Here is a 288,358-nt window from a genome sequence, read left to right as displayed (position 1 = left end):
TGCTCAGGGAGGTCCCAGTGTTTAGAAAACAGGTGTTCCAGAAGGCCATTCCAGAAATAAAATATGAGGCACCAAGTAACAAGCAATGAAGAAGTTGAAACTGGCAATTAAGAAACTAAGCATTTGTGTTCTGGAACCTTAATGAGTTTAAACCTGTGGTCTCAGAGAACTGCTGTGGCCTAATGGAAATAACAACCCAACCTTTCTTGGTGAGGAATGAGAAAAACTGAGCCCCACCAACTATAATTCAACTCTGAAGAGCACACAGAGCTTCCATATATGAGTAGGGTGGCATGGGTAGTGCAGATCATATATAATTTATGGGGGAAAATGCAATATTTCTGCTGGAGTCAGACTTTATTATTCAAAGATGTTTTCAAGGTACATGGATACAAATTGTGTGATGGCAAACTGTGGGGTGGAGGATCCACCATAGTTAGAGCTGAGCAGGGACATATGATGCAGGAGCGGAGTCACCATTCCACCCACAAGAATGAAAGAATCGAAACTGAGCAATACCCGAGTGTTAGGGTCTGTAAACAAGTCAAGATGGCGCCTGGCATTTTGACAGAGGGAGTGGTTTGTGAAGTAACGCCAGCGAGCCATTAAGTGTGGAGATTCCTTATTGGTTGACTGCTGTATCTAGTTTATGTTAATTAAGATAAGCTGTGTGGAATGTATATATACCCCTCCTGTCCTACAATAAATGGCTCCCACTCCTGCTGTATCAATGTACACAAGTTGCTCGTCACCCCCCCCCCACCTTAGTTTGCCCAGCCAGCCAGGCTGCGGCACCTGAGCATAGTCAGTGGCCCAAATTCCTTCTCCATGTGGCAATATGATTTATGCAAATCATGTTCTTACCATTTAAAAGCAATGTTGTTAATTTCATGTATCTTATATTGTAGTTTTCTTTTTTATTTAATTTACACATTCAGTTTTTATATAGCCTAAAGCCATAATCTTAAGGCATTTAATAGAGCATTATTAGTTATACTAGTTATACTTGCTTATACTTACACAGCACTATAATTAAATCATCTTTGTTTTCCTTGAAAGAGGTCTCTGTACTCCACGGGCTTACAAACATTTTTTCCTCTAGAGAATAAAAGTTATTATTGCTATTTTAACCAAATTTTGAGCTTCCCAAAGATACAGTGTTATCTTTGCCTTGCAGTACCCCGGGTCAAAAGTTGGGTACATGCTTGTTAAACTACCAAGGAACTAATGAGACACACTGTTAAAATGTTAGATTCTGTTCTTTTTCATTTGACTAATTCTTCCTGAAACTGGAAAAAAAAATTGTTTTTCCATCATATTCCACCAGCAGAGACTTTATGTTGACCCAGCAAATGTGGAGGTGATATAAAATCAAGAATAAAATAAAGTATTACATAGCCAGTTAAATGTGTCCTCAACAGAAAATTTACTTACTAAAAGGTCTAATTATCACATGTGTTATTTCTTGGGAGTAAAAGTCTGAAAGCGAAAAAAAAAACATATACTCTCGTATTTCTCTGGTTATTCTGGAAAATACTTGAACTTGTGTCCCACTTGGTTTTACTATAATGACCCCAGCTCCCAAAGGAGTGCTATATTTTGGAGTAGCAAAACTTGGATTCCAAATTCAGTCACAAAACAAAATGTCCACATGGAGAACTGAAATCCATCAATTAAGTACAGGCAGAGCATGAAAATAACTTATGTATCAGATGTCATGCTGTAATGGAATATACTGAAAAATGTCCTTCCAGGAAGCAGAAGAAAAGTATCAGTGACTGATAACCTGAAGGAAGTTCATATACATACAATATAAGTAAAATTTTAAATCACAGATATTAGTTTCATTCATCAAGCTTTATTTGGGGGATTTTTGAAACGACTCCTACAAAAAGTCACCCTCATTATACACTGAAACTTCAATAAGTGCTTTCAAAATATGTCTTAATGAAATCATGTAAGACGTGAAAAAATGTGATTCTATTACCTTTATCAGTTCAGGTCATAGTATGAAACACATTTTAAAAGTCAGGAGAATTTTAATAACTGAATTAGGTATACAGTTGTGGCAGCATGAATGCAGGACAAATGCAGCACCCGGAGATTTACCTTGTAGGAGGGTGGGTACCTTGCTTCTTCCCTAGGACCAAGAGAGTGGTTATCTGACTTGGTGATGGGGTTGGGGGGTGGGAGAAGAGTGGAGGGAGCTGCCTCACAGGACCCACTTCAAGGGATGCTCCTAGTGGACAGAGAGGGAGTTAGGAAAATAATATTCTGTCCTCTATTTCTTCCCTCGGGTCTCAATCTGGGTTCCAATCAGAGGCAAGAATGTAGCTTGACATCGTGTGAACAGTTCAGCCCTGAGGGGTGTGAATGGAGAATGGAGAAGGTGGAGCCCATGGAAGATTCCCAGCATGTTTGATTCACTGTTCTGCAACTCCTGTTTCTCACCTTGACAGTCTATCTACATTTTGCTCTGTTGGCTGATCAGCAGTCACCTCATTTCTTTGTTCATTGTTATATAAAACTCCATGGTGTGGAATTTTCCATCAGCCACTGAATGGTGATCTCCGGGCTGTTGCTAATTTTTCACTAGTTCTAACAGTGTTGCTGGGCTGATCTCATACATCCATGTTTTTATGGTTTGGTTGTGAGGTACCTCCAAAAGTTCCTGTGTGAGAAAATGCATGAAGGGTAAGAGGAGAAATGATTGGATTATAGGAGTATTAAACCAATTAGTGAAGTAATCCCCTGATGGGGATTAATTGAATGGAAACTAGAGGCAGGTAGGGTGTGGCTGGAGGAGGTGAGCACTGGGCATTTGGCTTTGGGGTATATATTTGTATCTGGCAAGTGGAGTCTCTGTGTTTCCTGATGATATTATGAGCTGCTTCCTTCCACCACAGTCTGCCACCATGATGTTCTGCCTCACCTTGAGCCCTTAGGAAGGAGCCAGCTACCTATGGATTGAGACTTCTGAAACTATGAGCCTCTAAATAAACGTTTCCTCCTCTACAATTGTCCTGGTCAGGTCTTTTAGTCACAGTGGTAAAAAAAAAAAAAAAAAACTGAGTAAAATACATGTCATGACACTGGTGTATGAAATCCATGGGACACTTTTCTAAGCAAGAGGTTGCTGAGCCAAAGCAAGTACAGTTTTCAAAGAAACTAAAATGCCCCCCGCCATCCCCCCAACACACACACACTTTTTTCAAAGACTGAAACTCCCAGAAAGCTGTTGTGCACAAAAGAGTACCAGGAAAAATGTTGACAGCAAATTGTTATATCCTGTTGGATATAAAATTCAGATAAACACTGGCAGTCAGAGCCAGAGGCAGGAAAAGACACACCCCTACCCCAGGCAAGGCATCCTTAGGACTAGATCTACACGGTTCTTCTGTTCTGAGGACCATTAGCCTTCTTTGTATGGAAGGTTCATTTGTTGAGATCTCACATGTGTACAAAAGCCTTAATGACTGGACCTGGTAGTGTAATTGGGAAACCCCTTTTAGTCTGTGAACTAAAAGCATTTATCTATTTTATTCTGTTTCCAGTCATGCCAACAGGAAGTTAGTCATGCTAATCCTTAAACTTTTATTTGTAATTCCCCTCTGAATGTTCCATTGGACAAGTCATGTTATCTCAGACAGTATTGAGAATAAAGAGAAAATATTATTCAAATTTTTCTCTTGTCACCTTTAGTAAATAATTTCCACAGTTTTGGTTTCCCTCTGTATATCTAAGGAACGCATTCTCTTGTGTTGCATAAGCCTCATGTTAACTGTGTATTTCTGGGTTCTCAGGTGGATTGGGGAGAGCCCTAGTCAGGATGTCAACACTCCCTGTGGTTCCTGTCACCATCTTTCCTGCTGTTGTGAGAATCAATCTCACAAGGAGCCAAGGACAAGTCATACACAGCTCCTGACAAATGGTCAACATTAGGTTGACCCTTAGGGCAGCTCTACTGGACCAAAGCTTCAGAACTAGAAAATTGACTTATTTTGAGATACTTTTAAAATCCGCGTTTAAGGAAGATATGAAATCCCCTTACCATCCTGGTCACCCCAGCTTCTGCTGACTTCCTCTGTCCTGGAATAGTCCTTTCCCTTTCGCCTTCTTTTGCTCAGCTTTCCTGAGAGTTGTAGTCTCAGGAATGCATGCTATACACAGTGGAAGAGCCCTTGCCTACAATATGAGACCCAGAGTTCAGTCCCCTGCACCACTAGGAAGAAACAGAAAAAAAAAAGAGTGGTACTGCTGGGCCAGGGGAGAGTGTGAGGCAGGACCAAATGCAGGGGATACTCGGGATGCTTACTTCCCAGGGCACAGGGAGGATAATTCCTCAGGATATCTGCTCAGCGGCATCAACCCGGAGTTTCTAATGTGAAGCTATATCACAGGGTAAGGAAAAATCCCTTACTCGTTTTCTCTTTCCTTGACATATTACTCCTTAAAAAATGTTTAAAAATGAGTGAACTTTCTTCATTCCTCAATTCCTTTAGGAAGCAGTTTCAAGAAAGCAATTTATTGCTGCAGAAGATCCTTTATTACCAACATCACTGCAAAATTTCATGTGCGTGTGTATGTGTGTGTGTTCCTGGCTATTTCAATGGGAAGATCATTAGGAAGTTGAATCTACTCTCACTTGCAGGCCAGGCATTCAGAGCTTTAGGGATTTTGTGCTGTTTTTTTATCGGTCATCCCACTGGGGCTGATAAGTATGAACTGGATAAAGAGAGGAAGTAGAATTATTTTTGGTGCCTCTATGCTGAAGAAACAAACCTCTCCCATGGCCTTTCTGCTGGCTCACAGAATTTTCTCCTACATTTCTGGCATGGAATTCCATTTCTCTAAATGCTACAGATGGAAGGTTTCCCACTACAGGCCAACCGCGACTCTTTAGCATGACCTATCTCCCTTGCATAGTCCAGAGAGAATGCTGTTCCAGACATGGGTAAGAGTGCACCCATCAGAAAGGGCAATGTGTCCTGTCACCAGCATCCACGCATCTGAGCAAGAGCAGACCACGTTCTCTTTCCTGCCATCACCTCTCCCTGCAATTCAGAGCAAGGCTGAACGTTAAACAGAAAGTAGCACCGGAATGGAACAGCATCATTTCCAACACCAAGATGAAAGCAGCACTTCAAATAAATCATTTGCTGAAACGTATTTTATTTATCATAAGAATAAAACAAAGGCAAAGCATTAAAAGAAAATTCCAAATAAAGACACACTGACATTTTTAACATTTTCTTGTTCACTTCTGGTCTTTCTAAAGGTGTTGACGCAGTTTTTAAAGTGCTATTAAGTGTAGCCTGATTCTTTCCTATTCTGCTTTATTTATTTAAATGCTACATTATTAGGCATTTTTTCACAAAGCTATATTATCTTCTTAAGTATTAATCTAAATGTCAGCACAATCATTTATCAAGAGTCCATTCCATGGGTAAACCTCCCATTTGCCCTTGTTTGGAGATACTCAATTTTGTTTTATTTTAATGCATTGTACATAGTGCCACAAATGATATATGCTTGATGTGGATGTTTAAGTAATATATTTGCACTTTTTTTTTGCATTTCAGAGAATTAAATTTTGTGGTCAAAGGGCTGAACATTTTTATAAATTTTGTCAAATTGCTTTCTAACACTGTTTCTACTCTGAAGCAGTTAATGTTTGTTGTTTCAGTTAATGTCAAATTATTATTTTTTTTAATGAGCGGATTTTTAAAGAGACATATCTTCTCTGTCCTTAGCCCAGCATTTGGTGTTTAACTTGTTTGGAGAAATATTATTATTCATATTTTCCTCTTTTTGAAGTGATTCTGTTATAAAGTTGATCTACACTGGAAATGTGAGGTTGTTGCAAATATTCTGGGCACTGAAAGTATAATTCTGCCTTTTCAAGTTCAGCTTCCTTGCACAACATGAAAGGGCTATGCATTCGTGCTTAGGGGATGGTTCAGGCACCCTTGAGCTGGGTGCAGGGGATGCCACTCCCTACAAAATGACTGACTCTTGCTAGAGTTATACAACTCCACTCTGGCCTTCTTATCTTGATCAGTCCTTTAACTTCACAAACATAGAAGGCAAACTCTGGGAAGTAGGTTGATTTGGAAAATCAAAGAAAGCTATTCTCAAACAACAGATGCAATAATAGGTGGTGAACATTACCAAGAGGAGAATCATTTGTAAGGTCTTTTAAATGACCAAGAGCCTTCTCCTAGTAAGCACTGCACTTCATCCTTACAATCCAGATCTGCATTGCTTGGATAAATGCATGTTTCCTCCCTCACCTTGTTTCCCCCACATGCTCTAGCTGCTGTGGTCTATTCTTGGTTTCTAGAATGTTCCACACTTGTTCTGGTCTGAGGATCTTGGCACGTGCTATCTCCTGTTTAGAATTCTTCCTACTCCTCACCTCTCTTCTCACCATGCAGAATTTGGCTCAAATGCCACGCCCCCCTGTCAGCAGCCTTTTTTCCCCCTGTCCTGGCTGAAGTAACTCACGTCGTTTAGACATTCTCCATCTTTTCGCAGGTTTTGAATGCCTATGTACAACTTACACCTCCTCAAATTGTCTATCCATAGAGTCTTTACTTTCTTATCATCTGTCTCCTCTGGTTCAAATATAAGCTCTAGAGAACAAGGACTTTGCTAACTGCAGAATTCCCAGAGCCTAGAACAGCAACCAGCACACATCATTCAACACATATCCATTGTTGTCAGAGTCCAATGATAATTCTTTTATTGCACCCAAAGAAAAAAGTTACTATTTTTTTTCAAACTCACTGAGTAAAATTTTAATTAATCATCAACAAATTATATGTGGCCCTTCTTATCATCAGAATGTAACACTGGCCAAACTTAGTCCTTAGAGCAAAGCATTCTAGAGTTCTGCTTCGGGATTCTCCAACTCCATACCACGGATTGGGGATACTGACAGAAATGTTGATATTTGCAATGACCTCATCTGAAGGGGAAATGAGTTTTTGTCTGATTCTTTCTTTTCTCAGTTCTGTAAGGCTTTTAAATAGAAATACCTTCCCATAATTGTTGAGTGAGGAACCATGGAATTCATGGGTTTCTTTTTGGAGAATTTATTTCGAGATTAATCAAAGCTCCACTCCATTTGATTTTGCTGATGCCTTCCCATCTCCTTTGCTATTACAACAGCCTACGAAAATAAACTTGCACATAAATTATGCATCAAGTCTTTAAATATCCTGTTCTTTTTCTTTTCCTGCCCCACCCCATCCAAAGAAGACAATTATAATACACTTAGGTAATATCTGTTGCTTCTACTGTTGAACTTTTTTTAAAAATTTGTTTGCTGAAAGAAATAGAAGATTTTGGTTCCTCTGACATTAGTTATAAGTAGTAAAGTGTAATTTTCAGAATCCATATTTTCAAGGTTTTTGCTTCATTTTTAATATAAGAAATAATAATCTTGTTTCTAGAGGCAGATTATTTTCCTTTTGTCTAAAATTATTCCAACATTAGAATCTGCTGATTTTAATGGCTATTGATCTTAGAGTGGGAGCATTTCTCTTTATTTTTCTTTCCCAATATTTACTTGCTACATTGCTTTCTTCTCTGGAAATACCAGAAAAACGTACAAACAGAACTAACCTTTACGGAGCATGTAGAATGTATTCCATGTTAGACACGCATTAACTTCCATGCTAACAGGGACTTGGTAAAGATAGATTTTTACCACCTGTTTACAAATAATGAGTCAAAGTCATCTAGTAAGCTCAAGTCAGTTCCATTAGACTCTAGGACCTACATCTTCCTCTCCACCTTACTATATTACTTTACAAAAACATGGAGTGATTATATCCCTAAAATATAACCTCCATACAGAGCATGAGTGATCTTCAGAAATAAGCCTTAGTACCTCTTTTACTTTCTTATTCTGTCCCCCACCCCATTTCCTGCCTCAAATCTTGGTACACTCATTTAGCTGGTTTCCAATCAGCAGAAATAACAGTTTCACCTACTGATAGGAAAGATACACGCCACTGATACATCAGTGTTCTTGGTTGTAGACTGGCCCTTGAATTGCATCGCTAGGCTTGTCATCCAGAGAATGACAGAATGATAATGGATTCCAAAGAATGGAAGATATTTTCTTGAGGTCCCAATATGGAATAACAATCTTGCCTATGATAGTCCATTTGGGACTTTTCATAATGCTAGAATGAAGCCAGCCAAGACCTTTTCCCCATTTTCCAACATGGAAAACTAGAATCTTTGTGTTTCAGTGCTTAAAAGAGATAACAGGCAAAGAACAGTATGCCCTTTCCCCTATATTTTGGTAAAAGAAGGGGATGCATTTTCCTTTAAACGTTAGAAAACACAATACACAAAGGAACTTGAAATAACCAGAAGATTCTAAAGAATGGGGTTATCATGAGATTCATCTGCAGTTACTGTGATTTTTTTTTCCTCTCAAACCTATAGTCATTATCTCCATAATATATTTTCATCCAGGATTTTACATTCTATTTTTAGTAAACTGATCAAATGTATATTTTAAACACTTATTTGTATTCTAAGCAAAAATATTAGCAGTTTTTAGTAGCACCGGTGCTATCTTAGAAAAATATTCTTTTTTTACCCGAAAGAATTTTCTCCATTGAATGCACAATACTTTCACCAAACAGCATCATTGTTGTATTTTCTTTTCTTTTTATTAAAGTCATTTTCGGACACAATTCCAGAGTTTCTAGTATTCTGAAAGAATTTCATTTTATTATGTAATTCCACTGATTCAAAATTCATGATTAATTATCACCTTCTGCATAGATGCTAGAAAAGAAGATTTAGTAGTGTACTATAGTGTAGATGCATGAAATAAGATTTCAGAGGAAATGCTCCAAGTTCTTAGAAGATTTTAAGTAACCTTAAACATTTTAGGAGATCTGCTTATCTAATGCCAATCATCATTTTCTATTTCATGCTTTTTAATTTTTTCCTAATACTCAGACACATAAAACTAGCCTAAGATAACTGACATTTGGTGTGAATCTTTCCCAAAACAATACACACACGCACGAACACTGAATGAATTACATTTAAAAAATTCAAAGTAGGAAACTAGACTCCAAATTAAGAAAAGACATTTCGCTAGTGCCAGAAATTGAGAGAGAATTCCTTTTAGTTATGGAGTGAAATTAAAATTCTATGTTCTGTCACAGTAACCAAATGAATTTTAATCCCTGAGAGGCTGCATATTTATTTGTTAAATCCTCAGGGAGGGCTGGTGATATAGGCATAGTTAGTAGAAGGCTTGCCTCTCATGCACAAGGCCCTAAGTTCAATCCCCAGAACCACACACACACACAAAAAAAAAATAAATAAATAAAAAAAAAATAAAAAAAAGAAGAAGAAAAAGAAATCCTCCAGGAGGCAGTAAGGATTTGGTAGTGAAGACCACTGATTACCTGAGCTCCCTACCCAAGTCTAAGAGCTATGTGTCCAGTAAAGGCTGATGCCATCAGCCCAAGAATAGGACCCAAGGATGGGTGGGGGTCCTGGGATCTGGGTAAAAATAGAGCTAGCAGCAAGAAATCGAAGCCTCTGGACAGTAGCCTAGGGTGGTGAGGACCCCAAATTCCCAAACCTCTGTGACACAAAAATACAAAGAAAATATAATAACTTGTCTAGAACACATAAGCCACAAAGATTAGACTAGAACCAACCCAGAAATTCCTTATACAAATATCTTACTGAGCTGTAAACCATATAAGACCTGTCCAAAAGAAGATTCCTATTGAAAGTGAGCTCACAGACAAAAAAATTTAAAGTGCATGGTAGTCATCATCAGATACACAAAACAACACAGCAGGCATCAGATTTAAGGATTAGAAAAATCACACAATTTGAAAAGACACTAATAAATTCAATAGGATGCAGCAAGTGAGGTGGAGGAGCAGGTGCTATAAACACTGGAAAGAACAGGCTGAATAATTATGTACAGACGCTGTGTTTGTCTATATAGACAAAGTACAGGAACCAATGTGTGAGTTTCTGTGTATGAGATGATTTATAAGAATTAATAGCATTTCTACCCACCAACAATAAGGGGGGGGCTTTTTTAAGGTCTGCATTCACAAAGAGAACAAGATGCACAAAATACTTGGGGAAAAAATCCAATAAAAGATAAGCATGACCTTTATGGAGAAACTGTCAAGTATTATGGGAGATAAAGAATAAATGAAAAGATGGATGAATAAATGGAGGCTATACCATGTTCCTAAGTGAAATGATTCAATAATGTAAAGATACAAATTATCCCCAAATTTATTTTTATCTTTAATATCATTGATTCTAAAGGTCATAAGACATAAATGTCCAGAAATAGCAATTCAGTACTAAAGTATGTAACAAAATGCAGAAATACCATGTCAATCAGCTTCTCTTTACTATTGCAAATTGGTATCTGAAGGAATCAATCTAACAAAAGAGGTGAAAAACCTATACAATAAAAACTACAGAAAATAAAGAAAGAAATTGAAGAAAACTTCAGAAGATGTAAAGATATCCCATGCTCCTGGATAGGCAGAATTAATATTGCCAAAATGGCCATAATACCAAAAGCATTATACAGATTTAATGCAATTCCTATTAAAATTCCAATGACATTCTTCATAGAAATATAAAAAGCAATCATGAAATTTATTTGGAAAAATAAAAGACCCAGAATAGATAAAACAATCCTTAGCAAGAAAAGTGAAGCAGGAGGCATCACAATTCCAGACCTTAAACTATACTACAGAGCTATAGTAACAAAAATGGCATGGTATTGGCACCAAAATAGACTTGTAGTCCAATGGTACAGAATAAAGGACACAGAGACAAACCTCCATAAATACAGTTATGTCATACTCAATAATGTGCCAAAAACATTCACTGGAGAAAAGATAGCCTATTCAACAAATAGCTCTGGCAAAACTTGAAATCCATATTTGGCAAAATGAAGTTAAGCTTCTGTCTCTCACCTTGCTCAAAAAATCAACTCAAAGTGGATCAAAGACTTAGTCACTAGAACAGAGACCCTGTGCCTAATAGAAGAAAGTCTTCACCACGTCGACTTAGGATTGACAAGTGCAAGAAGTAAAATCAAGAATCAATAAATGGGATGGATTCAAATTAAAAAGCTTCTTCTCAGCAAAGGAAATAATCAATAATGTGAGGAGAGAACCTGCAGATTGGGAGAAAATCTTTACCACATGCACCTCCAATAAAGCATTAATCTCTAGGATATATAAATAACTCAAAAAACTTAGCATCAAAGAAACAAATAACCCAATAAATAAATGGCTAAGGAACTGAACAGACACTTCACAGAAGAAGAAATACAACTGATCAACAAATATATGAAAAAGTGTTCAACATCTCTAGCAATTAGAGAAATGCAAATCAAAACTACTCTAAGATTTCATCTCACTTCTGCCAGAATGGCAATCATCAAGAATACAGGCATCAATAAATGTTGGCGAGGATGTGATAAAAAAGGCACACTCATACATTGTTGGTGGGACTGAAAATTGGTGCAACCACTATGGAAAGCAGTATGGAGATTCCTCAGATAACTGGGAATGGAACCACCATTTGACCCAGCTATCCCACTCTTTGGTTTACACACAAAGGACTTAAAATCAGCATACTGTAGTGACACAGCCACATCAATGTTTATAGCAGCTCAATTCAAAATAGCTAGACTATAGAACCAACCTAGGTGTTCCTTAAAACTTTTTTTAGTAGATTTAAAACATCTTACCTGGAAAGCTCCACAAACTGGAGTAAAACTTATAAAACAGGACAAAGAATGGTGAATATTATTGAAGAAAGGGATGAAGACCTGAGTCGCCCTCTTCAGAGAAAAGTATAAAGGAAAGAGCTACAATGAGTGAAAATGGAGATGTTGCCTGAATTTTGGAACAAAAATTGAAAAGCCTTCAACATGGTGGCCCAAATTCTTCTGTTGACAAGAAATAATCAAGTTACTCTCCGTTGTATCCCCCTTTAGAGTTTCCTCCCAATAGTGTCTTTTCTATCCAGGTATGGAAAGGAGGCTACTGCAAAATAGAAAGTTGTTCATACATTTAATTTTACTCTATAAGTTTCTACATTTACAGTACTTCCACTGTATTTCCATGTATGAACCATGGATTCCAATTTCTCTGTATGGAGACACAATCATTCCATTTTGGTCCTGTGATTCTTCTTGGGTCTCTGAGGATTTCTGTTATAGTCTATATATGAGATGTATCTCAAAAGCTCATATGTGAGATAATACAAGAATTTTCAGAGGTGGAATGATTAGATTATGAGAGGTGTAAAACCTAATTGGTAAGTTGATCCATGAATATGGATTAGCTGAACTTTCACTGTAGACAGATAGTATATGGCTGGAGGAGATAGATCACTGGATGTGTGCCTTTGAGGTTTATGTTTTGTGTCTCTGATTAGTGAAGTTCTCTCTCTCTCTCTCTCTCTCTCTCTCTCTCTCTCTCTCTCTCTCTCTCTCTCTCCTTCCTGATTGCCATGTCATGAGCTGCTTTCCTCCTCCAAGCCCTTCCACTATGATGGAAGGACCTCACCTTGGGCCCAGAGCCATGAAGTTGGCCATCTGTGGACTCAGAACTCTGAAAGCATGATCCCCACATAAACTTTTTCTTCTCTACATTGTTCTTGTCAAATCTTTTGGGGTCACAGCAATAAGAAAAGCTGACTAAAGAACTTCTCTTCTCCTGTTGATCAGTTTGAACAGGATCTGCTGCCTTGGAATTTCCTTAGGACACTGATATGGATGTGTAGTATAATTTCTACTATTCACTGCAATTCCTACTTGCACATTTTTAGTCTTGAATGTCCCCATTCATTCCTTTATTTCTTTACCCAAGAACTCACAGATGTAGTGGCTGCCCATCTACCCAACTTCATAGCATCCTCACATTCAGAATGGCATTCAGTATGTCTTGAATGTGGCCTAGGTATTTCCTTCTTTTGGTGTTGCAATTTTTGACATGCTGTAAAATAAATATTATTTTGTCTTCCTTAGTCGTTCAAGTCCAGTGACTTGTTAGCCATTCCTGTATTCTTAGTTGATTACAGAATGCCTGGCTCAATAAATAGTTGGTGACAGCAAGATATCTGGGAATACTCTAACCCTCTACACTGGCTTATACTGAGATGCCTGTTATCAGATTTCATGATGTCTTCACATTAAGTTGCTCCATTATTTCTGGTTACACATAGGGTAAGAATCTTGGGCAAAATGAGAAGCATCAAATCCTAGTCACCCCTCCCCCCAGGTAAACATCACTGATTTTCCCACTGAAGGTCACCCCTTCTCTAAGAACACCATCACCTCATCCAGAGTAAGCAAATCATGCAAATTTGGCAGAAACTTTCCTTGTATTAAAAGTGCACTCACTCCATAGTTTATTTTTTGTGCCTAGTCTACAAATGCTTTGTGTGTGTGTGTGTGTGCGCGCACTGGGGATAGAAGCCAGGGCCTTGTGCATGCAAGGCAAGCGCTATACTAACTGAGCTACATCTCCAGCCCCTTATAAATGCACTTTTGATTTGTTTGGGTTTCAGGGAGAATTTGAGGGAAGCAAAGAAAAGGTTGCAGTTCTAAGATTTATAGGAAGTTCTTCTAAATTCAGTTCAGGGAGTCTCAGCTTTGAACAACTATAATATGATTGAAGTAGATTATTATAAGAGGAAGAGCTCTCCTGACACAGTACTCCCTCTCAGGAACCACATTCCAGGAACCTAGACTTCAATAATTGCATGCTAGAGAGGTGGTCTATCAATGTCTCCCTGCCTTCTCTTTGCTGGCCTCAGTTGTTTTACTTCTTTACCTCTCAATCCAGGGCACCAGCTACATCTATTTCCTGCCCTGCCAAGATTCTTGAGGCAGAGAAACACAAATTCTGGTTACCCGCTGACAACCAAGAAAGGAGAGGAAACTTCCGTTTAGCTAATTAAGCTAGCATATATGGAAATTGTTTAGCAGAATGCCTGATGCATAGTAAATAGTAATTATTATTATCATTCCTCTACAGTCAAAACTAATAACACATACTTCAAATAACACACAGATCTGTCCCGCCAGTGACCTCACGCTCCAGTGAGAAAGTCAAGAAATGAGTTGGATATGTAGATTCTAAGTCAGAGGCCTGATCCAAGGTACTAAGGTCTTTGTCTAACCTGGTGTGATGAAGTTGACAAATTTCTCTGGAGTCAGGAAGAAACTAAGAGAAGAGGTCAAAAGGTCTGCAGGGAGGGAAGCAGACGACTTGCAGCAATCTGTGAAGCAAGTCTGCTGCATGTTTATATTTCTCAGTCTGGATATTCGGATGTTGTGGCTTCTCCTTCAGGATAGCTTCTGACTGCATCATTTCTTATGGACTTGTAAATCTTCTTTAGTGGCTAAAATGAAATTCTGCTGCCTGTCTAAAAATGAAACAGGACGTTATTTCTCTAGATACTCGTTTCGTGGATCTCAAAATGTGTTTTAGAGTTTTGGGAACTCTCATCATATAGCTAATGGGGACAAAGGTTTTAAAAGTGGTTTGTTCTCTTGCACTTTTTAAATGAGGTCAACAAACTAACATACTAGACAAATGCTATCTTTGCAAGCTTTTGTTAGCTATGCATCCAAAGATTGCCCCGGAGACCTTTACTTTAATGAAATTCAGTAGGGGGTCTAGACACTTTGATTGTCTTTAGAATGTTTTGTTGTCCCTTCAGACATGAATTTAGGAAACTTTGGCTAGCACATGACTCCAAAATAAAAAAATATTAAAATATAGATTTATTTTTTCACCATTTGGGCAATACTTACACTAAAGCTATGCTCAGTGCACTACTTTTCAAAAATTTATTTTCCAAATTTAGGGAATTCAATTCCCTGTCATAACATTGATAAGAGTGCAAATCAGCAAGGGCTCGGAAGTATAATTGAAAATGGAAGTTCAATAAATTATGAGCATGCATAGGACACTATGCAGCACCATTCAAAACACACACACACACACACACACACACACACACACACGGTCACAAAAAGTATCAATTTGTAGGAAAACATGCACATTACAATCCTGTTTTTGAATATATGTTATTAGAAATAAGGATGGACTATTAATACTGTTAACATTGTGTCTGAATTATTGAAATATAAGTGGTTTTTTTCACATTAAAACACTCCATATATTGAATGTGAATTACTGACATATGAATAACTAGCATAATTAAAACTAAATAAAATAATGTAAATTGAAGATAAAATTATTTTCTGTTGTAGCAGAGAATTGGTACTGACTTTAATGTGCAGAAGAACTAGAAAGAGAAGACACAGCAGGGGTCCTGGAATCAGAGCACATCAGGTCCAATGGGACCCTAGAGATTTCACTCTATTTTCTCATTTCATGGTAAGGGAGCTAAAGCCCTAGGAGCCAAATGTCTTGCTTTGAACCCACTCTTCATCAGTGCAATAATGAGGCTTCTGACTCACCTCCATTCCATTCTTGACTAACTTTCACATGCATCATAGTCTTAATGAGAACGGCCCATATCAGTCCATCAACCTCACACCTTAACCACAGCTAGACAATTTGAAGAATATAAAATAATTTTTAAATGTGGTCATTACTCACAGATAGAATAGGGTGGAAATATTTAGAAACTCCTGGTATAGCTAGGTCTGACTTGGTTGGCACACGAGTCTGGGTTTGGCTGGGATGGTGTCGGTGACTCGATTCTCTCTCCAGCCTCATCCTCTAATAGGATAATACAGCTTTGTTCACTTGGCTCTGAGAACAGCAGGTGACAACTTTGGGACTCTCAAAATGAAACATGGAACTGGCACACTGCCATTTTCACCACATTCTGGTAGGCAAAGACTATCACACAACCAGCCCTGATTCAAGGGATAAGGAAATAGATCTTGGCTCATGAAGGGAGGAACTATGAAGAATTGTGACCCAGTTTGTAATCTATTACATTTATACCAGGAGAGCAATCAGATTCTGCAAGAGTAATCTAGTGTGATTCTGGCTTCTTCAAGACACTCAGACTAAAGATGAGCCAGAATATAAGGATGTGCAATTAAGCAGCTTACAATAATTGAGTCTCAGAATCAGGCTTTAGACATGAGAACAGCAAGGCCAGAACTGATTCTTTATGACCCAACACAAGAAGCAGCTAATCCAAGTTGTTACAGGTACACACAAACCAAATATATCTAAGTGCCTTCCTCTGAGCCACCATAGAAATAAACAAGATAAACAAGTCATCTACCACAGGCCTTATCTTTCTACATAGTGAATTCATTTTTCTACCCTTATCTCCTATTCTATATGTAGGCACTGCAACATGTTAACCACTACATCTGAAGCACTGAGCGAAGCAGGCATACTGTGGAACATACTTGCTCACTTTAAGACATGTACACTGATATTTATAACTGAGTTTGGTCTTGATTTTTCTTCCGCTGTGTCATATTTGGCAGACATTTTAAAAATGCATAACTGCATTAAAATAATCTACATATAAAAATAATTTGGAGACTTTTTCTCACTTTTGTACCATGATATTTAAACAATTTAAATATCATTGTAATTATTTCTTCTTTAAGTACATAGAAAAATTCTCCTCTGAAACTATCCCTTTATAGGGAGGTAATCTCTGGTACTTTTCTCTATTTTTCTATCATAATAAACTTGGTCAAATTTTCTCTCTAAACTTAATTTCAGGCATTTGTATTTTCTTAAAGAAACGTTTCTTTCTCTTGGGGTCTCAAATGTATCATAAATATGAGTGAAGTAAGTAATGTCTAATGATTCTTTTTGTTTATTTCTCCTATGTTCATATTTATTTTCTCACCATTATATCTAATTTAGGATATGTGTTCATTTTCTCCCATTTATTTATTTTAAGGTCCATTAACTAATGCTTTATTTTAATATTTTCCCCAAAGAATCGAATTTTATAACAATATATTGGCTTTGCCATGTTTCTATTTTCTAATGTAATTTTTTCTATTAAAAATATTTAATTATAAAATACAGCATTCATACCAAAAGGTGAAAGAAGCATAAAATGCAAATCTGCAACTTTTTGAATTATTAAATAGTTACTTATGCAGCTGTCACTGAATTCAAGAAATAGAACATTTTCAACTCAGAGCTCCATACATGATCCTTTCCAATTTTAACATTTTCCCTCTCCTTTAGAGGTAAACATGATGACTTTTGTGGTAATCACACTTTGCTTTTCTTTTTAATATTAGCACCCATGCAGGCAACCTGAGCACTACAATTTAACTTTGTCTATTTTTTTTTTTTTGGAATTTTATATAGATGGATTCACGTAGTGTGTATGCTTAGATAATTTTATGTAACTGTTACAACTGAAGACTCTTAATTTTGTTGTTCAATAGTATTTAATGGTATAAATGCACTTTGCTTATTTTTAATCTTTTAATGAGATTGATAACATTCCAATTTTTGACTATAACAATTTTGTGAAGTGTATATGGGTGCACACACACATGCACATCTTTCTCTAAACAGAGGTCTTTAACGGTTGAAAGCATAGATAAGATCCACAGAATCCATGAGTTCAAATGAGAAAAAATTCATGTCTTTAATTTCAAAAACTTCCGACTGAAATGTGGAATTTTGTTCAATTACAAATTTAGAAAAAGAGAAGCACAAAAATTTGTACCTGTATATTTGTCATGGTTGCCTTTTTTTTTCCACTGATAGAACTAATAAATGTTTTATATCACTTTACAGCTGTAGGTACGTAGAAATATAATTTGTGATAATCACTATTTTGAAATTATGGTAATAATTACATCCACCATTTGCTGTTATCATTTAATATGTTAATAAAAATGGACAATTTTTACTATAGCAAAAATAAAAAGAACAAAATCTTACAACTGCATTCTTTTTTTTAATTAGCTACACATGACATTACAATGATCTTGGCAATTCATACATTTAAATCATTGGGGGTTAATTTCTCATTTTTCTAATTGTACAGATTGCAGAATCACACTGGTCATAGAGTCACCTATATACATACATCAATCATATTGTCTATTCTATTCTGCTGCCCTTCCTATCCCCCCTACTCCTCCCCTCCCCTCCCATCATTTCTCTCTATCCAATCTAATGTGACACACTTTTTTTTTCTTTTTCTCATCACAACATCATATAGGTATTCTGTATAACGATGAGGGTCTCCTTCCATCTTCCGTGCAACTCCCCTTCTCCCTCTTTATCCCTCCCACCTCTCTTCCCTATTTAGTGGTAGTCTTCTTCTCATGCTCTTCCTCCCTATCCCATTTTAAGTCACCCCCCTTTATATGAGAGAAGACATTTGGCATTTGTTTTTTAGGGATTGGCTTACTTCACTTAGCATAATCTGCTCTAATGCCATGCATTTCCCTGCAAATGCCATGATCTTGTTATTTTTTAGTGCTGAGTAATATTCCATTGTGTATAAATGCTATATTTTTAATCCATTCATCTATTGAAGTGCATCTAGTTTGGTTCCACATTCTAGCTATTGTGAATTGTGCTGCTATAAACACTGATGTGGCTGTGTCCCTGTAGTATGCTCTTTTTAGGTCTTTTGGGTATAGTCTGAGAAGGGGAATAGCTGGGTAAAATGGTGGTTCCATTCCCAGATTTCCAAGGAATCTCCATTCTGCTTTACAAATTGGCTGCACCAATTTGCAGTCCCACCAGCAATGTGTGAGTGTACCTTTTTCCCCACATCCTCTCCAGCACTTATTGTTGTTTGACTTCATAATGGCTGCCATTCTTATTGGAGTGAGATGGTATCTTAAAGTAGTTTTAATTTGCATTTCTCTAATTGCTAGAGATGGTGAGCATTTTTTCATGTATTTGTTGATTGATTGTATATCCTCTTCTGAGAAGTGTCTGTTCAAGTCCTTGGCCCATTTGTTGATTGGGTTATTTTGTTGTTGTTGTTGTTGTTGTTTAACTTTTTGAGTTCTTTGTATACTCTAGAGATTAGAGATCTATCTATTCTAATACAATGGTTTCCCTTTGTGAATATTATGCATTTCATTATATACTTAAAGTATTATTAAGTTCTTGTGAGAAATGTTCTTTAGGCTTTGCTAGACTTCCAGGGACTATGTGGCACAAAAATGGTTTGGTATTCTAGGGCCGATCATCAGGAGTGAATAAAGTCTGTGGATCAGTCAGAGAGAAATAAAGTGTATCAGTACACTTTCCATAGCTATAACAAAATACCTGAGGCTAGGAATACATAAAGAAAAGAAGTTTACATAACTCATTTTTGGAAACTGAGACTGGGTAGTCCCATTCAATGGAATTCTGGTGGAAACCTCATGGCAGATGGGTTTATGGTGGGAGCACATGCAAGAGGGATCATACAATGAGTCAGAAAGCCAGAGAGCAGGGAGACTAGTCTTGTTCTTTTAGAACAACCCAATTTAATGGGAACTAATTGGGGTCATATGAGGAGTATATTAACCCTTTCTGAGAGCAGTTTCCTCAACAACCTAACCACCTCCTATTAGGCTTCACCTCTGAAGTGTCTCACCACCTCCCAGCATTGCTACACTGAGGCCCATGCTCCAACATGGAAACCCACCCCTTGTAAAACACTCAAACCATATCCACACCCTAGCACCAGGCTAAGCTTTGGTAACAGCAACTCCCACATCTCAATGATTTTAAATAGTATGGATTTATTTCTCTTCCATTCTGTACCTCTCTGTGTCTACTTTGGGATAGTTAGGAAGTTCACTCAGTGACGGAAGATGGTGGAGGTTCCATTATCTTCAAATGACTGATGGTTGAGCAGGGAAAAATAGAATGACAAATTATGCATTGGACCTTAAAGGCATCAGTGCAAAAATGAATAATGTATTTTCCTTTGGTCACATTTCATTATTCAAAGAGAATTATATTGTCATTCCAGGTTAAAGTGAGTAGAAATGAGAATTCTATCAAGTGCCCAGAAGGAGGAAAAGTAAAAATATTGGTAAACAGCTCTTCTGACTATTAGACGATGCGCACATTCACATTTATGATATATAGTGCTCCACTTGTTTCCAAAGACGTCTGTCAATTACATTCACATGGGTACCAAATGAAAATTCATCTTGTTCCATATAGTCTCAGAAAAACTTGGTATTATGAAGTTTTTCTCAGAAAAACTTGATATAGTTTATAAAGTTTTAACTTGATATAGTTTTATAAAGTTTTCCTCTTTATATTTTGGTCATTCAAGTTGTTTTAAGGGCTTTTTGTTGTCGTTCCTGAATGACTCCCAAAATAGACTTAAAAAAATATATGAGTATTGAACATTTAATGTCCTGTTTTTAAAAGATCACTTGCCCATTTTTTAAGTGAGACAGTCTTTCTCTTTTTTTTTTTCACATTTATTTAAGATATTCTACTTTTTTTCATTGTCTTGCCCTCTGTGCCTCATATATCTTATCCTCTGCCCTTTTCTTATTTTTTAAAATTTAAATTCAAATTATTTTTAAAGTGATACATAAAAATATAAAAACTATATATATATATATATATATATATATATGTATTACATACACACACACACACCGGGTAATGTACTGTTTCGATATATGTGTACATTTTGTAATGTTTAAATCAAGTTAAACATATATATTTCTTCAAACATTTATCATTTCTTCATGGTGAAAAATTTTAAAATACTATTTTCTAGCTTTTTGAAATGTACAGACCATTGTTGTTATCTGTATTACCTTACCGTGCGATACTGCACAAGAACTTCTTGTTCCTATTTAACTGTAGCTTAGCACTCATGGCTCAGCCTTTCCCCAGCATTCCCACCTCACTACTCTCCCCAGCCTCTGGTAACCACCATCCTACATTTTTAGATTCCACATATGAGAGAAATCATGGGGCACTTGCTCTTCTGTGCAGCTAGCTTATTTCACTTACCCTAATGATCTCCATTTCCATCCATAAATAATGTATTTTCATTATTGCAAAAGAGAGGATTTCATTCTTTTTATGGATGAGTAGTAGTCCACGCAGTTTATGTAGCCCACGTTTGTATCCATTCATCAGTTGATAGACACTTCACTTGATTTCATTTCTTAGTATTGTGAATAGTTCAGCAATGAACATGGTAATGCAGATGTGTTCAATCCTCTACTGTTGTTTTAGAGAGATGATCACTTCATTAATGTTTCTTAATTCATGGAGATAAGGTTGATGATGATTTCCATCTCCTCCCTGATAATGTAAGTCTGTTTTATTTGCAATTTGTTCCATTCTTCCAATCATCTGTTGCTATTGTTGTTATTGTACTTTTATTTCTCTGATAGACTTTGCTGAAAGACTCTTGGTTCTGATTTTTTTTTTAATGTATTGTTCTCACTTAAATTCTCCCTGGAATAGCTAAAAGCAGGCCGTTCATTGAAAAGATCATATAATTGGCTTTCAGGAACTCTTGTGAATCAGAGTTTCATGCAGTGATTGCAAATTTTTAACCTTAAATTCTTGCCAGGCACCTGTGACCTGCTCACATTGTAAGTTTTTTTCTTTTGAAAATTGCTTCATAATGGACTATTTCCTGCCTAAATGCTCAATTGTTTCAGCCTCAGTGCCCCTGGAGAGCCAGGGAAGCTCCTGCTGCTGGGTCATGTACCCCGTGAATGTTGTTGCTGACGAGGAATTGTTAGTTTTGTACCTGGCCTTGTGACACATGCCCAAGGAGGGCTCTCATTTGGCTTGTTCTCAGTACTATCTTTTGGTCTTCCCACTCCACTGTTGTATTGTAATCGCTTTGCCCACTTATAAATTTTCAGATGTAACTAAGTTTCATTACAGAGTGGGATTGTCTTTGCATTTATTGTTGTCCTAGTTTTTAACACTCTAAAACGGAAACTCAGAAAGCACTAACTTTTCACCATTGTTTTTCAGGCAGAATTCTGTCAAAGGTTAAACATCAAGTGATATGCTCAAGTCTGCATTTCAGTAGTGTCCATGAAGAGTCGCATTAAGAATTCGGACAAAGTAATGACCAGTAAAGAGTCTAGGTCAGTGATCCTGGCAACTGATAAAACAATTTGTCAGGCAGGATGGTGACATGGAGCCACATTTGAACTGAGGGACAATTTAATGAGGGAATTGAGGAATGAAAAAGAAAAAAAAATATTCTCATGCTTCTAGAATAGTAGAGAATTTTTCTTGTATGGTATTTAGATTGGCATGCAGAGCATATCTTCATGTATAATGCCATCTAAAAATGTGTGCATATTTAGAAGATGCCAATGCTAGATAGGACCTGAAATAGTTCAATAAAGATAATACTGTGCTTTACAACCATGATCTAATTACTTCTTCAAAAGAGAATGCCTTTGTGAGCTTTTTACATTAAAATTTCTGAAAGTCTGTGAATTTCCCTTCCATCTTTGAATTATCAACCTCTGACATTCTAAGTACTCTGTGACAGGCAAGTCTTACTCTCGTCTCCTGATGGCACCTATAATACATCTAAAACATAAAGCTTTCTTCCATTTCATATAGATAGACAGATTGATAATTACCTAGATATATCAATGGCACTGGATGGAAAAGCTCTATAAATAAAATGTGATGATAATAATTATTGAAGTTGGCAGAATTAATTCCAATTCTGACAAAGATGGAACAATAAAGACCAGATACACATTCCTACTTGAAACAGCTAAACTTTAAACATAAGAAAAAAAAAGAAGCTCAACAACCATTTTTAAGACCCTTTTCAGGCACATGAAATAGTGATCCTTTGAAACATAGGAAACATTCCAACTGAGCCCAACAATTGCCGCAGTTTATTACCTTGGAAAACTTTCCAGTTTACAGTGTATAACCAAGTGAGCCCAGAAGACTTCCTGAGCTGACGAGATGGACCTGATATTCTGGGGACACCAAGGATATGAGTTTTCAGGACAGGGTCACAGAAAGATAGCTGCCCAGAGAGAACTTGGAGACCTTGGGGGAATCCCTGTAGCTCATGCAGCAGAATTCAGTACATGTTTGTGAGGAAACGACCAGAGGTTGGGGAAGAACACCAGAGAGCGCCAGAAAAAAAAGATCCAAGACCCCTCTCCCCAGCCTGAGAATAGTCTGACACCACCTAGACTGGAAAAGCTAATAACTGAATTGACAGAGAACCAGAAGGGATGTGCCTCAGTAGTGGGAAATTTAACTCAAGAGTAAATGCTGCTCTGGTCCCATCTAACAAATTACAAAAATGCTACATGAAAACATCAAACTGTTCCTATTAAAAATAACTGTGTCCAATACAAAGCTTATAGAAGAGCAAAATTTTCTATTTAAAAAAAAATTTATAGAAAAACAAACTTTTCATCACCCAACCAGGTAAATCTCAGAACGGCATGCATCTATTCCGAGATTCGAAGATTACTGTCCATGCAAAGGAAGAAGAAAATAGGACTCATAATGAGGGGAATAAAAAAGACAAGCAATCACAATGAACTAAAACTGTCAAAGATATTAGAGCAGCAAAGGGCATTCAGTTATTAGGACTGATTCTAAGTGTTCAACAAAGTTTAAAGATACGTAGAAAAATATTTAAAAGATCCAATTCTAAGTTCTAGACATGAAAAGTAGAACAAGTGAGATGAAAAATACACTAGATGGGTTGAACGGCAGATTAAACATTGTAGAAAAAAATATGATGAGTGATCCAAGAACTGGCAATAGAAACTATCCAACAGGGAACACAGAGATAAAAACATCCAAGATACTGAAAATAACCTCAGTATGTTCTTCACTTTAAACATTATGTTACATATAGAAGGAAAGAAGTAAGAAAGTAAAATAAATAAATATATATATATATATATATATATATATATATATATATATATATATTAGCTGATATTTCCAAAGTTGATGAAAACTATAAAATTACAAATCAAAGAAATTCAATAAACTCTTAAGTAGAAGAAACGTGAGCATATCACAGTCTACCAAAGCATGTCAGAATCAAATTAGACGCATCATACAAAGCAGACCAAGACAAAAATGATGTGAAATTTCTGGGGAAGTGGTAGAAAGAATAATTGTTCTCCATAGATTTCCATGCCTGAATCTCCTGAACTTGTAAATACATGGCTTTAAAATGACAAAAGGGACCTTACAGACATGATTGAGGTAGAGACCCTGAGATGAGGAGACTACCCTGATTTATCAGGGAAGCCTAATAAAAACACAGAAGTTGTCAAAAGTGGGTTACATTTCCTGACTCTAAATCAGCCATGTGAAACAGGGAGGTTTCTTAGAATCACTGGTTTTGAGGGTGGAGAAAGAAGGGCAAAAATAAGGAACATGGTCCTTTCGAGAAGCTGAGAAAACAGCCTTCAGTTTACAATCAAGATAACAGCAAAATTGATCCTACCACCACAAGGAAGGGAGTCTCAGAGAAGCCCAGTTTAACAGGAAACTCTAGGAAAGCCTCTATAATGCAAAGGAACCTACTGATTTTAGGCTGTGAAACCCATACCAGGCTTATGACTGACAGAACCGTGAAATAATAATCACTGCTATTTAAGCTCTGAGTTTGCAGTAATATGTATCTTAATTTCTATCTTTAAAGTAATACATGGGGTAAAAAAGAAAATGCCAGTGTAGAATTCCATATCAATCCAAACGTCAGTGTGCACCTCTGTTTAAGAAATTGACAAACTGACTACAATTTATATAGAAATGTAAATGGAAAAGATAAACAAAGGTGAACAAACTACTTAAAAAAAGTTATAAAGTTACAACTGTCAAAATAATTGGCATAGGTATGAAGGTAGACAAATTGATCAGAGACATAACAAAGTCCAAAAGAAGACTCACATATACACAGACCACTGATATTTGACAAATCTGCAACAGCATCACAATGAAGAAATGTCAATAAATGGTGCTAGAACAATTGCATAGCCACATGCTGAAAAAGTAAAGTTTGACACAAACTTCACACCATGTACAAAACAGATGAGAAACCTAGATCTAGAGGAAAACATTGGACAAAAATTTTGTGAAGTTAAAGGAAGCAAAGACATGTAAGATCTGACACCAAATCACAATTCATAAAAAAAAAAAAAAAAGTCTGTTGAATTGCATTCGGCAACATTTAAAACTTTTGTTGTTTTAAATTTACTGTTAGAGAAATGGAAAAATAGCCTACAGATTGGGGAAAAAATATTTTCAAAACATACATGTAATAAAAACTTGTATCCAGAGAATATAAAGTACAATTTAAATTCAATAATGAGAAAACAATCAATAAAATCACTGAGAAAACTATCAGACACCTCACCAAAGATGACTAGCAGATGGCCATAATGTATCATTAGGAGAATGAAAACTAAATCTACAATAATGATGCAACATATTGACTTAGTCCAATTAAAATTACTAAAATACAACAACGAAAACCTTGACAATACCAATTGGTGAAAATGTGGGGCAACATATTTCTACCTGAGATTAAGAACAAGACAATACTTAAATCACAACCTCTATTCAAAATGCCAGCATTGTTACAAGGCAAGAGAAAACATAACAGTTACAAAATAAGACATAAATTATCAATATTCGCAGTTTACATAATGAACTACCTTAAATAGCTAAGAGAATGTACAAGCAAACTATCATGATTTCTGGATACAAATCACTATTTAAAATGATTTCCTTAATACATATCAGTTACAAATCTTAAATATTTAAAATTCATAATACTTTAAATAGCCCCAGTACTAAAGCAGTATGAGATTCCTTAGAAAACTAGGAGTAGAACCACCTTTTGACTCAGCTATCCCACTCCTTATTTTATACCCAAAGAACTTAAAATCAGCATAATACAGTGATACGGTCCCATCAATTTTTATAGCAGCTTAATTCATACTAACTAAACTATGGAACCTATATGCCCTTCAAAAGATGAATGGATAAAGAAATGGTGGTATATGTACACAATGGAATATTACTCAGCTTTAAAGAAGAATGAAATGATGGCATTGGCAGGTAAATGGATGGAGTTGGAGAATATCATGCTAAGCGAAATTACCCAATCCCCAAAAACCAAAGCCCAAATGTTTTCTCTGACATGCAGATGCTGATCTATAATGTGGGGTGCTAGGGAAGAAGGAAGAAACTTTGGATTCTGTAGAGGGGAGAGTGGAGAGGGAGAGGAGGGGCTGTGGGGGGGGGAGACGGTGGAATGAGATGGACATTATTACTCCTATGTATGGGTATGATTGCACGAATGGTGTGACTCTATGTACAACCAGAGAAATTAAAAGTCGTGCTCTATTTGTGTAAAAACTAAAATAAAATTAATTAAAAATAGCCCCATATTATTTCATCTTTAAAAAGACAGAAATTTTGTTATTTTCAACAACATGTTTGAAATTGGAAAACATTATGTTACGTGAAGCAAGCTAGACAAAGAAAGATGGATACTATATACTCTCACTATACATGGAATCTAAACCCTTCTAACTTTATTAGAGAGAACAATAGTATCACAGACCAAGAATCAAGGGAGAAGAGGAAATGATAGTCAGAAGATACAAAGCTTCAGACCAAAGAATGAGATTTTTGTTGTTGTTTTTTAAGTTGAGATGTATTACACAGCATATTGAATATAGCAAATGAAGTATATTTCAAATTACTGCTGGTAATTTTCAAATGTTCTCATAACAAAAAAAAATTAGTATTTGAGGAAATGGATTTGTTAACTAATTTAATTATTTCACATCATCGTCATAAACCCTAACATCACTTCATGTCCTATAAACAGACACAACTGTAATTTGTCAGTTTATAATTTAAAATAAATATTTTAGAAACAGCCCCAAACTATCACATACAAATGAAGATCTCTACATTCAAACTACAAAACGTTATTGAGATAACCTAAAGGTCAACATAAATGAAGTGAAAGTCAAGTTGATGTTTATGGATTGAAAAGTTCAATATCACAAAGGGTTTAAACGTTTCCTAAACTGATTTCAAACCTCAATGCAATACCAAATTAGAAGCATGGGTTTTGTGCAAGTTGACACTGCCGATAAAATTTCAGTGAAAACACAAAGACTTGAGTCTATCTAACAATATATCAAAGAAGAATTAAGATTTCAAGATATGAAGCTCTGGTAGTTAGGTCAGTATGGTAATAACATGAGGATAGAAAATTTGACAAATAGAACTAAAATTAGAATTTATAAACAGGCATATATATAATATATATACATATATATAATACATGTGTGTGTGTGTGTGTGTGTGTGTGTGTGTATATATATATATATATATATATATATATAAACACCCAATGTACCTTAGAAGTGATATGCCCATGTATTTTACACAAATGGCACTGGATCACTTGAATACCCACAAGAAACAGAACATGCTACTTCTTCCATCAGACCTACATACATAAAATGTAAACTGAATGACAGACCTAACTGTGAAACCAGATAAAAAAAGCTTTAAACAAAAGCAGAGAATATCTTCAAAGAATATATCCTTTGAGGATAGATTTTTTTTAACAGCACACCAAAAACACCAACCATAAAAGAAAAATCACAAATTTTATTTTATGGAAAACATAGACTTCTGTTTAACCAAAATACCCCCATGAAGACACTAAAAGGGTAACCCATACTTGGAAGGTTACGAAAGAGAGAGAGAGAGAGAAGGCCTTGCAATGTGTGTATACAATAAATAACTGGGATCCAGAATAAAGAACTCAGTCAGAAAAAGTCAGACAACATAAATGCAAAATAGGCAAAGATAGACATTTCATTTCTCAAAATAAAATATGCAAACGACCAAGAATCATGTAAAATGCTACTGAATTTCATTAGTCATAAAGGAAGTATAAATCAGAACCACAAAGAAATGTTAACAAAACACACACATCCTAAATAGCTAAAATGACAAGATGGAGAATAGCAAAAATTTGTAATGATGTAAAACTACTGGAATTCTCAGGCACAACATATTAACTGATAAAATCATTTTTTAAAAATTTGTCATTTTATGCAAATCAAAACTACTCTAATATTTCATCTCACTCCTGTCAGAATGACAATCATCAACAATACAGGCAACAAGAAATGTTGGCAAGGATGTGGTGAAAAGGGTACACTCATACATTGCTGGTGGGACTGCAAATTGGTGCAACCACTATGGACAGCAGTATGGAGATTCCTCAGAAAATTTGGAATGGAACCACCATTTGACCCAGCTATCCCACTCCTTGGTTTATACTCAAAGGACTTAAAATCAGCATACTATAGTGGCACAGCCACATCAATGTTTATAGCAGCTCAATTCACAATAGCTAGACTATAGAACCAACCTAGGGGTCCCTCAATAGATGAATGGATAAAGAAAATGTGATATATATACACAATGGAATATTACTCAGCTTTAAAGAAGAGTAAAATTACGGCATTTGCCGGTAAATGGTTGGAATTGGAGAAAATCATGCTAAGCAAAATAAGCCAATCTCACAAAACCAAAAGCCAAATGTTTTCTCTAATATGTCGATGCTAAGGCATCCAAATATAAGGCAGGGGGCACTAGGGAAGAATAGCATTACCTTAGATTAGGTAGAGGGAAGTGATGGTTGGGGAGGGGAGGGGATGTGGGGATAGGAAAGATAGTAGAATGAAACAGACATTATTACTGTATGTACATATGCAACTGCATGACCAATATGATTCTGCAACATGTACACTCAGAAAAATGAGAAATTATATCCCATGTATGTATGATATATCAAAGTGCATAAATGCATTCTACTGTCATGTATAACTAACTAAAACAAATTTTAAAAGTTTAAAAAATTGTCATTTTATGTCATTTATAAGTCAGGGGAGTGGTTATCCTTGGGGATTGTGGAGTGTTGTCTGAAAGAGGGCACAACAAAGGTCTTGAATGCTGGAAATACTGTATTTCTTCATCTGGGTGCTGGTCGCATGGGCATGCCCATGTTATTGTAAATGCCCATTTACAATAACAGACATACAGTTTCCCAAACATATGTAAATGTTCAACTAATTTTTTAATTGCAAGTCCTTTTCAACTTTCAGATTGGCTCGATTCCATTGTGACTATGTTAATTTTTCCAAGTACTATAAGGCAACAGATTTAATCTTTCATGCTCTACGGATAAATGGAGCCTTCCTGCAAAAAAAGAAACAATTTCCCCATAATCTCTGTAACTAGATGATCTCTCGCTGGGCAAGCAACACAGAAAATTCTGTAATTTTCATTCCAATTTTTTAAAAAAGTCTTGATTTGGCTACGCAAGCTGGTGCTGCCACACAGCTGTGTTCAATCAAAGAAAATACACCTTATCTGCTCTGTAAACTCAAAGCCAATACAGCTGACTTCCAAGTGTCACAGAGCGTGTGACAGAGCAAGAAATTTAAATCTAAAAATATGAGACGATAAATGGTACTGTATATGAAATTCTTTCAAAAACTAATTGAGAACAACAACAACAACAAAAATAAATGGTTTTGATTCTGTACACACGCCAAACTGAGGCCATATATATTTTGCATAACATAGCATGGGTTCAGGCTGTGGTGCTGAGAGAGGTTAACAGGGTTTGATAAGGAGACATTCTGCTGTTTGGCTTATCCTCAAATGCCCTCAGTGCCTTTCCTTGGTAGACCACCATGGTCCCTTAGGAGAAGTACCATGGTCACATCCTTACCATCTCCAGGGTCAAGTCATATTTACTGTCTATTCAGCACAGAGAACCCAGGCAAGATACAGAGGACAATGCAAAATCAAAGTTGATGTGGCTAAATGCCTAACCATAGCAATAAATAAGCACCACTGTTCACGCTTGGAGGTTAAGGGCTATAAGAGATCCCACAGATATAGGGAATTCTGATATTGACTTCATTCTGAAAGTTCTGCTACTTCATTTTGAAGCTACAGTATTTTATTTGTGAATTTTTAATTACATGTTGGACAAAATATTATTTATGAGTAGAGCTTTCAACATCTAACTGCTTAGCCCTTTTATACCAACTTATAGAAGATACTTGTTTCCTGTTCTTTAGCTCATTATGTATTTTTATGGATGTTGTATAAACACTTGGAAAAACACTTTTTGTATATGGGCAACACAATTTTATGTTGGTATTATGTATGTGCAGTCACCATTTTTAAAAAAGCTACTTAAACCATATGGCCTTTTTTTTTTGTCTTTGTCACAGAAATTTGTGCTAATGTCCATTATTACAATAGTTGTGGGGTTTCTTTTGTTTTTGGTATAATAATTGTAATATAATAATTTCCATACCCTACCTGCCTACCATTACCACCATTACCATTACTACCATTACCTACCATTACCATTTATAAGTACGGTAGTCCTTATACATTTATAATCCATCAAGTAGATTAATCTACTGATTTGGTTACAGCTCTCACAGTCTCATCATGAGCTTTCAAGGAATATCTCACACACAAACCACAAGATGATGATAATTTCACCTAACTGTGGTCCTCCAAACTTTTATAGCTATAGATATATTATTTATTTGATTAGCAAGTCAAAAGGAAACTTTTCATAGTCTCTGACACAGTCTCAAAGTATATAAAGTAAAAATTAATAGCTTCATCAGAACGGACTAACACATTCATCATCATAAAAGGAGATCTTAACATAAGTTTCTTGATAAGTAACAGATTGAGGAAATCGAATTTTTAAGCTAAGTAGGCACTTTGAACACTAATGTTAATGAGATTGATCAAGTAGACATATGTATATAAAACTGGATATTGTACATTGTTTTCCCACACACATGAATCATTTGCAATATTTGGCTCTGCTTTATACCACAAATCTCAACAAAAATTGGAACCAGCCAGCCTTGGAACCAATGTTCTATGATCATCAACTGATTAAGTTAAGAACAAAGACTTTTTCTAGACAACGAGAAAAAAATATTTTTTTTAAATTACAGATTTCTAACAGAATATTATGAAAAAAAAATCCCAGAGGAGGGGTGGAGAGAAGAGGGTCAAGAAGTGTAGGAGGAAGGACAGACATGATCAAAGCACAATACATACACATATGGAAATGTCACAGTGAAACTCATTAAGCTACAAATAACATGCATTAATAATTATATAAGTTTTAAATAAGTATATCTATAGAAACAATGGCTTAAATAAATCAATATATAAAGATTACAAAACTTATAGATGTAAAATATAAATTCAAATAATACAGACCAAAACATGTGGAATACACATAGTTTACATGAGAAAAGAAGAAAGCATGAAAATTTGAAGTTGATTGGCATAATTAACAACATACCAATGAAATAAAGGAAATAAAGACCATTTCAGTAGATGCAGGAAAAGCATCTCTGAAATGAAACATACAAACATGATTTTTAAAAGTTTAGTATAAATGAAAGAAAAAACATGTGTTATAAGCTAAATTGCATCCTCCCAAAATTTATACTGAAGCCCTAACCCCCAATACTTCAGAAAATGATCAATTTTGAAATGAAACCTTTAAAGAAGTAATTAAACTAAAATAGAAGTTCTTTATTTGGGCCCTAACCACAACAATGGATGTCTTTAAAACAAGAGAAAATTGGGACACAAAAGGAGACACCAAGGTCACATGTGCGCAGAGAAGGACCACATGAGGATATTGAGAAGGCTGAGACCATGCAAGGACACAGCCAAAGGCCATCGCTTGCAGACCAAGGAGAGAGTCTTCTGTAGAAACCAGTCCTGCTGATACCCTAATCTTGGGCTCCCAGCCTCCATAATCATGAGAAAATGAATTTCTGTGGTTAAAGCCAGTCTGTATTTTGTTATGGTAACTCTACTAAACTTCAGCAGAACATGTTTTAAAAATATAGAGCAAATACTCTGTTTTATGTTGAAATGTCAAAAAACATTTCCTCTAGGATTAGGGACAAGGCAAAGATAGCTGTTAGAATTTCTTATTCAATATTTTACTCACGTTCTAGTCAATGCCATGAAGAATGAAAACAAACAACATGGATATTGATTCAAAAACAAGATGCAATGCTCACACCATTGTAGATGATATGCCTTGTATGTGGGAAAAATCCAAAATTCAGGTAGGTTTCTGGAATGAAAGATTTTAATAAGATCATTACATGTGAAATCACAATGCAAAAGTTTGTTGCATTTTGTATGCCACTTACAGTTAAAAATATAATTTTAGGGGCTGGAGCTGCAGCTCAGTGGTGGAGCGCCTGCCTTGTACATGTGAGGCCCTGGGTTTGATCCTCAGCACCATATAAAAATAAATAAAGATATTGTATCCATCTACAACTAAAAAAATATTTTAAAATTGTATATACATATAATTTTAGGATGATTTAAAAGACATCAAAAATATAAACATATTTAGGGAAATTGTCATGAAAGTGAGTTGTATAATTTCTTCTGAAAGTCATTGATAAAGAACTAAATAAACTGAGCTATATTTTGCTTCTGAATAAGTCAAATTCATAGAGACATCAGTTCTCCAAACTGACCAATTGAGTTGATTTCAATTATACTCAAAGTCCCAAGAGGTCCCCTCCTGTGGGTGCTCAATAAGGCATCAGAAAATTTACAAACAAGAACAAAGAGTGAGATGATCAAATTAATCATTCTGCAGAAGATGGAGGGCTTGTCCTGTTCAATATCAAGACAGACATTAAAGCTATGGTAATTATAACAGTGCCTAGAAGCACAAAGATAGAAAAATAAAACTGAATGGCAGGAGAATGAGAGAATTGAGGAACCAGATGCAGACTCAGGTGTGTGGAAGCCTCAGTTATTATACTGTGAGAATTTCTGATCAGAGGGATTTCTTTTTTTTTTTTTTCCCCTTTCAATGCTTTATTCACTCAAATTACTCAATACAATTTCACTCTATAGGTTCTTTTTTTAATTTTTTTTATTTTTTTTTATTGTTGGTTGTTCAAAACATTACATAGTTCTTAATATACCATATTTCACAGTTTGATTCAAGTGGGTTATGAACTCCCATTTTTACCCCGTATACAGATTGCTGTATCACATCAGTTACATTTCCATTAATTTACATATTGCCTTTCTAGTGACTGATGTATTCTGCTGACTATCCCATTCTCCTCCTGAAGTAATTAGACATCTACATAAAACTTGTGAAATGAATCCTAATGACGTAATTTACTAAAAAAAAAAAAAAAACAGATCTAAGTAGGTTAAATATACAACTATGAAAGGAAAATATGTGAAACATATATAGATCTCTGGGTGGAAAAGGATTTAAGATATGAAAAGGATTTAAAGATATGCAAAGGTCACAAGGAGCAAGCCACAGAGGAAAGATACACTCAGCTACTTTAAAGATGAGATTTTTCAGTGTTTTAAAAAAGAATATATTTGTAAAACTAAAAACTGAAAAGGGAATTGCATTATAATTAGAAAAAATGTAATACAAATTTAAAAAATCTTTGGGAAAAATGTACAAAAAAATATGAACAGTAAACTTCATAGTAAGGATATACAGGTGACCAATAGACGTGGTAAAAAGAGGCTCAAATTCATTAGTTTTCAGAGAAATCTAAGTTCAAACCAGAACAACATATCTTCTTATTGATTCTCATTTTTAAAAAAGTTAAGGATCATGGTAACAAATGTTGCTGAGGTTATAGAGCAATGGTATATTCATATATTGCTGAAAACATGAAAATTATATAAGCATTTCCACAAAAGAACTGACATTTCCCTTTTAACATAAATATATTCTACAACCCAATTGTACTACTAGCTATATATAGTGTTAAAACTCTTGAAAACATGCATTTTGAGAATCTACTGGAATGTTCAAAGCAATTAAATAGAAATAGCCAAAATATCCCACGAGAACAAAATGGATTAGCAAATCATAGTGAATAAGAAAAATGATACAAAGATATAAAAATAAAACTGAATGGCATACACATCAACACAAATGAAACTCTGAAAAAATTATATCAAGCAAATTCACATACTAGAAGAATATAGTCAGTGTCATTCAGTGTAAGCACAAAACTAAAGTCAGTTTCTTGGCAAAAGCTGACCAAAATTTAGCATAAGTTTATAAACATATGGGCTAAAATCATAAAGAAAATTAAAAAATGTTAAAACAAAATTTAACAGATTGATAATTTGAGAGGGAGGGTGTAGGACAAAATTAAGGAGGGACATGCATGATGATTCTAAGATCCAATATTTTTTTTTTCTTTATCAGAAGGGTAAACATAGAAATGTTCATTTTATTTTATTATCTGGAAAATTTACCATGACAGAAATGGTGGAAAAAAAATTAAAAACCACCAATACAGACCAGGTTCAGATAAATTAGAAATTTAAATACACTCCATCCTTAAAACGAAAGATAATGTCAACAATTAAAAAGTTTCCTGAAGAAGGAATATTAACAAAATATTTTATAAAAACCAGCTTAACCTAAATAATGAACTCTAAAAGACAGTGTAAACTGTAATAACGTAGAAACCCAACCAAATATGAATCTTGGTACAAAAATATTTACCAAAACATTAGCACACAACAACTAATAGCAGTTTTTCCTTACAATAAAGAATGGTTAAATGTTTGATAGTCTATTAAAATATATCAGCAGATTAATAAATCAAAGGAGAAATTATGATTATAGCAATAAGTGACGAAAAGTCAATTAAACGAAGAAAAATAAGAAAAAATTTTAATGGAATTGGAAATTACCATTTCCTTAATGAAAAGAGTAAATGAAATTAAGTGTTGAATGTTCATTTGCAGCATTCTCAGATGGAATAAGACTGGTTTGCTCATCCTTACCATGCTGACCTACTGTCATCCAAGGCCAGTTTTTGTCAGTCTGTCTTTATTCTCCCTGTGGCATGCTGCTTATGCAAGGAGTCTTTCTAGACATATTCTTTCCTAGTCACTTCCTATTCATTTTAAGTAAGCTCTTTATTTTAAAATAATTTTAGATGTACAGAAAAGTGCTGAGAGTATAGAGTTCCCACTTACTCACCCTCTTCTCACACAAACGTGGTATATTTGTCACAATTAATCTGTATTGGAGGATTATTATTAACACTTTATTCAGATATCTTTTTTTTTTGGGGGGGGGGGTAGTACTGGAGATTGAATTCAGCAGCAGCCACTGAGCCACATCCCCAGCCCTATTTTGTATTTCATTTAGAGACAGGGTCTCACTGAGCTGCTTAGCACCTCGCTTTTGCTAAGTCTGGCTTTAAACTCTCAATCCTCCTGCCTCAGCCTCCAGAGCTGCTGGGATTACAGGTGTGCACCACTGTGCCTTATTTTTTGTTACTGAATTTTTTTCCACTCCAGAATGCCATTATGCATATGCCATGTCACATTGAGTTCAGGTGTCCCCGTAGCCTCTTCAGGCCTTCCTTATTTTTTATGACATTGACAGTTTGAGGAGTATTGGCCAGGCATCTGACGTTGTTCTCATGCATAACTAAACTGAGGTTCTGAGTTTTGTGGTGGAAGACCACCAAGGGCCCTTATCCTGGTATATAGAAGTACTCGCTATCAACATGCCTTATTTGTTGAGATTGACCGTGATCACCTGACCATGGTAGCATTTGTCATGTTTTCCCAGTTTGCAGTTTCTTTTTCCTTCTCTTTCCAATACTGTGTTTTTTTGTTTGTTTGTTTGTTTGTTTGTTTGCAGGAAAAATATCATGTGCAGCCCACACTTCTAGAGAGTTCATCTTCATTTCCTTGAGGGCAGGGTATCTCTAAACATAAATTATATGGGATTCTTCACAACAAAGTTATCCATATATTCCTTCTTGTTTATTTCCTGGGTTATTGATTTATATCAGTGTTACTCATGGGTATTTATTTCATACTCTTATTATGAGTAAATGTTATTTTATTGCTCAAGTGGTTCCAGCTTTGATCATTGACAACTCTTTCAGTGGAGTCCACTGTCAATTTTATATTTTATATTCTTTGTGGGTTGTGAAGATTTCTTTTTGTTAGTTTTTAAGGTTTTGAACACTTTTTTTTTTTTAACAAGACGCTCCAGTTTCATTTTGTATGATTTCTGGCCCAGCCTAGTGTTAGCCCTTTCTCCAAGTAGCCCTGATTCCTTTTATTAGAGAATGGTATTAGAAACTAGGATCTTGGGGCTGGGGATGTGGCTCAAGCGGTAGCGTGCTTGCCTGGCATGCGTGCGGCCCGGGTTCGATCCTCAGCACCACATACCAACAAAGATGTTGTGTCCGCCGAGAACTAAAAAATAAATATTAAAAATTCTCTCTCTCTCTCTCTCCTCTCTCACTCTCTCACTCTCTCTTTAAAAAAAAAAAAAAAAAAAGAAACTAGGATCTTGGTGCTATGTGGCCCATTCAATTAGTTCATAGATAAGCTGCATATTTACTCTATGTCCATGCTTTATACATTAAAAAGTGTAAAACTTTTTGTCATACCCCAAGATCCAAATTTCTATCAAGGAGTACTAGAGATTGAACTCAGGGGTACTCAATCACTGAGCCACATCCCCAGCCCTACTTTTTGCATTTTATTCAGAGACAGGGTCTCACTGAGTTGCTTAGCACCTCGCTTTTGCTGAGGCTGGCTTTGAACTCACAATACTCCTGCCTTAGGTCCTCCAAGCCGCTGGGACTACAGGTATGTGCCACTGCACCCAGCTCAAGATCCAATTTTGCAGGGAGGGGGGGAATTGATATTACTCTTACTGAGAATGCATGTCTTAAGAATCTTAATGCAATAAAATATCAAATAAGATACATGAATGTTAAGGAATATTATTTCTTGATGATTATGATTTTATACCTATAAAATAAAACACAAGAAATTTATGTCTACAGTATATAAAAATTCTATCATGAAATTCAGATACAAATCATTTAAAAGCAGGTAGATAGGAATATATAGCCATTGCCTAATATCTGCTGACTATTGGTTTCTGGGCTCCCAACAGATACCAAAATCTCTGGGTGCTCAAGTTTATTAAAAATTTTGCATAGAACATACACATACACATACATACACATACACATATATCCTCTGGTATACATTGTCATCTCTATATTACTTATAATATCGAACATAATGTAAATTTTAATAAAGATAGATTGCATGAGAGGTTAACCATTTATTAAACAAATAAAAATGAAAAATTAGATTCCTTTCTCATTTTTTTCCCAGAAATAAATTTCAGCTGAAACCACCATTGAAAGAAAAAGGAAGGAAAGAAAGGAGGAAGACGCGAAAGAAAGATCGCTGTACTAGATGTTTAAAATGGGTACTTTTTCCACATAGTAGGAGTGGGAAAGTCCTACGTAACCTGAAACAAAATCTAGATGTTATTTCTGAGAAATGAATGCCATTTGATTATACAAAAACAAAAATTTCTTACCAAGATTAAAAAAAAAATATTCTCAAATCAAAGTGAAAAAGCAGATAAACTTAGGTAAGCCTTTTTATAATAAACAATGTTAATTAACTTGCATTAATTATCAGGAACTCTCATCAGTCAACAAGAAAAGCAAAATGATTCATTAGGAATGTGGACAGAAAATAGAATGGCTTAGGAATATATTAAGAGATAGTCAACTTATAATTTTAAATGTAGCTGGCCTGGAGGAAGAGAAACCCGCACAGAGCTGTGTTGCTACTGGGCTGTTGAGACCCTTGTTCTTCTATTTAGGGCCTCAGCTTCTTGTGGACCTGTCTAATATTTATAGTGCTTCCTACCTCCTTGTAATGACTGTCTTTTCTTGCCGCTCTGGTCCTCCCAGTCTTAATAATGACCTGATATTATTGTCCCTTACCCTGGATACACTGATTCTCTTCAGTTATCTCTTTGAATGAATATCAATTTCCTGTTAGAATCCCAATACATATACTTCTCCAGCACTATCCAAAAGAAATGTGTTATAAGCAACAAAAGCAAGTCTCAAAATAGTTTTAAATTCTCCATTGGGCATGTTAAAAAAGTAACTTGACTTAAAATTGATTTATGTGATATTTTATACTTTATTTAATTCAATATGTCCAAAATATTATCATCTCAGCATACAATTAATATTAAAATTATTGAGATTTTTTACACACTTTGTTTTTACTAAATGGAGTCTATATTTTACACATAGGGAGATTATGCCAAAGGCTCAGAGCTCATTCTCCCAAGGGCTATATAAGGACCATTTCTGAAAACAGAACTTTCTTGCGAATGTGCATAGTTTGAGCATGCCAGGCTTGCTAAGTCAACTGTTTCTTGCCCTGTAGGTTAGGAAAAATTACACAAAAATAGGAAAGAAGCAAGAAAGACTAAAATTCTAAGAGCCAGAAGAAAAATGAGGTAATAAACGTAAAATAAAATAACAGCCTTGGTCCATTTTCTACTGCTATAACTGAATACCACAGACTGAGGAATTTATAAAGAATAAAAGTCCATGAAGCTTATGGTTTTGGAGGCTGGGAGGGGCCAGATCTAGCGAAAGCCTTCTTGCTGGTAGAGACTGCAGAGCCTTAAACAGTCCAGGGTATATATACCATGGCCAGAGAGAGCACACAGGGGAGGGAGAGCCAACCCGGCTTTTCTAGCAGACATAATCTGGAGGCAGGCCATTAGCCCATGAATCTATTAATCTAGAAAGGATTAGTATATTCATGAGGGCAGATCCCTGGTGACCTAAGAACCTCTTCAAACATCCCACTTGCTCCCACCTCTTATTACCCGACAAAGAGGATTAAAACTCATGAGATTTGGTGGGGGGCATCCAAACCATAGCATCAACACACGTCTCAGTAATTAAATCTATTAAATGAATAGCCAGAGTGAATAGGGAAAAAAATACAGGGAAATGCAAGAAGGCAGACCATCAGTCAACAGCAGGCCTCCAGATGGGAGGTCTGTGCTGAGAAGAGAGATCTGGAGACACTGTCTTGCCTCATCCTCTCTCCCGGCTTCTCAGACTTGGTGCCATCTTTAGTTCTTCTAGCATCTGTCAGAAGGGCCCTACTGGGTCTGAGAAGCTGCGCTCCTCCAGAGACCTCAGCCAGCTATCAGCAGCCTGGACCCCATAGCTCTCCTATGCTCAAGTACCTACTTTCTTCTAAGGAAGCTTGCTGGCTTCCGTCATGCTTATTAACTATGTAGCACATCCACGCAGAAATCCTAGATGGAAAGTTGATGGTTTGCCGCTTGCCTAATCACCTTCATTGCCATCTTAGCCATGGTCTCGCTGTGCACCACCTGTTCTTTGTGTCCAGCGCCCCCCACCCTCCACCTTCATGCATCTACAGGAACACAGAGATTGTCCATTCAGAGCAACAAGAAGCCTAATGAACACCATGACACCGTGGAAAGGAAATGTCTAAATGCTCCCATGCTAACCTTGAAGAACGGGGAAACATGAGAGTGGCACAGGCTTTGAGAGCATGTTATGCTTCACCGCAAAGTGAAAAATGCATTTGCTGAAAGAAAACTGCCATCGTATATGAAAAGCTATCAGGGCTCTGAGTCCAATTAGAGGGGGAAAAAAATCAATAGTGATTCACTTCCTTGTTAGAGAAATTGATTTTCTTGATAAAGTTCACAATATTTTTAGAGTTTGTCTTAATCATTTTCTGGCAAAATGGCACAGTTCCAACTCTTGCAAATCATATAGTTAAATTGAGATGAGTGGTTTAGCGATGCAGGGAGTTACAAATCGATCACATCAAAGAGGACAATGCATCCCTCATAATGAGGGCAGAAAGGTACCTCCTAGTCATCCAGCACTTGCCACACACTCAGATGTTTATTTTACCTACTTTAAAAAAAAATCTGAGTAAAGATCATGGTTTTCTAGTTTTCGTTTGACTTTAATATCAAAAGGGATATTTAATTTCATTTTTTTCTTGTTCTGATAAATTAAACCGTGTTCTTGCATTTTGAAGACCTCAGTGTGAGTTTCAGGTCTCTCTCCCTCTCTCTTTTGCAGGTTGCATGACCTTGAGAAAATCATTTCATGCCTCTGAATTGTTCCTTTTGAAAACAGATTATACTTCCTGTTGCGTGTGCTTGATATATATAGGGCTGTTATGGTTTAGATATGAGGTGTCCCACAAAAGCTCATGTGACACAATGCAAGAACACTCAGAGGTGAAATAATTAGATTATGAGAGTTGTAACCTGATGGGTGGATTAATCTACTGAAGGATTGATTAGCTGGGTGGTAACTATAGGCAGGTAGATCGTGGCTATAGGAAGTAGGTCACTGGGGACATGACTTTGGGGCTTATATATTGTCCCTGGTGAGCAGAGCTCTGGAATCTTCCAATTATGGACTGAACATGTAAAACTGTGAACCAAAATAAACTTTTTTTCCCCTACATTGTTCTTGTCAGGTTTTTTTGTTTTGTTTTGTTGTTGTTGTTGTTGTTATTGTTTTTTACAGACACAAAAAGACTGACTAAAACAGTGGCTATACAACAATTATATGTAATTCAACAATTACATTGCAGACCCTGACCCAAGGACATCAACTCATTTAACCCTCACAATCATCCAACAGAAAAGCAACTGCTATCATTGTGTTTCATAGATGAGGACACAGGGACTTAGAGAATTTCCAGTACTTTGCCCAGTCTTAACTCTTAATCACCATACTCCTAGAATCATCCCCCTGAATCTGCCTCTGCTTTCTAGTTCTAAATAGCAAAAGCTTTCATACAGATGTGACTCACCTTTTGTCTAAAACTTGCCATTGTTCTTTTCTTCACAAATATCTCAGCAAATAAACTACTAACCTCCCCTACTCTTTCTGCCAAAATATCTTCATCCTGCTAGAAAAGTGGAGCTGTCAACATGTTAAATCAGTTATAGGGTTTTTGGAGTTCTCCCTCCCTGAGTAAAGAATTAAAAGATTCTTTCCTTGACCAAATAAAAGTAGTCATAATTAACATCAATATAAAGGTTGATTAACATCAGTAACAAAAGGTTGACATGATGGTTAATTTTATGTGTCATTTTGATTGGGCTAAGGGATGCCCAGATAACTGATATATCATTATTTCTGGGTATATCTTTGAGGGTATTTCCAGAGGAGGTTAGCATCAGTAGACAGAATAAACAAGATTACCCTCACCAATATGGGAAGGCATCTTCCAATCTGTTGAGGTCCTGAATAGAAAAAAATTGGCAGAGAAAGGCTACATTGTCTCTTTTCTTGAATTGAGACACCGGACTTCTATCATTGGACATCAGAAGCCCTGGTTCTCAGAACTTTGGACTCCAGGATTTATATCAGTGCCTCTCTTGTCTCCACGCATACACCATTTTTGGTTCTGTTTCTCTGTTGAACTCTGTCTAATTTAGTTGGTGTTTCCAGATGAAGCAGATATATGAAATGAATACTGCCAATCCCCTAATCCCTAACCCACCACCCATGAAAGATCGGACCACTCTGGTCTAAGAAACCATCATCAGTTGCCTCAGGCAGGCATTGCTGAGAGCCATTGCCAAGTAGGAGTGACGCATGGCATGACCCAGGTCATTTGCAGTGACATTGCTTGAAAGGTGACCTTGCTCAAGGACCAGGGCAGATCCCGGTTTAGGGCTCTCCTTGGGTTTAGGGTGGTTCCAGGTTTAAGGTGTATCCTGCTGGGAAATAGGGCGTATCCTGCTGCCTCAGGGCACGGCTCGTTGAGTTCTCGTGGGATTCAGAGAGTATTTTGGGATGCAGAGCCCAGTGGAAGCATGGGATTTCCCCAGAACGTGTGTGTAAAGTGCCGGTGACAGTTCGAGAATAAAGAGTTGCTGTTTGAATCTACAAGGTGTGTGGTGGCTGGTGATTTTGTGCCCAGCCAGACTGCGGCAAGGCATGAGAGAATTATCTCACTTACCATTTTGGAGAGTTCAATGTCACAGTGAGCAATGAAGCAGAACAAAGAGAGGGCCAAAGACGACACTGATAAGCAATATGGGGAATGGGTTAGCTACATTGCTGCAAAGGAGAGGTGGTCACATCAAGACTATGTTTGAAGCGGCCAGGACATAGACTGTAGCAGGAATCTTGTCTTATTAATTACTATATACCCAGTACCCAGTACAGTGTCTGGTAATGCCTCGAGGAACATTTGCAGCATGAATATCTACTTGACCTAAAAGATAACAATGACATTCAATTCTAAGCAGAAACAGGAAATTGCAAATTCCAAATCAGATAGTTTCAAGAGCTGCTATGGATCCTGACTTCTAAGAGTTAGATTCTGCTAGGACTTTGAGTGCAACCAGAACTTTTGAGTTGACATTGAAGAACTCTTTGAGCAGATAGAGCCAAACTGGGTGTTTATTTAGAGTAATTGAGAAGAAATTGGAGAAGAGTAACAGCAGTCACTAGAAATCAAATACTGGCCAACTCCTTATAATACACAATTAAAACTCCTGCTTTTAGAGATAATTAAACTAGCTTCTTGTGTAATTGAATTCTAAGTCACTCTGCTCTCAGATGAGCTCTAAAATCTCTTGAGAAGATACACATTTGTTGTGAGATATCCCATCAGGAGAGCCCAGGTAACCTGGGTGGTAGCCTTCATTGACTGCAGATTTATCACAAGGTCCTGTGTAAGCCAATGTTTTCTAAAGTTCATCTATGGGGCTCTATTCTAGAAAATACTCTATGGATGGAAAAAATATTCTAGGTGTTTTATATATATATATATATATATATATATATATATATATATATATATTAGGTGTTTTATATATATATATATATTAGGTTATATTACATGAATATTCTATTCATGTAATATAACCTAGTAGCATCCCAAAGTGTAAGAGAACAAGTAATAGACTAAAAGTCAGATAATTTTGAGTCCTGATCCTAAGTCCTAAATACAAATTGCTAAATGTTACTTTACAGGCCTGGGTTTTCACTGTTATAACACCTACCACAGCAAAACTTTGAGTGATTTAAATAAGATGCTATATCGGGAAATTTTGTTGTAAATAATGAAATATTACACAAATGCTAAGTGTTATCATAATTAATTCACTTCTTTCAACATGGAATATGAGAAATAGTTTTCCAATCACATATTTGTCACTCTTGTCATTCATAAAACACTCTTTAAAGACAAGCTGTAACCCTGAACCATGGTGCATAACTGTAATCCTAGCAGTTTGGGAGTCTGAGGCAGGAGGATTGCAAGTTCAAAGCCAGCCTCAGCAACTTAGGGAGGCCCTAAGCAATTTAGTGAGACCCTGTCTCAAAATAAAATATAAAAGGCTGGGGTTGTGGCTCAGAGGTGAATACCCTACTGGGTTTTAACCAGGAAGAAAGAAAGAGAAGAGGAAAGGGAAGGAGAAGGGGAAGGGGAGGGAAGAAGAAAGGAAAGAAAGAAAGACTACATGCACAGCACAATAATTGAGCCCATTAAAGGCTTTTCTGCTTTATAATCAAATGACATAATTTTCATTCACTCTTGACATTTTAAGTTACTGTCCTAAAAACCTAATTTTACAAACCCCACAAGTGCTATTTGAGACTAATATTTAATTTAAACGTATGCATAAGCCTACATTTGTTCCAACAAATTGATGTACCCACATACCTGCAAATGGAGAATTGTGTTCCCACATTCTGCACGTCTTACCTTTTTATTCTTGACTGGTCTAGTCATTACCTGTTTTTTTTTCTTTTGTTGCTATTATGTTTCATAGTCCCTATACATATTCTAAAACATGGATATTTCACTACTGTGTGACACACTAAGATTGAAAATTCAGCATGATAGAAATCTCTTTCTAGACTTGAGGAGTGTAAAGTTCAAAATGCCATCAGGAATCTGACTCTGTGCCAGGTGTGGTGGTGCGTGCCTTTAATCCCAGTGGTGTGGGAGGCTAAGACAGAAAAATCAAGAATTCAAAGCCAGCCCCAGGAACTTAGTGGGGCCCTAAACAACTCAGCAAGTTCCTATCTCTAAATAAAATAATAAAAAGGGCTGGAGATGTGGCTAAGAGGTTAAGCACTCCTGGTTTCAATTCCTGATGAAAGAAAGAAAGAAAGAAAGAAAGAAAGAAAGAAAGGAAGGAAGGAAGGAAGGAAGGAAGGAAGGAAGGAAGGAAGGAAGGAAGGAAGGAAGGAAGGAAGGATCGATCTTCTGTGTTGAGTGTGTGTATGCACACACATGTGCAACAGAAAACCATGATCCAAAAGCCAAATCCTGATTTTTCCTTCTGTTTTTAGATAGCCTGAATGATAAGAATAGTTTATATATTTTTTAATGTTTGTGAGGAGGGAGAAAAATATTTCAGGACAAAGGAAAGTTACATGAAGTTCAAATTTTAATGTCTTCAAATTTCATTACCATGTAGCCACACCTGTTTACATAATATCTCTGTCTGCTTTCTTGACACAGCAGCAGAATTAATTGAGTAGTGGTGACAGAGACTCTATGGCCTAAAATATTTACTCTCTGACCCTTCATAGAAAAGGAGGTTTGTTGATCTCTGTTGTATGCTTATACTCTAATACAACATGCATGAGAAAATAGTTACTCTACTGTGTAGACACCTGAGGACTAAGTCATTTTTGAGAATAACTTAATTGGCCTTTCAATTTTTCTTATGCTAGAAGGTGATATGGTTTAGTGCAAATCTCAGGGCTTTGGGCTAGGGGTGAAACTACCTCTAGTTTTACCACTCGTCTGTCCTTGAATAAGTCATTCGAATATTCTCATTCTCAATTTTCTTATCCATGAAATAGAACTCACATGAATTTCAACCAGCGCTTGCCACAGAGTTGTCTCCTGATAAAATGTCAGTTTGCTTTCTTAGCATCCCAGCAAGGACTTTGGACCATTAACCACAAAACACTTGAAAAGCACAGAGCAGACAAGCCCTTAGCCTGCTTCCTGCAGCCGATTCTCAGCACTTCTCAGGTTTGGCTGACAGAAAAAATAATACGCGTTAGACAAATCCTTTGGCTTAGCCTTTCCTTCTTGTAGACAATTATCTAACTGGACATGCTTCTCGCTGAAAATGTGCTTAAATGGTACAGCTCCAGCCGGCATCCTCTGACAGTCCTCCTCAGAGGGAGAACCCTGAAGCACAGTGCCTCATGTGGGGAAGAGGTAGAAGGTTGGGGGGCACAACTGGAGAGTTTGTCTTCTAACTGTTTCAACAAATCAACCAATGACAGGAGCACTCCATGGCTGCTCCAACTTGCCCAGGGCGGTAAACATGATGAACAGACAAGCTGGGCCTGGTCCCTCAGCTCAAGTACCTTACACCTTCACCAGTTTCATTACTTATGATTGCATTACCTTGGAGCCCCAGGGGGATGCTGTGGTACCTCACTCAGGTCCTCTTTATCAGGATGGCAAGAACATTCCCCCAACTTCTGGGAGAAATGGATGCTACAGGACACTGGTCAGGAGAACAGTCTTTGGACAGAAACATGTGGTTCTGCGTCTACACTCATCATTCAGGAGCAGCCCAGAGCCAACATATAACAGATAGAGGTCTGCAACAGCTCGCCGCCACCATGGCAGGACAACTCTGCATAGCTCTTTGTACTCCAGAGCCTCCTTCCATTGTCTCCAGCAGATCAGGCCCAAACTAGATTTTTCCCAATATCATATACTTGCTCAGTTTCTTTGCCTTTCCTATCTCTAAGCTTCAGTTTCTCCCTCATAGTTTTCTGAACTGAAAAGGGCTTTCTCATTATATCTTGTTCTTGGCTTCTAAGAAACTGAACCTAAGTCACCCCTCTGGGTTCCCAAAGGAGCACAGGACTGTATCCCAAAGGGGCATGCTCCTCCTCTGAGTCAGACTAGACATGACTGCCTGTCACCCTCATGGAGGTAATGGCTTGGCCAAACCGACCTGGAGGACAGGCCCAGGGAAGGACTTGTGAGCAGGGGGTGAGCCCACCCCTACTTCACCACCCCCACACACACACACATATACACACACATGCTGAGGGAAACTGGCTGCCCAGCTTGTCTAATCCATGCCTCCTCAGGGACTGTGGCTGGCCAGGACCCAGTGCCCAACACTGGTAAACACCAAAGTGGCTTGAAAGCTGGCACAAAGGGAAACATGGCCCTAGGCAAGATGAGAGTCAGGATAGCAGGAAATTTAAAGCAGGCTGGGGATGAGATGGATGCTTACAGAGATTGAACAGTCCGCCTCCCTGCCACAATGCTATCTGGCTTGAAGAAGTGAAGGAGCAGCACTAATGCACTAACCTGATTAGTGAGGAGCTGTGCCAAACCCACAGGGAGCGCCATAGGACTCCAGAGAGAGGAGGGAGACCAAATGGTGAACAGCAAGGGGACCACGATGACTGGGAGGTGCAAGCCACATCCATGCCAGCCTTCTGTCACCAGCCCCCGTCAGGGTGTCAGTGATTGCCTGGGCTGTGGTCACCTGGGCTGGAATAGTCATGAATAAGCCCAAAGGTTAGACTCTGCTGGATTAAGTGAATTTTGCTTCGGTGGCTTCAGGCCGATTAAGCAGTCAGGGAATAGAGGAAGTTTAAAGAAGATGAAAGGGAAGCTCAGGAAGCAGTCTGTCATAGTAAAAGGAATTAAGTCCGCAGAGCCAAATGGAGCTATCCCTGCAAAATAGGAACACAGGGCAATGGCAATTGAATTGAAGTCAGGTGGGACAAGAAGGAAGAAGTCAATTTAAAGGGTCCTCTGGCTTCACTGAGAGAAGAGGAATTGAGGAAGGGGCCACTTAGCAGAATAAACTATGAAAATTGGCATGGCTTTAGGTGCTTGTCGTGATTTTTACCCCTTATATTTGTAAAAGGAATTCCCATTTAAAAACTGTATACAATAGGCTTTAAATGGGAATGAAAGAACTTTCTGGGAGGTGAAAATATTCTATATATTAATGGGGCATATTGATTACCTAAGGTCAATATTTGTCAAAAGTCATCTATCTACCTATGTACTTGAAATATGTAAATATTATTGCCTCTAACTTACACATCCATAAATTCTTTTTTTTAAAAAATTATATAATAACTATTTTGGTTATGTAATAGTAAATGTTTATTTTGCCTTAATCAAATAATCAGTTACAGTGTAAGTTACATCCCTCTCTTTGCAGGTAGCAAATTTTGGCCCTGAGGTTGCAGATTTATAAGGATTATAGTGGTAGCTAATTGAGTTTAACAAAGTTAATTTTCAAAGGTATCAGAATTTTCTCGGGTGAAAATATAACATTTTTACTTTATAGTAGTAATCTGTTTTCTGAAACTTCTTTGTGAAACCAATGTGTTTACAAGAAAAAAAAATGGTTGTGATGTTTGCAAAAGGTATGTGAGAGAATTTTGAAAATTCTAAATTTTTTTATCACTTCCAATATGCCATACAGTCCTCAAGTGGACTGAATTGTTATGGGCACAAGGAAATAAACAAGAAATCATTATTATTTAAATTGTATATTCTACTAACGGATTCTGTGTGTTTCCTGTAATTATTCCTTATTTCAAGCGTAAGTTTGTTTTGAGAACAGGTTTGCTGGGCCAAAGCTAAGAGATGGGAAGAGGATATAGATTAATAAATATCATCGTACACTAGCTATCAAAATGACTTCCCCCAAATGACTTTGAGAAGGAATCTGCTTTACCTTTCAACCTATTTTAGAACTTCTTATTGAGATCACAGATCCTGTGGCCTCCCCGGTTAAGGGTGATTTTTAAAAAGTTAGATTTCAAACACAAATTGGAAAACTTTTCTGTGTTTGGAGGCTGAATACTTTCTATTCTCATAGAAACCAATAAATTAAAAGGTGTTGAAAATATGCATCTAATAAAACTTGGAAAGCTTCTATTAAGAAATCCTTTATCTTAGGATCCGATTTGGAGTGGGAAAATATTTGGCATGTTGTTATTTCTTCATGAGTATTAATCTGTTAAAAGTAAAGTTACAGCAGAATATAAACTTGGAGTGCCCTGACATTTATTCCATTTTTAATGAAATGTTTACTTCTGCTGCTTCTCTGAGGAGGTATATTAGTTGAGATCTTCCAGAGAAACACAACCAATAGAATGTATGTGTGTGTGTGTGTGAAGATCTAGATGATAAACATAGAAAAGGATTTATTTTAAGAAATTAGCTCCTATGATTATAGGAGCTTGGCAAATCTAAAATCTGCAGGGTAGACTGGTAAGCTGAAGATCAAGGGAAAGTTGTAATTCAAGTCCAGAAAACATCAGCTGGCAGAATGCTTTGTCACTCAAGGGAGTCGATCTTTTTCTGTTAAGTCCTTCAATTGATTGGATGAGGCTTACCCACATAATGGAAGTAAATTGCTTTAATCAAATTCTACAGATTTCAATGTTACTCTCATCTTCAAAAACTTTTACAGCATCTATAATGATATTTGAGCAACATATCCTGATTCTGTGGCCAAGCCAAGTTAATATATAAAATTATCTATCACAGGTGTGTTAGGAGGAGGTATGATACATTCTATGATGTACAAAAAAATATGACTGGGAATTACAAGTACTGATGTTGGGCAGTATCTATGTGTAAAGTAAATGTGAAGCAGAGTTGATACATACCCACTTGTGCTTGCAATGTGGGTGAGATGTTTCTAGCCGATTACTGCTCGGTCAATACCATCAGGGTCATAAAGAGCTATAAATTGTATTATAAAAACATTCTTAGTGGAAGTTTTCCTTTTAATGTCAAACATTTCTCAGTTGGATAATAATAGTTCTATTTTCTGATACTTTTGAATTTAGAGACTTCAGCATTGTTAAACTTTATGTACTCATTACTTTATATATCTCAGGGCTTCTAAGAAGTTGCAATTCAATACCAGTCTGCAATTAAGATTTTTAAAAGTTGACCCTGATACCAGCTGAAAACAGAAGAATGTAACTCAGTGGTAGGGCAATTGCTGAACATGTGCAAGGCCCTGGGTTGGATTGCCATCAAGAAAGAAAGAGGAGAAGACAAGGAAGGAGAGGAGGAATGGAGAGGAGAAGGGGTAACAGTTTCAGAGCCCTGGAGTCAGATGAGGCCAAGAATCTGCAATAGTGCATTGAGACATGTCCAACAGAGTCTAGGCTTTACACCATTCAGATCTGCTCATGCTTCTCTGCTGGTTATCTGGTTTATCTTCTGTGACACTTAGGACTTCCCTCTATTTTTTTGATGTATATTAGTATAATGATATTATAATTTCTTCCCTTAAAAAATGCAGTTAAGTTGACTTCATTATTATCAGGCTCAATAGCTTCAGGCAACAGCATTAATGGGGAAAAGCTCCCATCCCTGTTGCTACAAGCACACCCAAGGCCCAAACTCACACTTATCACTGTTCTTCCTCACCACACATTCCAAATGCCTTTAACCCCACTTCAGAACCTTAGCTGGGGTTAACTGCTTACCTAGTGGAAAGAACCAGGACTTCATCCAAAAGGTGTTTGAGAATTTAGTTGTCTTACTCTCTTCAGGAAGTGTTTACCTGTTTCTCCACTTACCATGAACATAAAAGTACCAAGAAATACAACAGTGAGTCCCCTCAATTCTGGACATAATCCACTCAATCCAGCCATCATAGCAGCAACCGCAGCTTCCCACAGAAAATAGGATTGAGTATGCCTACCAATTTGACTCTTTGCAGAAGAAACAAAGAACAACATAAAGGAGACTGGTAAATCCAAATTATGAGTCATATGATAGACTTCCCCCCCACCCCGCCAAAAAAGTTATGATAAATTTCAAACATACCAAAAGTTTGTCATGATTCTATAATGAACATCTGTGTAACTGCACCCTAGTTTCTACCATTAGCATTTACTGATGTTACTTTATGACATTTTTATCCTTCAATTCTCTACATATCTGTATTAGTTTACTAGGGCTGGCATAACAAAGTACCAAAGACTGGGTGACTTAAGCCACAGGAATTTATTTTCTCTCTCGATTCCAGAGACTAGATGGGAATTCCAGGTTCAAGATGTCAACAGGTTTAGTTTCTCCTGAGGACCTCTTGCCGTGGCTAGCAGATGACTGTTTTTTCTCTGTCTTCACATAGTCTTCCTCTGTGTCCCGTCTGTGCCCTAATCTCCTCTTCTTTTAAGAACACAAGACATATGGACTCGTGCCCACCCACATGATCTCATGTTACCATAGTTACCCCTTGGAGGCACTGCCTCTAAATAGAGTCACATTTCTGCTATTTCCACCGTGCGATCGATGGTGTTTGTTAAGTTACCAGAGCAGAGGAATACAGCTGGTAAATGTAGAAAGTGGTAATTAACAGCAGAGCCAGAAGACCTGGTTTACTCAACCTTGGATGTTATCTAGGGGAGAGTCCCAAACACGTTTTATTTTGTTTTGTTCTGCTTTGTTTTGTTTAATCAAGAATGATGTTTTGAGGAGGATGTTTTCGGCACATGAAGAATGAATTAACTTTAGGGCCCCATCCCTGTTCACTCTTTAGTTCAACATATACTGTAGTAGTTCAGGGTTTCTTAAACTTGGCTCTACTAGTGATTTGGGTAGGATAATGCTCTGTTAGAGGGTGCTCCCATGTGCATTGTAGGGTATTTTTTCAGCATTCCTGACATTTACTCACGAGCTGCCAGAAGCACGGCCATCCATCTCCTCCCTCATGCTGCTCCAGCTACAGTAACCAGCTCACTGTTCCTCCAATGGGTGGCGCCATTTTCTACCAGCCTATATGCTCTTTCTGTATCTTTTACCAGGAATACTTGTCCCAAACCTCCACAAGATTTACCCCCTTTCCCCTTCAAGTTTTTGCCCAAGGTCCACCCCAACGCCCAGCTGTAAATGATCAATTTCTCCTGTATCCTTGCCCTCACTCCTCAACCTAGTTTTGATGCTGAAACCTGTTTCCAGATATTGCCATATGCCTGTCTGGGGCAAAATCCCCTCTGACTGAGGACCATGGCTATAGTTGGACCCCTCAACCTCCATCGAAGTCTGTGAATACAACGTGGTTTCTTGCCCACACTGGCCTGCCTGTCACGCTATCAATATTGTTGGCAATGAAAGATCTTTGTGAGAAAAACAAGTCATTATGCTCCTGATGATAAGTTTAAGTGACACGGGATCTGAGTAATAAGAGCAGTCTTCTATTAGGTTATTTGTTTTCTCTTCTCCTTATTTGCCTTCTTTTAAAGAAGGCAAATAATTTATTTGTTTTCTCTTCTCCTTATTTGCCTTCTCTGGGCTGGACAAACCTAGGTTTAGGTTAGGTTTGTCCAGCCCAGAGAAGGCAAATAAAATACAGCATGAAGCCAAATGAGTGCTTTGGTATAACCTGGTCTTTGGGCATTTTTATTTATTGGAGGTCTGTTATAGAAATATGAGCAGCAGAATAAAAATAAAGAAATCAGGGGCTAGGGTTGTGGCTCAGCAGTAGAGTGCTCGCTGAGCATGGACGAGGCCTTGGGTTTGATCCTCAACACCACATAAAAATAAATTAATTAATTAACGATATTATATCCAAATGGGAGGGGAAAAAAGGAAAATAACACATAGTAATGAAAAGTTTCTGTTGACAGAGGTCCTGTGCTTTTGCCAGAAGCAGGTGAAATGCACATTTGATATTGAACTTTATAGTACTGGGGAGAAAGGATGATGAATTACCAGATGCATAGTGTTCCATTGTTTTAAAAAAGAGAGAGAGAAGTACCTAATGGAAGATGACATTGAAAACTTTAGAAAATCTCCCTCATGGTTCTTCAAAATATAAACAGTGCACAATGAACAAGGCACTTCTGTGGGGAGCCATTCTGACACGTGATTGGGTGACTCCCGTTAAGGGTCTGAGACACTCTGGCTGTGTCGGAGTTATCCCGACCCTTTCCTGATGAGAGAGCCCATCCGTGTGGGGGTGTGCGTAACCACTGACCCTGGAGACCCAATCACTGACCCTGACCTTGGAGTGCAGCCCCCCCTCAACCTTCATTGGATGGAATTCTCCCCTGAATCTCTTGTCCCCCCAAATAAAAGGCTACTCCCTGGCGTGTTCGCTCTCTCTCTCTCCTGCTAGCCCAGAGTAATCCTCGCTACCCTGCTGGGCGGCTGGAGGCGGGGAAACAGGGAGGCGAGCCGTCTCGGACCTAGCAATGTAAAATAAGGTACTGTCTGTGTGTTTTATTTTGATCTCTTCTAACTAACTTAATGCCAGAACCTCATTAATGAAACCACTGCTCAGGCCGCGTGGTAGACACTTCTCTATAAATAACCGAATCTTTCCATCTTTGATTTTTCCATACCTGTATTAAGCATAATCAATTAACATGTATACAAAATTACATGCTTTAAATAGAAGGTGAAATTGTCCCAGAATCACAAATAAATTGAATAACTCATTGAATAATAAAACTTCTAATCATTACTTATATTTCCTTTCATTTACATTACCATATTTAGTCCTTAGAAAAACCTGAGAGTATTACATATCATTAGTTGATCATAAAAGTAAGACTTCAGAGAGTTTTGTGCCCAAGATCACAAATCTAATATGTGAAATAAGCAGATTTGAATCAAGTTTTTTTGACTCCATGCTATGGATTTGTTCGTTTTTGTTGTTTTTGCTTGATTTTTTTTCTAATTACATTGCCCATCTTTACTAATATCTTAGACATTAAACTTTATTTTAGTAAATATTTAATAGCATATATCCATGATGCATTGATTAAGAAAAGTTCACAAGGATATAAAAGAAATCTGTACTTGAAGTGACTTAAACAAAAGCAAATTGGTCACTTCAGAACACGAGAACAAAAGAGCCAGGCCCCTGATGTGGTAAGAACATGGCCTACGACATCCGGAAGAACTAGCCTTCCTTCCTCTTACTCCACCACCTGGAGGATCAGCTTTACCCACAGACGGGCTCTCCAATTGCACAAGATGGCAGCAGTTGTTCACAGCACCAGGTTTAAATATGACAATATCCCCCAGAAAAAGAGATCATTTCTTCTATTTTAAAAACAGCATTATTGAAATGTAGTTCACATACCTTACTGAGCTTCTTGTCACTTGTTTTATTTTTCCTTGGAAGTGGAGTAATGAAATTTCTATTATTGTCAAGTTGCCTCCTTGCTTTCTGTCAGCTTTTGCTTCATATATTTTGTGCTCTGTTATCAGGTGAATGTGTATCTACAATTGCTATTTCTTCCTTATAGATTGACCCTTTTATTTTTGTAAAACATCCCTCTTTATCTTCAGTATCATAACTTGTTTCAAAGTATATTTTGTCTGATATTAGCGTATTCAGCTTTCTTAAATTTGTTGTTTGCATTATATATAGATAGATATTGCATTATATATATTAAGAATACATATAAATATTTAAAAATATATAAATATTTAACATTTATATTTTAATATAAAATATATTTAAACTAATTAAATATATTTAAAATATATTTATAAATTAAAATAATATGTATATTTTGCATATATATATATATATGTATATATATATTCTATTTTTTCTTTTTTTTCTTTTTTGTTTTTTTTTGTTTTAAGTGTCATTTGTCTTTTTATTTTTTTTTTATTGGTTGTTCACAACATTACAAAGCTCTTGACATATCATATTTCATACATTAGATTGAAGTGGGTTATGAACCCCCAATTTTACCCCCAATGCAGATTGCAGAATCATGTCAGTTACACATCCACAATTTTACATAATGCCCTATTAGTAATTGTTGTATTCTGCTACCTTTCCTATCCCCTACTATCCCCCCTCCCCTCCCCTCCCATCTTCTCTCTCTACCCCATCTACTGTAATTCAATCTGTATTTTAAAGGAAGTCATCTGTGGACCATATAGAGTGGATCTAGGTGTTTTATCTGGTCTCATGATTTATAATCTCTGCCTTCACACTTAATGATATTATTGAATTTGTGTCTGCCATTTTATTCTTTGCCTTCAAGTTTTCATTTTTGTTACGGTTTCTCTATTTCTCTTTTAATGCTTTCTTTTGCAATAAATTGATATTTTCTAACATAGCACTTTCATTTATTTGATAATTCAGCTACTTTTAAAAGTTATCCTTAGTGGTTGCTCTAGTATGTACCATGAGCATTTCAGCTCATCAGAATTCACTTCGTATTTATACTTAGTTGCAATTACATATAGAAACAATGCTTTCTTACAGTTCTATTCTCTTTTCCTCTTTTCATGTGCTATTATTATTAAAGAGTTTACATTTATAAATGTTACTAACCAAATACTACAGCATTAAAATTAATACTTTATATAATTGTATAATTGTAAAAGAAGGTAAGAAAGAAAAAGTATATTTTGTAGTTACTGTTATATATTAATGTTTTAATTTTTCTTCCTGGTTTTCCTTACTTGTTCCTATTGATTTTAGTCATTTTCTGGAGTCCTCACATGAAACACAGCTTTACTCCCAAACTCATTATTTTTGGCAAATACATTACCATGTATTATATACATATTATTATACAATTACTTTTCAAATCAAGAATAAAATAAAAGAGAATAAAACATGCATTTTTTTAATATTTATTTTTTAGTTTTAGGTGGACACAATATCTTTATTTTATTTTTATATGGTGCCAAGAATCTAGTTACAAAATTATAATGTATAATTACAAAATTACCTTTTTACTTGTACTTTTAGTTTTCTCATGTGGGTTTGGATTACTATCTGGGATTACTCACTTTCATTCAGAAGAACTTCTATTAATATTTATTGTCAGCTGAATCTTCTAGAAATAGGTTCTCACAGTTTATGAGAGGTTTTTTAAATTTTTATCTTTTATTTTGCTGGATATAGGATTTTTGATTGATTTTGTTTTCCTCCGACACTTTAAATATTTTGTTCCAATTTTTTCTCTCCTCCATTATTTGTACTGAGAAGTCATCTGTTAATCTTGTGGGAATTCCCTTGTAAATACTGAGTCATTTTTCTCTTTCCACTTTCTAGATTTTCTCCTTGTCTTTGGCTGTCTGCCTCTCTGTTATGATACAGCTGTAGATGGATCTTTGAGCATTTAATTGACTTAGAGTTTGTTGAACTTCCTGGATATGTTATTAAATAAATTTGTGGAGTTTTCATCCATTATTCTTCAATTATTTTGTGCTTGTTTTTCTGTCTTCTTTGTATTCCCAAAAATAATGTACCATAAATATTTCTTTGAAATTGTTTATTTTCCTTCATTAATTTTAGTCTTTCTTTTTCAGATTGAGTAATTTCTATTGATCTGTTTTCACATTTACTAACTTTTTTCTCCTGTAAGTTCAAATATACTGGTAATTACATTAGATGCATGTATGAATCTGTCACAATGAATTCCCCTATATATAATTATAATGAAGTAATAAAAATTAATTGATAAAACAAATATAACATTAAGATCCTCTAATAATTTTTATTTCAGTTATTCTACTTTTCAACTCAGTAATTTACATTTTGACCTTTGATATGATTTCTATTTTTTTATTGATTTTTTTCTATTGGGTTAAACATTGACATCATACCTTCCTTTAATTCTTTAATCATGGTTATCATTAGTTTTTATCATATTTTTTAACAACTACTTCTAAAGAAGTCTTTTGTTGATATTGTTGTTATGTTTGACACCTGAGTTCTCTAACAGTTTTATTGGCTACTTTGCTTTGTCATATAGATCAGACTTTTCTGCTTCTTTGCATTTTTCATTTTTTGCTGGAAACTGATATTTTACATAATATGTTATCACAGCTTGTGTAGTAGAACCCACTTTTCAATGTTATTTGCCTGATTTGGTGTTTTTGTTTTTGTTTTTGGGTTTTTTTTTTTTTAGTGATTATCTGATTACTTTAAGGAAGTCTATTTCCCCATCCTTTGGTGCTTTTGGTTCTCAGTGGACAGAGTATTGGGTATGAGCACAGTTACTCTGGAATACGAGTGGTCTGGGCAGGGCTGTCTTTAACTATCTCTTTTCCTGAACTTATGTATGCATCTCATGTTTGACAAACACACTCCTGTCACTGGGCATTATCCATTTGCTTCTGCCCCTTCCTGGAAGACTCTTCCTCCAGATACCATCATGACTTATTTTCCTCTTTTACTCAGGTCTTGAATGAAGTGTAATGTCCACAGAAAGATATGTTCTGGCAAAGTGATTTAAGAGAGCTCATGTAAAAAAAAATAATAAAAAATAAATAAATAAATAAATAAATAAATAATAGCGATCCCTCTTGGGTTGCTATCTCTTTTTTCTTTCTTTCTTTCTTTCTTTCTTTTTTTCATAATACTTTTGTTAACTGGCATGATAACATGTGACTTACTATCATCAGTATTATTTATCTCATATACTAGAATGTGATTTTAAAGGCACAGACTAGACCAGGGATGTGACTCAGCAATAGAAACCTAGCCCAACATTATACACAAGGCCCTGGTTTTCTCAGCCCCAAGAAAGGAAGGAAGGAAGGGGAAGAGAAGATATCAGAAGGGAAGGAAAGTGAAGGGGAAAAAGATGGGTTTTGCTTCCCACATTCACTGCTCTGTCATTCCTATAACTAAGACAGTTCTTGGCACATGGTAGGCACTCATCAAATTTTCTTACATAAATGAATGAAAAATTGCTTTTTTATACTGTGCATTGAAAGTGGGAGAAGGGATGCTCTGCAGGAAAAACAGGATAAGTAGAATGTAGATGTAAAGACAACAAAGGCAAACTTCCCACCTCCACATTCTTGGACTTGCTCCTCTCTGGGTATGTGATCATGACACCTACGGAAAAGTCTTCTGTGCCTTAGTCCTTTGCTCTGAAATCTCACAAATCCCAACTGCAAGGCAGGAGAGAGAAGGTGTTGGTACAGAAGGAGAGAAGAATTTGACTGTGTTTAATTTTCATAAAGCATGCTTATGGGAAATGAGTTAGGAAAAAGTGTACAGAGGCAAGCCTAAAGGATCATCATAACTCTGGGAATATAGGATGTGTAAGTTTCCACAAAATATCTATTCGTGGGCACATGCATGCTATATGCAATCAGATTAGATTTTATGAGCATTTCTTCAATGATTCCTTTGTTTTCCTTAGAGAAAATGACTCAGATTCTTTTTATGATTTAAAGATTCTACAGAACCTGACCTCAGATTCGCCAACTCCATCCATTTACCTGCAAATGACATAATTTCATTCTTCTTTAAGACTGAGTAATATTCCATTGAGTATATATACCACATTTTCTTGATAAATTCATCTGTTGAAGGGCTTCTAGGTTGGTTCCATAGGTATATAACAAGCAGCCCCCTTTCCTTCCTCCTAGAATCCCTTCAGTTCCTCAAATGGATCCTTAGTATCTTTGTACATATGATCTTATACCTGAAAAGTTTCCCTTTCAGGCATTGATGGAAATGTCAAGATCACTTAACTTAGGTTTCAGGTCTTGTTTTAGTCAGCATTTTTACCAGGGTAACTAAAAGTCCTGGCAAGAACATTTTAGAGGAGGAAAATTTTATTTATAGCTTATGATTTCAGAGTTCTCAGTTCTTAGCCTACTCTATTGCTCTAGAATCAAAGTAAGGCAGAATATCATTGCCAAAGAGTATGGTGGAGGAAAACAGCTCAAGACATGGCAATCAGAAAGCAGAGAGAGAGAGAGAGAGAGAGAGAGAGAGAGAGAGAGAGAGAGAGAGTGCTCCACTCATCAGGACAAAATATAACCCCCCAAAGTTATGCTACAATGATCTGCCTCTTCCAGCCATACCCTACCTGCATACAGTTTCCACCCAGTTAACTCATATCAGTGGATTAACTCATAATCATTCAGATGTAATCATTTCACATCTGAACATCTTTTTTTCTATTTGTTCTAATTAGTTATATGTGAAAGCAGAATGCATTTCAACTCAGTGTACACAAATGAAGCACAACTTTTCATTTCTCTAGCTGTACATGATACAGAGTCATATCTATAATGCAATCATACATGTACATAGGGTAATAATGTCCATCTCATTCCACCATCCTTCTTGCCCTACCCACCCACTCCCTTTTGACCACATTTTCTTTATCCATTCATCTGTTGGAGGGCTTCAAGGTTGGTTCCATAGTTTAGCTATTTTGAATTGGGCTGCTATAACCATTAATGTGGCTGCATCAATGTAGTTTGCTAATTCTAAGTCTTTGGGATATAGACTGAGGAGTGGGATAGCTGGGTCAAATGCTGATTCCATTCCAAGTTGTCTGAGGAATCTCCATACTGCTTTCCAGAGTGGTTGTACCAATTTGCAGTTCCACCAACAATGTATGAGTGTACTTCCCCCCAACATCCTTGCCAACACTTATTGTTGCTTCTATTCTTGATGATTGCCATTCTGACAGGAATGAAATGAAATCTTAGAGCAGTTTTGATCTGCATTTCTCTAATTGCTAGAGATGTTGAACATTTTTTCATATATGTGTTGACCATTTGAATTTCTTCTTCTGTGAAATATCTTTTCAGTTCCTTAGACGATTTATTGATTGGGTTATTTGGGGTTTTTTGGTATTGTTTTTTGAGTTCTTTATATATCCTAGAGATTAATGCTTTATCAGAGGTGCTTGTGGTAAAGATTTTCTTCCAAGCTGTAGGCTCTTTCCTCACATTATTGATTATTTCCTTTGCTGAGAAGAAGCTTTTTAGTTTGAATCCATCCCATTTATTGATTCTTGATTTTATTTCTTGGGCATTAGGAGTCATGTTAAGGAAGTCAGGTCCTATGCCGACATGATGAAGATTTTGTCCTACTTTTTCTTCTATTAGGTGCAGGGTCTCTAGTCGAATTCCTAGGTCCTTGGTCCACTTTGAGTAGAGTTTTGTGCATGGGAGAGATAGGGGTTTAATTTAATTTTGCTACATATGGATTTCCAGTTTTCCCAGCACCATTTGTTGAAGGGGCAATTTTTTTCTCCAATATATGTTTTTGGCACCTTTGCCTAGTATGAGATGACCGTATTGATGTGCGTTTGTCTGAATATTCTTGCATTCGCTCACACATAAGCTTTTGGTGGACACCACATTTCTAAACCGTAGTAGGTCTTAACTCAGATCTTCTTCCCATCTAGTTTCTTCTCAACCCCCTAAACTAAGTAGTTATTAGGATGAATCTAGTTACTGGGACAAATAGAATTCAACACACAAATGACTCAAACTCAGAAGTTTGTGTCTCATTATAACAGCCTATGACACAATGACTTTGAACATAAGCTGATATAGTCTCTAACCTCTTCAACACTCGATTTCCAAGATCATCATTATCAACTCCATCTTAGTCATTTGGAAAAGAGGAAGAGAAGGAGGAGCACAAATGGGAGGTTTTGCAGTCCAAACCTGAAATTGGCACTTATCATACCTTCTCATTTCCAGTTTGGTAGATGCCAATCATAAAGCCATACCTGAGTTCAAGGGACATTAGGAAATACAGTCCATCTGCACCCCCAGATCAGAATTTGGATTTTTGCATCAAGGTAGGAGAATCTTCATTATATATTTTGATAATACCTGACATTTCTCTGTCACAAAGCCTAGTGAACATGTGATATGCCCAGCTCATGAGGACTATGAAGGCAGGGACTAGTGTGACTATTCCCTACTACATCTTCTGGAAACATCCTCTCTGTATTATATTGATCCATGAGAAATTGTTGTTTACTTGATCATAAAATGTGCAATGTTAACAGTTACAAAGAACAACTTTTAAGGCACATGTCTGGTAAATGGATTGCTTAGTATAGCATCTCACACAGGTGAGTGGAAAACTGTTGAACAAAACCCAGCTGCTGTCCAACTTGCTTCTTTCCACTGATCTCAAGCCTAGTTAGGCAATTTAAATCCTTGCCAGGGAAACACCTGAAGATGATGGAGTTTTGTGGATTAACTCTGAGGTCATGCAGCCTGTGGAAACTCAGAGGGAGAGTTGGGGTGGGGAGGCTCACATACAGACTTCCACTTAGCTTAGGAGAGGAAGCTTTGTCATGCATGTTAATGGATGACAGTCCTTCAGTTCTATTCCAATTAAGCAAGCATCTCCTTCAGGCCAAGTGTGGGTCTAGAATCAAGGACACAGGAATGACTCCTTTCTTTGAGGAGCCCATACACTTGCAAGGGACTCACAGTCAGTTTGTTTTGGAAATATCCCTTTGGCCATTTTAGAAAGAATGAGCAGGACAAGAAAAAGAAAACCCATCTGGGAGGTGATTTTATTATTCAGACAAGAGATGGTGTCCTAGATTTTTTTTTCCCTTCCCAGTTTTTTCTTCTTTTCTTTACTTTAAGGGGAAGAGAGGCAGGAAGAAGAGTGGTAATAGGAAGGGTGAACGGGGTTTAAAAGCACAGCAATCCCAGGAGGAAAGCCACACTCCTTCACTGACGGATCAGGTACACAGCTGAGGCTCAGAAAGGGGTACCGGCCAGGCAGATATATGTCCGTGAATGGGTGTGTTGTGTTTAGAAGGTGTTTCACCTAAGTCCCCTCCTTCTTTCCAATCCCATAAAATAAAGAAATTGGCCAAGAAATTAAGAAAAACTAGGATCCCCAACATGTCAGAATTGAGGTTAGACAGTCTTTTCCTGGCAGCCACCTCAATACTCAGCCTCCACCTTAATCCTTCCAAGTGTGGTGCTGCAGATATGGGGAGGAAAGTCCACTCCAGGGTGTGTGCATTCTGTCATTTGTCAAGCAGGAGCAGTGTTCTTGCTGGGTTTTTGTTGCTCTTGGGCTCGGAGCTAAAAATAGACTTTCCAAAGAAAGCTCCCTTTAGGTGGTCCTACCAAGGCAATTTACATTATCAGCTCCAAGCTTCAAGACTAATTTGGAACACTCCAGCATTTGATGTGCTCCATTTCTTTTTCTTTTTTTTTTTTTTTTCTTTCAGGGATCACTGCATTTTTACAACAGACTCCAAGGAAAAACTTACCCCATCAATCTCAGATCTTGAGCCAGGAACTAGGACAAGAGATGGGGTAGGATTTGTGGAGTTTAAGTGCCCAGTGAGTTCTAATCAGATTCACCGAATAGGGATGTCCAATTCTTCTGCCCATGTTTTTTTCTCCTATGGTAAAGTCAAAAATAAATGCTTATAAAATTATAGTCCTGTAAGTTTTCTTCTCAGCCCGGTGATGTCGTGGGGTGGCGATTCCCTTTTAAAGTACTTGGCTGATGAATCAGCTACAGAGGGCTCTGTAATTGCCACGGCTGAGGCTACATCATAGCACAAAGATCCTGGAGGTGGCCCTCAGAGTGAGTGGGGTGTCACATCCAGGACATTCTAGTCACTGTCAGAGAACCGGGGCCTGATAGCCTGGCCTTTCCTCTGCCTGTCGGGTTGTGGAGCCTGGGGGTCATGTGTGTCAGGTGACTGAGCCCCATCAGTAATTTGCCAGTGCTGGCCCTGTGCAAGTGTCCTCTTCCAAGTGTGACTCTGCAGAAGAGTCCGGCTTCTGTTACCAAAGTACGCATCTACAATCTGTCCTGTTAGGAAAAAAAGAGCTTTCAAAGATGGCTCATTATTCGTTCATTTTGACAGTCTTACAGGAGGAATTAAATTTGAAAGATGAAGAAGTAAAAACTCAAAACACTGATCTTGGTTCAAACTTGTCCAAATTTCAAGCATCAGAGTACAGGAAATAAAATGGATTGTTATTCCAATAGTTATGTCTTCTTGTTCAGAAACTCTTACCAGTAAAACCTCCAGTTTTGTCCTCCATTTACTGATTCAGCAATTTCAGACCAAGGGCCTAGTGTATGCCTGGGGCGTGTAGCAGCTTTTGTTGTTGTTTTGTTTCATTTCATTCATTATATATAAATTGTGCATCATCTCATGAAGTCTGTTTATTTTAAACTTTTTGAATAATTCTTGCCAGGTGAATGGGATCTTTTTTTTTTATGAATTGTATTTCTCACTTATTACAGATAGAAAGGAAAACTATTGGTATTTCCACTTTCAATTTCTAACCCACCACCCAAATGAACTCTCTAAAAAGTTTTGATAGTCTTTAACTTAGTTCTCTCAGACTTTTCAGTGAGAAAATGATGCTATCTGAAATAAGAAGGCTGTTTGTCTTTGTTTTCTGCTGCTATAACATAATACCACAGACTGTGTCATTTATTTTTTAAAAAATAGAGATTTATTCAACGTATGATTCTAGAGTCAGGCACGTTCAAGACTGTGGGGTTGTTTCTGCTGAGGGTCTTCTTGTCCCATCATCCCATGATTGAGGAGCAATCAAACAATCATGGGGGATGGGAGCCGCAAGAGGAGGCTGAAGTTATAACACACTCACCCTTGGGACAACTAACCCACTCTTACAGCGATGACATTAACCTATTTATGAGGATAATGCACGTGGACCTAATCTCCACTTACAGGCCCCGCCTCTTCATGCTGCTACAATAGCAATTACATTTCAACGTGAGTTATGGAGGGGACTTCAAACCCTAACACTGCTGATTTCAAAAGTGTCTCTATATATCTTTCTCTTACATTCTTCTCTTTTCGTCCCCCCCAACTGTCTTCCTTATTGTACTGTCATATTACTCGAAAAAAAAAAAAATGTTTCCTCTCTTATGCTAGGAATGATGGTAGCTAATGTTCAAAGGGAAACCCAAAGTTTCCAAATTTCAATGACTTTTAGAAGTCAAGGGATGGTGGAAAACCTGCTGTAGCCAGCTCTTAAGAAATAAGTTTAGAGGGCGGAGTCTTCCTGGAAAAGCTGGAAGAAATGGCCTCCTCTGTGCAAGGTTCTGATTGGCTGGAGAAAAAAGAGGCCCCCTCATCTGTGGCTGCTGTCTTGGTAACCAGGGAAAACCCATCTTCTATGTAGACAAATTCCAGGAACAACCAGTACAAACGAGTGCCCCGTATATCCTTTGGCAGAACAGATCCCTCACCCAGCACCACTTACACCACTTCTCTAGACATCCACATCAGCTGACTTATTTAACATGTCCCCAAATCAAAGACAATACCCTTTTGAGGCAAGACATGGCATTAGTTGCATGGCCTGTGTGAATGGGCTCAAACCCTAGCCCTACCACTCCCTGCCTGTGAGACCACTTTAAAAAAAATTATATATCCTTTCTGGGCTTCCATTTCTCCCACTGTAAAATGATGTTGACTTGTAGCAGGGCTTTAGTGTAGACACCATTAGTGCTGGCTTGTGGTATGTTCATCCCAAATGTTAGCTAGAAGAGTGTCTAGCAAGTGAGCCTCATAACAATTAGGGCTTCGACATACTTTGGTGGTAAGACTTAGGGAAAGATCCTTAATATTTCTCATTAACCTTTCTGAGCTTTGCTTTCCTTACTTGTGGAGTGAAGAAAATGTTCCTAATTGAACTGTGATGAAAATTACTTGAGAAAATGTATATAAAATAGCTGAAATGGTAGTAAACTATAGATTGTTTTCTTTCCACTCAATGACCTTTCCACTCATGGATCATTAGTTCCATGAGGTGGAGACTCATCCCTATCTCTGAACATATTAGGGATTCATATACGTTCATAGAAAAAGAGAGTGTCTGACTAAATAAGAAACTGTTGGATTAAATACCATTTGCTTTTTTGGCAGAGGGAGGATACCAGGGATTGAACTCAGGGGCACTCAACTACTGAGCCACATCCCCAGCCCTATTTTGCATTTTATTTAGAGACAGAGTCTCACTGTGTTGCTTAGCACCTTGCTTTTGCTGAAGGTGGCTTTGAACTCGAGATCCTCCTGCCTCAGCCTCCTGAGCTGTTGGGATTACAGGCGTGTGCCACCATGCCTCACAATGCCATTCGTTTTCCAGTGTGCAATAGACCCCATTTCTTGAAAGAAGCTTAACTCTGTTCTTGTCATGGTATATTCAATGGAATGCTTTAAGGAACATTTATTTATGAAGAGACCAATTTCAAAGCTATAGGTGAGGCTTAAAAGGATCTCAAGAGATACTTGAATAAAAGGATTAATAACATCAGAAGAGCCATTTGCATCCCTACAGGATCAAGGAGAAGAACAGTACCAAGAGCCTGGAAGGAGTGAGTTCTGTAGAGAAAGTCTATTGAGAGGAGCATTGGGCTTCAGTCAACAAGCAAACTTAGCCCAAAGTGACCTGTGTAAAAGGAGCCAGGAAAATAAATATTTGAGCCCTCTGTCTTACATCCTTCAGTCTTCTTCTGGAGTTCTCCAGTGGTGGAACTCAGCCAGAAACCAGATGGGATGAGAGAAGATTTTTCCAGATTTAGCAAATTAAAAATACAGGACACAAGTAAATCTGAATTTCAGATAAACAATGAATAACATTTTAGTACAAATATCTCCCACTAAATAGTTGGGACAGGTTTATACAAAAGATTTGTTCGTTGTTTACCTGAAATTCAAGTTTTCACTGGCTTCCCTATATTTTTTGAAGCAGTCTAGATGGGGGACCATTGACAAATTCCTCATATATCAGCCTCCCCAGCAGAGAGCAGATGGAAAGGGATGGAAATAAGATAATCAGACACACTGGTGTGAATTAGCTAGGGACACAATAATTTCACAGGGTCCATTCCAAGAGCTCCATCATCTACTCTAAAAGAGCTCTTTGTCATTGATTTCCAGTGTTGCTCTTTCCAATTCCCACCCCTACCTGTTTTCCTGAAAGTCCTTCTCACTTACAAGAAGGAAAATAATAATATTATTAAGATATAGCATCCAAATTTCTTTCTCCTGTTAAGATTTCCCTTCACCACGCTCTTTCCAGGAAAGGGAGCTGAATGAAGGTTCTTTTTGACTGGAACTGGTAGACCTTGCAGCGTCTACCATATTTCTTCTCTACTGAGTGGTCCTAGGAAAATCCCCATGAAGCCATAGCTGTGGATCAAGGGAGACAGAGTGATGATGCATTAAGTTGGATCTTTCTAAATGGGTGTTGGATGTTAATATGTTATTAAAAATTTGCATTTATATTATGCAGCTGTTTTATATTTATGCAAACAGAAAGGAGGGAAGGAAAGAAGAGAAAAATATATACCTAAAAAAATTTTTGACCATTTAATTAGTTCGTGGTTTTTGTAGAATACTAGCCAGTAATTGAAAACTGACTTACTCTTTGATAGCAATTCAGAGAACAGTGTCATTCATATGCACTCACTAAATCTCAATTTCCTCAATTTTTAAAATGAATTTGTAGTACCTGAATTGCAGAGGTTTCAGTGAGTCTAGAAGCAAAGAATATAGAGAAACCATCATATATTTAAGCACCAAATAATTGCTTGTTAGCATTATTAAGAGTTCTTACCTAGCAAGGTGTCATTTTAATATATTATGTTCCATTGCTATGACACAATAGGCCATATGCATTTTTTCAAATTAGTAAGCTTAAAAAAATCTGATAAATTTAATAATGTAGTTTCTCTTGATCCCTGCTTCTTCTGAACAAAAGAGAAACTCTAAAATTACCATCTCTAAGGATCATAGAGCAGGAATTAAAAGACCAAATATTTGTCTATATTTTAGTTCCAGATTTAGAAGCTGTGTCTAATTTTTGAAATATGGTATTTTACATATCTTCCTTCAGGTATTAGTCAATGTGTCTATCATTGTAGCGATGCTAATATTTAATTCATGTGTTCCCTGAATGAATAACATTATTCAGGCACCCCCCCCCCCCACTGAAAAAAGGTCTAAAGAACTTCATTAACACTTCAATATAGTTATATTAATAAGGAAATGGACACACAGGGTGCTCACATGGGAATTTCATTGTGAGGGTACTTATGGAGTTTTTAAAACCTCTAACTAGACAATTACCCGAGTAGGCAGGTGTGGGCGGTTGACTACATCAGGAAACAGGAACAGAATCATAATGATGGAAGACGGCAGGAAGGATGGGAAATGAACACCTCACTAAAGGTCCGGATTTGGCCACAAAGGAAACATAAGCCTAAGGCAATGAGTAGAAATTGCCATGCTATTTTTTGCCATGCCAAATTACCTTTGGATTTATTTTAATAGCTATCAAAATGATAAATATGTATCTACATCATTTTAAGTGAGGGTGACCAATGCTTTAATTTGTGAGATTTTTAGTAAAACCAGAGGGAGAGATTGCATGTGAAAGATGAGTATCAGGGGTTTTGATTTTTTTGGATTTTTTTTTTTCGTACTAGGCATAGAACTCAGGGATGCTTTAATACAGATCTAAATTCCCAGCCCTTATTTCTTTTTTATTTGGAGACAGGTCTTGCTAAGTTTCTAAGGCTGGCCTTGAAAGTGCCAACCTCTAGCCTCAGCCTCTTAAGTAGCTGGGATTATAGGGCTTGACCTAGTGATGCTTGGACTTTGTGTTCTCTAGGTTAAAAAAAAATAAAATGTCCTCATGGAAATGATTCCATAGAAAGAGCATTGCTATTTGAGTTAAGAGGAGAGGATTCCCCCTGTATTTCCTACTGTGTACCTATTTTGCCTATCACTAGGGTCGGGGTTATATAAAATATCAGGGATGATAAAAGTCTAAAACATGTTACACCAACTGAATCTGCAAAAAAAAAAAAAAAAAAAAAAAAAAAAAGGCTGTGCCTAAAACTTGTTGCCAAAGCAAGCTTTTAGTACACCTAAGTGAAGAAAATAGTATATGGACTATTACACAGCAGCCCATACAGGCCCCAAAGTGAAAATTATTGTGGTTTAGCTGTGAAGTGTTCCCCAAAGGGTCATGTGTAAGACAATGCTACAAAGTTTAGAGGTGAAATGATTGAGTTGTAAGAGGTTTAACCTAATAGTGCATTAATCCCCTGGTAGTGATTAACTTGGTAGTAACTGTGGGCAGGTAGGGTGTGGCTGGAGGAGGTGGGTCATTGGGGTGCGAGCCTTTGGCTATATATTTTGGCCTTGTTGAGCAGAGCTGTCTGTCTGTCTCTGCTTCCTGGTGTGATGTCCTGAACCACTTTGCTCTACCTACCACACTCTTCCTCCATGATGTTCTGCTCACCTCTAGCTCGGAGGAATGGAGCCAGATGTCTATGGACTAAGACATCTGAAACCATGAGATCCCAAATAAACTTTTCCTCTCTAATCATTCTTGTCAGGTCTTTTTTTTTTTTTTTTTTTTTTTTTTTTGTAGCTGTGAAAAAGCTGACTAAAACAAACCTACACCACGAAGGAACTGGAACCCACCAACCTTGGTTCCCTGGAAGGACACAGGTACAATGGAAAGAAGATTGTATGAAAACAGATTGGATCCAGAACATGTGGATTTTCAGATGCATGTCAACCTTTCTTTGTGAGATTGAGTAAAATACTTGGCCTCCCTGTGAGTAAAATAGGAATGATAAAGGTTAGAATGGGCTTAAGATATAGTAAAGACTCAAAAGAATTATTTGCTATACTTATTATTTTACTATTGTGGATTTCCCAAGATTATTGCATTTTATATATATTTTTTCATATATTCATATATATGAATATGTTTATTTTATTCATATATTTATTCATATATATATATACATTATATGTATATATATGAAATTCCTTATAAATTGCTGAGCCTTATGTAAATGTAAGGAACTATGTCTCTTGTAGATGATAGCACTGATAACCAACATACCTTGGCTTACCTGAACCTTTAAACTTCTGGTGACTAAAACATTTTTCAGGGTGTAGAACTAAATAAAAAATTTTAAGTGGAAGTCAAATGGTTTCCTTCACAATGATTGCAATTAGAAAAATAAAAAGCTACCATGTGTATGAGTAAAGACTAGATGAGAATACAGAAAAAGGAAAAGAATTAGATTTGCTAATGGTTGTAATGATGTGGATTATTCCTTTCTATTTCTGTGTATTATAATCTTCCCTTTGAATTAAAATATCTTTCATTAAAAACTAATAAAATGCAGAAACTTAAGCTAACAGTTTACATTTATATTGTAGAATGCTGGTATCTTGATAATATTAAAAGTGGTAATAGTGAGTTCATTTTATTGAGAGCCTCCCATACTTTAGGCTTGGTGCTGAGTACTCTGAGTACTTTAACTACATAGATCTGTCTGTTCATCACGGAAGTACCATGAGCCATAGGATACACATGAGGAGGCTAAAACTCACAGATTAGTAGCTCACCAGGTTCCCCAGCTGACATGAATATGTAGAATACATAACATGTATTCTAATATGTAGAATACAAAACGTGTTTTGTGTGTAACACTTCAGGATAAATATGGTTCATTTAATTGAAGAAACAAATGGATTAGGATTCTACCTGACTGTTGGTGATATTGAAAATATTAAAGATCACTGATCTGAGTATTTTTTTATTTATGTCTCATTTGCTCCTACACCTACCATGAAGCGTTAAAGGAAAAATTTCAATAGAAATTGATGCAGTTCTAGTTGCAGAAGTAAGTGAGACATAGTGCAATAGCATGGTCATATGGCAAATGAGACACGGTACAATAGCAGTGTTGTATCCTTGCTCTGTTGTCTATAAATTCCTGCAGCATGGTTCAAGGACAATTGAACTCGTTACACCCCATCTCCAATGTTACTAAATTTGCTGTAAAGTCAGCTCTAAAGTCCTCTCTTATTCTATCATCTAATTTTATTTTCCTTCTTCTTTTTTTTAAAAAGAGAGAGAGAGTTTTTTAATATTTATTTTTTAGTGTTTTTTTTCCAGTGGACACAACGTCTTTTATTTTATTTTTATGTGGTGCTGAGGATTGAACCCAGCACCCCACATATGCCAGGCAAGCGTACTACCACTTGAGCCACATCCCCAGCCCTTCCTTCTTTTTAAATTAATGTGTACACTGTCAGAGATATCAAAATTAAAGAAATGAAGAACTTTTCTGGAATTTGGAGGTCAAAACCAAAATGTTTATCATTGCTTTGTTCCAAGGAGTTGAGAATGTTTGCTAACTCCTCATAGCTTTTTTGATTCCAAGACTTAAAAACCAATTGATTTCAAGTAGGTAAGTAATCATGACTTTCTTCAACAAGCAATTTTTTTTTCTAGCAAAAATCCTATACCAGAGACTGGACCAAGCATTAGGGTTATTGATAATAATTAGACATAATCCCTGCTTTAGTCTATAAACACTGTATTATGATAAATGCTTCATTATAATGTTACAAATGCTCTATTGGATATATGCACAGAACAGGGGTGCACAGTGACAACTAGGGCATTTTAAGAGTTAGATGGATTAGAGATTTGCAAAATAAAGAGAACACAAAAGATCCCTCCAAAAAGTGGGATGGTATTCTTAAAGGGACCCCTTTTTGAGAGGCACTATAAAATCAGGTTAGGGACATGGGCTCTAGAATAAGTGTTCAAGCGTGGCTCTGTTCCTGAGTTGTAGATTTCAAAAAGCAACCAAAATTCCTTCCATTCTTCTTTATATTTTAATTTTGCAGTTCTTCCAATCAAGAGGTAGAGTAGTTTTTTTACCCTTTGCATTTTATTTTTGCCATGTCACTTGCTTTGTGACAAGCTGAAGCTTGGCAAGAATTTGAACATTCATTGGGTTTGCCCTTTCTTTGCACTCTTGGAAACTTGAGACCATGATGTAAACAAGCCTGAACTAACCTGCTGGAGGAAAAGGGACTGTGGGACTTGACAGATGACCTTTAGCATGTAAGTGAACTGACAAGAGTTAACAATGGAATTGCCCAGCTCTGCCAATCCCAATAATCAGACTTCTGAGTTGAATGAATGATTGCTATTTTAAGCCCTAAAGTTTGATATATTTTGTTATGGAACAAAAGCTAACTGATACGTTTAGTGACTTCAGATACTTGAGTTTCCTCATATATGTCATGGAAATAATAGTAGTAATTTCCTCTTAGGTTGCTAGGAATATTAAATAAAAAAAATGCACATAAAGTGCTTAACATAGTGCCTAGCACACAGAAAACCCTGGATAAATAGTGGCTAATAATATGATTATATTCTTATACACAGAATTTATTTAAGCCAGAGGTCAGCGTGACCCTATAGGAGGCTATGTGCTCTGTAACAACTACAGCCAAACGATTGCCTGGAACAGGTTTTAAAAGTAAATGGTGGAAGGTTTGTTGCTTGATATTTAGGCTTATCTAGGTGTTTACTACATCAGCTAATAAGTTTTAAAAATTGATAAATTATATTTGCTACTGTGCTGTGTTTTTGAGGTTTCCCACCCCCCTGATTTTTTTTTTTTTAACCATCGCCTCTTCTCAGCGAAGTGTTAGCAGCAGAATTTTGTTTTCTGTGTCTTCAAGGTGTGTGCATGTTCCTAATTCATCTCCCATGGGAGAAGCATGGGAATATAGCAGTTAACTAGATCACAGGAAGGATGTGTGGGTTTGCTAATGGCTTGTGAAAAAAATAAATAAATAAGTGCTAAGTGGTTCAATTCTTTCCACTTCTCTATCTTTGAACATCACGTCTAACAAGAATTAATTTTCTAAAAATTAAAACTCTCTCCTAATGGAACACAATTAGGAAAACATGTAAACCTTCTCTTTTCAATAGCATAGATTTAAATTCCTTTTAAGTAACTCCAAGTAATACCTAATAGCTATGAGTGTTCATATTCCAGCCAATGTCAGAAACTGACATAAGTTTAAACTAGCAGCAATTATGGTGTAATACATTTAGAAATTTTTCCTTTTTAAAATTAAATACTAACATATTACAAGCACCTTTGAACCAAGTTCCACTTGATGCTCAGTGCCCTTCTCAAGAGTGAAACATCGCTCAATGCAAAATCTTGCTCGAGATGACATGTTTGTACTTCACAATAAAACTATAAAAAGAGTCTTCAGAAATGCATTTCCAAATGATTGTTTCCTGATAGACAACAGCATTATTTTATCTTCATTCTGAGTGCCATCTGAACCAAAAATAGGAACACAAGAACATGTGTAAGGGCTACAAAAACCAAACTTCCAGCCACAAAGACAATTGATGAAGGAGCTTTTTGATGAGAACCTTGTTTACATTTGTAACATCCAATTTGTTCGAATTGATTTATACCACAGGCTCTAATTACATGTGCCTGTAAATGAAAGATAAGGTGCTTAAATCACGAGAACATCTGATTCTCCCACTTCTACTTTGAATCTTCATAGGGTGCTGTTCAATCTGGAGGTCATATAACATTCAAGACCATGCCTCTGCAACCAGAATGTCTTCACTCAGTAGCTTTGTGCTCTTGGGCAAGTTGTGTGACCCTGCATAGCCACAGGACCCTCATCTATAAAGTGGAAATAATATTATTTACTTCCTAGATTTAAATGAGATAATGCACTTAAAAGAGTGACGAGCACCTGACCAGCAATCAGTACAAGCTTATTCCTGTTGGTGGTATGTTTGACCCTGGCGGAATATTCTCTGTGATTGAAATAGGCTGGTTCATATTACTGTTTAAGGACATAACAGTCACTGTAGCTGGACCCTCATTTAAGACAGAGGTTGACAGTTGACCGGTTCTATGCCACCAAACACTATTAAATGATGTTATAAATAGTATGGAGCTATGTGATATGGACTCAGGATGAAGTATGTCCCAAGCAGAAAGGGATTGCCGAGGGGAAATTCAGCCTGGCATAGAGGACAATTACCAGGGACATGTAGCTAAGTTAATTGCCTCAATACACCTGCAAGATACAGTAGGCCAATGACCTCTATCTATAGTCATGTATAGTAGTGGTTCCTCTGTGCCAGTCAATCCCACATCTGAGTATCAATGGGAAAGAAATAGAGCAAGTGACCATGGAAGGAACATTGCAACTGTGGGGATTAGAGTGTGGTAGTGTCTGTCATAGGTACAGTGTCAGGTTATGATGAGAGAAATCAGTGAAACACACTGTACCCACTGATTCTGTTCCTACCCAGTAGTCTGAACTATTTTTAGATGTGAGAACATTGACTGGAAACTATTGATCAGAAATATGATTTATTATAAAAGAAAAGAAACATTAAAGAATCACAGAGCATTCTGGGAAAACACCCTCGTAGGTTGCTATGGTTGTTAATAAACTCATGGATTTTTGAACAATGGACTCACATCTTCATTAACACATGGCAATTCACAGTATTCTCATATTACAATTTTGAATGGATGAAGTTGATCAATTTTCCTTCTGTTCTAAGGTGCCTGTCAGTGAAAGATCTCCCGTTGATGAAATACTCATTCTCTCCTTTCATAAGGCATGTCAGTTTTGCAATTGTAGTACTTTTTTGGTATGAGATAGTTTTGTCTTTCATTGAGTTTTGCATTGATTCTATTTTCAGGGGTTCCCTTTCCAGGAAAGAGGAGCGGCCACATGATCCTTTTACATCACCACCAGATGACTTCACTGGCACATGACCTGCTGATGACATGCAGGAGGGTTCAGTGTCCCTCTCTTTGAGAGTATGAGGAAAGCAACTCTCAACTTCAAATTTTGTTACTGTCTATTATCAGTAATTGTTCTACAATTACTCTGATTCCCGGGCTTGGGAATTGTGATTGGTCCACACTATAGAGACGTTTTTTAAAATAATACAAATTTTCTTTAAAAGATTTTTTTTATTTTTGTAAAATATAGATAAATAATAAATAACTACTCTTTGATCCTTTTGATTCCCCAGTGTATCTTCCTGGTCGTATCATAATTACTCTTTTAGATTCATAATTCCAATAACATAAGGATTAATTCTTTCAATCAGTCACTTACATCTCACACAAAATCAAACTGTGACTAGCTGAGCACTCCCAAGTGTACTCCCCAAGAGAAGTGTGCATGCACAGCGAGAAATAGAAATGTTGCCTCTAACTGATATGAAGCAAGGTTCACATGTGTTTTAAAAAGAAAAAAAAAAGAGTTTCTCCAAAGACCCATGCAAAGCAGTCTTTCTTGATGTTCTCCCTCAACAGGTGCTGGTTTCATGACCCTCTTTTTCTTTCTTTTTCTTTTTTCCTTACAAGAGGGGATGGAAAGCCAAGAAATTAAAGGTTAGAGGTTAAGATGAAAATGTTGAAAACAGTCAGTTTGATGTCATTTAGTGGAATGACTGGTTTTAGAAGGTCGGAAAACTTGAATATACTAATCATCTGCTCCAATTTCTCATTGGTGAAAGAAAAAAAAAATTCATTGAATTAACTTTCCAAGTTTTCTTCCAATCCCAGTGGTCTGGGGCTATTATAGTTTAGATATGGAATTTCCTCTGAAAGCTCATGTGAGACAATGAAAGAATGTTCAGAATGACATCGGTTACATTCTGCAATCTGTATACGGGGTAAAAATGGGAGTTCATAACCCACTTGAATCAAATGTATGAAATATGATATGTCAAGAGCTTTGTAATGTTTTGAACAACCAATAAAAAAAGAAAAAAAACCTCTTAATTTCAGCATAAATACAAACAGAAAAAATTATAATGATTTGACTTATGCAAATTATATTCCACATTAAGTTTGATTAAAATGTGTAAAAGTAAAAAAAAAAAAAAGAATGTTCAGAATGAAATGATTAGATTGTGAGAGCTATAACCTGACCAGTGGGTTAATACAGTTGATGGATTCCCAATTTTAATGAATTAATGTGTGAACTCTGAAGGGCCAGAGGAACAAGGTCACTAGGGGCATGCCCTTAGGGATTATGCACTTCCTCTTTATGCTTCAGTGTGTCCTTAACTGAGCAACTTTCCTCTGCCATATCCTACTACCATGATGTTCTGCCTCACCATGGGCCCAAAGCTGACCTTGCACTGAACTGTAATCCTGAGCCAAAATAAACTTTTCCTACTATAAATTGTTCTTGTCAGTCTTTTAGTCACAGCAATGAAAAGCTGAATAACAGAAATTGGTACTGGGAAGTGGGGTTAGTCTTTGCTATGAGTAACCTGATCATGTGGTTCAGAAGCATTTGGAACTGGTTTGTAGAAGGAGTTTGAAAAGTTTGGAAATACCCGCTGGAGAAGCCTTAGAATGTTGTAAGCAGAATTTAACAGGGAATTCTTACGGGAGCTCAGAAGACTAAAATGCTGATAGGACCACAGACAGTAAGGACTGAGCTCATGATGTTTTACAGAAGGAGGACTCTACTGGAAATTGAGCTAGAGGCCATTCATGTTATGTTCTGGCAAAGAAGTTGTCTATATTTTGCTCAAGTCCTGACACATTCTTGATGCTGAATTTAAAGGTGATACACTAATAAATCTGATGGAGAAACTTTCAAGAAAACAAAGCATTCAGATGGTGACATGGATGTTGTTAGTGGCTTTTAGTCAAGTTCACTGTCACGATCAGAAGGAGAAAGCAGAGTGGAAAGATTTGAAAAACTTACTATTTGGTCATAAAACTGCATGTAAAACTGGGACCAAGAAAGTTGTAGTTTTTGAAGAGATTATAGCCACTAGACATATGTTAAGCAATTGAAACAATAAGAAAGCTGGCTTAAGGGCCTCTCAAGAATTAGCAAGACAAGATCCATTGTAGGCTGAAGGGTAGAGAAGTAAAAATTCCTTTGAGAAGAGACCATGGAGGGCACCCCACATGTACAGAGGGTTCCTAGTAAGTTTTTCACCATTCATAGCTGCTCAGGTACACAGAGGCTGTTGCAGCCATGGTCTTAGGAAGCCTGGCTACTGCTCCAGGTGGTGGTATATCTTGGCATCATGCACATGATACTAATTATGCAGGAATGCAAGATGAAGTTAGGAGGTCATAGCTTCTAGCAAGATTTAAAAGGAACACTGGGGAGGCAAAGCAAAGTGCAGTAGGGTTGGAATCCCTACAGGAAGCCTCTGAGAGGATGATGTGTGAAGATGTGAGAAAGAAAATGAAGCTGCAGTAGAGACCCCTGAGATTAAGAGATGACAGTAAGATGGAATGTCTGCTGAGAAAAACTGAATAAATAAAGAGGAAACAGGACAACAGAGAGGCCATATGGGATGAAACCAACAAGGTCATGGGAAGAGCTACATAGGCCCTTTGGAGAGAAGATCGTGATTCCAAGTGCCCCAGCTACTGAACATGAATCTATAGGACATTTTGCCCAGCTGGATTTCAGTCTTGTTTTGGTTCCATCCCTTCTTTATATGCCCCTATTTCCCCACTTTGGAATGAAAATGTTTACTCTGTACCTTTATATATTGGATTTATGTAGCTTGTTTTTTATCTTTACAAGGGCTCACAACTAAGAGTTTGCCTTGAGTCTCAAATGAGATTTTAGGACTTTGACTTTGGGGCAATGCTAGAATTTTTCAGTCTATGAGGACTTTTGGAAATGGACTAAATGCATTTTGCATTGTGAGATGGGCATGAGCTTTGCAGGGATAGGGGCAGAATGTTATGGTTTAGTATAAGAAGTGAAATTAGTAAATTATGAGAGCTAAGATTGGTGAATTAATTTATTTGATGGATTAATAATTTGAAATGATTAATGGGTGGTAACTATAAGCAGGTAGGAAATTTCTGGAGGAAGTAGGTCATGTATATCCCCGATTCCCTGATTCTTCTCATTCCCTCGGCTTCCTCTTTTTCATGAACAGTTCGTGGGTTTTATTTCTGAGCTTTTTATTCTGCTCCATTTTCTAGGTTTATCCTTTTGCCAATACCATGCTGTTTTGTTCACTGTGCTTTGATTGTTGTATCAGCTTTGTTAAGTTAGGTAGTAATCATTCCTCCAATTTTGTTTTTCTTCAATATTGTGATGCCTCTTTTAGGTCCTTCTTTTGTATCTTCATAAAATTTTTAGACTCTATTTAACAATATCCTTAAAATAATTTGCTGGGATTTTGATAGAAATTATGATGAAGTTATAGATTGAGTTCGAAAGGATTGACATTTTAACAATATTAAGTATCCCAATTCATGTGCATGGAGTATTTCTCCATTAGTGTAGAGCTTCTGTGATTCCTTTCATTAGAATTTTGTAAATTTCCTTATATACATCTTGTATATATTTTGTTAGATTTATATCTAAGCCCATCTTTCATTCTGCCTTTAAATTTTTTGGTGCTGCTATGATTTGGATATAGTTTGTCCAAAATGTGTGCAGGACAAATTCATAAGTCTGGTTCACCTTGGTCCCCAAATAATAGCTTCGAGAGGTAGTGGGACCTTTTAAGAGATGGAGCCTAATGGGAGGTGATTGGGTCATGGTGATGCTACCCTAATGAACCGTATCAATGTCTTTCTTGAGAAACAGGTTAATTCTCTAAAGATTTGATTAAGGATTGTAGGGCTGAAAAGCACATCAACCTTCCTCTTCGCTTTTCTTCTGTTCTCTCTTGCACTCGTGTTCGTTCTCTCTCTCTCTCTCTCTCTCTCTCCTTTTACTACTTCTCTTTCCATTTCTTCACCAAGAGTTGATCAGCATGTGGGCCTCAGTAAAAGATGGGCAGGTCCTAGGAATATGTTGTTGGGCCTCTAGAATTCTGACCCAAAATAAAACCCTTTTTAAACAAATATTCTGGCTTCAGATATTTTCAGACAAACAGACAGACACACTCACACACACACACACACACACACACAACCCACAGGGACTAATATAAATTATACTGTGTATTTAATTTATAATTTCAATTGTTCATTGTTGGTATAGATGTGTACAATTGAATTTGTATATTAACCTTATATTAGACAATCTTACTGTGGTCAATTATAGGAGTTGTTTTGCTCTTTATTCTTTGGGATTTCCACAGATAATCATGTCATCTGCAAACAAAAGTACTTTATTTCTTCCTTCCTATGTGAATACCTTTTATTTCTTTTTATTGCTTCATTGCATTAGTTAGAATATCCTTTACAATATTGAAAAGTAATGGCAAGAGGGTACATCCTCGCTTGTTTCCCATCTTAGAGGGAAAGCATTATTTTCTCATCATTAAGCATGACATAACTATTAGTTTTTGTAAATGTTCTTTGCCAAGGTTCCCCTATTCCTAGTTTACTGAGAGGATTTTTGTTTTTTATCATGAATAAGTGTTGGAGTTTGTCAAATATTTTCTCTGCATATATTGATATGATCATATGATTTTTTTCTTTTGTAACATGTTATTGTAGCTGATTGCATGCATCCGTTTTTAAATGTTGAACCAGCCTTGTGTAACAGGAAAAGATACTACTTGATTTCAGTGTTTCATTTTTATACAATGTTGGATTCTTTTTGCTAATATTTTGCAGAGGATTTTTGCATCTATGTTCATTGCTGATATTTATTCAGAATATTTCCTTGAAGGTAATGTTTTCATTTGACCTTATTATTAGGTTAAAACGGACATGATAAAATGAGTTAGAAATTATTCTCACTGCTTCCACTTTCTGGAACAGATTGTAGAAAATGGGTGTCATTCTTCCTTAAATGTTTGATAGAACTTACCAGTGAAGCCATCTGGGCCTGGTGGTTTCTCTGGAAAGTTATTAATCATTAATTAAATGTAATACATACAGGCTGATTCAGACCATCTCTTTCTTCTGTGTGAAGTTCGATAATTTTTTTTTTTAGAATTTTGCCTATTTCTTTCATCTAGATTGCTAAATCTTTAGAAACAGAGTTCCTGCAGTGATATTTTAACATCCTCTTGATATCTGGAAGACCAGTAATGACTCCTCTCTCATACCTGATATTAGCATTTTTCTGCCCTGGTTAGTCTAGCTAGAGCTTGAGCTGATCCTTTCAAAATCTGCCTTTATTTTTGTTGATTCTTTTCTGTTGATTTCCTCTTTTCAATTGTATTTATTTATAGTTCATTTTGCATCATTTTTCTTCTGTTTTAGACTAAAATTGCTCTTTTTCTTGATTCATATGCCAGAAGCTTAAATTATTGCTTTTAGATTTTTCTTCTTTACTAATGTCAGATGCTATAACTGTCCCTCAACACACTGCTTTCACTGCATCCCACCAATTTTGATAAGTTGTATTTTCATTTTAATTTAGATAAAAATATTTTAAAATTTTTTCTTGAAACTTCTTCTTTGGCATAGGCTTTACTCAGATGTGAGTTCTTTAACCTGCAAATATTTTAGGATTTTCTAGAAATCGTTCTGATATGAATTTCTAATCGATTCCAGTTGGTTCCCAATATACTTTCTATTAATTTAAATTTGTTAAGATGAGTTTTACCATGGAGATTTATCTTGGCAAATGTTCCTTGTGACCTTGAGGAAAAATGTATTTTGTTATTGTTGGATGAAGTTTTCTAAATGTCAATTCAATCCAGTTGATTGATGGTGGTGTTAAGTTGAACTATATCCTTACTGATTTTCTGCTTGCTGGATCTATCTATTATTGAATGTAGTGCCCTTCTTTATCCTTGAAGACTTTCCTTATTCTGAAAACTTCTTTGTATCAAATTGGTAGTATTACTGTAGCTTTTATTTGATTAATAGTAACATGATATATCTTTCTCTACCCTCTCACTTTTAATTTATCTGTCTCTTTATTTAAAGTCAATTTCCTTTGGGCAACTGGTCTTGTTTTATTATGAACCCTCAAATTCTTTGTCTTATACTTGGCATGGTTAGACTACTTACAATTTATGTGATCATCGATGTAGTTGAACAGTAATTTGCATGTCTATTACTATTTTCTTTTTGCTGCAATTCTTCTTTGTTTGTTTTTTTGTTTTGTTTTGTTTTTTTACTACCACTCTTTTGCCACTTTCTCTAATGTAATGGAACATTTTTGCATAATCCCAATTACTCTCCTCTCAGAATATCAATCATCCATCTTTAAAAACAATTAGGGTTACTCTGGAGTTTTGTGATATGCATTTACAGCTACCTAAGTTCATGTTCATATGACATTATACTGCTTCCTGGGTAATATAAGTACCTTACAACACAGTATTCCTTATTCCTCATTTTCATCCCTTATAATATTGCTGTCATTCATTTTACTTGTTCATTTGCTGTAATTCCCAAAATCATCCATAGTCACTATTATAACTTTTAACAAAAACATTTACTCTACCAATTAATAATAAAAATAAAAGATGTTATTCACCTTCTTTCATTACTTTTCTCATTATCTCCCTTTAATTAAGTAGACCCAAATTCCTACCCTTACCATTTTCTGTCTTTCTGGGAAATTTATTTCCTCATGGACAAACACAATGGCAGTAAATTCCCTAATTTTTGTTTGTGTGGGAAATTCTTTATTAATCCTTATTATCCACTATTGGAGGAAAATTTCATTTTATTAAAGCATTAAGTATTTACATTTATGCCTTTTTTTCTTTCACCATCTGAAATACTCCATCCATTTTCTCTTTACTTACAAGTCTGATGAGAAGCAATCTTTATCTTTATTTCACTATAGATAAAGTAATATTTTTTCTACCTTCTTACAAGTATTAATCTTTTCTTTGATTTTTGCAGGTTGAATATTATGTACCTAGATTGATAAGTTAAGAAATTTTGTTTTTTCATATTCTCTGAACCTGCTACAACTTTGATTTGGTGTTTTTCAATTACAGAATTTGGAGTCATTATTTTCTCAAATGTTTTTTTTTTTCCTGCTCCTTTCTCTTTCTTCTCTCACACATGGTTGAATTTCACATATATCTTTTGTAATTTTCCCACAGTGTTCGATATTCTGCTTTCATTGTTTTCATTGCATTCTAGTTTGGGAAGTTTCTATTGATTTATTTTCAAGCTCATTGATTCTTTCCTTAGCCATGTCCAGTCTAATTGATTAACCATTGATTCTAATTGAACTAAAAATATTCTTCATTTGTGGAAAGTGTTTCTTATTTATGATTTATGTTTGAGTCCTTCTTAGTTTTCTTTCTCTCTGCTTACATTTCCCATCTGTCTTTTTATGTTGTGTACTTTTGTTTACTAGAGCCTTAACACATTAATTACAGTTGTTTATAAATCCCTTGTCTGACCATTCCAACATCTGTATCATATCTGATTCTAGTTCTTAATGCTTTGTCTTTTCATACTGTTTTTTTTCCTTGACTTTTAGTATACCTTTAATTTTTTTGTTGAAAACTTGACATAATGTTGGATCATAAAGACTGAAATACATCACCCTTTACCATGAACTTTTAATGTTGATCTGACTAGAAGTTAGATTGTATTTGATGTTTGCTGTATTTATTTCTCTTAGGGCTTCAGATTCCTCGAATTTCCTTGTTTGTGTATCACCTGTTGCCTTTGGGTGTCTCTAAAAACTCTTAAATCAAGTCTGACCTTAGGGGATCTTTCTGTAACACTCTAATACTATTATGCTCAGCCCCCAGACCCTGCTGGTCTGAGTAGTCACTCTAGGTCTGGATCCCCAGGAGTTTCTCACTCTCAAGTCAGTCTGTCCTCAACATCCAGCAATTTGTGAAAATTCTTTTCAATCAGTATTTCTCCAGCTCTGGGTTCCAGTAGCTTCATCTCCAAATCAGCTTATCTCAGCTGGAATTCTCTGTATTTACCTGTCTCTCCAGATTTCAGGGTGGCGGTTTACCTTGTGATTTGAAATCTCAAATGAGTCTCAGAAAAGTGATTGATTTTCAGTTTGTTCAACTCTTTCTTTGTCAGGACAAAAGTACTGACTTCCTAGCTTTGGGCATCTTGGAATTGAAACCAGAAATCACATTTCTCTTTACCTTTCTCATTGCATTTATTTTCTATATTTTAGCGTCAGAACACCTTAATTACAGGTGGTATAACTACAAAAAGATTCTACATAAATATTACAAATATATAAAGATTATAAAGAAAAATCAATTTCTTTCTTACCCTCTCCCTACTCAATTCCTGAGTAGGGACTAATTAATCTTCAAAAATGAGGTAGCAGATACAATTGAATCATCCATAAAGTAACTATTACAACACATGATTTTCCAAGAGGCTGGGGCAAATAGTGTGTTTAAGGGAGTGGATTTCCTCACATTGTCCCTGGAGGTAATTGCTCTTTTTATCTTTTTATGGAGCTAATGGTTGAAAGTGCTCATGTGATCTGCTTCGGTTTTCAGTTTTCTAACCAAGAGTGAACGTTGAGAAGATTTTAATATTATTTAACTTTTTAGATATATTGGTGTATACATTAGCTATTCAAGTATTTTACTCAAAGTTTTATGTTTTTATCATCCTTTAGGTTTTGAGTATTTGTAGATTTATATACAGCTATAAAAATAATACAGACTCCCTTGGGCTTCCTCCAGTGGTAATATTTTTTGAGATGGCACTACAATATCACAACCAGGTTATTGACCTTTCTACACTCAAGATACAAACATTGCCATCACTACAATTCCTCATTCTGTCCAATTATAGCCATACTCTCTTCTCTCTACCCCCCACTTCCTTTTTAACCCTGGAAACTATTAATAGTTTCTTAATAGTTACTTAAAATTTTATAATTTCAATAATTTTTATATAAATGGTATTATGCAATATGTAACCTTTTGGACTTGGATTTGATCACTCAACAAAATTATTATCAATAATTCATTCCTTTTTATTAGCAAGTAATATTCTATAGTATGGATATTACAGTTTGTTTAAGTATCCAGCTCTTAAAGGTCATCCAGATCATTTCTAGTTTTTAGCTATTACAAATAAAGATACTGTTAAACATTCATGTAAAGTTTGTATGAGAACAACCTTCTTCATTTTTCTGGTGTAAATGCCCAGGAATGAAATTGCTAAGTTATATGATGGCTGCAGGTTTAGTATTTAAAGACACTGTTTTTCAAGATCCATCTCACCGACCTGCACAGGTGTCAGGGCCCAGGGTAGTCCTGGGTCCATCCAGCCACTGGAAGACACTCGCTTGAGCTGAGGCTCAGTCCAGTACTGCCTCCACCTAATCGCAGACCTCCACCAGAGCTCAGGCCCAGCCCAGATCATCCTTGGTGAACTTTAAGGGAGCCAGAGCCCAGAGTTGGTGTGGGTCTGTGCCCACACCAACACCTGGGAATCCAGGTCTAACCAGCTTCCATCTTGAGACACTGCAGTCACCCTCATAGCCTTTTCCATGCAGTAGCTTCTACCTTGGGACAACAGACAGGACTTAGACGCAACTGCATCTTGGAGTAGGCATCCAAAAACCAGTATAAGGCCCACCTTTTCAGCCGCATCTCTGAAAGATGTTGCATCCATCTTGGGCATCTCCACTATTATCTCAAGTTACCTCCTACTATTGCCACCACCACCTATAGTTGAAGTAGCATTCATCCTAGGACACTGGCAGGGTCTGGAAGCCAAACACCATGGTGAGATACAGATAATCTGCACAGATATTACAAGATTATAGGGTAGAAATTGTAATACCTCAGATCCACACTGAAAAAAAAAGGGAAATCACATAGACAATATGAAAAAAAAAAAAATCAAGGGAGGAAAGTGCCCCAAACAAACAAGGATACTACAATAACAGAATCCATAGACAGCACAGATGATGAAATGTCAGAGAAGGTATTCAGAGTGTTCATAATTAAAATAATCTGTGAATTAAGAAATGACCTAAATGAGCAAATGCAGGCAAAAATTGATTACTCCAACAAAGACAGAAGAAAACAAATACAGGCAACCATTGATGACACCAATAAACAAATAAGGGACCAAATACAGGTATCCACTGATCACACCAACAAAGAGATAAGGGATTAAGTACAGGTAGCAAAAGATTATTTCAAGAAAGAGATAAAGATTCTAAAAAAAAATTCAGAAATACTTGAAATATTTGAAAATCAAATAAAAAAAAACTCAAATAGAAATCATCATCAACAGACTAGATCACTTGTAAAATAGAACATCAGATAATGAAGACAAAGTATACAATCTGGAAAATGAAGTTGACCACACAGTGAAGATGGTAAGAAAACATGATAGAACATCGAAGAATTAAAGAATTATGGGATAGCATCAAAAGACCAAATCTGAGAGTTATTGGGATAGAGGAAGGAACAGAGTTTCAAACCAAAGGAAGTCACAATCTCTTCAATGAGATAATATCAGAAATTTCCCCAAATATGAAGAATGAATTGGAAAATCAAATACAACAGGCTTATAGGACACCAAATGTACAAAATTACAACAGATCTATACCAAGGCACATTATAATGAAAATGCCTAGCATACAGAACAAGAATAGAATATAAAAGGCCACAAAAGAGAGAAATCATGGAGAGAGACAAATTTGTATCTCAGTGTAATATTATTTTATACACTCTCATAAAAAGGACAACAGGTATAGTTCTCTCCTGTCTCCTCCATCGCAGATTTTTCAACCCAGACCCTCTAAGCCAGGATATCCTGGAACAACATATATCAAACTCTGAAAGAAAATGGATGCCAACAAAGAATCATATATCCAGCAAAATTAAGTTTTATATTTGATGAGGAAATAAAAACATTCCATGATATGCAAAAGTTAAAAGAGTTTATAAGTAGAAAGCCTGCACTACAGAACATCCTCAGCAAAATATTCCTTGAACAGGAATTGAAAAACAACAATGAAAGTCAGTAAAGGGAGGAATTACACTAAAGGAAAAACTAATCAAATGAGAAACCAAGTCAAGTTAAATACCAAAAATAAACAAAAATGGCTGGTAATACAAATCATTTCTCAATAATAACCCTGGATATTAATGGCCCAAATTCAAAAATCAAAAGGCATAGACTGGCAGATTGTATTAAAACAACAACAACATAAAAGACCCAACAATATGCTGCCTCCAAGAGACTCATCTCAGACATCCACAGACTGAAGGTAAAATGTTGGGAAAAATCATACCACTCACATGGACTGTGGAAACAAGCAGGCATTTCCATCCTCATTTCAAATAAAGTAGACTTCAAGCCAAAGTTAATCAAAAGGGATAAAGAAGGATATTTCATACTGCTTCATCAACAAGACATAATAATAATAAATATATATGACCCAAACAATGGAGTGTCTACATTCTTCAAACAAACTCAAGTTCAAGAGTCAAATAGACCATAATACAATAATTTTGGGTGACTTTAGCACACCTTTTTCACCACTGGATAGATCTCCAACAAAAGCTGAATGAAAAACTATAGAAGTCAATAATACAATATCACAAAGAAACTCTTAGCAAAAATAAAAAAGTAGAAATACTACCCTGCATTCTATCAGATCATAATGGAATGAAATTAGAAATGAATGATAAGATAAAAAATAAAAGCTACTCTAACATTTGTAGACTAAATAATATGCTGCTGAATGAAAAATGGGTTGCAAAAGACATCAGGGAGGAGATTTAAAAATTCTTAGAGGTGAATGAGAACACAGATACAATGTATCACAATCTCTGGGACACTATGAAGGTAGTACTAAGAGGAAAGTTCATTGAATAGAGTTCATTCCTTAAAAGAAGAAAAAGTCAACAAATCAATGACTTCATATTATATCCCAAAATCCTAGAAAAAGAAGAATAAATCGACACTAAAATTAGTAGAAGTTAGGAAATAATTAAAATCAGAGCTGAAATCAATGAAGTTGAAACAAATGAAACAATTGAAAAAATTGACAAAACAAAGAGTTGGTTCTTTAAAAAATAAATAAAATTGACAAACTCTTAGCCATGATAACAAAAAAAGAGAGAAAACTCAAACTACTAACATACATGATAAAAAAGGAAATATCAAAACAGACACCACAGAAATACAGAAGCTAATCAGAAATTATTTCGAAAACTTGTACTCCAATAAAATAGAAAATATTAAAGGCATCAACAAATTTCTAGAGTCATATGATTTGCCCAAATTGAATCAGAATGATATACACAATTGAAACAGATCAATTTCAAGCGATGAAATAAAAGATGCCATCAGAAGCCCACCAACCAAGAAAAGCCCCAAACCAGATGGATAAACAGGCAAGTTCTACAAGACCTTTAAAGAACAACTAATGCCAATATTCTTCAATTATTTCAGGAAATAGAAAAAGAGGGAGCACTTCCAAACTCATTCTATGAGGCCAATATTACCCTGATTCCAAAACTAGGCAAAGACACATCAAAGAATGAAAACTTTAGACCAATCTCTCTAATGAACATAGATGCAAAAATTCTCAGTAAAATTCTGGCAAATCAGATACAGAAACATATCAAAAAGAAAGTACACCATGATCAAGTGGGATTCATCCCAGGGATGCAAGGTTGGCTCAACATATGGAAATCAATAAATGTAATTCATCACATCAATAGACTTAAAGATAGGAACTGTATGATCATCTCAGTAGATGCAGAAAAAGTATTCAACAAAATATAGCACCCCTTCATGTTCAAAACACTAGAAAAACGAAGGATAACATAAACATATCTCAACATTATAAAAGCTATCTATGCTAAGCCCCAGGTTTAGCAACATCATTCTAAATGGAGAAAATTTGAAAGCATTCCCTCTAAAAACTGGAACAAAACAGGGATGCTGTCTTTCATCGCTTCTATTTAACATAGTTCTTGAAACACTGGCCAAAACAATTAGACAGACAAAAGAAATTAAAGGGATATAGATAGGAAAAGAAGAACTCAAATTAGAACTATTTGCTGACATCATGATTCTATACCTAAAAACATTCCACCAGCAAACTTCTAGAACTAATAAATGAATTCAGCAAAGTAGCAGGATACAAAATCAATACCCCCAAATCACGGTATTTCTGTATATCAGTGACAAATCCTCTGAAAGGGAAACAAGGAAAACTACCTCATTAACAATAGCCTCAAAAAATTAATAAAACACTTGGGAATCAACTTAATGAAAGAGGTGAAAGACCTCTACCAAAAAAAAAAAAAATACAGAATACTAAAGAAAGAAATTAAAGAAGATGGAAAGATCTACCTTGTTCTTGGACAGACAGAATTAATATTGTCAAAATGAGCATAATACTAAAAGCACTATTCAGACTCAATGAAATTCCAATCAAAATCCCAATGACATTCCTTATAGAAATAAAAAAAAAATCAGTCATGAAATTTATTTGGAAAAATAAGAGACCCAGAATACTTAAAGCAATCCTTAGCAAGAAGAATGAAGCAGGTGGCATCACTATACCATACCTTAAACTATACTACATAGCAATAGTAACAAAAACAGCATGATATTGGCACCAAAATAGACTGATAGACCAATGGTACAGAATAGAGGACACAGAGACTAACCCACATAATTACAGTTATCTTATATTAGATAACAGTGCATTGGAGAAAAGATAGCCTCTTCAACAAATGGTGCTGGGAAAACTGGAAATCCATATGCAACAAATGAAATTAAAACCCTATCTCTCGAAGGGAAGATGGTGGTGAAGGGAGTGCATCACCCCCGTGTGCCGAGTCACTGTGCGGGAGAATGACGAGTTAAATCAGCTGAAGGCTGTCTTGTTGGGAATTTCCAGCGAAATTGAGGTGCTCCAGAATCTAGTGGAGGGATTTTCATCGCGTGAGGATCGGCGGCAGGAGCTTGGTTGCGGGCGATTTCTCCGCACGGAGGGTCACAGGGCTTGTTCGGCGGATTGCCCTGCTGCCGGAGTCTGCAGCGCACGCTGAGAAGTGGCGAGGTGGCGGTGAGGAGGTGCAGCGCTTCGGATTCTGTGGGCTTCTGCCAGCGGTGGAATGGCTGCGCTCGGTGCTTAGTTCTGGGTTTGAGACGGAGGAGGGAAGCGGTCCAGTTCAGTTCTCCACACCGGTCAGTCCACGGAGGAGGCCAGAGGCCGCCATCTTGGAGAGCTGACGTAATCATCCCTGTTTTCTACTGATCTCAGCTCATTCAGCTACGGAACAGGTGATTTCAGGCTGTTATTTGCCTGCATCTCGCAGACAGATAGCTCAGGCTCAGGGCTAGAGAACCCGTGGAGATGGCTTCTTGGAGCTCGCCCCTAGCAGAGCATGCTCCGAGCTCTGAGCAGCCGGGTTCTGGTTCCCGGAGCTGCTTTGGTCCAGGGCTGGGGAACCCGAGGAGACTGCTTCTTGGAGCCTGCTCCTAGCGGACCATGCACCGAGCTCTGAGCAGCCGGGTTCTGGCTCCCGGAACTGTTTTGGCCCAGGGCTGGGGAAACCCGTGGAGTTTGCTTCTTAGAGCCCGCTCCCAGCAGAGCGAGCACCGAGCTCGGGGCAGCCGGGTTCTGGCTCCCGGAGCTGCTTTGGCCCTGGGCTGGGGATTCCGCGGAAACTGCTTCTCGGTCCGGGTCCTGCTGGGTGCTTTGGGGGCCAGAGGGGCAGAGTGGAACTGCCGCCTGTGCCCAGAACAGGCCAAGTGACCTGCCGGCATGGTATCACGTCACCCCAACTGCAGCTGGAAGAGAGCAGCCGCCCACGCCTGGATCAGGTCCAATGACCCGATGGTGTGGTAGTAAAGTCACCCCATTTGGAGTAGGGGCCGAGCAGAGCCGCCACCCGAGCCTGCAAGGTAGGCAGACCTGCGACCCACCAGTGGGACAGGCCCGGTGGCCTGCCATCGTGGTGGACACGTCGCACCGATTGGAATGGGGGCTGAGCGGGGCCACTGCCTGTGCCCGGAAAAGGCCCAGCGACCCACCGGTGTGGCAGTCAAGTCACCCCATTTGGAGTGGGGGCCGAGCAGAGCCGCCGCCCGAGCTCGCAAGGTAGGAAGACCGGCGGCCCACAGGCGGAACGGGACCAGCGGCCGGCCGGCGAGACAGACCCATCACACTGGTCGGAGTGGAGGCGGAGCAGAGCCACCGCCCGTGTCCGGAAAAGGCCCAGAGACCTGCCAGATTGGCAGTCAGGTAGCCCCATTTGGAGTGGGGGCCGAGCAGAGCTGCTGCCCAAGCCCACAAGGTAGGCAGACCTGCGACCCACAGGTGGAACAGGCCCAGAGGCCTGCCAGCGTGGTAGACACGTCACACCAATTGGAGTAGGGGCCAAGCAGAGCCGCCGCCCGCATCCAGATCAGGCCCAACGACCCGTGGGCGTGGTAGTCACGTCACCACAATTGGTGTGGGGCCAGAGCAGAGCCGCCTCCCACGCCCACAGGGTGGGCAGACCTGCGACCTACCGGCAGAGCAGGCCTAGCGGCCCACCAGCGTAGTAGACAGATCACCCCAATTGGAGGAGGAGCACAGCCACTACCCGCTCTGCAAGGGAGATTTTTCAACTATACAAGACGAATATAAATAAATAGGGGGAAAATTTCAAAAACACAACAGTTTTACCAAGCAGAATGAAACGCGAGCAGTATGAAAAGACAAGGCAAGAAAGGACCACAAGCAATGCAGGTCAACTCAACTTTAGAAGAGTTAATAGCTGCAACAGATGGAATGTCAGATAAAGAATTCAGGATATACATGCTTCAGATGATCTGGACTCTCAAGGAAGACGTGAGACAGCAAAACCAGACAATGAAAGATCACTTTGACAAGGAATTACATAAACAAATCCAAGAAGCAAAGGATCAATTATACAGGGAGATAGAGGTAATAAAAAACAAACAAATAGAAATCTTAGAAATGCAGGAAGCAATAAACCAACTTAAAAACTTAATTGAGAATACTACCAGCAGAGTAGAACACTTAGAAGATAGAACATCAGACAATGAAGACAAAGTATTTCAACTTGAAAAGAACATAGACAGCTCAGCAAGACAGTTAAGAAACCATGAGCAGAACATCCAAGAGATATGGGATAACATAAAGAGACCAAACTTAAGAGTCATTGGGATACAGGAAGGCATGGAGGTCCATACCAAAGGAATAAACAATCTATTCAATGAAATAATACGAGAAAACTTCCCAGACTTGAAGAATGAGACAGAATCCCAAATCCTAGAAGCCTACAGGATGCCGAATGTGCAAAATCATAAGAGATCCACACCTAGACACATTGTTATACAAAATTATATATAAGAGGTTGTGAGGGGAATGGGATAACAAACATGGAGGGAAATGAATTACAGTAGATGGGGTAGAGAGAGAAGATGGGAGGGGAGGGGAGGGGGGATAGTAGAGGATAGGAAAGGTAGCAGAATACATCAGTCACTAATATGGTAGTATGTAAAAATGTGATGTGTAACCGATGTGATTCTGCAATCTGTATTTGGGGTAAAAATGGGAGTTCATAACCCACTTGATTCTAATGTATGAAATATGATTTGTCAAGAGCTTTGTAATGTTGTGAACAACCAATTAAAAAAATAAAATAAAATATATATGTATTTTAAAAAAAAAAAGCTACAAGAGAAAGGAAGCAAATTACATTTAGGGGTAAACCAATCAGGATAACAGCTGATCTTTCAACACAGACTCTGAAAGCTAGAAGATCCTGGAATAACATATTTCAAACACTGAAAGAAAATGGGTTCCAGCCAAGAATCATGTATCCGGCGAAATTAAGCTTCAGGATAGAAGATGAAATTAAAACCTTCCACGATAAACAAAAGTTAAAAGAATTTGCAGCTAGAAAACCATCTCTTCAAAAAATCCTTGGCAAAACATTACAGGAAGAGGAAATGGAAAATAACAATGAAAACCAACAGTGGGAGGTAGGACAATAAAGGGGGGAAAATAATCAAAGAAGAAAACAAATCAGGTTTAGTAACATTAATAAACAAATATGGCTGGAAGAACAAACCATATTTCAATAATAACCCTAAATGTTAATGGCTTAAACTCACCAATTAAGAGACACAGGCTAGTTGAATGGATCACAAAACAAGACCCAACAATATGCTGCCTACAGGAGACGCACTTGATAGGAAAAAATATACATAGACTGAAGGTGAAAGGTTGGGAAAAATCATATCACTCATATGGACTGCGGAAACAAGCAGGAGTGTCCATACTCATATCAAATAAAATAGATTTCAAGCCAAAATTAATCAAAAGGGATAAAGAGGGACACTACATACTGCTCAAGGGAACCATACACCAACAAGACATAACAATCATAAATATATATGCCCCAAACAATGGAGCAGCTATGTTCATCAAGCAAACTCTTCTCAAGTTCAAGAGTCTAATAGACCACCATACAATAATCATGGGAGACTTCAACACACCTCTCTCACCACTGGACAGATCTTCCAAACAAAAGTTGAATAAGGAAACTATAGAACTCAATAACACAATTAACAACCTAGACTTAATTGACATATATAGAATATACCACCCAACATCAAGCAGTTACACTTTTTTCTCAGCAACACATGGATCCTTCTCAAAAATAGATCATATATTATGTCACAGGGCAACTCTTAGACAATATAAAGGAGTAGAGATAATACCATGCATTTTATCTGATCATAATGGAATGAAACTGAAAATCAACGATAAAAGAAGGAAGGAAAAATCATGCATCACTTGGAGAATGAACAATAGGTTACTGAATGATCAATGGGTTTTAGAAGACATCAATGAGGAAATTAAAAAATTCTTGGAGTTAAATGAAAACTCAGACACAACATATCGGAATCTATGGAACACATTGAAAGCAGTTCTCAGAGGAAAATTCATTGCTTGGAGTTCATTCCTTAAAAAAAGAAAAAACCAACAAATAAATGATCTCATACTTCATCTCAAAATCCTAGAAAAAGAAGAGCAAAACAACAGCAAAAGAAGTAGAAGGCAAGAAATAATTAAAATCAGAGCTGAAATTAATGAAATTGAAACAAAAGAAACAATTGAAAAATTGACAAAACTAAAAGTTGGTTCTTTGAAAAAATAAATAAAATAGACAGACCCTTAGCCATGCTAACGAAGAGGAGAGAGAACTCAAATTACTAGCATATGGGATGAAAAAGGCAATATCACAACAGACACTTCAGAAATACAGAAGATAATCAGAAATTATTTTGAATCCTTATACTCCAATAAAATAGAAGGTAGTGAAGGCATCGATAAATTTCTTAAGTCATATGATCTGCCCAGATTGAGTCAGGAGGATATAGACAACCTAAACAGACCAATAACAATTGAGGAACTAGAAGAAACCATCAATAGACTACCAACTAAGAAAAGCCCAGGACCGGATGGGTATACAGCAGAGTTTTACAAAACCTTTAAAGAGGAACTAATACCAATACTTTTCAAGCTATTTCAGGAAATAGAAAAAGAGGGAGAACTTCCAAATTCATTCTATGAGGCCAACATCACCCTGATGCCTAAACCAGACAAAGACACTTCAAAGAAAGAAAACTACAGACCAATATCTCTAATGAACCTAGATGCAAAAATCCTCAATAAAATTCTGGCGAATCGGATTCAAAAACATATCAAAAAAATTGTACACCATGATCAAGTAGGATTCATCCCTGGGATGCAAGGCTGGTTCAATATACGGAAATCAATAAATGTTATTCACCACATCAATAGACTTAAAAATAAGAACCATATGATCATCTCGATAGATGCAGAAAAAGTACAGCATCCCTTTATGTTCAAAACTCTAGAAAAATTAGGGATAACAGGATCATACCTCAACATAGTAAAAGCAATCTATGCTAAGCCACAGGCTAGCATCATTCTGAATGGAGAAAAATTGAAGGCATTCCCTCTAAAATTTGGAACAAGACAGGGAAGCCCTCTCTCACCACTTCTGTTCAACATAGTCTTCGAAACACTGGCCAGAGCAATTAGACAGATGAAAGAAATTAAAGGCATAAAAATAGGAAAAGAAGAACTTAAATTATCACTATTTGCAGATGACATGATTCTATACCTAACAGACCCAAAAGGGTCTACAAAGAAACTATTAGAGCTAATAAATGAATTCAGCAAAGTGGCAGGATATAAAATCAACACGCATAAATCAAAGGCATTCCTGTATATCAGCGACAAATCCTCTGAAATGGAGATGAGGACAACTACTCCATTCACAATATCTTCAAAAAAAAATAAAATACTTGGGAATCAACCTAACAAAAGAGGTGAAAGACTTATACAATGAAAACTACAGAACCCTAAAGAGAGATATAGAAGAAGATCTTAGAAGATGGAAAAATATACCCTGTTCATGGATAGGCAGAACTAGCATCATCAAAATGGCGATATTACCAAAAGTTCTCTATAAGTTCAATGCAATGCCAATCAAAATCCCAATGGCATTTCTTGTAGAAATAGATAAAGCAATCATGAAATTCATATGGAAAAATAAAAGACCCAGAATAGCAAAAACAATGCTAAGCAGGAAGTGTGAATCAGGTGGTATAGCGATACCAGACTTCAAACTATACTACAGAGCAATAGTAACAAAAACAGCATGGTACTGGTACCAAAACAGGTGGGTGGACCAATGGTATAGAATAGAGGACACAGAAACCAATCCACAAAACTACAACTATCTTATATTTGATAAAGGGGCTAAAAGCATGCAATGGAGGAAGGATAGCATCTTCAACAAATGGTGCTGGGAAAACTGGAAATCCATTTGCATCAAAATGAAACTGAATCCCTTTCTCTCACCATGCACAAAAGTTAACTCAAAATAGAAGAAAAAGTTGGCTATGATCTACATACTGTGGGGTCGGGCTCCAAATTCCTTAATAGGACACCCATAGCGCAAGAGTTAATAACTAGAATCAACAAATGGGACTTACTCAAACTAAAAAGTTTTTTCTCAGCAAAAGAAACAATAAGAGAGGTAAATAGGGAGCCTACATCCTGGGAACAAATCTTTACTCCTCACACTTCAGATAGAGCCCTAATATCCAGAATATACAAAGAACTCAAAAAATTAGACAATAAGATAACAAATAACCCAATCAACAAATGGGCCAAGGACCTGAACAGACACTTCTCAGAGGAGGACATACAATCAATCAACAAGTACATGAAAAAATGCTCACCATCGCTAGCAGTCAGAGAAATGCAAATCAAAACCACCCTAAGATACCATCTCACTCCAGTAAGATTGGCAGCCATTACGAAGTCAAACAACAACAAGTGCTGGCGAGGATGTGGGGAAAAGGGTACACTTGTTCATTGTTGGTGGGACTGCAAATTGGTGCAGCCAATATGGAAAGCGGTATGCAGATTTCTTGGAAAGCTGGGAATGGAACCACCATTTGACCCAGCTATTCCCCTTCTCGGTCTATTCCCTAAAGACCTAATAAGAGCATGCTACAGGGACACTGCTACATCGATGTTCATAGCAGCACAATTCATGATAGCAAGATTGTGGAACCAACCTAGATGCCCTTCAATAGACAAATGGATAAAAAAAAATGTGGCATTTATACACAATGGAGTATTACTATGCATTAAAAAATGACAAAATCATAGAATTTGGAGGGAAATGGATGGCATTAGAGCAGATTATGCTAAGTGAAGCTAGCCAATCCCTAAAAAACAAATGCCAAATATCTTCTTTGATATAAGGGGAGTAACTAAGGACAGAGTAGGGACGAAGAGCATGAGAAGAACATTAACATTAAACAGGAATGAGAGGTGGGAGGGAAAGGGAGAGAGAAGGGAAATTGTATGGAAATGGAAGGTGATCCTCAGGGTTATCCAAAATTACATACAAGAGGAAGTGAGGGGTAAGGGAAGAATAATACAAGTGGAAGAAATGATTTACAGTAGAGGGGGTAGAGAGAGAAGAGGGGAGGGGAGGGGAGGGGGGATAGTAGAGGATAGGAAAGGCAGCAGAATACAACAGACACTAGAATGGCAATGTGTAAATCAATGGAAGTGTAAATGATGTGATTCAGCAATCTGTATACGGGGTAAAAATGGGAGTTCATAACCCACTTGAATCAAACTGTGAAATATGATATATCAAGAACTATGTAATGTTTTGAACGACCAACAAAAAAAATAATGATAAGTTATTGATTTAAGAGGATGAAAGTTACCTCTGTAATCCAGATTTTTCTTAATATAGATTGAATTCTAGCATTCTATCAAAAAAAAAGGAAAAAGCAGCTTTACATGTATGAAGACATGAATTGGTGTGAGCATACTTTATATACAAACAGAGATATGAAAAAATTGTGTTCTATATGTGTAATAAGAATTGTGATGCATTCTACTGTCGTGTATTTAAAAAATAAAAGCAATTAAAAAAAAACCCTATCTCTCAACCCTGCAAAAAACTCAACTCAAAGTGGATCAAGGACCCAGGAATTAAACCAGAGACACTGCATATATTAGAAGAAAAAGTAGGCCCAAATCTTCATCATGTCAGATTAGGCCCCAACTTCCTTAATAAGATCCCTGTAGTGCAAGAATTAAAATCAAGAATCATTAAATGGGATGGATTGAAATTAAAAAGCTTCTTCGCAAAAGAAACAATCAGTGAGGTGAATAGAGAGCATATAGCTTGGGAGCAAATTTTTACCACTTGCACATCAGATAGAGCACAAATCTCTAGGGTATATAAAGAACTCAAAAAGCTAAGCACCAAATAAACAAATAACCCAATCAATAAATAAGCCAAGAGACTGCACAGACACTTCTCATAAGGTAATATATAATCAATCAACAAATATATTAAAAAATGTTCAGTATCTCTAGCAATTAGAGAAATGCAAATCAAAACTAAGAATACAAACAACAATAAATGTTGGCAAGGATGTGGGGGGAAAGGCACACTCATACACTGCTGGTGGGACTGCAAATTGGTGCAGCCATTTGAAAGCAGTATGGCGAATCCTTAGAAAACTGGGAATGGAAACACCATTTGACCCAGCTATCCTACTCCTCAGCAAATATCCAAAGGACTTAAAAACAGCATACTACAGGGACACAGCCACAGCAATGTTTATAGCAGCACAATTCACAATAGCTAAACCGTGGAACCAATCTAGATGCCCTTCAATAGATGAATAGATAAAGAAAATATAGTATATATACACCGTGGAATATTACTCAGCAATAAAAGAGAATAAAATTATGGCATTTGCAGATAAATGAATGAAATTGGAGAATATAATGCTAAGTGATGTTATCCCATCCCCCCAAAACAAATGCCAAATGTTTTCTCTGATTTAAGGATGCTGATTCATAATGTGGTTGTGGGAGGGGTATGGGAGGATTAGATGAAATCTAGATAGGGTAAAGAGGAGGGAGAAGAAGGGAGGGGGCATGAGGGTAGGAAAGACAGTGGAACCGGATGGACATCATTACCCTAAGTACATGTATGAAGACAGGAATGTGTGACTCTACTTTGTATACAGCCAGAGATATGAAAAGTTGTGCTCTATAATGTGTAATATGAATTGTAATGCATTCTGCTGTCATATATAACAAATTTAAATTTTTTAAAAAGATACTGTTCTTCAAAGTAATTACCATTTTACATCCTTACCAATTATGTATGAGTGATCCAGTTTCTCCTTAGCCTCATGATCTTAGAGGGTAGTCAGGATATTTTAGTGGAATAATTGCGATTGGTGTGTGGTAATATCTCACTGTGGTTTTGTTTATCATTTTTCTACTGTTTGATGATGTTGACTATCTTTTCATGTGCCATACATGTATCTGCTTCAGTTGAAATATCTCTTCATGTCTTTGACCCATATTTTAATTAGATTATTTTTATGCCATCAGGTTTAGAGAGATTTTTATCAACTGTAGATAGTCTTTTGTCAGACATCTGGCTTGTAAATATTTTATTTATAGCTTTTCTATTTTCTCTTAGTAGGATCTTCAATAAAGTAAAAAATTTTAATTTTGCTGAAGTTAGGCTTACTATTTTTTTATCTTATAGCTCATGTTTTTGATATCAACATTTTTAAAATGGTGGAAAAATATTTTAAATCCCATTTTGATTTAGATACAAAGACTTTTTTCCAGTACTGGGGTTGAACCCAGGGATGGTCTACCACTAAGCCACATCTGAAACCCTATTTTGTATTTTATTTAGAGACAGGGTCTCACTGAGTTGCTTAGCACCTTGCTTTTACTGAGGCTAACTTGCGATCCTCCTGCCTCAGCCTCCTGAACCACTGGCATTACTGGTGTGTACCACTGTGCCTGGCTCTTTGTTTTTTTTTAGTTTTTGTTGTTTGTTTTGTTTTGTTTTTGTTTATGTTTTGAAGCAGGGTCTCACTAAGTTGCCCAGGCTGGCCTAGAACTTGCAATCCTTCTGCCTTCTGCCTCAGTCTTCTAAGTCACTGGGATTATAGGCATATGCCACTGTGCCCAGATGATTTAGCTATAGAAGTTTTATTAGTATTTATTTGTTTAACACTTTCAGTGACAGTTCTAAGAATGATGTTATATATACGTAACAAAGTATGTGGTATTGTCATTTTAACAATTCAAGTGAAATATTTATAACTTTACTTCTTTAATACTTCACCATTCATAATAGATTTGTCTTAAGTCTTTCCTGTTAGTACATTTAAAACAACATCACATAGTGTTACAGCCTTTAATTTCACAAACATAATTTAGAAAACTCAAGAACAGAAGGAAAGTCTATACATCTATCCATAATGTTCTTAATGCATTTTTCTTCTTTGCTCATGGACCTAGGCTCCTTACCATTGTCTTCCTGTAAGCATCTCCAGTGGCCATTTTTTATTATATTCTTCTGGTGACACATTCTCAGGGTCTCCCTTCATCTAACAATGCCTTGATTTTCTCTACCATTTGAAGGATGTTTTCACCAAGCACAGGATTCTGGATTGATAATTCCATTCTTTCAGCCCTTAAAATAAGTACCACATTCTTCTGGTGTCCATGGTTTCTGGTGACAAATCCTCTTTGTTTTTATTAATCCTATGGGTAAACATATACTTTTTTTTCCCTCTGACTTCTTTCAAGACTTTTTTTCCCCTTCTTCTTTACTTTTCATAAATTTAATTATAGCATCACTTGCCATGAATCTTGCTGGAGTTCTCCATTTGTGGTTCTCTCAGCTTCTTAAATCTATAGGTTCATCTCTCTTAATCAAGTTAATACAATTTCAGTTTCCTTGAGTATTCTCTGTTATGGTTTAGATATTAGATACACTACAAAAGCTCACATGTGAGTCAATGCAAGCGGGTTTAGAGGTGGAATGATTATGAGACCTTTAACTTAATTAGTGTGTTGATCCCCTGATAAGAATTAATTGATAGTAACTGTTGGCAGGTAGGTTGTGTCTGGAGGAGCTGGATCACCGGGGCATGCCTTTGGGATATATATTTTGTCCTTGTTGAATGGAGCTCTCTTTCTGCTTATGTTCCCAACTGCTTCCCTCTGCCGCACACTTCTACCATGATGACCTGCTTCATGTCAGACCCCATTGAATAAAACCTCCTGTCAGTTGACCGAAACTATGAGCCACTAAGTAAACTTTTCCTCCTCTAATTGTTCTTCTCAGGTATTTTGGGTTACAATGGCGAAAAACTGACTAAAACAAGCTCCATTCTGTACTTCCTCCTCTTCTGAGATTCTGATGATATGATTGTTAATCTTTTGTTACAGATTCACAGACTCAGGGCTGTCAATTTTTTTTTGTCATCTATTTTATGCTTTCCATTTAGATTAGGTAATTTTAATTGTTTCAATTTCCTGATCACTTATTCTTCCTTCTGTCATCTTCCTGAGATTGAAATCATCCATGGAAATTTTAATTTTCAATTTTTGTGTTTTCCTTCTCAAAAATGTCCTTTCGGCTCTTCTTTATGTCTTCCATTTGTTTGCAAAGACTTTCTATTTCAGTGTTAATGATTTTGCTTTTTCATTTGTTTTAACTATAATTATAATTGGCCAGCCTGCCTGCTCTTCCTCTGGACTTCCAGCCTGCTGAGGCCCCGCCTCCTGACGAAGCCTCCCAGTCTCCCTCGGTGTCCTACTTGCCCAACCGCTGGAAGCGCCTTGTCAGGTTAGTAGAGACAGTCCGCAGCAGTTCCGCCCAAGATGTATCCCCAGAGCAACCCCGAGAACCCAGGAAGAGCTGGACCAGGAGGATCGCTAACTGTGTCCAAAGACTGTGCTGTTGCATGCCACGTGTCCGTGTCCGCAATAGAGTGTTTCCAAGGGTTCGCAGGAGAAGTGAGCCAGAGCCGGATCAGTAGACCTTTTGTGGCTTCTCCACTTCCTTGGAGAGCTGAGCCAGACAGGACCAGTGGACAGCCTGGGATTCCTCTGCCCCCACCTGCCGAAGACACCAGAGACTGTTCTGCCTGGGACACTTCACCCTGCCCTGCCCCTTTCCCTTCTCCCATTCCTCTGACATGTTTCTTCATACATTGATTTTGGACAAATTGTATAATAAAATTTTTGTTGCAAAATTTTAAAAAAAAAATTAATTTTAAATTATAATTTATAATTGGTGAGTGAAACATTTGGATGACAAAGGTCTTAAAACCTTTGTCAGGTAATTTTAATTTTTGTTTCATTTCAGTATTACTATCTATTGGTTACTTTTTTGCATTTCATTTGTTAGATTCTATTTTCTTGGTGTAAAGAGTAATTTTTATTGAAATCCCCACTCCCCACATGCTGTCTGCTGATGCCATGAGTGGGCCTTATTAAGAGCTGATGAGAATTAAAGCCCTGGTTCCCTACTCTTTGAGGCACCTCTTTACACCCTAAAGAGTGTGGAAATCTGGGCTCCCCACTCAGCCTATGCTAGCTTGGGTCTGCATAGAAACACAGATATTTTTTTCTGAAATTTGGTTAGAAGAGAGCAGAAAGCCATTATTGTCTAAAACTTTTCTGTCTTCTCAAGATTCCCCTTTTCTAGATTTTGTGGTTTTGTAGTTTGTTTGTTTGTTTTCTTGCTTTTTGGGGGTAGAGAGCAAGATTTTGTTAGGACTTTTTGTCCCATATTTCTCAGACTTGTAGCTAAAGAAACTTGCAACTCAGAAATATGAGGCAAGAAGAAAATCTAGGGAACTCACCACTGTGTCATCCCTTGGGTCCCAAAAGCTCAAATCAGCCCACTTTCTTCTAACTTTTAGAGTTTTGTTATATCTGTTTTATGGATAACATCCAAGGACTCTAGCTGTCCTTCATAGAAGAAACAGAAAAACATGTCTCTTCCTTCTTCTCACCAGACAAAGCCTCTTCATTTTTATTTGGGTTGTTTTATGTACATTATATCAAAATTTTAGGCAATATATTTTATTGAAATATATCTTCAGAAACGCTCACAAATTATTATTGTACAGTTCAGTGAATTATTCACCATCAAAGAGCTTTCTAACCTCTAGAAAGCTTCTTCCCACTTATGAACTACTTCTCTTCCCAAAAGATAACCATTGTCATAACATTGAACACTAGGGATTTAGTGAGGAAGGTTAGACTTTCCACATATTTTATGATATAGTAACTACTGTTCTGGCTCTGCTTCTTTTAGAGTTTGCCTGAATATATGAATGACCAATAATCACATGGCAAGGTGCTAAGCTCTATTATTCAACAACAAAATACAAATAGAGTCACACTGATAAAATTAAAAATAATGACCATAGATTGTATCAAAGAAAACAACTGGAACTCTAAACTCATGCATCAAAATCTATGTAACAGAATGTTCATGGTAGCATTATTCACGATAGGCAAAAATGAGAAAGGATCAAACATTCCACTACCATAATGAATAAATACTCATGGTGGGTTCACACAATGGAATTGTGTACAACAATGAAAGAGAATATATATGATAACATGGGTCTTCATCAATTTTAAATGATCTTTGCACATTTTACTTCTAGTGTAGTTTTAGAAAACAAAATATATTTCCCCAAAAAAGTTAGAAAGAGGAAATATGCCTGGGTACAATATGTTCTATGCAATTTAAAATGCACACATACAAATTAACTCCACATATTTTTCAAATATGTATACATGTCTAAGATAATTTTTTAATTTTTAATTTTTTTACCATAGACAGGAAGAAACTTTTAATGAAGATTGAATAACTTTGGGACAGTTAATTAAATAAGTTAAAATGAGAAGGGGGGTTTTCAAGAAATAATGATACCAATCAGCTATGAATAACTCATTTCTGGGTCCCTTCGCTATCTCCAAAGCAATAACTACCAATGTAAGTAAACATCTGTCATAACACACCACAAGAAAACATACGCACAGGTGTCTATCAATCTTCAATGCCAAGAATGACCTTCCTCTGATTTACATTCTTTTCTTTGATGAAACCTCCCCCTGGGCTTCACAGCACAATTACTCTTCCTCCAGCAGTTTCACAGAGCTCTCTTTTCATAGGTGTCCCCAGTTCCTCCTTTCCCATGAAGCTGGAATTTCCTTGGGTCAGGGAATATGCATATACCTCTCTCTACTCCTGGTGTGCAGCAGCTCTCAGAAACTTTTCATAAAAGATCAGTGAACGGGGCTGGGGATGTGGCTCGAGCGGTAGCGCGCTCGCCTGGCATGCGTGCGACCCGGGTTCGATCCTCAGCACCACATACCAACAACGATGTTGTGTCCGCCGAGAACTAAGAAATAAATATTAAAAAATTCTCTCTCTCTCTCTCTCTCTCTCTCTCTCTCTCTCTCTCTCTCTCTCTCTCTCTCCTCTAAAAAAAAAAAAAAAGATCAGTGAACAAAATAAGGATTGCATTTATGTAGACCTCTATCCCTTCTTCTGTAAGGATCTTAACTATCTTAGGCTGAGCACTAGCTCCTCACTCCATGGCCATACAAGAAGTAGAAATAGAACCAAATGGCGAGTCAAGCTGAAGAACAGTATGTGGCAAAATAGGACAGACTCATTTAAAGTCTGGGTATTTATCTCATGTCATACATTGGCAGCACGGCTGTATTCTAGAGAACTCAGTAACTCTGTGCAATACAAAGTCGTTAACCCAGCTGGGTTTCCTTAAAGTTCGGGGCCATTTGGTTGGTAGACTTGGCATTTTGGCAGCTTCCATCTGGGGCAGGAAATGAGACAAAGATGCGGTCACCAAACACCTGTTCAGGTCAGCCTGAATGACAGTTCATTGGCTTTGCTTCCCATTAGACCCTGCACTCTGATGTAGGTTATCATTATTCATTATCATTCACTATTACTGATGAATTTGAGGAGACAAATTTTCTTCCTTTTCTTTTCCCCAACTCTGCAAGAACCAAGGCAGATGAAACATAGGTATGCTTTTTTTAAGTCCAAGCTTTCTGGTTCACCTCAGCTATGGAAGGAAGAAAGTTGGCATTTAAGGCTTTTGCCCTGAGTCATCTTTTCCAGACCAATTGTCAAATGCTTGATGGATAGCTCTTGGCTGCCAAGGGAGAAGTTGAGGGGATGTAGAGGGCTATACGAAGCACAGCTACAAAGCAGTCACAAAATCTCCATCTTGGAAAACACAGTACCCAGAATTTTTGACCTTTGCTTTCTCCCAGCACGGTTCTACAAGTGTTTGGGACAGAATTCAAACGAAGTGCAAAGCTTTATGGACCAAGAGCAGCAAGTATTAGCTGTTTTTGCTGGAATTACTATTCTTTGTTTTGAAAGTCAGTCTTAATGCTCACTTCTAGAGACCTCATTTAAGATACACAACGATTAAGTTGAATACTCATAATCTTTTAGATGTTATACATGTGCCAGTTACATGTATGTTTATATTCTGGGGTCCCTTATTTCCACTTGGGGTTGGGGGAAAAGAGCTTCCTGTGTCTGGCTGCTGGGAATAAAGACTCTATGTGTGTCTCTCAGAACTCTGGCTCTTTCTTACTCTGTGACCCAGTTAACCTTCCGGTCATCTATTTACTGCTTTTCTTCCCCTTTATTACTAGTTACAAACAATCATGTTCCTCTCAAACTGACTGAGATCAGAGTTTCCTCTTGGACCACTTGTTAAAAGCACACAAAACTATTATTTGAAGAGTTTCTCCAACTCCCACCTTTCTCTTTTGTTTTTTTCAAACATCTCCCATGCGGTAGGTAAATGTTACTTCCAAAGAAAATATGCCATGGCTTTCTAAGTATCCAACCTCAACACTCCTCTACAAACACACCTCCATGTCTAAACTGACTCCATGTATTCTGCTTAAGACTTTTGTCTTCCCCTTATCCTTCCAGAAAAACTCTCTATTCAAATTCTACCAACCCCTTCCCTAGCCTCCTTTCCACGTGGTGGACCTTATCCTCCCCCCTGCACATGCTATCAAATCCTGTTGTACAGGACTCTTAACGCAGCAGCAATCGCACAGTCTTACTGTTTTTTTACATGTTGTGAAGAGCCTGAGGTCCGGAGTGTGAGGACTTGGGATGGAATCTCTCCTACACTTACTTACCAAATCCCATCAAAGAAGTCAAAAAGCCTGCCAGACTTCCTATGACCTCAGATATGAAGTGGATCTAAAGTACTTACCTTGCCACATTTCTATTTAGGAACAAAAGAGATAATGAGTTTCTAATTGCTTTCTAACAGCTCCTAGCAAAAAGCACAAATGATCTTTCATAAATAAATTATGGTGAATCTATATACTGTAATACAGAGACATTTACAACAGATGATATATCTAATATATTTATTGACACAAAACTTTCTCTGTGACATATTATTAAAGGCAAAGGAAGTGCTTAATGCCCTGATATAAATCTTATATAAATCTAAGTAAATATAAATTTAAAATATATCCACCTACACATGGGCTTCTAGAAGGAAAATTATCAACATGTTGATAATCATTACCAATGGATGATGGAATTTAAGATGATTTAAAAAATTTCTTTGTAAATACTGCTTGAACATCGATAAGGCTATTATTTGGAAAAGAATATTTAGAAATTCTATGCATAATGCCATCATACATTTAAAAACTTGGGAAAGGCCTTTGTGGAGCTGATAGATTGCCCAAATATTCCAAAACTGGACAGAGCAATGATAGATGGGATTGGAGAACAAGTAAACAAACACTGGTTAGTTATGTCACATACAAATTGACTTTAGGTAAAGATTGATGTATTTGGTTTTGTTTTTTCCCTCTACAAATTTTCATTAGATTTACAAGTTCCTTTTCAACATTGAACTTTGCCATTTCTTCCTTGGATATATAGTAAATGACACTGTCTGAACACTGAAGCACCTGGCATCCATGGTGAAGAGGACAGGAGGTGTCATGGGGAATATGTTCTAGAGGACATCCAAAGACAAAGGAAGCACATGGTATTTTCAAACGACAGGTATAGAGGCCCATGATGGGTGCAGAGGCCCAAAATATGAGGAAAGCTAGTCATGAAAAATGAGGAGAGCTTCCCAACACAGGGAACTGTAAGCACTAAAGTTTGGAAAGGGAATACATCAAGAATTTTTCAGGGGCAAAAAAGCCAGAGTGAGCTGCATCAGACATTTCTTAAACCATTACTCTGAAATCACAGAAGAGCATATGTAAAAATTAAATGCTAATTACCAGTCAAAGGATAAAAATCTGAAAGATGGATTTACTTTACATGCATTCCCAAGAAATTTTAAATGTTTGCTGCTTCTAAACTCTCCAGACTGAAGCTATTAACAATTTTAGAAATGTAGAATAGATGTACTTTGGATATTTATATGCATTTGGCTATAATGAATAGTAAATCCAACTCAAACCAAATACATTTCCTTAAAATCATATTGCTGCTGCTGCTGATGACGATGACGATGATGATAATACCAACAATACTGATAATACCAGGCCCTATTTTGACCAGGCAATAAATCCTTATAGAAACTCTATGAAGAATGGAGTTTTATCCTATTCTAGACTGGAGGAAGCCAAATCTGAGAGATCATACATCACCGTGGAAGATCTCACTGCTTTTAAGAGTGAAAAAGAGCTGGAATGTTTGGATTTTAAGTTCATGGCCTTTCCACTAAATATAGAATAAAAATTCAAACTTCCCTCTATCTCACAGAAATGACAACTAGCTAGATGCATCCAGCCATGCATAGCAGAGTCAGATTTTAACCCAGGAAGTAAGCAGCTATACAAGGCTTGGACCTTGCTACCTGCTATGGTTTGATGTGTTGGGAAGCCTGGTCCTCAGCATGTCAAATGTGACAGGCGGTGGGACCTTTAAGAGGTGGATCCTAGTGGGATAGCCTTACATCATTAGGAACATGCAGGTGGAACAGATTAAGGTAGATCCTGTGGGACCCCATTAGCTCCCAGTTGCTCTCTGGCTTTCTATCTTACCATGTGATTTCTCTTTCTTGCATGTGCTCTGTCCATGATGCTATCTGTCATGATTTAATGCCATAAGAACAAGGGAGCAGTGTTCACCAGAGCTGGCACCATATTGTTTGGACTATCAACCTCCAAAACTGTGAGCTAAATAAACCTATTTCTCTCTAAGTTTCCCAGGTTCAGGTATTTTGCTATAGTAACAAAAATAAATCATATGCTAATTATCTTCTGGGAATTTCCAGCAGGGATAATTCTAACATAGTTAAACAGAGCTATACAATGTGGTCTATTCTTATTATTGCATTATTATTATTAATTGGCACTTTAAAAAAACAAGTTAAGGATGCTTAAGCTGGATTTCATTTGCCCTGAAATCGTGAGTTGCAAAATTAAATTATTAGCTTTGATTCTGAAGAAAGGTCAACGATGAATTGCTAGAAAGATGGAGGCCTAGCATTAACAGTTCCTCAAAGTAGCAGGTGCTATTGTTAGCTGTAAGTCATTTGAGCAAAGCATTTGGTCTCTCTGAGCTTGGCAATAGGTCTATCCTGCAAAGTGAATGAAGTGGTTCTAATGGCTACTGCCTCCTGACTTGGCTATATTTGTCTTAATTTCTTGACTATTACCTTTCAAGTGTAGACTATTACCTTTCAAGTGTAGATATGCTTATTATTTACGTTTTTTTTTGTACTGAGGATTAAACCCAGGGTCATTTAAACACTGAGCCACATCCCCATAATTTTTATTTTTATTTTTTTAATTTTGAGACAGGGCTCACTAAGTTGCTTAGGGCCTTGCTAAATTGCTAAGGCTGGCTTTGAACTTTCAATTCTCCTGCCTCAGCTTCCCAAGTTGCTGGGATTGCAGGTGTGCGCCACCACACCCAGGTTATTATTATTATTATTATTTTAGGATAAGATAATGAATTGGACAACTCTTCATTATTTGGGGATTTTCCTTCTACGCTACTTCTGGTTCTAAGTTTGCATTACCCCTGTTCCACACTACTTTTTCAGCAGATCAGTTCTGCAGTGGTCTAGATAGCAGCAGAACAAAATACCTACATTTGGCCCAAGGAGAAGAACATATCTGAGTTCAAGTCCTTGTTCCCATATTTAATGTAGAACTGAAAATAATTTATTTTGCTAAAATTTTGTAGGAATTGAATAAAATCACATATACCAAATGTCTATAATATATTGGAAGCCCCAGACATGTCTGCTATTTTTATGATCAGTAATCTAACTGCCAAAACCTATGCCTTTCTCATATCTCATTGCCCATGATGATGCAGGCTCATTGGGTATGGAGAACCATTCCTTCCTTGAGACCCTCTCTCCTTTATCCTTGTAGGGTCTCCATTTTTTAGACATCCTGTGTATCTTTCATGTTTCCTTCCTTGCTATTCTTTTATATGTATATATAAAAGAGCCATCCATATATATATAAGGATGGCTCTTTTTATTAATCTTACAAATACCTTTTTACCAAATGGCTCTGGAAAAAAAATCAGGGTCCATAGATTGAACATCCAGTGTCTTCATGCAAATTCAGAGCCCAGTAATGGGCTGTAAGTTATTTGGGCAAAGCATTTGGTCTCTCTGAGAGCATTACACATTCTTCTGCTCAGCCGTGTTTCCTGCAAAAGGCAGTTAGTTGCATGTGATGGGGAGGAGGGTTTTGCCCTCATTACAAATTAATGAATCAGTAAATGAACCTAGAGTGAGAGCTTCCAGTTCAAGTTTGCAGAGACAAATTTCTGCACGCTTCTGCTGACTTGGTATTTATCCAGCAGCCAGAAGGAAACAGACCATGAAGGGAATCTACAGAAATCGCAGAGTCTTGTTACAGACTTGAGATTTCCAATAATTATTTGCAATCTTTTCTCCCAGAGTTTACTAGCCTGCAGTAGAAAGGAGGTCCTCTCGATATCCACTGCTTAAAAGTCATCACAGTCTCTAAGGTCAGACCTCCAGTATTCTGTGAGGTCTCGCCCCAATGTTCCTGGTTGAAAGCAAATGAAAGGGAATATGAGGAGTGGTACAGAGGCCTGAACTCCTGTTTCTGAGTTTCGGCACCAAATGAAAGCACATGAAAGAGAATACAAAAAGAAAAAGAAAATGGAAGCAGACCTCAACAGACCAGCGATTCTTTATTAAGCAATGGAGGGGCATTTCAAGGGGAAAATGGTGGTGAGCTGTAACAACGGTCTGGGTTTTATAGGGTTTAGCAGGCCCAGGTCATTGAAGGAGTTTTGGTGTTGGACTCATTTAGGGAAGGGCAGGAGGGCAGGTAGGGGAACAGTAAGGGAAGTTCCCTGGTACTTCTTATCCACATCCTTCACTGGTAGTATGAGTGGGTATCTTTCACATGGCCACAAAAAGATGCCCTTCTGTCATGTGTCTCTGATAATCAGGTTTTAATAGAAATTGAGCCCTAACACATGGAGACAGTCCTCTCCACTGTCCTCTGGGCATTGCCATCAATATATCAATATCCCTTCAGTTCCAAGTCTAGAGCTGGCTTTTGTGACAAATAAGAGCTCTCCCATCACTCCAGGACTTGGAATAAGACATGGCCATCTAGGTCCCAAAATAGCAGTGCCTGTGACCCTCACCTCAAATACAGTTCCCTCCCTTTCTACCAGTAGCCCTCTCCCCACAGACACAGATGAAGCATTCTGTCCACCTCTGTGCCTGTTCCCAGAAACAAACTGTGAACCTGGTTTCCCTCTTGCAGATCCTTCACATTCGTGCAAGCTACTGAGTCCCATTCTCAGATAGCCGCAACTCTCAGTCTACCTTTTTGTAGCCAATAAAGACAAAATCCCTAATACTGAGGAGCTTGTTTAAAATTCCAGTGTTTTCTAGAAGCATTCAGGAACTTCATTCAGTATGGGGAGGACACTTGGCATAACGAATGCCTAGGCCATCTTGGAACCCAGGGATACAGGGGCAGCCTCCTTTCCTCATCTTGTTAACAAATTTGATGACCAGGGGTGGAGAAATAAGATGAACATGACATTTTCCCTGCCCTATTGCAGGTCCTAGCTCAGCAGGACAGACAAATTGTCATTGATGATTTAGGAAGGGATATCACGGAAACATGGCATTGATTTGGAAATCTAAGAGAGATAAATGGACCAAGGAAGGAAATTTCAAGAATAATAAATGCTTGGAGATGTGTTTTGAAGATTAAGAGAAGTTACCTAGATAACCAAAGATTGGGTGGAAAGAGATTTATTTGAAAGATATACATGAATGAAGGTTTGATTTAGTTTGAGAAACCACAGCTAACTCCACATTTTCTTCAGGAAGGTAGCTATTATCTATCACACAGGAATTTCTATAACCAGGACAAGGGTGGGGTGAAAAGGAGACAGGTACTAGCTTCTTTAAAATTATGTGCTGAAATCAGTGGCATGTACCTGTAGTTGCAGTTACCTGGGAACAGAGGCAGGAGAATCTCTTAAGCCCAGGAGTTCAAGGTCAGTCTGGGCAATGTGGCAAGATTTCATCTCAAAGGAAAAAGAAGTTGGGGGTTAAGAGTTAGCTCAATGGTCGAGTGTGTGTTTAATATGTATGAGATCTTGGATTTGATCCCTAGAACCATAAAAAAATTCATATAGTGTACAATATTTAAACTTAGACTATTGGCTAATACTATAGCTAATTGGAGCTGAGCACTTGCTAAAATAAGACGTGTCATGTTTAAATTAAAAATAAATCAAATCCAAAGATGAAAAATTCTTTATTGTAAGTCCTGGTGTACTTGCTCACCAAGCCTGGAGTTGCCAGTAGACCCTGGGAGTTTTACTTCCAGAGAAAATCCTTCTCTGACCCTCCTTCAAACCTCACATTGTACACACTCACTAGAGTCTTGCAGTTTTCCTTATCACAGTTTATTGAAAGTGCATTTGGCGTGTGTATGTCTCTGTGTGTGCGTGTGTATATATATATATAATTTGATTAACCCATCTCTTTCTCCAGACTCAAGATCAAGGAATTTTCTCCCTAGCATATTGTTTCTAGTATAAAATCTGTCACAGAATAGATGGTTGATAAAGATGTGCTGATGCTAAGGTTCCTGTCATTGTGTGCTCTGCTTGCTGCTGTTGTGACTTTGTTAGAATTTTGTCTCTACTTGGCAATCAGGAAGTGTATCTTAAGAGGAGAAAGGCAGTGGCTACTTGGGTTAGTCAATCTGGCTTTACGGAAGGAGAGGCTGAAAGCCACTAGGGAATTGAAAGTGCTCTTCGAGCCAAATGTTAAATGAGAGGCTGACACTTAGAACAGGAGCTTTCAACTGATGTTTGGGATGGAAAGAGTAATAAGTTCTTTTCAAAGACATGAGGTCTGGCAAGCATGCAGGACCGGATACATAATTGGCAGAGTCCAGTGCAAAATCAAAGTGCAGCCCCCAGTTATTATTATTTTAAAAATTTCAAGATGGCAACACCAAAGCATTAAACCCAGGTCAGGGCCCTATGTGGCTGCACAAGTGTCCTGTTCCTGTTCACGAATCTGATCTTGCAAACATCCAGAGCCAATCAACCTTACGTTTACAATTTTTGATTCAAAAATTAAGAGTTTTGTCTTAATGAGGGAGAAAGGCTTTTAAATGTTTAGGTGTGTTTCCTTTTCCTGCACACTCAGGTTATATCTTCAAAAGAAACTGAGCCTTTCCTTATCCAATGATGTTATCTTTATGTTTCCAAAACACAGAATAAGGCAGGCTTTGCCCCCTGTGAACAGTCTTAAACTTGCCACACTGCAACATCTTCAGCTTTTAAGACCTGGCTTAGATTTGAAACTTCACACACCAAAAAGCATGGATTTTTGAAGTCAAAAATGGGTCCAAATCCCAGTTCTATCATTTTTAGTTTAGTGACTTAAAACAAATTACTAACTCCTCCAATTCCTCATTTAGAAAATGGAAGTGATAGTGTCTAGCCCCACAAGGTGCCTGTGAGGATTCAATGAGGTAGCAAGTGGAAAGGAGGTGAGCTCAACAGATGCACTACAAAATGAGCAGCAGGTGTCCACACACTACTTGCACTATCAGCATTAGATTAAAGTGGAATAGGGGAAATTGTAGTGTCCACTCGTCAGGGGACCTCGTGCTCTGGTCTCTGCTCTTCTGCCACTGAACCCTATAAATAGCTAAGTCACTGAATCTCTGGGAGTCACTATTTCTTGGGTTGGGGAATGGGGAGACCTTGCAGGTGGTCCCTCCTGGCCATTGTCATTCATGGACTTCTATTCTTGGGGTTTGGTCTGCATTCTCACTATCCCACTTAAGGAACCACCCCTGACCCAGAGCTGGTGGAAGTCCAGCCTCTGGCAGAGCTCCGGCGGGCACTGCCAGCCCGTCTGCCCTCACTAGTCGCTACTCCCTGCGCTGGCCGCGCGGCCCCGCCCAGAGCCACTCGCGCCTCCCCCCGCCTCCCGCGGGCAATCCGGAGCCCGCTCGCCCGCGGCCGGGTGGGTTGGGTGACTGTCACGACTGTGCGGTCGCCAGCGAGGTGGCCGCGGGCGCGGCGGGGCGGGGCTGGGCGCGCTCTCCCCCACGCCCGCGGAAGTGCTGGGGAGGTGGGCAGGGCCGGGGCAGGGGCGAGGCCGGAGGAGGGCAAGTCGGCGGCAGGGCGAGGATGGAAGTCCCCGGGACCCGGAGCTGAGCGACGGAGCGCGCGGCGGGCAGGCGCGCCGGAGGAAGGCGAGCTTCGCTGTTCCTCCGGGAGCCCAACACCGTTCCCGCCCGGCCACGATGATCCCTCCAAGCGGCGCCCGCGAGGACGGCGTAGATGGGCTGCCCAAGGAGGCGGCGAGCGCGGAGCAGCCGCCCTCTCCAGCATCCACCAGCAGCCAGGAATCCAAGGTACCGCGCACACTTGCCCCAAGAGAACACAAACTCACTCTGCCCTCCTCTCCCTGTCCACCTCTTCTCCTTCTTTCTGGCGCTTGCGCTATGGGAGCTGAGACGTGTCCCTAGTTCGGCCAGGGCTCAAGGACTGGCCCTCCCTTGAGACTTGAACCTCCAGCAGGACCCGCTGCTAAGGATGCTGGACCTCCTCCCTGTGGTCCCAGCTTTGTCGCTCACACAGACCCAAGCCTTGGCGCTGGGCTCCGACCCTGGGAGCTCACGCAATTCATATTGACTCTGGATTCAGAGATCTATTTCTTGAGGCGGGTGGAGGAGGCTTGGCTTGGTGGTTCTGTGTTTTGAGCCTGCTTGTGCCCAAGCGCATGTAGGTTTTAGGGGGCTTTTGAAGACGGAGGGATGGAGGTGGCCAAGGGATACTCCTTCAGAAAACCCTGGGCACGAAGCCAGCAAAAGGTCTCATCCCAAGGGTCTTAGAAACCGAGCCTTTGCTTAACAGGGCTCATCCCTAACTTCAGGTAACGATTGTTTAAAAAGAGAAATACTGGGCAAAGGGAAATACTGCGTTAGTGAGAAAGTTGGTGCTTCTCCTGTGGAAGTTAATACTCTAAGAACTTACACTTGTCTTTATAACAGTCACTAACACATATATACAAAACCAACCCCGCAGCACTTCTCCTGTCACTATTACACTTCCTCTGAAACTTGCGTGGGTGCCAGGCACATGTTTGGAAATCTTGGAAGAGAATCAAGTAAAATGTGGTTGCTAGCAGTGCATGCCAAATGGCAACTCAGTTGGGAGTGGAAATCGTAAGATGGAGTTTGTAGTTATATGGATTTTTTTTTTTTTTCAGTGCAGGGATCCTGGCTCCTTGTACAGATTTGTGTGTGTGTGTGTGTGTGAGGACCCCAGGCATTTTTGGAATGTGAGGCTGTCCCTGTATAGTAGCAAAGGAAAGGAGGATGTCAGTGTAGAGGGTAGGTCAGATGGGGCAAGAAAAAGTACAATCCTGTCTCTATGCACACACATCCCCAGAGCCACTGATGAAATCAGCAGTATCAGAATCACAACCTAAGTGACTCTGGGGATGTGGTGGGATGCTGGGCACTGCACATTTCCCAGCCTCCCAGAGTTAACTATCAAGGATGGTCATCTTTGCTTTTTTTTATTTTTATTTTTTCTGTTAATCACTTGGCTGACTCAGGGCATGTGTTAAATTTTCTAAGAGTCAGTTGGAAATGAGGGCAAAAGCCTCTCTTCCAGGATCATGGTGAGGCATACATGAGATCGCCTAGTTTCCATCCTGGTAATATCAAGACTCTTGTATTTTTCCTTTTCTGTTCTGAGGTGGAGGTGGAATCCATCACATCACAGATGATCCACCCCAAAGCAGGCTCACAAATCACATACGCACTACCTTTCTTCCATCTGGACGTTTGAGGAGTCTCATGGTTAACCATCAGTTCTAGAAGCAATGTGGGTTAGGGGCCATTTCAAAGGTGATCTAGAATTCTGTAAATGAATGTACCTAAATGCAAGAGGGACACTGGTGTGAAACTTTTTGAACTGAGCCTGTTGCTCTCCTGTGGGTGTGTTCCGAAAAGGGCTTAGCATTTGGGTAAACAGCAGCGGTGGTTCAAACACACTGTATGGGTTTGCTATTTATAGATGTTCTAATGTAAATTATTTGGCAAAGCAAAAACCTCATATGTAATGCCCATAATTATCCACCAATTTATCTGGCTTATAGTTTCAGATTTATATAAGTCGTTTTTTCTCAGTGTGGTCTACACACCTGATGTGTGTTTGTACATTCCCAAGTGTGCTATCAGAGCTTAGTCATCTTAGTGAGAGATAAGCATGGAGGGGCCCCAGAGTCCCAGGAAATTGAATACAAAATAGCGTGCCTGCATCTGAATGTTTCTTGGCATAGCATTCATGCTATCTTCAAAGGGCTCCAGGGCCCTCAAAAGTGGCTACATTGCTGGAATGGAGGATTGTGAAGTAAGGGAGTAGGATGGCATGAAACAGAACTATCTATTCCTTCCACACCAGCAAGGCCAGATTGTAAAGTTCATTGACATTGATGAAGATCTTCCATCCTGAAAATACGAGCCCCATAGGAAAAATGTGAGCAAGGCAGTTGTGATCGCTCCATCTTACTATCCCGTGAAGTGCACTTATTTGTCAAAGATAAACAAGAAAATAAGTTTCAAATGTATCACTGCAAAAAAGTCACATAAATGAGGTGATAGATATGTTAATTAGCTTGATTTAATCATTCCACATTGTTTCCATATATCAAAATATCATACTGTATCCCGTAAATGTAATACAGCTGTGATCTGTCCGTTAAAAATATTAATCAGGGCTGGGGTTGGAGCTCAGTGGTAGGGCACTTGCCTCACAAGCGTGAGGCCCTGGGTTCGATCCTCAGCACCACATAAAAATAAATAAATAAAAATAAAGATATTGTATCCATATACAACTAAAAAATTTAAAAAAATATATTAATCATATTTTTTTATAAAATACTCCATGAAACAAGCATGATTCAGGCCCCTCTGTGCATTAAACTTCCTCAAAGAAGACTTTTAAAATCACTTTTAAAAAACATTTTTCTTTGATTATAAAAATAACAAATATTCTATAGATATGTGACAAGTTCATATAAAAATAAAGAAAAATAATCACCCCTTCACTCACAATCCAGAGACAACAACTGACAGCACTTTGATCTCTATCTTACATCTTTTTCTTCTATTTTTATTTTGCATGGTTGAGAGAACAATGCTTGCTATTATTCATTTGGTAAGTGATTACTGTAAGTCAGGCATAACCTTAATCTTCAAAATAGAAGATTCTGTTATTATTTCCATTTTACGGATGGAAAAGTGGGAGCTCAGAAAGGTTAGGTGACTTGCCCAAGATCATGTGACGAATTGAGTGACAAAGGCAGGCAGGACCAGGATGCAGGCAGCATGGCTTTCAACTTTTCTGCCACTATCACTCATACTTGTGCAATGTTTTACCTCAGGCCTCTTTTAAGCCTAAGGATCCTACACGCCACTAAAAGTCATATGCAATGTGTCTCCTTAAAAATCTTTTCCAGTAAATTCAACTGCAGTACCAGGTTAAATGATTGATGGTCAATTCTTGTCCAGCCTCTTTGCATTGGTTTTTGCTACTCACTCCTCAAGAGTGTATTTAGGGAAGTTAATTAAATGGAGCATCACAGGATCATCTGGAAAATGGGACCATGAAAGACCCTGCAGTCCACAGGGTCCATAAAATTTCATAAAATACCTAAAATGTCATAGTACATAAAAATACATAGTCCATCTCCAGATGTAAAATGAGTGCATAAAATGTCTCCAGAAGTCCATTTGCTTTGCAGAGTCTTTGAAATGCTAAATCCTAGAACATTAAAATTGGAAACATTGGAAATCATCTCTTCCAGGTACTTTTTAAAATTATGGATCAATTTTGGGGGAAATTTATCTTATTGTAGAACATTTCAACATACACAAATGAAGAGAAAGCAAGTATAAGGAACCATCATGGATCTAATTGCCCAGCTTCAGTAATCATCGTCACTGGACAGCATCGTTTCTATACATCCACCATCACCACCACCAGCCCCCATTCTCCCACACAGAATCATTTGAAAGCAAATTCTAGCCATGAAGTTATTTCACTGGCAAATATTTCAGGTTGTATCCATAAAAGGGGCTCTTTTTATAAATGTGACTATGATCCTATTAGCACATATTCCAGGTGTTTCTTCTAGTCAAGGGTCATATATTTTTTTTTTTTTTTTTGGAGGTACATGAATGGTCTTTGGAAAAGCTGTGAGTAAACAAAACCAGCATTCAAAGTTGCACATGTGCAGGCATTTGTGCCTTGTCTGGGGAAAGGATTTATAGCAGACATCAGATCCATAAGGGTATATAACCTTCAGTGGCTGTTTCTCTCCCTCTCTCACATCCTACCTCTCTCTGTCTCCCTCTCTCCCTGTCCCCCTCTCCCTCCTTTTCTTTCTCCCTCCCTCTCTTCATCTCAGAAATTGGGAAAGAGAGGAAGTGACTTGTTTGAGATAGTTACTGGCAATTCTTCTGACTAAAAACCCTGTCTTGGATTTTGGATATCCCAAAACAATTTCCTCAGAGAAAATTCCTGTAAGCACATGTAGTAATGAAGTTTAATGTAATTGTGGTTTTTCTTTTTTATTGGTTGAGTTGAAAAAGTTTGAAAACCACTAATGTACCCCACTCTACTATCTTTCCATTAACTATTCCAGAAAGACCATGGTCTAATTTATTTTCTAAGTGCTAGACAGAGATCATTGAACCAAAGAAAAATTTCATGTTTCTGTGACCACAGGCAAGTTCCTTATGTCTCCAAGCCTTGGCTTCCTCATCTGTAAAATGGAGATGCTAATGCCCAATTGGTGTGGTTTTTCTGTAAAACCTAAGAAAGTGTAGAACACTCACTATATACCTCAAATACATACAAGCATGAAGCACTGTGTGTTTTCTCTTCTTATTTCAAATTGGAAGACACCTACTACTCGCCAACCCTAAATGTCATCATTGGAATAACTGCAATTGCTGCAATTGACATTACAATAGCATATCTAAGTTTGTTCCCTTTGGACTCTTAGTTATGCTATTTACTACAGTGAGATCTCGCTATTTTGCATCCCCAAGACCTATAACATGTGACTTCATATTTGAAAGTGTGCACCCATTGCCCCAATGAAGCCATGAACCAAGGAGCCATCTCACTCCCGAATGGTCTTCTCTGAACCTATAGCACCATCTAGCCTAAGGGAAAAAGTCCCTAAGGATGAGGAAAAGTCCTGAATCTCAGAAATCTTTCTGTGTCCGTCCATCAATAAGTATTCTTGAATGCCTACTTTGCACTGCACATGCACCACATAAAGACATGAAGCTTTTATTCAAAAGGAATTTAACTTCTACTCAGGAGAGAAGATGAAATAAAATGGAACCTTGGCTTTGCACCCAGATTGCCTAAGGAACCCGGACCAAAGGCTAGACCTCCTCATTTGTAATCTCTGGGAAAGGGTTCCAGGCATCAGTATTTCTTAACCTTCCTTGATTTTTTTGTGCCGAAAAGTTTGAGAAACACTGGTCTAGACTCTAAGAATTATAGAATTTCCACGAAAGCAAAAGTCAGTGTTTTCCTGCCACCTTCTTCCGGTTCTATCCAGGGTACTTGAAATATTTGCTTGTATTTCCTCTTCACTTCCCATTCACACTTCAATCCAAAGAAATAGCTTTGGCAAAGGTTGCCTGCTTGTTGTCCCCAATTTGGCCAAATAATGTTAAGCATTACTCAGAAGCAGCTGGATTTACAAGGCTGACTCTGTCCTTAATGAATTTATTTCCCTGCTTATAAAAGTACAAAGTACTCAATGTAGACAACTATAAAATAGAAAAATATGAAGTGGACAAAAATTAATTCATCAACAACCCTGAGATAAAGATAGTTAAAAATTTTTACTGTATTTTTTTCACACACACACACACACACACACATTAGTTATACATGGACACAATATCTTTATTTTGTTTGTTTATTTTTATGTGGTACTAAGGATCAAACACAGTGTCTCACATGTATAAGACAAGAGCTCTGCCACTGAGCCACAACCCCAGCCCATACATTTTTTTTCTTATGCAGATACCCAATGAAAATAAAATTGAAACAGTGAATTCCTAAGTGCCCAGTATGCTTTTTCTTCCACCTAATGGTTTACCTATACAATTTTCCTATACATGATATTCCATTTCACTGTTCTACCACATCAAGTTCATCAGTCCCTTCTGACTTCATAGTTAATTTCCTTCCTAAATTTCACACATTTAAAAATACTAAAAGGTGCATCCTAAGGCAAAAACATTATATGTATTAGCTTCATGAGACATTCTATTGTAAGTCTGAGTATGAACACTCCTAAGATATGGTGTTCTCATTGTTACTTTCTCATGGAAAGTTCTCTTTTAGACTTACTTTTTCTTAGTAAACTTTCCATTGAAATCTAACACCACAACAAAAAGTACACACACACACAAAGATTACAGCTTCATGAATTTTTCAAGACCTTTTTATCTGTATGTAACTATCACAAAAATTACAAAGTAGAATGTTGCCAGCATGCCAGAAACCTCCTCATGACCCCTATTAGTCACTGCCCTCCTTAAATTAAAAATATCCTCATTTTAAATAACATAAATTTTGCTGGTTTTCGAGCTTTGATAAATGGAACATAAAGTGTACACCTTGTGATTCAAGGATAAATCTCCTCCTTTTTTTTTTTCTTTTTCAGTTGTAGATGGACACAATACCTTTATTTATTTATTTTTATGCAGTGCTGAGGATCGAACCCAGTGCCTCACATGTGCAAGACACACGGTCTACCACTAAGCCACAACCCCAGCCATGCAACATTTTGTGGTGAGGTTCATCTGTGCCATTTGATGCAGCACTAGCTTTCCTTTTCATTGCGTGAAGTAGAACACAATGTATTTACTCATTTAACTGTTGATAGACACTTGAAATATTTCTTATTTTTTGCTGCTGCAAGCAGTACTGCTATGAACATTCTTGTGCCTATTCTTTGTGACACATATGTAGTGTCATTGAGCATATACCTAGAAGAGGCATTGCTAAATTATAGGATGCATATGTTCAATTTAATAGATACTGTCAACTTCCCAAAGTGACAATAGCAATTTACATCCCACCATCAATATATAACAGTTCAATCTGCTCTTCATGCTACCAATGCTTGGTATTTTCTCTTTCTCATCTTAGCTCTCCCATAGGTGATTCATAGTACTTCAATGTGATTTTTAACGTGTATTTCTTTAATAACTGAGTTTAGCAGTTTTCACACAAGTAATGTGCAAAGTTTCTGGTTTCTCCACATCTTTGCCACCACCTGTTATATTCTGCGTTTTTGTGTTTTTATCTTAATGGACATAAGGAGATATCTTCTTGTGGTTTTGATTTGCATACACCTGTTTAGTGATGTTCAACATTTTCCCAGGTGTTTATAAGTCGTTTCAATATCTTTTTTTGGAGATAGGTCTATTCAAAGTTTTTGAAAAGTTTTTAGTTAGGTTGTTTGTTTTTTTGTTGGTTTTTGAAGGACAAAGACGTATTGAATTTTATTATTTTTTTAATTGCATCTGTTCACTAAGGAAAGTTTTTTCTACTGTTGTCATATCTCTTTATTATCAATTCATGTCCTTGTCTGTTTTAATCATTTTCATGCAGTTTCTATTGATTTGTAAAAATTCTTCATGCATATTAAAATAATGGTCTCTTGCATGGGTTATAAATTTGCTTTTCAGTTTTGTTTATTACACTTTTAACTTACATTTCTTTTCTTACAGTGTTAATTGTCTCAAATGTAGTTAGCTATAGTTTTTTCTTTTCATTTATGTTTAGAAACATGTTTCCCACCCTGAGATCAGAAAGATATTAATCTATATTTTTCTTTAGATCCCTAATATATACTTTTTATTTTTATCACTTTAATCCATCTGGTATTTATGTCATTATGAGGTATGCAGGAACTCTAATTTTTCCCAAATGATTAATCAGTGTTTTTAAACCATTTGTTGAATAATTTATTCTCTTTTCACTGATTTGAAATGTTACATTTATTATGTAATAGATGGTAATATGTACTAGGTTCTCTTTTAGAGTCATCTGTTATAGTCTAATGACTTGTAACCTTCTTTTTTTTTTTTTTGATTTAACACTATACTGTACTTTTGCATTACCATTACATTTTTAACTATTGTAGCTTTATAATAGAATTTTATCATCGATAATGCAAGTACCCTTTGGTGATTTTTATTTAATCATCTATCCATACTTTCCTTTTGGCTTTTCTATCAAGTTATAAAAATAATATTTTGGTGAAAATATTTTTTATGATTAGGATATTCAAAATCCTTTCTTCTAGCTTTTTGAAACATACAGTACAAAATTGCTATTCATAGTCACCCTGCTGTGCAGTAGTACACCAGAGCTTCTTATTCCTATAGAACTAAAATGTAGTACTTAGGAAATGATAAATATTTGAGGAGATAGACATATTTACCCTGATTTAAATAGTGCACAATGTATACATGTGTTAATTATTACACAGTACCCCATAAACATGCATATTTTCAAAAATTTATGTATCAGTTAAAAAACAAATTTAAATTCTAAAAGCTACAACGTTTTTAAATGAATCAAAATAATATTTTAAAAATAATTGCATGGAACTTTGGGGATAATTTTAGTGAAATCTTTGTAATCACGTGATTTTTCATCCAGGAATATATCTCTTTCACTTTGAAATGTCTTTTACATCTCTCATAAATGCTGGGAAAATTTCTCTAAATATTTTCTGCCCAATTCTCTGTTAGCTTTTTCCTGGGTTTCTTAATGTGTTTGGGATCTATAACGAAATATCATAAACTGAGTGTTCTGTTTGCAAACAACAGAAATGCATTTCTCATAGTCCTGGAGACTGGGAAGTTCAAGACCAAAGCATTGGCAGATTTGGGGTCCACAAGAGCCTGTTTCCTGGTTTGTAGATTATGCCTTCTGTTTATGTCTTCTTCTGGTGGAAGGGGCAGGTCAGCTCTGCAGGGCCTCTTGCGTGCGCACCAACCCCTAAGTGCTCTGTCCTCATGACCTACTCAGCTCCCCAAGGCCCTACCTCTTAATATTATCTCATTGATGATTCAGTTTCAACAAATTAAAGGGGAGGCAAACATGAAGAGCATAACACTGGGTATTTCATCTCTGAATAACTACCACGAAGCATCCCTTTCCTAGTTTCTAACTGGTGTTAGTTGGCACATAGAAAATTTTACATTAATTTGTAATTAAAATAAGATCTTAAAGATTTTATTTTTTATTCATTAACAAAGAAATTACACCAAAAGATGTAAAAATGGCCAGCAAGTATATGAAAAGATGTTCAATATTGCTATGCATTGGAGATATACCAACTAGGAGGTACCACCTCACACTCTTTAGGATGGCTGTTATAGAAAAGACAAAAGCTAGTCTGGAGTGGTGGTGAACTCCTATAATCCCAGTGGCTTGGGAAGCTGAGGCAGGAGGATCATGTGTTCAAAGCCAGCCTCAGCAAAAGCAAAGTGCTAAACAACTCAGTGAGACCCTGTCTCTAAATAAAATACAGAACAGGACTGGGGATGTGGCTCAGTGGTCGAGTGCCCCTGAGTTCATTACCTGGTACCCTCCCCCCACACCACGGTAAAAGACAGGAGCTAACAAATGTTAGTAAGGGAGTAAGCAAAGAAAATCCTAGTACATCACTGATGGGAAAGTAGGTTGGTGCAGCCAGTATGAAAAACTGTATGAAGTTTCCTAAAGAAATAAAAATAGAACTGCCATACAACCCAGCAATCTGTTCTGGATGTATACCCAACGGCAATGTAGTCACTTCCTTGTGAAGGTATCTGTGTTCCCCTGATCCTTGCAGCAAGCCAAGACAACCAAAGTGTACACTGAGCATGAATGGAAAGAGACTATGATATATGCACACATATATGTGCATATGTATACATCTATATCTCCAATTTGTGTGTGTATTTGTGTGTGTATACACATATGTACGTATGAATACACATATATAGGAATATTACTCAGGCTTTTAAATGTAATTCTGCCCTTTGCCACAACATGAATGGATCTGGAGGACATTATGCTAAGTTAAGAAAGAAATGTAACTGCATGATCTCATCTCATTGAAATGTAGGAGAGAGAGAGAGAGAGAGAGAGAGAGAGAGAGAGAAGGAGGGAAGGAGGGAGGGAGAGAGAGAGACATGGTGAAGGATACAGTGGTCATCATCGGGTTGGAGTAGAAAAAAATGGAGAAATGTAGATCAGAGGATATAAAATAACACATACATAGGATGAGGAAGTTTAGAAATGGAATGTGCAACATGAGAAATGGAGTTATTGAAGATGTATTTTATTAGAAATTTTTTCTTAAATAAGATTTTAGCTGTTTTGTCACACACAAAAACATACCTTTGTGAGATGATAGAGAAGTCCATCTGTTTCACTATAGGTACCAGTTTACTACTATCTGTATGTATCATAACTTCATGTTGTAAACTCCAAATAAACAGCATGAAATTTATTTTAAAAGGTATTTTAACAGATAAGTGTTAATTAGCATGTGCTAAGTGCTTGATACAGTGCCTGGACTAAAGTAAGTAAGTAGCAGCTATTATTATTAGATTATTATCATATCTACAATAATAATTCAGTCATAGTGCCCTAGATAAGGATAGGGACTTACTATATTAGAACTCCCCAATACGATATTAGTGGAAGTGTCAGACTGGTACCTGATTTATTTTAAAGGCCACTAAAGTTTTAAGTGCAACATACCATGGTGTTGGTGTGAAGGGTGAGCAGTGGTTTCCAAGAGTGTCTCAGGCTGAATAATTAAGGACACTTAATTGGGCAGTGCATTACAAGTTCAGCTTCAAGACAACTTCATTTCCAACTAATTCATCCCAGAGGATCCCCTTCTACACGGATTTCAGACTCTCCAGACTCATACGCACAGTTAAACTGTGATAGTCTTTCTTGGTTAAAGATAGGTCATGTTCCTAATGTAATGAGAATCTCCATCAGCAATCGATGGGGAATGAATTCAAATGACTTTTGGGCAAGTACTGAAATAATCATGTGATTGTTTTTTTGTCCTTTGGCCTCTTTATCTGATGGATTATATTAATAGATATCCTAAAATTAAACTCTTCTTCCATTCCTGGAACAAGTCCTACTTGGCCATGGGGAGTTTAATAAACTTCTGGGTTTTGATTGCCAATGCTTTATTATTTTTACATCTACATACATAAGGGAGATGATTCTATATCTGTCACTTTTGTGTTATTGGTTGGATTTTGTTTTTGAGGATATGCCAAGTTTTTTAAAGAAAATTATTTGGAAAGATATCTGTGCTTGGTTTGGGTTTTATCTGTGGAACAGTTTATAAAACCCAGAATTAATCTCCTATTTGAATGTTTAGGGGTTGGGGGTGAAGTACCTATAATATCTAAACTTAGCACCTATAAAATTAAAAGTTCAAAGTATTTTTTCTAGTTTTTATTCTGTTTTTTTTTTTCAAATTGACTTAAGTTAAATTTGTCAATTTCAGTTTTGCCGCAAAATTGTCCATATCATTTGACTTTTCATCACTTCTCTGTATGGGGTCATAGTAGGACAGCCCCGGGACCTTCCCTTGGTCACTATCCCATCTTTACTCTGGCAGGCATCCTATAAGTCACCATCCTGTGAACCCCCACTGTATAACTCTATTTTTGTCTAATTGTTGTCCCTTAGATCTAGGAGCATTAGATCAGGAGCATTAAATACCAATTCTCAGACCTCTACCTTACCAGAATAAGGACACCTTGCTCATTCCCCAAATCTCTCCCATTCTTGGTTCTCTGTCTAGTGTTCTTATAGTTCCTCCCTGGTCCTAATGGCTATCTCTTCCTTCTCCACCCAGCATTCTATTTTTAGCCCTCATCCCTTCTCACTCTCTTTCATCTCTTTGGTTCTTCATGGGGATAGAGCTTATCGATTCTTATTATTTCATTCATCAATTGTTAACTCCCAAATACGAATCCACCCTGGACATCTCTCTTCTGAGCTCTAAACTAATATATCCACCTGTCGTATGGACAACCTCTCTTTATGCTTGAATTTTAAATTCAACCCACCTCTAACTAAATGCATTATTTTCCACCTCACTTCTTCTTCTTAATTTTTTGTGATCACCCATAGATACGCATCATCCATGGAGTCTACCAAACTGGAAAACCAGACGTCATCTTTCATATGACTCTGAGGAGGCCTGAGCATGGAGGAGACTATTTGGCATTAGGTGGACTGAAAATGCATTGTCTCTTGACTCTGGGAGGGTGTTTCTTTTGTTCAAAAATGAAACTCATACATGTTACCCGTTTTTAATGTCCTTCATTGCCAAAGTTTTGGTCAGCATGCTTTCCTAAGGTCTGAGAGCAAAATGTGACTTCCTGGGTTAGTCAGCTTTGTGTCATGGTGAACAAAAATGACTAACAAGAGCAAGTTAGAGGAGGAAATGTTTACTTGTCTCACAGTTTCAAAGTTGTTAGGACATGGTCAGCCTGTTCTGGGTCGGAGGTGAGGCAGGACATCATGGTGGAAGGGAATAGTGGAGGAAAACTGTTCAGTTCATGGCAGTTTGGAAGCAAAGAAAGAGAGGAGCTAGTGAGAAGATAAATATTTTCAGGGAATACCTCCAGAGACCTACTTCCTCCAACTAAATCCTACCTCCAGCTATCAATAGATTAACCCACCAAATGAGTTCATGTTGTCCATTCATCCATCAATGGCTTGATCCATGAAGTGGATTAATGAGGTCAGATTAAGCCAGAGCCCTCATGATCCAATCATTACCTTAAAGCCCCATTTATGAACCTTTGCTGTATTTAGGACCATGCTTTAATCACATGAGCTTCTAGGGGACATTCCACTTCCAAACTATAATACCTAAGTATGAAAGATTGAGCTCAGACACAGGAATTATACTAAAAAAGAAGGACCCAGAAGTCCTGCAAATTGACATGAGAAAAGTGAAAAGATCTCACTTTCCCTCTTCCTGTACAACACTCTCATTTTTAGCAGAAAGAAGTGACTTATAGATCTTTGAATAGAATCTCATCACATCCTTTCGCCTAGAGATTCCAGTCACCAGAAGTGTCACAGAGCTGCAAGGCCCCTTCTTCTCCCACAGTCCATCTCAATACAGGTCTGCTTATCTGCTAATCCTCCCCTTGCCCAATCTCCCAAGAGGTCAGTGCCCTCCACTCTACCCTCTGGAATTCACCCTTTAGTAATATCCTCTTTATCCTCAACTTCTTCTCTGATGTGTCATTTACTTCTGACCCTATAGAGTTTTCAAGTGGTAGCTCTTTTCTCCTTCTTTGGCTGCAGAAACGGACTTCTGCTTCCAGATTATTGTACCTCCTCACCTAAATCTCACAGCTTTCAAAATCTAGGTCTTCAGGCTCTTTCACCCACTGCGGTCACCAGCATCTGCCTATCAACCCCAAGGAGGTCTCCCCTTCTCCATGAGGTAGAGCCAGGTTCAAGGTAGAGCCAGGTTTATATTAATTCACTCTATCACTACTCCTGTCAAAATCCCTGGTGATTTTCACACACTGGTGCTGGGACTCTTCCAAATATCCCGACTTCTGAGATCTTAAACTTTTCTCCTATGATCTTGTCTTCCAATCTTTTACATGTCAGCCACCCACTTCCGTGGGAATTCCCAAGCCTTTGCCTGCATGGGGATTATGCCCTTTCCATAATTTCCAGAAATTATGCCCTTCCTTTCACGCTTCCTACTCTGTGACTACCATCTCATATCTTTCGTCAGAATTCCCTTTAGCACTTCTATTGCAAAATGTTTCACGCCACTGGAGCATAAAATTCATTAAACCAGCAAGCTTGCCCTCTTTTCATTGATCTTTATCCATTTTATCTTCTCAAATTCTACTTTTTAATCATTGTAATTAGTCTCTTGGAAATATTCCCAACCCTCTTGCTCCTGTGTCCCTTTGTTTAGAGTCAAGGAGAGAAATTCAACCTACCTAAAGCCTATTTGCCACAAAGTTGTGTACCTGTACTTCTGGAGAAAATAGAGAAGATGGATGAAAAAAATACACAACATTAATTTAAACAGTGATGAAGTTACACAGAAGAAAGAGCACAGGCAGAAAGGGGTGTCGAGGGATCTATAGTGTATACAGCATTTCAGTGGATGTGTGTGACAGTCTCCAAATTCATATGTTGAAACTCTATCCCCCAATGTGATGGCATTTGGAGATGGAGCTTTTGGGAGGGAATGAAGTCATGAGAGTGGAGCTTGCACCCTCTCTCAGCTCTTCCTAATGTAAGCACAGAGCAAGAAAGCAGCCATTTTTGAATCAGGAAGAGGGTGCTCACTGAAGAATTGACATGCTGGCATCCTAATATTAGACTTCCAGCTTGCAGAACTGTAAGAAATAAATGCTCATTGTTTAAGCCACCTGGTCTGTCTTATCCTAGCAGTCCAAACTGATTAAATCAGTGACCAGGAAGGGAGTCTATGGAAAAGTGACCTTGGAGTTAGAAACCAATAAGGGTGCAAGCCACATGAAGATCTAGGGTAAGAGGGGAAGGAGTGAGAGATCTGGGCAAAAGCCCAGAGGTAAAATAATAATAATAATAATAATAATAATAATAATAATAATAATAATAATAACAACAACCCTTTTCAAAGAGCATCAAGAATCAATGTAGTAGAAATTAACCACATGTGGCTGGTTACATTTAAATTTAAATGAATCAAAATGTAAAATTCAGTTCTATCATACTGCATTCCAACTACTTGGTAAGTACATGTGGCTAGTGGCTACCATATTAAACACCACCGACCAGGAAGCATTTTCATCATTGTAGAACATTTCTAGTGAACGCTACTGGCTAGATGCTATGGACCTTACTGGCCATGCTGAGGAACCTCAATTTTGTTCAAAATTTGATAGAAAGCCTTTGGAGAAAGCTGAGGATGAGGAGGATCTGAGCAGTACATGATTCACATTTTTCAAATATTGCAATCCTACTGCCATATGCAGTGGTATTGTGGGAAGTAAGAACAGAAGCAAGAAGGCTAGTTAGAAAACTGTAATAGTCCAGATTAGGAAGAATTCTTACACCCAGTATTAGTGTGAGACTTAAGAAGAGTTCAATTTTGAGATATCTTTTGGGGGCTGAGGTCATAGCTCAGTGGTAGAGCACTTGCCTAGCATGTGTGAGGCACAGGGTTCAATTCTCAGCACTGCATAAAAATAAATAAAGATCCATTGATAACTAAAAAAAAATTTTAAAAAGATACATTCTGAAGTAAAGTCAACAAGATTTGCTATGAATTTGGTGTGTGTACAGTGGAGAGGCATAAGAGATTCCAAGGATGACTCTTGAAGGGTTAACAGGAGAATCAAAACAGGTACGTTTATCAAACCTTTTGTGATCCGAGAAGTCCTGTGAAAATGTGTGTTGGTAGTGGTCCCAGTAAGCTTAGATGACGGGATGTGAGTTAATCTTATGGACAGCCTTGCAAAAGATGGAACCAATATAACTGGCTTGGCTAACATTATGTACTAGACAGAAATAGACAAGAAATTTAAAGAGGTCAGATGAAGGTCTTAGAAGCTGGGCAGAGGGATTTAGATTTGAAATGTGAGGATAAGAGTTGCCATTAATGTTGTAGTAGTGAAGTGAAAGATGGATTGGCATGGAGAGCACTTACAGCCAGAAAAGTGAGCAATCCAGTCTTACAAAGATTACAGAGAAGAAATGGAGAAAAGAGCAGGCATGAGAGGAATTTTGAAGACAAGTACAAGTGTCTGGTTCCTCCTCGGGGAGCTATCTTTTTAGAATTTGCACAAGGAGCAAAGGTTGGCTTCAACCAGGAGGATCCTTATCTGGAGAGACTAAGTAGCATCAATGGCCAGAATAATTGACTAGATAGAGATTCTAAGATCAGAGCCAGAAACATGGAGACTAGGAAAATTCCAGAGGGAGAGGGTAAGAAGCAAGAGTGCCAAAGAGCTCATGTTTGCAGTGAAGATAAGAAGCAAGATAGAATGAGGTGCAAAGTCATCAAGATGAAGATTGTTAATCTCACTGCTTACTGAAGCTCTTCTCTTCTAGGTAAATTATCTATGTCGATTATCAGACAACCCTTAGCCACTGGGATTGATTGTCAGTCCTAGTCATCTACATTCAAATCTCCTTGTGTGGTAAGAAGATGGAAGCAAGGACCAGAATCATCCAACAAGAAAGCACTTTTGCCTTCCATAGCATAAGCCATCTCTCCACAAAGTTAAAAAATAGGGAAGACTCAAATAGAAAGGCTGGAATGATTCATAAGTTTAATGAAATTGATTTCCTTTCCACCATTTTTTTAGCACATATCAAAACAAAAGTTTTATCAAGCAAAGCATAGATACCTTAGATATGCATGCCAAAAACATATATTGGATCTGTTTGTTAAATAACATTTTCTTACTGGTTTGCATTAAGAAATATGAGATGAAGTTCCTTAGAAAAATAATATTAAAAATAAATATAAAAATAATATTTCAAATAACAAAATATTATTAAAATATTTTAAAATAATATTTAAAATAACAATAAAAATCACATGGCACAAATGCAACAGTCTTTAAATCCGTTTTATGCTTGAAAATAGTAGGAATAATTTTCTGGTAATATATTAATAGTATGCAAAATTAATTACTGACAACTTCTTTTCTAGGAACATTTTCTCGGAGTTCCATATTTTGGGGAAAATTAGCTCTTTCCATTTCAAAGAAGTGCAAGGAAACGTTATCAGATGAGAAAGCTCAGAAAGGAAGCCTCACTGATAACAGAGGATGTGAACATGGTCCAAGTATATTACTATTGAAAATATTGCTTGTAAATCTATCTGGTTTGCATTTCCATAGTACCAAAAGCAGAACAAATCAAATGGAATTTCAATCACATATAATAGAGATGCATTCAGAGCAATTTTGTTGTTTTCATAAACTTCCTCTAACTACTCCACCTCACCATTTTAAATGCCAGTAATTGAACTCTTTTGAGTATAGGACATTTTTTGCCCTGCACTAACAAGTCCATATTGCTGTGCTGTCCCGGCTTTTGTGTCTGATTCTGACACCTTTCTATCTCCTCCCAAACAGAGACGATATCTCTCTGGTCTGCTTTGAGGCTCTGACTTGCCTCTGCTACTGTGCTTTGGTCTTGGAAAATAAATTACCAATTCATTGGAATTTCATGTTCCTTAGACATCGACTGTGACAGACTATCAGAGAAGTAAACAGAGGAGTTTTGTCTTTCAGTGTTTTTATTACTATTTAGTGATTAGTAGCTCATCAGATGTTTTGTTCATGATTTTCTGGTTCTTGGCTGTTTTGCAGAAGTTCTTTTATCAGATGCTGTGTTTCTAAAATCTTGTCAAAAAAGCAAATCAATTAAGCAGAATTAAATGGTATCTATTTGTTTAATTAATATATTTTTGCCAGATGATTAATGCATTGATTGGTTTTTTGGTAATCATCCTCGATGGTCCTGACTTTCTAAGTAACAATGAAAAGGTAAATTCCCAAATATAAGGTCTTGTTTTTGTCAACTTCTATAGAGTATATTTTTAACTGCTATATTAAGCTCTGTATCTTCTATATCTCCTATAAGTGAAAATGATCAAAATAAGTGTCCCATGAATAAGTTGGATGGGGCAAAAAAAAAAAAAAAAAGAGAGAGAGAGAGAGAGAAAAGGAAAAACTTTCAGCTTTCAAAATTAAAATATAGTTCTTATTCTTCTTTTCATGAATACAAGAAAGAACATGATGTATAATCAAGAGTCCTCGTGGCAGACCTCAGCTCAGCCCACTGAAGAGCCTCAAATATGCAGATTTTTAATCACGGTGAAAAGTCTTCCATCTATAGATTACCCAAGCAGTCAATAATTTCATGGATTTTATGAACCTATCTGAGAAAGCAACATGTATTCTGTTGCACATGTTATTTGTTAGTTTGTTCTTGTGGTTGGAGTTATTTTGGCAGCTTCTTTCATAAGCTGATTATTTGGCAACTTCTACATGTAGCAAGCAGAGGGGGAAAAAATAGACTTTTATACCCAATTTGTAGTAAATCATGTTGTTGATAATGGAAACATGGAGACCTGGAAAATTTTAAACTCACGTATCAGGGGCCAAGAGCAAAAAAATCAAGCTGTGTAGTTTTCTATCAAGACCCACCCTGGCTCTCTATTGGATCTTCAGTTGCAAGTTTGATCACAACCTGGTTGGACAGCTGCACAGAGGCCCTGAGCCCATGCACCTGGTTTCCAGACTCCAGACAGCAGCTGTGAGACAGAAGGAGACTGATGAGCAGCAGCTCTGACCTCGTCTCCCATGGTCAGTCTAAAATGTCACCTGCCGGTTCATGAGCTTTGTACTAAGACTATCCTAGATATGATTTTTATAAGGGAAACTAAAGAAAGAAGAAAGGAAAGAAACTAAATTGACTCACATACATTCAAATCATATAGCTGTGACCTGGAAGAGGCATTCTCCAGACATAAAAGTTGCTGCAGAAAGAATGGGATTTACATTGTTTTATTATCTTATCTTTTCCCTTAAACGGAAGTCTCTGAAAGTAGAACCTGAAGTTCCACGGCATGGGATTTATTAAGGGTGTGCTCTCTGAAAGAACCTACAGGGCAGGAAAGGAAGCAGGTCTAGCAAGAATGTGATCTCATGTCAAGTCTCACCTTGGCCTGACCTCACAATGGGCACAGGAGCACAAAATGCACCCCAGGGTTGACCCTGCAAGGCAAGGGGACAGGGCTTTTAAACTTTATATCAGTCTTTTTTTTTTTTTTTTTTAAAGAGAGAGTGAGAGAGGAGAGTGAGAGAGAGAGAGAGAATTTTTTTTTTAATATTTATTTTTTAGTTCTCGGCGGACACAACATCTTTGTTGGTATGTGGTGCTGAGGATCGAACCCGGGCCGCACGCATGCCAGGCGAGTGCGCTACCACTTGAGCCACATCCCCAGCCCCTATATCAGTCTTATCTGTTGGCCCCAAAGATAAGCGGGTGAGGGATGCATAATCTCCCCAAAAGGTCAGGCTCTATTACTTGAGGACTGGGGCAGGAAAGCTTCCTAAGGGCAGTCACTATTAGTTTACTACTTTACCACTTTAGACCTGAGCATCACCTGCATCGCCCCCCCCGCCCCATAAGCACATTAGTCCTCTACTTTCTCTCATCCATTCCTCTGTGCTTCCCAAGCACTTGAGCATTAGCACCTCTGTTTTGCACGGGGCTGTTTTGAAACTCTGAAGGAAGAAAAATCTATGAACCAAGACAACAGAGAGCTGGGAGACTGGAAAAGGATCTAGGCAAGGCACTTCAGCATTGTCTGGAGGAGGTCCTACCTGCATTGCAATAGCTAAAACAATCCTTTCCCCCTTTGCATGCTCTAAAATTGGAAATTTTATTAAAATGTTTACTTTGAAAACAGGTTGATAGACACCTGATGTAAGAATGTAAGGGCTATTGGCCTTGGGAACAGTCTACTTACTGCCTAACATGTCACTGAGTCACAAAGCAGAAATGGAGTGGTAGGAATCTTTGGGGGACACCCCAAAGATGGTACTTAGGAAGATTTCACTTGACCAGTTTAAAGAGGTGCAATGGTCAGAGGACAGAGGACTCTGCTGCTTGTTCATGCTAGACATGATGAGTGATCTGGTCTGCTAATATGGCCCCCCTTTTATATAGAATAATTGAATTCATAAGAAGCGCATGACTGTGGGTACCCTACCCAGGGCTCTTGGAAAGATCTTAACTAAATTGACTCACATACATTCACAGGCTTTATAGGAAGGTTCTCCTGACTGACTCTGAAGTCATGCACAAACCAAACCCCAGACCTGGAGTCCCCCTACATTGTACCATTAGGGTTCTGGCTAACGTTTAACAGCTATACCTCAACCAGCCCTTTGCAAAACAGAGGTGCTAATGCTCAAGTGCTGGGAAGCTCAGGGGAGTGGATGAGAGAAAGGAGAGGACTAATGTGCTTATGGTGTGTGTGGGGGGGGCGGGGATGTAGGTGATGCTCAGGTCTAAAGCAGTGAAGTAGTAAAGTAATAGTGACTGTCCTTAGGAAGCTCTCCTGTTCCAGACCCAGTAGCAAACACTTTATTTTCATTGAATCATCTCCTGGAAGAGATGCAGTTTCCCAGAGTGACTCATGATAAGTAACTAGTACATTTCAAATTTAAGTTGTCTGACTTTTAAACCTAGGCCACCACGTTCCAGATTCAGATAGAGGGTAGATACATGAATTTACAGAGAAATAATGTGCAATAAGAATGTTAATGTGTAATAACTTCTCATCTACTGTCAAATGACTGTCTGTGAGGCATGTAACTACTTATGAATATTAATAAGTGGTTCTGAATCCTAATTCAACAAGTATATAATGTAAAAGGAACATTAAATATTATCACAGACAACTCCTTGATTTTAGGAAACCGAGCCCCAATTACACAACATATATTGTAACCCAGAGTCACGGTACAGACCATTTAGACATGTAAGTTGGTTAGGAAGCCTTATAATAACCTTCAAAATATGCCACACAAGGGGCTGGGGATGTGGCTCAAGCAGTAGCACTCTCGCCTGGCATCCGTGTGGCCCGGGTTCAAACCTCAGCACCACATACAAACAAAGATGTTGTGTCCACTGAAAACCAAAAAAATAAAAAATAAATAAATATTAAAAAATTCTCTCTCTCTCTCTCTCTCTCTCTCTCTCTCTCTCTCTCTCTCTCTCTTAAAAAAAATATGCCACACAACATTTTCGGACTACAAAAAATTGTGCATCAAAATTACCTGAAGGGATTATTAAAACACAGATTGAAGGGCCTGGTTTCCAGAGTTTCTGATCTGGTAGATCTTATGAGGGCCTGAGATTTTTGTAGTTCTTCAAAGTTCTGGTGATCATGCAGTCAGTATACAAACCACATTTGTGATCAACTTTTCATCTGTGACCAAAATATCTGACAAGAAAAACTTAGGGAGAGAAAAGTTTATTTTGAATTTAGGGTTTCAAAGGTCTCAGTCCACTTTGGCCAACTCCATTTCTCTGGGCTCTAGATGAGGCAGAATCTCGTGGCAAAAAGGTGTGGCAGGAGATAGCTGCTCAGCTCATGGCAGCCAGGAAGCAGAGAGAGACTGAGGCACACCCCTAGTGACCTACTTCCTCCACCCATACCCTACCTGTTTATAGTTGTCACCCATTCAAGTTGTTAATCCATAAAATGGATTAACCAACTGATTCGGTTACAACTTTTGCAATCTAATCATTTTACCCATTGTTATATTGTCTCATGAGCTTTTGAGGGATACCTCAGATTCAAACCAATACCATATTTTGAGAACCACTACCATGGAAGTAAATATCTACCCTGCATGCAAATACATGGTACTCATTCTATTACTTTATTGCTTTGGCCATAATTACACACAGGTGTTCTCTTGACCCAAACTGGTCTTCGGACATTCCTTTGATATGTAAGGGCTTTGGCTATAGCATCTGCCACCCACAGATGGACAGAATTCATTTAACTGGCCAGGTCCATGCTGAGTTGGCCTAGCCTCCCATGACCTATGCTTCCTTCCCCAGCTGTGGGTTTGATTAAAGAAGGCAAAAGAGTTCAACTTCATTGACTGAGAGTAACTCACTCAAACTCTAAGCAACATTTTATTTTGTGTTCATTTTGAAACTACTAGGTAGTTGAACCTCTAACTTTCTCTACATTTTGGAGTTCTATTGGCTTTAGAAACCAGTTATCCATCCTTTTTGGAAATAGAGGAACAGATGCCCAATGGAAGAAGACAAAAGGAACCTCCCAGCCATGCATTTCCTCGGCAGGGATCTCACATTCAAGGACACACTCTGGTCCATCTACAGCATGAGCCAGCCTTTTGCAGCATATTCCTAGAGGTTTTCTTAGGCTCATTCTTTTCAAAGTCATTAACATAAAGGCCACAAGTTGCTATCTTTCCAAAAACCTTGCAAAAAGCTACCTTTAAGGACCTGAATTTTTTTAAAAATATATATATATATAGTAATTGTGTCAAATTGCAGCTGTGGTTAGAAAAGCTTCAGGGAATCCCAGGAAGCCTGTGCCAGCTGCTTGAGGAGCTCAGGCAGGAATGATGTAGGGAGAACTGCAGCCAGGAATGGTCTTGGGATCCCGCAGGAGCTGCCTCAGACACCTGGGAACCCACTTCCTCCCTGTCTGCTCAGAAGACAGAAATATGAATTCTTCAGGGAAGTGGATAACAGCATGCAGAGCCAGATACATAATTTGCGGGATCCCATGAACAAGGAAATAAAAACTTCTTGTTCAAAATTTTTTTTTCATGTGTTTATTAATACATTGTAGTTATATATAATTTGGGTGTTCATTTTGACACAATCATACAAGCATGGAATATAATTTGCTCTCCTGTGGTCTCCAATCCTTCCCCTTTTCCTCCCCTGTTTCCCTGCCTCTACTCTACTGGTCTTCCTTCTATTTATTTCTAGCTTTTTTTAAAAAAATTAGCGCTTTATAAATATACCTAAAGGTGAAATTCACTGTGGTATATTCAAATATGTACATAGCATAATTTGGTCATTTTCATTCCACTGTTCCTCTTTATTCCCATCTGTTCAAACATTTCTAAGAATTTCAAGGCATGAGAGCAATAAGCATTAAACTAAATTCATCTGAGTGCAGGGCCCTGTGCAACAGCCCTGTGATATGATTCCCATTGCAGAGTTCACAGAGCAAGAGAAGGGGAAGGCAAGAGAGGATGGACATTTCATTGGACATGCTACACAAGGTGATTTAGGTCCATCATTTTATTTATAGACAAGCAAACTACTGAGGCAGAGCCTCAGGAAATTAAAGCCAGTTGCCCACAGTGTAGACTATATGGCTGATATGTGTCTATACTGAGATTTGTTTCTGACTCGGTCCCTGTTTCTTTGCATGTTTTTATAACTTTTCCACATCCACACTCATGAAGCAGTAACAATTTATGGGGAAAGCATTTTTTATCTGTTCTCTAATTGTATCCCCTACAAGGTCAAGGAAAGAGTCAACATTCCATAAAAAAAACAATGTTTTACAAATAAAAGAATTAGTAGATGATCCAATCCTGATAGAATAATAATTGCAATAAAAATAAAAGGTAAACATAGAACAATAGCAGGGGGAGAAAGAAAAAGGAAGGGGGGAAGAGGAAAAGAAGATAGGGCAGGAAGAAGTAAAGTTGGCATGCACTGTCCGATTACTACATTCCGCCTGACAAGCTTATTTTCTTTAATCCTCATAATCCTCCTAAGTAGGTCTTGTTTTTATACCAACTTTATAGATAGCAAGATGCTAATAGCAGTCACGAACCTGCCCACAACTAAAGCCTCAGAATTTCTTCCTAAAGAACCTATAACATTAGCCTACGTGTCACCCAGAAGAGATTCAGGGGCCAGATAGAGGAACAGAGCCCAAGATAATTACAGATTTCATAAGTCAATGCATCAAGAAAATAATAATAATAAATAGAACACAGCTCTACCCAAGAATGCCAGTGAGAATGAATGAAAGCATCCAAACCCCAGAGCATACCCCTCCACGCATTGGCATTTGTTGGGGGGTCTTCGTTCTGCCTGCTCCATCCCAACCACATACCACAAAGCAAAGTCTGCTTGTCTGCTTGGCTTTCTCAGCTCGAATGGATTCTACTCAGAGCCTTGTCTGCAAAGGAACCTGGCCTTGGATACTGATGTGATCCAGTCAGTTCTTTACCCTTAAATATGAACAAACAATTGAAGCCTGGACAAAAGGGGTTAATATACACACTCCAAGCAATCTAGAGAAATGAGAGATAGCACAAGGATCTATGACCAACCTCAAAGACGTTCTAGTTGGTTATCTTCACAGATTCAAGCATGTGACCATTTCAGAAGAGCTGGTTTCTATTTTTTTAACAAAAAGAGCAATCAATGACTATTATGAATTTTTAGAAAAATAAGCTTTCTATCTAATTTTCATGTGTCAATTAAAATAAATAAGTAAACCAACTAATAAATATTGTTATTAAAAAATAGTACAGTGTCTGAAAAATGGAATTTGGCAAATCTGAAGACTGAATCAATGAAGAGATCAATAAAGTGGGGAAGTCTCCCAAAAGATAATGAAAAGTTGAGGCAATTTATAAGAGAAGTCTAGAGATATTGAGATGACAGGTCAACCAGCCATCTCCACTAGGATAGAATGGCTAACATAGAGATGAAAAGATATTAATGAAAAGAAGAAGAAGAAAAAAATTAAGGAAAAAAATGTAAAGGCAAAAGAAAATAGAAAAATATTGGATTTATGTTTACATTATAGGGGCCTAATAAGTTCTGAGCAATAAAAAAATAAAAAGCAAAAATGTAAACATAACATATGAAAAATAAAAAAAAAGAAAATTGAAAGGATTGTGCATGCAGAATTTGCAGAATTTGTAAACTACAACATAAAGAAAAAAATCCCTAAATTTAAAAAAAAAAAAAAATTTCCAAAAACTATCAAATGACCTTCTCATAACAAGAAGGAGAAGGCATCAGACTGAGATTCAAAGTCAAGGGCACCAGGGTTTCAGATTCTGAAAAGAAAGTATATTCAGCCTGGAATCCAATATCAAGTCGTTTGGATGACTGAAAAGGACAGTCATCAATATGTCTTCCAAAAGAACATAGGTACAAATTAAACGCTGGAAAAAGCATTCAGTAGTCACCAGTATATTAAAAAATATGTCTCCTTGGTCTCAGAACTAAGGAGACTGAACCTATAAAAAAGAAAGGACTGCTCAGCATTTAAAAAAAAATGTATGCAATCCCCCACTTTGATTTAAAAAATAGGAGAAAATTACCTTGCTGCACGGGTGAAGAATCCATTAGAATTCCTGATTATCAAAAAGATTCCCAATAAACTAGGATTTATTTACTCATTGAAGGATGTTCACCAGAAAACTATAGCAACCACCTCATGTAGCAGTAAATCATGAGAAATGAGACAAAGAAGGACACTCTTGACTGTGTTGTCCAACATGATTCTGAAAGTTCCAGGATGGGAAAAGGAAGCAAGAGTGTACATTGCAAAGAGAGACAAAATTGTCATAATGAGCAGATGATATGAAAGCCTGTTTAAAATAAATTTAAAACTTTTATTAGTACTAAGACAATTCTGTAAGTTCAAAATGCAAAACAGAAACTCCATGAGTGTTCCTCACACCAACAATAACACCTGAGATCTTCAATAAGAAATATGTAGGCCCTAGAGAAAACACATGCAAACATTATGGAAATACAAATAAAAATATCTAAACAAATGGAAAGACATGACATTTTTAAATGAGAAGACTCAGAAATGCAAAGATGTTAATCTACTATGAATAAATGTGTGAACTCCAGTTGATTCCAATCATATACCAATGGGGCTTTTATTAAAAATTAGCAAGTTGATACCACCATCCTTCTGAGGGAATTAATGACAGGTTTCTGAAATCTACTTTAAAAGGTTATTGTGGTAAATAAATGAGATGACACATGTAAAGCCCGTGGCATAAGGCCCAGTCCATAGTAGCATCCCAAATATTAATTATATTAATCTCATTAAGTATACCTGAATATGAATATGTGTAGGATAGTGTTCATTGCAGCAGTGCAAAAATTAGGATAGCTTCAAATATTTATCAATATCACAGTGATTAAATGTAATACATTATATCCATAGCATAGGAATACATTACTAAAAAATTTTAGGTATATCCTTATAAGCTGACATGTAAAGCAAGTCACAGGATAAAATGTGTATAATCAATTATGTCAAGTATATAAGTGTAGGTATATAAATAGATCAACTGATCTCTAGATACATAAAAAAATTTAAATGAAGAAATGTAAGGAAATTTACAGAAATCACTCTTAAATTATATACACAAACTGGCACCAATTGTTGTTTGTGTGTTGAGTACAAAGATTGACAACATTCATTTATTTCCTTTATTCATTACAAATATATCAGTTATCTGAAATTTGTAAGATACACGTTACTTGTTTATTTTTAAAACTGTGAAATAAAAAAGAATATCAGCATTCCAAGCTGCTAATTGGCTTCAGAAGATCCTGGGGCCAGCAGAGGATCACAGAGGAGTCCCTTCCTTTCTTATATGTCCTGGTCCACAGTCCCAAACTCCAACACTCCTCCTTTGTGGGAGGCCATCCTCCCATGTGATTTGAGTTACCTCCCTGGCTGGGTGAGAGGCACTTAGACACAGCTGTGTCAGAGCTTTCCCCACCCTTCTCCAGGTCTGAGGGCTTGTCCATGCAGAGGCGTATCTGGCCACTGCCCCGAAGACCCAATCGTGGCCCCTGACCTTGGGATGCTGCCCTCCTTAATCTTCATTGGATGGGATTTTCTCCAGAATTTCTAGTTCCCTAATAAAAGTCCACTCCCTGGCGTGTTCTCTCTCTCTCTCTCTCTCTCTCTCTCTCTCTCTCTCTCTCTCTCTCTCTCTCTCTTTCTCTCTCTCGCCTCTTAGGTAAACCTAGGTGGCTGGAAGCTGGAGCTAGGAGACTCCCTCTTAACCCTTAACATGCTTCTACATTTAACTATGACTGGTCTGGTGAAGCCACTCTGTCACATGGGAGGCCACCAGTAGAGCAAGTTGTCAGGTTCCCAACTCTGATTGAGGTCCCATCAGACCCTCACTGGGAAAGCAACTTACCCCAAGTTATCAGCTTCACCTCAGTGTCAACCTTGTGTAACACCAAGAGCAAGACCCCAAGTCCCCAGACCTCTTCCAACTTCATCTCCATCCTCTTCCAGCTCCATCTTCTTATGGTAGCTTGGTACCCATCTTGCTGTGCCAGATTCCCTAGTCCCCCAGTCTTCCCTGTGTCCTCCCAAACCTTGAGGTCTGACAACCATGCGTCTTTCCATTCTGTGGTCTGCTAATTTCCTCTGCCTGGTGACTCACTGAGGCCAGAGACTCCCTATGGCCCTCTGTAGTGGAAGCTGCTACAGGTATGAACCTCCAACTTCATGGTCACAAGGTGAAGAAGACTCCCACTACCACAAGGGCTGCCTCAGGCTGTTACTCCATCCCCAGATGTAAAACTGCTTGCTCTTTGAAGGCTGGCACGATCTAGCCCTTGCCTTCATGTCAACCTCATATCCAGCCAATTCTCAATCACAGATCACACTCCAGCAACTGTGAACTACACACAGTCTCCTGAGCCCATCATGTGATCTCACTTCCATATCTCTGCCCTGGCTCTTTCCTTCTGAACAGAAGACTCTTCCCCACTGCTACTACTACTTCTCACCTCTACTGGCATGGTGCTTTAAAACACAGCTTTGTTTCAAAAGCCTTCTTCCTCAACCACCAGCCTTCCTGCCTGGCAGGCTGGGTGAATACCTGCTTAGGTCATCCCACCGAGTCTCCAGCAGAGGGAGAATAAGGCAGGTATTCTAGGCTGTTCACAACTTTTGCTGTGTGATTCTTCTCTGTGCCCCTTGTGTACAGATCCCTTCTTACCAGTATGTCAGACTATTTTTGTGTGTGTGTGTGTGTGTGTTTGTGCTTAGGGATTGAACTTGGGGCACTTAACCACTAAGCCACATCCCCAGCCCTTTTTATTTTTTATATTTTGAGACAGGGTCTTGCTAAGTTGCTTAGGCTAAGTCACTAAGTAAGTTGCCAAGGCTGGTCTTGAACTTGTAATCCTCCTGCCTCAGCCTCCCAAGTTGCTGGGATTACAAGTGTGTGCCACCATGCCTAGTGTAAATAAAGTTTTATTGCAACACAGCCATGTTCATTCATTTACTTATTGTCTATGGCCATTTTCATACTATAATACAGATTTGTGTAATTTTGACAGAGACCATATAGCTATCAAAGCTTAAAATAGTTCTTATCTGGCTTTTTTACACAAAAAGTTTACCAACCTCTGCTGTATTATCATATACATCATTTTATAACTGATACCTGGAAGTTGAATTTTGGATAAATGAGCAAAGAATTCATACGTGAATAAATAAGACATGAGGAGATGGATTTAGTTCTTGGCTCTGCCAATCAGAAGTTATGATCTTGGGCTGGGGATGTGGCTCAAGCGGTATTGCGCTCGCCTGGCATGCATGCAGCCTGGGTTCGATCCTCAGCACCACATACAAATAAAGGTGTGTCTGCCGAAAACTAAAAAATAAATATTAAGATTCTCTCTCTCTCTCTCTCTCTCTCTCTCTCTCTCTCTCTCTCTCTCTCTCTCTCAAAAAAAAAAAAAGAAGTTATGATCTTAAGCACATTGTTTAACCTCATTAGCTAAGCTCAGGTGCCTCATTAGTAAATGGGATTTATATTATTTCTTTTTCAGAGTAATAGTAATATTAATTGAGAAAGCACATATTGACTGCTAGCCCAGTACCTGGCACATACTATATGCTCACTCAAACTGGACCATTAAGTCTATTCAGTTATATAACATTTTAAGGCTGGAAAAGGTTGAATTATGTCCCACTAGATGTTAGTGGGCCTGTTTTACTTACAAAAAAAAAAAAATAATGAAAGCCCTAAGCACCTGCCAGAAATACCAGGCCTTACCTGCTGCATAAATGTAACAGATAGTTCTGATGATTCTCAGAGGTATCATGTTATATGTGTCTGGCCCAGATTCTAATTAATTGGAACAGACCACAAATGAGAAGTGTTACAATTTGGGGGTGATGACTAATCTGTCAGAGTTGTTTGGAATCCTTATTAGCAGGTGCAGCTATAATGCAGGCCAGCCCCAGGACGCCATCTTCACAGCAAGGTATCCAGGTTGGGCAGTCTCTGCATATTTGATGGAACCCAAATGCCTTTAAATGAGTCACCTTGTTACTCACACTGTAGTTAGTTTGGGTAACACTAGAAGCTTATAAAGCCCCAAAGTTCAGTGATTTAACACAAAGAAATCTATTTCTCACTCATCCAACAGTCCAAAATGGTTGTATTAGACTTTTGCCATGCAATATAATGCCACAAATTAATCCGCTGTAAACAACACATATTTATTATGTTATAGTTTCTATGAGCCAGGAATCTGGCCCTCAGCTTAGCATCTTACTAGGATGAAATCAAGATATCAACCAGAGTTTAAATCTCTCCATTTTTTTCTTTTTTGTATTTGTTCTTTTTAGATATACATGATAATAGGGTATATTTTGACATATTTTACAAACATGGAGTATTATTCTGATTGCTATCCCATTCTTGTGGTTGTGTATGATGTGGAGTTTCACTAATTGTGTATTCATATATGAGCATAGGAAAGTTATGTCCAATTCATTCTACTCTCTTTCCTGTTCCTATACCCCCTTCCCTTTATTCTCCTTTGCCAATGAACTTCTGTCCTTCCCCTCCCCCTTATTATGTGTTAATATTCTCATATCAGAGAGAACATTTGGCCTTTGGTTTGGGGAGGTAGGCTTATTTCACTTATCATAGTCTCCAGTTCCATCCATTTACCATCAAAAGACATAGTAATTCTTTTTTATTGCTGAGAAATATTCCATTGTGTATATAGAATACATTTCTTTATCTGTTCAACTGTTGAAGGGCACCTCTGGCTCCATAGCTTAGCTATTATGATTTGAGATGCTATAAATATGGATGTAGCTGCATCACTAGAGTATGCTGATTTTAAGTCATTTGGGTATATGCTGAGGAGTGGGATAACTGAATCAAATGGTGGTTCCATTCCAGGTTTTCTGAGGATTCTTCATACTGCTTTCCAGAGAGGTTGCACCAATCTACAGTCCCACTAGCAATGTATGAGTGTACCTTTTCCCTCACATCCTCACCAACATTTATTTTTACTTGTATTATTGATAATTGCCTTTGTGACTAGAATGAGTTGAAATCTCAGTGTAGTTTTAGTTTGCATTTCTCAAATTGCTGGAGATGTTGAACATTTTTTCATATATTTGTCGATTCAATGTGTATCTTCTTCTCTGACGTGCCTATTCAGTTCCTTTGCCCATTTATTGACTGGGTTATTTGGTATTTTGGTTTTTAGGCTTTTGAGTTATTTATATATTCTGGAGATTAATGCTTGGAGATACAGATGGCAAAAATTTTCTCCTATTCTCCTGTTCTCTTTCTTTACATTTTTGATTGTTTCCTTCACTGTGAAGAAGCTTTTCAGTTGATACTATCACATTTATTGCTTGTTCATTTTACTTCTTGTGCTTTAGGAGGCTTGTTATAGAAGTCAGTTCCTAAGTTGGTATGATGGAAAGTTGGGCCTGCATTTTCTTTTATAGGCATGGGGTCTCTGGTCTAATGCCTAGATCGTTGATCCACTTTGAGTTGAGCTTTGTATAAGGTGAGAGATAGAGGTTTAATTTCCTTCTGCTACATATCAATTTCCAGTTTTCCCAGCACCATTTTTGAAGAAGCTATCTTTTCTCCAATGTATGTTTATGGCACCTTTGTCTAGTATGAGATAACTGCATTTATGTGGGTTTGTCTCTGTGTCTTTTATTCTGTACCATTGGTCTACATGTTTATTTTGGTACCAATGCCATGCGGTTTTTGTTACTCTAGCTCTGTGATATAGTTTAACATCTGCTATTGTGATGCCTCCTGCTTCACTCTTCTTGTTAAGGATTGCTTTGGCTATTTTAAGTCTCTGATTTTTCCAAATGAATTTCTTGACTACCTTTTTATATTTCCATGAAGAACATCATTGGAATATTAATAGGAATTGCATTAAATCTATGTAGCACTTTTAGTAGTATGGCCATTTTGATGATATTAATTCTGCCTCCTCAAGAACATGGGAGATCTTTCTATCATCTAAGGTCTTCTTATTTTTTTTTTTGGTTGGATAATTTTATTTTATTTTATTTTATTTTATTTTCGTTTTTATATTTTTTATTTTTTTTATTGATTGTTCAAAACATTACAGAGCTCATGATATATCATCTTTCATACATTAGAATCAATTGGGTTTTGAACTCCCATTTTTACCCCAAATACAGATTGCAGAATCACATCTGTTACACACTCACATTATTACATAATGGCATACTAGTGATTGTTGTATTCTGCTACCTTTCCTATCCCCTACTATCCCCCCTCCCCTCCCTTCCCCTCCCATCTTCCCTCTCTACCTCCTCTGCTGTTGTTCAATTCTCTCCCCTTTTCCCCCTCCCCCTTGCCCCTCATAACCTCTTATAATTTTGTGTATCATTGAAGGTCTCCTACCATTTCCATATGCTTTCCCTTCTCTCTCCCTTTCTCTCCCCCCATTCGTCTTTGTTTACTGTTAGTCTTTTCCTCATGCTCTTCCTTCCTGTTCTGATCTTAGTTGCTCTCTTTATATCAAAGAAGACATTTGGCATTTGTTTTTTAGGGCTTGGCTAGCTTCACTTAGCATAATCTGCTCTAATGCCATCCATTTCCCTGCAAATTCTATGATTTTGTCATTTCTTAGTGCTGCATAATACTCCATTGTGTATAGATGCCACATTTTTTTATCCATTCATCTATTGAAGGGCATCTAGGTTGGTTCCACAGTCTAGCTATTGTGAATTGTGCCGCTATAATCATTTTTTTAGAGAGACTGAGAGAGGAGAGAGAGAGAGAGAGAGAGAGAGAGAGAGAGAGAGAGAGAGAGAATTTTTTTTTAAATATTTATTTTTTAGTTCTCGGCGGACACAACATCTTTGTTGGTATGTGGTGCTGAGGATCGAACCCGGGCTGCACGCATGCCAGGCGAGCGCGCTACCACTTGAGCCACATCCCCAGCCCCGCTATAATCATTGATGTGGCTGTATCCCTATAGTGTGCTCTTTTAAGGTCCTCAGGGAATAGTCCGAGAAGGGCGATAGCTGGGTCAAATGGTGGATCCATTCCCAGCTTTCCCAGGAATCTCCATACTGCTTTCCAAATTGGCCTCACCATTTTGCAGTCCCACCAGCAGTATATAAGTGTACCCTTTCCCCCACATCCCTGCCAACACTTACTGTTGTTTGACTTCATAATGGCTGCCAATCTTACTGGAGTGAGATGGTATCTTAGGGTGGTTTTGATTTTCATTTCTCTGATTGCTAGAGATGGTGAGCATTTTTTCATGTACTTGTTGATTGATTTTATGTCCACCTCTGAGAAGTGTCTGTTCAGGTCCTTGGCCCATTTGTTGATTGGGTTATTTGTTATCTTATTGTTTAATTTTTTGAGTTCTTTGTACATTCTGGATATTAGGGCTCTTTCTGAGGTGTGAGGGGTAAAAATTTGTTCCCAGGATGTAGGCTCTCTATTTACCTCTTTTACTGTTTCTCTTGCTGAGAAAAAACTTTTTAGTTTAAGTAAGTCCCATTTGTTTATTCTTGTTATTAACTCTTGGGCTATGGGCGTCCTATTCAGGAATTTGGAGCCCGACCCCACTATATGTAGATCGGAGCCAACTTTTTCTTCTATCAGACGCAGCGTCTCTGATTTGATATCTAGCTCCTTGATCCATTTTGAGTTAACTTTTGTGGATGGTGAGAGAAAAGGATTCAATTTCATTTTGTTGCATATGGATTTCCAATTTTCCTAGCACCATTTGTTGAAGATGCTATCCTTCCTCCATTGCATGTTTTTAGCCCCTTTATCAAATATAAGATAGTTATAACTTTGTGGATTAGTCTCTGTGTCCTCTATTCTGTACCATTGGTCCACCTGCCTGTTTTGGTACAAGTACCATGCTGTTTTTGTTACTACTGCTATACCTCCAGATTCACACTTCCTGCTTAGAATTGCTTTTGCTATTCTGGGTCTTTTGTTTTTCCATATGAATTTCATGATTGCTTTATCTATTTCTATAAGAAATGCCGTTGGGATTTTGATTGGCATCGCATTAAACCTATAGAGAACTTGGGTAATATCGCCATTTTGATGATGTTAGTTCTGCCTATCCATGAACAGGGTACATTTTTCCATCTTCTGAGATCTTCTTCTATCTCTCTCTTTAGGGTTCTGTAGTTTTCATTGTATAAATCTTTCACCTCTTTTGTTAGGTTGATTCCCAAGTATCTTATTTTCTTTGAGGATATTGTGAATGGAGTGGTTTTCCTTATTTCCATTTCAGAGGTTTTGTTGCTGATATACAGGAATGCCTTTGATTTATGCGTGTTGATTTTATAACCTGCCACTTTGCTGAATTCATTTATTAACTCTAGCAGCTTCTTTGTAGACCCTTTTGGGTCTGTTAAGTATATTATCATGTCATCCACAAATAGCGATAATTTAATTTCTTCTTTTCCTATTTGTATGCCTTTAATTTCTTTTGTCTGTCTAATTGCTCTGGCTAGTACTTCAAGAACTAAATTGAATAGAAGTTGTGATAGAGGGCATCCCTGTCTTGTTCCAGATTTTAGAGGGAATGCCTTCAGTTTTTCTCCGTTTAGGATGATGCTAGCCTGAGGTTTAGCATATATAGCTTTTACGATGTTGAGGTAAGTTCCTGTTATCCCTAGTTTTTCTAGTGTTTTGAACATAAAGGGATGATGTACTTTGTCAAATGCTTTTTTTGCATCTATCGAGATGATCATATGGTTCTTGTCTTTAAGTCTATTGATGTGGTGAATAGCATTTATTGATTTCCGTATATTGAACCAGCCTTGCATCCCAGGGATGAATCCTACTTGATCATGGTGCACAGTTTTTTGATATGTTTTTGTATTCGATTCGCCAGAATTTTATTGAGAATTTTTGCATCCAAGTTCATTAGAGATATTGGTCTGCAGTTTTCTTTCTTTGAAGTGTCTTTGTCTGGTTTTGGGATCAGAGTGATGTTGGCCTCATAGAATGAATTTGGAAGAGCTCCTTCTTTTTCTATTTCTTGAAATAGCTTGAAAAGTATTGGTATTAATTCTTCTTTGAAGGTTTTGTAGAACTCTGCTGTATACCCATCCGGTCCAGGGCTTTTCTTGGTTGGTAGTCTTTTGATGGCTTCTTCTATTTATTCCTTTGTTATTGGTCTGTTTAAATTGTGTGTGTCTTCCTGTCTCAATCTGGGCAGATCATATGTCTTAAGAAATTTATCGATATCTTCACTATCTTCTATTTTATTGGAATATAGGGTTTCAAAATACTTTCTAATTATCTTCTGTATTTCTGTAGTGTCTGTTGTGATATTGCCTTTTTCATCCCGTATGTTGGTAATTTGAGTTCTCTCTCTTCTTCTCTTCGTTAGCATGGCTAAGGGCCTGTCTATCTTGTTTATTTTTTAAAAGAACCAACTTTTAGTTTTATCAATTTTTTCAATGTTTTTTCTTCGTTTCAATTTCGTTGATTTCTGCTCTAATTTTAATTATTTCTTGTCTTCTACTACATTTGCTGTTGTTTTTCTCTTCCTTTTCTAGGCTTTTGAGGTGTAGTGTGAGTTCATTTATTTGTTGGTTTTTTCTTTTTTTGAGGAAAGAACTCCAAGAAATGAATTTCCCTCTTAAAACTGCTTTCATTGTGTCCCATAGATTCCGGTATGTTGTGTCTGTATTATCATTTGTCTCTAAGAATTTTTTCATCTCCTCCTTTATGTCTTCTGTAACCCATTGATCATTCAGTAACATATTGTTCATTTTCCATGTGATGTAGGATTTTTCCTTCCTTCTTTTATCATTGATTTCCAATTTCATTCCATTGTGATCAGATATCGTGCATGGTATTATCTCCACGCCTTTATACTTACTAAGAGTTGCCTTGTGGCATAATATATGGTCTATCTTTGAGTAGGATCCATGTGCTGCTGAGAAGAACATGTATCCACTTGATGATGGTTGATATATTCTATATATGTCGGTTAAGTCTAGGTTATTGATTGTGCTGTTGAGTTCTATAGTTTCTTTATTCAGTTTTTGTCTAGAGGATCTGTCTAATGGCGAGAGCGGTGTGTTGAAGTCACCCATAATTATTGTGTTGTGGTCTATTTGACTCTTGAACTTGAGGAGAGTTTGTTTTATGAATGTTGCAGCTCCATTGTTTGGTGCATACAAATTGATAATTGTTATGTCTTGTTGGTGGATGGTTCCTTTTAACAGTATATAGTTTCCTTCTTTATCCTTCTTGATTAACTTAGGTTTAAAGTTGATTTTATTCGATATGAGTATGGCCACTCCTGCTTGCTTCCGAGGGCCATGTGAGTGGTATGATTTTTCCCAACCTTTTACCTTCAGCCTGTGTATGTCTTTTCCTATCATACGAGTCTCTTGAAGGCAGCATATTGTTGGATTTGTTTTTTTGATCCAGGTTACTAGCCTATGTCTCTTGATTGGTGAGTTTAGGCCATTAACATTTAAGGTTACAATTGAGATATGATTTGTACTTCCAGTCATGCTTCTTTATTTATTTATTTTAGTTTGGCTGGTTTTACTTTTTGGTTATTTTCCTCCCCTTTTACTGAGATACCTCCTGCTGTTAGTTTTGGGCACTATTTTTCAATTCCTCTTCTTGTAGTATTTTGCTCAAAATGCTTTGCAGTGCTGGTTTTCTTGCTGCGAATTCTTTTAGCTTTTGTTTATCGTGAAAGATTTTAATTTCATTGTCAAATCTGAAGCTTAATTTTGCTGGATACAGTATTCTTGGTTGGAATCCATTATTTTTTAGCGTTTGAAATACATTGTTCCAGGATCTTCTCGCTTTCAAAGTCTGTGATGAGAAATCAGTCGTTAACCTACTTGGTTTACCCCTGAATGTAATCTGCCTCCTTTCTCTCGTAGCTTTTAATATTCTCTCCTTGTTCTGTACGTTGGCCATCTTCATAATTATATGTCTTGGAGTTGGTCTATTATGGTTTTGAATGTTTGGGGTCCTGTAGGCTTCCAGGATTTGGCAATCCATTTCATCTTTCATCTCTGGGAAGTTTTCTAGAATTATTTCATTTAATATCCTGTCCATTCCTTTGGTTTGATTCTATGTGCCTTCTTCTATCCCGATGACCCTCAAATTTGGTTTTTTTATGACATCCCATATCTCTTGAATAGATTGCTCATGGGATTTAAGCATCTTTTCTGTGTTGACTATATTCTTTTCAAGTTGATAAACCTTGTCTTCATTATCTGATGTTCTGACTTCTACTTGATCAAGTCTGTTTGTAATATTCTCGTTTGAGTTTTTAATTTGGTTTATATTTTCCTGCAATTCTAGGATTATTGTTTGATTTTTTTTAAGATCTCTATCTCCTGGTAGAGCTCATTCTTTGCCATTTGAATTTATTTGTTTAATTCATTTTCAAAATATACTTTTATTGCTTGGACTTGCTGTCTCATGTCTTCTCTAATATTCCTTCCCATTCGAGTTAGGTATGCCTTGAGTTCTTTCCCTATCCCTGCTTCTGATGTTTCTATGTCCTCCTGTAGAATTAAGTTGTCCTGCATTGTTTGTACTCCTTTTTTCCCTTGTTTTCTCATGTTGTCCACGTTACTTTCCAGCTCTATTTAATTGCCGTGTTTCTGCTCTCTTCTATAGATTTGTTTTGGTTCTGTATTACTCTGTTGTTTCTTCTTTGTGTTGTTAAACTGTGCCTGCTAACGTGGATTCTGCTGGGAAGGAATTCCGATGGCCGAGCTCCAGTGACATCACTACTCTGCTATGACGGGCCCCAGGCTCCTTGCTGGGGTGTCCTACTGGGGCTGTGTGACTGGACTGTCTCTGTTTGGTTTCAGCTCCCGGTCGAGGCAGGCGGGCAGTCTCCAGCCACCCAGTATCTCAGGCAGCGGGCGGGTGATTGTTCGCCGGCGGCGGGGGGGGGGTGGGCTCCAGCCGCCCAGTCGCGCGGGCAGCGGGCCGGCTGTTGCTGGTGGGCGGGCGATCTCTAGGCACCTAGTCCTGCGGTCAGTAGCTGGCGGGCGGGCGTTCTCCTACCGCCCAGTTATGCGGGCAGTGGGTGAACTGTCGCCGGCGGGCCTGCGGTTTCCAGCCACCCAGTCACGAGGGCCTGGCCTCTAGTCCCCTGGTTTCCCCTGCTAGTCTTGGTTTCTCCTGCTAGACCAGATTTCCCCTGAGTGATGGCTCTCGGCAGTTCAAACTGTACTCTGGGCCTGCCGTTTGTTGGGTGTGGAGGGTGTCTATTGGGGACCCCGGCACTCTATTGTTTTGTTTCCGTTGTGGGGGATAGAACTGTACCGCTTCCTTCCCCCTCTGAAATCCCGTACTCAGCCTGGGGATCAGTGCGGGCTCATCCAGCAGGATTCCACAGAATTGCAGCCACTTTTCTCCCTGCTTGCTAATTAATTACTTCTCTGCGGCACCCCGCCTCCTATAGCCGTGGGGAAGGCCGGGCTAATCAGTCAGCCCGGATCCCCGGGGTCGCACAATTGGGTATTGGGATCCCTGGCACTCTATCGTTTTGATTTTTTCTGCTTGCCCCTCCCCCAGCGCTGGCTAGACAGGTTTCGTTTTGGCTGCTGATGGGAGGGGGAGTTGAAGGTCAGGTGTCTCTAGTTTTCCCTAGTCTTTATGCAGGCTCACTCTGATACTCCCTCCCCCGGAAAGCCTAGGAGAGATTTTATGCGAATTCCCCGATGTATGGGGGATGGGCTGAGTGACACAGACCTGTTTTATTGTTGCAGTCTGTCGGAGAGTGGCGGTGGATACTTCAGCTCTCCAAGATGGTGGCCGCTGATTCATCTAAGGTCTTCTTCAATGCCTTTCTTTAGTGTTCCGTAGTTTCTACTGTAGAGGTTTTTCACCTCTTTTGTTAGATTGGTTCTGGAGTGTTATCTTATCTGAGGCTTGGCATCCTCTTTCAAGCTCACTGGTTGTTGGAAGAATTCATTCCCTCGAATCTGTATTACTGAGGTCCCCATTTCCATGCTACTGAGACTCAGGATGCTCCCAGTATCTAGAAGCCACATCAGGTACTTGCCACATGGCCCATCCTGCTTCCACTACATGCAAGTTTACTGCTCCCAGGCCAACAGGACAATCCTTACCCCATCAGTGAGAATGGAATCTTACATTATGTAAGGTACTAATCATCAGATTGACTACTCAGTTTCCTTTCTCATACAGTGTAATGTAAGTGGTAGAGTCACATGTCCAACATATTCACAGGTCCTGCCCATACTCTGGAGGAAGGGATCAAGTCCCTCTTCCCTTATGTCCTTGTTATCTTCCCCTCCTCCGTTTTTCTCCTCCATCCCCCATCCTTCTGTTACCTTTAGTCTAGTCATTGTCATTCTCCACCAGGGGTCCCTGTATGCTAAGAAGACCCTATAGTTTGTCTACCCCATAATCATTTACTCCTCTTTCTCTTTCTAATAATAAAATGCTATTATTGCTCTGGTATACATTCTTTCCTGTACAACCACATTCTCAGCCCAAGCATTAAAAAGGCAAATCCTGATTGGTCTCAGCCAATCTTGGTGGTTTCATTCTCTTTGCCAGTGGTTGGTTTGGGAACAACATTTGTTACACTTCTGGCTAATAAGACCGAGAAAATTCAAATGGTGAGTTTCGGGAAAGGTTTTACAGAATAAGAACAGATACAATGGAAGGTTCTGTCACCGTTCTGCTGCTGAATATTTACTTGCATACAGCCATTTTTTGTTTGTTTACCATGAATTAAACCAGCCAGCTAGGTTAAAGAAGAAAAAGTAAAGAACCTGAGTTCCTAGTGAATTAACCATCCCTAGAGTTTTGCTGCATTAGAACAAGACTCTTATATGAGACAATAGTCTCATTGCTTGAGCCAGGTTGAATCTGGGTTTCCTAATACTTGCAATTATTAGGTACCTAAATGATTGTATGTATGTGTATATCAATCTTTCATTGTGACTGCCACTGCAGTCCACAATGAAACTATCAAAATATGGTGGTTCCTTTCAAATACTATAGTTGAAGGCAACAGTTGTTGGGATGATGATGATAATGATGAAAACAACACAGAGAGGAGCTATCTCTGGCCAAGGAATAATATCAAGGTCTTATACATGAAACTTGCTAAATCCATTGCCCCTGATTTTACTTAAGAGCATCTAGAAATACAAAAGTAGGTTTCTTAAGTTTTTGGAGTCTCCCAAAGATATGGTCCAGTTTGAATATTCAGAATTCAGTGCCTAATGACAGACTTTAGATAGGCTCTTCATGATTTGGTATTCGGATCTTGATTGAAAGCCCCTTCTCAATCCAAATCAGTGGAGCAGAGTACTCTGAATAAGAATTTCGTTGAGTGATGCATATCAATGTTATAAGGAGGTAAACAGAACTTATGCTTAGTCACCATTAGCACCGGGCCAACAATGTTGAGGTTACCAGTATAAAAGGCATCCTCAGTGTCGTTGTGTGTTTTTGTTTTGTTTTGTTTTGTTTCCATAAACATGCATCCCAGCAGTAGCGATGATATGAACTGAATGATCCTTGACCCAGAAAGCCAAGTGGTCTTTGGGGGAATCATGTCCATCAAAAGTTTAATTGGTTTGTAGAGGTAAGAACAATTCATCTAATTCTAGACAGTGACTATGACTTTAAAGTTATTTTTTACCCATTAAATCTATCCATGTTCCTCTTGGGCAAGGAACAGAGAAGGCAGGTCATGCATTAAATTACCCAGGGAAAATACTCCAAATAAATGGCTCCACAAAGCCGAATAGAAAGCACAGTCGACTAGCAGTGTCTGAAGAAATCTGTCAGTCTTACATTTCTATTTTATATAAGTCCAATAAACAGATGAAGTAAAACTAGGCCATTTTGCAAACCTTGAGAGGAGATTTGTTCATGTTCATTGAGTCATACTGCTTGTGATAGCTTAGCAGTAAGTCTCTAAAAGAAAGAATTTTTTTTCTTTCCTTTGAAAGGTGTATGGAAATGAGAATTGAAGCTGGAGATCATCTCGGGTGGTCTATTTTTAGAGAAAGTGATTTTCTGAGGATATTTGTCACTCATTCAAGAGAACAGCCAGCCATGAGCCATGGCAGGCATCAGTAGTAACAGCCAGCTCTTGGAAGAAAGAGAAAATAATCCTTCCATTCTTGAAAAGCATTAAAAAGGAATATTATCAAGGGCAAAGGCAGGAGATAGGCAATGAGGAAATGGGAAAATTTAAGGCAATTTTTGCATATATGTGTGCATGTACTATATATGCAGATTTATCAATGTCTGCTCAGAAGCTTGCAGGGCATGGGTATAAAGACATGTGCTCAGTGGGTTATATATCTGTATTGACACTTCTGTGAATGAAAGGAAAAATAGCTAACTCATACTGTGTTCTAGACTCTGTGCTAAGAGCTTTATGGGGATTATCTCTTTGAATTACCTCAACAACCTACATTTTCCATTCACAAAGAGATTAATAGCTATTAGGAATTAGAATGAAGATTCAGACCCAGACAGCTGGATATCTGGGGCAATTGGTTCCCCAGAGTTCTTTGCCCCTATTACGTTGCTATGCTGCATGGAGACACAATCTATATGTGTGTTTGTGTATTTTGGGTTTGTGGTGGAGAAAATTTTAAAGGAGATCGGTTCTCTGTATTGTCTGTGTTACATCAGGACATTTTACTCAGGTTGAGAGAATTAACCAAACACACATACACCCATCCTCTTGATAACACACTGATATGTTCGACAGCAAATTGGAATTGAAAAGCATGTGTGTTTGTCCTTCTGGACAGATCTTCATCTTCAAATATGCCTCTTCACCCACATTGTTCACTCTGATGCTTTGCCATCTGGCCTCGGGCTCATAAAAACAGTTTAGTGTGATGCTTGGGATTATAAATTTAGAAAATTTGAACTCTCTTTACAACACATCGTCGTATGAATGTCTAATAGTCATCTCAAAATTAACCCAGGATAAACAATCACCTAACACCCATCCCCTCCCCACGTCCGATGGGCTTCTTCACACTTCCTGGTTGCCTTTCGAATGGCCAAAAACAATTCAAAACCCTGGTCTTGTCTTTGCTTACTCTCTTTCCCTCAATCTTCCCTGCATCACTAGAGGTTCTATGGACTCTGACTTCCAAATAGGTCAGGCACACATCACTGCTCACCATTTCCACTGCCATGGTGCTGGATCAAGCCATTGTCTGTGTATGGAAACACTGATCCTTTCTCCACACGTGAATTAGAACAGGATCTTAGTATCCAGATCACTCAAGGTTGAGTGGTGACTTTCTATCACACTGAGAATAAACCCAAAGGACTTACCAAGGCCTCTGAGGTCTGATAGGCTCTAGACTCTAATTATCACCTTATCGTTTGCTTCTTCCTCTCCTTCTCAGTCTACTCCAGTCATTAATGCTTAAGCTCCTTGATGCCCCTCAAACACACAGAGCATATTTCTACCTTAGGTTAGGAGAATGACCAGGATCAAGGAGTGCTGGTGGGAGATGCTCCCAAGTGTTTTGTAAAACAAGTACAGGAAGTGAGACCATAGCCACTAAGCCCAGGGGAAAGTGTTCCTCAAGAATGAGGTCTTCAAGGGACAGTAATGTGAGATCCCAAATCGCCATTAAACTGAGGGATGTGGGCACTGAAGGCAGCACACACACGCTGTGGTGAGGCCACCTTGGCAGGTCACAAACAAAGGTTTTGGAGTTTAGAGAGACCTGGATTTGATTCCTGATTCCATTCCTGACTCTACCACTTACTCTCAGTAAGTCATTTAGCCTCTCAGAACCCCAATCTACTCAATATTTTAAAGTTTGCATTGATTACCTTCTCACAAGGATATTTTGAGTTTATAAATTATCTACATTTACCCATGGAAGTATAACACACATATACTAAACCAGTTAAATATATCAGCTGTACAAATGATAGATAATTTAGGCTAAAGAGTAACAAAATGGTCCCAACTTATACTAATTAAAGCAAGTATGGGTTTGTTTTTCCTCACAGCAAGAAGTCTGGAGGTAGGAAATTGCTGGTTTAGCTCAGCTACTCAGTGAAGCCATCAAAATGTTCCTTTCCTCTGCCACCATGGGTGGTTGGCTTATGTCCTCTTGCCTATTGTCTTGTTATGGACTGTTGTAGCTTTGGACATTATGCCTGTGTTCAAGACAAGAAGGAAAGAGAGAAAGGGAGGAACAACTAAGCCTTCTCTCCTATCAGGAAGCAAAATTCTCTGGAGAAATATCTACCTTGGGTTTACACAGTTCATTGGCCTCAACTGGGTCATAGAGCCATACCTTGCTTTAAGCAAAGCTGGACACGTTGCTATTCCAAGCAAAATGGAGGTTTTGTAAAGAAAATAGAAGTAGGGACTGGAAATTGGGGACACAACTAATAGAGTTTACCATGAAGAACAAAAAAAAATATTGTTACCTAGGAAAAGAGACAGAGAATGACTTTGGAAAAAGATACATAATTGATTAAGACCTAATCCACTCTACAAGGAATTTACAAGGTTGGGGTGGTGAGACATTCAAAAAGAGAGCTAATAATCATACAATGCAAATTGGAATTGCATACTTGAAATGCAAGCATTATGATATGGTCCCCAATGAGCAATTAGTTCTGATTGGAGTGATGGAGGCCTCTCCACTGATCCAAGTATCAATTATTCATTAAGCATTACCATATCCCAGGTAATGTGTACCCAGATGAATTGCTGAGGTCTCCCCAGTGAACAGGACAGTGCACTAGCTGACCTATGGAGTTCACAAGTCAGGAGGGACATAGACAAAAACCAAACAAACAGTTAAATAAGTTCCAGTTGTGTCAGATCCTAACATATTCCATGACATTCTGAAAGGGTGAAAGAGTGTTCCCAGACACTCTTTCATGAAGAAACAGCATGAAGTAAAGCTCAGAGGCAAGAAGGGCACCCTGAGGGCTCAAATATTGAATGTGAAGATGGACGAGTATGACAAGATGAGGCTGGTCACAAAGATCTGGCTTGGTTAGATCAAGCAGGATTGGTTCCTGGGGTCACCACTTACTTGCAGCAAAACCTTTACTGCTCTGACCTTCAGTGTATCAATTGAAATAATAATCCTTCATGAAGTGGTAGGCTACATGTGATATGAGTACATTTACAATACTTGCCACACAGTGATTACTCCATAAGTTTATGAAATCTGTTTTCAAAGTAGAGTACTTTGTTTAGTGTTCCTTATCCTCTGGTAACTTCTAATTTAGCCCTTCCTGCTAAAGCAGTGGTTCGACTATTTTCTTACATGTAACAATCTAAATCTGAACCATCAGTGTAAAAAATGAATCACTTACTGGATAGAAATGAACTGGAATTGATTGAAAAAAATTCAATTAAAAATTGAATTTGAGCTAATCAGCTCAATATTCATTCTTTTGCTTAAATCTTTAAGCAACTACCAATATATCAGTCAATTGTCTGGATAAACACTTGGTGTCCAAAAAAAATATATATGATACAGGCCACACATGTAGTTTAAATAATTCTAGTTACTGTATTAATAAAAATAAAAAGAGAAGAAAATAATTTGAATAAACAATATGTTTTTTTTAATTGGATGTTCACAACTTTACAAAGCTCATGACAAATCATATTTCATAAATTAGAATCAATTGGGTTATGAACTCCCATTTTTTCCCAAATACAGATTGCAGAATCACATCGGTTACACATCACATTTTTACATACTGCCATATTAGTGACTGTTGTATTCTGCTACTTTTCCTATCCTCTACTATCCCCCCTCCCCTCCCCTCCCATGTTTTTTTTATACCAAGTCTCCTAAATCGGGGACATTTTTGCTTTACAACACACTTTGGTTCAGACCAGCCACATTCTAAGGACTTCACAGCCACAGGTGGTAAATGGCTTCACACTTGATAGTGCTGAACACCTGGGTGACAAGTGACAACACAGACAAGACTCCGCTCTCAAGGGCTTTACATTCAGCGAAAATAACTGAACTGGACCCCCTGGGTTTTAATTTACCCCTGGCTTTTGGTATGGTTACACTTAAGAAACAGGACAAAGAACATTTTCATGATCTCCTCATATCTCCAGGAAAGTAACCTATTTGGTTTTAATTAAACTCCTCAATATTGACCTAGCGCTTGACTATTAGAAGTTTACCTTTCTCTTGTACATACAGAAGTCTACAGCCTCTTGTCAACTCCCAGTCAATCAGTAATAGACTTAAACCTTACCAACCCATTCCCCTCACAACCTCTTATATGTAATTTTGTATAACAATGAGGGTCTCCCTCCATTTCCATGCAATTTCCCTTTTTTCTCCCTTTCCCTCCCACCTCATGTCTCTGTTTAATGTTAATCTTTTCTTCCTGCTCTTCCTCCCTGCTCTGTTCTTAGTTGCTCTCATTATATCAAAGAAGACATTTGGTATTTGTTTTTTAGGGAAATGAATTACAGTAGATGGGGTAGAGAGAGAAGATTGGAGGGGAGGGGAGGGGGGATAGTAGAGGATAGGAAAGGTAGCAGAATACAACAGTCACTAATATGGCATTATGTAAAAATGTGGATGTGTAACCGATGTGATTCTGCAATCTGTATTTGGGGTAAAAATGGGAGTTCATAACCCACTTGATTCTAATGTTTGAAATATGATATGTCAAGAGCTTTGTAATGTTGTGAACAACCAATAAAAAAAAAAAAAACACCTTACCAACCCTCTCCATTTTGATCTGAATTGTACCGATCAGTGGTTGAACTGGTGAAACACACACCCATGAATCTCAGTGGATTATCACGACTCTAGCACTTCCCCCTCACATCACAGATCAGTATCATGTACTTGCCAGGTATTTGTATTTTAATGTTATAAAATCTGCCAGTATTTTTCCCCTAGGGTTTGTTATTACTCGGTCTAAGAAATGTTGCTTACCCTAGGCATCAAAGATATTCTTCTCATTTTCATTTGTTAGTGTTATTTTTCATATTCAGATTTTTATTTCAGCTGGAAATTTATGGCACAGCAAGAGGAAAGAATCCAACTTGTATGTCTCAATTAATCCTTGTAGTCACAGTTTTACGCACATTCACACACTTATGGGGGGGGGGGGTTCTGTGTTTGATTTGATCCCTTTGATATATATAGTTCTGCATAAATGTATGAGTTCCCCTGTGGCTTTCTTAAAATCTAGCTGGGATATCACCACATTTCTCCTTTCTTTAAACAGTGTCCTGGGCCCTTTATTTTCTTTTCTTTAACCTTTCTTTGTTTAAAATACATTTTTTTTTAGTTGTAGATAAATGCAATACCTTTATTTATTTTATGTGGTGCTAAGGAGCAAACCCAGTGCCTCACACATGTGAGGCAAGCACTCCACCACTGAGCCACAACCCCAGCCCAGGGCTCTTTATTTTCACCCTTTTTTCTGTAAGTAATTTTTTCTGTTCAAATGCTAATCTCTTCAACATTCTGTTGGGATTACATTTAATTTTTACATTCATTTGGAAATAATTGACAGTTATCAATGTTAGGACATACCATCCATAAACATGGCATACCTTTTTATTCTTCAGGTTTCTGTATATGACCTTTAATAAAATATTTGAATTGTCTGCACAGAGGTATCTTTGTTCTTCAAACCTTCTTTTGAATTCTTCATATTAACCTACCATCTCTAGTCGGTTCTCTGTGACAGCTTGTCTTTTCTTATATTATACCTGTAACATTGTGCCTTAATTTTTTAGGAAACTTATGATGCCTATGTTACATTCCATTCTGGTATGGAGAATTCCTTTTCTAGGTAATGTTCTTTTTCACCCCGGGCAAAGATTCTCTTAGGAATATTTGCTACCTTGCCTGGTGATTTGTACCAAGTGGAGGAAGCAAAAGGCCAAGCTGTACAGAAAGTCCCTGCTATAATTTAAGGAGTAGGGAATGGGCCACACAGAAGACAGACTCTTATATTATTATCAGATTCTCCCATATAACCTTCCTCTTTAGGAAGCTCCCCTGAACCTCCATATTGGGCACTTCTTTTTTTCCAAGAGCTAACATATTCCTGCATGTAAAGAGAGGCCAGGAAGAACTTTGGATAAGTCTTTGGCCTGATATCTGTCCCCCATAGCACCAGGCATTCACAGATTCCCTGCTGCGACTCTACAGCCTCCAACTTGTCCTAAGCTAGGACTGTTGCTTAAATGTCCTGATTGGATAAGAGTGTTGGGGACAGTGGGCTTCCTACAGCCTTATAGCAGGTGAAAGAGCTCCAGGAAAAAAGTATTTCCTTATATATACCATGATGCTCAGCTCTCTCCTAAATTTAAACTGTCTTTCCTACATAGTGCAACCCCAAAGCACACTGGTTCCTCTATTTTCCTATGTTCCAAGAGCCTTCAACCTCCTTCCTGTTGATGTGGCCTATCCAGGAATGGAATCCGGGAATCCGTTAGCATGTGGGTTTACGTGTATTCTTCTTTCAGTCACAAATACATGCTCATACACATGTAGGCACATAAAGACACACACACACACACATAATTAAAATTTTCTATTGTTTGAGTTGTTGTTTGTAGTTATAACTTTCAGAACAATGTCAATAATAGTTTCTGTTCCTAGAATAAACCCTTTTTGGCCACAGAATGTAATTCTTTCCATGTATGGATTTATTTGATTTCCTAGTACTTAGTTCTCTGTATTCATAAAGGAAACTGGCCTGTAGTTCCAGCAGGGGTATTTATACTAGGTTAAAAAAAAAAGGAAAGATAATGAATGAATTTGGATCTACACTACGAAACTGCTTATGTAGTCAGATTTATGTGTTCCTAGATTTTTAGAGGAACTTTCCCATAACAAATCAGACCCATGCACATTACTACAGCTAATTACGAACAAGCAATTTTCCACCGGGCATGGTGGCACATGCCTGTAATTCCAGAGTCTCAGGAGCCTGAGGCAGGAGGATCACAAGTTCAAAGCCAGCCTCAGCAATTCAGTGAGGCCCTAAGCAACTTAGCAAGACCCTGTCTCAAAATAAAAAAGGTTAGGAATGTGGCTCAGTGGCTAAGCATCCCTGTGTTCAATCCCTGGTACCAAAAGAAAAAAAAAAGGAGCGATTTTCCATAATTTCCATGATAATTGAGCTAATGTACTATGTTACCATTTCTAAATTAATCTTAGGAAGTTATATTTCCCTGGAGAGTTATCTTTTCAGACTGATTTTTTCAGGAATGTTAGTAGAACTTCAAATCACTTGCATTTGTGATTATACCTCCTTTCTCATTCTAAATGTTGTGAATTAGTAGAGATATTTTCTTTTCCACTTCATTAGACTAAGTAAAATTTTTCCTTTTATAATAGTTTTCAAATAAACTGTTTCTTGGACTTGTCTACTCTATGACTTTTGGTTAATTTCTTCTTTCTCATCTATTAAATGCTATTTCTCCTGATTTCCTTGGAATTGCTTTGTTGTTCTTTATATAGTTTTTAGTTGCATTATTTATTCAGGTTTTTTATGACTTTGAAATCACTCTTGCATACAACTATGATTATATCTCTTAACTTTTTTATTTTTAGTTATTATTCTCACCACTATTAGCTTAGTACTCTAAAACAGAACAAGTTTTTGGGGTACATGATGCTAAATTTTCAGTTGGTTAGATATTTTAATATTGTTTGTCTTTATTATGTTGTTGTTATTAAATTGTCTGTCCAGGCAACAATAAATGTTGGTGAGGATGTGGTGAAAAAGGTACACTCATACATTGCTGGTGGGACTGCAAATTGGTACAACCACTATGGAAAGCAGTATGGAGATTACTCAGAAAACTGGGAATGGAACCATCATTTGACCCAGCTATCCTGCTCCTTGGTTTATACCCAAAGGACTTAAAAATCAGCATACTATAGTGATGCAGCCACATTAATGTTCATAGCAGCTCAATTCACAATAGCTAGAGTATGGAACCAAATTAGGTGTCTCTCAATACATGAATGGATAAAAAAATGTGGTATACTCAATGGAATATTTCTCAGCTTTAAAGAAGATTGAAATTATGGCATTTGCCAGTAAATGGTTGGAGTTGGAGAATATCATGCTCAATGAAATAAGCCAATCCCACAAAACCAAAGGCCGAATGTTTTCTCTAATATGCAGATATTAATTCACAATAAGGTAGGGGGGCACTAGGGAAGAATAGCATTACCTCAGATTAGATAGAGGGAAGTGATGGGAGGGGAAGGGATGTGGGGATAGGAAAGATGGTCGAATGAAACAGATATTATTACTGTATGTATACATGTGACTATATGACCAATATGATTCTGCAACATGTATACTCAGAAAAATGGAAATTTTATCCCATCTATGTATAATATATCCAAGTGCATAAATGCATTCTACTGCCATAAATAACTAATTAAAACAAATTTTTAAATTTTAAAAAATTATCTGTCCATAGAATATGGAGTTTTTGATCATGTATTTTGAGAAACTCATTGAAAATTCCTCTATAGTTGCTCATGAGGTAATTTTTGGTTTGGTATTTCTTAGGCACTTGAAAAGAAAGTCTATTTACTGAAGTATAAAGAGCTTAACACTCTGAATTAAATCAACATAAATTCAATTGTTCAGCTATCTTATACTTTACAATGTGAGGTATATAATTAATTGAAAGAAATCAAAATATTTCACTACTGATTTCTTTCAGTTTCTTTTCACAGCCTTAAAACTTTTACCCTTTAAGTCTGATGCCTTGTTATTTTGTACATAGCCATGTAGAATCTAAATGCCCTTCAACATTGACTGACTTCCTACTTTACCTCCCTAACTTAATTTAAATTTACCCCATGATAAACCCTGCAAAGCCTTCTCTTTTGTCAGCATTTAGCAATTTCTTTGGTGTTTTCTTATTTAATCTTTAGGAGTCTCCTTTCAACTACATTTTAAATTTGCTCAGTGGGGAACTTTAACATTACTGTCTGTCCTAGGTCTTATTTTACCTCTGACACCTTATATTCTTTTTTTCATTCTCCTTTCTTATTCCTTTCTTTTTAAATTTTTCTTTGTGTGCTGGTACAAGTCGTATTTTTTTTTTCCTGATAAGTTTTGGACAGTTCAATGTTTAAGTCACACTAATGTCTCCTTTGAAATTTTACTTATCATTTATGGCAACTTGGCACCTCTGTTAACATTGAGAACGGACCAGCACATCCCCTTTGTCTCCTATCTTAAATGAGAGTAGTAATGACCCACGTGATCAAGCAATCAGAGGACTAAAAGAGATGATGCACTTCAAGTTCCATGAACAGTATCTGCCACATAGAAGGACTCGTTGCCAGATGTACCTGATGCCATTGTTGTCCTTGTCACTTCCCCCCATATAAAACAAGGAAACCCGACTTCCTTCTCCATCCTGCTCACCATTTTTGTTTTCTTACTGCATTTCATGGTATTTTTGTTACTGTTAAAACACTTCTAAATTGTGTGTCATCTTTTTCATTAAAGTTCCTGCAACAGGCGAGTTTTCTTTATGATTCTGCTTATACCAGTTAATCTAAGGTCAGCATGATTAAACTGTCCCAAGCACAAATCTTTTAGTGCTTCCTGTGGTCCACATGCCCCAATGCTTTTGCTTTCTCTGCTTATAAATGGTTATTTGCCTGTATTAAGCCTGCTTAAATTATCCTTTTTTCTTATGTTGTTTCATATTGCGAAAGAGAAAATTGAATGAGTTTCTTTGTGGGTGACCTGTATAGGAACACAGGTTAGGGATGCCTTAGTGTCCTTTGTTTTTGATGCTGTAGCATCTGACGGAATACTTGAATATGCTGGCAGAAAAAAAAAAAAAGACACCTCCTTTTCACTACCTGACCCAACACATGATGGCTCCCCATGGACAGCTTTGGGTCTTCTATCCTTATTTAGCAAAGGAACCCTTTTTTTATCTAATCCTGGAATAATGCTTCCACTCTCGTCATTATGACAACTTCTTCAAAATCCAATTATGTCTGTAGCTCTCCTCTAATATTACCAACTTTAGTATTTCCAGATGAGGGAGTCTTTATTTTGCATTGCATGATAGTTTCTCAAACGTGCCCCATACCATCTGGCTCCCTTTCTACAGCTCCAAGGTGTCACCTTTACTTTTCTTAATGCCTTAAGGTCTGTGGTTTTCCTGCTGGCTATAAATTCTTTCCTTAACTCTTCCAGACCCCTCCCTTTCTCATCTAGTTTGATCATTGGCTTTCATATCTTATTTTGAAGATTCTATTTTTTCAAATTTATTCAGAGTAGAGAGAGAGGATATTAAATTCACTTTTTATTCCAGTAGTAAACATTTTCATGATTATGGTCTTCCTTTACTTACCTGAATATTATAATCCTTACTCATTTTATGTTTTAGAAGGTTTTACAGACACTAAATCACTTTTTTGTGTTTTATGTTCATTCATTTCTAAAATAAAAAGTTTCTAAAGATCTAGAATTTGTGCCCAAATGTCCGGAGAAGACCCCTGTGATCACTTTAGTATGTAGATAGTGTTAGAGTCCTTGTATTTTATTTTAAGCTTGAAGGCAGTCAGTGTAAGTGTATGTCACCAGTTGAGGGATGCAGCACCTCAGGGATGGATCACACAGACTAAGCAAATAATAAGTCTTCATCAGTGTTGGCTGTTATCAACATTAACACCATCATTGATAAATTTGATTCCACAGAAAATTCTAAATCCATCCACTGTGAAAAAAAAATTCAGTGAATGAAGTTAAAGATGAATGACAGAAAAACACAAATGATACTGCAATTCTTTTACAAATCTGTAAAATATTTTATGATCAATTGAAAGATCTAAAACCTATGAGAAAAAAGGTTGAGTTTTGAGCAATATGTTTCTTCCCATATAAGCCATATAAATTGGCCTATAAAATATGAAAGATATTTAGCCCTACTAATAATTAATAAATTATAGGTTTTTAAGGTTGCTAATTTTTACATATGAAATTGTCAAATATTTTTTTTCAAATTAATTATAAGTATTAAACAGGCTGTGAAGAAAAGAGCATTCTCTTACACCAACCAGTGGGATGATGAATTTAAAAATGCAAATTTAGAATTGAGCAAGTGAACTAAACAGATATTTTTCAAATGAAGAAGTCCAAATGGCCAATAAATATGTGAAAATTGGTCAACATCTTTAGCCATCAGGAGAATGCAAATCGAAACCACACTAAGATTTCATCTCATTCCAGTTAGAAAGCCAATCATCGAGAGCACAAATTATAATAAATACTAACAAGGAAGGATGGGGGGGAAAGAAACTCATGTACACTGTGGGTGGAAGTGTAAATTAGCACAGCCACTATGGAAATCTGTATGGACTTTCCTCAAAAGACTAGGAATGAAGCCATCATATGATCTAGCTATCCCACTCCTTGATACTTACCCAGAGAACCAAAATCAGCATACTATAGAGATACATACATAACCCACTCACAATAGCCAAGTTATGGAATCAGACTAGGTATCCATCAACAGATGAATAAAGATAATGTGATATTTCTCCCTCCCTCCTCCCTCCCTCTTTCCCCCCATCTCTCCTCTTACACATGCACATACACATGAGTTTTATTCAGCCATAAAGAAGAATGAAATCATGTCATTTGCAAGAAAAATGGATAGAACTAGAGAGCATCATGTTAGAGAGCATCTTAACCAGGGAGACCAATAGTACAGAGAGACCAATAGGATAGAGGAAGGAGATCAGTGGGGAAGTGAGAAGGAGAGGGCAAGAGGAAGTACCAGGGAATGAAATGTTTCAAGTTGTGTTATGTGCACATACAAATATGAAACCCACAATGAAACCCACTATTCTGTTTAATTATTATGCACCAATACAATTTTTAAAATAAAAATAACATATTTGACCAAGAAAATAACCTTACAGCACTATAGCTCTTAGATATCTTTGTGTGTAAATGCAACTACAGAGGTAGAAAATGTTCATTCCAGTGTTGATTATAATGGGAAAATATACTAGCAAGTGTAAGGATGAGCTGCTGTAACAAAGACACCCAATAAATATTTCCTGGATCAAAACATATAGATCTTTATCCCTCTATCACATAAGTTTCAAGGTAAGCTGTTCAGATGGATAAAGACAGCTCTACTCCTTGTGGTCATTTGAGCACCCACTTTTCTTCCAAGATATTGCTCTACTACTCCCTAGGACATTGTCGTAATCTCCATGTCTGAACAGAATCTCTACCACATGCATATGGCAGCTGGTATGAAAAGGGAGAAAGGAATGGAGCAGGCATACATCACTTCAATGCCTAGTTTCAGAAGTGATACATATTATTCATTACATTCCATTAGCAAGAACACACTCCCATTTCTGCCCGTATCCCCCAGAAACTTTGAGGAAAGTAATCAAATATACCCAGGAAAAAATAAAATGGATTTTGGCAAACGACAAGTCTCTGCCTTGAGAAAATACTAGAAACAAAATGGTGTTCATCAAAAGATTAATTAATCTGATACCTCTATTCAATATAAAAGAACCAATAGAAATAGAGTCTCATCTTTAGGTAAACATCATTAGGTAATAACATTTTGTGGGCAAGATTCATCAGTGGATGTTAAAATGAGAGGGCAGATATATGAGGAGAAACAGGACATTCATAGTCCATGGTCACATGATACCCATTCATTACAAAGGGAGAAACCGTATCTCTTAGTGGAACAACTTGGCAAATATCACCTCAGCCCAGTGACCAAAGTTAATCACTGGCAAGGGAACATGCCAATCTACTAATAAAAAGATAACATCAGATAAACCCAAATTGAAGGACATTGTACAAAATAACTGGCAAATAGAACTTACAGAGGTCAAAGTTACAAGAGACAAAGACAGACCAAGGACCTGATACACACCAACTCAGGAAACAGAACAACAAAATTCAGTGTGGAATCTTGGATTATTCAATGTGGAATCTTGGATTGGATCTGGGACCAGAAAAAGGTCATTAATTCTAATTAATTCTAGGTCAACTAATTCTAGTAAGGCAAAATTCTAATGAGGTCTGTAGTTAATGAGTTGATAGTTTTATATCAGTCTTCATTTCAGTTCATCTCAGCATTCCTTGGCAGTCATTGTGCTGTGGTTGTTTAAAACGTAAAGGAGGGGAATCGAGGTGAAGGGTACATCCGACTCCACCATTTTGCAAAGTTTATGATGAAAATTATTTTTAAGTAAAATTTTTTTTAAGAGAAATAAGCCATACAGCTTTCCAGAGTTGTTCTTTCATAGATGGTAGAATTCAGAGCCCTGCTGAATTGAAAAGTTCGAAATAACTCTTCAACACCGAATAGCTAATGTTTAAAATCACTAGTTGTTGTTGTTTTAACCCCCTCATTTGGTATAATCCGACTCTATGTTTTTTCTTAATTTTAGAAAGAAGCAAAGTCTTTGTTGTTCTTTTGGCAAAGGAAACCTCTCTTATCTTAATCCCTAGGTACATTGATTGTTGAAAGTCAGGGAAGGCACCCAAGAAGGCTTGGTTACTGGCAAAAAATGAAGTTCAAGATGAGAAAGGGGAGACTCAAAGAGTCTTCTAGGCCAAAAGAGTGAAGAAATTATATATATATATATATATATATATATATATATATATATGGAAAATATATGTGTGTGTGTGTGTGTAATTCAAAATATTTATATGTAGGGAATTCAAAAAATATATATATAGGGAATTCAAATCTGTAAGGCCGGCAATCCATTCATCATTCAACACAGAATACCTATCCTATGCCAAAATCTATATCTGTGTGTCAGAGACACAATAATTAACAGCATAGTCCCTGACCTTGTGTATAAAATAAGGGTGTGCAGGCCTGGCACAGTGGAACACACCTGTAATCCCAGTGACTCAGGAGGTTGAGGCAAGAGGATCATAAGTTCAAAGCCAGCCTCAACAAATTAGTGAGGTCACGAGAAACTTAGCAAGGCCCTGTCTCAAAATGTAAATACTAATAAAAAACAGGCTGGGGGTATGGCTCGGTGGGTAAGTGACCCTGGATTCAGTCCCTGGTACATGATACAAAAAAAAGAAAAAAGAAAGAAAGAAAGAGAGAGAGAGAGAGAGAGAGAGAGAGAGAGAGAGAGAGAGAGAGAAAGAAAGAAAGAAAATGTGTAGAATGTTAATCATGCTACTTATCATCATAGCTGTAAAACTGATCATAAGGACCTGGAAGCTTAGAGTATTGAAATCTATGTTGCAAAGACAGGGAAGGTTGGAGCAGCACAAGGAAAGCAACACTGGAGCTCAGATGATGACCCAAAGTCTTAGATAATGACCCTCAGGGATCCAGGAAATTATGTGAAGAAAGACGTCCCACACAATACAGCATGAATAAGACAACCCACCCTTGTTTCCATTCTTATTACCCAGTGGAACACACGCTAGGCATATTTGTTATGAGCCACAGTAGGAACACTATAGAAATGTCCTCAGGGCAACTCCTTTGTGATTTCAATTGGTGGCTCTAGGTGCATGATATTCTACCTCAGCAAGCTCCTATTGAATACTGTATTAGTTTGCTAGAGCTGGCATAACAAAAGACCACAGAATGGATGGCCTAATTTACAGAGGTTTATTTTCTCTCTCTCTTCTGAAAGCTGGAATTCTGAGATCAAGTCACTAGTTTTTTTGGAGGTCTCTCTCTTTGCCTTATAGAGGGTCAACTTTTCACTGTATCCATCCACACATGGGTGTATTAGTCAATTTTATTTGCTGCTGCCACTAAAAGACCTGACCAGAACAATTATAAAGGAGGACAAGTCTACTTAGAGGATCACAGTTTCAGAGATTTCAATCCATAGGAGGATGGCTCCATTCCTCTGGGCTTGAAGTGAGGGAGAACATCATGTCAGAAGAGTGTGGCAGCAGGGAGCAGCTCACATGATGATCAGGAAGCAGGGAGAGAGAGCACTCATCAGATGCAAAATATGTAGCCCAAAGCCACACTCCCAATCATCCACCTCTTCCAGCCACACCCTGCCTGTCTTCAGTTACCACTCAGTCAATCCCTATCAGGGGATTAATTTACTGATTAGGCTAAAGTTCTCACAACCCAATCATTTCAACTCTGAATGTCCTTGCATTGTTCCACACATGAGCTTTTAGGGGACACTTCACATCCAAACTGTAACACATGGTCTTTCCTCTGTCTGTCTCTCTGTGTGTCCTAATTTCCTCTTCTTGTACGGGCTCTGATCACACTGGGTTAGGGCACAGCCTAATGGTTCCATTTAACTTAACTACCTTTGCAAAAGCCCTTCCTCCAAATACAGTCATATTCTGAGATATAGGGTGTTAAAAGGCTTCAAGATAAGAATTTGGGGGAGGAAATGGTTCACCCAGTGACCAGCACCTGCTATTTGCAAGGCAATATGGGAGGCAGTGCTTGATCAATGAAACCTAGCGTTATACTTGAGTGTAAATATTTTTGTTCTGTAGCTCACCACTTAATCAGCAGAACCATTTAATGTATAAATCAGAATTTATACAAGTCCATACTTTTGAAGTCCTCATTTGCCCTTGAAACAGTTTTTCTACCTTTTAGACAGCCATCATTTTTCTATTTTCTGTTTTTCATTGACCTTCCTAAGGCCCAACCCACTCTTTGCTCTTGGGAAGAAAAATATGATGGGACGGAATCCCTCCTCCTCTCTGCTCCCTAGCAACAGCAGCTGCACGTTCATTCGAAGCAGAGAGGGGCCTGGTCACCGCTGCAGGAGCTGAAGCTTGGTGGCTATAGCATCAGACATCCTGATGTGATTCCCACCCAAAGAACCAGAGGGTTCATGACCTGTGCTTTCAGTTCCAACCTCTGTACCGCCTCTAGAGACAGGGCTCTCCCCAACAGGGTTCCAGGACTCGGGAGTCTGCTCAAAAACCTGCCACATAATCCATGACACTCCAGGTGCTGGCTTCCTCTCCATTCTTTAACCCAAAGTTCAGTGAACAATGTAGATTTTGCAGAAGATTGTGAAGAGAAGAAAAAGGAGAAAAGCTTATAATGTACACTCCATTTAGTAGTTCTCTTAACAAAACTCCCTTCCTCCATGCCACCCCTAAATTCATTTCCCCTCTATCCTTCCTGGGACAGCCTTCTCATGTCAGACCTCCCCTCCACCCACCTCTCATGAGCAGCTTGATCCTCAAACCTGCAAACCTCATTCTTCTCGGTACTCAGGAGAACCATGCATTGTTTATTTCTTTTCATGGAGATTTGTCCTTGTGGTACCCTCTTCCCTTTTCAGGTGGCTTCTCGAGGTATTCATTCTGAGCACATCAAATTCTCTTTCCCAAGAGGAATCTGTGACCCAGCTCTGAGGTGATATGACTGCCCCGTGTGGTTACACTTGCCTCCCCTTGCAGGGACTAGGTGACAGTAGTACTCCTTCACCTCATGCTAACCAGAAATGGCAGGGTGGTGAAGTTAAGAGCTTGGAGAAGTTAAGAGCTAATGAAGTTGCCCTTGAGTGCCAGATACTTTGCCAGGGACTTTAGTTGCTTTATCTTATTCAGTTCTCTTAACAAACTTGCGAAAGTAGTATTATCACCTCTATTTTATAGGTAGAAAAGTTGGGTTCAGAAAAGTTAAGGAACTTTCCTATGCAAAGCTGGAAAGAGCAGCGAAAGTCAGTCCAACCGCAAAGCCTTGAACTCCTCATTATGTCTTATCCTCAGATATGAAGAAGCCCCCTGTCCCTGCACATAAAGTGGTCCTTAAAACTTTTCCTCCTTGTTAAGCATCTAATCTTCTGTGGCCCATGGCCATGTCTCTTAACATCTTTCTGACCCATTTTCTTCATCTGTAAAATAGGGATAATACTTGCTCTGCTACACTTACAGGGCTGTTTCATGGAAAACCATTAAATAAAAAATGTTGTGTGTGTGTGCACGTGCATGTACGCGTGTGTTGCTGTGGCCAAAAAGTGAAATATTATGATCTTGACAGTGAGATGTTATCATTTTTACATTTTCCATTGAACAAGACTTAACCACTGTCACCACTTTGGGTTTAAATAATATTAGATAAGGACTGTTTCCAGGAAAAGACAAAAAACAAATTTCATAATAGCTAGGACATTCAGAAAGGAAGGAGACAATATATGAGGAAATAGTTGGTCTTTACTTTTCTAGTGGAGGGGAATAGTCAAGCAGTAGCTGGACGTCCATGGTACTATAATCTTTCTATTCCAGCAACTGTGAACTTGAGAGCTCCACAAAAACTTTCTTCGAGAAAATATGGCAGCCAGCCTCAGGGCACAGAGGACACAACCGGGAGATTTTTCCCTTTCCAGTGGTTCCGTCTGATGTGACTCTCTGCCCTGTACTGCATTCAGATCCTACCTGACCCGAGGATGCACTACTTTCTCCAAGGCCATCATCTGCCTTATGGAGAACCTGCAGGGGGTCACAATGGATTACCAAACTACTCATGCCTCCTAGCTGGCCATCTTCACTACCTGCAATGGACCCACCCACACATGCCTGCCTACATCCTTCTTAACCACTGTGGTTTCGCACGCCAACCAACACGCAGAGTGCCAGTTGGGTTGGGCTCTTTAGAAAAGTTTTACTGGAGAACTGTTTGTAGTCGTATCGTAAGCACTACTTTAATCATGTTGAGACTCCAGAATCCTGGCTCATGGTCATCTCATTCCTGTTTCCCTGTCCAACTCTCCAATCTTGCTGTATCTGCTCTGGTGCATTCAGTCAGTTCATTAGTTTGTACATCAGTCATTTACCGAATATACACATAGGTTAAGAAGAGCTCAGACTCTGAAGTCAAATTGTTCCTTGGTTCTAATATCACCTCTAGCAAACTTGCTGGGTTTATTGGGGAACACTACTTAACTTCTCTCTACCACCACCTCTTATCCATGAAATAGTGATAGTACCTGCTTGGAGGATTAGTGTGAAGATCAAAAGATAACTCCTTTAAAACACTTAGGATGATGTCCTATATACTGCAAGAATTTAATAATTATCTGCTAGTGTAATGGATATCATAACAATGTGCTGGGTACTGTGCCCTGTGTTTGGAATTAACCTCAGGGTCTGCAGGGGAACCCAGGAGCAGAAGGCAGGAAAGACAATGCCAGACCTCCATGCTGCATGCTGGGGTCACACAGAAGAAAGCATCCAGAGCACCTGAAGGGAGGTCAGGCAGGACTCCAGAGAGAACCTAAGCAGTCCAGGAGTCCCACTTCTTCTCCAGGAACATTGACATAGACGTGAAAGCCCCCCCCGCCCCCCCGACACAACAGAGGCACTGAAGGTTATGTATCACTGAAAACCTGGGGACTGCCCTTTGTCTGTCAGAGTGCCTGGGGTAGCGAAGAGGGTGAGTAGAGATAATGATAGACAAGTTGGATGGCCTGTCTATCAGGAAGGCTCTTGCATCCCACAATAAGGAAACTGGACATAACATAGAACTGAGGGGGCCATCAAAGCACTTAAACTGTTCAATTATATGTTGTAAAGTTGATTCATTCTTCAAAATTTGAAAGAAGGTCTTGACTATTCCAGCCCCTGTTGACAGCACCTTTCTTTGCCATCAAAACACTCTACTTATCACTTGATAATATAAATATAGGGTCTTGTATCACCCTCAGATAGTTTGAAGCATCGCTACTTGTCTCCAGAATTAGATTTTAGACTTCCTAAAAGCAGACTATTCAAAGTCCTTTGCATTCCCCAATGTGCCGAACTGTCAGAGCTGGAAGAGGAATTTAACAGCCTTTAAGCTTCTGCTCTCCATCCCTGATGGAAGCCAAGCCAGTGAGCTCTAGAGACTTGCCCAAGAACGTACAGCTTATTTATGGCAAAGCATGCAATCATTCGTATTCAATAAATGTGGCTTTACCAATAAGTTCATTAACAAAGGGGGTTGGTAATTGTCTGTGGCAGAGCCTGGTAGATGTTGGAAGAACATTTCTGACTTTGAAGTCACCATCCAAACTAAAGTGAATCAGGACCTGGAATGTATTGGGCTTACCATAAAAGAAATCAGACTGTGGGTGGGTAAAACTTTCCCACGGTAGGCTGACATTTCTCAAAACCTCAAAGCACCCTCTTTGCCCATCCAGCCATGGGTAAAACGTCAGGGATAAACACGGGAGATATTTTGACACAAGCCCCTGAATCAGCCACACTTGGAGGAGATGAGTGAATCTGTGTGGCTGATGGGCTGTGGAGGAAGCTGGGTCTCAGAGACCGTTTCCTTGATTATTAAATGTCATCAAATGGCTTAATAGTACCTTTTTCAAAAAAAGAAAGAAAATAATGCATGTTTCAATTAAAGGTGTAACTCTATTTTAGAAAAGTTAAATTGTGAAAAGGAAAGGGCATATTCATCTTAAAGATGTAGATCACATATGAATATCAAGGACGAGACATTTGCTTGCAAAGCTTCCCTGATGACCTCATTGGAATTCAAAAATAAAAGCCTGTGTGTTACTGGCATCTCTTACATAGCCAGGGAAAGGTCTGTAGGGAGGCGACTGGGTTTATGGTTAGATGACAACAGGCAGGAACCTTAGCTGCTGCCGAGCTGAGGGGTGACTGTGCCTCTTGATTTACTGCCTGTGTGGGTAGAGACTCGTTTACACCACCCCTTTCCCACATGGTGTGAACTTTACATCCTGGCTGGAATGATCGAGCACATGCTGGCTAATTAACTTTATGTGCTACTGCAGAACAGACGGGTTAATCAATACACCTGCCATTACAGTCACCTTCAGGCTGAATCCTCTGTGTTCCGTTGCTCTCAGGATGCCCGATTTCTGCATTCCCTAATTAATTGGCATAGAAGTGTCGCTCAACATGGCAACCACATGGATTATTGCTAAAGTTCCAGCTGGCACCAGGAAGATAAAACACACTTGGCTGAGGAGTTCTACTAAGAGGAGGTCAAAGGTGGGATACCTTCCCATCAAAGTTCGTTGGGTTTGAGGGACATTGGAGTCAGAGAGACGTAGGTGGGGATGTTCGTTCTGCAACTTACTAGCCATTTAACTTTGGGGAAAGTGCCCAATCTGTGTTCTCATCTGTAAAATGAGGAAATAATCTGAAACAGAGCCCCTTGCCTCCTTACTCGGCATTGCTCTCATTCATTCACTCTGTCCTTTCTCTCCTTTCTCTGAAATGACGATTCCACATCTCTCTTCCAACTTCCACCTTCTCCTCCCTCTGCCCCCTATTTCTTCTCACTCAGGAGATAGAACTGTTTCTGTTTTCCCTGAGAAAATAGGAGCAATCCAAAGAGAAGAGCCACATCCAACCTGCACCAATGCTACCATCTTGTTTGCATCTTTCTCTCTCTGGGTAAACTTCCTCATTCCAATCCAAAGCAACCCTTTCTCTTGTGTACTCTATCCCACCTCTGCTCATCTACTCAAGGATGTCATTTCAGAATCCGCCCCTCCCCCCGCCTTTATGCTTCATCAGATTAAAAGCATACTGAAAAATCAACCATGTTTCATACCATAAACCCTCCTGAGATGCTGCAGCCCCTCCAACAGCATCATTAATCCCTTTCATGGCAAAACTCAAATAAATCGTCCTTGCTCACTCTACCACTCACTTAGCCTTCAGTCCTTCCTTATTGGAACCTTGTCAATAAGGTTCTCACACTCACCATGTCACTGAATCTGCTCCTGTTGAGGTTCCCAAAGACATTCCTTTGGCAAAAAGCAATGGCCAATCCTTCAACCTCACACTACTTGACATGATCCATCCTTAGGATTCACTTGATGTTCTCAGCTACTCACTCGTCTTTGGTCCATTTTCTTCCCTTAAGGTTTTCTCTTTCCTCACCCTTTTCTTTTTTCCTCTCATGCTCAAGTTCCTTTGCTTATTGATATTAGTGTCCTCTAAATATTAAAGGTGCTCTCTCTTCAGATCACTTCCCTCCATTACCTGCATTCACTGTTGACATAACGATTTCCTCTAGTATCATGGCTCTAAATACCATCTATATGCTAATGATCCCCAAGTTGTTACTCTAGCTTGGACCTTGATCCTCAATCCCAGAATTATATATGCAGCTGCCAACTTGGTAGCTCCACTTGAATTCCAAATAAGCATTTCAAACCACCCTCCCCACGCTGGCATCTTTCTTCTCCAGTGTTCTTCCATCAAGTAAAGGGCACCTCCATTCACAGATTTGTTCCAATCATAAATCTTGAAATTACTCACCTTCCACATCCATCCCCTAAAAATCCCCTAATTCTACCTTTTCAGTCCAGCCACATCTTACCCTAACCATGCTAGGCCAAGCAGAATTACGATATCTCCTCAGGACCATTGCAAGTGTCTCCCAACTGGTCTTCCAGCTTCCATCTTGTCTTCTTGCTATGTCTTCCAAAGGCTGCTAGAGTGGTCCTTTCTAAATAAAAGTCAGATTCTCACTTCCCTGTTCAAAACCATTACCCTTAGGATAAATTCCAAAGCCCTACAAGGCCTTGAATGATGCTGCCCTTGGCATCTGTGCCCTTCCTCTCCATCATTCTGCAGACACTGTCCTCCTGATGTGTCTTACATATACTAACCTTGCTCTCTTGTTGGGGCTTTGGCTTTGGGTTTTACCACCACCCACAATGCTCTTCTCCAGTGTAGCTCACACTCACTTCTTTCTCTGCTCAAATGCTACCTGTTAGAGAAGACCTCCTCATCACCTTCTAAGGCTGAATCTGCTGCTGTTTTCCTTGGTAGCCTTTTACCCATCCAAATTTTAGTATATATCTCTTTATTTTATGTCTCTGCCTACAACACCTTAAATCTTTAAAGGGAAAGACGTTGTCCTTTCTCACTTCTATACCACCAAAATCAAGGACTATCGTTCATAGTAGTTACACAATAGATATTTGTTGAACGAATTATTTAATGAATGAATTATTTAATGAATGAATGATGCCAAGGAATATAAGGAGTAGTTTCTAGCACATGGTGAGGTACTCAAGAATATCTGCTAATTTTACTGTGATCATTATAAGTCAAGTAGAAATGGACTGGTGGCACTGGTGCATGGAAGCTAGTTATTTGTTACACATGCAATTTTCAGAGTTTGCTTCAATTTATGGATTTTATATGTTCCTATTACCTCTGCTTTTTTAGGGATAATTAGGCAAAAGTGTGTTGCTTTGAGCTCACGTGTGAGACTTTGTTTATTTGGTTTTTATGCTGTCCATTTGAATGAAAAATGTTACATTTGCTTCCAAGGAAATTCTCAGGCTGTAGAGGCAGGCAGGCCTCAACAGCATGACACAATTTCAGGCCCCATACCATAAGGCAAGGAAAAGATTGCAGGTTTCCTAGGATCACACTTAAATATCAGACATGAACTTCCAGGACACACAGACACCAGAAAGTAAATTTTTCTTTCCCACTCCACATCCCTCCTCCCCCTCACTGACCATCATTAGCCCTCTCCCCAGGAGTGAGGAGTGTCTCTCTTTTATCCCCGCATCTGTCCCCAGAAGACTCACAGGCAGTGGAGGGCCCATAGGGGCCAGAGGAAGGCAATTTAACATTGAACCTGGTCTTGATTCACATAAGCTAGGTGACCTTAACCAAGCTACTTAAACTCTGTCAGCCTCCATTTCTCCAAGGATGAAACAACATCTCCCTTGAAGGGTAGGGAGGATTGGGATGGATCACCTTGTGAAGTATTTGGCCCAGCTCCACGGCCTCAGATCTGGCTCCCCTGTTCTGCCTGCCATTTCTATTCATTCTCAGAGAGCTCTCCCGTGCATTATCCTCTATGACTCTCACCACTCTGTCCTGGTATAATCAGGGCAGGGGTTATTATTCTATTTTGAGACATGGGTAGCCAATTTGTTGAACTATTTGAACATAGTGGGAAGCAAACAGAAAATGATTTTAGTTTTTCTCTGTGATGGTATTTTCTTTGATAAGACTCCCTCTCCCTGAGTTGCACATCCTTGACAAAAATCTTAGCAGAATCTTGAACTTCTTGGTTACTCTAATGTATTAAAAGTCTAAAATGAGACTATAGTGTCTCCTCCTATTTAATTCATCCTTTCTCCAGTACCAGTCCAGATTACAGCCTGAAGGACTTGAAGTAAAAAAGGTCTATTTTGCTTCTTTGCTGCTTCCAGATCTTCACCTTGGTTTGGCTTGATCTCAGTGAATGATTGCTTCATAATTTCCTCTCACTTGGCTCTTTCAGAGATGAAAGGCCCTCTTCAAAATAAATGCAATGCTCTCAAGGACTCATGACCTCACTCCCCCATATCAGGATATGCCAGGTTATGCTACAGAAACAAACAACTCCAGAATAACTAAGGGCCCCTCCTTCTGTCTTTGGCAAGTCTAGTTTCTCTGGTAGGTTTGAGCTGTAGGGCAGAGAAAAAGAGACAAGAGTATCAGGTGAGCCACTGTTTTCGACGTCTTTGTGTAGGTAGTTGAAGCTTCTCTGTTTGGTCCTTTCTGGCTGATGATGCCTCATTGCTGACACTGGTGGGACTTTTCTAGAAGGCTTTACGAGTCTTCCCACTCAGTGGCTCCATGAAGTGGAGAGCTGGTTTCACACAAGCATAACCAACTTCAGGTGGGCAAAGAAGTACCATCCCTTCACATGCTCAGAGGGTGGAAAGAACAGCATGGTGTCCGTTATCTATTACTGTACACAAAGTAGATCTATAGCCTAAGAATGGCCTAAAATACCAGTCAATGCTTTAATCAATGAGTGTGGGGGTTGACAATTTGAGTGAGATTTAGCTGGATAGTTGTGGTCCCAGCTGGACATCCTTATGCCTGCAGGGCAGCAGGGTGGTTCTGTGTCTGGATTCTTCCTGGAGTGATAGGGGCTGGACTAGACCATATGTCTCTCATAATCCTTAAGGCTACTGGAGGTTTGTTTAAATGGCAGTCTGGCAGGTTTCCAAAGGGAGGCCCTAAGCAGGCACAGCATACTGAGGCTTCAAATTGCTTCTGTCACCTTCTCTTGGTCAAATTCCCCAAACCATCAAGATTAAAGAAGTGGAAAAAGGTCTTCACTTTTATGAGGGGATAGGGAACATACCAGGGATGGAACCCAGGGGCACTCAACCTCTGAGCCACCTCCCAGCCCTATTTGTATTTTATTTAGAGACAGGGTCTCACTGAGTTGCTTAGTGCCTTACTATTGCTGAGGGCAGCTTTGAACTCATGATCCTCCTGCCTTAGCCTCCCAAGCAGCTGGGATTACAGGTGTGCACCAAGGCGCCTGATGGGTCTTCATGGGTCTTCACTTTTAAGGGAGTAGTTGCAAAGCCACATTCCAAAGCAGGGTGGATAGGAGGGTGAAGGGAAGGGAACTGTGGCTTTTTTTTTTTTTTTTTAGGTTTACTCCAAGCCCTATTGTCCACCACACCTCCCAGGTCTTCTGAGGTAGATGTTTGGGAGTTGGAGGTGGAGGTGCCTGGATTTGGCAATGTCACATCAGATCATCTTATATATCATGAAGGAGAGCCTGACCTCATTTGGTGGAGACCCTGATCAGAATGGAGCCCCATGTTGTCTGCAGCTCTGAGCTATGGATGTTAATTCCAGGCAACAGGACAACTGCCATAGACATACAGTTATAAAGGAAACTGCCTCTAAGGTGAAGTGACCGGTTGGAATTCATGCAGCTAGTACTGGTTCGTTTCTTTTCCCTGAAGGGAAGCGAGGCTGATGATGAAAAGCATATTGAATATGAGAGACTTAGAAAAGGCCGGTGTCTGGGATGAACAGAGCAGGTGCTGGGCTGCTGTTACCAGGTCCAGATTGACCAGTCCCTAGAGCCCAAGGCCAGGAGATTTCCTTAAACCTAAGGAAAAGGAAATGTCTTAAAGGATTTTAAACAGAGTCTCACACATTCACATCGATGTTTCCAAAAGATCCCTCCAGCCTTGATGAGAAGACTAGATTAGAAGGCAGTAATGGGGACTGGGTTAGAACTGCAGCCTCCACTCAAACCCAGAAAGAAAGGCAGAAGCTACTACTTTTCTAAATCCATGTTGGTGCCTCTTCTTAAATCCCAAAGGCAAAGGGGAAATGATCTAGTTTGTCATGGACAAAACAAAGGACAAGGCCGGGTACTGTGGCGCACACTTGGAATCCCAGCAGCTCAGGAGGCTGAGACAGGAGGATTGTGAGTTCAAAGCCAGCCTCAGCAAAAGTGAGGTGCTGAGCAACTCAGGGAGAGAGACCCTATCTCTAAATAAAATATAAAATAGGGCTGGGGGATGTGGCTCAGTGGCTAAGTGCCCCTGAGTTCAATCCCCAGTACCCACCTACCCCCTCCCAAAAAAAATACAAGGTACAGTGCCATAGGAAGGACAAAGAAAGCCAAATGTGTAATAGAAACACTATGTCAAATATGTGCACACACGCACACACACAGACACACAGAGGCATACACACAGAGGCTACTTATCCACATGCTCCAGATCCAAGTGAACTTGCAAGTTTCTGGTTTGTGTTCTGTGGATAATTTAGCCAGATTGATGTCAAGTCAGAGAGTGGCCTCTCCTGCTTGGCAGTGTGCAAAGACAAGCAGCTGCTAAGTGATCCTAAGAGAGGAAAGCCAGCATTGTGCACAGCCTTGGAGCCCTTGAATTGATACATCATTTCCAGTTTATTCAAATTCAAAAGCAAATGGTATTGCTGGTAGGGACATAGCTTAGTAGTAGAGCCCCTGCCCTGCCATCGTCAGGCCCTGGGTTCAATCTCTAACTCTGAAAGAATAAAAAAGAGCAAATGATGACAAAAGCCCAGTTTGGCAGAACCCTTGTGACTGCAGGTTGGTGGAATTTAAGGAAGCAGAGAAGGAAAGGCAGAGAGGCTCAACAGTGCTTTTTCCTCTCCTGTTGGCTTGGGGACAAGGGAAGGGGACGTTGCTGAATTCCAACCTCACTGGGCACTGACATCATCCTCACCCACACAAGGACACATAGGCGCCTCCCCGGGGGAATGTGGGTGTCAGCGGAACCGTTCTGTGCATGGAGCTGACCTCTGCACCCCCAGCATGAGTCTGCATGATAGATCGTAAGAGAGACTGTTCTGTCATTGCATTGCAGCTCCAGAAACTAAAACGATCACTTTCTTTCAAGACCAAGAGTTTACGGAGCAAAAGTGCTGACAACTTCTTCCATCGGACCAACAGCGACGCGAAGCTGCAAGCAGACATGCAGGCCGAGGTCAGCCCCAGCTCCAGCCCGCTGCCTGCTCCAGGAAGCCTGGCGTCCACGCCCACCAGGGCTGGCCTGCACCCAGGCAGCGGCAAGGCTCATGCCTTTCAGGAACACATTTTCAAGAAGCCCACTTTCTGCGACGTCTGCAACCACATGATAGTGGGTAAGGCTTTCCCCTGCCCCTTCCTCCAGATCCAGCACCCCCTGGAAAGCTGAGAGAAAGTGGGCTACCATGGGTCCAGGTATCCAGAGATGGACTCTGAGCCTCAGAAATATACAGACAGGATTGTTGAGGCTGCTTTGGAGAACAGTATTTGTGGAGAGGTAAAGGAAGCAGGGCTGGGCAGGGAGAGAAGTTGGGTTGTGCTACAGTTTTAGACCAACTTCAGTTGGTCCTCCAGGGGGCCCTAAAACCCCTTAGGGTTATCCCCCAGTGAGTCTCTGTACATCTATATCATCCCAACATTGCATATGGGCAATAAGTGAGACTTGGAATGTGTGTTTCCCAAAGAGGCCAATGTCTGCCATCACTGAGACTGGACATATGGATGACTTCCAGTATGGCCAAGAACACAGAATTCTGCAATTCCCTTCACCCTTTGCCGAGGCCCAGTTAAGGAGTGGGATATTCCAATCGGGAGCCATTTTAGTTCCTATTAGAATCAAACACATCAGGCCAGTCCTCATTTTTAGGAAAGTATTATCTACCCACACTTTCACTTTCTAGTAGCAGTACTCATGTTCTTCCTTCAAACAAGCCATGTTTAGAAGTAGTGCTTATATCACTCAAGGATTCCCACCATGGTGTTGCTTAATAACTACCCTTAAACTTCAGTACTTAAAACAGAGGCAGCATTTCCTCTCACTTGGGCATCTTCAGAACAGCTAGAGATTGGCTGATCCAGACTCCACTCATTTATTGCATGTCCTTGAACCAATGGCCCAGCCTTGCCATGTTCTTCTGGCAAGAATGGGTAGAAGAACTCAAAGCTTCTTCAGGCCTTGGGCTTCTGATGGCATTTCTTGAGTTCAGGGTTAGTTACAAGAGCAAGCCAGAGTCAAGGGATGGAGATGTCTACTCTCCCTCTAGTAGCGGGGACTGTAAGCCACCAGAAGAAGGGCATGAATGCAGGGTCAGTAATCTGAATGACTACTTAGGTGGTCTCTGGATTATAGATCCTTTATCATTTGGTAAATTCAGCCATGTCTTGGAGTTCCTGTGCTCCCACTTCCAACAGGAAGTGGTGGCTGGAGTGTGACAGTCAGCATGGGGTCACCAGTGGTGGTCTCAGCATGCCCCATGCTCAGAATACTTAGGCAGTCCAGCCTCCAACCTTAATCTTTTTGTGAATGCCTGACTTCTAGTTCTGATGCGTCACTTTCAATTTCCACACGTATTTCCACCAAGCCTTTTCAAGGCGGTGCTATTCATAACCCTTAAATAAGTGATGATGAGCATCTATTTTAAATCTCATTGTGATGAGTGCGAAAAGACAAACGAACATGTGTTTTTAAAAATGAGTCATGGGAATGAGTTCACCTCTGAGGAATGCCACAGTCATTACCCTACAGGGGACTCTAGGTGCACCTCAAGTACAACAAAAATTTTGAAAGACTCTATTCTAAATAGTAAAAAAAAAACAAAAGCCCCATGCTAAAGATAATGGCACTTTGCTTTTCTCTGATCACAATTAAACTTATATTGCAGCCGCCTTTTTATCTTGAAATGAAAGGAAAACATAGTCAACAAGTCACAGTGCTCTTTTCAAAGAGGAAATCAAGGAAACCAGTAGTTGGCTTCTTCTAGGAATGAAGAAAGGGGTTTAGAGAGGTGACGTGAGGTAGCACAGAAAGGGGAAAATAAAAAAGACAAGAGGAAGGAGGTGAGAGGAGGGGCAATTGAGATGACGATGGGGCTGACCAATGTCCTAATTTCATGAACAAAGCATGGTGTTTTAAATTCACTGATAACAGAGCACAAGTGATCTGCCCTCTTCCTCTTTCTTTACCCCTTCAATCTAGCTTCCCGTCTCCTCAGAGGAGGCCATCTTCATACTCTAGATGGTAGGGAAAGATGAGATGCTCTTAGCCCCTAAGTATGACATTTCAGAAAAGATATTAAAGGTATTTTCCCCCTTTAACTTAAATCTCAGGGCTGTATAAGGATGCCTAAGAAAAATCAAATCTGATTTATTCACTTTCCAGCTGATGGGTGCTTCCTCAGAAAATGAAACTGATATCCTCTCTAAGATGGAATGGATGCTCACAGTTGGTTCTGTGAGACTCCCCACTTGTGCCTTGCTGCTGATGCCTATGCCCTCAAGCTGGAAAGGCCACACAATTACCACATGACCATTGATCAATAAAAAGAGAACAGGACCCCCATTCATTGACCATCCGTTTCTAATTTCCTTAGCTCTCTACTGCTAACTTTGCCCTTGCCCTTCTACCTGAGAGCTAAAACTTCTCCTCACCTATTTACCTGGTTCTGGGTTAGACCCTTTGGGCTAAGCAGATACTGGGTATACCCTCTGGCTAATCTAATCTTGCCTCCAGGACCTTGCTAACCTTTATGATCAATTCCTTAGGCTACCCCTTTCTAGAAAAATTGGTGACCTATGCAAGACAAAGCTAGTCAACCTAATCTTTCATGGAGACATAGAGAAATAGATAGGGATGCCTATCAGCCCCAGGGCTGAATGTCCCTGCCTTTGGGACCAGAAGAACATGACTGCTTTTGTCAGGACGACTCAAGTCTTGGCCTGGGAGAATTTGAAGCTGACTCTTGTACTTGGCTAAATGAACATATTTCCTCCAACAACAAGTTCACTCTTGCAATCTTGTAATCCTCTGGCCTTGAACGTGTAAGTGAGGGTGGGAGTCCTGTCTCTGGTGTGTATCACCTAAATGTATTCCATTATGGCATTTTATCCTTATATTGCGTTAACTGCCTGTAGTGGCTCATTTCAGGGGAGTATTGAATCTATGTGGTAATCTGCATCTCATTGAAATCTCAAAGAAGTCAACGAGTCAATCTGTGCTTTTAACATGACTAACCCCATGCCTTGGTCTACTCCATCAATTAAGGAGATTTTTTTCCAAAAAATTCCATTCTTTTGTTTGTGATCAGACACCTTGTTTCTAAAATTATTTTTAAATTAAAAGTTTGTTTTTAGTTGGAGCCTACTTAGAAGACACAATATATTAAAGGAACTCAGATTTTTTTAAACAGATAATTATCAAAATGATTGGATTTGATTGCTTAAATTTCAACTTCTCTTATACAGTTTCTGTTACAAAGTATCATTCACTTTCATAATTTTCCCATAACATGGAAAATTAATAATAGCATTGTCTTATGTAGGAATCCCTAGAAGAAGGGCCTGATTCAGAGATTCCTATGAAAATGGTTTAATGCATGGAACACCCTCAGGAGGAGGGTCAAAGAAGCAAGAGGGACAAGGGAAGGCTTTAGGCAAGGATAGGGCCTCAGGTGGAGTCCACTTTAGACAACCCCACTGAGCTCACCCACTTTGAGACAAGAGGCCTGCCTTGTACATGACTGTCACCCAGTCATTGACCATGGCTGCCCCAGGAAGGAATAGGGATGTGGCATCACCCCAAGGAGGATCCCATTTGACTGAGGACAAATCTCTGGGGAGAAAATGACATCTGTAAGTCATTAGCAGCCAAAGCTCAAGGCACAGCTTGGTAAATGAGATCTGAACAAGGCACCGCCAGTACCCAGGACATCTATAAACATATTTTAATGCTTCAAGATGCAGTACAAAGGCATCCTTCACAAGAAGTGAGTTTAAAATGCAGAGCGACCTTGGCACTGGTGTGCCTATAACACTGCATTACCATAATAATGAGTCACATAGCATGAGAAGTGCTATATTACACTGAGTCCTGGACCTTTCTGCTGTGCTCTTGTTTGACCATTAGTTTAATTGTTTCCTGACCTATTCTGACCACATTCCATTGCTGAAGCCACTAACCAAAACTTGAGTGGAACAAAATATTTATACACACATATAAACATAAAGATACAAAACTAAAAAAAAAAAAAAAGCAGTGTTTGCTCATCAATGATGCTGTCTCTTGGTGAGAGAGGCCAGGGAACGAGGGTTTTTTTGAAAAGCAAATGTCAAATCTGTGTATTCTCAGAATGGAAATTAAACCTCTGAGTTCATTTAACTGGACAATTGTTTTAGGGGCGATATAGGTTGTAAATAAAGCACAAGTGCTCTCTAAACCCTTTTTAAAAATATTTCAAACAGAAACTCTCCTTTGAGCTACAGTATGCCTCCATACTGAAGTGCAGTGCTCAGAACCCATTGGTTTGTCCCCTGGGATTATTAATCGCTGCCTTCTATACTTTATGGCTGATTTTTCTCCTTGAAGATAAAAACCCAATGCAGTGCCCTATCCAGCAGGGGCAAATAGTCTCTTTCTGTTCTTTGCTCATTTGGGCCCCCTTTAAGAGAATATAACTAAAACAGTCTCAGAAAGGAAATGGTGACTCCTCCAGATAAGGAATGTTTGCAGGGGGTGACAATGTTTAGTCTGGAAAAGTCTTGGGAGAGCGTGATCATTGTCTTCAAACAGCTGAGATCTGAGGAGATCTCCTCTGGAAGAGAGTTTAAACTTACTTGGGGTCCCAGGTGCACAGTAACAGATGGCAGAGTTCAGAGCCTAAAGGTACAGCGGCTCAACGCAACTCCAGAAGTAGACTTGTGGATTTAGGAAGAGAAAAAATGCATGTTCAAAAACTTCTGTATACTGTTCTCCCTTTGAGTATTCATAGCACACACAAGCATTTTGAAGTCTTGCCATTCTGAAAGCAAACCACCTGTTATCAGTGGAGAACAGAGGCAGTAATTTAATGGATTATAACTAAGGAATTCTCCCTCCTAACACCTACATTTCCCTGCTATAGAACACTGTTTGATACGTATCTCTTTAATGTACACAATTCCAAGGGATTTTTCTAATGCTTGCAAAGGCAAATTCATTAGAGTTATTAAGGCTGCAACATCAGGTCCAAGGTTCTCATAGAGATTATCAAATATGAATGATTGTATGACTTGTGCCCAGCACCTTCCAACTAAAAGAGCACCAAGTACTTTTAAAGCTGCATCTGCTATTATTTTTTTCAGAAATTCTATGCCTGCTGCCAAGTATTCGTATTTTAAGAAGTCTCTCATTGAAAATCACTTAAATCAAAAAGAATAAAGCACATTCCTTCCAACAAAGGTTGAGTAGAAATTGATGTCAGTAGACCTCCAGGAAGAAGGCAGCCTAGAGTCTCACACAAAAGTGGAAGCAATTCCTGCTAGGGACAAGAATCACACTCTAGGGTCACATGGGAACAGCATGTCATCATTTTGTGAAAATGTAAAAATCCTCGTGCTGTTGCCAAAAGAGAAGACAGAAAAGGAGGAGGTGGGACTCTCCATGGAAAAGCCCAAACACTATTTCTGGGCCCTTTTCAGTGCTAGGGGATTTTACTCTTCTTTCTGAAAGATCTGCAATATCCTTCCTTCCGGTTCTGTCTCTCCATCTAGCCAATCCTAGATCTGTCCAAACCCAGTGAAAATTCTTTCTCCAGTTCTAAGATGGTCACTAATTTTCTAAGAATTTTCACATCTTTTCTCAAAAACCCAGAGTTTGGTCAATCCCTTGCAGACATGAAGAGCTCAAATTCATGTGCCTATTCCCACAGCGACTGCATAGCACAGGCCTGGCACATAGTGAATGTTTTAAATAAGTAGAGAATGCACGGAATAAAATGGTCCATCTTCCAATATCAACAACAGAAATAAAAGCAATTTTTTTTAAAAAAATGGAACAATATGGGAAAAAAATCGCTAAATACTTTGAAAGTCACTCCTGGGTATATCAAGACTCCAGCTCACCCAAAAGGAAGCCTGACACAATGCCCAATTTCCTCATCTGTCAGCTTTTCTTCATTTCTCCTTTGCATTGTATATTTTAAAACAAAGTTTCATAGTGCACTAAGGTCATAAGAAGGATGTCTTCCTTGTTGATTATATACTTAATCAAATAAAATATCATACTTACCTGTTTAAAGTTTTCGTCATAAATGCCACTGGTATAATATTTCCACTTTCTAAGATAGTTGCTTGATAGGTCCTTATCTACCTTTAGTTCAATTTTTTTGTCATGTAATCTAAATGCTTTTTCTGAAAGTAAACATAATTGGATTATAGATTTCTTTTTTTGCCCCACCTGAAATTTTCACTCTTACACGGAAGAGGATTATGCATTTGCATTCTTATGAGTGAAATATTTGGCATTCTTTCTGCCTGCTTACTATATGTTCTCTATTTTGTGTTTCCTGTTTCCTTCCATTTTGTGTGTGTTTGTGAGTGTGCATGTGTGTGCACATATGTGTGGTTTACATTTTCTTTCCTTTTAATAATCTCTCCATGTTTTGGAAGATGCATGCATTCTTCTACTTATAATTACACATGATGTTTTCAAAAAACTCTTTCTTCTACATTTCTCAAGTTATTAAAAAAATCAAAGCCGGGTGTGGTGGTGCACACATATAATCCCAGCCATTTGGGAGGCTGAGGCAGGAGAATCACAAGTTCAAAGCCAGCTTAGCTATTTAGCAAGGACCGAAGCAACTTAGTGAGATCCTGTCTCTAAATAAATAAATAGATAGATAGAGAAATAAATAAATAAAGGGCTGGGGATGTGGCTTAGTGGTTAAGTGCCCCTGGGTTCTATCCCCAGTACAGAAAAATATAAATATACAAAATAAAATAAAAATCAAGCTGGGGATGTAACACAGTGGTAGAGCGCTTACCTCGCATGTGCAAAGAACTGGGTTCAATACCCAGTATAAATAAAATTAATTAATCAAATAAATAAAAAGAATATTTTGATTTCTCTATTTTTCAAGACACACGGACCAAACTTTTAATCCCAACTCTCATCTAACAAGTCTTTTCACTTCCTGTTTTTGAAAATTAAGTATGGCACTCTTTTCATTTCAGATTATTGCACTGTTTTGCAATTCATACCTTTGAGAGTAAATCTTAAGGTACACATGCTTTTATAACAAGATCTATGCATCATCTACTGGGACAATTCAAGTTTTAACTTGTCAGTATTAACTGCCAATTCTATTACTGGATAACTTCCTTATTTTTAAGCTCTTATTTTTGTTTCTCAGTTGTTAAAAGAATATTTTTAGTAATATTTTCCAGGTAAAGAACGTGGGTACCAAATGCATAAGAGAGTGAACTGCCAATCATCCCACTTGTTCAGCTAATGAACCTCTTGCAATGGGGCATGTCAGTGAGCAGGGTCCAACTCAGACTTCTGGCAGGTTTTCCTTAATACCCCTCAGTTCTGGCCTTTACCATTGTCTCCTTGCCCACTCTGCTTTCCCCTGAAGCTAGTAACACAGTCTCTCCTTTTATATTGGTCTATAAAATCCAAAGATTTTAGAGCTACAGCTTTATTTAGTAATTAAATCATCTGCAGTGTCAGTTCCATCCTTCCCTGCCTCTCATAAAGATTTTGATTGTGAAATTTAATTTTTTGCTTCCCTATATTCCCCAAACAATTTTCCAGGTTGTTTCTCATTTCCGCTTTTGACTCTTTTATTGGCGTATCTGATTCACTTGTATTTTATTGTCAATCAAAAGCAGATGTTGTCTATAATTGTTTTTCGTTTAATATGGTATATCCCTTCAAAGTATTCCTTGCTTATAGCCTTGTTGAAAAGAGTAAAGGAGATAAGTTGCCCAATGCAGTCACACAGAATTAGCAAATGGCAGATGTGACGCATTAAAGTCCAGAGTGTGCAGGCCACAGCTTGTTGCATTCTCTGTAGTGTCCCCTGCCCTGGGAGTGTCACCTATCCTATATATAATAGCTGTCCACAATGAATTTGTAAAGTGATCAAATGAATACATAAATTCATTGTTCAACCAATGAGAAATATTATTGTCAAAATTATGATTACGATTGCTTTTACTATATATAAAATGTTCATAGTTAAGAAGTAGGACTTCAAATAAACTCAACAGCCCCATTTCCAGCAAAGATTCACTGAGTACCAACTATGTGCGGGGCCCCTATGCTGACATCTGGGGACGTGCAGTCTAATATTTTCATAAATTCAAGGAAAGGGACTGAGAGGTAGCAAAGGAAAAAGAAACAGAAATTACCTAGAAGCTAGAATGTGAAGGAGTCCTTTTCACTACAAGCTTCAAATCTGCAGGCCCTCTCTCCATGACAGACTGTGGACAGGCAGCAGACAAGGTGTGTGCAACAGGCCTCGTGATTCTCTCCTTGTCCTTCCAAGGCCATCCCCTCATCCCCACTCAAGTGATTAGACTGGGATGCACTGCTGCCACATCCCTGATGGGACGATATCTGAACCTCATGCTGTACACAAGTTTGGGGAAGTCAAGAAGCCAAAAAAAAAAAAAATAGAATCTAGCTTATCTCAGTAATATTGGTCATACTTATACAAATTTTCCTATTTTTATTAATATGCATACATGCTGATATTAGGAAGGCAAAGAAACTGTCCTTGACCATGATGTTAAACATCTCTTGACCATAAGAATAAGAAAAGTTTGGTCAGGCACAGTAATCCCAGCAACTCAGGAGGCTAAAGCAAGATGATCGCACATTCAAAGCCAGCCTCAGCAATATAGCAAGTCCCTACAAAACTTAGTGAGATCCTGGCTCAAAATAAAAAATGAAAATGGATGGGAGTGTTTCTCAGTGGTTAAGCACCCCAGGGTTTAATCCCTGTTACCAATTTTTTTTTAATAATAAGAAAGGTATAGGTACAATGATGCACACTTTGAATCTAGAAAATTTGGGAGGCTGAGGCAGGAGGATCCCAAGTTTGAGGCCAACAACATTGGCAACTTAGATCTTGTCTCAAAATTAAAAATGAGAAAGGGATAAGAGGTCTGGGGTGTGGTCAGTGGCCCAGCACCCCTGAGTTCAATCCCTAGTAGCCCCCCAAATAAATGGAGATCAAATAATAAGAGGAGAATCTTTATATACACATTCTCCAGAAAATGAATATTGCCAATTACTGCTGTTATCATATCACTGTGGTTTAAAAATGTGGAACTTCCTTCCTTTAAACTGTTTATTTTACAAGTACTTTGCTGGAGTTTTGAATGGTCAGATTGGAGGGAAAATTATAGAAAAGAAAATCAGCCAAAAAGAAAGAAACCGTCTCTCTCAAATTACAGATCATGATGTTTATAGTGCTTTGGTGATTTCTTGAATCGCAGCATAGAGATGGTCTTTCAGGAAAGAAATGTTTTGCCCTCCCTAAAAAAGAAATTTGTATTTTAGGAGCCATTTAAGATCATACTTAAGAGGAAATGAATGACATATAAAATGGTGTTCTCAGTGCATAAATAACACAGCCAAGAGCAGAGAATGTCTGATGGTGTTGTTACATTTTGTCATTTCCCACAGTTCACCACGAGATGCTCTTTGGTAATATTTTAGCTTAGATATTCTGAATACATGCTCTTTTGAGACTAACTGTATTCATATATTTTATTCCTCTTCTATGCTAAAACATTTCCCAGGACAGAAAGAAAAGAGGAGAAATCAGTCCAGATGGAGTTTAGCTGGGGCAGGAAGACGGTAGACACAGCTATGAATGCACTTGGAGAGCCAAGCCTTTTCCTGCCTGTGATATTGATCAAAAGCTGGGTCCTTGTCTCCCCTGCCAATAATGAGGTCAAGGTTTTGAAAAAAAAAAAAAAACAAGAAAAATAAGTTTTATTGCTTTGCTTGCAAAGAAGAAACACAGGGAACTCCTATCCCAGAGGCCATGGTTCTCCCTGCCAGAGGAAACACAGGGCTTTCCAAAAAAGAAGAATACAAGGGCTGGGATCCAAATATTACCATTAGAGAATATTAATTATTGTTATCAAATGTCCTTGAGAGACATGTTGCTCCAGTTCCCTGGTTTTGGAGTTTCTTTATTCTCACGGGCCGTAGTACTCTTCTACCAAAGAACACAATAGCTTAGCTTGGAACAGGAAAAAAAACAATATTAGTTTTGTTTTCCCTCCAGTGTTAGAGAGGAGGAGAAAAAGGAAAGAAAAAAATGTCAGTTTTTAAAATAATCTGCTTGCAGCAAGATTTGTACTCCAAGCATAAAGTGGACCCCATTACAACACTGCTGATTCCTGCTGCTGCTTGAGGTTCTGACGATGTCATGATGAAGCCTCAAATGTTGAGAGGCTGATTGCCTTTGACCCATGGCTGTTCCAGGTCTGAAGGCTGAAGATCTATAGGAATAGGCCATCACTTATCTGTGGGGTGACAGAGACTTGCTAGAAAACGTGTATCCTGTCCCACTATTTGGCTGACATAACAGGGAATGCTCCACTGACCTACTTTAGATTGTTCCCCTTGGTTGTGCAGCCACAGTAGTTAGGATGTCATGGAATAATATTACTGGGCCAGTGCTCTAAAATAGAACAGCCCTGTGTGTGCACCTGGGTCTCAGAACATCATGAAGTAGTGTGTGTGAGGTGTGCGCATGTGTATCCATGTGCACCTGAAAGTGTCTACATTGTAAACCAACTATCAAGGACAGAGGATGGGGGAAAGCGTTTTCTCCATAGCTCATCAAACACTACCTGGTTACCCAAGCACAAAAGCAAATTAGAGATGATTCCATCACATGTGAAGTTTACATGAAATAAAGGTGCAGAAGCCTATTGCTGCCTTGCATGTCCCACCCCAACAACAGGACAACCAGCAAGTTCATGAGGGCATGTATTTTTATACATGTGCAAGTGCACACACACATGGATGCACACACCACATGACTCGGGAAATGTGTTTCTGGTCAGGTACAGAAAGAACATTATTCAGAGTTCCCATCCATGTTCACCTGTACCTGATTCTATGCACTGTAAGATCCAACCACCGCCTTTACTCCATTTATAATGCCATAAAGAGAAGGAAGAAGAGCGTGTAATTAAAACTGAAGGGGCATGTTGAGCCAGCTTGACTCAGCTTGACTATATCATTTTGCCTGACATCCCCATTTCTAAAGGAAAATTTCAAGAAACATTTTGTTGGCATCAATTTTTTTCATTTTAAAAATAGAAATCATAGCCAGGCGCCATGGCACAGACCTGTAATTCCAGTGACTTGGGATATTGAGGAGGAGGATTGCAGGTTCAAAGCCAGCCTCAGCAATTGAGCAAGACCCTGTCTCAAAAAATAAAAAAATAAATAATTAGAAACAAAAACAACTATCTGATGGGTTTGCTGTAGAGATTGCATCCAAAATGCGATAGTGCTTCAGTAAGACCTTTCAAGGCTTTGTTCTGTCCTATCTTCCTGCCCTGCTTTCCCCTGCAGGGGTGCATGCTACTCCCACAGGCTGCCAGTCTCCCTGGGTCTAGTCATACATATCAACACCAGAAGTTTTGCTGTCCAGATGCCTTGTTGATGCCAAAATGTTTAAGTGTCTACATTGGAACAAAGCACCTCCCTCCTCCCAGATCCTTCCATTATGTGGATGTCTTCTCTCCTGGTGGGACAGATGGTACCTCATCATCTTAGCTACCTGACCAAAATCTCCAGGTCCCTGCTCCTTTTATCTAGAAACCCCATCCATGATCATACTGTCAATTCTGCTTCTGAGGCTTCCCTGCCACCAAGCCCTACCTCTCTTCCATGTTGATCCTGCCTGATCCAGCCTTTGGTCCATCTCACATGAACTGGTTCAAGAATTTTCTAAATTATGTGATTTCTTCTCATCTCCATGTCCTCATTCAGTTTATACACTGCTGACAAATCTCTTCTGAAAGTAATTTGACATCACACCCTTGTTGTTCTCAAGAAGGCTTGCCTCACCTCATTGCCTAAAGAATTACACTCGAGCTCCTGAGTTTGACTTGCTTCTAAAATCTCCAGTGAGTTAGCAAAAATGAAGGAAGGGCATCAGCCCAGCAGGCTGAAAGCGAAACACTGTTCACTACTCCAGACAGTCTTTGTCAAGGCCCCTGGTGATCGTCAATAAGTGGATCATCACAAAGAAACGCAAATAAAAACCTGCAAGAAAAAGTCAGAGAGAGGTGGAAGGGTGCAGAGGAATCTGAGGGTGGATGACTTTGGACAACTCTCAATCCCAGGGTCTTCAAAATAAGATCAGAAATAACAATACTACTTTACGGAATTGACTGACAATTAAAAGGATACCGGTGACAGTACAGAATGGGCTATAAGACCCCAAAACTGCTATTATGAAGGCTGCGTTTGCAACAAACAGGTTGACAATAATTGTAAGTCAGATGCTCAGAGAGCAATTCAGAGATGGAGAGGAGCGATGGGCCAGTCCACTCTTCAGAGACCTGAATAAATACACATTCTCTAACCTTGAGATAGAATACCGGTTCTGAAGAAAGCATTTGAAACTGCCAACACTGAAGACTTCAGGAAAAAAGGAGAAAACAGACGATTTTTAATACTGGGCCAGAGGTGTCAAATCCAGATGTTTCCCAGACGGTCATGAGAAAGTGATCATGGAGAAGGGCACCTCCCCAAACATTAAGCCAAGCATGTGCAATAGGAGAAGAGCTCAGGAGCCATGGTGCTACGATGTGAACTGATGGCCCAGGGGGCGAAGGCTGTGGACTCCAAACACCAAGGCCCTCAGCCAACCCAACTCCCACTGCTATTTTTAAAGCCAAGAGCGGGTGAGGGGTGGGGGAAGTAGAGGGAGTTTTTCCACTAGTAGTCAGGAACCGAAATAGGAAAGATCAACAGAGGCATTTATAAACAATGAATGCCATTAATTTTTTTTAAAGCTTAAGTCTGAGTTGGAAATAAAGCAGTAGGAGCCAGGAGTGGGGAATATGGGCAGGAAAAGATGACCCCAGGGTCTTCACTTTCCTAACAGACCCTGTCTGCTCACTGGAGGGCATTTCAAAAGTCTCTGTATTATTGAATTTCCCGGAAAACTTGAAAACCATCTTATTAATCGAAGTCAGGGGAGAGATGGGATGGGTTATTTTTAATCAAGGTCCCATGACTAGAGTTCAACTGTGATGGAAAAATATGTTCCCTTTCTTCCCTTTCTAACTATTGAGTGGTATCTGGAGCACAAGGGAAGTCTAAAATGTATTGCTCCAACTCCAAACTCAAGCTCTTCCTAGAATTCCGGTGAGGACAGTGACAGGAATCTGGGGCGTCTTAGATGAGAAAGAGAAGATAATTATGAGCCCTGGTTTGAGTTGGGTCTGCTTAACTTCTCAGTGTGACAAGAAAACCATTAGACCAGGAGGTTGGAGAGGAGCACCATGTGATGTTAGTCAAATCGCTTTGCTTCTCTGAGCTTAGTTTCTGTGTGTGTAAAATGAGAGAATCGATTATATCTGAGAGGAAAAAATTGGTTTCCATACTAATTGAGTGGTGGCGATTCCCCAGGGAAGCTTCTGAAGCTGCACCAATAACTCAGTCAGAAAATTATAGTAATTAATTAGTGATATCTGCCATGCGCCCCACTTGAAGGGCCTTAGCACATATGCTATGTATTTGCTATCCCTAGGCTACTGATCTCTAAGGCAGGACTTCCTAAAAATTGAATGTGCATAAAAATCATTAGGAAGTCTTATTGAAGTACCTATCCTGATTTAATGGGTCGGACACTGGGTCCTGAGGTTCTGCCTTCCTTACAGGGTGTCAGATGATGTAGGTAACATCAGTCCGTGGACCACACTCTGGGTGGCAGGCTTGAAGGTATCTTTATGACTCAATGTATGACACTAAAATTCAGAAAGTCACTAAGGGCTATGCAGCAGTCCTTTGGTCCTTGGGAAAAGGAAAAGGAATTGTAGAAATATTGAGAAAATAACTATTTTTCAAAATACTTCAGACTTTGTTACATAGATCTTCATCTCATTCTTTCTTTATTTCTCCATAGATGCTTAATGTATACAGAGCACTCTGGTAAATAATTGGGTATGTACATATAGATACTTGAACAAAGGTATATATAAAATGCTAGTGGGAAAAAAAAATGTAAGAAAATAGTAGCTCTACCTGAGGAGGAAGTAGTCAATCAGAGTTCCATAATGAATGTGGCATTTGAGAGATGACCCATAATTAACCATTTCCTACCAAACTCATCTATAGCTCCAGGCATTACCTTCCTGCTGAGGACAGAGAGTCCAAACACACCCATTATCTTTCAAAGTGCAACAAAGTCAATTTTTTAATTTCTTGGAAGTTGATGTGTAGTCTAGAGATTAACCCAGTTTAGTCACCACCTCTGTTCTTTGGGCAGACTTATCTAGGAGGCACCCTATCCCAGGTGCAAATCAAGTAGTGCCATTACTTGTCAATTGGTCCAGAAGTGGTAGTTAAAAGGGTTCTAGAGCACTTCATCTTTTTATGTCTGATTTCTAAATTATGATAGATCAAAGATCTGATACCTTGATGAAAATAGAAAATACAGTTAGGATATGTCAGTCAAACCTAGGTGATGAAGGACAAGAAATGAGTAAACAAAGCATAACAGCCAGAGACCCAGTGTCCAGTTTGCATTAAATCAGACCCACTTTTGAACTCAGGCACCACCATCTGTTAGCAAGGCAATCTTGGGAAACCTTTTAAAGCTCTCTGATCCTCAATTTTCCATTTTAGTAGTAAATAATAGCTAACTTCAAGGAATCATTCATTGTGTTAGAGAAAATACAGGCAAAGTTCCTGATTCTTGGCAATCATGGGCACAGTCCCCAGGCCAAGTCATCCTGATTCTGATCGTCTCTTGGTTTTTAACCTTTCAGAAATAAAGATGGATAGTTTTTTTATGCCTAAGGAGGAAGTAGGAAATTGTAATCAGAATATCTGGGTTCAAATCTCTCCTCAGCATCTTTTTCACCATGTGACGGTGAACCAAAGTCTTCCCTTCCTCAGTCCCAGTTTCCTCTTCTATAAAAGGACTGAAAATAACTGTGGCTATACACCAGGGATTCTTGACTGGAAATGATTTTGTCTCTCTCATAGAATTTCAAGATCTAACAAATAAAAAGACACCCAGTTAAAATTGAATTTCAGAAAAACAACAAATACTTTTTAAACACAGTATGTCCCAGGCAACATTTGAGGTACACTTGTCCTGGGCAATATTTATGATAAATTTATGCAAAAAAATTATCAGAAAGTAAAATTTAACTGGACTTCCTTATTGTATCAGCAACCCCATTCCCACAGAACATGAGACAATGTCTGGAGATGTTTTTGGTGGTTACAATTGAAAGAAGGGGTGCTGCTGGCACCAAGTTGAGTAGAGGCCAAGGATGTTGCTAAGTCAGCCCAGGACAGTCACACACACAATCAGCAACCAGCAGACCCCAAATGTCAATAACACACAGTGTAAGAAATCCTGCTCAGGAGGCTTAAATGTTAAAAATATATTTTTAAAATTAAATTTTTAAGGAAAAATAAAGGGAGATGGACGCTTCCCCCATATTAAGAAAGAGGCAACTAAATTCAAATAATCTGTGAGGGCTGCAGCCAGACATTCTACTACAGAATGTGCCCTAATGAGCCCAGGGAGAGGCCCTGCCTTCAGGGGTGTTGTTTCAGGATGAAAATGAAGCCTGCCGCCCACTGGTACTCTGGGCAAGCCCAGTGCTTACAACATGTGTGTAGATGCAGAACCTGGGCCTTGCTCAATAGTGTCAGGACTCCTGCCAGAGACTTCAGCCTGGCCAGTGGAGATAGGGGAGATGCTGCCACTTCTTTCCAAAGCTGCTGGACTCCTCCCCCAACAATTCCTAACAGTGGGGACTCCAAAACCCAAACTGCCAGTGATTCCTCTCATTTCAACATGACTTTATTTTTATTAAATTGTTCAAAAATATCACCCACTTCCTTTGAAAAATATGTTGTTTTATTTTTAGCACAAAAAGAAAATTTTTTTCATTATAGAAAATGAGCAAATACAAATAAGCAAAAACAAGAACTAAAGAGCATTTATAATTCCACCACCCACACAGAAATATGATGAACATCTTTCTATATGCTCTGCCAGACGTTTTTACATGCAAGTGATGCCTACTTTTTGGGGTCTTTTACCCTGATGTTGACACTTTTTTTAAGGGGGGGAGGGGTACTGCAGATTGAACTTGACCACTGAGCCATACCCCAGCCCTATTTTGTATTTTATTTAGAGACAAGGTCTTACTGAGTTGCTTAGTCCATTGCCATTGCTGAGGCTGGCTTTGAACTTGTAATCCTCCTGCCTCAGCCTCCTGAGCTGTTGGGATTACAGGCACGTGCCACGGTGCCCTGCTAATGTTGACAATTTAACATTATATTGTGACCATTACATATGTCAATCATTATTAGATTAAAAATTATCTCGGTAGCCAAAACAATATTTTGCTTACCAATATACCAGACTTTCATTAACTAATGCCCAGTTTTGTGATTTTTGTTTGTTTTCCACTTTTCAATATTATTTGCAAAGATACAGTAGGCATTTTTATAGTTAAATCATTGTAAATATAACTATTTTCTTAAGATCCAATTCTGAAGTTGAAATTGCTACATTGTGCCCATACTATGGTCTGGATAAGTGTCCCCAAAGGGTAATGTGTTAAAGGTTTGGTCCCCAGGGTGATGCTGCTGGGAGATGGACCTTTAGGAGCTATGTTCTAGTGAAAGGTTCTTAGGTCTTTGGGAAGGTGCCCTTTAACACACTGTGGGACTCCAGCCACTTCCTCTTGTCTTTGCTCCCTTTGTCATGAGGCTAGCAAATTGTTCTGCCATGTGCTCCAACCATATTGTGTTGCCTTGTCAGAGGCCCAAAGTGATGGGCACCTGCTGCCTCACCAATCTTGGTCTGGAAACTCCAGAACCATGACCAAAAATAAATATTTTTATTAGTTAATTATCTCAGGTATTTTGTTATAATAATTGGAAGCTGGCTAATGCAACACATGTTTAAAGCTTTTGATGCTTAGAACAGAGTTGTACAGAGAAGATAACCTGTCCCGCAATTAGCCTGACAGTAGTGATCAACAGCGGTGCCATTTTCTCCCCCAGCAGGAGTGTATGAGAGCGATCATGACTCTATATACAATCAGCAATGGCAGCTTTTACTTTGGTTTTGTTTTGTTTTATCATTGCACATTTGATAGGGGGAAAATGGATAGCTGGATGTTCTCATTTCAGTTCTTTGGTTACTAAATTATTTATTAGATGCTTAACTTTCTATTCCATATCTTTTGTAAGTTTTCAGTTTATGGCCTTGGACAATACTATATGTCTTTTGGCTTATTCATCTTTTTCCTATTAATTTTTAAAACCTGCTTATAAATCTTTTATAATGCTGTATCATACCCTTAATTATGCAAATTGACAAATTCCTCCAACTTATCTGCCTTTAGGTTGTATACTAATGTCTATGGTTTTATGCAACCAAATTATCAATCTTTTCATATATTGCCTTCTCTCATAAAAATATGCTTTGGGTCTCTCTATTCAAGAACAAATAAGCTAGTATTTCTATTTTTTTTAACTATTTTAATATTTCAACTTTTATGTAAATTCCATCCAAATTTATTTCATAATATGCTACCAATTAAGCATCTGGTGTTTTCATCAAATAATTAACCAAGTGACTCACCAGGATTTGTTGAATAATTCTTTCTTTCACTGATGATTTGAGAAATCACTTTTATCTGACAGTAAATTCATAAAGATGCCTATTTTAGGCTTTCAATTCACTACATTAATGATGATATTCACTTGTTCCAGCACCAGTAGCTCTCTGATTTAATCACTATAATGGTTTACAAAACTTTTTTTTTTTTTTTGCAAAAATGTTTTGCTGTTCTCAGGTACTCTTCAAGATTTATTTTAGAATCATTTTGTGAAGCCCCCCACTCAAATCCCATTGAGATTTCAACCAGAATTCTGGTGCATTTGCAGAACAATTTGGAGAAAAGTGGTATCCCTTCAATAAATGTTTTTCTTTTCTTATTTAATAAGCATGCCAAGCATTACTAATATGAACCATCTTTGCTTTATTTCAAGCTTAAATAGGAATTCATTTGACAAATATTTATGTAGCAGCTCTGCTGTGCCAGGCTCTGTTCTAAGCGCTTAGGATGTATCAGTGAACTAACCAGATGAAGATATTTGCCCTCATAGAATTAATATTTTATTTAGGAAGACAATGGATATGTATGTAAGTAAAATGATGATAGATCAATCTTCAGGTGATGAATGATATATACAAAAAAAGAAAAATGTAAAGTACAGTGAGAAAGATCACAAGTACAGAGGAAGAGAGAGAGTTGCAGTATCACCTGAGATGTTCATGGTAAGCATGGAGCATGGCTGTTTCTCAAAAAGTTAAGTGTAATATAACCCAGCAATTCCACTCCCAGGTGTATTCTCAAAAGAATGGAAAACAAGTACTTAAATAAATACAGGTACATACATGCTCTTAGCAGCACAGTTCACAACAGGTAAACAAAATATAAACTTATTTTATAAATACATATATGTGATACAATATTATACATCCATTAAAAAGAATTAAATACTGATCAGTGCTTTGATGTAGATGAACCTTTAAAACATTTCGATGATTGAAAGTAGCCAGACATAAAAGGTCACGTATTCTGTGATTCCATTTATATGAAGTAACTCAGAAGAAGAAAATTCGTAGAGATAGAAAGCAGATCATTGGTTGCCAGGAACAGCTAGTAAGGAAGGAAGTAGAACAGCTGTTTATTGGATGCAAGGTTTCCTTTAGGGGTGATAAAAAAAAAACTGGGAACCAGGTGGAGGTGGTGGAGATGGCATAACAGGATGAACATACTAAATGCATTTAATTGTTTGGTTTAGATGGTTTGTTTTATGTTATATGATTTCACCTCAATTAAAAAAAAACAGGGGAAAATTACTTAAATCATAGATCCAAGTCTGGCCCATTGCCTGTTTTTCAACAACCCACAAACATAAAAGACTTACATTTTTAATTGAGAAAAAAAATTTAAAAGAACAATACTTAGGACATATAAATATTATATGAAAGTCAAATGTCAACAGCTGTAAGTTTTAAGAACACACAGCCATGCTCATTTCCTTACTTACAATCACTGCTAGCTATTTTCACCTTTACAATGGCAGTCTTGAAGGGTTGCAACAAAAACTGTGTCATCTACAAAGTCTACAACACAACGTTTACCATCTTTCCCTTTAAAAAGAAACTGATCCCTGGTCTAACTCCGCAGAAGTTTAAAAAAAAAAAATTCCTCCTAATCTTAGTGCCAAACTTGAAGTTATTGTTGAAGGGTTTTCTCCCAGAAAGATCCTTCACTTGCTCCAGATTCTTGAAATAGGTGTTTTCCAAAGGAGCTGGAAGCTATCGGCTTCCTCCTGATCGTCACATCTTGTCTTGATTGCCCCCCAAACCACATGTTAAAAATACCACACTAAACAGCAATAAAGGGTTTCTAATGCTGTTGTGAATGTCATAAAAACATCACTGGTGGCTTGCTCCATGTGGGAAAGATCAGCACCAGGGAGGCTTCAAGAGGGTAAGGGAGGGATGCACCAGTGTCAGTAGAGCAGATGTACTCCATGCTGACAGCCACCCTGCCATTCTCCAAGGGCTTCCCAGACCCCAGCCTGCTCTGTAATAGGAAGTTTGACGTCCGAGATAGCCATTTTTCTACAGTGTGATCGACAGAGAAGGTACATCGATTCAACTTGCTTTGCTCTTTCGTTTCTCTTTTTAATATTTTCTCTTCTTTCCCAAATGTTTCCTAGGGCAGAGCTTTGATGCTACTCTCTAGAGGATCTCTCCAGGGGAATGCCCTACTTCCCTCCATGGGCGATCCCTAGAAAGCTGTGGGATGGATTTCATTTCCACAGTACTTAGCACGGGCTTTAACAAGTTGTTGTGATTTTCTTTGTTGGATCTCTGACTCTTAAAAGTTTTAAGTAACGTCGTTTGCTTCAGGGTTTAGAGGTACCTTAACAATAAATGTATCCCATTAATACATAAATTAGAGATTTTATGTAAATGTTTAAATATTATTTCAAGAATAACATTTAATATTATTCTTGTATATTTCATAAACAAGTATGAATCATATTTTTAAAATAATTATTGAATGAATTCTACAAATGATACATTTCTTTTATATTTTATACCATTCTCATGTCCTGAAGGCACAACTTTTATAAAGCAAGGATCAATTTAGTTGTTTGCAGATATAAGGGAGAGAGAAAGAAATAGAACACACAGGAGAATAGAGGGGTATATGGAAACCCATGCTTTTATCAAGATCATGCCTTGTCAAATCCTGGGTTTGCTATGTCCAGTTCAGCCTTAAAGAATACGAAAGTTGTGATCTCAGGGAAAGTCACCAATCAGAGTTGCAGTTGACACAGTCTGCAGCCATCTCACCATCTCTTTCACATGGCTCAGTGATCAAGTGCCTTATCCAGGGTCTCAGAGCTAAGGACTATTATCCAAACTTTTTTGTTACCGTATACCTGAATTTTTCCACCTCACTGTGCTGTCTTCACAAATTACAAGTATATTTACATATGCACATATCCAAATATGAACATCCAAATATATTTTATGCATAAACACTGTAATGATTTGTAGAATATCTGCCCTACTCTTGAATTCTTCCTTTCGTCCTTCTCCATCCTGCCTATATTCTTTCTTTTAAAATAATCAACCAAGATAAGAACATTGTTTTCATCAAAGGAGAACAATTTTCAGTGTCATTTTCAAAATTAAAAATAAGTTGCTGAAGTCAGGCATGGTGACTCATTCCTGTAATCCCAGCAGCTCAGGAGGCTGAGGCAGGAGGATTATAAATTCAAAGCCAGCCTCAGCAAAAGTGAGGCGCTAAGCAACTCAGTGAGATCCTGTCTTTAAATAAAATACAAAAAAAGAGCTGGACATGTGGCTCAGAGGTTGAATGCCCCTGGATTCAATCCCCAGAACCCAGAAAAAAAGAAAGAAAGAAGAAAAAGTTGCTGATCCAGGGTCGGTGGCACACACCTGTAATCCCAGCGGTTTGGGAGGCTGAGGCAAGGAGGATAGCAAGTTCAAAGCTAATCTCAGCAATTTAGCAAGGCCCTAAGCAATTCAACGAGACCCTGTCTCTAAATAAAATATAAAAAGGTGGCTGGTGATGTGGCTCAGTAATTAAGTGCCCCTGGATTCAATCCTCTATATCAAAATAATAATAATAATAATAATAATAATAATAATAATAATAATAAGTTGCTGAATAGATGTGTAACAGAAGTAGAAACAGCAGTGTATGCATACATTGGCTAATGCATTTCCAGCCTTGTCTCCTAACAGGTTAATGATGTCCAAGTAATCACCAGCTTTGAAGGTTTGGCATTAGCAAGTGCAATGGGAAGAACTATGTTTCCCACACTCTCATGCTGCGTGTTCTCAAGGGCTTGCACTGGGCTGCAGACCACTAGAGCCTATAATCCCTTATTCATATCTGTTATGGGGACCTGCATCCCTACAGTGGAAAATGACGGTTCCTCTTTGTTGCCTCCAAGAACTTATTTTATGTAATCCACCACAAGTGTGATCAGAATGCCTCTTTCAAAGAGGTATTGGAACAGGATAGTTGCAGCTCTAGAATTTTCTCAGGAAAACTTTAGTTACCTGGAAATTCTTGCTACTTCTCATCCAATCCATCTTGATTGACTATGTGGTTACGTATTTGTTATTTTTATTTTATCCTTATCAAAGACTGAAGAGGGTCGTAAATACCTCCTTTCAATTTCAGTAGAAGAAACCTGAAGTAGATCTGCTAATATGCAGAAGGCTGGGGGAGAAGGGAAGAGAACTGGACTTCAGAACTGGTGTCTTTCCTCACTCACTGCATATCCTTGGGCTTCTGTTCACTATCTATTAAAATGAGGAAATGAAAATTCTTATCTCACAGGACTGTTGGAATCTTAAAAGAAAAAGTTCCAGTACTGGGCTCCCCAGCTAGTGATTTCTGTACTCAACATTTGTTCATTCTTTCCAGTAAAGTTACCAGTTGTGGTTATCCTTGCCTTCCTGAGTTAAATGGTTTTTTAAAAAAACATAGCATTTTACATACAAAATGTAATGTTCACTTATTAATAAAATGAGGTTATATCTAGGAAATGTTTAACATGGTACACAAGAGCTCAATAATTTTTTAATTCCTTTCTGCAGAATCAGGAATTCAGGTTTCTAACTTCTAGTACAATGTTCTTTCCTTTCAGATGAATGTGTGTGTGTGTATGTGTGTGTGTGTGTGTGTGTGTGTACATTCAGTGCAAGCTCCCTCAAAATATTAGTTCTATTTTTCCTCTCCATTTTTTTCTTTCAAATTATTCTTTTTCCATATAAGGAGGGACAGAATCATTCCCAGTGGCTTCATTTGGCTTAGTTGACTTTATGTGACTTTAGAATCTTTAAATGGGTATATCAAAGAGAAACAGCATGTAAGGGTAATGGAAATACATCTCATGTTCTTTTAAATCCCACTGCGAAGCACTGGCTTCTTGAAATCATTCTGGGATTAGATTTCTGAAGCCATGAGTTTTTCATAGTAGCACTAAAGATGTACTTTTATGATTTATTTGTGGAAACCAAGCTCTTCCGTGTGGCCATTCAAGACATCATTTATTTATGTTAAGCCAATTGCTTTTTCTTTGAGTTTTTACATGAAACTATGACAAAACTGTCATGCTTAAACACTCCTATAGTTAGGTATGTGTTGGTCTAGCATAGCAGGTACTTCTGGGTGCTATGTATGAAGTAAAAGCAATGATAGAATCCCAGACATCTCTTTCTCAGGCATAACAAAGCATATTGTAGGTCACCTGAAGGACATGACACTTGGTGACAATTCATACCATAAGGAGGAAGCAGAGGCCCATGTGAACTGTTACCTGGGAGAAGACCTCAAGCAAAGCCACAAACATTGAAGAGCACAGCTACCTTGATCCTGCCAGATGTCAACATCTGCTTTGAGAAAGGTGTGAAGAGCTAACAGCAGAGAATAGGGAGTGAGTTCCAGAATCAGCCTTCATCTGGCTTCCTAGTCAGGCAGGCAATTTAAGGAATAGTACCAGACCTGGATTGGAGAGTGCCCTGGAGCTTGGAGAGTTCTGGGTCCCCACAAACCAGGATGCGGCCACATTGGAACATTGGTATAACAATCAAAACCAGCCCACACAGTCAAGATCTGCAGGCAGTTCAAACCTTGTGGTCCCAACCTGAGTCCAGGCCCCAGGAGTCAGGGGCCACAAGAAGTTTAGCTCTTTTAATAGTATTAGTGGGGTAAAGCCCCAATATTCTCTTAGCCTGGATATTTGTCTGGCCCAGGCATGGGTTGAAATATCCCTCCAAAGAGAAAATAATGTAGGTCGTGCCAGGCATTTTACTGGTCACAGTAGAGCCAGAAGTGAATATACACATGTTTCAAGTCAGGTCCCACATGGTAGAGGAGGAGATGGCTTGGTGTGATAGGTGCTCTAGCAACACTGAGAGCCCGAGGAGGATGATGTGTTCTGCAGTTGCAGAGGGAGGGAGGGTATTAGGCAGGAGGCTTTGGATTGTACACAGAGATAGTTCATGCATTAGAAGCTATTTATTATCTGAACAATGGACAATGCTAGGTGTATTGTTGTCTGTTTTTATAATTCAGCAACAGTTATATTCTTGTCTTTAGTTTAAAAATACTGACTCTATCATTTTTACCATCATTTGTATAGATCCTAGCCTTTAAGTATAAGGGTCTACCCGAGCACCCAAAGCTTACCTATTGCTTTTGCTTTCATGTTTCCAGCTTTGAGATTCTTTTGTCAAATGGCCATTTAGCTCTCTATGGGCTCTGTACACTCTTGATACAGGCATCCCTAGTAGTCTCCTTTACTAGGACCCAGTAGTAGCTAAACCAATAAGATCAGGGGCCTGGAAAAATCTTTGGACTATCTTGCTTGTGTTTACCTTTAAATCATTTCTAGATATTGTATGCAACCTAATAAATATTTATGGCCATACAATAGTCTCTTCTTAGCCATAGTTTTGCTTTCCTCCTTTTTAATTACCTATGGTTAACTGTAGTCTAAAAATATAAAGTAGAAAATTCCATGAACAAACAATTCAAAAGTTTCCAAATGTGCATACCTTTCTGAGTAGTGTGATGAGATCTCATGCTGTCCATTCTGTCCTGCCCAAGTGTAAATTATCCCTTCATCCAGTGTATCAATGCTGTATGTGCTACCTGCCCATCAATCACTTAGTAGCCATCTCCATTATCAGACCAACTGTCAGTTTCCCTGTACTTGTGTTCAAGTAAGAAGGTCGGTAATAGCCAAAGGCTACATCACAATACCTGAGTCATTCACTTCACTTCATCTCATCACATGGTATCATCTCACATCCTCACTAGAGAAGGATGAGTTCAGCCCAAGAAGATATTTTGAGAAAGAGAGACCTCATTCATGTAACTTTTGTTACAGTGTATTGTTCTAATTCTTCTATTTTATTATTAGTTATGGCTAATTTCTACTCTATCTAATTTGTAGATTAAACTTTATTCTGTGTATGTATAGTAAAAAACATCGTCTATATAGGGTTGGGGACTATCCATGATTCCAGGCTTCCACTGGGATCTTTAATATATTGTCCACTAAGGAAAGGGAGTACTACTGGATTTATAGATAGACATACACCTGCATACACATACACACACACACACACACACACACACACACACACACACACACACATACACACACAGATACATTTATACATGAAATATATGTGTGTGGGTGTATATGTGAGAATAGTTTCCCAACTCATAGTAAAAGGTGTTTTTTTTTAATCTAAGCTACAACAATTTTCATCAAATATATTATATAAGAGTAATTCTATGATTATACAAACTGAAAACAAACTAAATATTAGTTGACTATTAATTTAAATACTATGTTATGATTACATTTACTTTCTTACACAAACATTTTTTTTCATTCTCCAAATTGCTTCTGCAATTAAGAGATCTAAATTGTAAAGCATTATTTTATCTTTAACTTTGACATTATATGAAATTTGGCTAAGGACTAAGCAATGCCCAAATTGCAAAATGTTATCAAAATTAGTCTGGCCAATTGTTTAACATACATATGTAATAAATTTCATTTAACAAGAAAACAGGAGTATGTTGTCTAATGTAGTAGATTCAGTCACCAGCCTTGAGAAAAAATTTTTCAAAAATTTCTCCCAGCATATGTGTAGACTTCATGTTCTAGAGCTTTAACATTTGATTCTCTATGGACAGCTCATTATTGATAGTGGTGAACGATATACCATGTTCATGAAAAAGCCCAGAATCTGACACCTAATGGGTACCTTATTGACTTGCATTGGTCCATTTTAAACTCCATTTGAATATTATGACTAACATGCTTAATAATTTTAATCATAACTCATGAAACTCTTAGCTTTAATCCAGAACTTCAAATTTCAAGGGAAAAACTGATGACTTTGTAATAACTGGCCCCATGCTTTGCCTATATCTAATATGCCGGGAGTCATATCATTCCAAGGTTCCAAGGGGCCAACTTGATCCTGTTTCCAGAGACTTCTTATTTATTTATTTATTTATTTAGTCACAGTAATATATAAGAACAGTTTCAAGACAGGTTGTACTTGAAATGCAAGCTGTCCCATCTCAAATTAACTTCTAAAAGGCAGCCACTTCCACCTCTAATTTTTTCCCCTTGCATTTATGTGAATAGTTCTAAATGCTGTGATCTGCTATTTATTGATTAATCAAACATTGATTGTCTTCCTGCCATAAAAGATAGATTCAGCTCTCAGACCACCAGCACCATCTCTTATTCTTTCCTTCCTTGTGCTGGCCTTTCCAAAAGAGTTATATCACAATCTTTGCCCCCTTGCTCCCTCTTCCCAAGTACTTTTATCACAATTTTGTGCTAACTAGATGGTCAATTTATGCATATGTATGACTACTGTTAATTTCTAATTCAAGTGTTACATTATGATTACATTTCTTTTCTTACATTTTATTTTCCTCAAATTGAAGTTGCCTTTTTACCTACTGAATTTTTTTTCATGCATCTGTACTTTTTTCAAATGCTTCCACAGATTTCTCAAATTCCAAGTTCTTTTATAATAGTCAAATCTCAAAATAATCAATAAACTTTTAAGTCCCCCCCCCCTTTATTTTCAGCATACTGCCTTACTTTATCTTGCAGCTCCAGTCTACACCTATTGCAGAGCTGTTATATGGGGATATCATTTATCTCTCCTCCATGTCAGCTCTGTTGTGCACTAGATCTGATATTCTTCTCTTTTTTGATTTATTCCCTCATTTTTTAATAGGCACATTCTCCAGCAATTTCTTTAAGATCATGGGGAAAGTAAACATTTTGAAATGCTAAATACATATTTATTCAACCTTCACCTGTGTTTGATAATTTGGCTGGGTATAAAATTCTGGGGTGGAAAACATTTTCTCTCAGAATCTTGAAATTTGACAGTTTTCAAAGTTCCATGGCCTTCTAGTTTCCAAGTTGATTTGAGAAATCTAATGTTATCTTCTGTTAAACTGCTTACTATACTGTCCATTGCTTTCTATCTCTGTATGTTGAACTCACTTCTATGCTAACTACTCTTCTAAGTAAACTTGTTCTTTGGAGTCTATGCCATTTTTTAAAAAATACCTTGTCTTTAGCTTTAGTGAAGTTTTGATATAACTAAATGGGAAATTCTTTGACCAGTCCACCATTTCTTCATTTTTTACCCAAAGTTCACTGAAATCTTTATTTCTAGGCATTTATACCTATTAAATCCTTTAATGTGTATATGTGTATGTGTGTGTATGTGTGTGTGTGTGTGCGTGCGTGCGTGTGTGTGTGTGTATTACTCTATATATTATTCTTTTGATTGTGGGCAGCAGCAGCAGTGAGACCCTGACTATAGCTCAACTTCCAAATTTTCAATTTTGTGAAGGTGTGAAAGCCACATGCATTCAATAGAAACAATACATCAAATTTGATATTTTTGCCTGTTAATAATATACTACATATTATTCTTGTGATTGTGGGCAGCAGCAGCAGTGAGGCACAGCTCCCAATCTGCCACATGGTCACAACCAATATTCTTCAGTGTACTATGCTACTGAACTATGTTTTTCTGTAGGTCAAGTGCACCACATGCACTTTTTACTTAATATTTTCAACTTATAATAAGTTTATTTATTAGGATATAACCCCATTATAAGTCAAGGAGCATCTCTAGCATGACAGTATTCTATTAGCAATTCTGATGGTAGGTAGACTATTCCCATTTGGTGATGAGATAGCTGAGGATCCAGAAATATTGCAGTTTTTTTTTCAATTTAAAGAATCTGTGCTAGACATATTCAAATTTAAAACTGAGTTTTTCTTCTCTGCTCCAGCCTAAGGCACACATAATACAATGTACTTGCAATGGAAGTCACAAGTAACAAAATAAGTCAGACCATGGCTTCTCTGTGTCTTGCTAGAGTAAACTAATGTCACTGCTGTGATGTGAATCATTCCTTTGAACTATTCTCTGAACTTCAGAGCACAATCTCTCCTCTTCAATCACTTTTGTTATTCCACAGTGGAAATTGAAACACCTAAAACCAAATAATTGCTGGTGGTCTGACTCATAAAAAACAAGGGAATGTACGAGAACAGACATGGAAAACCGAAATCATTGTGTTTGGGTTTGAAGGAAAATTTACCTTAATATATAATGACACTATTTCAGAGTCCAGCACACAATGAAACAACTTTCATCTTTGACGTTTCTACTTACGTTTCCACATAGGGCACAAATAGCGTTCTCTCATTTGAAAATGAAAAAAAAAAAAAAGTAATTACTTTTCACATCTCGTCTTTTGAAAGCATAGCTGTTTCTTTCTGCTAAGTGATTATTCTCAAAAAGAAAAGGTACTTTCCAACCACTATTTATGAACACAAACCCAATAATTTATGGTGTGTGCATGTGTCACCTCAGCTTTCTGTCAGCAGACAGGCTTTGTATTACACAATGCCTTCCCAGAAGGAGAATTCAGGCAACACCTGCAAAATCATTTCTAGTTCAAAGGTTTGCCCATTGCTTTTCCCAGGTGAGTTTCAGGTCCTTGCACTCCCTTTTTTATCATTGAACTAACCCCAACTTTATCTCCATGTAGGCTAAACAGATTGAGAGGAAATATTTGGGTCAAGCAGTGCAAGAATGAAAGTAGGCAAGACCTAATCTGACTTGGGGCAAATCATTCAAACATACCCTTGAGGCTTCTAATCTTTATAATTAAATAATACAGATGGATATTTAGCTTTTGAATACTTTTTTCTATGTTGCTGATGAATCAATTTCAATAACTATCTCACACCAGTCATCATTGTTTCACTGCATATGTGACTATGAAAGAATTTTTTCATTAATTTATTTAATGCAGCCAGGCACAGTGGCACACATCTGTAATCCCAGTGGCTTGGGAGGCCAAGGCAGGAGGATCATGAGTTCAAAGCCAGCCTCAGCAAGGTGAAGCACTAAGCAACTCAGTGATGCACTGTCTCTAAATAAAGTACAAAAAAGGGCTGGGGGTGTGGCTCAGGGGTTGAGGACCCCTGAGTTCAATCCCCAGTACCAAGAAAAAAGAGAAAGAAAATTATTTAATGTATGTTTATTGGGCATCAGGCTCAGAGTGAAATATACAAAGGCAAATGAACAGACATGGTCCTAAGCCTCATTGAGTTGACAGTCCAGAGGAAAAGGAAGACGGAAGCAAGTTCTCAAGTAAATATTAATAGTGATAAATGTTATAAAAGATGACCACAGCATGCTGCGAGGAAGGATAATAGGAAAAAGATAATTTAGGCTGGAGAGAAGAAATGTTTTTAAGGAATCTTGACTGAAAAAATACAACAGATGCAAATAGGAGGGGTCACTTAGCCAAGAGAAGAGTGGTAGAAACAGCATCCAAGGCAAACAGAGCTGTAGGTATCAAACCTTTCGGAACTTAAGAGTTTGCATATTCAAGAAACTAAAAGAAGGCCACATGACTAAAACCTAGTGAACCAGAGGGGTTGGCCTGAGATAGAATCAAAGGTGGGCTCCCACCACAAAGCTTTGCCACCATAGTGAACATTTTGTATGACATCAGAAAGCCAAGAAGAACTTGCTCAAAGATGTTTAAGCAAAGGAAAGAAGTGACTAAATTATATTATAAAAAGACCACTCTGGCCACTATAGATACATTGAGTTATAAAAGGGGAAAAACAGATGAAGGGGATGAGAGCACATTGGTGGGGGAAAGGTGGGTTTTTTAATCTTGGCATACCCTCATTTTGGATCTGGAGTCAGTTGTGATAGTTAGTTGGTTGCCTGTGGACCCAGAACTCATATTACATGGACATATTCACTTTGATAACTCCACCCTAGAGACTATTTTAGTAGAGACCCACTGCCTCTCCAGGTGGTCTTCTTGGGCAAAAAATCTGTTTAATCCTCATCTGTGCTATCACAACATTTGACCTCATGCACCCTTTTCCTGACAAGCTTTCAGAGTGCCAGCCTTGCCAGCCACATTCTGTATCATGAACGCCATCTTCCTACAGCTCCCACACTCCACACACCTGTCTGGCCTCCCAGTGCCTTCCCTTGCCTCAGCCTTGGGCTTTGGTGCAGCACTAAAATGACCAGGCAGGGGCTGGTATCTGATTGAGTCCTCTCTCCCTATTGCAGAAGACCATCAACACCCCTTTCACACAGACCTTTACCATTTCCCCTGTATCAGTTATTTTCCTGAGTTTCTAAGACCTCAAACCTTATGGCAGGAAGGCAAGCAAGAATGGGTAAAACGATAGGACCTGCACCACTCAGCAAGAACTAGAAAAGTAAAAACGGGTGGCCTATACAAAGAGTAAGGACAGTAGATCTTTCTAGTTTTAATTAAGAGGAAAAAGAAATGGAGAGAAACCAGAGCAGATAACTTAGGTAGAAAAATGTAGGAGACAGTCAAAGAATTTACCATTGTCTTTTTTTCATTTGGGAAGTTGAGTGGAAAAGTCATCAGAAAGAACTTCCTGGTTATTGGAAGAACCTCTTTTACAGCAATTTAAAGTGGTATCTAGGAAAGGATAGGCTGTATCCTAACCAAAGTTTGCCCTGTGCCTAACAGGAACAAATGCCAAGCACGGACTGCGCTGCAAAGCCTGTAAGATGAGCATCCACCACAGGTGCACAGACGGCCTAGCACCCCAGCGGTGCATGGGCAAGCTGGTAAGGGCTCATGCCAACAGGAAGCCCCAGACTCCCTGCCCCAACTCCAACTCCTCCTTAGCTCTGAAGTCACCCCAGCATCCCTGTCCTGCTCACTTGGCTCCCTAATTAGCATAAAGATAAAGAAGAGTGGAGCTAAGTCAACCCTCTAGACAAATGCTGTACATTAGAGGGAGTCAGGATCCTTAATAGAATGACTGTCTTTTCCCAGGTTGAGACTTTCTCAGTTTTAGCATTGCAATCTTTATCCGGGGACTGTTCAGATTTTTTCAAAGTAGAAGTCATGCATAATAGGAACCCCACCGTCCCAGGCAAACTAATGTCATTTGTTAGTTACCCTAGAGCTTAATTGGCTATCAACTCAGTGAGTTTCAAAAGAGGACTACAACCAACCCCCAGCAAAACTGAAACAGAGCTATAATACTCTACACTGCTTTAACAGTCACGTTAGCCAAATGAAGAAAGGTCTGATGGTCTTGTCATTCTGAGCTGATCCTACCATCTCAGGAGTGTGGGCTTCAGTCCTGATGCCTCACATTGATAAAAAGCAACCCAGAGCATGTCTGAGGGTATTTAAAACTAGGATAGCCAAAGATTATAGCAATGGTGTCTACTATAGAAAATAATTCAATGGAACATAACAACTGTCTTCAAAAAATGTAAGACCATCACATTTTCTGGCTCTAGGGAAAAGACTTAGTATCAGTAGTTGCCATGTCTTAACACTCAGATATAATATCACCAAAGACCTCCTCCAGGGCTAGGGAATGCTCCTATAATCTTCCTGCCATTTTCAGTGCTCAGATAAAGCAGGACGCTACTTGCCAGGAACACAGGAGAAGATCTCAGGATTCTAGTAGAAACCAGGTCACCAAGTTCCCTTCTAACACGGGGAGTTCTAAGTCCACGTTCTTACAAAGTTTATCCACTTCCTTTGATTGGCAGTGTCCTTTTTTTTCTCAAATCCCTTCCACTTTCACCTGTTCCCCTTCTCCTTTCTTCAGTGATCATTCTCACAAGCCAAGACAAAGATCACGGATGAGAGATCACAAACACAGAAGAGAATCCAGAAAGAATAGAAGATGATTCTGAGGAAAACTCTTCAGATATGCCTTTAGGTCTTGAGGTCTGCTTTCTCATGCCCAGGACTTTATGAATTTAATAAAGCACAATCATAAACTGTGGTAAAAGAATGCAAAGCAATCCCTTTGTCCTGGGAGATAATGAGCACTTGGCACACAGCAGAAGCTGCAGTACACAGCAGGGGGAGAAGAATCAGGATGTCAAGCCAGGGCCAGGAACTTGCTATCTAGATAGGGCATAACTTGCTTATTGCCATCCATCTTCCCTCCTCCCCACTCCCCTTTCAGCAGTGAGTTATAGAATTAATAGGACAAGTCAGCATCTTAAAGGGAGACACCAACTGGTTTTATAATTTTAGGACTCAGGTGATTTTCTCCATCTCTTCAATGACATTAAGACCCTCTCTTTCTTATTCTCTCTCCAGCCAAAGGGGTTTCGGCGTTACTACAGCTCCCCCTTGCTCATCCATGAACAGTTTGGATGCATTAAAGAAGTTATGCCCATTGGTGAGTTGGACATTGATGAGTTGAGTTGGGTTTTGAGCTACAGAGTCAGTAATAGGTGCTCTGCTCCAAGGACTTCCAATGGCATTTGCCAGTAAATGGATGGAACTGGAGAATATCATATTAAATGAAGTAAGCCAGTCCCAAAAAACCAAAGGCGGAATGTTCTCTCTGATATGTGGATGCTAACCCACAACAAGGGAAGGGAAGATTAGAAGTTCATTGGACTAGACAAGGGGGAATGAAGGGAAGGGGGAGGGTGAATGGGAATATAAAAGACAGTAGAATGAATCAAACGCATCTTTCCTATCCTTATATGTGAATATACAACCAATGTAACTCCACATCATATACAACCACAATAATGGGATCCTAAATGGAACAAGTTATGCTTGTTCTATGTATATATGATACGTCAAAATATATTCTACTGTCACATATATCTAGAAAGAACAAATTTAAAAAATAAAACAGTGGCTGTCTTTGTTTGGTGGATGCTTGGGTTGTAATTGTTTTGCTGGAGGAGAAACAGAAGATGGACCAAATTCTTCAGAAAATTTTCATCCTGATGAAGTTTGAAAAACACTCACGTCCCAAGGGCTCCTGATATGCTTTCTCAGTCATGAGCAGCACGGAAGAGTGGCAAGAGCATGGGGCATAGCTTCTCAAAGACCTGTGTAGAGCTGGTGGCCTACTGTTCTCTGCACAAATAACTGAATCTGTCAGATCCTACAAACTGAGAAGGGCAATCGCAATCACTGTTTTCATAATTGTTGTGAGACAGATAGATAGATGGATAGATAGACAGGGATACATTCAATATATAGTATCTGATGTGACAGTATATCTGATATACATATAACATATACTGAGTATATACTATAGACAATAAGTATAAAGTGGGAACTCAGGAAATCTCACTTATTCTTTAATGAGGACCTAAATAATACCCTATATTTATAGTTATTCTGGCTTAGATTTCTTCTTTTATAATACCTTCCAATTTTCTTCTTTCTTTTTTTTTTTCATTCTGTCCCTAAAAATCTCCACACCTATTTTTGCCTTTTTGGCTGGACAGGTTTTAAAGTAGAAATTTATAAACTGGAAACCTTTTAATTAGAAATTTATGAAGCCTGGTGATTTCAAATCCCTGTGAAAAAACACTTGCCCCCTGTTGCAAACACTGTGTCTCAAGAATGTGCCTTAGTGAGCAGAGCCTCCCTCTGGAGGAAATGAAACCGGTCTCTAGAGTCCTGGGAATGGATCAGGAAAGAGGAAAACCAATCACTCAGGGAAAGTTTCAGAGCAGAGTACTGGCTGGAAGTTCTGGGTGCCATGGTGAATGTGCACATGGTGGTGTGGAGGTCACGTCTGTGCGGGAAGCTGGATCTTCCCCAGGGCTGGCAGGTCAGCTACTTCTCAGAGGATGATAACCCAGGAGTGATGCGTGGTGGGCGGGGTGGGCCCTCACCAGTGAGCTTTCTCAGAAAAGCTTTCTCTTCTGTTGCAGCCTGTGGCAATAAGGTGGACCCTGTCTACGAGACCCTTCGCTTTGGCACTTCCCTGGCCCAGAGAACGAAGAAGGGCAGCTCTGGCAGTGGCTCTGATTCACCTCACAGGACCTCTGTAATTGTCCTCTTCCCCCCTCAGTTCACCCATGGTGTCTCGGGCAGGGCCAGCCTCAGGTGCAGCAGTGTAAGGGATTTCAACTGAATGTGCCATGAGGATGATTCTTCTGAGAGTCAGGCTACCTCCAAAGGGTAACTCAAAGTGCTCTGAGCCTCTAAGGGCTGACTTTCTGTTGTCAATGCCCAGGGCACATTTTACTTTTCTGCTCAAAGATCATTCTCTTGGCCTCATGACTTTTCCCATATACTGGTTTTGGTTTTTTTGTTTTTGTTTTTGTTTTTGTTTTCATCCTCTCACCAATATTAGATGGCATATCAGTCAACACTTAAGAAATATTTGGCTGAGTCAGACATGGTGGTACACACCCATAATTGCAGTGACTGGAGAGGCTGAGGCAGGAGGATCCCAAGGTCAAGGCTAGCCTCAGCAGCCTAACAAGGCTCTAAGCAATTTAGTAAGACCCCACCTCAATATAAAAAAAAAAAAAACAGGAGATGGAGCTCAGTGTAAATACACCTCTGGGTTCAATCCCCATCCCCCCCCCAAAAAAAAAGAAAGAAGAAAGGAAGGGAGGAAGGAAAAATAAAAGAAATATTTGACTCAAACAATGGGCAAAAACAGAAGGTCTGGATGTTTGCATTTCTCCTTCTAACTTTATCCCAGTTAAAAGAGATAGCTATTTCTCACATTTTCTCACTCCTTTCTAAGACAGAGTGTGCCTTAATTTCACAGAAAAACGGCGCTCCCTGGAAATGCTCGACCTGTGACTCAGTAGAACCTCTCTCCAAGGGACACTCACCCTCCCAAACACCTCTTTTGTTTCATCTGACCTAAACTGATGGTCTAATGTATTTCTGTGCCCACCCTGTCTCTGGCTCTCCCATTCATAATTTCTATAAATGGCCCAAGATACCACACAACTCTCCAACTCTTGCTGAAAGCCACCATCCCTCCTAAAAAATGGCAAGGTCTGTCCAGTGCACATGGCCATTCAGGAAGGCCTGCATAAGGTTGCAGGACTGGGACTTTAGGGAAGGACACAGATGAGCCTCCAAATGGTCTACTCCTCTGAGTAATCATCAGGTGACTAGAGGAGGAGTAGAAGAAGGCAGAGCACACACCCCTGGGGGTGACCTCAGGGCTGAGCTGAGGCAGCTCCCTCACTGGCTGCAGGTCTATTCGTAAAATAGTCTGAGACTCTAGGCAGGGCATGGGAATGTGATTAAGCCTGCAGGTAGATGCGTTTGTGGGTCTCTGATGCTGCATGGTCGTTCTAGAAACCAATTCACTGAAATCTCTGTTCTTCAGAAACTCCTTTGATTTATCTCACTCAAATAATTATAAAATAATTTTTAATCTTTTTCCTGGATCATGCATAACATTTATGCTAATGAGGTTTTTCTTTTCCTTTTTTTTTTTTTTTTTGCAATTTAACACACACAAATAAAGAGCCCACATTTACTAATTTTTGAAAACCAAACCAATAGAGGAGAAAGTTGAAGGTGGTGGCATTATTTTAAAATATAACCTGAATATGCCTTATGCCATTTTATTAAAAATAAAAACATAGGATATATATGTGTTCAGGATATTACAATAACCATGCCACATGAACGCTGAAGGATTTCATAGTAAGATGGAAATGTTTAGCTTCAGGAGACACTGCCTCAAAGCAGTGAGGATATATATAATTTGTGACAGTTTAAGATACCTGAATCCCTATGATCTTTGCAGAGAGATTATTATCATTTGGCAATTTAGAAGATAATTTTAATTCATTTATTGAATGAATAATTAAAATTGTGCTAAATGTAATTTTGAAAAAATATATAAAATGTATAGGAATAGAATTTATATGATAGTCATGCATCATATGCACTTTAATCAATGACAGACAACATGTATGGTGGTGGCCCCATAAGATTATAGCAGAGCTGAAAACTTCTTATGGCCTAGTATTTTTACTGTGCATGTTCTATGTTTACAGACACAAATACTTATCGTGGTATTAAAATTGCCTACAGTATTCAGTACAGTGACATGTTGGTCAGGTTTATAGCCTAGAAGCAATAGGCTATGCCATATTGCCTCGGTGTGTATGGGCCATACCATCTAGCTGTGTGTAAATGCACTCAAGAATGTTTGCACAATGACAAAATGCATTTTTTCAGAACATATCCCTGTTATTAAGTGATGCATGGCTCTACATAAACTTGTTATGGCTACATGGGTAAGGTAATGATAATATAATAATAACAACTACATAAAGTATTTGCTATGATATAATAATATACATAAAGTATCTAGCATAGGTCCTGGAATAATTTGCACTGAATAAATGGAAGTGGTTGCTGCTTTATTTTCACTGAGCATCTAAGTCTTAGCTGGATTTCCTTTAAACCTAAGTTATGAAGTTAAACAAGGGTGTCATCCATTCATGAGGATTTGAAAAGAGTATTTTCCAAAGCCCTCCTTTGACAGGGCCTATGCCCAGGCTTTGTTGGAAACCCATGACTCATTGGAGGTTCTGCTGTTCTGCTCAGCTCATCTTCTCTGACTCATCTTCCACTTGCTCTTTAATTTGGACTTTTCCCAGGGATCTGCTTTTGCTTGGTCTTCTTGTTCTACATGCTCTTCCTGGTTGATCTTTACATTTTTCTTTTCCAACCATCATCCCTAAGCTTAGATATTTCCAGTTCTAACTTCTTGCCAAAGCACCATGCCAGTCCTACAGATACTGCAACATGAGCATATCTAGACTGTTCTTGTGCTCCATTGGTGATTATGTTCCACAAGGCAGAACTCAGAAATACCTATCCTAAGTGCCCTTCTCTGTCACCAGTTCTCAGGACTTGAAACTCATTATCTCTCACCCAGATTACAACAAAGAAATATTTATGCTACTTTATTCATTTTGAGTGTACTCTTAGCAGCATCTCAAGTTGTATCATCCCTTAAATATGTGCACAATTTTCCTAATTAAAACACTCTATTGAGTCACTTCTGCTGGAAGGACAATGTCCAAACTCTTCAGCATGGCTGATACAGATGAGTACTTGAGAAATGGTTAAAGAATGAGAAAGAATCAATAAGGGTCTCTTGATGGCCCCAGGATCCTTTGGGCTCCACATAACACTTAACTTCTCACATGCAAGCTCCCACAATAGAAGGCTTTTCTTTTTTTTTTTCCTGAATTCACCAAGCTCTTGACATCACATCTTAGAAAAGATTGCTCTCTACAATTGCAATTCTTTAAGATATAACTTGATTTCTATCAAATAAAAAGTAGAGTCCCCAGACTCCCTCAAGCATGACCCAGTCATTCCTTCCACAAGCTTTCAACAGCTCCTTTCTTATTGGATATACTTGATTACACAGTAATTATCTTCTTTTGCATCAATTTCCTTAACTAGATAGTAAGTGGCTATACATCAGGGGCTCCTTCCTTATTTACCTCACTACACCAGGACCTTGCAGGGTCTCCGGCACATAGTAAGCACTTGAGAAATGGTTGAAAAATAGAGAAGAATTAATGAGGGACTCTTGAAGACAGACCTCAGAATCTTCCAGGGTCCACATAACACTTCATTTCTCACAGCCAACCTCCAGGAACAGCTCTCTGAAAAGCCATGCTCTGTCTAGTCACCCACACGTTGTCTCTAACTCTGCAGATAACATCCCCCAGTGCTTCCTGCTTTGGCTGGGCACCTCTTCCCTGTTCCCTGTTCTCCCATAGCAACTGATTTATATAATGCTTAGTAATTTTTACTTTTTTGTTTAATTGTTCTCTCGCTTTTCCAATCACCTCTTCCACTAAGACAGAGCTGCTTAAATGCAAGCGCTCTGTTTGCATTTTACTTCCAATACCTTATATCTGTGATTCTCAAACTTTGGTAGGCATCAGAATTCGATGGGGGAACTTAATAACAACACAGAGGGAGAGGTTCTGCCCTATGTGAGTTTTATCAGCAACCCAGATGATCCCAATACCCACCAAAATTTGAGAAACATTCATCTATGTAGTGGCTGTCCATTACAAATTCTCACTAAATCTATGGTGTATTAAAAAAAATGAAGAAACACCAAACTCTAAAATTCTAAGAAGGACCTAAAGCTGGCAGTAAATTTGAATTAAGTACTTACGTTTGGTTCCAAGGAAATCAGCCCTGCCAGCTCCTTCCTCTTTCTTTGTCTTATTCACAGTTGCTCTCTGTGTGGACAGCTTTTAAATCACACACTTACAGCAACCAGAAGGCTGGATCTAAAGCTTGGAATCAAGATCAAAGGATGATAACCCTCTGCCAGATCCTATCGACCACATCACACCTTTCTCAAGGAATGAGAAGGACCTGCGTTGCCAATGAGTGGCTTCCCCCAGAGCCACATAGAGCTGGTTTGCAGCCTGTACCCCTTCACCCATTGTCCTTTACAAGTTTTTGTAGCTATCACTTAGCAAGCCAAAAGAAAAGCCCAAATAAAACTAACCAGAGCGAAGAGAGACTTCTCTCCATTTTGACCTGCATTTTGACCAGACTTGCATTCTCTCACGTCTCTGATGAGAGCCAATATATCCTCATTCCACTCCAACATAAGCATTTCCCACTCTTATATGAGACCAGCATTCGAGAAAAGGTAAACAGAAAGCCAAGGTGAGGCAAGGGTGGAAAAGAGGCTCCCCAGACATGACCTTGAACTATCCATATAAAGAATAGGTGGCTGACTGCTCCTGCAGTGCTTAGCTTTGCTGATCATATGACAAAGAGACATCCTTAGACACATTCCATAGTTTGCAATGAACATTTTAGCCTCCATTTTTGGCTAACTCTAAGAAGCAGCAAAACCATCAGAGGAATAACTGAAAGGATGCTCAGTTCACTTTCATCTCTAAAATACCTTTGTTTCTAACATCTGGACCCTGTATACTGATTTTAGGAGCAAAAAGCACAGTTTCTGATCGTGTCAATAGGGTGTCATTCCTCACTGTCCAGTTATTCTAGTACTAATTCCATCAGTAAATATTTGTTGGAGTTTTGCTTATTGAAGGCATTGTTCTGAAAACCACAGGGAGACAAAGAAAAATCAAATTGTACTTGAGTATCTGTCACCTCACTCTTTTCCCAGAGACCAACTTGCCTCTGTAGAAGAAAACAGAGACAATTGATTGGTACTTTAAAATGATTTTGCTTCCTTCCTGCAGGGTCAAGTGATAATGAACTTCAGCCCCTTGCCATTCTTTAATGCTGTTATGTCCTAAAGCTAACTCATTCCCACATAGCAAAGCTTTGTTCTGCAGGTTTATTTTCTTCCAGGGTTGAGGAGGCATTTGTTCTACATTGTCAAGAAGTCACTGCCTGATGGTTTTCCAAATCATTATGTTTTCAAAGAATGTTCTAGAATATAAAAAGCCTGATGGCTTTGGGGAGGCTTTGGTTTTTTTGTAGTAACTTTAAAAAACATATTCTGGTCAGTTTGTGAATAATCTCAGTTTCATAAGATTAAATTGAAATAAATGAAATTTCCTGTAAAGCATTTGTGTGTAGAAATCATAAGCCTCAAAAAGAGCAGGGTATGAATGATGAGGACCTTGTGCTGGGTTGTTAGGTTTCTTTTTCCCCCTTGTGTTTTCTTTTGTTTCCTTCTGATGTATCATGAAAGTAAACTGTCTGAAAAAAAAAGTCTTCAAGCTAAACTGTAACAAAAATCTGTCTTGAGTGAGGCCTAAGCAACTTAGCAAGACCCTGTCTCAAAATAAAAAATAAAAAGAGCTGCAGATGTGGCTCAGAGGATAAGCGTTCCTGTGTTCCATCTCTGGTACAAAAAAAAAAAAAAATCTGTCTTGGAGGATGGTTCTCAAGTGCTCTAGAGCTGATGAGGAAAGTAGGAAGGTGAACTTATCTTGTTCCACTCCAATAACATGTAAACAAATTATTTTTTAGAATGTGACTTTTCTCATCCTCTTGGAAGAGGTAGACAGGAGCTAGGATATCCAATCATGTGAAAGTAGCCATAAGTGGTGTGCTGGTGAATGTTTAACCAACCAGGTTAGAGTTGATCCTGAATTGTAACATGTGCCAGTTCCCATGGCCATGACCAGTCTGATATGACAATGTGATAACCCTGAAAGCTCTCACCAGCCCATGCAGCCAACATATCATTAGATGGAGCACAGTGCTTCAGAGCTGAGCTCTGGAGGCAATTCCAGGGCCCACTACCCCACCTCCCACTATTTATTAGTTGTGGGACCTCCAGGAAGATCACTGTTTCTGAGTTTCAGATTTCTACCTGAATCTCTCATAGGATTATTGTAAAGAATAAATGAGATGATACATGCAAAATACTTAAAAACAGCACATGGTAAGTAATCAAGAACCATTAACTAATTGGAATGCCATTGTTGCTGTCTTTATTATTTCTGAAAACTAGATGGAAGAATGACTATGCCTTCTCCTCTTTAAAAAAAAGGAAGAATAAACATTACAAAAATAATTGATTTTGGCAACAATGTAAATAGCACTTTATTCCTACCTAAGTAGTCATCCTTCAATAGTGCATCTGGTTCTCTATAATTAGTATTTAAAGCTCACCCACACAAAGAGTTATAGTTTCATTGAGACTTTTTTTAAGTGACAGGATATGGACAGGAATTCTGATTTCTCTCTGTTGTCTCTTCCTGGGAAGAAGCTCATCCAGCATTCACTGGGTACCTACCAAGGCCAAGCCTGAGCCTGAAGGGAGGCACATGAGGACCAAGAGGGGACACACAGCCTTCCTGAAGTTAGCCATCAGAAAAAAAAAAAAAAAAAAAAAAAACACCAATAATTATTTTCCCAGGCATTGTGCAAATTCCACCTTAGCTTTTCTACTGACATGAAAACCACTGCCCAGTTGGCCCACTGATATAACATTGCTCATTCTGTGCTGTTTCCTCTTTCCTTCAAGACTTCAGACCTTGTGGAGGTTCCTGAAGAAACCGATGGGCCAGGAGATGGGTATGACCTAAGGAAACGCAGCAACAGTGGTAAGTGACGTAACTGTCCCAGCACAAATGGGAACACATTAGTCAGGATTCAGGTAGAGTCCATTCCCAGACCCCTCTCTTTCTCTGCTAGATCTAGAATCCAATCTGGAAAATCTAATATCATTATTCTGGAAGGAGAAAGGGCATAGTTCCTGGTCAATTTCAGACACTTGATTCTGACCTCTCCTTGAATTCTCCTACCTTAGGGGCTTAGCCATAGTGAGGCTCAGGAGTCACTTCCAGACCTTTCTGTGACTGTGTTATTTCCTCCCCTGTCATAGATTCTATTAGAAAACTATACTACAGAGCAACGACTTTGCACTACATCCAAAGTACCTGAAACAGGTGAGGGAGCAAGGGGAGCTTGCTCCTCACACACAGCTGCTACCAAGCAGGGATGACTAAAACTGAAAAAATGAATCATACAATCCAAACATTCTTAATCAATATTATGTGATCCTCTAATAGCTTAAGCCCTTGTTACAATAATTTCTAAAACATTCATTAAATGCCACATACATAGTATTTTTCATTAAAATCATGGAAAAAACCATCTCTTAAACAAAGATTAAAGACACACAGACCCTTACAGATACATTCTCTGCAAACCATTTTTGACATCCACTACCATTAAGCCTTCACTCATTTATTGAAAAAATGTTTATGAAGCATTTATAATCACCAGCAAAAAGACAGAAGTCATAAAACCTGTCCTCAGGCTGCTCACAATCTAGGGAGGCTACAGGTCCTGACCTGGGTTGAGTTGAGAGCATTTTTGTGGAAGAGTGAGCTCCTCCAGGCTTCAGTCCCTGTCTGCCGAGAATGGAGCTGTGTTGCCTTGGGTAGATGTTCCACATGAGTAGTCACCCCGCCTTTTCTAGTCTGCAAGCAGAAGTTTTGCAATCAATACTGCCTAGCTGCTTTAGCAGCAGCATCTTAGGAGATATTGCTTCCACAGCCTTAGCTCTGGGAATTCATTTATGTCTCTTCTCTAGTGAGGACTGTGTCTGTGTGGGTCCCATAAAGCACAATGTGCTTAGCTACCCCCATAACTCTCCTTCCTAAATAAGCATCAGCACTCACCCTGGGCTTGCCAAGCCCACACACATCTGCTAAAGCTCACTGCTAGGGTGAGGATTCTTTAGCATTACATGGGGAAAACACTACTTTAGATGGATGCAAACATTGGTTGAGCACTTAGCAGTGCCATTAGAGAGACACATTAGAGAGTGTTGGCTGCCAAGGGAACCTCACAGCAGGCAGTACTAACTGCAGGATCAGCCTAGCCCCAGTCCATCTGGCATTGCAGGTCCAGCAATATAATTTGGTTAGTAACTCCAGCATTCAGTATCTGAGCAACTAACTCACCAGAGACTTCTATATAGACCCAGACACGCATGTTCAGGCTTCAAGTCTGGTCATCCACTCAGTCCAAGTGCCTTCATTCTTCCCCTGATGCTTTTCCCACCAACACCACGGATGTCCTTCTCACTACTGGATATTAGGTCCTTGGTGCATCCTTGCTCTGGAGGCAAAGCATTGCACTTAATAATTGTGTGACCTTGAAGTAGTGACCTAGCCTTTCTCCTCCTCAATAAACCCTACTCTGAAATGAAAATAATGGTAATGCCAAATCCATAAGATCACTGTGATCTTTGAGTGAATTAACAAATGTAAATACCATCTGTAATGGTGAGGATGCCAAATTTCATCTTCAGCATTAGGCTTTCCTGCTGCCTCCAGATCCTGATAGCCTACTGATCATGGCCCTCTGGATGTGAAATAGTATTTTAAAGCTGTAACACGCAAATTTGACTCTTGATGCTCCCACCTAGCCACCCAAATGGGCTCTTCCCACAATCGTCTCTGCTCAGTAAATGGGAACTCCATCAAGCCATCCATCAGGCCAGAGTTTTTGATATTAGGTCTGACTTTTATTTCTTCTCACACCTCATATCCAGTCTGTCAGGAAATCCTCTCTGCAGCTTCTCAGACTTATGCCCGGCAAATGCCCACCATTTAACTCTGCCTAAGCTACCCAGATCTGGCTCTATTCATTTTATGTGGTAGTTAATTCCTGTATTTACCCTGAGAATTTCTCTCCAAAGGTGGCCTTAAGGAAATTTTATGGTATGAAGAGCTACACTTAGAAATCATCAATATGAAGCATAGTTGCTATTAAAAAAACGTCATCATGAGGTCATGAAGGGTCAGAGATTCAACTTAGACCAAGCATGGTTCCTGGGCCAGCAGACAGGGTACCTCTTAGAAGAATTTTAGAAAGCAGACCTATAGTCATCCAGACCAGCTGAATCAGAATTTGTATATGGATCTGTGGTTCATATGGTCATTCAAGTTTGAGAAGTAGGATTACAGGTCTTTTAATCTAACTCCCTCTCCTCCAATATCACACACATACACACACCATACAGAAAAGAAAACTAAGCTTCAGAGTATCACTCAAAAACACAGTTGATTGTTTTCTATCCCTTCTATATTAAGGGGCAATTTCACAGCCTTATTCAAAGAGATCAGTTGAAAGAATTTTGTAAAATACAAACTTTTTAAAAGCTTTGGAGAGCAATTAAATAGTCCTTTGATCAGCAATAGCTTTCTTTACAATATCCCCTTGGAAGCTAGGGGTATTAATTATGTAGCAGTTTGCTTCAAAATATTTTCCTTTGACTGATTTTAATTCCCTATCAATGCAGTTTGAGAAATAACTGGAGGACATCCCCAGCTCATGTAGTCCAGTTTCCCCAGGGTCCCAGCAGTCATAGCAAGAGGGACTGGCTTTCTAGAAGTGGTATCTGCGAAGCCCACGACAAATGGTTCTGCATTACATGTTTCATTTATGACCTAAAAAAATAGTTCACACAGGTGTTATTTCTTCCAGATCTCTGAAGTACCTTAGAAGCATATATAATTCATCCTAATTTCTTTACTTCTAAGAGTGTAATCTGTTTTCCTCTCTTAAAAATTTTCTTGGGCAGGATTGAGTGTTTTCAGTTATTATTTTCAACACTATTCTTGAATGCATTATAGACATAGAGTGGAAAATTTGTTGGTCTTCACCTTTGGCTTAACCGTTAGAAACTTCACTAATAATAAAGTAATAAGCAAAGAAGAAATATCTGGGCTGCTTGTCTCAGCTTGAAAGGCCAAATAATAATTTTACTGGCTGCCTTCAATAATTGCATTTCAGTATGACTGTATGTGATCCCAGTTTTCCTGGAAGAGAAACAGAGAGAGCAGGACATAAGCAATACAAATTCCTAGAAATTTTCTTCACAAAGGACTGGGTTAATCACATCCATTTGAGGATATTACAAAACCAATATTACCTCACTTTGCACTTAAGCAAAGAAGTTTTGCTCAGAAAGAGAAAAGACAAGCTCAGATGTGGAAAATTTATTCTTGTTTTAAGCATTCATAGGCTCTATATCTCAAAGTTGTCACCTTTCTCCACCAGAATATTTTTTTAAGAGAGAGTGAGAGAGGAGAGAGAGAGAGAGAGAGAGAGAGAGAGAGAGAGAGAGAGAGAATTTTTAATATTTATTTTTTTAGTTCTCGGCAGACACAACATCTTTGTTCTGTATGTGGTGCTGAGAATCGAACCCGGGCCGCACGCATGCCAGGCGAGCGCGCTACCGTTTGAGCCACATCCCCAGCCCCGCCAGAATATTTTAATGGCTCAGTTGACAGATACCTCTGATTCTTGTCCCCCTCCAGTGAGCAATTCCTAAATTGCAGATGTAAATATTTATGGTATATTTCTGCAATACATACTTTAGTCTCCAGATCAGGTAATGATGTCTTTAAAAGTACAGAAGATTCTCTTTTCAGCAATATGGAAGGTTGGATACTCAGATGATTTTTTTTCCCTGTTTAGCACTCTTAAAACTGTTGAGGAAAAAAAATTAAAGAAATTTCTAGTAATGCCCTGAGAGAGCTGACAACAAAATAAGACAATTCCTTAGAGTCTAGAAGTGACAAGAAAACATGGATCTAGATGAACTCAGAGATAGAAGCAGGTGAAGGCCAATGTTTACTCTGCACATACCTGGAGCCTTCGGTGTAGATAATAAAAGACCCCCCATATGAACAATGAGGAAGAAAACTGGGTAGTGTGCAGGGTAACAGGATGGAAGAGAGGCCCCTTGGAAAAATGCTGACACCACAAAAGGCATCCTTTCTGTCACTAGCAAAAAAGAATACCTTCCAGAGGAATATGTGTATCAGCCTGAACTTAGGTGGAGAAGGAAAAAAAAGAAGAAGAAGAAGAAGGGAAATAGGGGGAGAAAAAGAAACAGAGGGAAGGAGGATGGGGGATGGGAGGGAGAGAGGAAGGGAAAGTTGGGGGAAGAAGGGAGGGAGGGAGAAAATAAGGAAGGAAGAAAGCGAAGAACAAGTTCTTCCTACTTGGGTTTTAGGGACTGAATCTCTACTACCAAGATATGCAAAGTAAAACAATATGAAATTCTTGTTTAATTTACCTTAAAATGCCAAAAGCAGTACTGTCTCCATGTATTTGGCTGGGGTAAATGTAAGCTCTCTCTGGAGGAAGATAATTTAAACCCACGTGTACATGAAAAGTAATTTATTTTGTCTGTATTTTTCTTGTTTATTTTCTGGTTTATTTTTCTTGTTTATTCCCATGGGAACTTTAAAAAATTATTTTCCTTTCAAGCTTTCCACTTTCTTAAGTTTTAGATATTTATTGATAGTATACAGGTCATTTAAAAATTTGGTCTGAAAAACTTTGGTCTTTTATTGGGTTGAAATTGACTTCATCGATCACTGATAAATTTGAATTACTTCCTAAATATTTTATTTTGCATCTTCTATATGTCCCAAATTTTCTATGCTTTTTCTTCTATATACCTCAAAAACTTCCCACAGTAGACTTCCGAAGAACATAAACTAACAAAAAAAAAAAAAAAATTACCAAACATGAGAAAATGAGCCACCACTGGTGAGAATTATCAAGAAAAAAAACAATTTTATTATCAGACTCTCAAGAGATTGTATATGTTGCAATTATCAAATAAAGAAACATATAACTATTTAAAATGAACTAGAAAAATGTAATAAAGGAACACTAGACTATCAAAATTAATAGGAAAATTTGAATAGAATCTAAGTAGACCCTCTAGAAGTTTTAAAGTAGAAATGTGATTGATAAATTTAATAGCATATTAGACATAGCTAAAGAGAGAATTAGCACTCTGAACTATACAGCCAAATAAATTAGATTATATGCAAGGAAACAAAGAGGTGGAGTTTCTATGAGAGTAAAAGAGATGTGGAAGGTAAGTGAGAAAATTCAACATGCATCTAATTGACATATTAAAAGTACATAGAAAGAGAATAGGAGTACGGAAGTATTCAAGAAGATACTGACTGAGAATTTTCCAGAAATATTGAAGACATTTTTCCATGAATCAGAAATATATGCCTAACCACATCTTAGTGAAACTTTAGAATGTCAAAGACAAAAAAACAACATTAAGAACAGACAAAAGAAAACATTACATACAGGCTGAAAGATGTATTACAAACATACGAATGAAAGTTAACTGGCAGGTTCTTCTTACAAACCATACTAGGTACTAAATAACAGTAGGGTGACACCCTCAATATGCTGAAAGAAAAGGGAATCTTACCCAGAATCACAAATAAAGTAACTCAATACAAACACTCAGTAGCAAGAAGAAATGAAGAGCAAAGAAAATGGTAAACCTGTGGTTAATTCTAGACAAACAGTAGCTACCTTAAAAAAATATTGTTTTAAAAGTTGCTAAACATTATTAAAAATATTCACATTCCACTGCTACCCTAAAGGAGGAAATGCAAGACTTACAGAAGGATGTTCCTTCAGGAGGAAGCAGCACTAAAAGCAGTCTGAATCAAGATGAGTGTGAAAATATCCCAATAAGCACATTTTGGATATAAAAAAATTCATATTTAAATTGACAATGTGTATTCAAAGATCCTCTTCTCATTCAGGAGAAGATTAAGCTATTTCACTTTAGATTTTGTTTGAATTCATGTCATAAAAGTTCCAAGACAACTACTAAAATAACAAAAAGTATATTAAAATAGAAAGTCAACAAAATTGAATGATGAGGAGAAAAGAAAGCAAATCAATTCAAAAGAAGGAAGGTGGGAAGAGGGGGAGGAGGTGTATAGAAGAAAGAGCATAGAAAATTTAGGACATATAGAAGATGTAAAATAAATATTTAGGAAGTAATTCAAGTTTACCAGTGATCAAAATCAACCCAATAAGTTTTGCAGACCAAAGTTTTAAATGACCTGTATACTATCAATAAATATCTATAACTTTAAAAGTTGGAAAGTAAAATAATTTTTAAAGTTCCCATGGGATTAAACAATAAAAATACAGGCAAAATAAATTACCTTTTATGTACAGAAACTGGTGAGGGTAAATTGTTAATCGCAGGCATATATTAAACAAATAAACAAAAAACTCATGTAGATATTTAATATATGGGGGAAGGTGAACTTTGAAACCAAAGAAACAGTTACTAGGATAAAAAGCATTATTTCATGGTCATGTTCATTTCATCACAATTTAAAAATTTTCAGCTTCTATATTCTCTACTTAATGCATAGCCTCAAAATGATAGAAACTCAAGGAGAATTATTAGGAAAATTGGTGTTGTTATTATCAGGGAATATTAATGCCTCTCACTCATTGGCAAGCCAGAGAGACAAAAAGACTCTGTATGGATGGAGAGATTTGACAACACACTTGACAAGCCTCATCTAATGAACTTCAAAAGGACACTCCATCTAAAGAGTGCAGGATTTACATCCTTTTTAAGAACACATGGAACAATAATAAAACTTATTACCTGCAAGGCCACAAAACAAGCCTCACAAATTTCAAGTCATTAGATATTATAGAGAGCACATCTTTTTATCCACAATACAAACAAGATAAAATCAATACTCAAAGAGATAACCAGGAAAACCAATAATTTTGCTAAATTAAAACACACTTTTCAGAAGTTCATGTGTCCAAAGGAACTCATGATGAAAATTGGAATATATTTGAAATTAAGGAATGACCCAAACACTATATATCGTAATTTGTGGGATAGCATTAAAGTTGTGACTAAAGTACTTAGCTTTAAAACAATTTTATTAAAAAGTAAGAAAGTCTAAAGGATAATAATTTGAGTATCATACTTAAGAAGTTAAAAAAAATGAAATAGAATAAACCCCCCAAAAGGCAGGAAAAAAAGAGGAAATTATTAAATTGCAAACAAAGATCGATGAATCCTGAGTGTTTTTTTAAATAATAAAACTTACCATCTGTTACAATTTTTAGGTAACAGAAAGAGATGAAACATAAAGCAATAGCAAAAAGGGGAACATAACACAGATGAAAAAGAAAATCAAAGAATGTCATAACCAGAATCATATCAATAAAATTCAAAATATTTTCTAAACCGGCTGACATCAAAAAGAATGGATTTGGAGAATATCATGCTAATCGAAATAAGCCAATCCCCCCAAAAACCAAAGGCTGAATGTTTTCTCTGAGATGAGGATGCTAATTCACAATAAGGGTAGGGGCTATGGAAGAAGAGCGTTACTTTAGATTAGGTAGAAGAGAGTAAAGGGAGGGGAGGGGATCTGGAGATAGGAAGGAGAGTAGAATGAAACAGACATTATAGCCTCATGTACATATATGACTGCGTGACCAATGTGATTCTGTAACATGTACAATCAGAAAAATGAAAAATTATACCCCATTTATGTATGATATATCCAAGTGCATAAATGCGTTCTACTGCCAAGTATAACTAATTAAAAAAATAAAAAAATTAATTTAAAAAAAGAAAGATATCAATGACTGAAGCCTGACTCAAATAGAAAATGTGTTTCTACTCCTTATAGAAACAGAATTAGTATTTAAATATTTGTACAATAAAAACACCAGGCCCAGATAACTTCATAAGTAAATTCTCCCAAACACTTAAAGGATCGACAATTTCCACATTACATAAGCTACTTCAGAGGATCAAAAAGCAGTGAGGAGAAAGGGCAGCAGCATTCTCTAACTTGGTTTATGAGGCTCTTACAATACTGACTCCAAAACCAAACAAGGACGGAGACAGGAAAATCACTGGCCAGTTTTCCTCCTGAATTTAGATGCAGAAATCTAAAGCAAAAATCCTAGTAAGCTTCATCCAGTAATGTTTTTTTAAAGGGTTTTGCATAATAACAAAGTTGAATTTATTCAAAGGACCAAAATGTGGGTCAATGTCAGATAATTCAATAAAGTAACTTGCTGCATTACCGAGTTTAAAAAGAAAAGCAAAATAATCATTGCAGAAAACAGAGGAGGGCAGGGGCTTCCTAGGCCTAGAAAGTGAAAGAGGAAGAGAGAATATGGAAGAGGAAAAAAAAGTCTTTTGGGGATGAAGCCAAAGCTAAGATTCATTTTGTTTCTGTAATATTAGAAAACACACCTGCCTGGTGGACATGTTCTTTGAACGCTTTTCATGGGTGAAATGAATAACCAAGTCATTTTCCAGAGAGGAATTTAAAGCACCAAAAATAAAGGGTATGTGAGATCCATTTTAGTTAAACAGTTTACCAGACTTTTCTCTCCTCAAATCAAAATCTTAGAAATGGCTCAGAGGAATAGATTTTGAAAATCATTTTGCAACTTTCTCATTCTGCTTGCAGCCATGTATCTGAAAACACATTTAAGGTCACTTCAAACAATTTTCAGCACAGTTCACAAAAATGGTCCAAATTGAACCAGAGGACCAGATGGATATTTAATTTAAAAAGTAAAAAAATATGAAATTATAATATTGCAAAATCATTGAACATCATGTATACACATGATGTAGTTCACCTTTTAAGCCTCAGACCAGAATTTTCTAGGAAGATTTTCTTTCCATGTTTCTATAAAAAATATTTAATATTATTTTAGAAGAACCTATACAATAGAATCAAGTACTTGCAGCTGGATTTCAGGTAATCACAGAATACCAGTAAAAGGTATTGCTGGACTCGGCTCTTTTTTAAACTTTCTAAGCACCAAGCTGAGCAGCCTAGCACTGAGGCTGACAGAGTCCCTGGAATTGAGCTGATCTTCCAGGTACAACAAACCAGAGTGCGAATGACTGCATATGGGCTTCTTAGGCACACTGGAATTGCATCCATAAACTCTGGAGCTATAAACTGAGTAGAATAGATATTTAATAAACTTCAGGACTTTTACAGGGGCTCTTGTTCTGACGAGTGTTTTCCACTTCACTGTTGTTGAATCTATTTTAAGGACAGTAAAAATTGTCAATGCACTTATGAAATAGGTTTAGAGCTTTCCACCATGTGCTTCGCTCTTTCTACTGATATTTTCTTTATGATCTGAAGGGAAATAAAGAGAAGAATAAAGCAGTGATGTGTTATTTTAAACGTCAAGTCATCCAAGTGGTACATTTAGACTGCACAATTCTGTTGTATACATTTGGAAACATTTGCCATATTTTTAAGGAAGACACATCTGGCCACACTGCTGGTCTCTGAGGTAGATTTGTCGGATCAAACTAACTAAGGCAGAGCCCCCTGCCTCCATCAGGAATCTCCCACAGCTCTGTATATGGACAGGGGAAACACCTCTCTGTTATGAGAAGGCATAGTCTCTATCAGAATCCAACACAGTAACTACTTAAATGTAAAGGAAGAGAAGTATACATTCCAAGACTACACTAAAGAAAAACCAAATAATAGTCCCATGTGTTGAAAGCCAGAGATCAAGGAAATAATTTGAAGATTAAAACTAAAGCTTTAATCTGTAAAACAGAATATAGATGTCATTAAGGGACTAGAATAAAGATATTTAATACAAAGAATCTGATATTTAGAAAAGGTGGTTAAAAATGCAAATAATTGGATGTTATTCCACCCACCATCCCATTAACAAGTGATTTGATATATCCAACAAAGATGAAAGGCATAGTTTCTGCTCCTCAGAAGAACACTACCAAACACTTTCAAGTTTTCTGAATACTTGGTTGCCCAGCAATGCAAGGAAATGAGCTGGCCAGGTGTGCACAGAGGTTGTGGGAGTGCAAAGAAGGTGCTGCAGAATGCTGTGTGGGGAGTCAGGGGGTGTTTCACAGAAGAGAACATGAAAGCTGGATCACTGAGGATGAGGAAAAGACAGTGAGTAGTGAATTAGATGCTATGGTACATGGAATAAATAAACCAATATCCTTCAGGCATGGTTCCCAAATATGGTGACTGGATTCATAAAGCACCTGCTTTCTCTTGTCTCCTTCAGTGTTTACGTATCCAGAAAATGGCACTGACGATTTCAAAGACCAAGCAAAGAACATAAACCACCAGGTATTTATGGAAGGCACAGAAGACAGATCAGACAAGAGCACTTAGATCAAACTGCAGGTCACCACCCAAGTGGGTCATGAAATCCATTTAGTGGGTCCCAGGATAGCATTTTTAAAGTATAAAATAGCATAATGTAGCATAATGTGCCATGGGATAGTAGTATGGATTAAATAGAAATATCACAGTGAATAAGAGGAAAACAGGATAAGTGGTGTGTTGTATCTTTTGTTTCTGTCATATATGTTATGTATGTTGACATATAGTACATGATGTGTAAATTATAGAACTATGACTATACTTCATAGTATATAAACAATTATTATATTTTATATGCTTATTCATATGTATGTATATAATTATAATAAAGTAGGATAATATGATATAAGAAAACTGAGCTTTAAATAGCAAACCAAATCATAGGTAAAAAGGGAACATATAGTTGTGTGAAATTTTCATGTTATTATATACATGTATAGTATATATTTTTTATGTTCAGATGTATTATGTAATTATATACCACAATATATGACTTTAACTTGTCTTTATAAAATATAAATGTCTCTATAGCATTAAAATTTGGTTAGTAATAATAGCTAATATGTATGTGACACATATAAGTCTCTTATACTCTCTAAATTGCAGACTATAAGAAAATCTACCTAACAATTCTGTGAAGGTCAGTTGTGCTAATGCATATCCCATTATGCCTGGCACATAGTAAACTATCAAAATGGTACTTTTATTAGGATTATTGCAAGATTTCAGAGGGTGGTACCTGATATAAATTGATGCCAAAATCTATGCTTTTTCCTCAAAATCAATGAGCTAATTACCAGATGAATGAACCTGGTTCCCTTTGATACACTAACAGTAGCTCTCAACTAACTGATAGAATGTCTGTTTTAGCAAGTGAGAGTCGTTAGTTACTGCTCACAGGTCCCTCTTTCTTTAGAGAGAATATTCCCGTTCCTGGGACCAACCCTGTGACATTTTTCATGAACAACTATATCAAAGAAGACAATCATACAACTGTATCAAGGAAAAGTGTATTATTTCTGACAATGAGTACCAAATAATTGTTTTTAAACTTTTTTATAAACTCTTCCTCAGTTAAACAGAATTAAAAATAAACCTAAGGCTGAGAGAAAGTCATTAATAATGGCTACCTGTTTTAACACCTAAGATCCGTACAGTGATATTACTGTGTAATAACGCCTCTATGTCCTGTTTTCTTTCTCTCCTCTCTCCAATTCTTCCTCCTTCCTTCTCTTGCTCTTCTTTCTTTTCTCTTTCAGGGACCTCTTTCCAAAGACCCATTACAGATGAACACCTACGTTGCCTTGTACAAATTTGTACCACAGGAAAATGAAGACTTGGAAATGAGGTAAAAACATTTTTTGAGAAGAGAAGTATTTAAAGTTCATGTTTTAATGTTTTTCCCTGTGAAAAATATAATCGCTTTGGTGCAGTAATTCTTTTTTTTTTTTTTTTTTTTTTTTTTTTTTTGGTACCAGGGATTGAACTCAGGGGTGCTTAACCATTGAACTACATCCCCAGTCCTATTGTGTTTTATTTAGAGAGAGGGTTTCACTGAGTTGCTTAGCATCTCACTTTTGCTGAGGCTGGCTTTGAACCCACAATCCTCCTAACTCAGCTTCCTGAGCTGCTGGGATTACAGGCTTGCGCCACTGCACCCAGCAGTGATTCTTAAAGGTTAGCATGCATCCAGTGATCTGCAGGGCTACAACACATAGATGCTGGGTCCCATTCCCAGAGGTTCTGACTCAGCAGGCCTTAGGTGGAGCTGGAGAATTTGCATTTCTAACTAGTCTGCATGGTGCTGCTGGTCCAGGGACTATACTTTGAGAAGCACTGTTTTCGTATGTGTTCAACAGAAACACTAATGAGAGTTTTAAGGATAGTTAAGCATTAAAAGCATTGGACATCCACTGGAGTCTAATAGTGAATCAAAACAAATGCATTTAATCCACAAATTAACATTAGTGAGAGAATCAAATTGAAAGCTACTAGTCAATTGGGACCCATACACTTCATGATCACTGCCACACTTGGGATGGTAAGGTGACTACTGTGACCTTGACAAACACTGAACCTTTCTCCCTACCAAACCTTGAGGTTCCTGGTGTTTCAGAGGTGGTCCATCTAGAGTCAGTGTGGGGCTCACATCCTACTTATTATTTGACCTTCAGCAATTTATAAACATTTTATTACTTTGATTTCTTTATTTATAAAAGATTAATAATGGCCTCAACCTCTTAAGGGAGTTGTGAGGCTGAATTCAAAAAAGCACATAATGCATTGCCTAATCATCATAAACACCCAGTGGTTATTACAATTTTTATAATGGGGCCTTTTCACTGGCTTATCTCAAGGAAAAGGCATTGTTCTTTCCTTCATTCATGACACTAAACCATGAGTCATCTCAGGAGAAGGCCTCTGTGTTCTCCTACATGAGAGCAGGATAGAAGAGGCTGCTTTTCTAGTCAAGTGAGCCCCTGGAGGTTCATTCTTCCCTCTTCTCAAAAAAGGGGAAACAATTTTTTAAAAAAGAAAGATCAATTAGTACTTAAAAACTACCCAATTGCCAGAGCAATGGGGAACACTTTCATTTGGGGGCGGACTCTGCTTGTCCTAATACCATGCAGGTCAGGTTAACACTCACCCGTCACTCCCTTTAGATGGCCACAGAAGGCCTGGCCCCTCTCCTGAACTAGCTGACATTCCACCCCTTCAAACCTGTATCATATGGTCCCCTGCCCATCTCCCACTTTTTCCAAAGCCCCTGTAAAATTAGGAGGGAGTCACTGAAGGACAGCAATTAGACCCTGTTTTCTAGGTCCCCTATGCCATCAAGGCTCTGCAGCTCAGCTGCCCTCAGGGTGGGTACAGCAACCGGTGAGACTCAGTAGCTGATTGATATATCCTGCCTCAGTCTGGCAACTTCCCCTAGCTCATACCCCAGGGTTAACTTTGCCTCAGTTATAGTTTGAAGTCAGCTTCCAAGTGGTTCTCCAGCCTTTCCAGAACAGAGTACAGTACTGACTCCTTAGTTCTGTTCAGACTATTAAGTTCTTATGTATCTGCATTTCCTCCATCATTGGGTAAAATTCCCATGTTGCTCCGTGGCTGGAGTTGTAAACACTACCCCACCGGTTCTGACATCATCAGGGCAGGAGGAAGGGATGGCATGTATCAAGTTGCATCCTATTCATCAGGCATATGACAAGACCATGCATTGGAGCGGAGCATCCTAGGATTCTACTGAGATGGTGCCTTGCTACGTCAATGGGCCACCACTTACTACCTGCAGATGGACACAAGAGTGACATATATTTGCTTTGTAATAAGTAGAGTATATTGAATGCGCCTCAAGATTCATTTGGGTGTCTAAAATTTAACCACTCCCTGTTGTACTGGTCCCACTGTTTTATAATAGAAGATTACTCTGAAGTCATCAGATTTAAAAAAGCAATTCCAGAAAAATACAGAAAAGTTACTGGGGATACTGAGGAATGTCTGGCTTCCTAGTGGTGGTCATAACTTTGTGTGCTTATTTTAGTTGGTTGCAGGCCATTAAAAGTCAAGTTGTCTGGTCACGACTCAAACGTTTACAGTCTGCTTCGAGGCAAACAGGACTATTCATTCCCAGGAGTGAAATGTCTACATTGCATGCACTGCAAGATTGGAGGGATAAATCACACTTTTTTTTTTCCTTGAGATTACAAGTTTCCATTTTAAAAGCCAGGAACTTGATTTAGAATGTGTAAGGCAATGCTTTGGGGATTTGGTATAATTCCTTGAATGAACTAGGGCTTTGTGAATTATCTTTTTCCTCCTCAAACCATATGGGGGGAAAAATCCTTTCAATAAAATACCAGTCTTATCCACCTGCATTCTGATCTGGGGGAGCATGCTGGATCTGGTTCTCAGGAAAAAAAAAAAAAAAAAAGGAGATGAGAGTACAGGAAATGATAGAGTCTGAACTAGAGGGCAAAGAAGACCTAGATGGCAAAGCCAACCAGCATAAATCCCTCATTATAAATTTTCCCAATAATAAGGGAAGTTCTTTCTACCAAAGGCCAAGGGTCCAGACCTCTCCACAGACCTCCAGACTCACCTGCCCACCTGCCTACCCAGCAATCGATAGAACAGAGCAGCTCTACCCTCCCTCCTGCAAACCTGTTCCCAAGGGCAAATGATGTCACCATGTGCCCAGGTCACAATCCAGTCAGGGAGGCATCTCCAACCTCATGCTCCAAATGTATTTGATGAGCCATTTCTACTTGACCCCTGCCTAAAATTTACAGTATCCATCCCCACCTTCACCTCTCACCTGGATTACTGTAGAAGATTCTAGCTGGTCTCTGTTTCCAGTCTTGCCTGCCCCCAACCACCCACCATGCCTTTGGGGTGGAAAGTATTCTTAGGCAATAGTACGCGCAGTTCCAAGTTTCATCTGGACAAAGTGGATTCAGACTGCTGCTCCTCCTCTTTCAAACAATAGGGCATATGATCTGACTTTCTGAACCTTTACAGGATTCAGATAACAACCTCTGGTACACTGAAAACTTAAAAATGTTAATTCCAACCAGTTCTGTTTAATTCTCCAAAAAGTAGATGCTTTCTTTTCAGAATTAAGAAATGGGGGCAGTAGGGGCAGAGAATATGGCAGCATGGGTTCACTGAATGTTTGAAGATAGAAAGAGTGGGCATCACTTGGCCTGGGTTGAAGTCCTAGCCAAGCCACCTGCTCAGCTGTGTAGTCACCCATGAGACCTGGAAAAGTTACACAAGTCATTTGAGCCTCTGCCTCCTGACCTGTGAAAAGGAGGTACAAGGTGCGTTAGGGCTACTGAGGACACTCATGTATTTGTTCCAAACTCTCCAAAGTCCTCCCATTGCCTCTGCATAAAAAACAGAATATTATAGCACTTCCAGACCTCTCAGTCTCATTCACACTGTCCTTTTTTTTTTTTTTTTCTTCCTCAAAAGGAGAGAGAGCACTACCACCTGCCAAGGAACTTTTCTTCCTCAGTCTTCTTCCTTCCTGCATCTTCATATCCACCCACCATCTCCTCCATCAAACACACACCTACACACTGTGCCCCTTGACTATTATCCATCCGCTAGATCACAGCTCAGAGTTCACCTTGTTGGTACATCCCTTCCTGATACACTCAAACCAAATTAGTTTCCTCTAAAACCTACTTTTATGACACTACTTTTTTTTTTCATTCAAAGCACTTATCTCCACTTGTATTTTTATATTTCTGAAATTATTTGGGTAATCTCTATCTCTCCTGTAAACTCCATGAGAACAATTCTGTAATTACTAACCCTTAAAAACCTGGAGCATGGTTTGTTCTTGAAACCTAGCTGATAGTAAATATTTAATGAGTGAATAAGCATTATGGAAGTGATCTGAACTCATGCTGGACAATTAGCAGGCAAATAGAGTCCAGGGTAATATAATGGACCATTAATGGAGATGCAAAGTAAGCTAGAAGCATTAGCCAGGGTCTGTTTCCTGGAGGAGACAGTCCTTAAGCCCAGTGAATATTATGTGTTAAGAAATTGTGGAAGGGGAGACCCAAAGGACCCATGGTCCATCAATAAATATCAAAGGGTTGAAGGGAATCAGGAAGATGTCCTGCTGAGCCTTTACTGAAGCACTCAGAGTTGGGATAGGAGAGGTAGAGCCAGTTGCTACTCCCCAATTCTTAGGGCAGTGAATACCCCTCTTTAAAGTGCTGAGGTCCATACTTAATCTCCAAGTGCTATACACAAGAGAGGCTTCCCACCGTCTGCTTTTCTATAGTTTCAGTGCCAAATAAAAGTCATAAATTTATTTGCTGTTGGGGCACCATTACCCACCCCAACCTTTGAAGCTGATTATAGTGATTTACTTTTTCTACCATCACAGTCTAGAGTAGGAGATAGCCAGGTGGTGGGGCAGGAAAAGGCAATGTCTGGGAGTCAAATAGGCTGGCTCTGGTTTCCAGTTCTGATACTTAGTATTTGCATTAATTTGAGCAAATCTTAATCTCTCAGAGCCCTGTGTTCTCCTTTCTAGGAGACTGAGTGTTAAACAAGATCATATAAATAAAATGTGGGATTTCATGCCCAGGATGAAATGAGATGCACAGTATATTTTAGATAACTTCTCTTCATAATTTTCATGTTTTCAGTATATCTTTATTTCACCGTCTTTTAAATAAACTCATTTACACTTCCCTAAAGACTTGGCAGAGGAAACAGTGAAACACCCTCTCTGGGCTTCCAGCACAGCCAGGGAGTCTTTATCTAATTGGTCCAGCAATAAGGAATCTGTGTGATTCCTGATACTATCCTGAGTAGGTCTTGCAGTTACTGGAATGACATGCTATAGGTATGCAGGTTTACCACTGACACCTAAGATATAATGCCATTGTTCATGGGGTCTCCAGACCATTGTTAATGAATGCAGGTCTGAGAATATTAAAAAGCTACCCAAGTCCCTCTGTTGGGGTATAATGGGCTTGGATAGGTAATGGATAATTAAGGCTTAATTTCCTTTATAAGGCTTATTGTCAAGTTTCTGAAGAGTCCTAAAAATTACATTTTATGAACTGTCACTTTAATTCATGAGCAAAGCTCTTTAAAATGCTACTTGAAATATAAATTGGATAATCCCATTATAATAATCGATGAGAACCCCATCACAATGGACACTGGCGTCACTGATGTCATGCCCTGCCTCATGGATTCACGTAGACTGAGTCAAATCATTTTTCTGCCCATCTGGGTGTGTAGGTGTGCAATGCACTCACATACGCACAAACTCTCCCAATCACACTCACCATCACAGTTGATTCACACAAATTCAGCAACACACTCACATACATACACACATTCACATACTTGTACATACACAGATGCACATTTATTCATACATGCACACACACAAACACACAAGCATCATTAGACACTGCTTGATAACCCATGCTTAGCTTTCTGGTGAAAGTAAACCCTGCCTTCAGCGCTTGCAAGTAACTAGTCGCAATATCCTCACTGTTTAGGGATTCAGAAGGCTGCAAAATAGAGATTCATGACTTCTTATTCTCACCAAGGCACCTTGTCTTTCAAACAACAAGGAAAACTCCCATCCCTTTGCCGTGTTGATATTTCATGTAAATAATTAGCAGACATAAATAACTCCAAGTAAACACAAATGCTTAAAGCATCTTAAGGATTCTGAAACAAACAATTGAGAGCAAATAGAGGATTGAAAGGTTAAAATGCATATTTTAGTGCCATAAGATGCCTATTCCTAAGAATCCATTTCAACTTTCCACATCTAAGTCATTTTCATTTTTATTAGTTCTTCCCAGATTTATATGATAATGGCCATTTTTCATAATGGGGAAAAAGGACAAGATAAGAAGGCTTATAGAGCTGACAGCAGAAATTGCTTCCCCAATATTAGCAGATTCTAAAAAGGATACAAATTAATTGCTCCTTCAGTGCAAGTTAGAACACCTAAATTGAGGGAAGGGGGTTCAAGGAAAAACATATCTTCTTTTAAACCCCAAATAAGGTTTTAGATTTATGAATCTCCAGACTCTTGGAAGCAGCCTCTCATTTTCCATGAATGAGTCAATGAAAGCAGACAATCACGGGTCTCCTTAGCTAATATTTGCAAGAACCTCTGGAGATATGATAGCCTGAATTCACCCCTTCCCACTTTTCTCAAAGCACAACTTGAAATTGTTTTTAACCCTTGTATGGCTGTTTCCAGGATTCATTCTCAAAGAGCTCCAGTGGGTCACAGGGTTAGGAGCAGCAGAGGACAAGAAGTTATAATCCAGTGGGAGGTATTGTAAGGAGTGATAGGTGCCCAGAGGGGCATTGAAGCAGGCTTGGAGGCTCAGGGAAGGCTCTGCAAGAAGGCCTCATCAGCACTGGGCTTCCAGAAGAAGAGAGGTCAATGGTATCTGTGAACCCCTTTCCCTTGAGGAGAGGGTAAGGAACAGTGGGTTAAACTTCAGAGCAAGGAATTACTTTAAGAGGTATCACATGAGAATCAAATGCACACCCCATTCCAGAAAAAGTGGTGAAGTCAATTGCAGGGGCAGGAGTCTATTCGATAACTATTTCCATTTCAGTCTTGATTCTGGAAAGACTGCCTTAGAACTTGGTAATGCTTAGTGAATGGACACCTGGCTGTTTAGTTCATCTTCCAGTGAGACAATTTATGGTTCTTAATCTTTTGGGAAGTGAGGTGGGAGAACTGAGCCCAAGATCTCACAGGTAGAAAGTGGAAGTTCAGAGTTGGAACCCAGGGAGTCTTTCTCTGACCCACAATTTCCATCTTATGTCAATTGGGGTAGATTTCCTTTCTGAAAAAAGTTAAAAAAATTTTTTTGTAAGGAGTTAGACCTATTTTTTTAATTGACACATAATTGTATGTATTTGGGGGATACCCTGTGATACTTCAATAAGTGTATACAACATCATTGATCTGATCAGGGTAATTGCATATCACTTTAAACATTTATTATTTCTTTATGTTGATAATATTCAAAACTTTCTCCACTAGCTAATTTGAAATATGAGGTGAAATGTTGACCCTTTATCCATCCTGTCTCAATTCTTCTTTAGTCAGTGGATTTAGGCAGTATATTAATTTATCTCACTAGGTCGCTCACATTACTTTTTACAGTAGTGTTGTTAAGGCCAGGAATCTTGTGATCTGTAGGTTGTTCATAAAATGTCACTTCTGTTAAAGGAGAAATTCTTAAGATAAAATCATGATTCTCATGCAAACGTAAAATGAACACATGTCAAATTTTTATTTAACTAATTAAATGATGAAAGAACCAGTAAGACGCCATCCCTGGTTCAAGGGAGAATTCAGTGCATCACACATCTGCAGGCAATGAGGAATGCAGATGTGGATTTACAAGCAGATGCAAAACTGGTCAGCATTCGTGGGATAATAACTGATGAGATTCTACCAGACACAACTCACTTGCATTTCTATGCACAAGAATGATTTTCATTATTATCAGTTTTCTATAGTTCTCATGAGATGTGAAATAAAGGCATTGGAAGAGGAGAAATTAACCTGAAAGGGTACATTAGACAGGTCACCAGAGCAGTATAATATTTCTGCCCATTGCAAAGTCTTTCAGTTTTTTCCCCCAGCATCCCCTTGAGTTCTTTTAGCAAAACTGTGAAGTTACCAAAGCAAAGACTAGGAGAAAACTCTGGTTACCATGGTAAAGTCTCTAGCTACAAGCCATAAGAATCTCCTGGAAATATTACTAAAATCATTATTTTAAATATTACTAGGCTCCACCTAGACCTACAGAGTTAAACCCCACTTGCATAGTTAAGTGCTGTCCTAGATTCTGATTGTCTGCCAGATTTGAGAACAACTGTGACTGATCCAAAGATATGCAGTGGGCCAGTGGCAGACACAAAACCAGAACTCAGGCAGGTTTCCTGATTCTCTGTTGATACTCTGTGCCCAGGTCTGGGTTTGATTTTTGGCCAATGACTTACTCTAATGTCCTTCACCTTGCAAGTTTTCCTAAAACCCTCCATAAAATAAGAAAGTAAGGCCCCCTGAGACAGAGTAAGGCAGAAAAACACCCCGTTGGTGTCTCGTTCCCATTCTCTAAGTACATTACTACTTGGCAAATGCATCTACTTAATTAAAGCTAAATGTAATTCTAATGCACCAATTTGACTTAAAAATAATCTTCACAGTCACCAGGACATCAAAATGCAATTAAGGCTATTTGAGGAAAGTCTCTGATGCATATTATGTTCTGCTGCTGCTCTATGTCAAGAAACCCAGATCTTCCCGAATGTCACTAATGTGGTTAGCAGCCTCCCGCTCACTCAAATGCCCCTCTCAATTAGGTTCTGGAGAGCGTGATCCATGACAGTTCAGGAACATTTACCAAATTCCTTCCAAATAGTCCTTGAGCTGAATACTCTTGCTGGCCTATGGACTTGGGAAAGTTGCAAAGAGTCTTACAAATATCAACGTAAGACAAATTCATACTGCAAAGTTCATACTGGTTACCTTCTACTCATGTGCCCAAACTGTAAAAGATCTGGACCAGGATAATACAGATTTGGAAATGGGTCCAGTGAAAATTTAAGCAGTAGCTCTAAAATTAATGAAGCCATTTAACTGAGTTCCTTTTTTTGCTCCTATTAACTTGGTTTTGCCCTGATGCTTTTTCCCATTAGGACATCTGTTTGGGCTGAGCAATGATGCTTGCTGTAAGCTTGATTTGGGATTCTTTTTGTCTAATGAATGAGAAAGGGTATGACCTATCAAAGACGGCCCACAATGCCTGCAGTGTAAATTGAGCAGTTCTGATGAGTTTTGGCAAGGCACGAGTAGTACCAGAGGAAGCTTGGTTTAGTAGAGTTAATCGTGGATTCAAACCTTGAATCCAAGCAGAAGAGTCTCTCAGAATCTGTTTACTTGTATGAAAAATGCCCACTTCACTCAGAGAATACCATGGTCCCCCTCCAGGTTATGTGCTTGTCACCATTGCAATCAGTCACCTACAAACTGGAATACTATGTCCAGCTCCTGGTCCCAGATATACCCTTGTGGTCACTACCTAGAGTGGAGGGGTAAGAGGGTAGTGATTGACATGAAAACAAGGAGAAGCTTTTCCAAAACTCTGAATTACACCACAGACCAGGGTCTGAAGCCACTAAAGTCAAAGTAAAAGACTCTCATTAAACAACTGCCCCTAACAAAAAAATACTGGAACACTCACTTGAAAGGTAGTGCAGCCTGGCACAGTGGTACAAGTCTGCAACCCCAGCCTGAATCCCAGTTCAAGGCCAACCACAGAAACATAGCAAGAGTCTGTCTCAAAAAAATAAATAAATTTTTTTTTTTTTTGTAAAGGGCAATGCTCACTAGATCATCTAATTTTCAAGTGAAATATTACAAACTTGGGAGGAAAACAGCATTTTTATCATATATCGTTCACATTGCCAAGGATTTCCACATAGCAACATCACAAAGTAAATATAGTTCATAACATATTTATTATGCATAACACATAAGCATAAAAATATAAATGAGATAGCTGAGATGCAAACACATTTGTGTGTTTGGAGATTTTTTTTTTGTTGTTAGGAATCAATTCCATGCTTGGTTTTGTCCTGCTACTATTTGTTTCTCATTCACCGATGAGACTCACTATAAATTACCAGCTTATACATCCTTATCCTCTGAGATTATCAAAATCCTGAGGCCCGTAATTATGGCTTAATGACAATAATGGACACCATCTGTTGTGGACTTATCTAAATGTGCTGTACAAAATATTACTGCATTTAGTCTTCAAAAAATTTTTTTGATGATATTGCACTCGGAGTTAAGAAAACTGAGGCTTAGAGAATCTTTTCATCTTTGTAATTCCAGTGCTAAAATGCCATGGGCACTGAAAAAATATGAACTTGACCGTCCTATAATCTCCTTTGACTAAACAGACAGAGATGGAAGAGTAGGGAATGACACACTTCCTCTGAATTCCTGAATAGTCAGTACATCCAAATCATTTAGAAAGCAAAGGAGATCACAGATCTTGCTGCTTTGTGCTTCTCCAAGTACAGCCAGTCTGAGGTCTCAAGTTGTGTCAGACAGTGGAGAAGGTGTTCTATGGAAGAAGTGACCTGATCAGGAGGATGTCAGTGTCTCCACTTCTGGAATCTGCATGGGGAATGGAAAAGGGCTGGGCAGTGGGGGCTTAGTTCAGCTCTAGGAGCTCCCAGCCATACAACATCTGGATCCATGCAGCCAACCAGGCTGTGCCTGTACTGTTCACACCCTCTGTGCTCTCACAACCTGAGGAGTCCCTAAAGCCAGTTCATCTGGTGATGGAAAAGATGGGTCCCAGTGCCCATGTGGAAAATTGAGAAAGGAGAGATGCAGAGGGACTGCTGAGAAATAAACCCAGAGAACAGTCATCTATTTGGCATGTGCATACACATAGTCACACGCAATTAACTGTATCCTCCTCAGTGTGAAGCCATAATTCTACAGTTAGCTTTAGGTGTTTTGCTTCTATTCCTGCTAATCCATGGTTCCCTTACCATTTCAACATTTCCCATAAATCGTGATATAACCAACCTGAGCATCTTCCTCTGGGCCTATGACAAATGTTACTAAGCAAGCTAAAGAGAAGAGCCCATGTGGTGATCTGATCTGTTTTCACAAAATAGAAAATTGATACTTTTATTATTATGAATGGCATTATACTTTTGGTCATGGTGTATGATTCTGACTTTGGGTCCAGGGTGTATAATTCTGGGTTGCTGTGCAAGCAAAGCTTTGACCTGTACTTAGAATGCTCTGATTGAATTAAGCACAGAGAGGGGAAAAAAAAAAAAACTTAAGTATTTGAAGCCTCATCATATTAGTCCTAAGAATTTGAAAATAAAGAATGAAATTACAAAATCTAGATAGAATGGATCAGAAACATAAAGTCACCTGAAAGAAAGAGAATAACTGTTGGGCCAGAAAAGGACTTTGCTCATACCTGAAATGTAATAACCTGAATCAAGGATCTTTCCATGGAAAGGGATCCTGTTTCATAAGTTTCCATGTCCATCTGCCATGTCCATCCTCAGAACAACCAGGCAGAGGAGAATGGCAAGCATTAGAGACCTCTGCTCCCCAGGGACCCCTGGCAAGGCTCACCTCTCTATGAAAAGCTGCTTGGCACAATGTTTTAATTTAGTTCTTTGATGGCACAACACAGCACACCAGCACCGTGGCAGAAGAGAACTAAGTTAAGAAAGGATTAGGAGGGAAGGGCTGCCAAGAAAAACCACATGGGGCTTGTGCCTGGGAGTCAGGGAAATAACCAGCAGGAGCTGCAGGGGCAGTTTATGCATGGAAAGCCATGGGGTTTGCTTGGGCTCCCTATAGAGGGGCTAATTTGAGTAATTTATAGTCTCAAAAGCATAGACCTTTCCCTTATTGTCTGGTCCGACCCCAGAGTAGGTGGGTAAAGCTGGTACACAATGATCCAGAGTGGGAGAGCCTTGGGAAGGGAAGTGGCTAAGAGTATGGACTTAATCAGCTGCTTAAGAAAGGAATGAACCAGCCTGTAGGACTTCAAAACTGATCAACACATGTCAAGAGCTTTGTAATGTTGTGAACAACCAATAAAAAAAAAAAAAAAAAAAAAAGAATTAAAAAAAACTGATCAACACATTAAAAAAAAAAAAAAGTATTACTGAGTGCAGCTGGTGGGAAAGAATGCTGAGATTGTTAGGTGGTACCTGGATAGGCAGGGGGGATACAAATCCCACAGCCACAGGTCTGCTCATTCAGATGTTAAGTAGTTGTTGCCCCAGAGAAAGATCCTCCCTGCAGTGAAGAGGAGCGGTATTAACTGTCTCTTCCAGAGGTCTAGACTATTGGACTAATCTCAGTAGGTGGCCACTTTTATTCTTTATGGCTATCTCCTATTTATTTCCTTCATAGCCCCTGGGACAACTTACAATTGTGTATGCATTGATCATGCATATACATTTATTATTAGTTATATATTTATTAAATGTTTTGTTAACTATTTACTTACTTAGTATCCATAATATTCATTCCAGTGAGGATTTCATTCACCATAGTTCACCTACCACCTAGTAAAATGGCTCTTTCAGAATCTGCATTCTGTAAATATTTGTTGGATGATCAGGTAAACAAACAGAAAAATAAAAATAAAAGAATTATGGTTGAGGCCAGACACAGTGGCACATGCCTGTAATCCCAGCAGCTCAGAAGGCTGAGAGGATCCTGAGTTCAAAGGCAGCCTCAGCAAAAGCCAGGCCCTAAGCAACTCTGTGAGACCCTGTCTCCAAATAAAATCCAAAATAGGGCTGGGGATGTGGCTCAATGGCTGAGTGCTCCTGAGTTCAATCCCTAGTAATCCTCCCTTCAAAAAAAAAAAAAAAAAAAAAAAGAATACATTTAACTATACTCACTCACCAAGCAATTTTCTGACACTGGTGGAGCTTTTTATAGAACAAGATAGAATCCATCTCACACTGTCAGGAGTATGTCTGGTATTTCTATAAACTTAAAGCCTCTGTTCCAGTAAGTGCCATACTCTAACGTATGGTTAACATGGGGCATGCACTCTGGACCATTTACTTCTGGGCCCATTACAGAGTCTCTAGCTAGACTATAAAATCCAAGGACAGGTTCAGCAGTCTCTTCCTTCACCCTCAGGAACAGTACCTCCCCCAGTCTCCAGCTTTATTATATATTTGCAATTGCTACCAAACCAGCAGCCAAGTCATCATGTTTGATACTGACACACGGTTTCTTAGGTTACTGGGTTAAATAAAATCTGCTGGAGCCTAGAAGATTTTTCCACATTGATTTTCAACCTTGCTGCTTAATTAAATCCCTCACCTGGGAAAGAGTGATTTTTCAGCCACCTCGCTTTCTGTAGCTTCAGCATACAACTGTGACTGTCGGAACACTGAAATGCCAGTTGTGTTTAATGCTTCAGGTGCTTTAAGCCTGTTAGATCAGAATCCCCAACCAAGATAGATATTAACTGAGAATTGAAAATGACAGCAGAGGAGAATGAATCAGAGTAGCAAAATGAGCACACGAATCTGCTTTCTCTCTTGCTCCATTTCCTAAGAATGTCCAAAAATATCTTTTTATTTTTTTAAGGATACTTCCTTAACAGTCCTAGAAAACAGAAAGAATGCCAAGGGAAAACCAGGAATCTTGGGACTCACCTGGCAGACTACAGCAATTGTAGTTAGGGTGAGAACAGTGAAGATGTCCAGAAACCAAACAACACTGGGGAAAAAAAGTTTGAGATGTAGGAACACATTGGAATAGACACAGAAAATCCAGGGGAAAACATGGGGGGAGTCTGCAGCCGATTGATTGCATTCATGCTCCTAATTCTTCATCTCTCCCTATATTCATGACCTATGTCATGAGATTGCAATTCCTTTCACAAAGAGGTGGAACCTGTTATCCCTTCCCTGGAGTCTGGACTGGCCTTGTAACTTGCTTAGGCCAGTAAAATGAAGCAGAGGGACAATGTGTTTATTTTAAGCCAAAGTCTTAGAGGCCCATGTGTTTGCACGTTTCCAATTGCTGCTCCTGAGTCTCTGCCATTGCCATGAATGTTCGCTGTTCCCTGGGGTCTGAGAAACAGTGGAACAGGGCAAAGTCACCCAGCCAACAGCCAGCCAGCACCAAGACTCATAGTATATGAGTGAGCCATTAGGATTTGTGACTGTTTGCTACAGAGCATTATTGAAGCAGTATTTAACTGATAGAGCCCCAACCTTTCATACCACCACATTACTGCTTATAATGAGCAATTGGCAGCAATGGTTTAGACTCCAGATCTAAACCAATATCTATATTCAAAAGAAAGGGAACCCATGCTTAAGGAGAGCTCCCATGTGAGCTCCAATGCCTGAGAAAGAATTATACTGAAATAACTCTCCAGACCTTCTAAAGGGCAGAGGAAAAGGAAAGACAGCTCTACTTAGGAGGAAAATAGACAAGCTGACCTTTCTCACCAGGGTTAGGAAAGACCTCCTCATTTCCCCACTGAGCTAGCAGAGGAGACCCCAAACTGCTTAACACTATATTTTCAAGTTTACAGAAATGAGATGCATTGCTTGGCACACCCCACTCCCTTCAGCAGAACCTGTAGAGAGCCCTCGTGCTTGGGAGAGAGACCCAGGGCAGACCAGATAGGTGTAATAGCAGAGAAGCCCACCCAGCTGGCCACATCCACCTGCCTCTATCTCAGTGGTTAATATAAAGAGACAACCAAGAAATGCCAGATGTTCAAGAAGATCCTTTGACATGAAGGAGAAGTGATAAGATAAAGGTCAGGGCAACTGATCCTACAGGAAAAACTTCAATGAAGGAAAGAAATAGTGTCTTTAAAAATATAATAGTCCCCAAAAGATCCATTATAACATTGCATTCATCAGAAAGCAACTGTCAGATATTTTTTCAGAAAATAATAAAGACAGCCTCAGCAATTTAGTGAAATCATAGTGCAAAAGAAAAACAGAAAGGGGAGGGATGGGGATTTAGCTCAGTGAATAGACTGCCTGGGTTTGATCTTTCAATCTCCAATACAGAAAGAAAGAAAGAAAGAAAGAAAGAAAGAAAGAAAGAAAGAAGGAAGGAAGGAAGGAAGGAAGGAAGGAAGGAAGGAAGGAAGGAAGGAAGGAAGGAAGGAAGGAAATTTCAGCAACTAAGAACCCTTGAATATTAGTTTTTTTTTCTAAAAACACTTGAAAAATACTTGCTAGCTTTTTTTGTTCAAAAATTCTTAGTATTCAGATAAAAAAAATAGAGGATCCCAGACACAAAATAAATGATGAGGAAGATAAAAATAAGGAAAAAATTTAATACAGAGGGAGAAAAAACAAATGGGAAATATGTGAGAAAAACAAAAAGTATGGAGAGGGATCCCAAAGGTCAAACATGTGTTGACTAGAAGTTCCAGAAGGAAAGATGAGAGAAAACAGTGAAAGATACAGCAGAGAAAAGTTTACAAAGTTTCCAAAGGGGGAAAGTAAGTCTTGGGATTGTAAAGGCTCCAGCAAGTACTGAGAGAAAGGAGTCAAAGCACAAATTCTCTCTCCTTTACCCGTCCCCACACCTGGATTGGGGCTGGGGGCAGGGAGGGAGGCAAGAAATAGCAAACAACATCCACACCTACAACGCCAAAACCAGCACAAACACTCAGTCTTCAGCTAAACTCAAGCCATTCTTGATGAATGACATAAACACACACAAGTCTAGAACAAGACTCCCAATTACCTCGATATCAAAGTGGCAAAGAGGGAAAGTGGGACTAAGCAGAAGTGTGCTAGATTTCAAGAAGTTATTGAGACTTTATAGATGATCATAAAGAGATAAATAAAAGCGATCATAAGGAGACAATAAAGAGATCACAAAGAGATAGATGATCATACAGAGAATGACCATTTAATTATAGATGTTACCGCTAAGCAAAAAAATACCCAAAATAACAAAGGCTGAATGTTTTCTCTGATATGTGGATGCTAACACACAATAGAGGGTACAGGGAGAATAGAAGTTCATTGGATCAGAAAAAGGGGAAGGAAGAGAGGGGAGGGAGGATAGGAATAGGAAAGACAGTAGAATGAATTGGACATAACTTTCCTATGATCATATGTGAATTCACGACCAGTGTAACTCCACATCGTACAACTACAAAATGGTACCCTGGGGCTGGGGATATAGCTCAGTTGGTAGAGTGCATGCCTCATATGAACAAGGCCCTGGATTCAATCCCCAGCACCAAAGTGGAAAAAAAAAGGGGGATCCTAATTAGAATAAGTTATATTCCGTGTATGTATAACATGTTAAAATACAATCTACTGTCATGTATTCTAACAAGAATAATTTTTTTAAAAAATACATTTACTTAGCTATATATCATCTAAGTGTGTAGGATGGGAGGAGAATTGTGGGACAGAGGGGGAATTGCACCTTGAAACTTCTTGACTTCTAAATTTTGGAGTTTTTTAATGAAAATATGATCATCTATGTGTCAAAATGAAAATAAGGATTATTTTTTACATACAGTGTAGAAAGTGTGTTTGCTTTCTATCTTGGGTAGGAAGAATTGGTAAAAGTCATGTTTATTTTATTTCTACTTATAGTGGGATTGTTTGCATTAATGAAAAAAACTACTGATTCCAAAATATCATATATGTCTTTTGTTTTTCATGTTTTTCCTGCTCCTATTTCCCCACCCAACTCATTAATTCTTCATTTTAGGCCAGGAGACATAATTACTCTTCTAGAAGATTCCAATGAAGACTGGTGGAAAGCAAGTATTTCTCTTTCTTTAAAAGGAAAAAAAATCATTTGGTAATTATAATTACGATAAATGTCACAAATGGAAATGCATGTCTCCTTTTTTTCCTTCCAGGGGAAAATTCAAGATAGGATCGGCTTCTTTCCAGCCAACTTTGTTCAGAGAGTACAACAAAACGAGAAGATTTTTAGATGTGTTAGAACCTTCATTGGATGTAAGGAGCAGGGGCAAATAACACTGAAAGAGAACCAGGTGAGTAAAGCAGACACATGCACACTCCCTTTATGACCAACCCACATTATGGATGATACACAAAAATCTGGATGAATGAAATTATAGAGTATTCCATTTGAGAAAACATTTTCTTACTTCAACCTTATTAGCATCCTTAGTATCTAAAAACACACAGCCAAAATGTTAGGAGGCTCACCTGATGGTGTCTATTCACCAGAGGAACATATAACTTCATGGTGGCAGTGAGGAGTCCTGCACTTTTCCCTGGGACCACTCTTCTGTGTTCGTGCCCAAAGTGTACCATCGTCATCTCCTGGGAATACTTGGATGTTACTGTATTCCAAGGTCCGCTGCATTTGTCTCTAATCCTAGGTACCCCTCTTAAGCCTCTTTGTCCAGACTCCAAGCCTCTACCTGTTCCCTGAAGACCATGACACCTTCACATCATAGCATAAGACATAGACAAAAGATATATGACCAAGGACCACCACAGGTCCATGTGCTGGACATCTCCCTACCGCTATCTAGACATGTCTGTCACCACATTGTTCAAGTGCTGTTGTTGGATCTGGAGTTCTTCAGGAAACTGTCAGTGTTCCTGAGCCCTCTGCATCTATGTCTTTAAGGTGCTTGCATCTGGCTTCCCCATCTCATCCCTGGAATGTGGATAGAACCATCACAACATGTCTTTGTTCTATTCTTCCTCTCTTTGTCTTCTTCCAACTGAGACAGGGCTAAAAATATGCTCCAACCTGCAAGATTGTTCTGGATATATTGGAGAGGATATAGGGAACAGGAAATTAGACATTTCTTTTCTCTCCCAATGAAGTCTCACAGTGGACTTCAATCACCAATTTTGGAATTCAAAAGCTAGTGCCTCTCTTCCCATGTCCTTGATATAATAATTCTAATATTTCCCCTGGCAATGTATGCCACTAGAGAAAAATGTGAGACTGACCCCACAAGAAAGTACAAAATGAAAAATGCATGAATAAGTTTAATGCAGCTATATCCAATAGAGTTACTCAAAACATATCTTGAATATGTTTTTGGAACTGCCTTCAAAGATAGTTTCTAAGTCATACACACATACAGAGTCATTACTTTATAATATCTAATTTATAGTTTCAAACATTGTTTACCCAACATAACCCACCGTTTTATATGCCACATGTGACTCCAAATATCTTTATCATTTTGAAACAATACACCCTCAAAGAATAAGGATTTTCCTTTTCTTTATGGCTATTCAAATAATCTCTAGAAAAAAATCAAAAGAACAATTATGAAGGAATAGCTTTTCTAAAAAAGAAGTTAAACTATTCCTCCCCCTATATTGAAGTAAATAAAAGTTATTAAAAATAAGAGACCAATAATTCTGAGTTTTATTTTCCCTGCATATTTTAACAAAGTGGGGTTGACGTCACTAAAACTTAGCTTTTTTATAAATGCTGGGATATATTAGCACTCTCATTTTGCATGGTGATTTGGTGCCATACATTGAGAGATATAAAACTGCTCAACTTCGTGAATGCAGTAATTCCACTTTCTATAGTGTAATGGGGAGGGGTGAGGCAAAAAAGCTAACCATCAGAGTGCTACTTCACAATGGTGAGAATTAGGAACCATCATCCAACAATCAGGGCACCTAAGCCAATAGTAATACTATCTTTAGGGCCTAATGTTAGGAAACAAAGCAGTTTTGATGGTATTATAATAATATAACGAACAGAATATTGGGATTCTGACTCAAATGGACCCCAGTCACACTGCTCTCCCCAGGTAAACACAAAAGGAGAGACGTAAATGCAGATGGGGTCTGAGGCCCTGTTTTCATTCTTGGAACCATGGTGAACCTGGAGTACCAATTGTGACCTAGGGACCTCAAAGACTTCCTTATTATATCCCTGCCCCACCTCTCCTCACCATCACAACCACCACCACCACCACCACCACCATGGGCTGGGCTGAATCTCAGGACCCTGTGGCACCTGGTGGCATAGGAGAGCATAGAGGGTAAGAAAAGGTATAGCATAAGTGGCAAAGGAGACAAGGTGGCTGGTGGCCTACCAGGAGGAGCAAGACAGGGGGAAGCTTTAATGGACAGTGATAAACCCCCTGGCCCATGTGGCCAAATCAGATCTCCTCCCTGTGGAGAAGTGAGAAGAAACTTAGGAGAGAGAACAGAGATCTTCAAATATTGTATCACCATCTTAAATGATGGTTTATAACCAGTGAAGGTCATTAAATTAAATATTAATGATATAGTGATACAATGGTATTGACAGTTAACATAAATATTGGGGGAAAAGAGAGGGTTGGGTTGGTTTTTTTTCTATTTAAATTACTTTTACATCATTAATTTATAAAAAAAATAAAATTTAAAAAGAAGGAAGCTAAAAATATCCACTCTTAATCTTTTGAATCTAATAATGTAAAGGAACTCAGGGTTGCTATGGCTTTCTGGGGCCCCGCCTTCACAGGTGCAGGCTGGCCCACATGCAACACCCTATCAACACCTCCACACACCACCACATCCCACCTTTGTCAGATCTAATTGCAGCAGCTGCTATTTATATCAATATATAAACACAAATACCCCCAGAGGCGTATGCTGTCTAATGATGTAGGAAATGTTGTCACTGAGCTCTATGATTTCACCGTGCTTCTATAGTTTTGCTCATAAGTGACATTCTTCACTTTTATCAAAATTGCTTATATGGTAGGTCCACTTTAGGATATGCTGCATTTTATAAATTATGCCACCTCTCTTTTACCTGGTTGCTTTGGACATCATGTATTCTTTAAAAAGAACAAAAGCCATGGATGTGCTGGTGTATTTTCTGCCCAGTGATGTTGATTCTTCCTACAATTAGTGTTTCCATAACATATCAGTTCTGCACACTTCCCAAAGAGGTAACAGCAGACGCCATTGTCTGCCTCTACAGAGTGGTGGCATCTGAGGGACACCTCTTAGTGACAGCCTACCTAGGGAACACCCACATCCTTGCACCCCAGCAGATACCACAGACCACTCTGCCTCCCCTAAAAGTATATGCAGACCTCTCATGGCTGTTCCTTTTTTTGGATTGTAATGACCTGTTTTGGGTCTGCCCCTTCAAAGAGAACCTTTTATCTCTAATCTCAATTTACCAAAAAGAAAAGAACAAATTAATACTGTCTTAGACTTTCTCTCAATAGTGTCTTTTTTAAATTTTATTTATTTATTTTAGTTTTAGGTAGACACAATATCTTTATTTTATTTTTACGTGGTGCTAAGGATTGAACTCAGTGCCTCACATGTTCCAGGCAAGCGCTCTACCACTTGAGCTACAACCAGCCCCTCAATAGTGTCTTAATAATGATATCATCATCTTTATTAGCCATTATTTAATCATGTCATGTATGAATTATATAATATTTATAAAGTTTAGGTACCTGCAACATTTGCTTTGAGCTTGTACTCATGCCTTGTGATTTCTGCAGGTTATTCATTATTTGTTTTATAAAACAGGCAACAAAGGTTCCCCAAGGCAACATACCTTGCAAGTGGAACAAAAATCGGATAAGTGGTCAGGCAGGAATGCAAACACAGGTCTGCAGACTCCAAATCAAGGCTGTCTACTGAGTCAAGGGTTCCAGACCATGTGGGAAAACTTCTGAACAGTATAGAACCACTTATATACCTTGGCAGCTCCTGGGGTTGCCACATGGCATAAAGACAAATGTTTGAGGCCCAGAGGACCCCTTGAAAACAAAGTCTTACTCACATGGGCTTCCTATTGAGCCATTCTGTATTCCAGGCCATGGAGTCACCATCATGAGACTGAGACCCCAATTCTAGTGCCACATACACCCCGCAAAGCAAGCAGGCACTTTTCCCAGCTTGATTCCATGCCAACACTTTCAACTTCTCTTAAGTTTACCCAACTGTATCCTTCCTGTTCCAAAAATTTAGAAAGTCTTTTGAGTAAAATAAATTCAGAAAGGATGTTCATCTTTATTGGCAAAAGTTTTAAATATTCTTGCTAGCATGTTTGATTGTTTTTCTCAGCATAACCTTGTGCTTCCCCTTTGGAGATTAAGCATTGTTTTTATGTTATCAAAACATATACAAATCAGTGAAACCAGAAGGCAAATTAAAATGTGCTCAAGTTGATCAATTTCCAGGAGCAGAACATCTGATGGGTGGTTCCTACGGATTCCTTGGCATATTCCCCAAAACTGTTTTTCTGAGAGTGGGCTTCATACCTGAATTCTCCACATACTTCAGTTTCATGGTTGAACTGACAATCTGTTGGGCTTTGGCGGGGGCATTGGGAGTTGGGGGGTGGACGTGTGAGGAAAAAATCCCTCTCTTCAATTAATTAGACATGTTCAAGACACAACCTAACATGTCAGCCTGAACCTGGAATCAAATGGGTCTGCCTATATTGTGTTAGCTTTCTGTTGCTGTGACAAAATGCCAGAGAAAATCGACCTAATGGAGGAAAGATATATTTTGGCTCATGGTTTCAGATGTTTCAGTCCACTGTCATTTTGGTTTGATCATTTTGGGTCTTTGGTGAGGTAGAATATCAAAAAGAGGACAAGATATACCCTTGAAAGACATCCCAGTGGCCCATTTATTCCAAGTAGACCCCATCTTCTAAAGTTTCCACTATTGATGGGATTATCTCAATAATGCCATAATCAAGGGACAATGCCTTCAACCCATGAGACTTTGGGGTGCATTCCAGATCCTAAATATGACACATATCTTTAGGAAAATGTCATAATCCTCTACAATTTAGCCTATCAGGTGTCTCTTGAGGTATGGTCTTTGGACAACCTGATAAGACTCACATGGGGATCAGAATCTTTTGTTAAAAATGCAGACTCCTGAAGCTCACCCTAGGTCTGCCTAATCAGAATTTCTCCAGTAAAGTCAGAAATTAGTCTATTTTCTAGACTCCACAAGTGTTCCCATCAAAACTAAAGTTCGGGAATGGCCTTCATTTCCGTCACCTCACTTTGAGTCATATAGTTAGTTGTTCTGTGACAACTAAAGGGACTTTTATGCCTTTAGATAAGGGTCATTTCCATTTAGATATGGGTCAACAAAAGACACTGAAGTCTTGTTACTCTTACACACATTCTCTCTTTTCTTTTTTTTTTTTTTTAAAGAGAGAGGTGAGAGAGAAACAGGGAGAATTTTTAATATTTATTTTTCAGTTTTCGGTGGACACAACATCTTTGTTTGTATGTGGTGCTGAGGATCGAACCCGGGCCGCACGCATGCCAGGCGAGTGCGCTACCGCTTGAGCCACATCCCCAGCCCACATTCTCTCTTTTCAACCTTTGTCATTAATGTGGGAACTGATTTGTGAAACAGATCAATCCCTTGAAAGAAAACTGCATTTGTCATCCCAGGGCCTTGGGAGACTGAGGCAGGAGGATTGCAAGTTCAAGGCCAGCCTGGTCAACTTGGTGAGATTCTCAGCAACTTATCAAGACCCTGTCTTAAAAGGACTAGTGATGTAGCCAGTTTCAATCCCCAGTACCAAACAATAATAATAATAACAATAATAATAATAATAATAATTTTTAAAAATCTATTATTAAAAACAAATTTCAAAATTTTCCTCCATGTTAGTGTCCTAAGTTGTTTTAGGTGCATGATTTCAAAACATATTCATTAATTGGGGAAATATAATATGGTTGAAAATACAGATTGCAGTGTCACACAGGAATGGATCACTTTGTGTTATTTTGACAAAATCACCTCTGAATGTTAACATTCTGATCTTCAAAATCAATATGGTAGCCTCTTCTCTCTAAATGTGGATATGAGAGTTAACTGTGGTGACCTGTATAAAGCCTCAGCAGTGTATGGACACCACAGGTGCTTAAAGGTCATTTCCCCACCACCATCGTCACTCACAGTAAAGCCAAGCAGAGAATTCATCTGCAATGGTTAATGCCACCCAAAAGTACCCATTAAGCACTAAAAAATAGTCATTAGGATATTTATAACTCTAAAAATATAAAGTGAGAAATGGACACTAACAAGAAAATAGAAGAAATTTGATTCAGAAAATAATGCAATGCATCTTTTTTTATTCAATAACATTTCTGCCTCTAGGGTCAATGTGTCTCACAGTTACTGTATGATTTCTCACAGAACTCTTGTTTCCAAATAGAATTAAGTCATCCATTTTTTATGAACACAGAGTTTGCATTGACATGAGTATATTTTCCTCATTTTTTAACTTAAAAATATCTTAATTAAATCAACTTGAAATGCCATTTCTTTAAATTCATAGTTCTAACATACTTATAGAACTACTTTATTTTATTTGTGCTCTATAAATTTTTTTAAGAAAGCCTAGAAAAATTTTAGATCATAAAACTAAAATTATGGGAATTTTTTTAAAATAATATTTTTAAAAGAGAAGAAAACAGTGACCACAAGCAATTCAACCATGAAGATAATATTAACATAAATCCTTGGGCATATTTCATACCCAGCTATCCTTTCAATTCATATTTTAATTTCACATTCTGTTAAAGGTAGTCAATATATGGTCATCAAAACACAATTTTTAACAGATTTTATAGATCAGTGGAGCACACTATGGCCAAATCTGACCTGCTGTCTTTTCTAAATAAAGTTTAACTAGAATGTACCTGTACTCATTCATATAGATAATAGACATGTATAAAATATAGACAGTCCTTGGATGCTTTCACTACACTGAGCCAAGTCATTGCAACAAAAACCATATTGCCTACAAAGCCCAACATATTTACTGTTTCGTTCTTTACAGAGAAAGTTTGTCAATCCCTCATCTAGATATACAAGAATGTATTTCAGAATGCCCTATTGTTGGATATTCAGAGTTTTTATATCTTTAAAGTATTATTGATAACTGCAATGATCATATTTAAACTTAAATCCTTCTCCCCACGATATACTTTAGAATTTATAAGAAAACAATATAACTTTTATAAGTTTTCTTTTACATACCGCCAAATTGCCTCTGGAAAGCTTATGCCAATTTACACCCACACCAGCTATTTCTGAGAATATTCAGGTCAACACATCCTTGCCAGAATTGAACATGACTATTTGATATCTGTCATTTTGATGGATGAATACTATTTTGTTACCCTGCATTTCCTGAATAGAGAGGTTAAAATTTTATTGCATATCTATTTAGCATCTGTGTAATTTCTTTCTTTTTTTTAACCTTTATAAAGTTTTCTCTCTTTTAAGAATATTTACACCTGATCAATGTGGCCAACATTTTCCTCAATTTATCATTTGCCTTTTGATCTTAGTGTTTCAACCTTCAGAGGCTTACCAATTCTTTGGTTGGATCATCTCTGTTTTACCATATTTCCCTTATAGGTTTATTCTCTTTATCATTTTTCACTTGTTATCTCTCCCCTCCTCCTAAGAGAATATTTCAAGATAGTTTCCACTTTAATTTTCCAAAGTTACAGAACAATCTTCCATTGCTTCTAGATTTAATGTGATCCTTACTTCCTTGTAGTCTTCTCAGTCCGCCCCCCATTGGATACAGCATATTTCTTTGCATTTTATTAAATCATCTCTTCACCTTAAGAAATTCTTCCCTCATCTCATGGAGGGCAAGTCTTTCTTCAACGCCCTGCATCAAAGAATGTGTTGTCTTTTAGGACATAAGTGCTTATTTTCTGCAATATTTTTGGTGCTTTCATCTTATCATAGAATAACCGCTCTGCAAATCTGCCCATTTCCTAACACATAAAACTTTTGTTTTCCTATGTGGCAAAAAGAATTCTGTAGATGTCTTTAAGTTAAGGACCTTGTGATGGAGAGATTATCCTGGATCATCTGGGTGAGCTCCATATCATACAAAGGTTCTTACAAGAGGAAGACAAGAAGGCCAGAGGAGATGTGACAGTGGAAGCCAGAGAGAGATGTGAAGATGGCCATGAAGATGGAGGAAGCATCTGTGAGTCAGGGAATGTAGGTAGACTCCAGAAGCTGAGCAAGACATGGAAACGCATTCCCTGAGACCCTTTAGGGGTGGAATATGGCTCCGCTGACACTTTGATTTTGGGACTTCTGACCGCCAGAACTGCAAGAGGAAACCTTTTTTGTTTGTTTGTTAAAGCCACTCAATCTGTGACAGTTTATTACAGCAGTAACAGAAAACCAACCCCTAGTTCATGTACAAGGCTTGTGAGATAGAGAGCTAGCCTAGACTGTCTAGGTAAGCCAGATCTGATCACTTGATCCCTTATAAACCTAGAAGTGTGCCTGGTTGAGGCAGGGAGATGCAATAGAAAAGAGCAAAGGAGAAGGGAAACACAGGGGTAAGTGAGAGGGACAAACTCAACACATCATTATGGATTTAAAGATGGAGGAAGGGACCACAAGCCAGGGCATGCAGGCTGTGCCTAGAAGCTGAGGCTGGATGGCCACTGGTTAAAGCCTGCAAGGAAACACACCTGATTCCTACAACCATAAGGAATTGAGCTTAGCAACAACTGAAATGAGCCTGGAATTGAATCCTTTCCTAGACAAATAGGAAACAGAAGGATAGGGCCCTCTTGACTCCTTGATTTTGGCCCTGTGAAGCCCAGAGCAGCAAAACCAGCCAAACTCACTGAAATCACACCTAAAGCACTAATGTAACAACATTGTTTATTTATTTAATGTGACTACGTTTATGGTAACGAGTTATGACACTAATTCCAAATGAATCCATACCTTAGGTTGCAAAACTCAAACTGATTCACTCTCAGTGGGGTCTACTACTGGGTGATTTGTGAGTAATTCCGTGGCTTGATTACATGGTCAGGTATCTAAATTCTTCAACCCTTTTGTTCTGTTATTCTTGAGATGTTAGCCACCTCTGCCACAGGTCTCAAATGGCTGCAGCCACTCCATGAATCCCTTCCAGAAAAGGAAAAAGATTTTCTTCTTAATGCACCTCTTTTTAGGGGACTCTTTAGTAGATAGTCCACCCCATTTCTCTAGTTTCATTAGAACAAACAGTAATCAATGCAAAACTAAATTTTCCCAGATGAAAAGATGTGTGGATTAGTCTGAGTCTAGTTTAGTGTCCATCACAATGAAAAATCACAGTAGAGACATGAGTGTTGTAATAATAATAATAATAATAATAATAATAATAATAATAATAATAACTTGGAGATCAAGATTGAGCATTAACCATTAAAAGTTTAACTCCAAAACAGGGACCTCCAATCAAGGGAAGAGCCTATGCTCTGGGAAACAAGATTTAGAAAGAAATGGGGTCATTCAAAGTCAGAAGACCATGAAGTGTCTCTGTTCCATATTAGGAAAGAAACATCTCAGATGCATAGTGAGCGGCACGGCATAGCTGAGCTTGAGGGTAGGCAAGCACTGGGCTGCCTGGAGATGGTGTACCATGCAATGGGGATGCCTCTGCTCTGTACCTGCGGCACCTACCTTGGTACTGAGGTATCCAGCTCACCGCTGCTGCATACTTGATGCACCCATGTTGGGTCTGCACTGCTTGCTGACCAGGTTAGGATTTAGCAGTATGGGAAGAAAATTTGTCTTGGCCTTAGGAAATCTTCTGGCTAGAGAGAAAAAGGGAAAGAGAAGAAAAGAGGAGAGGAGGGGCAGGACTAGGAGAGAAGGTGAAAAAAAAAAGTGTTTTAAATTTTGCAACTCATTTCTCCACTTACAACCCTTTAATGCCCTACTAGTTAATACCAATAGTCATGTTTGCCCTTTGCCCAGTTTTATTCTGCTCTCCACCTAGATCTTACATGATTCTGGCAATCCTAACTGAATTGATTGAAGTGGTCTCCTTCTTTTTTGTCAGTGATTATTTCAGTAGTTGGCTTGCAACCCAGTTCCAGTCGATGAGATAGATCAGAAGATGATCTCAGGAGCTTGGTAGAGCCTAGCATGGCTTTCATTTTCCTGCACATTTGAGGCCCTGACAGCATTTCTGGCTTCTTCTGACACCTCTCATCCCTTCTATCTCTTGGTTGTGGCTACATTGAACTTTTTCAATTACTCCAAAGTTCTAAAGTCTCTTGATACTAGAATTTATTCATATTGTATTCTCATTTTCTTCCTTTCCACACCCAGGCCCCCTCCCCTCTCTCTGATTAAATGTTACTTCTTTAAAAAAGTCTTTCTTATCACCTAGGCTACATCAGGTTGACATGTGTTTTCCCATTAGTGCCCTTTCCTACATGAATCCATTCAAAAAAATGTTAATTGCTTTTTTATTGTCGGTTTGTAAGCCTTCTCCACAGTGATAATCAGTGAACAAAGCCGACCTGGCCTTTGCACTCATTACCGGTGAGGGTTCTCAGTGAATGTCTGTATTCCCAGCTGTACCCAAGATGTACAATCATACTCAATATTTAAATTGAACAGATTTTCAATAAGCACATAGAACAGTCGGCACAAGTGGGCAGACGTTCCGGTTCTCATTGCTGCTGACTGGCTAGACTTATCCTTAGGATGGTGGGATTTGGGCACACTTTGGTAAGAAACAAGACCTACTCTTTGGCAGGAGACATTAAAGGTAAAAGCTTCTCTTGAAGCATGTTTTGTGGATTCTTTCAGGTCATATGCTCTCTGCCCATCACAGGGGCCTCTTCCCTGCTGTGTTTCTGGCATGGGCCATGACAGGTCTCAGCTTTTGAAATTCGGGTGGTACACCTTCTTTGGGGAGTTTACTGACCCAATCAGGATCTGGCATGATCCAACATGACCCCTGGGCTATTTCTCTTATGTATAACCCACATCTGGTCTTGGTGAAACAGCTATTTTCTGCTCTTACCAATTAGCTCCCTAAATTGTCTGAACCTTTTCCCCATGAAGTTTCTTACACAGCAGATTTCCAAAACAACATGACTTAGATACCAGTCCATTGTGTGTTCTAAGCCCCAGAGTTCACAAATCAAGCTCTTTAAATTTCCCATTCAAGCCCCTTGCTCTTTGTGACAAGAACAGCCCACTCTGGCTGTTGGACCCCTGCCCGCATCCCTTTCACTAAATGGGTTCACCCATATCCCAGTTGCTGTTATTGGCTGCTAACCACTCTTCTACCTTCTCCAATGAGGCCCGACTTGTAGGATGGGCCTCTCATGTCCCACATCAGCCAGCGGCCAATGACTTACTGACATGGGACCCAAAAGGCCAGACCCCCTATTTCAAAGTGAGATCACACTGTGGTGCAACCCATGCTCCAGAGGCCATGTGAGGTGAGGCCAGAATCATCCCCCGCTGAGTCTACATCCTTGCCTGACTCATTCCCTCATCCCATCCTGCTGCCCTCTCATCCTATCTCCTAAGAGCACCCTCTCAGTAAGTCACTGCACAAGGTTCCCTATCTTCAGCTCTGTTTCTTGGGAATCCAACCTAAGACAGAGCTTCCCACCCACAGAAGCAGGTCAGGTGGGAGCCATTCACAACACACTGACAGCTCTCTTCAAAAATCTCTTCTAATTTATACCTGGCTACATCCACCTCTATGTGCCCTTCAGGAGCCCCAAGTGGTGAGTGTCAAAGGTCCCCAAGTGGGTTTTTGCCACCAACTTGTTAAGTCTAACACAGATGCCTTATTTTGGAATACAGGAGATATTACTGTGTATTTGCCTGGAAATAGGAATGAAATATTTCCCTTTGACTTCCTGCTATTATATGAGGCACCTATAAAATTGCAGGCACATGATAGGAGCCTTCTGAATGACAGCTATTATTTTGGTTCCTTAAATAATGTATTAAAAACTCGCACACCACTTGCCAGCCTCTGTCATTAGTATTTTCTCACTCCGTCACAGTATAGTTAAGCTCCATTTTATTGATCCTCATTCATAAAACTGAAGCCCAGAAAACATTCACTGCCTGGGCTAGGTTCAAAGCCAGATTTTCACCTAACTTTGGTGTGTATGTGTGGAAACTGGGCTAATGGTCTTTATTTTTTTTTAATTTTTATTTGTTCTTTTTAGTTGTATATGACATTAGAATCTATTTTGATATCATTATACAAACATGGAATATATCTTACTCTAATGAAGATCCCAGTCTTGTGGATGTACATGAGGTTGAGATACACTGTTTACATTTTTTTCCCCCATACTCCCACCATCACCCGGCCTGAGCCCTTGCTCCTGGTTTGGTGTTCCCGTGACCTCAGGCAGCAGTGACGTAAGTTGCAGGGTTTTGCTTCTTTCCTGTTGACACTAGTCTTTTGTTTCTTCTTCCTGGTACCTCAGATCTGTGTGACTTCAGAAGAAGAACAAGACGGCTTTATCAGAGTGCTCAGTGGAAAGAAGAGAGGCCTTGTCCCCCTCGATGTCCTGGAAAATGTCTGATTGCTGACCCCTCCTCCTTGTGCAGCAGGCCAGCTCTGCTGCAGTGCCGTCTGCTCATCTCACTGTGTCCACCCAGAGGAGCTGTCGCACTGACCCGGCCCCCCCGGAAACAGGGAGACAAGACTGGAGGATCTGAGACTGTGGAGCAGCAGCCACACGGCAGAGGGCCCATCACAAAGCGCATCCTGGCTGCTAGAGGTGGGGATGAGGCTGAGATTTGGCCAGCATACCTGGGGGGCAGCAGGGCCCTAGGCCACAGCTGCCCCAGGACTCGGCTCCTTCCCTGCCCGGGTGGTGTAAGTCAACCTGCTGGAGGGTGCTCCAGTCTATGGTGTGGCCCCAGCGCAAGGTTCAGTTCTGTGTAACCAAGTGTTGTTCTGGTTCCAGACCTTTGTCCCCAGTACTGCCCAATCAGCATCATCACACTTCAGACTCCAAGCAGTCAGTCTCTCTTCGGAGACTCCAGCTCCCAGCTGGTTACCAATAGAGGTAACCAGATCTGAGGCACAGATAGAAGTAGCGAGGAGCATTGGGGGTAGGGGGGACAAAAATCCCTTATTTATTGAGGATGACACAGTCCTTTCAGTTATGAAGTCCTTTCCCAAAGAATAGGGAGCTGGGAGAGAGAATGTGGAGAAAAGCATCCATTTTCATTTTACAGCCTCTATATTGGGGACAGCATTTTCCCTTTATGCCATCCTGTAGGAATCTATTTTGGAGGTGGAGCTCATCTTTCAGGGAACCAGGAACAGGGAGGGGAACCAATAACAGCATATTAGAAGAAATCGGAACGCATTTTTTCTTAGGTCAGTATATCATACCCCAGCAGGCATACAATAGAAAGGAATCCTTAATGCTTCATCCCTCTGAAAGCAGAGGAATTTGGGGCCTATTTAGCATCATCAAGGGGAGTCCAGAATCTCTATTACTCTATACTTGTACTAATGTTTACAAGAATACAATATTACTGTGATGCCTTCCTCCTCAAGCCTCCTCCTAGCATTCACACTTGCATCCTAGAAGTCATTCACACGGTTAAACTTCAATTCACAATGACCTTGGAATCAATGTCAGTTTGGTTTATTTTGTTACAGAGCAATAAAATCATTAGAATAATTGGTTTTTAAAAGACTTAAGTGGATGCATCCTGTGCATGTAAGCATTATTTCTCAAACCAAAGCATCATTAGTCTCCATTTATTTCTTTTGCTACTGCTCAGCATGAAGTTGGGAGCTGAGATGGGGTGGCTGCTGGTTTCACAGTAGTTTGGATGCCTTACTCTCATTTTAAAGCCAGCATCCAGAGTTTCCTCCCTTTCTGAAACAACAGGCAAACCCAGGTGGATAGAGTCAAGATGGATTCTTTGAGAGCCCACACGGATAACACAACTGCCTTTCTGTAATAGTGAATGCCGAGTATCAATGCTCTTTGCCTCTAATCAAATTTTCCATATAATAAAGACAACACAGTGGCTGGAAGGAGCGTAGAAAACATGTGTCCTGATCTCTTCTTTCTGAGCCATATCCAGGGACTTATCTTTAGTACAATGGTGTCCAATTTGCATTTTTTAAAACATCAGTCTGCCTTTTCAAGTTGAATGGAAGGAGACTGTAGTATCCAGCCTCCAAGATGATTCCCCATGATACCTACCTCCTGATGTTCTTCCTTTTGTGTAGCCTCTTCCCAGATTGAATCAGGGCTGGTCTCAGGTGGCCAATGAAATACAGTATAGGTGATACTACACGACTTCAGTGTGAGGTCAAAAACAATCTTTGCGACTTCTGCCTTGATCTTCTGGAACACTCGCTGTGAAAATCCTGAGACCCCATGTAAGTTGACCTATCCTGAGGCCATATGCAAGAGAGACCCAGAGAAGACAGCACACCTTTCAACAGCTAAGGTCCCAGACATCATAGAGTAACTATGAATCATCTTTGCTGAACCCGGCACACACTACAGAGTTATGAGCAAGATAAATAGGGAGGATATTTTTTTTTGTTTAGTCACCAAGTTTTAGAGTTATTGTTAAACAGAGACAGTGGAATGAATCTGACACAACTTTCCTATGTGCATATATGAATATACCACAGCGAATCTCAACATGATGTACATCCCCATGACTGGGATTATAATTAGAATAAAATATATGCCATATTTGTATAAATATGTGAAAATAGACTCTACTGTCATGTATAAGTAAGAAGAACAAATAATTTTTTTTTTAAAAAAAAAAGGTCACTAGAACAGGACTTTGTCATTTGAGTCAAAGACACAATGAGACCCAAAATCTTTGCAATCATCAAGTATTGGCAAGCAGTTAACTCTCTGAATGCAAGATGTCTAGTGTTCCCTAAAGATGGCAATGGATGGTTCTCACACACACAGATTTTAGCAATCAGAATTCCCCTATGCATCTCCAGAAATGACAAGAACAAAGATAGTTATGACCTACCAGAGCCTTAAGATTTCCAAGACTCAAGAAGTGGCTAGGGCTGGAGATGTGGCTCAAGCGGTAACATGCTCACCTGGCATGCGCGGGGCGCTGGGTTCCATCCTCAGCACCACACAAAAATAAAATAAAGATGTTGTGTCCACCGAAAACTAAAAAATAAATATTTTAAAAAATTCTCCCTCCCTCCCTCCCTCCCTCCCTCCCTCCCTCTCTCTCTCTCTCTCTCTCTCTCTCTCTCTCTCTCTCTCTCTCTCAAAAAAAAAAAAAGAAGAAGAAGTGGCTAGAATGGAGATGAGGTGAGGACCCCAAGAGTAACCACTGATGAGAGGACAGGGAAGAAGGAAAAAGAATTTAAAGAAAAAAAAAAAGTGGGTCTGGGAATACTAGGTAGAGTGTGAAGGAAGATCTTGTGCTTCCTCTTCTCCTGCCCCTGCCACCAGCCAAGGGATGTCACATACCTAACTGTACCAGGGAAGCTATGCCCTACATTGTCCACTAATGCTGAAGGACTTACTTCCATCTTGGAAAATTTGAAATGAAAATTGATTGAATATTCCTCAGGGCTCCAAAAAGTTCAGAATACAACTTCCTTCACCCCATCACTAGCAGGTTATCTGTGGCACCCTAATGTGGGCAGTAGGACTGCAAAGAAAGGAAAGCCCATATGGCTACCAGTAGTGTTGACCTCACAGACTATTCTTCCTTCCCAACTATACACCAAATGCATGCATGCCCACATCCCCCACTCACCCACTCCCAGAAGAATTCAAAATCTGGGTTACATATTTAAAGCTGCAAGTAGAATAATAAATGATACATGCTAAGAGCTTACTTGAGTTAATACTCTTGGTTATTAAAGGGAAGACTTTTGATGGGAAGATCACACATGCAGATAGTCTGGTAAAAAAAAAAAAAAAAGAAAAAAAGAAAAGAAAAATCACCCCTGATGTCCAAAAACTGGTTCAAGTGTCTAGATGCTTCAAAGAGAAGAGACACAGGAAGGCAATCTACTGGCCTGCCCTTAACTACAGTGCCTCCAGGCAGGTCCAGGCAAAAAAAAAAAAAAAAAAAAAAAAACCAACTCTGTAAACTGCATGTTCCAACAGAAGCTTTTGTTTAAGTTACCTGACTTCTTTACTCAGAACTTCTCAGAGTCTTTCATTTGCTAATTCTCATGATGAATATTCCAAAAAGTGGATTTAGAACTATGGAGAACTACTTAGCCCCTTCTAGAACAAAGTTCCAGGAAATATAGTTGGGAAAGCTCTGCAGTAGAGAGTTCTCCTATTATATAGAATCGTAATAATCTCAAGGCTCCTAATATCCTCTCTTTTCCTACATTTCACTGGGATCCTTATGAAGTACTGAAAAGTACAAATGTACACGATCATATTGATAACTAAGCCTGAAAGAAAATCTGCTCTGGAACCTGAGATTATAAGAGAGTAGGAGAAAGTGGGAATCTATATATTCCAGGGTTAGAAAACGTGGGAAGAAGAGTAGTTTTGCTGTGGTCTGAAAGCTTTAGCACATGCTGACAGACAAGCAGGGACGAGGCTGGTATAGATCTGGGAATAAAAGTTCAACATTCCCCAAAATAGCATCCCCAGGAAACTCAGTGAGCAGGTGTGCTTCACAAATTTATCACAAAACAAAAACCCTTAAAAATAACTTGGATAGAAAATCAAAACTAGTAAATGACACCCTCTAACCATCACTGAGATTTTTCTCAGTTGCCATTCTGTTGTGTTTTGTTCAACACCTGGTGTTTTTGACCCTTGGAATGTATTATGTTTTAGCTTCTTTAAAATATGGCATTTTAAACAGTCTTCAATCTTTTTGGTGGGTAATACAAACTTCTAATCTATCTTGAAAGTTTAATAAGATAATGGCTATTTATTTTAATAGTTCCCTTTTAAAATTGAAAGACTGGTAGAGTTTTTTATCATCTTGTCAAATTTAAATAGCTGTTGAACACCTTCCATGTCTTCATGGAAATTTGGATGTACTGAAGCCTTTAAAATGCAGCCTGGAAAAGTAAAAGACCTATTTTCAAGAGCAATGGTGGTCGTGTTTAGAATCGCTCCATTCGCATCACTTACTCAGGCTCTGTGGTTACTCTCCTAATTTCATCTTTTTCTATACATGGGAGAAATTTTTCTACCTTCTACAGCTTCTCAAAACCTATGTATTTATTTTATTTACCCTTATTTTCATTGAAGTAAAAAAAATCATCTGAGGTTACACATCTTCCTCTGAGTTTAGCTTTAACCACATTGAGTAGCTATTTTTTATTTGCATTCATTTCTAAATGCTCTGTAATTACACTTTTGATTTTTCTCTTTAGCTTTTTATTTCATGTATGTGCACATAAATAAGCCATTCATTTTACATCATGGCCAGAAAATATGGTCTGTATGGTTTCCACTTTGAGAAATTAATTAACATTTTAATTTGTGCTAATAATATATGACTAATTTCTATAAATGTTCAATGGATGTTGGAGGAAAAGTCATGTCTATAGTGTGTGTGTGTGTGTGTGTGTGTGTGTGCGCGCGCGCGCGCATGTGTGTATAAAATAAATCTTTAAAGTAGTCGGGTTATCTATATTCTTATTTGCTTCTGTTCATGTACTCTATCAAAGACAAAGAAGTCAAAACCAAGCAACAGTATGGCTGAAATGAAAGACACTTTGCAAGGACCTGCAATCAATTCCTCCTTGTCAGCCTTGGAGGAAAGATATGACAACCAGTGCTCTCCACCACAGCCACACCTTCTAATTTTGGACCAAATTCCTTAGATCATGTCCTAAGTATATATTCTCTTGGACTTCCTGGAGCATATTATAAAGGAACCATTTTTAAGTGAAGAGGTTCCAAATATATTCTTAGAAAATTTAATGATGAATGTAGAGAATTTGAGTCAGAGTATTCTGACAGAAAAATTACAATAAAATTACAATAAAATCCAAAATCACTTTTGAAAAGCTGATAAGTCTTTCTGTTCTAAGAAACTTGAAGCCTTTCCTAATTATAAGATATTGTATTTCTTTTCTTTCCTTCATGTTAGGTGGGTAAGAAGTGAAATACTGAGATGAACCTTCTACTGGAAGTACCCGGCCAAAGAGCACATTTCTAAAATAGGTGTGGGGCAAACTTACCCTAATTAGAACACTTGCAAAGAGAGAGAGAGAGAGAGAGAGAGAGAGAGAGAGAGAGAGAGAAATGAGTTACAGTAGATGGGGTAGAGAGAGAAGATGGGAGGGGAGGGGAGGAGAAGGGGAATAGGAAGGGGATAGGAAAGGTAGCAGAATACAACAGACACTAGTATGGCAGTATGTATAAACGTGGCTGTATAACCAATGTGATCCTGCAATCTGTACACGTGGGAATAATAAGAATTCATACCCCATTTGAATCAAATGTATGATATATGATATGTCAAGATCATTGTAATGTTTTGAGCAACCAATAAAAAAAAATAACACTTGCTGCATGGTAGGAATTCACTTGTTCCTGACAAGAATACTGAGATCTAAGTCTTACTGGCCCCATTTTACACATGAAGAAACTGAGAGCCAGAAAGATAAGGTCACTTGCCCCAGATCATATCCCTGATAGAAGGTAGAACCAGATTTTGAACCTATAACAAGTATGATGCCTTACTATATAGACCACTGTAATTATTGTCATGATGGGAGCAATGGTCTCAAAACACTAGAATTATCAATGATTGGCATAAAAAACAAGCAGTGATATAGAAATGGTACCAGAAGAGTTTGCATTATACTTGTGAGTTTCCTGTGATCTATGAAAAGCACCCTCTGCCCTACATACTCAGAAATCTGATGTAATCATACACTGAGGAAAATTCCATTGTTCAGAGTAGGACTTATATTCAACAATCTCAAAAAAGTCACATAAGCCCAGGATGATAACTTATGAACTGATATTGACAGTCACCATGTTGATAGGCAAACTTGATTGGACATGATAAACTTACTCTTCCTGAGGACAACTGCATTCCTTTGTCATGGGAAAAGCAATCCATGGGAATTAGAGGTGGTTTGATAGTATCGTACCACACAGCCTGAGAGAGCCAATGCCCAGTGGGATTAACCACATTGGATAGCTGTTGGACAAGACTCCTCCTTATCCAGGGCCTAAATGGCCAGTGTTCACACTTGCACCGGTGACCTCACCTCATCTATAGCTGAATAGCCACCCCGTTCTTTACTTTCAAGTAAGTCTGGCCCTAGCCAAGAAGTGTCTCTTTTCAAAGTGAGTTTCAAAGATCTCTGATTTGATCCATTCTGTGCTAATTGTACAGTTCAACTTTCAAAGGAAAGTACGTCTCATTTCCAAGTCCCGAAAGATCAGGGCTCCAGTGAACACCAACTGAAATAAGGGTGAAAAATCCTAGAAGGAGCCGAGGTGAAGTACTCATGCCTAAGAATCTCTAAATCTGAACTTGGCAAATCATGTGGTGAAGCTACTGGCTTCAAGATGTGAATTTTTCCTTGGTCATTAGAAGGTGCTACGGTTTGAATGTGTCCCCCCAAGTTGAGGTGTGGGAAACTTGATCTCTAAACCAGCGGTCTTGGAGGCGGGGCTTAATGCAAGGTGTCTGGGGGTTCCACCCTCATGAAGGGAATAATGCCGTTATTGTAGAGATTTTACAACAGTCCTCTATAAATCTAGTATCTTGAAACCATTGCTCCTATCATAACAATAATTACAGTTGTTTATATAGTAAAGCACACATTTCCCCTCTTCATTGTCCTCTGCAACCCCTTCTCCATTCCAGCACAGTACAGCAAGAAGGTCCTCCCCAGAAGCTGGCACATTGATACTGAGCCTCTAGAACTATGAGCCAAAAACTTCTGTTCATCATGAATGATCCAGACTGTGATATTTTGTTTATAGCAGCACAAAATGAACTAAGACATAATGGGTGTTATTTTTGCAGTGAAATCAACAAAGATTTGTTGGAATTCACTGGAAAAGATCGTAATCATACAAGTCATAATAAAAATGCATGATTCGTGCTAAAATAGAGAAAGTGGCATGAACCAAAGTAGCGTGCTGAAACTTTGCTGGTTCCACTTGGAACAGGGTTTACAAACATGAAAAATCCTCATGCTAGAAATGTTCTCAATTTCCAAGAAGGTATTTCAGATTGAAAGTGGTAAGGCAGCTTCTCAGTTCTGTCTATTTTAATTTCCCAACATGTGAAGCACTTTAGTCTCACTAGAATTTATAGATGCTGATGAAAGAGTATTTTGTGGAGAGAAGGTGGAGTTCAATTTTTGTGAAGACAAGGCAATTTTTAAAATTTTGCAGTATAAAACTGTGCTTACCCCCATTGGAGTGTCAAGTATTTGAGGAATATTAACAATATGAATGAAAGATGGGATGGGGGATGGCAGATCTGGGAAGGAAGAGGAGACAGGGTTGGATAAGGTTCTGGTGTGGGGATAGAAGGGAGAGATTTTTCACTGATTCATGCTGCATCTCAAGCCAATGAAAGTTTAGGCTCAGATCTCAACTCAAGAGAAAGAAGACCCATTCAGGTCTTCCCACATCAATTCTGATGTTTAGAAACTCAGAAAAAAAATCATAGACTAATAAAGGTTAGAACATCATCAAAATAGAAACAAATGTGCTAGCTATTAGAGAAATGCAAATCAAAACTACTCTAAGATTTCATCTCACTCCAGTCAGAATGGCAGCTATTATGAAAACAAACAACAATAAGTGTTGGTGAGGATGTGGAGAAAAAGTTATACTCATACACTGCTGATGGGACTGCAAATTGATGCAGCCAATATGGAAAGTAGTATGGAGATTTCTTGGGAAATTGGGAATGGAACCACAGTTTGACCCAGCTATCTCTTTCCTCAGTCTATACCAAAGGACTTAAAAACAGCATACTACAGGATCACAACCAGAGATATGAAAAATTATGCTCTAATATGTGTGATAAGAATTATAATGCATTCCACAGTCATATATAAATTTTAAAAATTAATTTAAAAATAGCTGGTAAAAAAAAGTATAAAAACAGACACACAAGCTTCTTTACAATCAGGAGGAAAAAAGGTTCCAAAAAAAATCACAGACATTCATTGGTATGGGTCAGATTTCCATCATGTTCATGGCAGACCGAACAAGAGCCTTCCCTTTCAATTAAAGGGACAAGAGAGTTAAAAACTGAAATACTCTTGAAGTCATGTGATAATAAAACCATAAAACTCAATGTGGTGAAGCAATACAAGGCAAATCTTGTTGAGCCAGTTCTGGAAATAAATCTGTGGGCTTTCAGGACCAGAAAATGTTTCTTGTATTTAACAGGACAATCAGCCTTCTAAGGAGCGTCGCATACTCTGTTGGAAAGATGAGTGGGACAAAGAGGGGCCAAAGTCTCAGCCAGAGGGACAGAAGCAGGAAGCAGAGCTAGGCTCAGAGGAGGTTTCAGACAGTATAGGCAGCACCAGGCTCTAAAGAATCATTAGCAACATAGCAAGACTGAGCTGACTATTTCTCAGAATGCTCAGGGAGAAAGCTGTGTCCGCTGAAGGAAGAAACATTCTCAGAGGGCTTGGCTTGAAGTGTGAAACTCTCAAGTGACCAGATGAAGCCACAACAGATTGCCACTAAACTTACTTCTAGGAAGGGTGGGTCCTGCTACCTGCAGGGCTTTGGTTTTGCCAAAGAGCCCACAAGCTGGACCATGGCTAAGTATCCTGGAACCCTTGAAGAAAGCCCCTGTGTGTCCCAGCCCAGTGGGACCCATTTAGGACTTCTGATCTCCAAGATGGTAAGATAACTAAAGTAGTATCATTTATACCCCTAAGTTTCTGGTAATCTGTCCCAGCATCAATGGGAAACATAGAGCATCACACTGCCAGTTGGGATGGTGGAGAACTCATCAGAGAGATGTGACCAGACCCCACTCTTGTGCCTTAAGAATATTGCCAAAGAGGAATTGGCTCTGCAAAAACAGATTGGGAACAGAGGAAGAACTCCCAAGACACTAAAAAAGTCAACTGAACGGAATAGGAAAAATCCAATAGCATGGTAATGGTGTGTAACCAGTGTGGTGACCCACACCAATGAATGTCTGATTTTTTTTTGAAACTTTTTCCTCCTGATTGTAAAGAAGCTTGTGTGTCTGTTTCTATATTTTTTTACCAGCTATTTTTAAATTAATTAAGCTCGCCTCTCAATCTGGCCGGTATCCAAATGCAACTGTCCCTGCCACCTAGTAGCCTACACTAAGGATGTTGGCTGCAGCCCATGGCCAGTCAGAAGGCAAAGAGTTCCAGGATGTGTGTCTCTCTCTGTAACCCTTTCCTCCCTCACCATCCCCATCACCAGCAGCACCCAGAGACTTTACCAACCCCAGAAACAATCCAGCCTCCTTAAGAAAATTGTACCTTTCTCATCTCTTGTAAATTTCATACCCTCAAAAAAAAAAAAAAACAGATGAAAACTATTTTTTTCTCTCCTTCCAATTTCTATTTCCCTCCCAAGGGAAGGATGAATTTTGGCTTCATGAAATAAGAGACAGCAAAAAGTGAAGTCACAGATAGGCTTTTGTTAAATGCTAAGAAGATCATTAGATAATGAGCCTCCCTAGCCTCAGCTGCAATTTGTTCATCAACTACACTCTCTGTTTCAAGACAGAGCAATCATTCTGCACCAATGAGTAAATGATAGAGCAGGGGAGAAAGGGGACACTAATCAAGAAAGGTCTGTGAGAAACAAGGAGACTATGACATGCTCCAGGCAATAAAGGCCGGAAGAAACCCAAGAAGAGGTTTATGGAATATGGTGAAATATGGGTGAAGTCAATATGCTACAGGGGTTCTCATTGGGGTTGGCATTGGGAGAGCTGAAACAGAAGTGAAGATGCTCTGAGGAACAAGAAAGGGAGCACACTAGAAATGGGGGAGGTCAGGAGGGAATGGCTGAGTCTGTAGCCATATAGGGCAGCACAGTGAGGTCAGCCAGCCTGCTTGGCAGCATCCCGCTGGCACCGTGTGCTCACAGCTCCTCCACCATTGCACAGCCTTTTTAGGTGGTAGTTCTTCTTCAGAGACAACCTGAAAGCCAGAGAAGTCATTCCAAAGTATCATTTTCATCCTGCTGCCTCTCTGCTCAAAACCCTCCAGTGGATCCCCCAGAGCTACAGAAGAAGCCCAGCTCCTGCAGTGGAGTCTTCACTGGAGACCCCAGACCAAGCTCAGAGCCCTTATCAGAACCACTCATTGCATACATCTCTTCCTGGTTGACTGTTGTTAACTTTAAAATGTTACAGTGAATAAACACTGTAAATAAACACTAAACTTCTTGAGGGCAGAATGCTAGGATTGACTGCCTTAGCCAAGAAAAAATTCAAAGTACCATAAAGTCTTGGAATCCCCAGCTGTGCCAGGAACAGGGTAATCCCAATGGCTTGGGAGGCTGAGGCAGGAGGATCTCGAATTCAAAGCCAGCCTCAGCAACAGCGAGGGACTAAGCAACTCAGTGAGACCCTGTCTCTAAATAAAATACAAAATAGGGATGGGGAGGTAGTTCAGTGGTTGCGGGCCCCTGAGTGCAATCCCTGGTGCAAAAAAAAAAAAAAAATCCTCAGTTTCCTCTGCCATTACTAGCACACCCTCCCACCTCATGGCATGTCTAGGTCACACCAGGACCTCTACCTATAAATAGCAGATTAAGTGGGCCAACAAAACCCACCATGATAGAGATCAAATTCAAGATCAGTAGAAGGGATGGGCTTATGTCCCTGTTCCTCAGTAGCAACTGTGGCCCCAGTCACAAGGTGAGGATATGATACTGCAGATTTATTGTCACTTCTGGAATACAAATTAAAAAGCACTTGCTGACCAGGCTGCTCCATAAGACCTCTCTGTGCACCTGCCCCCGCCAACTTCTATTGATTTTAGAGACAACTCAGGTCAGGAGGGGGTCAATGAGGAAAAAAAGAAAGAAATTGTTCACATTTCATCATTTTTTAAGGCTCAATTTATCAGCATTGTTAAAAGCAAAGTGTATTGAGTAAGTCTGGGTCTGAGATTAATTGTAAGACTGGTGTTAGTGCCCAGGAGGAACTGTAAACTCTCCACCGAGGTGTTCCCACCAATTGCAGGGTAGCCATTAAGGACGCTCAGACTATGTGGGTTCCAGCCTGGCTCAGCACTCACCAGCTCCGAGAACTTCCAGCCCATTTCCTCAGCCATAAAACATTTCAAATTCTGCTCATTCTAGACCCCCATATGCTTCCCTGTTTCTATGCCTTTGCAAGCTGTTTATGAACTGCACTACCTCAGGCTGGGGGCAAAATTCGGCCTTCTCATGGCTGTTTATAATAAATCCACTCCCATAAATCATGGGCTGAGTTTAGTAGACTTGGCCTGGTGATGTCAGCAAAGTTCAAGCCATCAACTTTCCACCAGCTCACTGCCTGCTTTCTAGCTGCTCCTCTCTGCTTTCTCCCATCTTGCCCTAGGAACTCCAAATGCCTCTCATTCTTTTAAGTAGCGCAAAGTTTCTTTCCAGCTCCTTCCTTCACTCAGACAGCCCCACAAACCAAAGTGCTCAACAGGACTAGGAGTCTGCCTTTTGACAAGACCTAGTCTCTGTAGAAGAACTTAGAAGGAAACCCAAATGACAAATTAAACAAAGACCATGTGTAGGTACTCAAAGGAGGCCACATTCAGACAATGAATTGGAAGAACTCCAGGGATTTCTGCCCTTGCCTGGGTACCGGCAGCCCTGGAGGACACTCCATCGTCCTCAGCCTACCAGCACCCGCTTCTCCATACCCTCTCCACACGTGCATCGTGGCCAGAAAACTGGAATCCCCCCTCCCTGCTCCAAAACCTTTTAACACCTTTATCTAAAGTTTCACTGTTTTAACCCTCAGCTAACTGTTGGTGTGGGTGCAATGCTGCACACCCAATTATTCATTAATGTTTTCATTTCATGCTGAACATAAAATGACTTTTAATAGATTTCCGAGTGTACAGCAAATAGCTTTTGGAAAGTCACTTTTTCAACATGTAACAGGCCCGAAACAATAAGGGACTCTTGGTGATTATTCATTCTTGGAAAAATAGGAGTTATAGCCCCAACCAGGAAGAAGAAATGGAATGACCTCAAACTCCATGATTTTACTGCACAAGTGGGTGGGGGTTTTTTTGGTTTTATTTGTTTTGTTTTGTTTTTTGGGTTTTTTGTTTGTTTGTTTTTAATAATGCCTCTGTTTTTTCTTAAACATATGTATTCTTCAAGGGAACTTCCTTGCACTGAGTGCATTTGACCTTGCATTCTCATGAATGCAGCTGTTATTGGTTTTCTTCTTACACAATCTTTCTTCCAAGGAGGATAATCTGTTTCATAAGTACACAACAGCAGTGACAGCATTGCTTGTGATTATGTAAGTCTAGAGATACTTAAGACTCTGAGTGTATACTCCAAAATACAACATCAGTAAATTATATAGTCCTTAAAAGCTCATTTTATCTTTATTTTACTTGCATTGCCACCTCATCACATGCACAAAAAGAACATCAATAGCAAAAGCTAAGTAGTATAGCTATTGGCCTACATACAATGCAATGATGAGTGTTTGATAATTTAGTGAGAAGAGTGTGGATTTTATTTTAATATGATTCAAATTCTGATTTTGTTCCCGGCTAGTTTGTAGCCTTAAGCAAAATACTTAACCTTTCAGAGCCTCAGAGACAATAGTACCTACCTGAAAGGATTATTGATAGGATTACAGGAAATATTTCTGTGAAAGGACCTAGTGGAGTGATTTGCACACAGATGGCTCAAAAGGTGTACTATTGTTCCCCCCAAAGTGGTGTCATCCTACTAAAAAGGTATTGACTGCCCTATTATCACCTTTTGACCAAAAGATTCTATACTTCTATATGGTAAATATTTTCAGAATATATTTGTTCGGTATGTGACTAGTTAATAGTTAATAAGCCAGCATAGTATATGCTGATCCTCTCTGATTCTCCACTTAACTTGTCTAGATACAAGTACACAAGCAGAGGGAACCAACGACTGGCCCATGCCTCTGTCAAGAGCTATGGGCAAAATTCTTTATGCTTATATGGTCCCTATGTTTGAACCACTCAAAGCATTTTTCCAGAGATTAAATCGGGGCTTTCATATAACCCTGCTTAATAAATGTCAGATCTTCTATGTGAAAACTCAGAATATCCTTTTGAGGAAGGTGGCTGACAACCTTATCTTCCGTACAAATAAACTGAGGCATGGAGGGGATAAATCAGAGGACTAGCTGCAGATTCTTCATTCCTTATGTGTGCACTGTCATTTATATATGAAGACCAGAGTTTCATGGGAGCCCCGGTGTCAACAGAGCTCCCCAGAGACATGGCTGTGCTTTCTTGGAAACAGCGTCCCGCCATTCTCCTAGCATGGCTGGGAAAGTTCAGGCATTGGGGAGGGAGGGTGCTGAGGCAGAGGTTGCCTTAACTGGGTAAAGAGTCGGAGTCAGTGAGGTCCGCACAAGCAGATACACCAGAACTCACCCAAGGCGCGCAGTTATGGCACCCATCATGGGAAACTCAAAGTCCCCGTGTGGGGTCCAGTTCCTGTGGCCACTGGAAGCCTTTGCTCAGAAAGACAGAAGCCACTTAAGAGGGGGATGGAAAAAGGCCTCTGTAAGACTAATCCACAAAGTTACAACTATCTTATATTTGATAAAGGGGCTAAAAGCATGCAATGGAGGAAGGATAGCATCTTCAACAAATGGTGTTGGGAAAACTGGAAATCCATATGCAACAAAATGAAACTGAATCCCTTTCTCTCGCCATGCACAAAAGTTAACTCAAAATGGATTAAGGAGCTTGATATCAAATCAGAGACTCTGCGTCTGATAGAAGAAAAAGTTGGCTACGATCTACATATTGTGGGGTCAGGCTCCAAATTCCTTAATAGTACACCCATAGCTCAAGAGTTAATAACAAGAATCAACAAATGGGACTTACTTAAACTAAAAAGTTTTTTCTCAGCAAGAGAAACAATAAGAGAGGTGAATAGGGAGCCTACATCCTGGGAACAAATTTTTACTCCTCACACTTCAGATAGAGCCCTAATATCCAGAGTATACAAAGAACTCAAAAAATTAGACAATAAGATAACAAATAACCCAATCAACAAATGGGCCAAGGACCTGAACAGACACTTCTCAGAGGAGGACATACAATCAATCAACAAGTACATGAAAAAATGCTCACCATCTCTAGCAGTCAGAGAAATGCAAATCAAAACCACCCTAAGATACCATCTCACTCCAGTAAGATTGGCAGCCACTATGAAGTCAAACAACAACAAGTGCTGGCGAGGATGTGGAGAAAAGGGTACACTTGTACATTGCTGGTGGGACTGCAAATTGGTGCGGCCAATTTGCAAAGCAGTTTGGAGATTTCTGGGAAAGCTGGGAATGGAACCACCATTTGACCCTGCTATTGCCCTTCTCGGACTATTCCCTGAAGACCTTAAAAGAGCATGCTACAGGTATACTGCCACATGGATGTTCACAGCAGCACAATTCACAATAGCTAGACTGTGGAACCAACCCAGATGCCCTTCAATAGATGAATGGATAAAAAAAAATGTGGCATCTATACACAATGGAGTACTATGCAGCAATAAAAATGACAAAATCATAGAATTTGCAGGGAAATGGATGGCACTAGAGCAGATTATGCTTAGTGAAGCTAGCCAATCCCTAAAAAACAAATACCAAATGTCTTCTTTGATATAATGAGAGCAACTGTGAACAGAGCAGGGAGGAAGAGTAGGAAGAAAAGAGTAACATTAAACAGAGACATGAGATGGGAGGGAAAGGGAGAGAAAAGGGAAATTGCATGGAAATGAAGGGAGACCCTCATTGCTATACAAAATTACATATAAGAGGTTGTGAGGGGAATGGGAAAATAAACAAGGAGAGAGATGAATTACAGTAGATGGGGTAGAGAGAGAAGATGGGAGGGGAGGGGAGGGGGGATAGTAGGGGATAGGAAAGGTAGCAGAACACAACAATTACTAATAGGGCATTATGTAAAATTGTGGATGTGTAACCGAAGTGATTCTGCAATCTGCATTTGGGGTAAAATTGGGGGTTCATAATCCACTTCAATCTAATGTATGAAATATGATATGTCAAGAGCTTTGTAATGTTGTGAACAACCAATAAAAAAAAAAGAAAGAAAAAGGCCTCTGTACACAGGGAAAGTAGAGAGCTCTGATCAGCATCTGAGAGAGAAGATGGGTCCAGCCTGCTGGCTCCAGATAGCATCAGCAACTATGAGAGAAAGAAGCTGGAAGAATCCCACCTCACAGAACCCACCTTCACCCCTACACACACCTCCAGTGGACACTTGGGGTCCACCACCTTTCTTCCTTCCTGTTTCTGGTTTTCTCAGACCAGAGACTCTCTTACTTTTTCTTTTTGTGATTCAAAAATATATTTTTGTTAATATTTATTATCACTTTAAACACATTATGGTGGCTTGGTAGGCTAAAAGATGGTAAAGCTAGAACCATATCTCCCAGATTGCTTCCCTGAATGATTCCAGGTCTCCACAGGCCACAAATCTTGCAGGAGATTTGAAAAGTGGAGACAAAGTAGCCTCCCATACTTTTATGCTCTAAAGGACAGTGGGAGGCACCAGACACCACAGTACTTATTCACATCGTCACTGACAGTTGCTCTCCTTCCCACTCTGTCGGCTCCTTCAGCTTCTGCACATGCACATGGTGAAGGGTGCCAGTTTTTCCTTGTGTCAGCCACTGCACTGGGCTCCAGTTCATTTTCCTGGGTTCTGCTTCACTTTGTATCGCCTCATCGAACCCTCACAACAGTCCTAGAAGGGAGGCATTATCACCATCCCTGCTCCACAGGTGAACAACATGAAAAGCAAGGAGGTTGTCCTCTGCAATGAGCTAGTCTGTGGTGCTGCTAGAATTGAACTCAGGCAGTCAGATTCCAGAGCCTGAGTTCCAACTCTTTGCTCATTTCTGCTCTAATACCATGCAGTCTGGCTCCTGTTCACATCACTTTTTTTTTTCCAAAAGAAAAGAGTTTCTCAACATTTTTTAAACTTTTCTTCAGAAAGTCTTTTTTTCCATCCTCCTTCTGGACTTTTCTAAAGCTGGTAGTATTTATCTGTTTCTTTCCTTTGACTACCCAACGCTTTCTCTTCCATGTTTTGGTTTCCTTGACTAGCTTCTCAGCTTCCATTTGTCTGACACACACTTGTGTACACACCCACAAACATAGTCTGGCCATGTCGCTATGGCTGTAAATCATATGCTGTCCTCTTTTGACCATCAGCCAGTCCATCAGCCTATTTTGCTGACCTACACATTCTTCCACTGGGAGCTGCCAGTGTCTCACCTCTGCTACCCTCCAAAGGTAAAACAGAAGCAATCAAATGTGAAGCAAGAGAAGGACACAGACCAGATGGGGAAGAGGCAGAACATAGAAGGAAAGAGGGGAAGCTGAGAAAACCATCCAAAGCAAATTCACCAGAGGAGCAGGGAGAGAACACAGTAAAATCTCCTAAAACAGAAATAAATTTCCCTCAGGGAAAAAAAAAATACCCAGGATGTTTTTATAGATTTTATAAAGAGAAAGGGTCAGGTCATAAACTAGAGAGATAAGGGAGGGAAAAAAATGTATTTCCCAGAGAAGAGAAAGCAAAAGGACCCCAGCAGGATTATTGATGGAGTCAACTAGGAACAGGAAGAACAGTTTCAATATGAAGCTGATTAATGGATATAAGACTGAGAAAAGCTTAATGATCCTAAAACCAGGATCTGGATCTGGGGAAAGCCAAAAGCCCAAGGATGGATCTTCTGTCAAGACCTACAAACTCAAGAGAAGTGTTCCCCTACCAAGGAATTAAGTTCTTTGAAACTTTGCTAATTCAAAGAAGCATAAATTAGTATAGTATAAATGATCTCAACAACACATAGTTTCTCCCCCTGCTGGGAAGAGAGTAAGAGATGAGCAGCCCAGAAATCTGCCTTTAATTAGAAAAGCTCTTGGGAATGAGAAACTGCAATTTTCCAAGAATGAGCTAGGCCCTTGTGTCTATTTTTCCACATACTTACTAGCATAAGAATTGTAAGCCCAAGAAGTAAAACAATAAAATTCAAAACAGATCTAGAAATAAAATGTACCTTTTTGAACTCAGTAGATTCAGTAAACTTCTGCAGAGGAAAACTTTGCTGACATGCAACTTATGAAAGCATACCCCCAAGAGAGAAAAGAATGAGAAAAAAAAATAAAATAAAATGAAGTGGAACTTAAACCATGAACCCAGTGGTCCTGAGCTCAGGAATTCTATTTCTGAATCTCATAAATGGAAAAATACTAAACACAGAAATGGGGTTTTGCCCAAAATTATTTAACTAAGTACTACTTATAATAGCATAAAATTTGTAACAGTCTATATATGGGGCAAAAAGAAATGGCTCCATAATAATATAAACAAGCAGTGCAGTATGTCTCTTCTATGAAATATGAGGCTGGCTTTTTTTTTTTTTAGTGAAAGTGTTCATGGAGACTGCAGAGGCATACACAAGGAATGCTAGAAAAAAATACTGATGAGTAAAAGTAGAAAATTGTACAATGCTATGTGGAGCTGCACTCATTTTTGCGGGTCTTTCTGTGGAAGCTGGTTGCCTATGATTGTATGTGTAAATGCTTAGAAAAAGTGTGGAAAGAAATACTACAAACCATTCACAGTGGTGACCTCAAACTTTGGGAGAATAGAGCAAGAAAGCCAAGGCATTTCTTTTCTTCTTTTTAACACTCCAAATTGCTGAAAGTTTTCTTAAATTTCAAGTAGAAATCTGTCCAAAAACATCTGTTCCCCCTGTTCATCTCAGAGGCTGCTCCCTCAACAAGGACCACATTTCCCAATCTTCCTTGGAGCTAGGTGTGGCAATCCACATTTGCCACTGAACATGAGCAGAAACGTGGGTCACTTCTAGATTCAGGCTTTTCAGAGACAGTGGGCCACCCCCATGCTCTCTTTCTCCTTCCACCAGGTGTTGTCCTGGATGAAACAGCTCAGCCTCAACCATTGGCAGCCAGACCCCAGTGGCTGTCAGAGCCACAGGCACAAGACAGAAGGAATGCACATCCCTAAACTATCATGTAGAGAGGGTCCAATTGCCCTACTGGACACCTACTTGAAACATGAACAAGAAATTAACTTCTATTGTGTTTGAACCATTACATTTGGTTGTGTGTCCTTTCAATGCAGATTAGACTAGCTAAAACTTACAGTATTTTAAGGGATTTTTCAAATTAAAATTCTTATTTTGAGATAATTATAGATTTCCATGAAGTAAACCATATAAGAAATAATACAAAGAATCCCATGTATGCTATCCAATTTCCTCCAATGGTGACTTGTCCAGCTGTAAGACAATATCCCAACAGGATGTTGACTTTGATAGAGTCAAGACAGGAAACATTTCCATCACAAGAATCCCTCTTATTGACCCTTATAACACAACCACTACCCTTCAGCCCCAACTCTCACCTTAACTTCTAACACCCATTACTCTGTTGTCTACATCCAGAATTTGTCATCTATAAAATGTTACATAAATGGAATACCTCCCAGTATTGGTTTTTCACTATTTTTTCACTCAGTTTAGCCCTCAAGAGATTAGTACAGATTGTTTCACTTGTTGACAGTTTGCTCTTTTTTATTGCTGGATAGTGTTTTAATGGTCTGGAGGTACCAGTTTGTTTAACCATTCATCCATTGGAAAGCATTTGTTTCTAGTTTTTGACCATTGTAAATAACAATTCTATAAACATCCATATAAAGTTTTTATGTGACTACAAGTTTTCTCTAATATAAATGCCCAGGAGTACAATTGCTGGCTCATTTGGTAGTTAGATTTTTAGTTTTTGAAGAAATGTTTCTTTACATTTTTGTCAGAATTTGAATAAGTCACCACTCTCTAGCCATTCTGATAGGTATCTAGTGATATTTGTGGATTGTATTGGTATTCTCAAATAGGTAATGATATTGAATGTCTTTTTATGTGTGTATTTGCCATTGGTATATACACTTTGATGAACTGTCTCTTCATGTTTGTTGTTCATCTTCTAACTGAATTGATTTATTTTCCACTGTTGATTTTTAAGAGTTCTTTATATATTCTAGATATTAAGGGCTTTGTTGTATTTGTCATTTGCAAATATGTTCTCTCATTTTGTAGCTTATTTTTTCAACTTCTTAACAGGGTCATTTCCAGAACAAAAGCATGTAAATTTTGGTGACATTTATTTTACCAGTCTTTTTCTTTTCTGGATCATGCTTTTGATGTCAAATCAAGAACTCCTAACCCAGCCTCAAATTCCTAAGATTTTTTCTTGTGGGACTCTCTAAAATTTTTCTTGTTTAATATTTTACATTTAAATCTAGTTTCCATTTTCAGCTAATTTTTTAATCAATTGTGAGATTGAAGAAGCATTTTTTTGTTTTGTTTGATGTTTTGTTTTTGCTAATAGAATGTCAAAATGCTCCAGGATCATTTGTTATAAAGACTGTGACTCCTCTATTCAGTTGCTTTTATGCCAATATTGCACTGCCTTGATTACTGTATCTATACAGTAAGCCTTTAGAATTGAGTACACTGATTTTTCTTATTTTATTCTGCTTTTTCAACATTATTTCAGCTATTCTAGATCTTTATAAATTTTGTAATACTTTTATATAATTACAAAAAAAACTTTCTGGAATTTCAGTGAGAAAGGGATTAAGTCTATATACCTACTTGTAGAGAACTGATGTTTTTACTGTTTAATCTTCCAATTCATGAACATGGTATACATTTTTCCATTTGTTTAGATCTTCTTTGATTGCTTTCATCAATGCTGTATCATTTTCAACATATTGGTCATTTACATGCTTTGTTAGATTTATGCTAAATTTTATATTGGGGATGATTTTTAAATACTACTAATTTTTTATTTCAGTGTCTACATATTGATTTCTAGTAAATACAAATACAAGATTTATATGTTTGTTTTGTACCCTGTAACCTTGATGAACTTACTTATTATTAGATTTCTTATGATCTTCTATGTAGACAATCTTGACAATCTTGTCATCTATAAATTTTTCTTTCTTTCTGATCTGTATGCCTTTTTTATCCTTTTTGTTGTATTGCACTAGCAAGAACTTTCAGCTCTATGTTGAACAAAAATACAGAGAGTGAACATCTTTTCCCAGAGATAAAGCATCATTTTTTCATTAAGTATAATGTTTGGTTTAAGTTTTTTGAGTGTGCTTTTGTTATGTAAGAAGTTATCCCTCTACTCCTACTTTTCTGAATGGATGTTGAATTTTGTCAAGTGCTTTTCTACATAAATTGATAGGATCATGTGATTTTTTTCTTCTTCAGCATGTTAATGTGGTAGGTTACTTTGATTGGTTTTTAAATATTGAATCATCTTGAATACGGAAATAAAAGTAAAATAAAATGGTATTTTTTTTTTACCTATTGCCTAATTCTACTTACTTGTATCAGTATTTTTATTAGAAATTTTTGATCTATATCCATAAGGTATATGGGCCTACAGGGTTTTTTCTTTGTATTGTATTTATCTAGTTTGGGTGTCAAGATAATACTAACTTTAAAAAAAATGAATTGGAAATTGTTCTCTCTTCTATTCTCTCGAAGAGATTGTACAGCATTAGCTATAATTTTTCTTTAAAGATTTGGTAGAATTCTCCAGTGAAATTATTTGAGCTGGGAGATTACTTTGGGGGAATATTATAAACTTAAAAACACTATTTCCTTAATAATTATAGATCACTCAAATTATTTCAAATGAGTTGTCACAATTTGTACTCTTTGTACTTTATATGATTTTATTTCTTCAAATTTGTTATTTATCAGGAATAGCTAAAACAAAAAAAATTGCTTTTCATCACCATTGTCGTCATAATCATCATGAAAATGGCTTTAAAAGAAGAAAACTGGTCAGATGAATATTACTGTTTCCCATTTTCAATGAGTAAATAGTTACCATTGCTAGACACACAAGAATCTGTCAAGATTATTCAAGATATATAATACAACATGACCAATCACAGGGACAATAAAGCTAGAAAATAATTTATGTGTCTTGATTCTTTTTCTACAAGCAAAATACAAAAGCACCACTTATGCCTCTCAGAACAGTGGCTCATGCACTGTTGAAAAAACTCAACTTCCTTCATCACCAGCTGTCAAGAATGCATATATATATAGGTTTCTTTGTACACTAACTGTAGCATGATGTGGTAAACAGATAGGAAGTCAACTCAACAATGGCAGTGACGGACTGTGTGATCATAAAGCTAATAAAGATGTAGGTATTCTTGGGATCTGGAAGCATTCTTTTTGCAGCATCAGTGATACCAAAGTAGGCAGCTCAGCAGATGACAATACACTGCACAGACACATTCAGGCCTTTCGACAGGCACTGAAGCCCTGCAAGTTTGTAGATCTTAATCAGGCTGTCACTAAGGCCTTTGAATTCCCTCTCACCTTCAGCTTTACCCACATTAGCTGCTAGACAGGTATAGGTAAAATCAAGAAGGTACACAAACACCAGGATCTGGACCCTTTGGCACCACTTAATGTCAGATTTCCTGCAAAGTAGTGCCAAAACCAGTTTCTCTTGTCCACACCACCAGTGAAGATCTACCTATGTTTATGTTTAAAAGGAATCTTGAGAATCTGGGTGAGTATGTATCTGATGACATTGTCTAGATCACGACATCAGAAGGACAGGACTCCCTATTTCTGGGAACATGAACCATGTAGACTATAATACCTTTGCGTTGCTTGTTTTTGTTGTTTTGCTTGCTGGAATGATGTACTGAAAAGCAGCAGCTTGATGCACTCCATGGGTACTACCATAGTCTTGGAGATGAAAGTTACAATTGTTTCATAGAAGACTGTAGATGTTATGATTTCCTCACATTCATGTGACAATATCTTAATTTTGCCTTCACAATTGATAATTGTGTCCAAATACAGGATTATGGATTAAAATTTTTTTTCTTACACTCAAGTGTTTTAATTTTTACTTCTGATAATATTTTAAACTTTCAAAAAATTGGAATGAAAATACAAAAGACTTTTATATTTCCTTTATGCATATACACCATTGTTAATGTTTTGTTGCATTTCCTCTTTTATCCACTTTTTATCCAATTGAAAGTAAGTTACTGACAAGGTGTCCTTCATCCCTAAATACTTCAGTGTGTATACCCTCAAAACAAGGACATTCACTTCGATAGCCAATACGTTTTTGTCAAGGTCAAGGATGTCAATAATGTTAACACACTCTATTATTTTATCAGACCTTATTCAAATTTTACCACTTGTCCTAATAATAGCTTTATGGCTTTATAGCTATTTGCCTTTTAGCACTTGGTGTTCTTATAGCCTGATGCCAGTCTATTTTTTAATTCCTCTTTAGTTTCCCCCCCCTCTGGAAGGATTTTTCCTCCTTCCCTTTAGAAGTACAAAGTTTCACCGGATTCTGACCAAATTAAATTTATCCTCCTTAACATCAACTAGGAAATTGCAGTCTGCAAACTTCTGCCTTTATTCAGCCAGATGCATGTTTTACTTTCATTTCTTATATTATTTTCTCTCCTACACTTTTTCTATTCTCCTCAAATTCCTGGTCTCTCCCTCAACCAATACTTACTAGGTGCCCTCTGGGTGCTAAATACTGCTTAGTGAAAAATAACTTGGAACCAATTGAGCCTCTGACCAAGCAACTAGCTGAACTGATCATTCACCAGCCAGGACACAATGCGTGAAAAATTGCAAGGCTGGATGCCCACTCTTCCCAGGAGTCCTGCTTTTAGAACAGAAACAATGTACCCCCAAAACAGAAGGGAGGCCATTCAAATTTTCTTGCAAATAAATGGGGCATTTTGAAACCTGAAGACTGATAATCCAGAACTTTGACTAGCACTCTATCCATTGAAAATAACCACTTATACAGAGAGGCATCAGGAATTTCTCTCCGTAACTAGCTTTGGCATCCTTTATGAGAAAAATATATTATTCCTTCTGGTGCAGACTGTCAAAGTAAATACTGGCACTATGAATTTGAAGCTTCTGTGGATTTGAAGACAAATAACATTTTTCTTCTTTCAAAATTTTCCCTAAACCGCCCGCCCATTACTTGCTGCAAGGTATATGATTTTATACCACAACCTCTGCAGCTCCTCTCTGGAAGTTTGTGATGTTAAAACTGAAGAGAGGACAGGGCTGGGGTTGCTTCTGGTAAATATGGGAGCAGGCAGGGAGCTGAGAAGTGTCCCTTGGCCACACCTCACATCTCAACTTTACACACCCAGAAACTCAGCTTTGTCCTGATCCCCAGAGTTGATCAATCTCACGTGCACTCAGACTAATCAACATTACGTACTTTACAGAAAGAAACTAGGATAACTACTTTCTAGTGAACAGTCAGAGTGTCAAGATATGAGAATTCAGACTTTGAAGAAAAACAGACCTGATTTCAACTTTCAGCTCTGCTTCCTGCTGAAGCATGATCCTGAGGTGCAATTTAACCCTTTAGAACCCTCGTATCCTCATTAAGGTGAAATGGGGAATAGTAATAAGATTATGCAATATAAAAAAAAAAAGCAGAGAAAAGAGATTTGGGCAGATCCCAATGCTTGGTACATTGGCAACCTAAGAGCAGCACCAGCCGACTAGAACAACTGTGCTTTGGTAAAGCTTCCTCCTGGATCCTCTTTCCAGACCACATCTGCAGACACCCTGGTTATCTCTTTAGATATGTTACTATGGACAGGTATGCCAACACTAAGCCACCTTTGGTTCATTACATCCATGCCCCATTTCTCTATCTGCCCCCTCAGAGCATCACAATGTTCCAGGCTGTGAACAACCCCAGTGATGCTCTCATTCTTAACCCATAGCTAAGTGGGTTTTTTTTGTCCACTGCCACATTCTCATTTTTCTATCTGATAAACACAGTTTCATTCACACTCAATCTTTAGGAAGAATAAGGAGCATTAAAAATAGGTGTTTCATAACTCAAGGAAATTTCAAGAAGTTTAGGATTTTCCCATCTTTTCTTTCTACGTTTCTGAAATAACTTTAATTCTTCTTGGAAAAGATCAATTATCCCCTCCTTTGGAAAGATTACCCTGTATTCCTGGTGCTTTAAAAAAAATAGGATGCTGGACATGGTACATGGTGGCACATGCCTGTAATACCAGTTGCTCAAGAGGCTGAGGCAGGATGATCGTGAGTTCAAATCTAGCCTCAGCAAAAGCAAAGCACTAAGCAACTCAGTGAGACCCTGTCTCTAAATAAAATACAAAATAAGGCTGGGGATGTGGCTCGGTGTCTGAGTGCCCCTGAGTTCAATACCCAGTACTCCCCTTCAAAAGAAAAAAAAAGGCGATTTTTTTTATAACTTAAGTAACAAAAGAAAGAAAAGTTGAACATGCAAACACAATGAAAACTATATTTTCTTAATTTGGAATCTCAAAAGTATCTCTGAAACCTATAATACAAGTTTAATAAATGTAGATTATTATAATCATTAAACATGAAAAATGAGTTTTCTGTATGCAATTTTGTCAGAAATTTATATACAACATTATGTATATACAAAAGAAGTACAATGGTTATTTTTAAAATAAAGCTTTATGACACTTTTCAGCAATTCAGATAGAATTCACCCACAAGTAAAATGTAAAATTTGTTCCCAAAGGTATAATCACATGATAATCTGTGTCATAAAGGCAGAAAAATGTCTGCCCTGCCATTGGCTTTTAGAAGTTTATTTTTCCAGAACAATGCAGAACTCTATGAAAATGGAAACTCAGTAAGCCGATCACATTTCTGTTTTCTTTCCTAAAATAAATTATAATACACAATTTATGCATTTTGTATGCCATAAATGATGATATCTCTCATTTGCCTTTAAAAGTGTCTATATGTACAAATGTAAAAAATCACTATGTTCCTATTTGCATTTAGTTGCCTACAGTTGGACTTCCTGATATAAAAGTTACTTCTATTTGTATAGTTCTATAAATGAAAATATAGTATCATATTGAACTTTGCTTCAACTTTGACCTAAAGTGATAGACCTCCAAACCCAAAGAGGACCACTCTGGGCTACTAAGAAGAAGGAGGTGACCAGGGAGAAGGTCATAAAGACAATTTCTCCTTGCACTCCACCAAGAACATGAGGGGCCTCATTTTCCCATGGGTAAATCAAGTTACTAAGGTTACTTTCAACCCATTCTAATGTGATATGATTCTAAATTATTTTTTAAAACAATTTCATGCAAAACTAGGATCTTCACCACAGCATTCTTTAGAGGGAAATAATGACCACAAAAGGGGGGAAACTGTTTCCCACAAACTTCATCTTTAGCGCAAGTCAATTTTTTGGAATCTTCTACCTTTAGTTGAGGATTTGCAATCACGGGGACCCTGAACTAGAAGACATAACGCCCATCATGTAGGTCATTCACACTGACAGCCTTTTATGACGGGCAAATTCCCTTTTATTCCTATTCATGATGTGCCAAAACATGGAGGGAACATTGACCTAAATGTTTGATTTCTGTTTCATGTGTGAGCTCAACTCTTGTCAAGAAGCAATCAAGACATTATTGAGCCAACTCTTTGGAGTTGAGTGGTTTTCATAGATCAAAAGGCATAATAAGGTTTCCTGTGGTGTCATATATTGAAAATCTATATCCTGTTTTGGCTCCACTTCTCCTACCATGGTCCTTCACAGAAAGAAGTGAGATTGATGGAAATATCAGGAGCCTGATTTTGCTCTGAACAGCTTTTAGTTAGTTACTTCCATTCAAATAACTTCTTTAATAAGAAAATATGGACTACCTATAAACCCAAAGTTTTCTAATTAAGAAAGTTCCACTATTTTCATGAGATCACATGACTTACAAGCTAATAATCTCTTTTAGACTCTGGGGCCCAATTAGCACAGTACCATGTTCTGCTATTTTGATTATTAGAAGGAAAAACCACTCATACGTTGTCAGTGGGATTGCAAATTGGTGCAACCACTTTGGAAAGCAGTGTGGAGATTTCTTAGAAAAAATGGAATGGAACCACCATTTGACCCAGCTATCCCACTCTTCAGTTTATACCCATAAAACTTAAATTCAGAATACTACAGTGACACAGGCACATCAATGTTTACAGCAACTCAATTCACAATAGCTAAATTATAAATCCAACCTAGATGCCCTTCAGCAGATGAACTGATAAAGAAAATGTGGTACATATACACAATGAAATATTACTCAGCCTCAAAGAAGAATAAAATTATGGCATTTGCAGGTAAATGGATGGAACTAGAGAATATCATGCTAAGTGAAATAATCCAATCCCCCAAAACCAAAGGCTGAATACTTTTTCTAATAAGCAGATGCTGATCCATAGTGCAGGGAGGTAGGGAAGAATGAAGGAACTTTGTATTGTGCAGAGGGACGTGAGAGGAGGGGTGAGGCTTTGGGGATAGGAAGGATGGTTGAATGAGACAGACATTATTACCCTATATATATATGTGTGTTTGGTTATATTACTTGAGTGACTCTGTACCATGTAAAGTCAGAGGAATGAGAAGTTGTGCTCCATTGGGTGCAATGTGCATTCTGTTGTCATTGTGTAATTAGAACAAATAAAAAGGGGGGGGGGTGGAGAAATAGAAGGAAAAACCAGAACCGACAGACATGGGAATGCTGACTCTTCTTTAGAATGCAACCCAGCAAAACCTGCAGCAAACCTGCCAACCCCCAGGAGCAGTGCCAAGCCTAGGTTGTTTCCCATAAGGTGCAAGTCTTTTTCTTACAATTCACAACAGGATTCTCTTTCAACATGTCCATATGATCTAACTGCAATGTTGAAGAGAATGTATCAAAACTTGATATTTTTAAAAGGCCAGCTTTCCTTAAATATGATAAAGTTAAAAAAAATTCTATAGTTGTAATATTTATTAAGAAAATAAATTGATATACCTTAGATGTAGAAGTTATATTTTTATAAAAATAACAACCTCTAAATCACTGAATATGTATGTCAGAGCCCTTAATCTGATAGAAGAATAATACTCTTTGGAACATTCCCCCCAAAAAATCCCTAATTTAGGTTTATTGTCAATCACAAAAAGAGTACCTAGTAATTTGTCCAACAAGTAAGTTGATGCCTTAAAACCTGATGTCCGTGTCTTTATCAGCATTTTCTAATAACTGAAAATTATAGCCATTCTACATCAAAATGGGTTCTATATTCTATTTCATTTTTCATGTGTCAAATGGCAAACTAAAAGACCTTAACATTATGGGAAAGCTATAGACTGAACTTTCTTTAAGTTTCTTGCATAACTGAAACTAGGCTGAACCCAAGGACACTGCTTCTCCTACAGTCTTTTCAAGAGGTGACTGTTTTCTCCCACACCACAAGTTCTGCCAAGAGAAGGAGGTAGGTATCCTTTCGGCTCCTCATTGCTACTGCCTGAACTTTTTCTCTCCCTTCAGTGGTATAAACCTCAGCCCTTTACAATGCATACCCAAAGTCTACGCCATCTGCCCCTCCTGCTTCCTGTAGCTATCTCCTGAGTTCTCAGACATCTACCCCCATTCATTTTTCTCCCTCTCAATTCTTGTCATTGATTTTGGTTACTTCAACACCCATGAAGACATTCCAGTCAATGTCATGGTCACACCATTCCTTGTCTACTTTCAATGATATTTTCTTCCATTACTGTCTTATGAACTCATTTCTTGTCCTGCCAAAGGTCAACATCAACCTTCCCAAACTCTACACACTAATCTTATCAAGAATAACCAGCTAAGCTTGTTGTCTTAACCAAGTTATAATACAAGAATACTCTCAAGATGGAAGCATGGATTAGAAGACCAGAAGAAAAGATGGATGAAAGATAGTAAGAGGGATCCTAACTGAAATCAAGATACAAAGTAAAAATCATAAAAAGAAAAAACAAGATGGCAGATGCTAGCATGAAGGAAAAAATTCAGATTCCCTTTTCTTGACATGCCATCCGGATCAACAGCTTTCATATGTGTGAGTCTTGGTCAATAATTGACTAGGCAGAAAAAGGGGGAAAAACTGGATAGATAGGAAAGATGGTGTAGTGGAGCAAGGTGGTGTTTCCCAGCCCCTCCACAGCACAGAGAGGAGGCAGTGAAGGAAGACCTGACTGGAGAAGGGGGTGACAGAATAAGTGCTCTCACATGCCCTAGTAAAGAGTCTGAGACCTAAAGAGACTTGAATTTCAGTTACCAGAGCAGAAAACATTGACAGATTTCCTTATCCCTGAACCAGAGTGGGGTGGAAGAAAGGGGGAGGGAAAACAAAGAGAGAAAGATGAAGAGGAAAAGCACATAAGCTCACTTCCTTAACAACAGCTGGAAAGAAAAGCAGACCAAATTAAAACTCAACATAAACTGAAGGAATTCCAGCAGTTTAACCCAAATTGTGGACAGAAAGCCATGTGGGGCGTGGTGACCATTTTGTGGAGTTCACAGCTGAGTAGCTCAGCTGCCCTAGAAGAAACTGAATCAACCCATCACCTCCCCATCTTCAGAGAGCAACAAATAAAGCCAGAGGGACTACCCTTGTGGTGGGATGTCTCAATGATACATCCAGAAGGAACTCCTAGAGGGATTGCTACTTGCCAAGATTTGCTGAAACCCCCTCCCCTCACTATGAACTGGGGGAATGGGGTGAAGCAGACCTGAGAACTGAACACTCCAGGAAGTGCTAACCTAACCCAGTACTCTGAGAGGATTCACAGCAGGCAGCAGGAAGTAAAAGCTCAGAAGGAGGTGGGAAGGTCATCTCTGTCCGAGGCAAAGGGGAGCAACACCCCTGGTTCCCAACCTCAGGTAGCTGGAGCTTGAACCCAGGCAAACCAGCTGGGTCTCTTTCCTGATAGCAGAGACAAAGCCCCAGCAATATAGATGGTTGGGGGAGAAAAGTGGCTTGAAAAGACTTGTATGGAAGGCTGCTCCCTATTGTGAGATAAAAGACTACAAGATGTCTGATGGATTCTTCTCTTGATCAAGGGAGGGTGCATTATTCAGGGGTTCTACTTTCCCTTCCCGCCTCCCTCCCCCTGTTCCCTTTTCTCCACTCTACTGATCTTTCTTCTATTTATTTATAGCTTGTTTTAAATTAGTGCATTATGGATATACAAAAAGGTGAAATTCACTGTGTCAAGGGTCAAATGTTTTCTCTCCTATGCAGAAGCTACACCAAAATAAATGGGGGGAAAAGTGTAGAGGAAATCCCATGAAAATAGAAGACAAATCAGTGGAGTAGAGAAAGGGGACTGAGGTTGAGAGAGGAGGGGCAATAAAAGTGAGGAACAGTGGAATGAATCTGACCAAACTTTCCTATGTACATATATGAATATACCTCGGTGAATTTTATATATATATATATATATATATAATATATAAAATATATATTGTGTATTATGGATATATATATATATATATATAATATATAAAATATATATTGTGTATTATGGATATATATATATATATATATATATATATATATCCATAATGCACTAAAAAGAGAAATACTTGGGACTGAATTGGAGCAAATTATATTCCATGCTTGTATAATTATGTCAAAATGAATCCCAATATTATGCATAACTATAATATTTTTATTGATTGTTCAAAACATTACAGAGCTCATGATATATCATCTTTCATACATTAGACTCAATTGGGTTTTGAACTCCCATTTTTACCCCAAATACAGATTGCAGAATCACAACTGTTACATACTCACATTATTACATAATGGCATATTAGTGTCTGTTGTATTCTGCTACCTTTCCTATCTCCTACTATCCCCCCTCCCTCCCCTCCCCTCCCATCTTCCCTCTCTATCTCCTCTGATGTTGTTCAATTCTCTCCCCTTTTTCCCCCCTCCCCCTTGCCCCTCGTAACCTCTTATAATTTTGTGTATCATTGAAGGTCTCCTACCATTTCCATATGCTTTCCCTTCTCTCTCCCTTTCTCTCCCCCCATACGTCTTTGTTTACTGTTAGTCTTTTCCTCATGCTCTTCCTTCCTGTTCTGTTCTTATTTGCTCTCTTTACATCAAAGAAGACATTTGGCATTTGTTTTTTATGGCTTGGCTAGCTTCACTTAGCATAATCTGCTCTAATGCCATCCATTTCCCTGCAAATTCTATGATTTTGTCATTTCTTAGTGCTGCATAATACTTCATTGTGTATAGATGCCACATTTTTTTTTATCCATTCATCTATTGAAGGGCATCTAGGTTGGTTCCACAGTCTACCTATTGTGAATTGTGTCGCTATAATCATTGATGTGGCCTTATCCCTATAGTGCGCTCTTTTAAGGTCCTCAGGGAA

The 288,358-nt window shown here is 38.5% G+C and overlaps 1 protein-coding gene across 4 annotated transcripts; it reads left to right on the top strand.

The window, feature by feature from the left end:
• Positions 1-109,556: 109,556 nt before the first annotated feature.
• Positions 109,557-259,693, top strand: STAC (SH3 and cysteine rich domain). 4 transcript variants are annotated; one of them, XM_081286507.1, is made up of 11 exons: positions 109,699-109,951; positions 175,774-176,017; positions 206,148-206,248; positions 207,756-207,837; positions 209,345-209,460; positions 216,403-216,481; positions 226,812-226,876; positions 228,172-228,260; positions 244,737-244,788; positions 244,891-245,028; positions 257,275-259,689. In XM_081286507.1, the coding sequence occupies exons 1-11, from the start codon at positions 109,841-109,843 to the stop codon at positions 257,371-257,373; spliced, it is 1,176 nt and encodes a 391-aa protein (XP_081142633.1). In that variant the 5' UTR covers positions 109,699-109,840; the 3' UTR covers positions 257,374-259,689. The 4 variants fall into 4 exon arrangements, with proteins under 4 accessions (XP_081142635.1, XP_081142633.1, XP_081142632.1 ...); XM_081286506.1 differs by having other exon boundaries at positions 175,741-176,017; positions 257,275-259,688; XM_081286509.1 differs by lacking the exon at positions 175,774-176,017 and having other exon boundaries at positions 109,557-109,951; positions 257,275-259,693.
• The last annotated feature ends 28,665 nt before the right edge of the window (positions 259,694-288,358 follow it).

Source organism: Spermophilus citellus (genome assembly GCF_964194105.1).
Source record: "Spermophilus citellus genome assembly, chromosome: 3".
NCBI lineage: Eukaryota > Metazoa > Chordata > Mammalia > Rodentia > Sciuridae > Spermophilus > Spermophilus citellus.
Note: the sequence above shows the minus strand (reverse complement) of the source record. Positions and strands in the feature narration are given on the sequence as shown.

Coding starts and splice junctions, on each gene's coding strand:
- STAC (XM_081286506.1), top strand. CDS start 109,841: ATGATCCCTCCAAGCGGCGCCCGCGAGGACGGCGTAGATGGGCTGCCC. Junction 209,461..216,402: donor ATTCACCTCACAGGACCTCT/GTAATTGTCCTC, acceptor CTTTCCTTCAAG/ACTTCAGACCTTGTGGAGGT. Junction 228,261..244,736: donor AATGAAGACTTGGAAATGAG/GTAAAAACATTT, acceptor TCTTCATTTTAG/GCCAGGAGACATAATTACTC.